General features: G+C 44.0%; 8 protein-coding genes, 3 long non-coding RNA genes and 3 other non-coding genes across 62 annotated transcripts in view; 8 read left to right on the top strand and 6 right to left on the bottom strand.

Annotated features, from left to right (window-relative positions):
- Positions 1-15,717: 15,717 nt before the first annotated feature.
- LOC121142245 lies at positions 15,718-16,476 on the bottom strand. The gene is made up of 3 exons (XR_005879229.1): positions 16,293-16,476; positions 16,082-16,142; positions 15,718-15,851 (listed from the first exon to the last, which is right to left on the bottom strand). It is a non-coding gene; the product is annotated as an uncharacterized LOC121142245 (long non-coding RNA).
- Positions 16,477-30,564: 14,088 nt separating this feature from the next.
- Positions 30,565-30,671, top strand: LOC121142554. Its single transcript, XR_005879588.1, has one exon. It is a non-coding gene; the product is annotated as a U6 spliceosomal RNA (small nuclear RNA).
- A 7,175-nt stretch (positions 30,672-37,846) lies between these two features.
- Positions 37,847-41,512, bottom strand: Hax1 (HCLS1 associated protein X-1). Of its 5 annotated transcripts, none has more exons than XM_005080199.4 (7): positions 41,373-41,512; positions 40,590-40,852; positions 40,253-40,440; positions 38,653-38,704; positions 38,417-38,523; positions 38,210-38,300; positions 37,847-38,108 (listed from the first exon to the last, which is right to left on the bottom strand). In XM_005080199.4, exons 1-7 carry the CDS (start codon positions 41,423-41,425, stop codon positions 38,023-38,025), a joined length of 840 nt encoding a protein of 279 aa, XP_005080256.1. In that variant the 5' UTR covers positions 41,426-41,512; the 3' UTR covers positions 37,847-38,022. The 5 variants fall into 5 exon arrangements, with proteins under 5 accessions (XP_005080256.1, XP_012976002.1, XP_021088725.1 ...); XM_013120548.3 differs by having other exon boundaries at positions 40,313-40,440; XM_021233066.2 differs by having other exon boundaries at positions 40,590-40,890; positions 41,373-41,508.
- Positions 41,513-41,618: 106 nt separating this feature from the next.
- On the top strand, positions 41,619-49,308 carry LOC121142426. 2 transcript variants are annotated; one of them, XR_005879451.1, is made up of 4 exons: positions 41,619-41,700; positions 43,091-43,203; positions 43,965-44,096; positions 49,226-49,308. It is a non-coding gene; the product is annotated as an uncharacterized LOC121142426 (long non-coding RNA). The 2 variants fall into 2 exon arrangements; XR_005879450.1 differs by lacking the exon at positions 41,619-41,700 and adding an exon at positions 41,900-42,458.
- Ubap2l (ubiquitin associated protein 2 like) lies at positions 43,059-97,376 on the bottom strand. 27 transcript variants are annotated; one of them, XM_040752360.1, is made up of 29 exons: positions 93,841-93,911; positions 92,978-93,106; positions 90,601-90,678; positions 89,444-89,554; positions 85,683-85,884; positions 85,040-85,135; positions 82,614-82,659; positions 81,932-82,044; positions 78,401-78,460; positions 75,544-75,596; positions 73,873-73,958; positions 72,124-72,295; positions 67,662-67,860; positions 65,568-65,845; positions 65,231-65,403; positions 63,231-63,420; positions 62,518-62,572; positions 60,699-60,873; positions 60,146-60,218; positions 58,561-58,756; positions 58,386-58,474; positions 54,856-54,909; positions 52,704-52,785; positions 52,083-52,300; positions 51,301-51,406; positions 46,407-46,474; positions 45,143-45,340; positions 44,679-44,729; positions 43,059-43,171 (listed from the first exon to the last, which is right to left on the bottom strand). In XM_040752360.1, the coding sequence occupies exons 2-29, from the start codon at positions 93,065-93,067 to the stop codon at positions 43,133-43,135; spliced, it is 3,351 nt and encodes a 1,116-aa protein (XP_040608294.1). In that variant the 5' UTR covers positions 93,068-93,106; positions 93,841-93,911; the 3' UTR covers positions 43,059-43,132. The 27 variants fall into 27 exon arrangements, with proteins under 27 accessions (XP_040608294.1, XP_040608297.1, XP_040608300.1 ...); XM_040752363.1 differs by having other exon boundaries at positions 85,716-85,884; XM_040752355.1 differs by lacking the exons at positions 43,059-43,171; positions 93,841-93,911 and adding exons at positions 43,315-43,843; positions 97,282-97,376.
- Positions 52,866-53,000, bottom strand: LOC121142512. Its single transcript, XR_005879555.1, has one exon. It is a non-coding gene; the product is annotated as a small nucleolar RNA SNORA58 (small nucleolar RNA).
- Positions 97,377-97,598: 222 nt separating the features above from the next.
- Positions 97,599-109,801, top strand: CUNH1orf43 (chromosome unknown C1orf43 homolog). Of its 4 annotated transcripts, none has more exons than XM_005080203.4 (7): positions 97,614-97,925; positions 98,285-98,386; positions 103,413-103,530; positions 103,727-103,783; positions 106,091-106,257; positions 106,346-106,404; positions 109,317-109,801. In XM_005080203.4, the coding sequence occupies exons 1-7, from the start codon at positions 97,860-97,862 to the stop codon at positions 109,510-109,512; spliced, it is 765 nt and encodes a 254-aa protein (XP_005080260.2). In that variant the 5' UTR covers positions 97,614-97,859; the 3' UTR covers positions 109,513-109,801. The 4 variants fall into 4 exon arrangements, with proteins under 4 accessions (XP_021088701.1, XP_021088702.1, XP_005080260.2 ...); XM_005080202.4 differs by having other exon boundaries at positions 97,616-97,925; positions 103,730-103,783; XM_021233042.2 differs by lacking the exon at positions 98,285-98,386 and having other exon boundaries at positions 97,599-97,925.
- A 432-nt stretch (positions 109,802-110,233) lies between these two features.
- Positions 110,234-114,077, top strand: CUNH1orf189 (chromosome unknown C1orf189 homolog). The gene is made up of 4 exons (XM_013120623.3): positions 110,234-110,732; positions 111,043-111,083; positions 112,776-112,905; positions 113,715-114,077. Exons 1-4 carry the CDS (start codon positions 110,688-110,690, stop codon positions 113,814-113,816), a joined length of 318 nt encoding a protein of 105 aa, XP_012976077.1. The 5' UTR covers positions 110,234-110,687; the 3' UTR covers positions 113,817-114,077.
- Positions 114,078-121,356: 7,279 nt separating this feature from the next.
- Positions 121,357-150,328, top strand: Tpm3 (tropomyosin 3). 14 transcript variants are annotated; one of them, XM_040752349.1, is made up of 10 exons: positions 121,359-121,553; positions 122,317-122,442; positions 135,083-135,216; positions 136,067-136,184; positions 136,280-136,350; positions 136,965-137,040; positions 138,288-138,350; positions 138,479-138,548; positions 139,502-139,580; positions 148,982-150,328. In XM_040752349.1, the coding sequence occupies exons 1-10, from the start codon at positions 121,437-121,439 to the stop codon at positions 148,983-148,985; spliced, it is 858 nt and encodes a 285-aa protein (XP_040608283.1). In that variant the 5' UTR covers positions 121,359-121,436; the 3' UTR covers positions 148,986-150,328. The 14 variants fall into 14 exon arrangements, with proteins under 14 accessions (XP_040608285.1, XP_021088704.2, XP_040608283.1 ...); XM_040752347.1 differs by lacking the exon at positions 148,982-150,328 and adding an exon at positions 140,433-141,218; XM_040752351.1 differs by lacking the exons at positions 136,965-137,040; positions 139,502-139,580; positions 148,982-150,328 and adding exons at positions 137,570-137,645; positions 147,884-148,265 and having other exon boundaries at positions 121,357-121,553.
- Positions 123,248-128,254, bottom strand: LOC121142424. Of its 2 annotated transcripts, XR_005879447.1 has the most exons (3): positions 128,037-128,254; positions 127,325-127,398; positions 123,248-123,657 (listed from the first exon to the last, which is right to left on the bottom strand). It is a non-coding gene; the product is annotated as an uncharacterized LOC121142424 (long non-coding RNA). The 2 variants fall into 2 exon arrangements; XR_005879446.1 differs by having other exon boundaries at positions 127,325-128,254.
- A 2,602-nt stretch (positions 150,329-152,930) lies between the features above and the next one.
- On the top strand, positions 152,931-236,120 carry Nup210l (nucleoporin 210 like). Its single transcript, XM_040752346.1, has 40 exons — positions 152,931-153,121; positions 154,328-154,464; positions 162,622-162,753; positions 164,427-164,520; positions 165,792-165,942; positions 169,561-169,693; positions 171,804-171,962; positions 176,110-176,178; positions 179,851-179,957; positions 182,038-182,178; positions 183,713-183,850; positions 184,536-184,691; positions 186,349-186,547; positions 189,246-189,391; positions 192,521-192,742; positions 194,895-195,068; positions 197,134-197,326; positions 201,302-201,390; positions 202,221-202,325; positions 202,855-202,956; positions 205,206-205,334; positions 206,430-206,557; positions 207,866-207,998; positions 210,684-210,746; positions 211,575-211,754; positions 211,958-212,038; positions 212,954-213,085; positions 213,654-213,812; positions 215,172-215,263; positions 217,748-217,922; positions 219,267-219,442; positions 221,866-222,083; positions 224,841-224,977; positions 227,357-227,483; positions 229,390-229,539; positions 231,103-231,350; positions 233,190-233,388; positions 234,946-235,050; positions 235,731-235,805; positions 235,886-236,120. The coding sequence occupies exons 1-40, from the start codon at positions 152,931-152,933 to the stop codon at positions 235,981-235,983; spliced, it is 5,643 nt and encodes a 1,880-aa protein (XP_040608280.1). The 3' UTR covers positions 235,984-236,120.
- Positions 225,382-225,493, top strand: LOC121142481. The gene has a single exon (XR_005879534.1). It is a non-coding gene; the product is annotated as a U6 spliceosomal RNA (small nuclear RNA).
- A 647-nt stretch (positions 236,121-236,767) lies between the features above and the next one.
- Rps27 (ribosomal protein S27) lies at positions 236,768-237,995 on the bottom strand. Its single transcript, XM_040752345.1, has 4 exons — positions 237,848-237,995; positions 237,430-237,538; positions 237,125-237,235; positions 236,768-236,850 (listed from the first exon to the last, which is right to left on the bottom strand). The coding sequence occupies exons 1-4, from the start codon at positions 237,851-237,853 to the stop codon at positions 236,822-236,824; spliced, it is 255 nt and encodes an 84-aa protein (XP_040608279.1). The 5' UTR covers positions 237,854-237,995; the 3' UTR covers positions 236,768-236,821.
- An 8,819-nt stretch (positions 237,996-246,814) lies between these two features.
- Rab13 (RAB13, member RAS oncogene family) overlaps positions 246,815-252,019 on the top strand; it is a 5,401-nt gene continuing 196 nt past the window's right edge. Inside the window, exons 1-8 of the mRNA XM_005080219.3 lie at positions 246,815-247,060; positions 248,126-248,186; positions 249,602-249,662; positions 249,882-249,959; positions 250,538-250,627; positions 250,766-250,831; positions 250,913-250,966; positions 251,749-252,019. The exon at positions 251,749-252,019 is cut by the window's right edge and continues 196 nt beyond it. Coding sequence (XP_005080276.1) covers positions 246,937-247,060; positions 248,126-248,186; positions 249,602-249,662; positions 249,882-249,959; positions 250,538-250,627; positions 250,766-250,831; positions 250,913-250,966; positions 251,749-251,826 — 612 coding nt within the window. The 5' untranslated portion in view covers positions 246,815-246,936 and the 3' untranslated portion in view covers positions 251,827-252,019. The remainder of the gene's footprint in view (positions 247,061-248,125; positions 248,187-249,601; positions 249,663-249,881; positions 249,960-250,537; positions 250,628-250,765; positions 250,832-250,912; positions 250,967-251,748) is intronic.

Raw genomic sequence — 252,019 nt, 5'->3', positions numbered from 1 at the left:
GTGGGTAGGAGTCCACAGACTCAGCAATTGCTGCTTACTGTCTCATGCATATTCCTGGGGTCATCCCGGGAATGAATTTTCATCTTGGGGAGAGGCAGGCAGAAACAAAAAGTTGGCCAGCATTAAGGACAGAAAATTAGGTATATCTTATGATGGAGGAGTAAACAACTTATCTGTGTGTGACAGGCCCATAGGGAGTGGCACTGTTAGGAGGGGTGGCATTGTTGGAGGAAGTGTGTCACTGTAGGGGCAGGCTTTTCAGTTTTGTTTTCAGTCAGGGCCTATGGGGGCCATTTTCAGTCAGGTTTTCAGTCTTGCTTCAGTCTAGTATTTCCTCTCTATGCTCCCTTTCCTACATTTTGGAACAATAATGTCTATCCTGTGCCATTATATGTTGGAAGTATGGAATCTGTTTTTTGAGTCTTGGGAGAGACTTTGAACTTCGGACTTTTAAACACTGTTGAGACTGTGATGGACTATGGGGACTTTTGAAGGTGGACTGAATGCAGTTTTGCATTGGGATACTGCTACAAGCCTATGGGGGCCGGGGAGTAGAATGTGGTTCAAAAGAAAGTGGCCCCCATGGGCCCATAGGGAGTGGCACTATTAGGAGGTGCACCCTTGTTGAAGGAAGTGTGTCACCGTAGGGGTAGACTTGGAAGTCTCAGATGCTCAAGCTAGGCCTAGTGTGGCATTCGTTTCTACTGCCTATGGATCAAGATGTAGAACTCTCAGATCCTTCTCCAACACCACCTTGTCAAGAAGAAAATCATCAGTAGAAACAGTCTCCCCAAGGGCTTCTCATGTGGGCTGAAGCCTAGTGCTTGAAGCAGGCATTCCTGACCCACAGCAGAGCTGGGGAGAGCAAAGCAGTCCCCAGAAGAAAGGTTCTGCTTTCTCAGATGTCCCTTAAGGATCTCATTAGCTTTTCTACACTTCCACCAAGAGGACTGTGCTGCCCAGGTAGTGGACTATAGTTTAACCTTGAGTGATGGTCACCTTGAGGGAAGGGCCACTGTCACTCTGTAGGCTTTTGGGGAGTCCAAATCTGGGGATAATTTCAGGCACTAATACGTTTGCAACCTCTGAGGCCTTCTCTGTTCAGGGGAACATCTGCACCAACAAGAGTCTATCAGTATTAAGAGGTGTCAGATGTCCCTGGGCATATAGAAGAAGTCTGTTTGCCAGTCTTCTTTGGTAACTCCCAGTACACGGAGTTGTTTCCCTGGCAAACTGTTTAATAACCTTTTTTTTCTTGGTTTTTCGAGACAGAGTTTCTCTGTTGCTTTGGAGGCTGTCCTGTAACTCATAGAGATCCACCTGCCTCTGCTTGCTGAATGCTGGGATTAAAGGCGTGCACCACCACCACCCAGCTGTTTAATAATCTTTAAAAGGTTTATTTCCCTTCAATGATAAAGAGTATTGTGCCATCCGATGGGTCTAATCTGTCCCCAACAGGAGGGTTGGTAAAGAGTTTGAGGAATTTTCCATTGATTAGCTTCAGAGAAGAGCAGTTTTCTTTTCTGTCTATGAAGTCACCCTGTGTATTACAAGGTATGTCCCATGAATGGTCCCAGTCCTTTTCTTCCTGGTAATGTTGTAGATGTATTCCCACTGGAGCATGTGTCCACCTTAGCCCTGCCTCTGCTGTCTCTGAAGGGAGAGGGTTCCTAGCAGTGACTTTGACTGCCTGCTCATCTACAGGTGTCTATTTAATGTCTTCTCAGACAACATGCTACAAGAGACTATTTTCTAGAACCTATATTCTGAGCCTATAGTTTCTTCTGAGAGGAACAACTTCTTTTCTTTTCTTTTTTGGTTTTTCAAGACAGGAATTATCTATGTAACACTCCTGGCTATCCCAGAACTCACTCTGTAGACTAGGCTAGCCTCAAACTCAGAGATCCACCTACCTCAACCTCCCAAGCACTGGGATTAAAGGCATGTGCTACCACCACTTGGATTTTTGTTTTAATTAAAAATAAATTATGTGGTCAGGTGCTGGAGGCACACATCTTTAATCCCAGCACTCAGGAAGCAGAGACAGGCAGATCTCTGTAGGTTTGAGGCCAGCCTGGTCTACAGACTGAGTTCTAGGACAGTCAGAACTACACAAAGAAACCCTGTCTTGAAAAACCAAAAAAAAGAAAGAAAGAAAGAAAGAAAGAAACAGGTGTAGCTGGCACACGACTTTAGTCCTAGGACTCAGGAGGCAGAGGCAGGCTGATCTCCATTTGGAGGAGAATTGTTCATACAGCCATTCCCCTGTGCCAATAAAGCCACTTTGAATCAAAGGACAGCGTCAATAATTGGCTGACAGGGAATATCCATAGAGTTCTTGGAGGACTGAGCATGTCTTCCAGAGAGGACAGGAAGAGGAAAGAGATTTCTGGTGCAGGTCACGAAAAACATGGTGAGAGGGTCAGGCAGTTGACTCTGTTGTCCTTGGACTTGTCAGGTCTTTTATCTCAATTTCTGACTCCCAAGTTTTTATTATACTGCAACAATTTAGATATTTGTTACATCTGGCCCTCAATGTAGGGCAATATTAAGCCATGCCTCTGCTGCCGCTGGTGGCCTCACTTCCCGCCATGTGGGCTTTCCCTGGACCCCCTTCCTGGGGCTGCTAGCCCAGGGCAACTTGGGCACCTTGAGGCCCAGTAAGGGCTCAGGCTTTTACTGCTGTTGCCGCTGATGCAAGCTGCTGAGGGGCCCAGCCTTGTGCCACCAGAGCCCCCTACCCAGCCAAGCTGAGCATCGACAGCCAGCTGCTGCTAGGGACAGGCAGGGTGGTCCCATCCCGTGCTGCGTCCCAGTCCCACAGATTTCTCCTGTGGGTTTCCTTGTGTTAGCTCTTCAGACAGCTCACGCCCCTCCCTGCACAACCCAAGAGCAGCCACAGTGACCCCCATGTGCCCATCCTTTGTGCTGGAACAGTCAAACATCATTACAGCCGCTGATCACCCCACACGTCTCTGCCTACGCTGCCAACATCATCAGAACTGGTAAGATACTTGGGGATTTTTCAACAGGGAAGTAGGTTTTAAAAAAAAAGAAAATCAGCCGGGCGTTGGTGGCGCACGCCTTTAATCCCAGCACTCGGGAGGCAGAGGCAGGTGGATCTCTGTGAGTTCGAGACCAGCCTGGTCTACAAGAGCTAGTTCCAGGACAGCCTCCAAAGCCACAGAGAAACCCTGTCACGAAAAACCAAAAAAAAAAAAATCTTTCCCATGTTAAGAATCAGAAATATTACAATGCAGGAGTTAGAACCCTGCTTAGTGCTACTATGGATTGCTTCAAAATGAAAAAAACCAATGAGGGAATAAACTATTTAGCTGGGGTTGACTTAATGTTGATCATAATGTCAGTTTGGTAATTCACATTTTATCCTTAAAAATGGTTCGTTATGAAAATTTGACTGACAAGATACAAACCTTAGAAAGATTTAACTATTGATAATATACAACCTTTAGAAAGATTTACTACTGATGCAATACAAGCCTTAGAAAAACTTACTAATGAAAATAAGAAAAATTTGCTGGGCGGTGGTGGCACATGCCTTTAATCCCAGCACTCAGGAGGCAGAGGCAGGTGGATTTCTGTGAGTTTGAGGCCAGCCTGGTCTACAGATCAAGTTCTAGGACATCCAGAGCTACACACAGAGAAATCCTGTCTCAAAAAAAAAAAGAAGAAAAATTTGACTGATAAGATATAAACTTTAGAAAGACTTACCACTGAAAAGATACACACCTTAGAAAGACTTACTAATGAAAATAAAATATGACTGACAAGATACACATCTTTCAAGGACTTACTATTAATAAGATATAAGCTTTAGAAAGACCTAATAGTAAAAATAAGAAAAATACTCAGACACAGACAGAAGAATTTAGAGCAGAACCCACCATACTGTAGCATTATGAAACTGAAGAATAGCCTAAAGTTATTTTTAAAAAACACAAAAATTTATCCAGTTACCATACAAGAACAACCACCAGATGCTCTGCATCCCCAACGCTATGCAGAAATTAACTGGGATGCTGAAGAAATGTTAAATCTGAAGAGATTTAAGGAAGCAGTATTTTCATATGGCATGCATTCACCCTTTTGTGAAGCAGATGTTAAACCCATGGGCAACTAGAAACAGAATTGTAACATGATAAATAAAAGACCCAGAAACTGGTATTGGTGTTCAAGCTTCAAGATGAAGATCAGAGAAGCAAAGCAGTCAAGCCAGTAGATCTTACCTCTACCCAGCTGAAATGGCAATCCTGTCTCTACAAATCCTCAGAGGCAAAGGCTATGAATTCCTGTCTCCACCTCCCTAGTGCTGGGATTAAAGGTGTGTGATTCCAGGTGATGAGATCACATTTGTGTTTCTTTTAGGACTGGATCGATTTCATGTAGTCAGCATGACCTTGAACTAACAGAGATTGTCTATCACTTAATCCTGAGTTCAGGGATTAAAGGTGTGTACCAATACCGCCTAGCTTCTATAGCTAACTAGTGTGGCCACTTTGCTATTTTTACCTCCAGTGGGTTTAATAAATCATAAACAACATATCACCACAGATAATTATTCCACAATATTTGAAAGATTTAGTTCCAGCAATATTGGAAGCTGCTCCTCAGCTGTATTGGAAAACATGGTAGAGAGAGGAAGCTAGGGTCATAGAGCAACAAAATAGAGCTAGAGGTATTGAAATTTCCCAAGATCAGCTCCTTGGTGAGGGCCAGTATGCTGATTTACGAAGACAGATCACATTTGATGATCTCATCTTGGGTCTATGCAGTACAGCAGGCTTGACTGCTTGGGACAAGACTGAAGAACCAGGAAAGAGGACTGAGTAATTTACTAAAGTTATACAAGGCCCAAAAGAAGCCTTCATTAATTCTGTTTTTACAAAGATTGACTTCAGTTGTAAATAAAATACTAGATCCAGAAGTTAGACAAAGATTAATTGAATCTTTGGCTTTTGAAAATACTAATTCAGAATTCAAAAGAGTAAATAGGCCTTTAAAGGCAAGATCAGTACCCATAGATTAATGGATCAGAAATACAGCTTATATTGGATCTTGTGTTTATGATGCTGCTTTTATAGAAATTTTAAGAAAAATCCAAATACCAGATGTTTTAATAGTGGTAAACTAGGTCATCTGAAAAGAAATTATAGACAAGATGTGCCTAGGAACAACGTTTTTTTCTAGAGATAATCCAAACTGAAGACCCCAGTCTTCTGAAGCATGCAGAAGATGTGGCAAAGGCAAACATTGGACTAATGAGTTCAGATCAACAAGGGACAAGCAAGGTAACCCTTCACCATTGGGAATGCCCTGAGGGCCCCTCACAGGCTCCAATATCAAATTTGGCTCAATCATTCCCTGTCAGCATTGTGGAAATTTATCCACAGAGTAATTAAAAGACTTAATACCTGTTGTTAGAAACCATACTGCTCTGGATATGACCAAAGACAGAACAACTTCTATAGATACAGCAAAAGGTTCAGGAGAGACCAGAAAATGAGTATTTTGGCAAACTGCTATAAATGATCAGACACTAAAACTAAAACTACATGTAAATGACATCAAAATTGAGTGTTTAGTAGATACAGGTACAGATATAATAATAATTTCACTGAAATCTTGGCATCCAAACTGGCCTCTTCAAGGGGTAAGCTTCTTGGGGTTGAAATTTTATCTCAGGTAAAACAAAGTACAAGATTAGTCAAGTACATAGGGCCATAACGGCAGGTAGGAAAGTTAAAACCATATGTGGCCAACATAGCAATGAATTTATGGAGACATAATTTGTTGGAGCAGTGGCAAACACAGATTAACATTCCTCTAATCTCAGAAACAAACCATAAACTAACATTTGCTTTTGAGAAAAATATTATAAGATATTATCAAGAACAGGCCCAGACTGTTTAGATTGTGTATAAGCAGGGCACAACAGCTGGTGATATTTCTTTTTTATTGTTTTTTGGGGTTTTTTGAAACAGAGTTTCTCTGTGTAACAGCCCTGGCTGTTCTGAAGCTCTCTTTGTAGACCAGGCTGGCCTCAACTCACTGAGATTCACCTGCCTCTGCTTCCCAAGTGCTGGGATTAAAGTGTAACAGTGGCCTTTGATATAAAAAAATTAAAGGAATTAAAACACTTGGTACAGGAATAGCTAAATACTCACCATATTGAAGAATCAACCAGTCCTTAGAATTCTCCTGTTGTTGTCATTTTATTAAAATGACAGAGAAACCTTGTCTCGTAAAAACCAAAAAAAAAAAAAAAATACAGAGAGGAGATTCTATTAATTACCCAGGAGGATATAAGATAGGTTTACAAAAGATTCAACCACATAAAGTACAAATCAGGAGAGATCAATTATGAATTCTTAATGATTTTGAAATATTTCTGGAAGATATTAACTGGCTATGGCCCACAAGTGGATCAATAACTCAAGAGCTAAGGAATTTATTGGAAGTCTTCCAAAGTGATAAGGACTTAAATAGTCCAATAAAAAGAACTGGCTTTGGGGGACAAAAGAAATCACAGGATGAACATGTGGGTCATCTGGGTCCTTAGCTTGACTGTACCCTGGTCATTTTACTGTCTACATATTCTCCTTATACAGAGAAAAGAGAATATTTAAGAATGGATAGTTCTGTTATACAAACAGAATAAAAAAAAATTAAAGACTTATGTAAAAAGGTTTCCAAATTGGTTCTGAAAGGAAATTGAGACTTCGGCAATTAACAAGAATAGACTCAACAGAAATTGTAGTACCTTTTGCCAATGCTGAAATTTCCTCATTATGGGCAGAAAGTAAGCAGTAACAAAAAGTTTGACGTAAATTTTTGGGTAAGAATAGCAACAAATAACCCCAAAACAAGAGACTTAAGCTTATAAAAAACAAAACAAAACCTAATTGGATTCTTCCTTACATTGTTCAAGGAACACCAACTTCTGGAGCCCCTAATTCTATACTGATACAAATAAATCATAAAAGACTGGTTATAAGTCAGAAAATTAAAGTAAAGTGGCTCAAAGCCCTAATGATTCCATTAAAAAGTCAGAATTATATGCTATTCTCATGGTATTATTAGCTTTTTCAAAACCTCTTAATATAGTTACTGATTCCCAATATGCAAAAAGAGTTGTTTCACATTTTAAGACCACTGAACTTATTCCAGATTATTAAAAATTAACTTTGCTACTTATCCAATTACAAGAAATAATAAAAAAATCAGGAGGCAGAGGCAGGCAGATCTCTGTGAGTTCGAGACCAGCCTGGTCTACAAGAGCTAGTTCCAGGACAGCCTCCAAAGCCACAGAGAAACCCTGTCTCAAAACTGTCCCCCCCAAAAAAAAGAATCAAAAAGCATACCTTACATTTAACACACATCAGATCCCATAAGGGTCTACCAGACCCTCTACCACAAGGTAATGATGAAATTGATCAGCTATTGGTAGGAAGTGTCCTAGAAACCTCAGAATTTCAGTTAAAAAAATCACCATGTTAACAAAGGTTTACAAAAAAGACTTTTCAGCTGGGTGGTGGTGGCGCACACCTTTAGTCCCAGCACTCAGGAGGCAGAAGTAGGCGGATCTCTGTGAGTTTGAGACCAGCCTTGTCTGCAAGAGCTAGTTCCAGGACAGCCCCCAAAGCTACAGAGAAACCCAGTCTCAAAAAAACAAAAAACAAAAAAAACTATATGAGGTAAAAAGCCTACAGAAATACCATTGAGTAGTCTATGTCTCTCCTGCCAGAGCTTCACATAATGGTTTTGGGGTTTGGGTTTTATTTGTTTGTTTGTAGGCATGTAATGATTTTATAGTTCATTGTGTTCTGTTTTGTAGAATTATCTCAAGAAGTATTCTAGTGGCTGGTGGTGTAGTTCAGCAGTGGAACTCATGCTTAGCATGAGTTAGGGTTCAAGCTTCAAGCTGAAATTCAGAAAAGCAAGACAGTCAGTCGGCCACTGGCTCTCATCTCTAGCTCAGGCTGAAAGGGCTGATCCACACAGGAACTCTTCACCAATTCTCAAACTGCTGCCTCTCCTCAGTGTGGCTGGAGAACAAATGCCTCCTGCGATCTTGCTTCTGTCTTATATACTTCCCTAATGTTGGACATTAAAGGTGTGAGCTACAATTATTTTAGACTGATTCACTCTTGCATAGATCTGGGTGGCTTTGAACTAAAAGACATCTGTGTATCTCTTAATCCTGCGTCCTAGGATTAAGTGTGTGTACCACCACCTCCTAGCTTCCGGCTGTTGGGATTAAAGTTTTATGCTGGCTTCTATGGCTTGTGACTGACTTTGCTTTCTGGATCCTCAGGCAAACTTTAACAAATCATAAACAATATATCACCCCAATATCCTACTTGTTTGTTGTATAACCAAACTCCACTACTTTCAGGAGTATCCCACGGGGTGCACAAAAAGAAAACTAAAGGAATTTGGCAAATGGATGTGTTTCATTTTGTAGACTTGGAAAATTAAAATATGTGCACTCTACCATAGATACATATTCAGGATTTCAATGGGCAACTGTTTTAGTTCTAAAAAAAGGCTAAATCTATAATTTCTATAATTACACATTTATTAAAAGTTATGGCCATCATGGGGATACCTGCACAAATTAAGATTGACAATGTTCCAGCATATGTCTCTAGCAAAAAAAAAAAGAGTATTACATATTACAAAATAAAGCATATTACAGGTATACCACACAATCCTACAGGACAATTCTATAAAAATATAATCACACTTTATAAAGATATGCTTAATAAACAGAAAAAAGATAATAAATCCTCCCTACAGAGATTAATTACACAATGTTTTATTAATTTAAAATTTTAAAAATGCTAATAAAAAAGAAATGACAGCTGTGGAAAAACACTGGGTAATGGAAACAACTGCTGAATTGAATCATCCTGTATACTTCAAAGATGTGTTGACCTCAGAATGGAAACCAGGATATGTGTTATGTTGGGGGAAAGGTTTTGCTTTTTTTTTTTTTGGTTTTTCAAGACAGGGTTTCTCTGTATTGTTTGGAGGCTCTCCTAGAACTTGCTCTGTAGACCAGGCTGGCCTCAAACTCACAGAGATCCGCCTGCCTCTGCCTCTCCAGTGCTGGGATTAAAGGTGTGCACCACCAATGCCAAGCCTAGTCTCAAAACTTTTACATTAGTATGGATGTTTGTAAATCGATACAAATTTAAGGTTTCTTTGCTTGCTTTTTGTTTTGTTTTTCAAGACAAGGTTTCTCTGTAACTTTTGGAGCCTGTCCTGAAACTCCCTCTGTAGACCAGGCTGGCCTCAGACTCACAAAGATCTGCTTGCTTCTGCTTCTGAGTGCTGGGATTAAAGATATGCACTACCACCACCTGGCAAAGGGTTTTGTTTTGTTTTGTTTGATTATACTGTATATATGTTTCTACTCTTTTTTTTTTTTTTTGGTTTTTACGAGACAGGGTTTCTCTGTATTGTTTTGGAGGCTGTCGGTCCAGCCCGGCCTCGAACTCACAGAGATCCGCCTGCCTCTGCCTCCCGAGTGCTGGGGTTAAAGGCGTGGGCCACCACCGCCTGGCCATGTTTCTACTCTTGCTTAAGATATTTTTGTATATTGATACAAATTTAAGGCTATTTTTGTTATACTATATTATATTTCTATTTCTTGTTTAAGATATTGTACCTATACAGCTCATTTAAAAATGTAAAGTTATAGTCCTTGAAAGCTATTTAGGGTAATAAAAAAGAAACACAGTATAGTAGTTAGTGATCTATAACAATCAAACTTATAGTCATGTTTGGTATATTTTCAAGGTCAATCAGAAACATATTTTAAATAAACAGATGGTATTCAAACACTTCAGAAACATACAAAATGGGCTTTTAATGTTTTAATAGCATAATGCTTTTCATGACAGAGATGTCTGCTCCTGACAGCATCAATTCACTCCAAAAGTGGATGATGGGCATCAGAAAACCTCCATATGAAAAAGAAAGAGAGAGAGAAAGAAAGAAAGAAAGAAAAGAAAGGAAGGAAGGAAGAAAGGAAACCGCCATATGGATGGAGTTTGCTTTCATTTGTGACAAAGTTAGCCACTGAGAAAAAACAAAAACAAAACACTTGCCTTGCCTCAACTGCTACAGTATGCTGTCCAAATTGGGAAAGCAAGACTCTCTCTCTCTCTCTCTCTCTCTCTCTCTCTCTCTCTCTCTCTTCACACACACACACACACACACACACACACATACCACACACCTATGGAAATTTGCCAAGACAAGGTAGGATAGTCCTTTAAAACTCCTGCTTTATGGAGAGACCACCTCGAATGCCCATTCCTGATAATGAACTTGATGTCTATAACCATCCGGGAGCCTTCATCCTGTGACTGATGGAAGCAGAGGCAAACACACAATTAATCACTGAACTGAACCCAAGGAACCCAGTGACAGAGAGAGAGAGGAGTGATGAGCAAATTGGCAAAGATTGGGCTGGCAAAACCAGCAGAGACAGCTGATCTGAACAGGGGAGAGCTCTTGGACCCCAGACCGACAGTGGGGAGGCCAGCATGGGACTGATCTGGACCCCCCAAATGTGTCAGTGAGAAGGCCTGGGCAACCTATGGGGCCCTGAGCTGTGGATCAGTGTCTATCCCTGGAATACAAACAGTCATCGTGTGCACAAAGAGGGATGCTCTCTCAGCCTGGACTCTTAGGGGAGTGCCTGGACCCTACCCAGAGTGAAATGACAGACTCTAGATATCCCCTATGTGGAAGGATTTGGCAATAGGGTGGGAGGGTGGGGGGAAGGGAAGTGCGGGAGGAGGGGAGGGAGAGGGAACTGGGATTGACATGTAAAACAAGCTATTTAAAATTAAAATAAAAAATGATTTAAAAAAACCTCCTGCTTTATAGAAAAGTCTGTGAGATATTTTATTCCTGTAGGCTAGAGATGGATGCCCCATCATTATAGAGGAACCTTGGGTGACTGTCCTGATAGCCAGGCATCTCTGTTGTTTCTTAGTTTTGGAAGCTGCTCTCTCTGCACTTCCTGTTTACTCAAGTAATAATATATCCTTGGGTCTCTGATGGGGTTGAAGATTAGATAGTTATAGCTTCAGTATTCCTTAGTTATGATAGAAAGTAAACTAGGTACAAAACTTCGGACTTACCAATATAAGATAGATAATATAATATTTTCTCTGAACTACCAATACTAATGGATTGGACATTGTAAATGTATTTCTTGATAATTGTTCATATTGTATTTATTTTTACTATGTTAGAGTTAAAACCTGCTGGGCGTTGGTGGCACACGCCTTTAATCCCAGCACTCAGGAGGCAGAGGCAAGCGGATCTCTGTGAGTTCGAGGCCTGGTCTACAGAGCGAGTTCCAGGACAGTCTCCAAAACAATACAGAGAAACCCTGCCTCGAAAAACCAAAAAAATAAAAATAAAAATAGAGTTAAAACCTTTCCTTTTATTTAGACAAAAATGAAATAATGTTGGAGGAAAATTGTTCATGCAGCCATTCCACTGTGTCAATAAAGCCACCTTATATCAAATGATGGAGTCAGCAATTGGCTGACCAGGATCAGCCATAGAGTTCTTAGAGGACTGAGGAGGTCTGCTAGAGAAGGCAAAAAGAGAAAAGAAAGGATTTCCAGGGCAGTTGGCTTAGGGAAAATGTGGAGAGAGGGTCAACTGATGGACTCTCTGATGTCCTTGGATTTATCAGGTCTTTGTCTCAGTTTCTAACTCCCAAGTTTTTATTATACTGGAACAATTTAGATATTTATTATATATCTCTGAGTTCAAGCCCATCCTGGTCTACAGATTGAGTTCCAGACAGCCAGGGTTACACAGAGAACCCTCTCTGGGAGGTGAGGGTGGGGTGGGATATGTGTATGGATGCTTTGCCTTCATGTTTGCTTTGTTTTTTTAATTATTTATTTTATTTTATGTACTTTGGTGTTTTGCCTGTATGAATGAATATCTTTATGAGGGTATTGCATCCCCTGGAACAGGAGTTACAGACAGTTGTAATCTGCCATGTGGGTACTGGGAATTGAACCAGTGTGCTCTGGAAGAGCAGTCAGTGCTCTTAACCACTGAGCCATCTCTCCAGCCCCTGCCTTCATGTTTGTATGTGCACCACTTACATGTGTAATGACCACAGAGGCCAGAAGGGGGCATTGGATTCCCTGGAACTAGAGTTACAGATGGTTGTGAGGCACTATGTGGGTGTTCACACCATGTGGAATTGAAACTAGGTCTTCTACAAGAGCATCCAATGTTCCTAATTGCTGAGCCCTCTCTCCAGCCCTAAGAAGAAGTCCTTAACTAAATGGCAGGTCCTCCAAAGGGACTGCCTCATGTCTTAGAAACCAATTATCATTTAATTAGAAACTTCTGTAGAGGAAAACATGTCTGGTACGTCATGAAAAGTGTCCGGGCTGAAGAGATGGTTCAGTGGTTAAGAGCACTGACTGCTCTTCCAGAGGACCTGGGTTCAATTCTCAGCACCCACATGGCAGCTAGCAACTGTCTATAATTCTAAGATCTGACACCCTCACACAGACATACGTGCAGGCAAAATGCCAATGTACATAAACTAAGAATAAATCATTAAAAAAGAAAGGAAAAAAAGCATCCATAGGTTGTTTCTCTAAGTGAACTTAGTAACTTCAGGGATCAAGAGAGCTCCTGACACTCCTGCCCTAAGGCAGGCTGTTATGCCTTGGCCATTGGATCTAATTAGACTCTCTGCTTTAGTTCCTAGTAGGCTGATGGGCAGGCCCTTGCCTGGGTCTGGACCCCGAGGCCATCCCTTTTCTTCCTGACACACAAACCTTGAGTACCTACCTTCCCGATTGAGAGGCCCAAGGACCTCAATCAGAGACCATTCTATTTTACTTTATCTTGAGACATCTTCCATCTGGGATGGAACGTTTCTTCTGGGAGGAAATTGCTACACAACATCACAGCACACCCCTGAGTGATCCTGAAAGGCACAAAGATACTGGCAACCAAGGTGCAGCAGAATGTAAAAGAAGGAACCTTTACCTTTAACCTTAGGACTGTGGATCATTCCCCCAGGAATTTGAGTCAACAGAGTGTGTGGACTGGGAACAGTCCCTCAACAGAGTGTAGGGTAGATGGGAACCGCAGCCTCATTACTGCAGTAAAGGTTCTATACTAACCTTCTTTACTTACTAGGTTATTGTCTGCCATTACTAGTATTTGTTAGAATTATCTATGTGTATGGGTGTTTTACATGCATGTATGTATGTGTACACGTATGTGCCTAATACCCTGAGAAGTCAGAAGAGAGTGTCAAATGCCCTGGAACTGGAGTTATGGATAATTTGAACTACCGTGTAGTGGGAAGTGAACTCAGGTCCTTAAGGGCAACAGTGCTCTAAACTGCTGCACTGTCTTTATAGGCCCTGTTAATTTCTTTGACCAGAGAGGGGATTGCCTCCAATGAGGAAAATAAAAGTGGTGTTTTTAAGATGAATTTGAATTGGCCATAATGGCTTTGCCATTCTTCCCTGGAGTTGCCAGACCTCTGGGTTTATGTCTGTCTCCACTGAGGATAAACAGAGAGTATGTCCTTAGTATGGTGCCTATGAGATGGCTTTAAGAGATCCCAACTCAACATTTTTAGACCCATAGTGACTAGCCCATCACAGAGTAACTTGTCCTTCTGCCCTCTCCTGAGAAACTGGAGACCTCAAGATAAACTTAAAAGATAGCACTCCCTGATCCAGGAACTAGCTCACCACATTCCTGCTCAATGCTTAACTGTACAATGCCTAAAAAATGCTTGCTTGAGATAACCTATAACCTTCCTGTTAAGACAAGCTACCATTTAACTTCCTCATCCTTTATGTTTATGATGTTTACCTAACTTCCCCATCCTTTATGATGTTTACCTAACTCCCCCATACTTTATGGTTTTTCCCTTTTAAAAACCCCTGACTGCAGCTACTAGGGGTCAAACTCCTCTGCCCCTGTGAAGGTTATGAGCTCGGCCCCAGTGCACTAGTTCCCCTAATAAACGTCGTGTGCTTGCATCAAGAACGGTTTCTTTTGAATTATTGGGGTGTCGGCTTATCCCGAGACTTGAGTGAGGGTCTCCCGACTCTGGGGGTGTCTTTCAGCTTGATGGGTGAAGGTGCATTCCGTGCAAGCCTGGTGACCTAAGCTCTAGTCTAAGAGCCCATGGAAAGGAAGACTGAGAGAATTAATTTCACAAAATTGTCCTCTGACCTCATGTCCATCATGGGATGTAGTAAGAACAACAACGAAAAAGTAGGATGCATGCAGGCTAGGACATCTCTACCGGGTGAAGGAGTAGAGTCTCAGGTATGATTAAGAATGGGTAGGAGAGTCAGGCAGTGGTGGCCCACACCTTTAATCGGGAGGCAGAAGCAGTTGGATCTCTGTGAGTTTGAGGCCAACCTGGTCTACAGAGCAAGTTCCAGGACAGACTCCAAAACAATACAGAGAAACCCTGACTTGGAAAGAAAAAAAAAAAAAAAAAAAAGGACTGGCCCAGCAGTTGAGAGCACTGAATGCTCTTGCAAAGGACCGAAGTTTGATTCTCAGTGTTCCCATGGCTGCTCGTAAGCATCTATAACTCCAACCCTGGTAGGATCTGATGCCCTGCTGTTTTCTTCTGTGTGTACCAGGCACACATGTGGTACATATATATACACATAGGCAAACACTCTTCACTTAAAATAAAAATGAATTAATAGGGACGGGAAATGGCTTGGTGGTTCAGAGTTCAGTTGAAGAGAACCCAAGTTCAATTCCCAGCTCACAGCCACCCATAACTCCAGCTTCAGGGGATCCAACACCACCTTCTGGCCCCCACAGGAACCCACACTCGCATTCACCATACACACACACACACACACACACACACACACACACACACACACACACGCACAAATACACTAAAGGTGAACTAAATCTCAAAAAAGAAAAACAAGAGTCTGGAGAGATGGTTCAGCAGTTTAGGGCACTTGGAGTGCTTGCAGAGGACCCAGATTTAGTTCTCAGCATTCACTGGTAGCTCACAACCACATTTAACTCCAGTTATAGGGATCTCACTCTCTTCTGGCCTCTGTGGGCAGCATGTACAGACATGCAGGCAATGAGCCAGACATGGTGGCACACACCTTTAATCCCCAAACTGGAAGGCGGATCTCTGTGAGTTCAAGGTCTACAGAGTAAGTTCCAGAACTTCTAGGGCTGCATAGCAAGAACTTGTCTCGAAGAACACAAAAACAGGCCGGGTGTTGGTGGCACAGGCCTTTAATCCCAGCACTCAGGAGACAGAGGTAGAACTCTGTGAGTTCGAGGCCAGCCTGGTCTACAAAGCAAGTTCCCGGACAGCCTCCAAAACAATACAGAGAAACCCTGTCTTGAAAAACCTGGAAAAAAAAAACCTAAGCGGGGCATAGCAGAACCTCAGTATTCAGGAGTCTGTGAGTTGAAGCTTCCACTGGTCAACAGAGTAAGCTTCAGAACAATCAGGGCTACACAGTGATATTTTGTCTCAAAAATTACTGAACCCTTAACTTTAAAAAATGTGATGTACCCAGGCTACAAAACTCTTCAAGGATTCAGGCCAGGGCCTGAGGATTGAAATGAAGACAAAAGACAGCGGGTCATTCTTGCAAGGAGAATGCCATTTATTGCAACAAGAGGAGAGCATTATATACCAGTTAGCAGGCATGGTAGAAAACTACCAAGGTCAGATGTACATATTCCCAGGACTCTTCGGCAATAAGGATGGGCAGAAAACAGGAACTTGCATTCAGGCTTTACTGGGAGGAGGGAGAATAAGAAATATTTGCTAGAAGCTCCTTGTCACAAGCTGGTCAGCAGATCCCTATGGGGAAGGGTCCAACAATTCCCCCTTTTTTATTTATATAAAAATGAGCGTCTGCCTTAGGTTGCCTGGGACGTCAACATCTGCTTTATCCGTCGTTGAAAAGCCTGCCCAGGCCCCACAGACCCTCCGACTTAGGTTAACAGATGTTCCCCTGAGTCTTACCTGTCATTGATTGCTCATTTGTCTTGCAGGTTCAACCAGGCCGGCACTGAGGGGTTACCTGCTGCCAAGGAAAGCATGATTCACTTTATATGAAAATGGCGCTGGGCCTGTAGCCTTCCCTTTTGGCAAAGGCAGACTAGGGCTAAAACTGGGCTGCCCAGGGCCATAATCCCGAGGGCTAGCGACCCACTCCATTCCTTAAGTCACTGACCTGTCAGCTGCAGTCCCTTTAAGAGGTTGTCTCCCGAAAAGGGAGGCACCCTGGTCTAAAAAATCTTAATTTGGGAAATTTAAGAGAGAAATTTGTTGATTAAGATTTACAGTGCCCAATTACACTAGGGAATTAATACTATTTTTGGAACTTAAGGTAGAGGCACCCTCCCCTGAGAGCTTATCCAGTGTGACTGCTGTAGCAACTGGGTGAGGGATAAATTATAGCTTCCATGGTGGCAGCCACAATGTCCATTGTGATGTCTCTTGCGTCGTGTAAGGATGAGCTGGTTCTCTACCGAGTGTTCCACTGGCATAGGCGCAACACCAGGAACATGGACCACCAAGGCTGATATTTCACCATTCCAACAGCTTCTCAAGCGGCATTCCTAGAGGAAATAATTCAGCACTTCTCCGAGGGAGTGTTATTGAATATAGCAAATGTCTAAGCAGGCACAAGGCCTGCGGAGGGACACACCTGAGAAGGTTGGTCTGACCCAGCTCAAAAGAGGATCAATTAAGTGGGCCCCGCCAACACCTAGGGCCAGGCAAAAGGGGGTGATCTTTTTTTTTTTTTTTTTTTTGGTTTTTCGAGACAGGGTTTCTCTGTGGCTTTGGAGGCTGTCCTGGAACTCGCTCTGTAGACCAGGCTGGTCTCGAACTCACAGAGATCCGCCTGCCTCTGCCTCCCGAGTGCTGGGATTTAACCAGAGGTTTTTGCTGTACAGAGTACCACCAATGACATCTGCTATGGAGTTACCAGAAGCATCCGCAATTTAAAAAAGTAAAATATAGAGGGTAAGTGATAGAGTAGAGTGAGGGGAGCCAAGGTGACCCCAAGATCCCCCTTCTTTAGCCAAATAGGCTTTCAGAGTGCAATGGGCGCGTTCCACAATAGCCTGCCCTTGGGGGTTGTAAGGAATTCCAGTTTTGGGGGAAATATAAAAATCTTGACAAAAGTGATTGAAACTTCTGCTGACATAGGTGGGGCCATTATCAGTCTTAATTTGTTTTGGGACCCATGTATGCAAAAGCCTGTAAACAGTGGCTCTTAACATCTTTTACTTTTTCACCAGAGTGGGCAGAGGCGAATATCAGATAGGAAAAGTATCTACAGAAACATGGACAAATTGCATTTTACCAAAGGATGGCATGCGTCACATCCGTTTGCCACATGTGATTGGGCAAAAGTCCTGGGGATTAACTCCCAAGTGAGGCACAGGAAGAAATTCTACACAAAGAGGGCAATTCTTTACTATTTGGACAGCTTGCTCTCTGGTTATCCCAGCATGAAAGCATAAGGACCCTGCGCTGAGATGAAAGTGTTTATGCAGGGATTGTGCTTTACTGAGCCCTTGTAAAACCAAACCGATTTTGTTGGGGTACCCCGAATTGAGGAGGGGTCCCCAAGCTGGATTCGTCACCCCAAGAATCAAGAGTCCACGCGCCAATTGATGCAACACGCAAGAGGCTTTAATTAGGCATCTGCAGATGGGCCTCTTGGTCAGCTTTTAGACCGATTGGCCCCGAGGTTCAGTTACAATCAGCTTTTAAAGACAAAAACCACAAGCTTTTGGGAGGGGTCCTTATCTCGTGACGGGGGAAGGGGGTACGTAACTCCCGACCCAGGGAAGTAGATGTCTTCCTGACCTACAATGTTGTAAATTCCTCAAACCTTAGCATGAGTTAATTATCTCTCCCTAAGTAAATAGTGTTATCTCCTTGTTTCCCACTAGTCTTGTTTGCCCATCTCTGACGCCCTGGTCAGTTCTTCACAGATGGCAGCCCATAATTGGCCTTTTGTGGATTTACAATTTGAGCATACCTGTCACTAAGAAGCGTGTCCTTAACAAGACGCCACAGAGAAAAGGTAGCAATTGGTTTGGTATTTGGCCCTTCTTTTTTTTTTTTTTTTTTTTGGTTTTTCGAGACAGGGTTTCTTTGTGGCTTTGGAGGCTGTCCTGGAACTCACTCTGTAGACCAGGCTGGCCTCGAACTCACAGAGATCTGCCTGCCTCGGCCTCCCGAGTGCTGGGATTAAAGGCGTGCGCCACCAACGCCCGGCCTGGCCCTTCTTTATGTAAAGTCCTTTGTATGTCTTCTCTCACCTGCCCCCAATCAAGGAAATTAAGATCACCAGAGACTAAAAACCAAGAACTGACCTTATGTATAGTTTTAAAAAGTCTTTTGCTGTCTTGTGTCTGATACCAGTGTCCTGCTTTTTAAGCAATTGGACCAACTGGTCCTCCATAAGGAGGTAAGAACTAGCAGCACCCATGTTCAATACACTCACTCCTTACTTTAATGAGGATGCTGCCAGGCCTTCAATGAGGGCTATCTCTCAGTTTACCCCTAACTTTTCCCATCTCAGTGAATCGGTCAGGGGCTGGAGACTAATTTGGTACCCCTAGCTTGGTACCCCTATCCAAATACACCCTCCTACCTTACTAGCTGGCCAGCGTTCGAGTGTGATCCTTCAGCATTTGTCCTTCTTTCCTGATCTTGGAGGAACCTCCATTTGTAGCCCTCGGGCTACAAAACTCTTCAAGGATTCAGGCGAGGGCCTGAGGTTTGAAATGAAGACAAAAGACAGTGGGTCATTTTTTTTTTTTTTTTTTTGGTTTTTCGAGACAGGGTTTCTCTGTATTGTTTTGGAGCCTGTCCTGGAACTCGCTCTGTAGACCAGGCTGGTGTCGAACTCAAAGAGATCCGCCTGCCTCTGCCTCTCAAGTGCTGGGATTAAAGGTGTGCGCCACCAACACCGGGCAACAGCGGGTCATTCTTGCAAGGAGAATGCCATTTATTGCAACAAGAGGAGAGCATTATATACCAGTTAGCAGGCACGGTGGAAAACTACCAAGGTCAGACGTACATATTCCCAGGGCCCTCCAGCAATAAGGATGGGCAGATAACAGGAACTTGCATTCAGGCAATAAGGATGGGCAGAAAACAGGAACTTGCATTCAGGCTTTACTGGGAGGAGGGAGAATAAGAAATATTTGCTAGAAGCTCCTTGTCACAAGCTGGTCAGCAGATCCCTATGGGGAAGGGTCCAACAATGTGAGAAGATGGCAGGCAGTATTTGTGAGTACACACTGCCTTATATTTTCCTCAGGTCTCCAGCAGGGAAATACTGTATGACATGCACAGATTACGTCTAACGTAGCAACAACTTGAACAATGTTTGTTCTCAGCATCCTCATGAGTCCCCACTAATGATGAAATAGTTGAAGGGTGGCCAGAACAGAAAGAAAAATCTGTTATTACTGCTGCTATTATCTTATCTATGATGTGTGTGTGTGGTGCAGGTGTTTAAGATTGCCATTTTTACTATGTTGATCCTACCTATCCAAGAGCATGGGAGATCTTTCCACCTTCTGGTGTCTTTTTTAATTTCTTTCTTTAATGACTCAAAGTTTTTGCTATACAGGTCTTTCACTTGTTTGGTTAGCATTACCCCAAGGTATTTCATGTTGTTTGTAGCTATTGTAAAGGTTGATGTTTCTCTGATTTCTTTCTCAGCTCTTTTATCGTCTGTATATAGTAGGGCTACAGATTTTCTTGAGTTGATCTTGTATCCTGCCACTTTGCTGAAAGTATTTATCAGCTGCAGGAATTCCCTGGTGGAGTTTTTTGGGTCACTTATGTAAACTATCATATCATCTGCAAATAGTAAAAGTTTGACCTCTTCCTTTCCAATTTGTATCCCCTTGATCTCCTTTTGTTGTCTTATTGCTCTAGTTAGAACTTCAAGTACAATATTGAAAAGGTATGGAGGGAGTGGAAAGCCTTGTCTTGTTCCTGATCTTAGAGGAATTTCATTGAGTTTCTGTCCATTTAGTTTGATGTTGGCTATTGGTTTGCTGTATACAGCTTTTATTATGTTGAGGTAAGTTCCTGTTATCCCAGATCTCTCCAAGACTTTTATCATGAAGGAGTGTTGGATTTTGTCAAAGGCTTTTTCAGCATCCAGTGAAATGATCATGTGATTTTTGTTTTTCAGCTTGTTTATATGGTGGATTACATTGATGGATATTCATATGTTGAACCAACCCTGCATGCCTGGGATGAAGCCTACTTGATCATGGTGGATGAGTTTTCTGATGTGTTCTTAGATCGGATTTGCCAGCATTTTATTGAGTATTTTTGCATCAATGTTCATGAGAGATATTGGTCTGAAGTTCTCTTTCTTAGTTGTGTCTTTGTGTGGCTTGGGTATCAAGGTTATTGAAGCTTTGTAGAAAGAGTTTGGCAAAGACCTTTCTGCTTCTATTGCGTGGAATACTTTGAGAAGAATTGGTATAAGCTGTTCTTTGAATTTCTGGTAGAATTCTGCACTGAGGCCATCTGGCCCTGGGCTTTTTTTAGTTGGGAGACTTTTGATGACTGCTTCTATTTCCTTAAAGGTTACAGGTCTATTTAAATTGCATATCTGTTCTTGATTTAATTTTGGTAAGTGATATCTATCCAGAAAATTCCATTTCCTTTAGATTTTCAAATTGTGTGGAGTACAGGTTTTCAAAGTATGACCTGATAATTCTCTGAATTTCCTCAGAGTCCGTTGTTATGGCTCCCTTTTCATTTCTGATTTTGTTAATTTGCATGTTCAAACTCTGTCGTTTGGTAAGTTTGGATAAAGGTTTGTCTATCTTGTTGATTTTCTCAAAGAACCAACTCTTCGTTACATTGATTTTTTTGTATTGTTTTCCTAGTCTCTGCTTTATTGATTTCAGCCCTCAATTTGATTATTTCCTAGCGTCTACTCCTCCTGGGTGAATTTGCTTCTTTGTGTTCTAGAGCTTTCAGCTGTGCTGTTAATTCTCTAGTGTAACTATCCTCCAGTTTCTTCATGTGGGCACTTAGTGCTATGAACTTCCTTCGTAGCACTGCTTTCAAAGTGTCCCATGAGCCTTTGGTAGTAGATCAGTATTTATTCCGGGTATACAAATGGACTTTGGGCTCCCATCCAACAATGAGAGATGCACTCTCACCCTGGACTCTTGGGGAAGGGTCTAGGCCCTGCCCTGGATGAAATGACAGACTATGGACCCTCCCTGGGGAAATGAGGGGATATTGGGGAGTTGGTGGGAGGGCACAGAAGGAGGGGAGGGAAAGGGAGAGGGACCTGGAATTGACATGTGAAGCAACCTTGTTTCTAATTTAAATTTAAAAGTAAAATAAAATAAAATAAATCAAAGTGTCCCATAAGTGTGTGGGGCTTTATATTTGATTTGAGTTTTAGTAATGTTTCTTTTATGAATGTGGGTGCCTTTGTATTTGGGACATAGATATTCAAAATTGAGACTTCATCTTGGTGTATTTCTCCTGTGATGAGTATGAAGTGCCCTCCTTCATCTCTTTTGATTGATTTTATTTTGAAATCTAATTTTTTAGATATTAGGATTGCTACCCCAGCTTGTTTCTTGGGTCCATTTGATTGGAAAATCTTTTCCCAACCCTTAACTCTGAGGTAATGTCTGTCTTTGATGCTGAGGTGTGTTTCTTGTATGCAGCAGAAGGATGGGTTCTGTCTTCGAATCCAGTCTGTTAGCCTGTGTCTCTTTATGGGCGTGTTAAGACCATTAATATTGAGGGATATTAATGACCATTGATTGCTCATTCTTGTTTGTTTTGGAATAGTTGATGGTGGTGGAATTATATGTGAATTTCCACCTCTTTTCTTTTGGCTGTTGGTAAGGTGGGATTATCTATTGCCTATGTTTTTCTGGTTGTAGTTAACTCCCTTGGGTTGGGGTTTTCCTTTCTGTAGGGCTGGGTTAGTGGATATGTATTGTTTAAATCTGGTTTTGTCATGGAATATCTTGTTTTCTCTGTCTATACTGATTGAAAACTTTGCTGGGTAAAGCAGTCTGGGCTGGCATCCATGGTCTCTTACTGTTAGTAGAATATCTATCCAGGACCTTCTGGCTTTCAGAATTTCCATGGAGAAGTCATGTGTGATTCTGATAGGTTTGCGTTTGTATGTTACTTGGCCTTTTTCCTTTGCTGCTCTTAATATTCTTTCTTTATTCTGTATGTTCAGGTTTTTTTTACTATTATGTGGTGAGGGGATTTCCTTTTGTGGTCTACTCTATTTGGTGTTCTGTAGGCTTCTTGTCCTTTCATTGGCATGTCTTTATTTAAGTTGGGAAAGTTTTCTTCTATGATTTTGTTAAATATGCTTTCTGCCCCTTTGAGGTGGATTTCTTCACCTATTATTATTTTTTTCTTTTGGTTTTTTCGAGACAGGGTTTCTCTGTGGCTTTTGAGGCTGTCCTGAAACTCACTTTGTAGACCAGGCTGGCCTCGAACTCACAGAGATCCTCCTGCCTCTGCCTCCCGAGTGCTGGGATTAAAGGCGTGCGCCACCAACGCCCGGATATACCTATTATTCTTAGGTTTGGTCTTTTCATGGTGGCCCATATTTCCTGGATATTTTGTGTTAGAGATTTGTTGGGCTTAAGATTTTCTTTGGTTGATGAATCTATTTCCCCTAGTGTATCTTCAACACCTGAGATTCTCTCTTCCATCTCTTGTATTCTGCTGGTTATGCTTGCATCTGTAGTACCTGACCATTTGCCCAGCTTTTCTATTTCCAGCATTCCTTCAGACTGTGTTTTTTTTTATTGTCTCTATTTCAGCTTTCAACCCTTGTACTTTTTGAATTGTTTTTTGTAATTTTTGCTTTGCATTTGTTGAAGTTTTTGGTTTGCCTTTTCTTCCATTTCTTGCATTTTTGGATTGTTTTTTCCTCCATTTCTTGCAGTTCTTTTATTTTTTGGTTTGTTTTTCCTTCCATGTCTTTAAGGGATTTTTTTATATCTTCTTTGAGGGCCTCTATCATTTTCATGAAGTTGCTTTTAAGGTCTTTCTCATCTGCTTCTTCTGCAATGGACTGTTCAGGTCTTGCAGGTGTGGATTCTCTAGTTTCTGGTGGTGTCATATTGGTTTTTCTGTTGGTGGGTGTGTTTTGTATTATCTCCTATCCCCTCATTTCTTCCTGTGGGTGCAGAAGGAATCTCTTCCTCCCCCTGGTTGGTATGTGACCCCTTTCCAGTTGGTGGGAGCAGATCCAATACCCTGGTGGCTTTCCTCTTGCGTGGATGGAGGCCATCCTAGTATCAGGACCTTAGCAAACTCTGGGTAGGCTGGACCCTCACCTCCCCTGTCCCGTGGGTGGAGACTGGGACTTGGAACCTGTCAGGCTGGGGTCCGGGTCCGCTGTGGGCAGTCCTCAGGTTTCCGGTGGTTCTGCTCAGGTCACCAGAAGTTAGGTTTACCTCACCTCCCCTGTCCCATGGGTGGAGACTGGGATTTGGAAGTCTCTGGGCAGGCTGAATCCCGTCAGGCTGGGATCCGGGTCCGCTGTGGGCAGTCCTCAGATCTCCAATGGTTCTGCTCGGGCCCCCCACTAGCTCTTTTAACCTGTTTCTATTCATGTACATTTTGCCTTGGGGATTTTTACCTTTCTTTCATTCTGTATGTCCTACTTTCCTGCTTCCTCTGTGTCTGTCTGTCTGACCCCTGGCATCTGAAATTTTTTCCCCTACTTACTCCCCCTGCCTGGAAGTTCCACCTATACTTCCTCCCTCCCTGTTGGCCACTCAGATTTTTATTATACCAATCAGGTGCCTTAGGCAAGCAAAGTAAAACAGCAACACATCTTCACATAGTTAAACAAATATTCTGCAATTGTTCCTGATGAGAAATCTATTATTGATTATATGTTGATTAAATAGTTCTCTCACTCAATTTGATGTCTCCTGACTGCCCTCAAGATTTTCTATTCTTTTTTTTTTTTTTTTTTTTTTTTTTTGGTTTTTCGAGACAGGGTTTCTCTGTGGCTTTGGAGGCTGTCCTGGAACTCGCTTGGTAGTCCAGGCTGGTCTCGAACTCACAGAGATCCGCCTGCCTCTGCCTCCCGAGTGCTGGGATTAAAGGCGTGCGCCACCAACGCCCGGCTTGCTTTTTGTTTTTTATACAAGGTCTTACTGTGTAGTTCTGGGTGTCCTGGAACTCACTATGTAGACCAGGCTGGCCTCAAACTCTCAGAAATCTGCCTGCCTCTGCCTGGGATTAAGGTTTCCCTCTTGGGGGTTAGAGACATTGCTCAGATGTTAAGAATACATACTGCTCTTTCAGAGGACCTGATTGCTTTTTCCAGACCCATATTAGGTGGTCTCTTGTTTCTGGGGACACTGACACACACATGTGCACACCTCTACCCATGCATATATACACATAGTTAATTAACAAAAAAATTAAGTCTTTAAAATTTTTTCTTGTTTTGTCTTCGTCATTATGAAACTTAAGTGACTGGGTCCTTGGTTTATTCAGATACTTTTATCTGTAATATTTTTTGTCAAATTTGAGAAATTTTGAGCTATTACATCAACTTTTTTCCTCTAGGGTTTCTATTGCTGTGAAGAGACATGACCACTGCAATTCTTTTTTGTTTTGCTTTGTTTTGTTTGAGACAGGGTTTCTCTATGGCTTTGGAGGCTGTTCTGGAACTAGCTCTTGTAGACCAGGCTAGCCTTGAACTCACAGAGATCCGCCTGCCTCTGCCACCCAAATGCTGGGATTAAAGGCATGTGCCACCAACATCCAGCCTGACCACTGCAATTCTTTTTTTTTTTTTTTTTTTTTTTGGCTTTTCGAGACAGGGTTTCTCTGTATTGTTTTGGAGACTGTCCTGGAACTCGCTTTGTAGACCAGGCTGGCCTCGAACTCACAGAGATCCGCCTGCCTCTGCCTCCCGAGTGCTGGGATTAAAGGGGTACGCCACCAACGCCCTGCTGACCACTGCAATTCTTTTTTTTTTTTTTTTTACGAGACAGGGTTTCTCTGTATTGTTTTTGAGGCTGTCGGTCCAGCCTGGCCTTGAGCTCACAGAGATCCGCCTGCCTCTGCCTCCTGAGTGCTGGGATTAACTGTGTGCGCCACCACCGCCCGGCCACTGCAATTCTTATAAAGGAAAAATATTTAATTGCATGGCTTACATTTTCAGAGGTTGTGTCATGGTGGCATACAGGTGGACATGGTGCTGGAGATGGAACTGAGATTCCTACATCTTGATCCTTCAGGCAACAGGAATCTATCTGTCTCACTGGGAGTAGCTTGAGCATAGGAAACCTGAAAGTCAAACTCCACAGTGGCACACTTCCTCCAAGAAGACCACACCCACTGCAACAAAGCCACACCTCTTAATATTGCTCCCTTTGAGGGCCATTTTCTTTTTCTTTTTTTTTAAAGATTTATTTATTTATTATGTATACAATGTTCAGCCTGCATGTATCCCTGCAGGCCAGGAGAGGGCACCAGAATTCATTAAGATGGTTGTGAGCCACCACGTGGTTGCTGGGAATTGAACTCAGGACCTCTGGAAGAACAGGTAGTGCTCTTAACCCCTGAGCCATCTCCCCAGTCCGAGGGCCATTTTCATTCAAACCACCACACTATACACCAGATAGAGCCCAGGGCCTTGTTCAGGTTAGCCAAGTGCTCTACCATTCGGAGATACACCCCACGTCTCTTTTTAGCTATTAACAAAAACTTTTGCTTATGTATTTAAGGGGGCACATGTGCTATGTATGGAATACATATTATGGTCAGAAAAGATTGCAAGAATAGTTTCTCCCACTTTATTATGTAGAACCCAGGTTTGGTGGCATATGCTTTTACCTACTGAGCCATCTCACTGGCTTCTCCTTCCGTGATTTTTATTTAATTGCTTTGTTTGTATTTGCATTTTATTTTATTTGTTTTTTTCCTGACAGGGTTTCTCTGTTATGTCACTACTGCCCAGCCAGCCCTGGCTGTCCTGGAACTCACTCTGTAGACCAGGCTGGCCTCGAACTCACAGAGATCCACCTGCCTCTGCCTCCCCAGTGCTGGGGTTAAAGCCATGCGCCACCACCACTGGACACACCACATTTTCTCTATCCACTCTTCAGTTGAGGGGCATCTAGGTTGCTTCCAGGCTCTGGATGTTACAAATAATGCTGCTATGAACATAGTTCCTTCAGTGAACCTTTGTTTGCTTTCTGCTGGAACTCCTTTTACATGTACACTGGGTATAGTTAAAATATATTAGTATCTAAGGTATTTACCTTCTTTTGCTGTTCTTCACAGATAATTTCTGCAGCTCTTTATTTAAGCTTATTTTTTTCTCATGCTAGCTTAATCTGCTATTGGGTTCATGTAGTTAAATTTTTTGCACTTCAGTTGCTAAACTTAATGATTCATTTGGGGTTCTATTTGGTTATTTTTACAGGTCTCACCTATTTATTGAGAACCCTTTTTATTTTATCTTAGCAAATGTACCCACTAAGCCATTGCTGGCCCAAGAATTTAATACTCAATTAAAACGACTTAGAGCTGGAGATATATGGCTCCTGTGTTAAGAGCATTGGCTCCTCTTCTAGAGGTCCCATTCACAAGCTTAAAGGTTAGCCACCTACACACATAAATTCTAAATTAAAAACTAAAATGAAAGATTTTGGCCAGCTGCAGTGTAAGCCTTTAATCCCAGCAATTGGGAGGCAGAGACAAGGAGGATCTCTGTGAGTTCAGAGCCAGCCTGGTCTACAGAGTGAGTGCCAGCGAGGAGTGTTTCACAGAGAAACTCTATCTCAAAAAAACAAAAACAAAAACAAACAAAAAACCCACCAAAAACAAAAACATGGGACCAGAGAGATGGCTCAGAGGTTAAGAGCACTGACTGCTCTTCCAGGGCTCCAGGGTGGCTCACAACCATCTAGAATGAGATCTGGAACCCTCTTCTGGTGTGCAGCAACACATGCAGGCAGAACACTATATGAATAATAAATAAATAATCTTTTTTATGGTTTTTCAAGACAGGGTTTCTCTGTGGCTTTGGAGGCTGTCCTGGAACTCGCTCTGTAGACCAGGCTGGCCTCGAACTCACAGAGATCCGCCTGCCTCTGCCTCCCGAGTGCTGGGATTAAAGGCGTGCGCCACCAACGCCCGGCCGATGTCTCAAGTTTTTTTCAACCAGTTCTCAAGTATGTAGGTAGAAGTTTCTGTCCCACCAGCAGCTCCCAAAATAAACACACCGATGCTTATATTAATTATAAATGTCCAGCCAATAGCTCAGGCTTATTACTAACTAGCTCTTAAATTTTAAGTTAACCCATATTCCTTTATGCTCTGCCATGTGGCAGTATCTTTATTAACATGGCATGTTCTTCTGGTCCCTCTGTGTGTGCCAGTGACTCCTCTGACTGCATTATTCTCAGTTTGGTCACCCTGCCTATACTTCCTGCTTGCCTACTGGCAAATCAGTGCTTGATTAAACCAATTTGAGTGACAAATCTTTACAGTGTACAAGTGTTTTTTGTGTTTTAAATTTTCACTGGTCCTCTCAGATATTCCCCATGAAGCTACAGAGTTGCCCAGTCAGCCATTAACATTCGAGGTGCTGATTTCTGGCTTTCAATGGCCCTTATTAATTAATTAATATTATTATTTTTAACTGTGTTTAGGTGCTGGCATGTATGTCTATGCACCACATGCATGCCTGGTGCCAAAGGGGCCAGAAGAGGGTGTTGGATCTCCTAGAACTGGAATTAGACAGTTGTGGGCTATGATTTTGGTACTGGGAATTGGACATGGGTCCTGCAAGAATAATCAGCTATCTTAGATGCTGAGTCATCTCTCCTTCCCTGACTCTTATTTTTTTAGTTACATTTCTGGCTTTTCTACCACTTATCTCACTAGGTCTCATAGGAGCTTTTCTGTTGATGTCATTGTTGAGGCAGGGTCTCATTAGGTATCCCTGGGTCACCTGGAACTTGCTATGTAGACCAGGCTGGCCTAGAACTTGCTGCAGTTCTCCAGACTCTACTCCCCCAGGACTGGGCTCACAGGTGTGAACAATCAGATCCAGCTTCATCCAGCTTCACTTCCCAACTCCCCTCACCCCTTTCTTTAAGATAAGAGTCTCATTCTATAGCCCAGGCTGTGCCCTCAGTCAGGATCCTCCTGCCTCAGCCTCCCAAGTTATAGGCATGTGCTACCACATCCATCTAAAAACTTTAAACCGCTCAGCTGAGAAAGTTGCAGACTTTTGGCCACTTCCACCTAGTTCCCAGTTTTGTTCACCCAACAATAGTCACAAAAATACTGATGTTCATAGCCAATTCCACTATAATAAAACTTCTCAAAGAAGAGGCTGGAAAGAGGTGCATCAGTGAAGGGCACCAACTGCTTTTGCAGCATTTCCAGGTTAAACTATCCTCACCACCCCTCACGTGGAGGCTCGCAACTGTCTGTAACTTCAGGTCTAGGGAATCCAATGCCCTCTTCTGGCCTCCACAGGCACCAGGAATGCACATAGGAATAAATATACAGGCAAACACCCTGGTTTTTTTTTTTTTTTTTTTTTGGTTTTTCGAGACAGGGTTTCTCGGTGGCTTTGGAGGCTGTCCTGGAACTCACTTTGTAGACCAGGCTGGCCTCGAACTCACAGAGATCCGCCTGCCTCTGCCTCCCGAGTGCTGGGATTAAAGGCGTGCGCCGGCTCCTGTTTATTTTTTTAAAAGAACACCAAAACCTTAAAAAAAAGAGAGAGAGCAGGGCCGTGGTGGCGCACACCTTTGATCCCAGCACTCATGAGGTAGAAGCAGGCAGATCTTTGTGAGTTTAAGGCCAGGCTGGTCTGCATAGTGAGTTCCAAGACAGCTACATATTGAGACCTTGTCTCAAAAAACAAAAAAACAAACAAAGAAACAAACAAACAAAAAAAAAAAAACAAAGAAACCCCCCCCCAAAAAACAACAAAACACAAACAAAACTTCCCATTGAAGTTTGTGGGCAGTCTGGGGTGAGCAGGAAGTAGAGCAGTATAAGCGGGTTTTTCCTGCAGCCACCAGCTCTCTTCCACCTCGCACTTCCTGCTTTGTTTCCTCTCACGTCCTTTGGCGTCTCATCTCTCTGATGCCTGGATTCATCTCCTTCTTTCTCTCTGCCCAGAAATCCCATCTAACCTCTTCCTGCCCAGCTACTGGCCATCGAGCTCTTTCTTAAACCAATCAGAAGGTGCCTTGGCAAAGACACATCTTTACAATGTACAAAAAGATTATTTCTCCCTTTTTGTCTAAATAAAAAGGAAAGGTTTTACTCTAATACAGTAAAACTATATATGCAATAGGAACAATTATCCCTAAATAAAAAGGGAAGGTTTAAACTTTAACAGAGTAAAACTATATACAATAAGAACAATTTTCAAGTAAGAATTACAATCACAATGTCCAGTCTATATTTATTTGGCAAATTTAGAGAAATTACTGTATTATCTATCATATCTTAGTGAGTCCAAAGTTTTATACCTAAGCCATTTTTTTATCATAACTTGTATTACTAACCTAAAAATATCTTCTTTAGACCTTAAAATATTTTCTTAGACAAACAACTTGAAATTTTATGTCTCTCAACCTTAAATGTTTTACATCTCATTGTTTCTTTTTCTGAATTTGGTAACAAAACAAAGAAAACTGTAACTGTGGCTGTCTCCTCTTCAATTCCATTAGAAACCGGAGAAGGGTAAACTATTACTTGAGTAAACAGGAGGCATAGAACAAAACTTCCAGAACTAAGAAACAAGAGGCATCTTGATAGCTGTACAGTCACCCAAGGTTCCTCTGCAATGCTGGGGCAACCATCTTTGGCCTGTGGGACTAAATTATCTGACACACTTTTCTGTGAAGCAGGAATTTTTAAGGATTATCCTACTTTGTCTTAGCAAAGTTTGGCAGTTGTCTTCTTTTGTGTCCTGCCTGTCCAATTTGGACAGCATTCTGTCAGCAGTCAAGGCAAGGGCAGTTTCTTGACCAAGTGACTTGCTTTACCACAATGAAAGCAAACTCCATATGGAGGTTCTTTGATGTCCATTATCCTTTTATGAAGTAGAGCCCTTATTAGGAACTTATTGCTCTGGCACCGTATTGTTTCTAGTAAACATTGTCTTACAGCTGCCTGCTCCCAGGCTGATGGGGAAGTGGACCTCCGCAAAGGTCTGTTGTTCCCACAGATTTATTTTTTATGAATACAACATCCTTCCTCCATGTATGTCTGTACATGTATGTCTGTATTCCAGAAGAGGGCACCAGATCTCATTATGGATGGTTGTGAGCCACCTTGTGGTTGCTGGGAATTGAACTCAGGACTCTGGAAGAGCAGTCAGTGCTCTTAACCTCTGAGCCATCTCTCCAGCCCAAAGCACTATGATATTAAAACATTAAAATGCAATAGAGCTCGCTTCGGCAACACATATACTAAAATTGGAACGATACAGAGAAGATTAGCATGGTCCCTGCGCAAGGATGACACGCAAATTCGTGAAGAGTTTCATATTTAAAAAAAAGCTATTTTCTATCTCTGAAGTGTTTGGCGACCATCTATTTAAAATAAATCTCTGTTTGACTTCGGAAATATACCTAACATGGCTATAAGTTTGATTGTTTTGTCTTTGTTTTTTGAAACAGGGTCTCACTGTGTGCCACTGGCTGTTCTGGAACTCAATTTGTAGACCATACCAGTCTTGAACTCACACAGATCCATCTACCTGTGCCTCCCAGTGCCGGGACTAAAGATGTGAGCCACCATGCCTAGCAAGTCTGATTATTATAGATGACCAAGTACTAACCTGTATTTCTTTATTATCCTAAATAGCTTTCAAGGACTAGAAATTTATACTACATTGTTAAATGAGCTGGATGGGTACAATACCTTAAACAAGAGTAGAAACATGTACAGTATAACAAAAAAACCTTAAATTTGTATTAACATATAAAAATCCATATCAATGTAAAATACTTGAGACTAGTGGCTATTCAAAAGTAGACTTAACAATCCACTCTTTTATCCCACAATTTCTATACTGTATCTCCCTTTTCCCTTCAGAAAGAGATCCCTGGATCTAATCTCCTTTGTTTAACTTTCTCCCTGACCATGACCAACATGTGGCCATAACAACTTGTAACCTGCTCCCTAAATGCAGACAAACATCCATAACCCATTGATCAGCCAATAACCACTCACCACACCACTTGGGAATGTGGGTGGCATATTCTCTAGACTGCTTCCTGTTGTCTGGGGGTGATGGAATCTTTGGGGGACCCTGAGAAAATTAGAATAATGGTCAAGTCCTGGGAGAGCTAGCTGTAACATTTGTTGTCCACTCTGTGCAATGGGAAAGTGAAAGACTTATCTGCAGTCCTGGCTAGAATAGTCTGTGAGGCTGGACCCACCTCAGCCAGCAGTCTTGAAGCTGTTCTGGATGCAGAACTCTTGAGGAAACTGCAACAGAGGGACTTTAGAGTCTGGATCACCTAGGCCAACTGTTTTCATTGGTGTCTGGTCCCCTTGCTCTGAAAACATACAAACTTTCAAATGTATCATACATCTGCATTAACACAAGTATGGAATGTGCAGTGTGTACAAGTCAGGTAAAGATGATTTTTTGTTTTATGTTTGATCAGGTAAGAGGCATCTATCAACTTTATGGATATGTTTGGACTGAATAACCAAACCTCTATCCATGCCAGGTGAAAGGATGGCATGTAACAATAAGTCATGAGGACCCTGTAGCCAACAAGATTCATCACATCTCATCCAGTCCCAGAGCTGCTCCCATGCAGAGGGATCAGCATACGTGTTGTCTGTCATCTTTCTCGACTTCCTCCCTCATGCCTATAGCCAAGATTCTCAGGCAGTCTCCCCTGTCAAATCTGATCTTTCTTAATTTTGAAGGAATTCACAGCTTTTTATTTCCTGTGGAAACAAAAGCACAACCTCTCCTCCAACACAACACATTTCTCAACTTCCATTCTGAGGTCAAGACATCTCGAAAGTACATAGACTGGTTTAATTTAGCAGTCCCTTCCATAATCCAGTGTCTCAGTCAGGAGTTGCTGTCCTCTGTTCATTAGCATTTTATTTATTTTGGTTTTTCGAGATAGGGTTTCTCTGTATTGTTTTGGAGGTTGTCGGTCCAGCCTGGCCTCGAACTCACAGAGATCCGCCTGCCTCTGCCTCCCGAGTGCTGGCATTAAAGGCGTGTGCCACCACCGCTTGGCTCATTAGCATTTTTAAAAACTCAAAGTTAACAAAGCACCATAAAAGGTCCAAACTCCCTGTTATAATACTTTTTATATTACTTTATTCTCTCTTAAAAGACTTTATTTTTCAATTATTTATTTCTTATGACTGGCTATACCTTTATCTTTTCTTTCTTTAGCATCTAAGCACGTTTTTAAACATACTGTACCTTATTAGAGGTTTTTGTGTCTGGACACAGCTTTACTAAGCACCTGCAGAGTTCTTTGACCACATAAGACAAAACTTAAAAACTGTCAACCACTGAGTAGCTCAGCTTAGCACATGGTGCTGGCAGCTGGCTTTACCCTGCAGGTAGTCTCTGTACCCCAAGCCTACTCGAGAGACCTTGGTCACTAGGAAGCCACATTTGACTCCTTGTTATGAGCATTTTTTAGCTTTCTCAGGCCTTATGTGCATATACATGACCGTATGTTGGACGCCATGTGGACACATTTTGGGAGATCCGCCAGCTTTCTTCCATCTTGCATCTCCTGTTTCCTCTCTGTGTCCTTTGGTATTTCTTGCCTAGACTCATCTCTTTCTCTCTCTTTACTCAGAAGTCCTGCCTAACTTCCTCCTGCCTAGCTACTAGCAACTAGTCATTCAGCCCTTTATTAAACCAATCAGAAGGTGCCTTAGAAAGGACACATCTTCACAGTGTACAAAAAGATTATTCTACAACAGAGCTATAGTGCTGTGTGCCTTTAAGCCTAGCACTGCAGTTCCAGGGAATCTGACATTTCTCTTTTCTGGTTTCTGAGGGCACTGCACCATGAAAGTGGTGTAGAGACATACAAACAGGAAAACACTCATACACTTAAAATATTTTAATTCGTCGGGCAGAGGCAGGGGGATCTCTGTGAGTTCAGGCCAGCCTGGTCTACAGAGGGAGTTCTAGAACAGTCTCCAAAGCCACAGAGAAACCCTGTCTCAAAAAAACAAAAAAAAAATTAAATTCAATTATTTATACTGAGGATTTAAACTTTTTAAAAATATATTTATGTATAACAGTGTTTCTGGGCCGGGCGTTGGTGGCGCACGCCTTTAATCCCAGCACTCGGGAGGCTGAGGCAGGCGGATCTCTGTGAGTTCGAGGCCAGCCTGGTCTACAGAGCGAGTTCCAGGACAGCCTCCAAAGCCACAGAGAAACCCTGTCTCGAAAAACCAAAAAAAAAAAAAAAAAAAAAAAAAAAAAAGAGTTTCTGGTTTTTTGTTTCAGACAGGGTTTCTCTGTGTAGCCATGGCTATCCTGGATCTTGCTCTGTAGACCAGGCTGGCTTGAAACTCAGAGATCTGTCTGCCTCCACCTCTGGGGTCAAAGGTGTGTGCCACTACTGCTGAGCGTCTATAGGAATGATTTGTTGGCATGTATCTCTGTGTACCACATTCATGACTGGTGCCTGCAGAAGTCAGAAGAGGGCCTTAGATCCTTTGGTACTGGAATTACAGATGGTCATGAACCACTATGTGGGTGCAGAGAACCAAACCCAGGTTCTTTGCAAAAGCAGTAAATGCTCTTAACTGCTGAGCCATTTCTCTAGGCCCCTATACTGAGATTTAAAGACGTTTACTTTGGGGGGAAATTTTCCTCATCTTTGTCTTCAAAATCTTTTCTTTTTTTTGAGGGGGGGATGTGTCACAGTACTCATATAGAGGTTATAGGATAACTTGCAGGAGTCAGTTTTCTCCTTAAACTCTGTAAGTCGTGGGAATTGAACTCAGGATGCCAGGCTGAGTGGCAAGTGGCCTTACCTGCTGAGTTATGTCACTAGCCCTTCAAAATCTTGTAGTTGGCCTGTTTCTGCTCACTTTTCTTTTTCTTTGATATAGGGTCTCACTATGTAGCTCTGACTACCCTGGATTCTCTATGTATACCAGGCTGGCCTAGAACTAAGAAATCCACCTGCCTTTGCCTCCTGAGTGCTGGGATTCAAGGCTTGCTCCTCCGTGCTCAGTCAATACCCAATTTTATATTATGCCAAGGTGTAAACCCAGGGCTTTGGCTTCATGAATGCTAGGAAGAACTACTAATTAAGTTACATTCCCAGGCTCTTGCTGTTTTTGTATTTTGTGTTTGTTTTGTTTGTTTGGTGTGAGTGACTGTTTCAAGGCAGCAACAGAGCCACAGAAGACATTTAAGGTCATGCTCCAGCCTCTAGGTGTATTTGTGTGTATGCATCCTCTGGAACTGGAGTCACAGGTGGTTGTAAACCGTGTGACATGGCTGCTGAAGACTGAACTTGAACTCGGTCCTCTACAAGAGCAGCACATTCTCTTCAGCCCATGCAGTGTTTATTTTTAAAAAAATTGAGTGAGTGGTAAGAAGTGTGCATGCATGTGTGTGGAGGTCAGAGGTTGACAATGGGAATTAATAAAGTGAACATGCAGCTAATTCTGCTAGACTGGCTGGCAAGCAAGCCAGAGATTCCTCCTTCCTCTGCTTCCCCAGGCTTAGGATTGCAAGTATCTGCCACCATGCCCAGCTTTTTTTTTTTTCCGGGGTGGGATGGGGGTTGAGACAGGGCTTTGGAGGCTGTCCTGGAACTCATTCTGTAGACCAGGCTGGTCTTGAACTCACAGAGATCCACCTGCCTCTGCCTCCCAAGTGCTGGGATTAAAGGTGTGCACCACCAATGTCCAGCTTTTTATGTGGGTACAAACTCAGGCCTCATATTTGCACAAGTACTTCACCTACTAAGCATCCCAGCCCAGCTTATTATATTTTCTTGTTAACTTTTTTTTTTTTTTGGTTTTTTTTCGAGACAGGGTTTCTCTGTGGCTTTGGAGGCTGTCCTGGAACCAGCTCTTGTAGACCAGGCTGGCCTCGAACTCACAGAGATCCGCCTGCCTCTGCCTCCCAAGTGCTGGGATTAAAGGCGTGCGCCACCAACGCCCGGCATTTTCTTGTTAACTTTTTAAGTGAACAATTAGTTTTATTCTTTTATATGGTATGCATGCCATAGCACCTGTGTAGAAGTCTTACAGTAACTTGTGAGAATTGGTTCTCCTTCTACTATGTGAGTCCTGGGGATTGGATTCAGGTTGGCAGCCTCAATGTCAAGTGTTCTTTTTTTTTCCTGAACTATCTCATTGGATCATTATATTAATTTTTATTTCATTTGTGTGTGTAGGCACATATGTGTCATTGTGAAAAGTTAGAAAGCAGCTTATGGAAATCAGTCCTTTTCTACCAGGTGGGTCCTGAAGATGGAGCTAAGGTGGTCAGGTATAGCATTAATTGCCTTTACCTACGACACTTAAAATATTTTAAAACCATAGATATTTGTTTACTTGCTAAGTTCTCCTCTCTCTGAATAGTTTTTTAATAATGTATTTATTTTTATCTTATTTGCATGTACGTCTGTGTGAATGTGTCAGATCTTGGAGTTAATAGACAGTTGTTAGCTGTCACGTGAATGCTGGGAATTGAACCTGAGTCCTCTGAAAGAGCAGCTCTTAACCACTAATCCATCTCTCCAGCCCTCCTCTCTCTGCTTAGTGAGCTTATTCCAAGTTACTTTTGTTTGTGTGACTCTCTGTTACTCAGTGATCTTTAGCTTACTTAATATTTATGAGTAAATGCTGAAAGCTATTGGGAAAAACAACTGTATCCTTACATAAATTTATAGGAGTAGAATAAAAATTGGGAAATCACCTATAAAGACTAATACAGCATTTATATTTTTTGAGATATGGTCTCAGTATATAGACCAGGCTAGTCTCCAACTTGCAAAATTACTTTTCTCTCAGCCTGGGATTACAGGTGACACTACTATGCCTGGCCCTATCATATTTAAAAGTGTGACAAAAGAGAGCTGGAGAGTTGACTCATCATCTTAGAGCACGGGCTGCTCTTTCAGAGGACCTGGGTTCACTTCCTAACACTTACATGGTAGCTTATAACTATAACTCCCGTTCCAGGAAATCCCTTGCCCTCTTCTGACTCTGCAGACACCAGACATGCACACGGTGCACATGCATATATGTAGGCAAAAAACCTATATACATAAAATAAAAATGAAATATATAAGCCGGGCGTTGGTGGTGCACGCCTTTAATCCCAGCACTCGGGAGGCAGAGGCAGGCGGATCTCTGTGAGTTCGAGACCAGCCTGGACTACCGAGCGAGTTCCAGGACAGCCTCCAAAGTCACAGAGAAGCCCTGTCTCAAACAACCAAAACAAAACAAAAAGTATAACAAAAAAAAAAGACAAGAGAATAGTAGTCTACCCAGAGAAGCCCTGATACAAACAAAATCTGTTGTTTTTGTTGTTGTTCTCATATTTTTTTGGTTGGTAAAGCTTTTTGTTTTTCTTACTATAACCAAAGTTATCTTTGGGTATTAAACTCTTTGATTAGTGTGCATTGTTTGTTTTTGCTTTTTGTTTTTTAAATGTCTTCTAAACCAGGATTAAAATGGTAATCTTCTGTGTTAGCTGATGAGTTTTTGCTGTTTCGAATGTGTCACACAAGCTGGACAGTGATGGCATAGGCCTTTGAGGTATGAACCTTGAACCACATTTTCAGATCTTATATAATTTTTTTGTTTGTTTGTTTTTCGAGACAGGGTTTCTCTGTATTGTTTTGAAGGCTGTCCTGGAACTCACTCTGTAGACCAGGCTGGTAGCGCTGAATATCCTGGGACGACAGAGTCCTAGAACAGCTTGGCTATAGTCTACAGTCAGACCTTGTTTCAAAAACAATTTAAAACAAAAAATGACAAAACTTCAGCTTAGCTAAAAAGATCTTTTAATTTTAAAAAATCTATTTTTTGCTAGTTACATTTTTTCTAACATTAATTAAAACAAATAAAGAAATAATTACATGGAAATAAAGATAAATAAAAAGGCACACACCTTTGGTCCCAGCACTCAGGAGGCAGAAGCAGATCTCTGAGTTCAAAGCCAACCTGGTCTACATAGGGAACTCCAAGCCAACCAGAAACAACATAATGAGACCCTGTCTTACAAAATACTCTTTGTCCACAGAGTACAAATTATCTCATGAATTATTCAGACAGTGGTCCTGTATTTATTTAGGGAAGCAGTTGTCTTACTCTCATACAAACACCTTTTGGCAATCTGAAAATTCTTTTCTAGAAATGTTACTGGAATTATCTCTAGTCATTTCCTTAGTAAGAATATCATTTTCTTCTTGTGTCTGTCGTTGATGAGGTCTTGTTTTGGAAATGGAAAACATACTTAAAAAATAATAATGAAGGACTAGAGAGAGACCTCAGTGGGTAAAACTATCTGCTGTCAAGTCAGAGAACTTGAGTTGGAACCCACACTGTGAACAGAACTGACTCCTACACGTTGCCCTGACCTCTACCCCTGGTGTACACACACAATATAAAGTTGTAAGCCAACATCATTTTGGAAGCCCTGGAGATGGGCCTGGAAAGCAGAACCTTGATAAAATCAAGACCAAGACCTTTAGCATAAATAAAGGCTTTATTGGTCAGTTTGGACGAATCACAGACTGGCATAAGCTCAATTAATTGTTTCACACACTCAAGACCCTTAGGATGACACAAAAAGCTAAGCTTATTGGCAATGGGCAACAGGAAGGGAGTGGAAACGACTTGAAGGCTTCTGAAGGTTTACAAAGCTACCGGGACCGAAACCAACGTCCTAGGAGCAAATCCAGGATGGAAAAGGGGTCATCCAGAGCTGAAGATCTTTCTGAGACTGGATCTAAGGAAGAAAGTTGAATAAGACAGAGGGAAGTATCAATAGGTAGGCATATCCATCCCCAAGGAGGCCAGAGATGGCTCTCTGAGTCACTCCTAACTTACCATTTGTGGAACTGTCATGTGCTTCCTGATGGGTCACTGTGGTCTCTCTCCGACCCTCACTGTCCACCACGGTGCGGTGCTCCTCCACTACCTGTGAGAAGTCCCAACATACTTTTAAGGCTACTATGTTGAGTTTAGTGTTTTCTTACACAAGCCCTTCTTTCCAGAACATTCTCTGGCCAGTTTAACTCTTCTCTCTCAACTCACCCCGTCTGGCTTAGTGATCTTGGTCACAGAGATGCTCCTGAAATAGGATTTGGGTTGGGGTTGAAGAAGTGGACCGAGACCTTCCTGGGAAACCTGGGAGTCAAGATCTGGAATGGCAGAGAGATAAAAGCCAGAAGAGGGTGGAAGGAAGAAAACAGGACAAGTGTGTGAGGAAGAAACTTCTGAGAGAACTTTAGGAGAATGACATGGTAAATGTACCCTCCCTCTAGACTCACCATTGTCCTCTCTGGCTCTAGAATGGGGAGTTGCAGGCCATATATCATCCAACTGTAGAAGAAGCCACACATAATGGGTGAAAAGACACCTTCCAATCAGAAACGTGAAGGCGCAGAGACCCCAGACTCCTCCAAAACGCCAGAAACTTCCATTTGGGTAGTTTATGTTCACACACCTTCTGTAGTCACATATGGACTTTTATCAAATAGGCTTCCTAAAACTGTCTTGCATCTTCAAGATCGGTTTTTTGTTTGTTTTTGTTTTTTCAAGACAGGGTTTCTCATTCTGGAACTCATTCTATAGACCAGGTTGGCCTCAAACTGACAGAGATCTGCCTGCCTCTACCTTCCTAGTGCTAGGATCAAAGGTGTGTACCACCATGCCCTGGTCAAGATCCTTTCTTCCTTTTTTTTTTCTTGGTTTGTGTGTGTGTGTGTGTGTGTGTGTGTGTGTGTGTGTGTGTGTGTGTGTGTGTGTGTGTGTGTTTTCAAGGGAGGGTTTTTCTGTGTAGACCAGGTTGGCCTTGAACTCACAAAAATAGGTTTATTTCTGCCTCAGGAGTGCTGGGATGAAAGATGGGCAACATCATGCCCAGCTTCAAGACCCTCCCCCCTTTTTTGGGGAGGCAGGGTTTCTCTGTGTAGCTTTGTCTTAATCACGAATTGAAACTAGTAATTAAAAAGAGCAGAATATTTCCATTTCCCTTTTGTATTCTATGCTCCTGTATTGCAAAAAGAAAACAGAGCCTGGAGTTGGTGGCACGAGCATGTAATCCCAGCACTTGGGAGGCAGAGGCAGGTGGATCTCTGTGAGTTTGAGGCCAGCCTGGTCTACAGAGTGAGTGCCAGGACCGGCTCCAAAGCAATACAGAGAAACCCTGTCTCCAAAAACAAACAAACAAACAAACAAAAAAAGCAAAAAGAAAACAGAAGAAACAGAGCTGGAAAGACAGCCCACAGATTGAGAACACTTGCTGCTCTTTCAGGGGAGATCAAGCAGTATTCAACAATACCTCATCACAGGCACTCATATGGTACACAAATAGGCAGACACACATACACAAAATAAATCTTAAAAATAAACAAGAGCAACAAAAAGCCAAACAAACAAACTCAGAGGCAAGGGAGGCAGATCCCTAAGTTTGAGGCCAGCATGGTCTACATAGCAAATTCCAGGACAGCTAAGGACACAGAGAGACCTGGTCTCAAAATACATAGATAAATAGAATAAAAAGAGGGTAGGGGACACTCTTGCAGAAAACCAGTGTATAGATCCCAGTAACAACCATCATAATTTGAGTTCTAGGGTATTCAGTGCCCTCTCCTGACCCCTGTGTGTTGCAAAGACATGCAAGCTGGCAAAACACTCCCATGTGATGGTGTGCCGGTCCATTTTAACCCTTAAGTAGAGGCAGAAAGATCTTTAAATCTGAGGCCAGTCTGGTCTACACAGTGAATCCCAAGTCTCAAAACAAAAAGCCCAGCAAAGAAGAAAATCCAGACAAATGCACTTAGAGGGGCTAGAATTCCAACTCAACTCTAAGAGATTCCAGTAAGGGTTCCAGTCACTGCACTTCAGGTACTTTCATAGAGTACTCACCCTATGAAAAGGACCCTGAGACCCCCAATCTGGAGCTGGTTTGGGGGATTCAGGTCTTACATGACTCTCCAAGACCCCTTCAAAGATCCTGGGTTGGTGACTGTCTGGGTACTTAAGCATTGAGTCCCGAAGCGTCTGCCCTTCCCGCAGTCTCTCACCAGGTGTTTCTGACCCAGGACCTGGAAGTTCTATAAAAAGTTGGCAGGTGATACCGGGATAGCAAAGGACTTAAGACACTGAATCTTTTTGAAATTAGCTTTTGCATATCCCCAACTACTCTGCAAGGTCTGTATTTCACCCACTAACCCAATATCCTCCCTCAGGGAAATCTACACACCAGGAGAGTGGGAAGGCAAGGTCCAGGCCCCCATCTCGCTGAAGATGCTATTAAAATCGCGTACTAGCTCATCAAAGCCAAAGTTGTCATGGAATCGCATCCCTCCTTCTGGGCTGAAGCTGAAACCGAATTCCTCCGGAGGTTGAGAACCATCAAACCTATAGCTCCCTCGACCCCACGTGCCTCTGTCTTCTTCCTCTTCGTCGTCATCATCATCATCATCATCATCTCGAGTCATCCCTCCAAAGAAGGAATCTCTGTGGCTGAGAGTGAAGGCAGATAAGCCACGAAGATTTCAGCACTGTATAAGCAATAAAATCAACCCAAGGCCAGTAAAATGGGACAAAATGTAGGGGTCTAGGCAGTTGAAGAAAACACTGGAGAATTGGCTTCCAAGTCAAAACAAAGCTCGTGGTCTATTAGGATTTTGTATTGTTTCTAATTAGAGCCCATGACAACCTCCCGACACCTCCCAAATGCCCCCCACCCCCAGTGTCAGCCCACTCCTGCTGCTCATTTACTCATTGTCCTCTTCCCCAGACCCCCATTGTCTTCTCCGCCCAGGTCCCTGTTGCATCACCCCACTCTGGAGAAAGGTACTGTTCTCTCCTCTTCACACCGCTTTGGTTACTGTGGCGTGGCGAGTACTCAAGGTTGAGATTTCTATCCTCTCAGCAGGAGTTGAAGGGGGCGGGGAAGGAAGCTTTCCAAAAATACGGTGAAGGGGTCAAGCGTCCCCAAAGAACACTGGCTTCCTCAGGTCCAGCCCAGAACTACGCTCACCTCCGAGGTCCACGAAAGCCGAAAAAGCCCCGGAAAAAGTCAAAGAAGCTCATTTCCGTAGGTGCCCTAGGAACTTTTAACTTCTGCAGAACATGAGTACCACCTGACCGCCAGCTTGCGCTACTCTGTCAGATATAGCCAGGGTTCAGTATTCGCTGCCGGAAAGCAAGTCCGCAACGCGGCATTGTCGTAAAAAGGCTGTAACCCGGAGGAGGAAGAGGCGGGGTTGACGGCTCCTCGGACGCGAAGCTTCTTATAGGCTACCTTTCAGTTTTGAGGGTGGGCGGGCATACGGAATCCCTACAGTCCAAGATCACACCCCTTCTAGGTGATTCTTTCCCGCCTATCTGCCAGCCCCCAAGGGGTGTTTCCGTTACTCTCTTGATGGTTCCAAGTAAGCCGCCAGAGGGGGCGGCCTGTCCGGAGCCCCGCCTCGATCCCCGGCTCAGAAAACACGCCCACTTTGTGTTTGTTTTTAGACTGATGTGACGTCCAACACTACAGGTTGGGCAAAGTGTTTTACCAAGCTCCTTCCAGGGCTATTTCCCTACTGCTGGATAAAGACATGAGGATGCTAGGAATCTCTTCAGCTACTAGGGAGTTAGTTCTGACCATAAAAATTCTCTTAAATGTGTTTATTCGACACACGGTTTCTCTGTGTAGCCAGGGCTGTCCTGGAACTCTATAGACCAGGCCTACCTCTAGAGATCTGCCTGCCTTTGCCTCTGCCTCTGCCTCACAAATGCGGGGATTAAAAGCGGTTGCTACTATACCTACCTGCTCTTTTAAACTTTTAAAACAGACTACAACCAACAAGGTAAGATTTATACTAGGCAGGGAAGAGAAACTACTGAAGCACCCTGATAGGAACAAGACCGTGTAGTTTAGAGATTCAGTGGTGCAGGTCTTTAATCTCTGCGTTCAAGAGGCAAAGACAGGTGGATCTCTGTATGAGGTCAGCCTGGTCTACACAATGAGTTCCATGCCAGCCAGAGCTACATGAGACCTTGACACACCCTTCCCACCCAAGTCATACTTGCAGTTTGGGAAGTCTGAAGCTGAATCTCTTGAATCCTTGGCAATATGGTAAGTCTCAGGCTCTTCTAAAGAAAAATAAAACTCACCTTCCCACGTAATTGAAGTTCAAAATGTTTTACCACAACATGCCCCACCCCTTATCTTGCTCTACACCACTCACCCCTTTCCCAGAAATTGGGCATTCCTAAGGTCACATAAAACAGGCAAGGCAGGGTACGCTATTAAGAACTTTTAACCCTAGCACCTAAGAGGAAGAGCCAGGCAGACCTCTGAATTTGAGACCAGCCTGGTCTCTATACCAAGTTACTGCCCAGTCAGGGTCACACAATAAGGCTGTCTCAAAAACAAAACTCAGGCAACAAGAACTACTGTACTCTACTTCTATAAAGAGAAGACAGTTGAGCTTTAGTTTTGCCAGTTAACAGATAAAGTTGGCATCAGACTTCAAAATCCCTTAAAATCATGCTTATATTCCCAGTCCTTTTTCTTTGAAATATCCGTATTCCTTCCCCCTCCACTTCCTGAAACTTGATGTAGATGAGGCAGTTTCTAGAAGAAATGAAGTTTTGTAGTGGTTCTTTCCAGTCACAGGATGTGAAAGGGAAACCCCCTTAAGGGCAAAATATTAGCACATTAAGGTGAGAGTTCTTAAAGGGCAAAGATTTCACTTTATTCCACAGCCTTCGAGCCAGCTAGAAGAGGCCCAGTTGGTACGGTAATACTTATTCACCAAGCTGGTCATCGACGAGAGTGAGGATATCCTAGACGGAGCAAGAATGGGCAGAGGCTGAAGGTAGAGGTTTGGTTTTTTTCTCCTTTTTTTTTATATATATATGTATATATATACAAGACACATTAATCCATTAAGTTTGAGAACACAGTACAAAAAAAACACTTCAACTAATTCATATGACAATGCTGTTCATATTTATGACGCCATTTGTTTTGTGTTTGGTTTTCCTAATGATAAAGGAGGAGACTTAGGGCTGTTGGGCTGATATATATTTGGGGCAGGGGTTCACTTCCCCACCTCACCCATACACCACCAGGGTGAACAGGAAGAAGTGAAGGAAAGGCAGGGCCCACAGCAAAGTTTCATAATCTTGAATGCAAAGAGGAAAAGGGGGCGGGGAGAAAATACAAATCCTATAATACATACAACAGGATGGGATGGTATAGGAATGGGACAGACATGAAGCTGAGGTGTGGGATGGGCCGCTGGGGGTGTGGAGCAGCGGAATCGCCCCACATTCTTTTCTCTCTTTGATGCTGTTTCCATAGTTTCCAGGCTGAGAAGCCCTCTCAGAAGATGGGACCGGGAGAAGAGGGTCAGGGCCTCAGTTGGCCCCCCAGCTGTAGCTGTTGTAGGCAGACTTGTTGGTCTGGGGCTTCTGCGGGATGGAGCTGGTCTGGCTACGTTGCCCGCTGCCCGTCTGCAGGGGAATGGGAGGGTTATGGGGAAGGAAAAAGGTGTCTAGTTAGTGGGACCAATCTGTAATATCTTCAAGTGGAAATGTCTAAAATAATTAATGCTCTCTCATTTCCTTTACTTAGAATCTACTATGAAGTTTACTTTTCAAGCACGGAAAATTCGGTCTACATAGCCTCTTTTACAAGGCAGCATTTTTTTTAAACCTTAAAATAGAGAAAATGAAAAGTGGACAAGAAAACTTTGGATATAATATGGTGAGTTGATTCTATTCCTCTTCAGTTGTCTTCCCCCAATACCCACTGCTCAGGTCTTACAAAAAAAAAAAAAAGGCAACTATGAGAATTCTGGCCTTTTTGAAGTGAGTGATCACAAGATGTTTACATTCTCATCTCTGTGAATGCCTCACTATGGAAAGCTATCTTTGAGAGCAAGGGATTCGCCCAGCCACCTATGTTGGGAACTCTTAAGTGGTCTCTCTCTCTCTCTTTTTTTTTTAACCACCCTTCAGATTCACCCACCTCCACACATTAATTAATGTGAAACCAATTCAAACAAAGTAGGAAAGACCTGAGGCATCAGGCTCCAGATGCTGCCCCACGAATCTTTTCCATTGTGGTAACCAAATGTTGTCCAGAGTTAGGGAAGGGTAGAAAGATAAAGAGGGTGTTGAAGGGGGGAAGGAAGAGAAAGGATGGGGAGGCCAGAGAGCTTAGCATAGTGTTTCTGTTCGTGTATCCCGATTTGTGATTGGGTAGGCTTTTCAAGTTATCTGAGGCTGTGGAGGTAAAATGGGGACTAAAAAGAAGTTGGTTCAAGCATATTATCATTTTCATTACCTGCTCCTCCTGCTGGCGCTGGCAACAGAGAATCATCTGCAAATATGGTAGCTGAGGCAGAACCAGGATATATGGAAAATAAAGGGACAAACTTTTGACAATAGAACTCCACCGTTAGAAGGGAAAGCTATAATGTCAGGGAAGGGAGAAGGCTGGGAGAGGTTAAAAGGGAAGGTGTGACCCAGGTCTGACAGGATGAGGACAGCTGTGCCACGGGAGGTGGAGGAGAAAGGTACCAAAGGAACTGGCAAAAGGGTTTCAATCAGGCCCATTCTCTCGTGCCTCCTTTGCCAACTGCTCGTGTTATGTGCGCTTGTGTCTGTATGTGCTGTGTGCCCCTGGCTGGCACTGGTGAGGGCTGGGTGAAGGTGGTGGGAAGGAAGGTTAAGAAAAGGAAAAGGGAGGTAGTTTTAAGGGACAGGAAGGAAGAGGAAGGGAAAGGAGACAGGGGGAAGGGTTATTACCTGGCCATCCTGCTGCAGATGATGATGAAGGATCTGAGAATGTGGCTGCTGATGGGGGGTCAGAATATGCATAAAGGGGGCAGGTGGGTAGGCAGCAGCTGTGGCTGGATTGATGGGCCCTCCACTTCCTAGGGCTGAAGGCAAGTTGAAGGAGGCAGCAGGAGTACCGGAATGAAACCCTTGTTTCTCAAAGGACTGCTACACCAGAACAGGAGGAGAAAGAGTAAAAGGATCATTAGAAGAATCTTAGGACTCTCTGAGTCCAAATACCCCTTTATCCTCAGAAAGCAGCATGGTCAAAAACAACAGCACACATCTCAAGTCAAACATTCAAAAGTTTTAGTTCCTAGCTCTGCCTTTTCATAGCTCTACAATCCTAGGCAAATTAACCATTCAGCCTCAGTTTCCTCATAAATAAAAGAGGTAAGTCAGGCAGTGATGTAGTCCTGGCTGACCTGGAACTCACTATGTATACTAGGTTAGTCTCAAACTCCAGAGACCCACCTGCTTCCCAAGTGATTGGGATTAAAAGGTGTGTACCATCATGCCTGACCAAAGTAAGATTTTATGGGGAGCTTTGACAGTCATCTTCCTGCTTGATGCTTTTAACAAGAGGTCAGCAGTATCTTTTTGGTTTTGTTTTGGTTTATTTTATTTTTTTGAGACAGGGTTTATTTATGTAATCTGGCTGTCCTGGAACTCCCTCTGTAGACCAGACTGACCTCAAATTCACAAAGATTAAAGGGGTGCTAAGTGGTTTGGGCATTCCTGCCTCTGTGGTTTAGCATAAATTCAAACTCTTTAGACATTCAGAAGAAATGAACAAACTATGAGATACTTTGTTTATGGAAGGTTCTGGGACATAAAAATGACAACAGACATACCTATAGATAACTCAGTAACAAATACCTCACTTATTTCCATTCTTGGTTATGGATTTACATGAAACAAAATTAGTTTCCTTCCATTTCCCTATTTATTCTCTTGCAAAGTTATGAAAATGGTAGTAAGTGGGTAGGTAGGTAAAGGGGCCAAGACCATTGCAAAGTAAATGACATCACATTACAATTTACCACACTTGACCTTCCTATGACATTTCTCATTTTTTCCCACCTCAGAGGACTAAATGTAAAGTCCTAGAGAAACTGAAGCCTAGAGACATTCATTTAGAAAAGGCAGGATGGGTTTCTGACAATTCCTGAGGTTGTTCTAACAGCAACTCCACCTCCAGGTCCTCCTACTTTTATCCAGACCAGGCACCTACCTGGGTTTTGGAGTACACAGAACCCGAGATATCTGGCACACCCGTGTTACTGGAGGTGACTGATACACCTAGGGGAGGAGGAAACAGAGAGGATTAGCTCTGTTATCAGCCTAGTTTCAGTTCCTAGGACGTGATGTCTGCAGCCTTTCTAGCTATAGCACTGCAAAGGAATTTTGGTATGTTTTCTTGACCTTTAAATCAATTCTGAGATGCCAGAATTCATGACACCAATGCTGCCTAGTAGTTCTTTTGCCCTTTCTAGATATTATGTGTAGAATACATGTGTGAATTTCTTTTTGAGGGGAGTAAGGGGATATGAACAAAATCTCAGCATATAATTTCAAAGCAGGATAATATAAATTTAATGTCCATTGTGAATCAGTCTACACAGTTTTACCTTTTAAGATGTGGATAACCTGGTTCTTTCTATTCTACAAGATACTTTGGGGCTCAAAATGCTTAACACTACATTGTTAAGTATTAGGAACAGTCCAATGGAGTCCCCAGAGTGCTTATTCTCAGAGCTTCAGTTCACTTAGCCTAACATCTCTGATGGAAGGAATGCTAGGCTTATATCCTTGTAACTAAAAGGGCTGGCATAAGATGAATTTATAGCTCTATAATTTTAGTGATATGGGGGATGGGGAGGACATAGTAAGGGGTAGTCTTTCAACCTATACAGAACATAAGAGCTTTAACCCATACCTAACTCCTGTTTTCTGTTGAGAAGTTTCCTACCACCAGTTTTAGCCTGTAGTTGTATAACCCATTTTAATTTGTTCTCAAACTAAAATAAACATACTACTACATTCTTCCTTCCTGAGGGTATTGGTCAATGAATCAAGAAGATAGGAAAAGCCATGGGATAATCTAGCATCTCACTAGAGACATTTTAAAATAAAAATGTGAAAAATAAGTTAATTTAATTATGAATTTAATTCACAATATTATTAGTTCCTGTAAAGATAAAAAGGAAATCAGAAAAACTACATTCCGGTGCTTTTAGATTCTTGCCTCCAGAGGTACATTATTTTATTTCAGGACCATGCTGATGGAGCTTTTTTATTTTTAAAGAAGTGATGTGTTGATAAAAATCACAAGGAATCTTCCATTCACTCACAATTCAACAAGTCTCCATACAAACTCCAGAACTCAAATTCTCCTAACCAATGCCTAGAACAAAGGCAGCCTTTAGGAGTTAAGTTCACAATCTTCCAACAGAATGTATTTTAAGGGTTAAAGATTTAGTCACTGATTGTTTTTCTAACCAGCACAAGGACCAGGGTTTGATATCCAGCATCAAGGGAAAAACGGTTAAACTCTACCACATCCCAAGTCCAGAGTGCCTTTTGAAAGGAACAAATACAATTCTAGGGGAAGAAAAAGCTGAACCACAGAAACAAAGCAAGAAAAAAACTACTGCCCCAATCTCTGAAGCCTTAAACTGCATACTGGGAAGGCAGAGTGAACAAACGGAACACATCAAAGTCTTCTGGAGGTAGCAGAGATTTTCCTTCTTTCTCTTTTTAGACCCCAGATGCCTATCTGACAGAAAAATGAGTAGCAGACACAACTTTAAGTTCAGTTATGAAAAGGCCTGAAGCTAGTGATGTTTGATGGGCAAGGGAGATGAGCCAGGATACAGAATTATTTTCAAGAAAAAAACCAAAGAGACAGTGAGTTATCTTTAATAGATAAGTACACAGCTTACTTGGTTACCTTCTGCAAAGAAGCTAGGGTGTCTACACAGGGTAGGAGAAATTACTAACTGGATCCAAGCTGAGTGGTAAGGAGAAACCTTGGCTCTAGCAAGCTCCTACCTTATTTTATTTTTACATTAGTTCAGGTTTTAAATTGTATAGAAGATAGAACTAGAAATGCAAGAAAAAAAAAAGAATCCTGTATAGTAGCTTATAACAGCTTCTATGTAAATATTAGAAAAACCTAAAAAAAAGCAGACTTTGTCCCCTATTTTCACTGGTTATTCTAGAGATCCTCAGAAGAAAGTTTTGCTCTTCTTCCCATCACATATGTCCTGCCTACCCCAACTTCCCAACAGTGATAGAAATCATTACAAAACAATGTAGGTGGTAGGCAGAAGATACAAGAACCCATTTCTCTTACTTAGCATAACAGCAACTTGGAAAATTGGTTACATTCTATAGGACCAGAGTGGTAGGAACTACAAAAAGACAGCTGAATATCTGGTTTCCAATTAAGCAAGGGTGGTGGTCTAACTGTTCCAATTTATGCTATACACCAACGGTTGATGGCGTACTGGTTAGTGAGTGCATGGAGATCAAATCTTCCACCAGGAGTATGACCAAACATCTCACATATCTTTGGCTACATCCACAAGTAAAAAGTGACTAATAATTCACAGTCTCTGAAAATTCATCAAAGCCCGAGTCATCAACTAAGTGATCACTAATGACCTGATCAGATATTAATCAGCCAGTCAGACTTTTAGAACCAGATGTAAAAATTAAGCCTTGGATGATACTTCCCTAACAACAGCTTTGCACACCCATCTCTTTTGCCTTTCACCATGATGTGACACTAACTTCTTGTCCTTTCCCCTCAGCCCATGTCAAAGGCAAGGGGATGATCTACATGAAAAAGTAAAGACATAAAAGCATGGGAAATCAGTTTTGTTGTTTTTGTTTATTTATAATAACTTTACCAACCAATCAATAGGCTGGAAACAGGCTGTTTTCCCTCCCCCAACTTAAGAACCACTATACTGAAACACTAACAGCTCTTTGGCTATCCTGGGGTTGACTGAAACGACCACCCTCCACCCTTTATCCACAATACAGCATTGGCTCCTACTGTCCAGAAAGACATGCACGGAAAGAACGCAGAGTTAGCTAAAGAAATACCACAGTTTATTGAAGACTACAAATATTTTTGTTACAAGTTGGAACTACATGCCTTCCAGAAATCAAAAGCAACAGCAGGTGTGTGCATTGATGCTTCGGAGGTGCTGCACCGCTCGAACTCGAAATGGGTAAGACAGGGTCAGACACATGGGGGAGAGGGAAATGGGGAGGGGCAAATTCAAAAGCCCAGAGGGTAACTCATTTCCCCAAGCCATGCAGGGCATGGCCTCAGCTCAGCAGGCTCTCCTCAGTGGTCTGGTTTCTGAAACAAGACTTCAGTGCAAATTTATACACACACACAAAACACAGCCCCCAGGCTTGGGCCAAATTAGCTCTCAGCCGTCCAGAAATGCTTGTAAGGGGGTGGATATTTTCTTCCTAAAAGGAATCAAATACATAAAAATAAATGAATTTAGAGGTTGATGAGGAACAGAATGAAAAGAGCCCTCTGTTATGGGTTGGGAACTGGGGTTCTCAAAAAGCTGCTATTGCAGATTTCTGAAATCTTAAGGTAGGTAAGAAGCTAAGAGTTTCAAAATCAGATTCCAACTCTTATCAATCATATAGCCTTTACCTGGACCACTGAATACTTAACTTTGGGTAAAGCTTATACTTTACCCAAAGATTAGGCTAGGCCTTGCACAATGAGAGAAGTAGTCATAAGGAGTATGGGTTTTAAATCTCAAAGGTTCCTCAAGATTTTTAAAATGTGTATCATGACCCAGTTTTAAAGGTCACAGTTTAAACCTCTATGTGTCTATTAATATCTTAAACTACTGGTTGTTTTCTATGCTCAGTTCTTCAATTACTGAAAAGCTTGGTTATTTACCCACCCTGAGCCCACAGAAGCGTGAAGAACACTTGTTGGTTCCTCTAAATCCTGTAAAACTATAAACAGGAGGCAAACTTTTAAAGATAACCCTCAAGTCCAACCCATTAGCAATGGCAGCAACCACCTCCCCAGAATCACCTAAAAACCATTAAAAAAAATTTACATGGAATTGTTTCCAGTTTTCTCCTGGACCAAAGCATGGTATACATACCTATTACCCCAGTACTTAGGACAGTGGCAGAGATTGCTACAAATTAGAGGCAAGCCTGAGCTACACAAAAACAAAACAAGAAAACAAGTAAGACAGATGTGGTAAGACAGAGATGTGGAGGCGCACACCTTTAGTCCCAGCACTCTGGAGGCAGAGGCAGAAAAATGACTGTGGATTCCAGGTTAACCTGTCTAAATATTGAATTCCAGTACAGATAGGGCTACAAAGAGAGACCCTGTTTCAAAAGGACATAAACCAAAGAAACCAAAATTTAAAACCCCATAAAGTTAAAAAAAAAAAAAAGAGGAAAAAACCCCACAATAGCAATTTTCTCTTCATCTCCATCCTCTAAAAGTAAAGTATCCATGTCAGAGAAACAAGGGCTAGGCTACATGTATCCAAAAAATCTCTGCACTTCTTTCTCTGCCATTAGATATCTGGCAGGTCTTTCCAAGACTAAAGCTATACAAATGAAGAAGAAATCTAAGATTTCAAATCTCACTCTAACTTGTAGTCAGTCATGTCTACTCATTTTTTCTACACATTATAGGTCTAATAGCTAGGGAATTAAAAAAGGAAAATCAAATAACAAAATTAGTGCTACAAATAAACTCATGCCAAACCTATCTTAACACAGTGTGCTAGCTAGGAAAGTGAGTCATCTATTCAAACCCATCTAACACTGTGTCAGCTAGGAAAGTGAGCCGTCTACTCAGCTCTCACACATATCAGGGAAATCTTGGGGCTCCTGCCCTGTTTCTCACCAAAACTCAGATTAGCCAACACATGCCCTTTGAACATTCCCACTGTGAATATGAGTGGATACATGCCCGAGTACAAGCTCTTTGTTGGTAGTGTTCTTAAGACAATGTTTGCTTACCCTCACCAACCCACTTTCAAATACCAAGTCTTTCTCCCATCCAGTAATATCCCACACAGGCCATAGAGCAAGCAGCCAAGGGAACTTACCAGTGTTGTATCCGTGAGACCCATATCCACTTGGCTGTTGGAAAGGAGTGGCCGAGGCATTCACACTGACATTCACACCATGCTGCTTGGAAGAGGTAGGAGCCACCTAAGAACAAAAAGAAATAGAATGAAACAGCATCAGATAGCATCTGTCTCACTTCCAAGGATATTTAGGCAGATATTCATCCTAAGGTAGGCTTGGCCACAGACTGAACGGTGAAATGGCTGGATGAGAAATATCCTCCAAGCGCTCCTGTACTTGAGCATTTAGTTCTCTCATTGCTTGAGGAGGTAGAGTCTTACTGGAGGAATCAGTGGGATAGGACTTAAGGGTTTGTAGCCCTATCCCATCTTCCGGTTTTCTACTTCCTACTCCTGGAACCCCACCATTATGGACTCTTCCCGTCAAACTGTAAGCCAAAAATTAACTTTATCTGCCATGAGCTGCTTTTATTCATGGTATTTTAAAATAACAACAGAAAAGTAACTAACACACTGTTTTCAGAACTGACCTGAACAGTCAAGAAACAGTAATTTGTAGATTAAAGTGATAATGGTAGCAGAGAAAGGAGGAGACAGCAAACATATATGTATCACAGTCCTCCTTTGACTAATTCTAAGATCAGGTAATCCTTGTTCCAATTAAAATCTCATATCCCTTGTTCCCAGGCCAAAATAGGCCAAAGGTACAAGTTCATCTTCATTTATTACTAAGGAGTCACTTAGCCTTGAAAGCAGCTAGGATGGTGTTCAGAATTGGGATCCGTCAGTCAGTTACTCACAGGGAACACAGCAGGCCCATACTGGAAGGTGCTGGGGAGGCCCGGGACCCCTGTGTAGTATGGCAGGCTGGTGTAACTGTAGCCAGGAGGCAGCGCCGGGTTCAGGAATGTCTGCTGCGTGGTGTGGTGAGTCTGCGTCTGGTTCTGTTGGGGTTGGGCCAAGGTTGTGGCTGGGGCTGGGGAGGAAGCATCCCCACGGCCGAACTTGGTGAGGTCACCTATGAAAAGAAGGTCCAGCTGCACACTCTAATGTATAAAGAGGTTCCCAAAATGAAACCTCCCCATGTTCCTCTGCCAACTTGTTTCCTTTAATCTCCATCCTACTCTTCCTACATTTCGCTTCTCCAAGGGCTTCAAGAACAATAGTTAAGGGAAGATGAGAAGACAACGATCAGTTATACATAAACAAAAGCCTACTACCAAAGCAGTGAGACTGCACTGTACACAGGGGAAAGTGGCACAGGGGGTACAGAGGGGCACTTCACTCATACTTCCTGGGAAACAAACAAAAAAACACACTTCTACTAAATATCTTAATTATGGAACCCTTCTTGCTACTAATTACATTCCTACCTCTAAGCCCAACATATCTCCCTGTTTTCAGCTCTATTCCAGTCCTACCAGAATAAGGGTTGCTGGCCAGGCTACCATCCCTTCCAGTAAGTGGAGTAGTGGGTGTGGGAAACGGGATACTGTAGTAATCCTAGAACCAAAATAAAAGAGCAGAGATTAAATTCCACAGAGTCCCCAGCATGAAAATCACAAGATGAGAGGAGGCAGGAGAAATGTTTGCGTACTGTGATTTACCCAGGTACTGATTAAACAGGTTAATGATCACATGAACACCAATTAATCTTGCATACACTGTCCCCCCTGCCTGACCATGAGTAGAGTCAGACAAGGTCTACGGATATGCTTGTTGAAGTACTACACATCAAGGTCTGGAAGGACCAACAAGGTTTAATCTTATACAGATCCTCCTAGCTAATTCTAAGAAAACAGGTTCTTCCTGCTGAGTGCTTAAGGTGAGTGTGGGGCCAGAGAGATTGGCTCAGGAGGTGAGAGTGCTTGCTACTTTGCTCTCTGGCATCCAAGTAAAAAGCCATGGGTACGTTCATCGGCATGCCGTAACATTAGAACAGAGGGTATATGGGTGGGAGGGAACAGAAGGGATACACTCAATATCCTTCTTTGGCACCTGAATACACATATACTCTTTTAAAAAAAAAGATGGTGCATGGGAGGCCGAGGCAGGTGTATCTTTAGAATTTGAGACCAGCCTAGTCTACATAGCAGTTCTAGGCCAGCTAAGGCTACATAGCCCTGGACACATAGACTGACCACTGGGATTAAAGACATGTGTCACCACATCCAGCCCTTCTGTCTCAAACAGCAACAAAAGCTGCATACAGTGCTCCCTGTAACTCCTGCATTTGAGGATTTGATAATCACCAAAACCAGACTGGATCACACAGCCTACACAATGAGAGCGTCTCAAAACAACAAAAGCTGGGCCTGTTGACACAGGCCTGAAATCTAACTAATTGGAAGCACAAGTCAAAGCTGAGGTCTTCCTATGTTCCAAAGGAAGTTCAACACCAACTTAAGCTAATACACTAAAGGCTCCGAAATATATTATTTGCCAAAATGTAAGAGTTATTTCCAATTACTCTTGTAAACTGCATGGCTGAAACATTAAAGGCTTAAAGTACATCATTTTAGGGATTCTAGGAAATTCATTAGTTAAGAAGATAAAAATAGGTGAAACAGAAAAAAAAAGAAAAGGAGAAAGAGGAGGGAGGGAGGGATGGAGGGTGAAGGAGGGAGGGAAGAAGTAAAGAAGGAAGAAGCAGGAGGAGAGGAAGAAGAATTAGAAGAAAAAGAAAAAAGAAGCCAAGGAGGTTGTATGTGGTGGTGAATACCTTTTATTCTAGTACTCTGTATACACAGCTAGGACTAAAGACCCTGACTCAAAAAACTAAACAAAACAGTCATGGGTAGTGATACATGTGAGTAGTCCTAGATACTTAGGAAACTCAGGTAGGAGAATATGAGGTCCAGTAGTTTGGGGCTATCCAGAAAAACATGCCAAGACACACCCCCTTTATTAAAATGAAAGAGTAGGGATACAGTTAGTAGCAGAGTACCTGCCTAGCATGCATAAAGTCCTAGTGTCAATACTAAGGGTCTCACAAAAAAAAAAAAAAAAAAAAAGCAGACCAGGAAATTAATATTGATAGGAAGTATGTTAACAGTTTTAATAGTCCATTTGAGATGTAGCTATGTAACATGTATTTTAATTCAATTCCCAGTATATATACACACACATATGATAAAGCATATGGGGGAAAAAAGAGAAAAGGCTAGGTTTATGACAGTGATTGAACAACTGAGAATTTGTCCATCCATTTTCTTTGCTTTTCTGTTTTTGTTTTGAAAGAAAGGGGCTAATGTAGCCCAAGCTGGCCTTGAACTCACAATATAGGTAACACATGTTTTGAACTCCTGGTCTTATCTCCTCTTCTCACATGCTGGGATTACAGGCAAGAGCCACAACTGATTTTAACACTAATTTTAATGTTTTTGCTGGGCAGTGGTGGCACACACCTTTAATACCAACATAAGAAGGCAGAGGCAGGCAGATATTTGAGAGTTTCAGGCCAGTCTGGCCAGTGGAGCAAGTTCAGGACAGTTAAGGCTACACAGTGAAACCCAAAGTTGAAAAACAAACAAATTTAATGTTATCTTCCAAATTTCAATCCCACATACTCACCAATGGAAATCTTGTCTGGAGCATCTGTAAATCATCATAACCATATACTTGTGGCTGCAAGACAGACATTTAACAACATTAATAGGAACTAGTCATGATAATTCAAAATAACATTAATCTTCAGTGTTAGAACACGACAGATTATTTCCTTCAGTTCCCTGTAAGTGTAAAGTAATAAAATACAAAGAGATTAAGTGATTCATGAAAGATCTTGAAGCGTCCCTTACACTACATACTATATATAAGGACTAGGCTGACATCAGGACCAGTAAGGGAGAATGGGTAGATTCAAGTACACGAACAGCAGTCACTGTTGCAGACCTTAAAACCTGGACTGAAATTTCTCTCCTAGACAAACTTACATTTTATTGTTATTTCCCCATATTTCTAGGAAATGTTAAAAAGCATAGATTATGGAGAATAGAGGAATGGATCAACAGGTAAGAGCATTCATTGCCTACTATTCCAGAGGAGCCAGGCTTGATTTCCAGCACCCACAAGTGGTTATACACAGCTCCAGGGAATCCAATGCCCTTTTTCTGGCCTCCAGAAGAACCAAGTGTATACACACACACACACACACACACACACACACACACACACACACACACACACACACACACACACACATTTTAAGTATACAATGAGGTGCTAGAGAGATGGCTCACTAATTAAGAGCACTTACTGTTCTTGCAGAGGATAAGTTCAGTTCCCAGCACCAACATTACTGAATAATTCTAGTTACAAGGGACCCAGTGTTCTTCTGACCTCCACAGGCATCTACCTCCAAATAATGCACATTCACAAATGCAAGCAAAACATTCCTACACTTTAAAAAATGTTTTAAAATGTGTACAGTGTAGGAGCTGGAGAAATGGCTCAGCAGTCAGGAGCACTGACTGCCCTTCCAAGGGATACAATCATATATGATGCAGGCATATGTGTAAATAGAGTACTCATATACATAAAATACATGAATTTTTTGTTTGTCTGCTTTTTGAGATAGGGTTTCTCTGTGTAGCTTTGGAGGCTGTCCTGGAACTTGGTCTGTAGACCAGGCTGTCCTCAAACTAAAAGATCTGCCTATCTCTGACTTCCAAGTGCTGGGATTAAAAGTGTGCACCACCACCCCCTGGCCTGTTTATCTTTTTTTGAACAAACTATGATTTGTCACATATTTCAGGCTGACCTGATCTTCCTGCCTCAGGCTCCCAAGTGCTAAGATGAGTGCCTACCAGAAAACAGCTGTTTCTCTTCACTGAAACAATACAGTTAACTGCTATAACTCTTTCAAATAATTGCATCACTGTCATATTTTAAGCAAGAGGAGTGTCTGCTTTTCTTTTTTGTTTTTGTTTTTCAAGACAGGGTTTCTCTGTGTAACAGCTCTGGCTGTCCTGGAACTCACTTTGTAGACCAGGCTGGCCTTGAACTCAGAAATCCACCTGCCTCTGCCTCCCGAATGCTGGGACTAAAGGTGTGTGCCACCACCACCTGGCTAATAAATTTTCTTTATAAAAGTACATGTAAAAAAGATATTTAAGGGGCTGGAAAGATGGTTCAGAGGTTAAGAGCACTGGCTGCTCTTCCAGAGGTCCTGAGTTCAATTCCCAACAACCACATAGTGGCTCACAACTATCTGTAATGAGATCTGGTGCCCTCTTCTGGCCTGCAGGCAGAAATGTATACTTAATAATAAATAAATTAATAAATAATAAATAAAATTTTTTTAAAAAAGATATTTAAGAAGGAAGGGGGAAGTGTTGAGAAGGGGAGTTTAAGAAGGAATGAGAAGAATAAAAGAACAGAGGGTGGTATGATCAAAATTTGTTATACCCATGTATGATATTTTCAATCAATAAGTTACTAAAACAAACAAACAAAAAAAACCCAGCCAGGGCCGGGCAGTGGTGCACGCCTTTAATCCCAGCACTTGGGAGGCAGAGGCAGGCGGATCTCTGTGAGTTCGAGGCCGGGCTGGACCGACAACCTCCAAAACAATACAGAGAAACCCTGTCTTGTAAAAAAAAAAAAAAAAAAAACCCAGCCAGGTCTGGAGGCCCATTACCTTTAAGCCCAACACTTAGGAAACAGAGACAGATCTCTAAGAGTCCCAGCCAACTACATAGTGAGACCCTAACTCAAAAAAATTTAAGAGTACTATCTAGATATATAATCTATTACCTAAACTTCTTCTCCAAGGTAGCCAGGTGGCTTTGTTTTGTTTTGCTGTTTTGAGATAGGGTAGCATTGGGTAGAGCTGGCTGGTTAAAACTCAGAGATCCACTTGCCTCTGCCTCCACAGTGCAGGGCTTAAATGCTTGTGTCACTACACGTGACCTAAGAATAGGTGGGTTTTGCCAGGTGTTGGTGGCACACGCCTTTAATCCCAGCACTTGGGAGGCAGAGGTAGGGGGATCTCTGTGAGTTCGAGGCCAGCCTGGTCTACAGAGCAAGTTCCAGGACAGCCTCCAAAACAACAGAGAAACCTTGTCTCAAAAAACCAAAAATAAAAATTAAAAAAAAAAGAAAAAAAAGAAATTAGGTGGTTTTTGTTTTTCAGTTTTTTTTTAATTGAGATAGGGTCTCATTATGTAGCTCTGGCTGCTCTGGAACTCGCTCTGTAGACCAGGCTGGCCTTGACCTCAGAGATTCACCTGCCTCTGCCTCCCCAAGTGCCGTGATTAAAGGAATGTATCAACATACACAGCAAAAACATGTGTTTTAAAATAGAATTTTTATAAATATTTTCCATCTTAGTGGGTATTGACTACCTGAAGGTGAAAGAAGATATACCAGATAAGACTACTATTGTCAGTCATTTATTTTCAGGCAGTTCTAGGTTTGAGTTCTAAATAGATCAAAGAAAGGAAAGATCTACAGAGGTAAGAGAATCAATAGCATTTATGAAATATATACTACACATTCTGGTCTTTGACGCTCAAGATCCAGAAATCCTATTTCATGCAGAACAAATACCCAGCAAAGGGCCTTGTCTAAGTTAGTCCTTCCTCTACATTTGAAGGGTGGGACCAGGATAGGTATTTCAGAAGAGTACTGACTGCTCTCCCAAAAGACTCAGGTTTGATTCCCATATGCAGGCACTTACAACCGTTTGTAACTCAGTTCTAGAGGATCCAATGAAGGCCTCCACAGACACCAGGCACAATATGGTGTTATAGACACACATGTAAACATAAACCCCAGATACATAAAAGGAAACAAACATATAAACCCTGTTAGTTTTTTTTGGCTGGTGATATAGCTAAGCAAGTAAGGTGCTTGCCACCCAACCATGCAAGCATAATTTGAACCTGCATAATGGTAAGAAGGAGAAAACAGATCCCAGTTTCCTCTGATCCTAGCACATAGCAGGTATACATATACACACTCATTAAAAACCTGTTTGTCTATATGTGGCTACCATTTATTTATTCTGCTTTAATTATTGTCTTCCACATGAAGCCAGAGCTACAAAGAATAGTCAGACCATCCTCAATTTGTAGAGAAGATCCTTCAGTCCCACTTACCGGGTAGGCATGTAATAGCCCTGGAGCCATAATATATGGATTAGGCAACAATGGCGGGACTCCAGGAGGAAGGTTGGGTGGAGCTTTTCCTAAAAGAGAAATTTTTATGTTGTCATACAATTTATTATCTTCTCTATCTCAGAAGAAATGCCATCCATGTATACAACAAAGCTACCTGAAGTTGTAGCAACTGAGCTTCGAGTTGAGGCTGTGACAGTAGAGTTGCTGCCCAGGCTAAGGCCTAGACTACTGCCACTGTTCAGACTGGAGGAGACACTGACCACTGGGGGAGGTGCTGAGACAGTGCTGGCCGTGGTAGAGAAAGTGCTGGAGGAAGAATGGAGATTCGCTTCACTCTCCACACTTGTGTGCTTCAAAGGGGAGCAGTGGAAGATAGAGGAAACAACATTAGCAACAGGTAGGAAAGATAAGCAATCTATCTAGAATCTTCTCATCAAATTTGCAATTAAATCCGGCAGTGGTAGTGCAAGTCTTTATCCCAGCAATCAAAAGGCAGAGGGCAGCCTGGTCTACAGTGCTACTTCCAGGACAGCTAGGGTTGCCACAGAGAGGCCCTATCTCAGAAGAAAAAAAACACTGCAATTAAAAAAGCCAACCCAAGAGTACCAGGATTCCCTAAAAAGAAATTTCTAGCTACATTTGTAGCCATTGCCCACTGACCATCATCATCCTATTCAGAAAAAGAGCAAAGTAGGTGGGGACACAAATGTCATAGGGACAAGCAGCATCTGTTAGTGAGGGAATAAAGCTAAGAATTAAAACGTGCGTCTGTCTTTTTCCCACACTTTGGTGGTTCACTAGTTCAACCTATAAGACTAGCTGACTCACTAGAAGAAAGTACCAGCTCTGACTTAAAACTGAAATTGTTTAATATTGGAGGCTCCTAAGTAAGTTTTAGCCCTCATACCCTTTCCTAGACAACCCTAGTTTAATTCCACCCAAAAATTTACAACTGTAAAGTAATGACTTCTTATCTATCACTTTGATGAAAATGTCCTATTTCAAAGACTGATATTTAGCATTTCCCAGGCTAAGAACCACTGTATCAGTTAAAAGATATGATTTTTGTGTTGTTTTACTGCTGGCTTTTTTTTCCTTTTATAGTTCTAGGGATTTAACATGGACCTTATGCATGTTAATGATGTATTATTCTATCATTGCCATGTAGCCCTGGCTGTCCTGAACTCTCTCTGCAGACCAGGCTGGCCTTGAACATACAGACATCTGCTGCATCTACCTCCTGAGTGCTAAGATTAAGGTGAATGACATCACAGGCTGTGAGTATACCTCCATTTTTTAAAAAGGTGTATGTTTTCCTGTACTTATCAGAGAACACAAAGCCCCTACCTACTTTTGGTGTAACAGAAAAAGCTGAGAATTTCAGTCATGTTCTACAAGTGCAGAACTTCTGAATTCTTTTGGCTTCTCAATATCCTTTTACTTCTTTTCCTACAAACCCCGTTAAATCATGAAGAAAATCTCTAAATTTCCCCACTAGGTGAGCTAGGTGAGTTAAATGCAAGCCTGTAATCCCAACACTACAGAGGCAGAAGCAAGGGGAACTACCCATGAATTTGAGGCCTGACAGGGCTACATACTTAAGACCCTGACTCAGGACAGAGGGAAAACCAAACAAACAAACAAACCAAAAAAACTACACAACTTCCTCTTGAGTCAATCTTAGGGTTAGGAATTTAAGTCCACAAACTACACTCTCTCTCTCCAAGCATCATACTTACTAAAAGAGTGGATGTCGAAGTACGCCCAGAAGATGTTGATGAAGAAAGGGTATTCTGCTGTGTAGATAACGCACTATAATGGGGAAAAGGTCACCATTAACATAATGCTATGGTTACCTGACCTGGAGCTCCAATTAAGAATCTTGGCACCCCCAAAAAGCAGAATACAGGAGCAAGACCAAGACCATACTGACATGTACAATGGCCAGTTTCCAAGGCAATGAACAATTGTAGCAAGAGTAGTTGCTAAAAGCAAAAAGACTACTTTTGCCTTTACTTTCCACAAGAGCAGGGCTAGGGTGGTCTCTGTTGGGTAACGATTAAAATAAGACAAGACAGAGGCAGGCGGATCTCTGTGAGTTCGAGGCCAGACTGGTCTACAGAGCGAGATCCAGGACAGCCTCCAAAATACAGAGGAAAAACCCGTCTCGAAAAACAAAAAACCAAACAAACAAACAAACAAACAAAAAAAACCAACAACACAAATAAGACAAGACAGCTACCACTGTTACTGAAACTCACAATCCCAACCTCAATTCTCACCCCAAATCACCTGCTGTGTTGTGTGGTGGTGGTATTTGGAATCTCCTCACTGTGGCTCAAACCACTTAAAGAGGATGAATGCTGATTGGCTGTCGTCAGTAAGGAAGCTGCAGGTACTGTTTCATTGAGAGAGGGTATACTAGAAGTGGAAGGTGAGTCAGATTTCACTGCAGAGCCTGTAGCACCTAGAAATAAGGAAAGATTTCCCTTCATCAGAAAACAGGAACTGTCTATGAGCAAAGAAGAACTACAGTTTTCAACTACTCAAAAAAAAGGGGGGGTTTCAATGAGGACAACTCTTTTTTGTTGTTTTTCGAGACAAGGTTTCTCTATTTAGCTTTGTAGATCAGGCTGACCTCAAACTCACAGAGATCTGCCTACCTCTGTGCTGGGATTAAAGGCATGTGCCACCACTACCCAGCTCGAGGACAACTCTTTAATTTCAGGCAGTTAACAACACATACTTCATTTGCCCAGTGAAAGAAATCAATGGAATCACTACTTTTAAGGAGGGAAGGAGAAAAAAAGTTAACTATAAACTCTGAGCTGGAGGAGATAGTTCAGTGGCAGAGTGCTTGCTTTTATCATACATCAGGCCCTGGAGTACATTCCTAGCACCACATAAACCACCAGATGGCCTGAGTTTGATTCGGAGATCTCAGTCAATGAAGACTGGGGGGGGGAAGACTCCTGAGAGCTGTTTTCTGGCATCCATGAGTGCTGTGATATGTGCATGCCTGTACTCACAACATCCTCAAAAATTATTAAAAGTAAACTTGAATTTTTAAAAAATCAACTAAAACAGAAAACTAATTATGCATGGTGGCTCAGGCCTATAATCTAGCTCACAGAAAAATCATCATGATATTGAGGCTAGCTGTGGCTACAGAGTGAAAGTGTGTTTCAAAAACAAAAGATGGTGGCTAAAGAGATGGCTTAGCAGTTAAAAGCAAAGCCTACTCTTTCAGAAGATCTGGGCTCAGTTCCTAGTACCCACATGGTATTTATATAAGTTCCAGGGGATCTTCACACATACATAAAATACATAAAAATAAGCATTAAGCCATGTGGTCTTTAATTCCAGCATTTGGGAAACAGAGGCAGGCTGATCTCTGTGAGTTTGAGGTCAACAAAAAAAGAAAAGAAACAAAGATATGGGGCTAGAGGGATGGTTCAGCAGTTAACACTCAATTCTTGCAGACAACCCAAGGTTCTATTTCCAACAACCTACATGGCATCTATACCCAGTTCCACGGGAATGTGACACCCTCTTTGACCTTGATAGGCAAACAGGCACACACCTGGTACAGTCACATCAAACAAAAACCTCAGAGAAATTGAAAGTTATGATCAATTCCAGCACTTATAAGGCTGAGGCAGAAGTATTGAAGGCCAGTTTGTGGTATATCAAGAATCTTCAAAAAAGAACTAAGGGGCTAAAGAAATGGCTCAGGGGTTAACAAAGATGCCTCTTCCTGAGGATCCAGGTTCAATGCTAAGTACCCGGTACTTTACAACTGTCTGCAATGTCAGGTCCAAGGCAGCCAATGTTCGCTTCTGGCATCTAAGGGCACTAGGTAAAAGCATGCGCGCGCGCACGCACGCACGCACGCACGCACACACACACACACACACACACACACACACACAGAGCAGGGTGCAGTGGCACACATCTTTAATCCCAGCACTTAGGAGGAAAAATGGGTGTATCTCTTGTGAGTTAAGAGGCTAGCTTAGTCTACACTACCCTGTCTTACAAAACAAACAACAAAAAAACCCACATTAACATTGAGGAAAACAACTAAAACCAAATCCTGGAAAACACTTACCTTCAACAGATTGCGTGGTCTGCAACTGCGTGGTCTGCACAGAACTGAAACCATTCTGGAGCAAGAAATGAGCAAGAACAAACTTGTCAAAGAGATGCTACCAGTCATTTCTTGGAGCTTAGATAGCCAATTTGGTCAGATAGTAGGGAACTGGAAAGATAACTCAACTGAGTACCCAAGCTCAGTTCCCAACGAACATGTTGGACAGCTTACAACCACCTGCAACTCCAGCTCCTGGGGTTCCAATGCCTCTGGCTTCCTACAGCACCAGTACTTGTGCACATAGCCATTCCTTCCACCCAGTAATTTAAAATAAAATGATCCTTAAGACCTATCCTGCTGGACAGGTACTGCACACCACCTTTGGTATATCCTACCCTTTTCACCATGGTAAGATAGATTTACTAATATATATGCACTCTGAAGTCTAGCAATCAGATCTTCCATCAGAAAGGACAGGTATTTGAGACAGTTTTTGCTATAACCAAAAAATCTTTATTGTAAAGAGAAATGTTCTGGCTCTTCAGTCTCCTCCACTCTCGCTGAAAGGAACTTTTAGTTTACCAACCACAGAAACGTGCTTTTGTCAGCATCTCAGTCAGCACCTCCAAGATTTTGTAGCACCATTTCCAAAAAAGTGAAATAATAATATTCAAGGGACTTTTACCCACTACTTTGCTAACCAACGCCCAGGGGAATCATTAAGCTACTACCTTAGCCTGAGTCAGGTCCTTTTGGGGTGATGAAGAGATGGAGCTGGGATACCGCCGCGTCTGTGTGGATCTCTGTTCATATAGAGGGCCCTGAGCATTATTTTGGGAGGTATAAGTTGTCGACTGAATTGGGCCACTCTGATAACCAGACTCCTGACTCTGGTTAGATGAAACTGTAGATGAAGACTCACTGTGGGAAATGAAAAGAAAAACCTTAGGAAATGGTGGAGATCTTCTATTGAAATAAAAAATTTCAATTAAGAAGAAACTAGAGCCGGGCGTTGGTGGCGCACGCCTTTAATCCCAGCACTCGGGAGGCAGAGGCAGACGGATCTCTGTGAACTCAAGGCCAGCCCGGTTCAGAGCAAGTTCCAGAGCATCCTCTAAAACAATACAGAAAAACCCTGTCTCGAAAAACCAAAAAAAAAAAACCTAGAAAATCAGACACTCCATCTTTTGATCAATCTCATTTTAAGAAATTGCGAATTCTGGATCTCCTAACCACCTTATCGAAGATTACTGGTAGAATATTTCAGAGGGGAAAAACATTATTTTATGTTTATCAGTGTTTTGTTCACATGCATGCCCACGGTCAATTGCATCCTGGAACTGGGGTTATAGATAATTATGAACCAATATGTGGGTGCTGAAAATTGAACCCAGGTCCTCTATATGATTAACAAGTGATCTTAACTACTAGAGCATTTTTCCAGACCCCTTTTGGGGGCAAGTTGACACTAGGTAGCCCTGGTTGGCTTTGAACTTGCAGAGATGTACTTGCCTCCTGAGTGCTGGGATTAAATGTGTGCACCACCATGACCAGTCTTTCTTGAAAGTATCTTTTTAATTGATTTTTTTTATTCCAATAGCAGATCTTCACTATTCCCTGTACCATAGCATCTGCTCTGATCTTACATATTTACCCCTTTTTTGAACCACAATTGTCTTCCAGACAAAATTTTTAAATAAAATCTTCACATCCATCAGTGGCAATTATGACTCAAATGATGTGATCTAGACTAAAGCCAGATATTTGTGTTTTTAAATTCCAAGGATTAAGAAAAATTGTTCCTTTCAAATCCTTCTAAGATTGTCTGTGTGTAAGATGGGTTTCCTTGATTACCACCCGAAGAGACAGAAAAGGTCCTTTTCCTTGCCTTTTATGGTTACTTAAAATTTTAGGGTAATGCTTCCTTTCAGATAAAGTCCCATAGCAAAGGCCTGAAATAAAGAATATTTCATTGTGGCATATGCCAAGGAAATATTAGAGAGGTGCTGTATCTTATCATTCAGAACCAACAAAGGTTGAAGAGCTAGAGAGATGGCTCAGTTAGTACAGCATTAGCTATGCAACAATGACAGTCAGATCTGATATTGAACACCCACATAAAAGCTGAGAAGGAGACATCAATTATCGCATTATACTGGGGAAGTGGTGACAGGCAATTTCTTGGAGCTTACTGGATAGCCAATTTGGTCTAGTGAGCTCCCAAGCTCAGTGAGATATCCTGATTTGGAAAATAAAGTGAGGAATAATTGAGAAAGACCTCTGATGTGGACGTGTGTACATGCACACATAAAAACCAAAACACAAACACAACTTGAACATTCTAGAAGTACCTAATAGCATTTATCTAACTAAGTGTTTAAAGTCAAAGATAATCCTAGTAACATGTATTTCTAGCTGGGTAGTGGTGGCGCATGACTTTAATTCCAGGACTTGGGAGGCTGGAGGCAGAGACGGATCTCTGAGTTCGAGGACAGCCTGGTCTACAGAGTGAGTTCCAGGACAGGCTCCAAAGCTATAGAGAAACCCTGTCTTGAAAAAACAAAAACAAACAACAACAACAACAAAACAATGTATTTCTTTAAAAGCACACAACAAAATGCTATGATTGACTACTTTTATCCAGTCAAAGAGATATGGCTTCTCCAGAGGTGAAGAAATAAGCACAAAACTAAGCTACCAAAAGCGGTCTTCTGGGTGATGGTTCCTCTACCTGGCCGTGCTGGTATACAGGCTACTAGGAGCCTGGCTTGAAGAGGCGCTCGTGGTGGGGGTCGACTCATAATCAGAAAGGACAGGCTCTGACCCAAACTGCAATGCCCCAAACTGCAGATTTAGCCCTGAGATATCTGCTGAGCCAGGCATCTCCACAGCCAGAGCAGGAATCTACAAAGAAAGGTGGGGGGAGGATATAATTGTTTATTACAATCTTTTTGTAGAATAAAAAATTATTCCTTTCAACTTTAAATTTCTAAAACACACTCTCAAAGTTTATATCTTTAAATCCCATAACCTCTCTGCTTTAAAATATCTCTGAGAAGCTCAAGTACCTTAGATGTCAAGGAGGTTTTCTTCTTTTGCTGTTTCAGTTTCTGCTGAGCCGGCTGAGGGCTTGAGGATTGGTTGTCTGAAGACCCTGGAGACATCTGTGGAGCCGAGGTGGATTTGCTTGGCAGAGGAGAAGAGGGTGGGGGAGGTGCAGCTGTGGAGGTAGCCACTGCAGGTGGCTTCTCCTGAAGGAACACCTCCATCATGGTTGAAGATGGGGTGAATGCCTGGCGCTTTGTAAAAGGACTGTGCACTGTTGAATCATTTGCACTCTTCAAATCTGCAAGAGAAAAATACAACATATATGAGGCCAGAGATATAAGTCCCAAAGTAGTATTACTGTCCTATACTAGAACTAGGAAAAGATCAAGTTTCTAGACTCCAGCCAGCAAAATGGCTCAGTGCAGAAAGATTCCTGCCATTTGGCACAAGCTAGAGTTATGTGGGAAGAACGTCAGTTGAGAAAATATCTCCATTAGACTGAACGTTGGCAAGTCTGTGGAGGGTTTTCTTAAAACACAAAGAAAAGAGGATTTACTTACCTTATGTATACACATGTTTTGTCTGCATGTAGGCCTGTGTACTACCTACTTGCCTGATCCCCTCTGAGACTCTGGAGCTGCAATTACCTATTGTTGTGAGCCACCATGTGGGTGTTAGAATTGAACCCCAGTAATTTGCAAAAATAGTCACTGTTCTTCATTGCTGAGCCATCTCTCCAACCTCTACATTTTTTTTTCTTTTTGAGACTGGGTCTCTTTGTAGCACTGACTGTCCTAAAACTTGTACTGCAAGTACAAGTCCTAACCTTGAAAGGAAAAAGATCCACGTGCCTCTGCTGTCTGAATGCTTAAGAGTAAAGGCATACAATCACACCTGGCTCACGTTTTCTTGATTAATGACTGACATGAGATGACTGTATAAGAAAGCAGACTAAACAAGCTACGGGGAACAAGCCAGGAAGCAGTGTTCCTCCATGGTCTCTGTTTTAGTTCCAACTTCTAAGTTCCTGTCTTGGCTTCCTCAGTAATGGACTATGATCAGGACATGTAAGCCAAGTAAACTCTTTCTTCCCCAATTTATTTTTGGTCATGTCTTTATCACAGCAACAGAAGCAAATGAAGACATGTACCATGCAAGAGACATACACATCCCAATTATCTACCCACCTACCCACTCAAATTGCATATAATCAGCTCCTTTTAAGCTCATTTCACTTCTATAGGTGACAATCACTGAATAATTTCTGTAACGAAGTACAGCCTAATAAAGCCAAAAGCTGGGCAGTGGTGGTACACACCTTAAGCCCCAGTACTCAGGAGGCAGAGGCAGGCAGAGCTCTGAGTTTGAAGCCAACCTGATCCTACAGATTGAGTCGCAGGACAGCCAAGGCTACACAGAGGAAACCCTGTCTTAAAAAACAAAATGAGTGCGCACAGACACAGACACACATCAATACCATTGTCCTGTCTGTGTAATTATATAAGCAACACATCTAAATTATCCACGTTTAAAATATATAATTCTAAGACAGCCAAAGCCATGAAGCCAATAGAAGTACTACTTTCAAAACTGAAAATAAATCTAGGAAGAATTTAGGCTGGGTAAGAGATCATAGTAAAGTGCCGTGCAAGTATATGGACCTGAATTCAACTCCTAGTTGAACAGGCACAGTGTCACACACCTGTAATCCTACTGCTGAGGAAGCAGATACAGAGGATCCTTAGGGTTTGTAGCCTTTTCAGCTGAAGTAAGAGACCATCTGAACAAGATACAGGGTCTGCTGGTGTTAGCCTTCAATCCCAGCACTCCAGAAGGAAGAAATAGAAAGATCTCTGAATTGGAGGCCAGCCTGGTCTACACAGGAAATTCTAGACCAGCCAGGGCCAATACACAAACACACAAAATCTAAAGCGAATTCTCTCAAAATGCCAGGTCAATAAAGAAACACAGAACAAAAGCTAAACACAATGGTATATAGCCTCAAATTTTTATTGCCATACAACTTTCCAAACCCAGAATATATTATCCAGTCCCCTGCTACTTTCTACAAAATAAATTTATGTGTAAAAGATTGAAGTCACTCATCATCTTACCATACTGCACCAGTGACGGCGATTGTGTTGTTGAGCCCATATCCCAAGAAGAGGTGGTGGTGCTTCCAGACTGAGAATGTTGAGCTGCCAGCTGAGCCAGGGCCTGTGCAGTTTTGAATTGCTCCAAGAACTGGGAGCCTGTTGTACTACCACCTTTAGCTTCCCCAACATCACCAAATCCTTTTCCCAACATGCTCACCTGCATATCAACAAAGAGATTAGAGAAGTTTACTGTAGTAACTCTGCTCAGCTTACACACAAAACGACCCATAGTTCAAATAAAGAATGCTACCAAGCAAAGGAGGATGGCAAATAACTACTGTCCCAGCTACTAAAGAGGAGTTTAGGACAACACATTAAGACACTGCCTCCAAAAAAAAGCTACCAGACCAAGTATGCTGCATTGTTATGAGCAGATTCTAGAGTCATAATACCTAGTATATATTTTGGAAAATTTACTCTTAATCTGAAACAGTATTGAAAGTAGTACACACATCATAAAGTTGTAGGAAGATGGACCGTTTTTACTAATATAACAGCATGCATAGTACATAGTAAGCACCAAAAAAAAAAAAAAAAAATACCAGCATGACACTCCTTACAATGTAAAATGTTAGTTCATATTAGTTACAAAATAAAGACAAGTATGTTGATACATGTCTGAAATTATTAGTATCCAAAATCTTGAGGTAGAAGGAACACAATTCATAGCAAGACCCCATCTCAAAGAAAGAAAAAAAAAACAATAAATTTAAGTACTTGGGAGGTAAGAAGAAAATGAGTTTGTAGCCAATGTGAGATAACATAGCAGGACAATGAATGAATGAATGAGTGTCATTAAAAACTATTACCACCATTCTGTCAGCAGGGATATGTAGGGGTGAGCCTGGTAAATGGAGAATATTCCAAACTTTCACATTTTCAAATCAACCACTACTTGATTAGATTAATATGAAGGTGACCTCAGGTGGAATAGTGCACAAAGACCTGGAATTGGACCCTAGTGCTGCATAAACCAAACATATGCTTGGAATACTAAGAAGCAGAAGACCAGAAGTTCAAGGTCAGCCAGGCATTGGTGGTACACACCTCTAATCCCAGCACTCAGGAGGGAGAGGAAGACAGATCTTGGTGAGTATGAGGCTAGCCTGGTCTACAGAGAAAGTTCCAGGACAACCTCCAAAGCAATACAGAGAAACACTGTCTCAAAAAAAAAAAAAAAAAGTTCAAGGTCCTCAGGTATGATGACACAAGATTCTTTTAATCCCAACACTTGGGAAGCAAAGGCAAGAGAATCTGTTTCAGACCAGCCAGGTATATACAATGACACCCTGTCTCAAAAACAAAAAATAAACATAAAAAACCCCAAAAGCACCCATAATAAATAGTGAGTTCAGGCCAGTCTGGGCTATGAGACCTGGATTCACAAAATAAATAAATAAATAAAAATAAAAAGTTAACTATAAACCTGGTCAAAAGCCAGTGTCCAGGAAAATCAAAGTGGAGAACTATTGTTTTCCTAAATGGATATAATATGCCTATTGCCTATGAAATTGTATGTATGTTGTCAGACACAAAAGCATAAGAGGGACTAGTTAAAAAAAGGAAAGGAGCCAGACAAGGGAGGGGGGACAGGAGTGGTGCACATCTTTCATTTCAGCACTCAGACTGCATCAAGAACCAGCATGGTCTACATACTGAGTCCCAACATAGCAAGACTAAATAGAATGATCCTGTCTCTGCCGGGCATTGGTGGCACACGCCTTTAATCCCAGCACTCGGGAGGCACATGCCTGTAATTCCCAAGAGGTAGAGATCAGAGGTCACCCCCAACAATGAGTTTGAGATTAGCCTGAGATATTAAAAACCATGTCACAGTAAATAAGCAAACATTTAAAGCACCGAAGAAAGAAAAGAAATTAGGGTGGATACAGTGCATATGCCTCTAATTCCAGCTTTCAGGAGGTAGAACTGTTTCAAGTTCAAAGCCTTCTGGGTTACAGAGTAAGTTTTAGGCCAATCAGAGCTTCATAAGGAGAAGCTGTCTCAAAACAAAGAACAACAAACAGCTACTGGTATCTATTATCTTATTCATTTTCCTAAGGTCTAACAAGGTAGGACAAACACTCTCATTCAACTTAAATGCCAAGTAGAGAGACTACACATATACTAAGAGAAAGATTGGAAAAGACCTTAGGTTTTTGGAAGTCTAGTCTACAAACGTATAATGTAAGTAAAGATATGAGGTAATTTTCTAGAAATATGAAATGACTACAATTCAGTTTAGTAGAAATACAAAAAGGATACAAACTTGTCGACAGGCTTAACACCACTGACTTTCTGTTGAGGGAATAATATGAAGAAAGTATTCAATACTATAAATATATATTATCTCATTCTATAAGATAATTCAGCTAAGATCTCCTAGAACTAGATATTTACTTCCCAACAACACCTCTATGCATGAAGCTGTTTTTACAGATGACAAAGAGGCTTTTTTATCTTGCGATAAACCTTAGCTACTTTTGATAGCCAGACTACAATCCACAGCTCCAGAGAAGCTAGGTAATAAGAGTACCCTAAGAGGGACAAATGGATTGCCTTGGGAAGGGAAATTAGATGAGATCTCCTGAATAAACTGGGGGGGGGGGGGGGTTAAGAACAGGGGAGGGAGATGAGGACATGAGGGCACAGGATGGTCAAAGGAGGGATGCAGTGGAAGACCAATGAAAGAGATATGTATCTTAATAGACACAGCCACCATTGGCTTAGGGAAACCCTAAGAATCCACATGATTGCTAGGAGTGCTTGAACTGGCTCATTTCTATAATCAGACTGGCAAATATCACAACTACCATCATAGAGCCTTCATTCAGTAATTGATGGAACCAGATACAGAGATCCACAACAAGCACCAGGCCGAACTCCAGGAATTCAGTCAAAGAAGGAGAAGGAAATATACAAGCAAAGGAGTTCAAGATCATGATGGAAAAATCTATAGAGACAGCAGAACCAAACTCATGAATGACAGACAACAGCTATGGAGACTCCATGGGACCAAATTAGGCCTTCTGCATATCAGAAACAGTTGTGAAAATAGACTATCTGAGGAGCCCCTGGCAGTAGGGCTAGAATCTATCCCTGGTACATGAGCTAGCTTGTTTGAGCCTATTCCCTATGGTGGGATGCCATGTTCAGCCTTAATGCATGGAAGAGGGGCTTGGTCCTACCCCAACTTATTGTACCAGACTTTGTTGACCCCCTATAGGTGTCCTTACTCATGGAGGAGTGGATGGGGAATGGGCTGGGAGAGGAGAAAAGAGGGGTAGAGGTGTGGGAAGGAGAACTGAGGTTGGAGTGTAAAATGGAACTTAAAAAAATAAAAGAAAATGTTATGGAAGTCTGGCGATGGTGGCGCATGCCTTTAGTCCCAGCACTCGGGAGGCAGAGGCAGGCAGATCTCTGTGAGTTCAAGACCAGCCTGGTCTACAAGAGCTAGTTCTAGGACAGCCTCCAAACCCACAGAGAAACCCTTTCTAAAAAACAAACAAACAAACACAAAACAGAAAGGAGGGAGGGAGGGAATATTACGGAAGTTCACTGCTTAGGGACAAATCCAAAATGCACTCAAATAGATCACACCAAAAATCAAAATGTATTCTAAGTTCCAAATTTCCAAACTGAAACTACATTGTCCTTTAATCTGAAAAATCAGAAGAACCAGGTTTCTTAAGCAGGGTGATTTCAAGTAGTATAATAAAGTTCCTTAGCCTTAACCCTTCCACAAAAAAAGAACATGTTAACAAGGTACTTTTCTACTCTTCTGTCTCATAAGGAAAATAACTAAAAATAACTTCAGAAGAGACAATGTATTTTTTTGAGGGGGGTGGGGAGGGGGGTAGGGATCTTGAGACGGGGTTTCTCTGTGTGGCCATGGTTGTCCTGGAACTCCATCTGTAGAGCAGGCTGGCCTCAAACTCAGAACTCTCTGCCTCCCAAGTGCTGGGATTAAAGGAGTGCACCAGCACTGCCCAGGCCTATTTCTATTTTTATCAGCCCCTTTCTGTCTATAAAATCACCCCTTTTCAAGGCATCATGATGCACGTGTGGTCTCAGCACTGGGTGGAGAGGAGGACCACCATAACCTGAAAGCATGACAGAGTTCCACTGCTCAGTCTAATGGCAGCCTGTCTACTCAGAAAGACTATCTCACAAATCCAAACAAACCCAAAAACTTCTGCTTGGAATATTAGAACGTTATTCCATTTTAGGGAATGAAGTATTGTATGATCTGAGAATTGAAAATAAGCCAAGCAGCTAGGCATGGTTTTCATGTTTATAAATCCAGAGGCAGACAGACCTCTGCCTGGCCCACACAGTGAAGACTATATCTTAAAGTCCTTGACAAAGGAATGAACAAGTGTGTTTGCTGGGTTAGTATGATCATTGATTCCCTACTTACCATACTATGATGAGAAAATGTATTCCCCGAAGCAGGCTGTGATATGGCATTCTGCTTGGAATTACTGAACACCAGAGGCTGGGCCAGGGAAGGAGCCTGAGATGGATCCAGATTAGAAGAATCATTCTCCATTGAAGATGGTGTCTTCCCCAACAGAACAGCAAGGTCAATTCTAGTTTGAGAGAAAGGGATCTTTATGAATAATGACTGAACATTCTAAGATTCCTGTACCTAACATCGATTATGATTAGATCAACATGAAGGTTATTTTTTGATGCAGCAGTTTCATAAAGTCCTAATATGTTAACCAAAATAACTTGAGGTATAAGAGCCACTATAGCATTTAGGGAAATCCTACTGATATTGCCAAGAAGAATATTTAATGACAGCATTAATTTAATGAAATAGTAAATTTTCAGGGTTTGGTGGTTTTTTTTCCCACGCTGTGAAACAGGATCTCACTATGTAGCCAAGGCTAGCCTCATAATCATAATTCTCTACCCTCAGTATCCCAAGTACTGGAATGATAAGCATGGGCCATGATATATCCAGTAAGGTTTTTGTTGGTTTTTTTTTTTTATTTTTTGTTTTTTTGAACTAAGGTCTTACTATGTAGCTCTGGGTGGTCTCAAACTCAGAGATCCACCTGCATTTACCTACCAACTACTAAAATTAAAGTTAAGCATAACAACACTTGACACTCCACTTTACATATTAAGTTCTAACATAGCAGCTCAATTGGGTAGAAATTTAAAAAGCTTTAGCTATGATTTTAACACATAAAACTAATTTCTAAAATATATAAGACTAGCCGGGCCTTGGTCGCACACATCTTTAATCCCAGCACTCGGGAGGCAGAGGCAGAAGGATCTCTGTGAGTTCCAGGACAGTCTCCAAAACAAAACAGAGAAAACCTGTCTCTGAAAAAAAAAAAAAAAAAGATATATAAGGCCATATAATTAACTGGGGAAGGTGGTGTAAACTTCCAATCCCCGGTACTCAGAAGGCTATTGCAAGAGTATTGATTATTGCCGGGCGTTGGTGGCGCACGCCTTTAATCCCAGCACTTGGGAGGCAGAACTCTGCGAGTTTGAGGCCAGCCTGGTCTACAAGAGCTAGTTCCAGGACAGCCTCCAAAGCCACAGAGAAACCCTGTCTCGGAAAAAAAAAAAAAAAAGAGTATTGATTATTTAAAATTTTAAATTCAAGGCCTTTGTCTCCCAAGTGTTCGGATTAAAGACATGCACCACAACGCCCAGACATTGCAGAATTTTCAAATTATGGTTGCTTGACACGTGGATGTATAACCCATGAGTATGAAGATTGGATTATTCTTACTCACCTGAGTAGATAAAGACCCTGGCTTATTTCAAAACAAGTTATGTACTCAATGCTGTTTATCAGACTGATTTTCATAATTAAAGAACTATTCAGGTTAGGGGCTACAAAGATGGCTCAGTGGCTAAAGAGCAATTGATGCTCTCCCAGAGGACTCAAGTTCAGTGATTTTGCAGCTCAAAATCACAATAGCTCCAGTTACAGGAGATCTGATTTCCCTTTCTGGCCTCCATAAGCACCCACAAACATGGTATACACACATAAGTATAAAATTAACTATATTTTAGGGATTAATCAAGTTTGATACTACAGCATATGAACTTCTATTTAGTCAACTAAAAACTGTTAAATCCCTCAATAAAAAGCAACCTATGAGTTTTACAAGGGTACTCAGTATTATTACACACTTGCCTCTGACCAGCAGTGATTGTCACATTCTCCGCAGGCAGAGGCACTGAAGACACATTAGATGCTGTAAAGATCTTGGTCTCAGAAAGCTGCAAAGATAGAAATCAGTTACTTCTGGTGTTAGAAGAGTTAAAGACAGAAATCTGCCACAGGTAAGGTAAATATAAAAAAATAGGGATAAACTATGGAAAAAAAACTATCTACCCAGAGGAATTCTGAATCAGCTGATATCAAATCTGCTTAACAGAATGAAGTTATGCAATAACACATAGTAGAGTTATATACACACTGCATTCACAGGAATGTCTGTGCTAGTCACATATATTGAGGAAATTCCTTTTTATTTTCTCGTTACTAATCCCAACTCCTACCTCTACCCAAAGGACATTTATCTCCCACCATTTTCTCTCCCTCAATGTCAAGAAAAGCATGACCAAGATGAAGAAAAAAATAACATTAACTCCTAGCTATTAAAAAGTTCAGGTCCAAGTGCTTGTCAAGTAGTACCTTTTCAGGAATATTAGCTATATTCAACTTTTGCACTAATACTGACTGTATTACACTTCTAAGGCATCTGTAATCAATTACAGGATTGTTTCTTTTCATTCTTGATTTAAACTCTCTTATTTCTCAAATATAACTCTTAGTAACATAAACTAAATTTCAAAAACTAGAACTTGTTCATATTCACAGAGCAGTTTAGTTCAGCTATACAGACAGGCAGATCTCTGAGTTTGAGGCCAGCCTGTTCTGGAGAGTGAATTCCAAGACAGCCATAGCTACACAGAGAAATCTTGTCTTGAAAAAACAAAAACAAAAATCATTACCCTTTGACACTGGAATTTTTAGAAACCTAGGACTGACAATCAAAACAATTTGACAAAGCTAGCTTACCTACCTATATAAAGGAAAGCAGACTTGAAATATTAAAATAATTTTATCCATCATCATTGAGAACCACAATTAACAACCAAAGTTTGACTATGACCAGGAAAGGTAAAATTCTTTTACCTAGGCAATACCGAGGAAAGTCTTTACAAACCACTCACCTATGAGTTTTCCAAGTTGCGTCATGCTGACAGTCATTTCAATTACAATTAGGAATCAGGTAAATAAAAGTTTCATAGCCAAATGGATTGAATGCTTGAGGCTTAGGTATCATAACTTTCTCTGTATCCACTGCCAATTCATTATAGGACTAACTACCAAATAATGCAACAGCTCCAAGTAGAGTTGTATGACTTAGCAGCTGTTATACAATGTACTGCCTACTATCTGCCTAACTAAAAAACAATTTTTTGCAGTGATGGGATTTGAATGGTACATCTGAATACATACTAGGCAAGCACTCTACCACTTAGCTTGTTCCCAGACCTAATTTCATTGTTGGTACCCTAAGCAGCCACTCTATCTTCCTGGGTCAATTTGAGAATCAGGTATTGGACTTACACACCTGAACTTGCCCTTTCCATAGAGTAGTTCCACAGAGTCCTGTCCATGCCCAGTCTCCTTCATATAACATATGTGAAATGTTCTGGCTCAGAACACTATTTTGGATGTAAAAGTTTTAGATCAGAATCTTAGCAGTGCATTTTCAAAGGTAGAAACATCCATTTTCTATCCCTAACTTAGGGATAGAATACATTAGGTAAGGGTTAGACTAGGAATACCTACATCTTCATTCCAATCTTCAGTTCCCCACTCTTCTGTTGCAGTTCTCCATGCACCTAGGAATTAAAAAGAAAAGCAAAATAAATTTAAGTGTCATAAAACATGTTCAGACAACATCACTACATTAACATTTTGATAGGCAATAGTATGATTAGAATTCAGCAACCAGAAAGAATTTATTGACATCAGAGGCAGAGAAAGACTATTTAGAAACACTGAAGTAAAAAGTAAAAAGGCTTTAATAAGATTATGATTTCATAGCCACTTTCAGTTAGGTTATAGAGCTGTAACAGGAGTGGAAGAGACAGATAAAAGGACATAATATAAACATACATACATATATCCAAGAATCTTCCCTACCTCCTTCCCACCAAGATTCAACATGCCATGCAGTACCTTTAAAAACCTGAGTTTTATCTTAGCAGTCATTTAATGAGATGCTTGCTACTACTTCAAAACAGAACATGCAAGCTACATCTATTTATTTTGTATAAAAAACAAACATAAAACAAAACAACAACAAAAACTCAAGGTAATCAGAAGAGAAATGACACTAGTGGTAGAGAACTACATAAAGTTGGCACATGTGTAGTGAAAGGGGAATGAATAGGTTTGAAAGCTGAACAGAAGAATGACAAAAAAGACCTATCTGCTACTAGAAATGAACAAAACCAGCACAAATCAAGTTCTTAAGTCTTACTGGGTTAAATCAGGCTAACTCTAGGGAACTCTGCAGAGATTTGCTAGGTTTGGAGATGTTAAGATAAAAATCAAGTATGTACAACAGTCATTGTCCTAATCCTACTTATAAGAGAATGCAGAATGTGACCTGTTATGGTCATTGCACATTTCCCGCTTCTTTTAAGCAATGTCAACCCACTTCCATATACTTCACCTGGCACCTTTGCTGTGTGTGTGTATGCATGTGCACATTTATGTTCACATGCATAAAAACAATGTTTGTGCTGGTAGGTGTTCAGATGAATGTGGAAGCTAGAAGCTGCTTTCAGATATCTTCCTCTATCACTTTGTTTTACTGAGGCAGGGTTTCTGACTTGATCTGAAGCTGATCTCTTTGGGTAGCCCAGCTGCTAACTTTCTCTGGGGATCCCATCTCCTTCTCCCAAGTTCTGGGTTATATACAGACCTCTATATCCAACTGGCTTTTAAGTGGGCGCTTCAGGTCCAAACTCCAGTTCCCAGTTCTCATGCAAGAGCTTTATTCATTCTCTCTAAAATTCCTTATTCTCACAATTTTTGTCTCACATACATATAATCTCAGAAAAAAATACCATAAGGAAATTTTTGAAAAATAGAATTCTTAGGGACTGGAGAGATGGCTCAGTGGTTAAGAGCATTGGCTGCTCTTCCAGAGGACCTGAGTTCAATTCCCAGCAACCACATGGTGGCTCACAATAATCAATAATGAGATCTGGCACCCTCTTCTGGCCTACAGGCATCCATTCAGACAGAATGCTGTATACATAATAAAAATCTTTTTAAAAAAATAGAATCTGTTCCTTCTACTAAAAGACTAATAAAAAAATTTATCTGTACCAGAAAGTAGAACTTTTCCTATTTTTTTTCTAACTCTAGAACCCAAAATATATAAGTAACTCTTAAAGCCTATCTAAAGAAAGATTCTATAAGAATTTACAAGCTGTTGCTGGGCATGTTGGCAAATTCATTAATCCCAGAACTCAGGAAGCGGAGAGTCTTTTAAAGTTCCAGAGCAGTCTATTCTACATAGGAAAATTCTGGCCATGATACACAGTAAGACCCTGTGCCAATAAAATAAAAAATTTAAACTAAAACTAGCAAAGAATTAACATGAGTATCATTCCTCCCAGTACTTTGAAAGTATAAGGCAAGAACATCCAAACTTGAGGGTATGAGGCAAGGAAAGATGGCTCAGGAAATAAAGTCTTTCTATGCAAGCATGAGAACCTGTTCAATTCCCAATGGAAGTTGGGTACAGGTTGGCATTTGGTTCAATGGGAAAATGATTGCTTAGCAGCACAAAAACAAAACCAAGCACAAAAGGCATGAGACTAATGCCAACACTAGGAAGGCAGAAAAAGGAGAAGTACTTGAGCTTGCTGGACAGCTAATCTATCTGAATTGGTGAGCTTCAGGTGTAGTCAGAGAAAAAAAGTGGCAACACCCAACACTGACCTCATATCTCATATGCTTGCATATACATATGCAGATAGACATGGACATGTGCGTACATACACTAAAGAGCCTTGAGGTCAATCTGGTCTGGATAGTAAAATCCTACCTCATTAGGGGGGAAAAAGGCAAATAAATAATCTAACTCCCAAACTATCTTCTACAGGGAAATAGAAGTCACAAATCATATCCTCTCATTCCAATGGTTCTTTTCTTTCTCCTCACTGACATCTGCATCATCCTGGCTAATGGAACCCCCAATGAGTAAGCTCTTAACATAATCTTGGAGTTAGAACTAACTAAAAGTTACCTAACTTGGGCTCTTTTTGCAAGAATTTTCTCTTTGCACTATTGTGACTGGAATTGTGATGGGAAAGCATATGAACACTTATGCTCCAATACTTTCCAGTAATGCAAGTTCATAGATACAGAAGCCAGGAACAATACATTGCAAACATTCAAAGATTAGTGTTTGCATTCCCACAGCACAAAGCTCAATCAATGTGAATGCCAAATGTTTACTAAGTGAATATATTTTGGGGAGGTAAATGTGGGCACAGAAAGTGAAAGGAAAAAGCAGGAAGAAAAAAAAAGCAGAAAGACAGAAAAATGACATATCCACAGATATTTCATTTCATAAAAATCTATAAAAATATCCGGGGCAATTAGGCGCCTGGATGTATCATACCAGGAGCAGTCTCAAATTTTCGGGGATAATTTGACCCCTCAACCCCAATGAAATCAAGTCCTGAAACAAAAAAGAAAAGAAAAGAAAAAACAACCAGTGAAATTTTGCTTGTGAATGAGAACATCTGCCCCCAATACACAATCCCCATTGTACCTGTGGATATTTTAAGTGGATTTGAATTATTTCTTAAATTAAAAAAGGAATCTGAGGTTTGCTCTATGAAAACATGAAAGTGATCATGCATAAAGGTATGTCACATCATGAAGTTCAAAACAGGAGCTTATAAATCTATCCATTCACACCAAGAAGGTAACAGTGACATCATCTATCATTTCATTCTAGCCACACATAACTGATTTGTGACTCTAGACTCTAAAATCTGCTCTTTTCTAATCATTACAACAGTCCTTGTTTTCCAACCAGCTTCTTAATTTAAGACAGGTATGGATAAAGACTGGGAATCACCTCCTCCTCACACACACACACACACACACACACACACACACACACACACACACACACACACACACACACTAAACTTTCTGGGAACCACCTCCTCACCCTGGGTGCCAGCCAGCCAGCCAGCCAGCCAGCCACACACAAACACACACACACACACACACACACACACACACACACACACACACACACACACACACACACACACACACACACACCCTAAGTTTTCTATTCTAAACTAAAAGCCAATCCCTTAATTTCCACCGTCTTTTGTTCCCAAGATTAAAAAGCTGAATATTTAAGAATACACTATAAGTGAAAACCAGTTATGTTTTTATATTGAGACTGCTGCTACCACCTCCAAAAGCTAACAAGAAATAAAGAACAATTCTAAAGCATATATAATATATTAAGTTAAAACACTTCATAATAACCAAATGATAGGAAAACCTAAGTAAGATGCCCACAATTTTTCAGCACCTCAACTTTGCCTTCACCATGGTAAATACTACAAATGTTAAAAAGAGGGAACTTGAGAGGTACCTCTGTGACTAAGAACACTGGTCTCTTCCAGAGGACCAGGGTACAATTTCCAGCACCCACACAGCAGTCAATAACTATCCAATCTCCAGTTCCAAGGGATCTAACACCCTTTTCTGGCCTTCACAGGTAAAAGGCATGCATACTGTATACAGACATACATGCAAACAAAAGACCCAACACATTTATTTATATATTCATATATATATAATGACATACATATGAATATTCTTACATATGAATTTAAATGGTAACATGACAGACAACAACCCTAAAATTTCAGATTCCTGTTAAATTGATCTTTTTTTTTTTTCTTTTTGGAGATAGGCTTTCTCTGCATAGCTCTAGCTGCCCTGGAACTCACTTTGTAGACCAGGCTAGCCTCGAACTCAGAGATCTACCTGTCTCTGCCTTCTGGGACTTAATGGTTTGTGTCACCAACGTATGGCCAGGCCTCTTTATAAAGAGGGGAAACCTGGGGGGGGGTGAATGGGGGATGAGATGGAGGGGTCAGTGGGGTGTACGGAAGGATGGGAGGAAGAGGGAACTGGAATTGATATATAAAATAAGATTGTTTTTAATTTAACTAAAAAAAATTGTCTTGGGGTTAAGAAAAATAAAATTCTAAAATACTCGGGAGGCAGAGGCAGAGGCAGGCATTTCTTTGAGTTCGAGGCCAGCCTGGACTACAGAGTGAGTTCTAGGTCATCCACCAAAATAATAGAGTAACCCTGTCTCGAAAAGCCAAAAAAAAAAAAAAAAAAAAAAAAAAGGAAAACCATGAGCTGCCATGTGCCTGCTGAGACAGGAAAAGTTAGATGGTGTCACAAAAAAGGAGGCACTCTAGGGGTCAAGGACAGTGCTCTTGCTTAGCATGCACATAAACATTGCCCTTGTTCAAACTCCAGAACCATGAAGAAATCAAACAAAACAAAAACCAAGACACTTATGATTCTGGGGCTGCTCCCATTAGAACAGCACATTGTCTTTTACCACTGAACATACCCTGGTGTATCCCATAAGCCTAAACACATCCTGAAACATTTGTATGATACCTAGATGCACGTAGAAATATCAGCCAAAAAAAAAAATGTGCTTTTATTCAAAGTCCAGTGAGTCTCTTCTTGATAAGACACTAAGATACATCAAAAAAATCAGAATTGGGGAAAAAAAAAGACCATTCCAAGCTAAACACTGGTACACACTTTTAATCCCAGCACCCAGAAGGCAGAAGCAGGCAGATCTCTGAGAGGGCAAGGCCAGCCTTGTCTACAGAATAGTTCCAGGACAGTCAAGGATACACTGAGAAATCATAACTCAAAAAAACAAAAATAAGTAAATAAAAACTTGAAAATAAAAGGGACATTACTATTTTAGTATCAGAAAACAAACCAATAGTGTTGACTTTGACTTTGGGTCCTATTAATCTTGGCAATTAGTACCTTAATCATTTTAATTATTCTTAAAAGATGAAACTACCCTAACATAGAAGACCAAAGGAATATGCTCAGAGCTAGAAGGAGCCATATAGGATAATACAAAGCTCATAAAATTTTAGTCAAATAATTCTGAATTTAAATACAAGTAAATTCATAATTTTTTTCTAGCTTAAGCTTTATCATTAAGATGGTGATAATAAAGCCTATTTTAAAACCAAGTATAGTGTGTGGACATTATATATATATAGTTCCTGGACAGGTGGAGGAAGGAAGCCTAAGAGTTCATTCAAAGTCATCCTCAACCACGTAGTTTAAGGCACATGAGACCTAGTCTCATCGACAACAAAATGCATAAAGTTTCTTTAAAAGAGGATTGACTTCAAATCAAGGGTACTGACACATATCTCTAGCACTTGGGAAGCTAAGCAAAAAGGATTATGATTTCCAGGCTTGAGAAACAAATTGCTAGGTGGTACTGGTGCATGCATTTAATCCCAGCACTTGGGAGGATCTGAGTTCAAGGCCAGCCTGGTTTACTGAGTGAGTTCCAGGACAGCCCCCAATCCTGTCTTGAAGAAGAAAGAAAAAACAAAATAATTGGGGGGAGGTGTTCATAAGTAGTGATCAAGTGAACAGGCACACAAAATATGTTTACAAACCCTTGGCTAACCAAAAATATACACATTAAATCTTCATTCCTGTATTATCTTCTCTATCTCAGGTCTTAAAAAAAATCACTCTCTCCTAGTTTTTTGGATTTTTGCTGATTGAGACAGGGTTTCCCTGTGAAGCCCTGGCTATACTGAAACTCAATCTGTAGACCAGGCTGGCTTCAAACTCAGAGATCCACCTGCCCCTCAAAGTGCTGGGATTAAAGGTGTGTGCCTGGTTACTCTTTTAAATCCAACTATAACCTTTAAATAAGGTAACAGGAAAGCTTCAAGGAAAGCTATTTCCAGGACTGAGTACATCCCAATGGTAGAACATTTGCCTGTTATGCAGACCATTTGTCTGTTATGCAGACTGATTTTTTTAATCCATAGCACCGTGCCAAAGAGACTCCTAGAATCCCAAAGACAGAAAAGTCACTCACTTGTTCCATCATCTGGTTCAAAGTGGCCAGTGTTGTTCCATGTATTGCCACTACTATTGCCATAGGTATCATCAGTATTGGCTGGTTCTGCATAATCGGCTGGGTTAAAGGTTCTGAGGGGAGGAAAAAAAAAGCTTTCAAATTTGCAACTCTATTAGCAGATTCTACAAATGTTAACTCAAATAAAACAATAAGAATATTGACTATTATTTCCTTGCAACTCTATTAGCAGATTCTACAAATGTTAACTCAAATAAAACAATAAGAATATTGACTATTATTTCCTTCCTAACAGAGATGAGTCACTCCCCATTCTATAATCCCACATGTTTTTTTCCCTTATCACTCAAAACAAATGGCACAGCATAAGCTATACACAAATGATTCAGGTGGTAAATGCCTTTATCTGAGAAATGAGCACAAATCTACACATTTTTTATTCCTCTACAAATCAACCAGGTATCACTGTGCACATCTATAATACCACCATTTGGGAGGCTGAGGCAAAAGGACTATGAACTTAAAGCCACCTTAGGTTAGGAAGAAAGCAGAGCTCACTTGATAAAGCAAGTCTACAAATGATTCTGATCTCATTTTGGTTAAGGTTCTCACTGTTGAATCTCAGGGTGAAAAATTAAAACAAACAAACAAACAACAATAAAAAAAAATCAATGAAACTTACCCCATCCCTTGAGCAGAAAACCTTCCCCCTCTCCTACCAGAGCTACCTGCAGAAAAACAGACATATTTTAAAATTTGAAATTGAACACCTTACCAGCCCAGATACTTATAAACAGAAAGTGGTTACTACCAAACTTCCTTTCATTCAGTACTTTGGAATACACCATTGTCAACAGCTGTTTATTTGCTGCTAACTGTTGAGTGTTGGGCTTTCAAGATAGCTCAGACAAAGAAGTGCTTGACATCCAAGCTCAAAAATCTCAACCTGATGGATCCCATCCCTGGGACTCACTGAACAATCAAATTACTGATGAGCTCCAGGCCAATGAGACCCTGTCTCAAAAATACAGAAGGAGCCAGATGGATTCTTAGACTGGTTCAGCAAGAAAAATTCCCAGAGTCATTTTGGCTGATAGGTACTGTTTCTTTACCTAGGTTTATGAAATTGCTAATGGTAATTCTGAAACCAGTGGCGCTGAATGTACAGGAGGGATGAGGAACAGTTCCAAGTTAGATGCTAATTACCCACCACTTCATGTCCTCATTGTGGACTCTGTCCATTACCAATGAAGTACTGAGAATAAATATATGCCTGATATTGCTAAACATAGGTAAAGAACTATTTCCCAAGTAAGTTTGCAAACTCAAAGTAGAAAATTCACCCTAAATATGAAGTGAAACTAGCTAAGATAAAGTTAGAATAAGTGAAGAAAAGCAGAAAAGGGAGAAAGAGGCCAATTAAAACAAGACTACTCCACCAAAGTTTACTAAAGCCAAAACTCAGAACAAAGAAATATGTGACAAAACTATAACTTCTTACACGTTTTGAAATTAATTTTAAACCCAGAGATTTTTTTGTTCAAAATTTCTCCAGCAGTGATGTTATTCAGGAAAAAAAATGGCCTGAGGTAGATGACAAGAGCATTGAAGACCTTAGAGAAACCCCCATCTGATGTAGCCAGAGAAAATAGGTCTTAGTAAAGCTGTAGACTACTCTTGTCCTTGGTATTCTCACTGTTCTGTACTAAAGCAGTTGGTATTTTTTGGGGGGAGGGCCAGAATCTGATGGAGACTGCCATGCTTATCCATGAATGTGAATTTAGCCATATAAAATTTTTGAAGATTTAGAACTTTTTAATTTTTTTTTTTGTTTTGGAGAAATACTACAGACTTACCCCCTCAGTACAGGATATCCAACTCAGGGCCTTGTGAATGCTAGAACCTTGGCATTAACCTGCACTAACATCCTGGTGATTTTTTTGACTAAATATTTTTATTTATTTGATTGGTTTTCAGAAACAGAGTCTCACTATATAGCTTTGGCTGGTCTGAACTTGCTATGTAGATCAGACTATCTTCAAACTCAGAGATCCACCTGCCTGAGTTTGATTAAAGGCATGTGCCACCACTGCTGAGTGTATATATGTGCATATTTATAAAATATATGAAGATGTTTATTACAGTAATACTTTGAGCCAGGCAGTGGTAGTGCATGCTTTTAATCCCAGCACTCAGGAAGGACAGGCAGATCTCTGTGACTTCAAGGCCAGCTCAGTCTATAAAGTGAGTCCCAAGACCAACAGAGCTGTTACACAGAGAAACCCTGCCTCAAAAAACCAAAGTAAATAAATAAAATAAAGATAAAAGCAAAGTTACTTTTAAAGTTAAATGGAAATGGTTCAGTGGTTAGGAGTGCTTCCTGCTATTATAGAAGACTGGAGTTTGATTCTGAGAGCACTTCATAAGTCTAATCCTAAATCTAGTCCAATGCCCTCTACTGGCTTCTGGGGTTATAACCCAATGGCAGAGTTCTTACCCAGCATGTACAAGCAAAATAAACAGAAACAAACAAAAAAACCTTTAGCCATCTCTCAGAAACCTTGAACAGAGAGTCAAGGAAATGGGTAGGAGGAAGAAATAGAGGGAAAAAGAAGAAACTTAGAATCCCTGAACTCACTGTTGTTCATCATCAGGCAGATACAATTTTTCTTAGGAAAAAAAAAAGGTCAAAGTCCCAAGTTTAAAAATGAACAACGAAAGCCAGGTGGTAGTGGCACACACCTTTAATGCCAGCACTCAGGAGTCCGAGGCAGGCGTTATCTCTGTGAGTTTGAGGCCAGTCTGGTTTACAAAGCTACTCAGGGGAAACCCTGTCTCAAAAAACAAAAGTCTGGGGAACACTGCCACCTGAGGCTGACCTCTGACGCCCACACATGAACCAGCACACAAACATACATGTACGTGTGCTCATACACACTGCTGTATCTTCAAACAAGTATACCACATTATCATTAAAGACTAGGGTTATCATCTACTTTCATTCCCATTCTGCCCAGCACAAATATACTCTAGTATATATTTGCCTGTTAGCCCTACTAAGGTAAATGTATTTCATATCTATGTATCACTTCCCCACCAAACTGTCACCTCTGCCTCGGCCACGGCCTCTTCTGCCTCTGTCTGTGCCTCTTCCAGAAGGTCCTCCACTCTTTGCACCATCCAATCCATTTTCCTGGCCCCGAACTGAAACATAAACATATAGAGCCAGAACAGAGTCAATGAAGATACATACATTATATTGGTGTATATACATTACATTGAATACATTGTCAAGGAGACAAAACTAAGAGAACATGACCTGGTAGAATGGAACATGAAGGTTACTCAAAAATTAGCGATGAAATACGACAGAGTCGAGTCAAGTAACTTTATAAATGACTACATGGTTGTTTAACGCCATATTACTGACTGTTGCAGGAAAGGGTACATGTAAAAGATGTCAAGACTAGCTGGGCATTGGTGACGCACACCTTTAGTCCCAGCACTCGGGAGGCAGAGGCAGGTGGATCTCTGTGAGTTTGAGGCCAGCCTGGTCTACAGAGCAAGTTCCAGGACAGCCTCCAAAACAAACTGAGAAATTCTGTCTCGGAAAAAAAAAAAACCAAACAAACAAAAAAAGATGTCAAACTTTAACAGATGGGTGGCAAGAAAAGCAAATCTGTGATATAACAGGTCCAGGGTCCTGCCTGGCAGGGGCCTGACACATCCCTGGAGTCTAGACATTACTGACCCACAGCTGGATTTGATAAAGCCCCATGCATACACTCTCGTCCACGGCTGGCACCTCTCCCCCGTCTTGGTGGCCCACCACGTCGCCGACTATAGTCTCTGTCACGGTCTCGATTTTCTTTTCCTTCTTCATTAGATTCAGTTTGTCCACCATCCTTCTGTCCTGAGACTCCTTTCTTCTTCCCGACCATCTCCCAGGAATGCTAAAGAAAGGTAGAGCACTCATGACTGATCAATATGGACTACAATTAGTACACTAGAGGTGATAGCTGGTACAATTATTTCCTCAGGATTCACAGTTTGAGAAATTTTGAGGTGGGCAGTAGTGGACCACACCTTTAACGCCTGCATTCAGGAGGGAGGTGCAGGTAGATCTGTGAGTTCAAGGCCAGCACGGTCTACAGAGTGAGTTTCAAGACAGCTAGGGCTACACAGAGAAACCCTATCTTGAAAGAAAAAATAAAAATCTGTATATTAACTGCTGGCAACAGATGTTAAAAAAGAATTACTAGTATGATCGTCTTCAGACACTGTTTTTTGGTTTTTTTGGGGGGGGGTTTCAAGACGGTTTCTCTGTGGCTTTGGAGGCTGTCCTGGAACTAGCTTTTGTAGACCAGGCTGGCCTCGAACTCACAGAGATCCGCCTATCTCTGCCTCTGGAGTGCTGGGACTAAAGGCATGCGCCACCACCACCCGGCTAAGTTTTTTTTTTTTTAATGAACTCATCCACTAAAAAAAAATTCAATGCCACCAGTACTGATTCCTCATTGGTTTTATTATTGTAGCTGATTTAAATGTGGCCTAAACTTATATTCTGTAGCTTGTTTTCCCTTTTTGATAATAGTGGAAGTTCAGATTTATGGAACTAGACTAAAGACATAAGGGGAGATAAGATAAACAAGATATAACTTTTATAAAGAAAAATGTAAAAACTTTTAAAAGGCATGAGGACAACCAGTGAGCCCCCCAGATGAGGGCACTTGCCTTGTAAACAAACTCCTGATTGCTAGCCTTTGGCTTTCATATGCACCTATTCACCCCTACACATATCACATACAAAAAAAAAAGACCAGTACTTTTTTTAAAACACAAAATAACAATAAAACAACTACCCTATAAAAATCTACATATATATTTTAAGTCAAACAAGGTGCATAATGGCATATATTTATAATTCTAGCACTTGCGGGGGTGAGGGGCTGAGGGAGGGTTGAAGCAGTAGGGTTATCAAATTTGAGGTTTACATTTTACTCCTGTAAATATATAGGGCTGTGGAGATACCAAGTAGTTAAAAATGCTTGCCACACAAGGATGAGGACCCGAGTTTGATCCCCAACATGCACATTAAAAAGCCCAAAAAAATAGCATGTACTTGTAATCCTAGTACTGGTGAGGGAAAACAGGAAGATCCCTGAGACTTGCCTAGTTGAACTCTGCACCCCAGATTCTCTGAGAGAAGCCTTGCTGCCAAATACAAAATAACACTGGAGGTTACCCTCTGGTCTCACACACATATGAACACTCACTGAAAACACAGATAGATACACTAATACTCTGGAGACTAAGACTTGTGAGTTGAGCTCAACCTAGGCTAGAGTTAAGACCCTGTTTCACAAAAATAAACAAAAAGAAAGAAAACAGTTAAATAGACAGGTATTAAACTGACTTCTAAATATTTTAGTTTTTGTGACAGGGTCTCTCTATGTATAACCCTTGTTGCCTTAGACCTCACTATGTAGGAACCTACAGGCGATCTATCTACCTCTGTCTCCCCAGTGCTAGAATTAAAGCATGTACCATACCCAACTCTAAATAGACAACTTTCTTTCTCTCTCTCTTTTTTGTCTTTTCGTTGTGAGCAACAGCTGATACATTCATTAACTGGTCAAAGTGTGGAGAATAGGTAACGGCTAAATACTCAGCTCTAAGTAGGGTATCTACAACACCCCTTCCAAGGCTGAGGGAAAATGACAGACCATGGCTAAAAGAATGTAAGAGACAGAGGATAGGAAGGAGTGCTGTGAAGCGCTGTCTTCTGTATGTGGCATGGCAAGTTCACCATTAACTCCTATCAGCAGTGGTGACTTGGCACAAGACTGGGTCCATCAGCATTCCATCATGGATGGGAGAAGGGCTCGTAAGGCCCCACCCCTGCCTAAGAAGACAGAGGCAGTTAATGGGTGCTGGAGGAAAGGGAATCATATTACTCAGTGGTATAGCCACTGAAAAATTACCCTTGCTCAAGTAAGTAACTCCTAAACCATTATCATGAATCCAAGTCTAATTAAAGGTACACATATAGGCAGTAAAGTAGGATCAAGACGTTGGAAAAGAGTTTGACAAGAGGCAGAAGGAGATAAGAAAAGCTAATAGGGAAAATATAATCAAAGTATATTATGTGCATGTAATTGTGAGGTAACAAGCAAAATATAAAAAATAAAAATTGCTGGGCGTTGGTGGTACATTCCTTTAATCCCAGCACTTGGGAGACAGAGATAGGCGGATCTCTGTGAGTCTGAGTCCAGTCTAGTCTGCAGAGCAAGTTCCAGAACAGACTCCAAAACAATACAGAGAAACCCTGTCTTGAAAAAACAAAAAAATAACATAAAATAAACCCACTTCCACTATTTGCTATTATCCTAGGACACTGATAATCTTTTAGGAGTTTGCCGACAGTTTTTATCTTTACATATCTTCAGTTGGGTCAGGCAGTGCTGGCACACACCTCTCATCCCAGCATTCTAGAGGCAGAGAGGCAGGTGGAATTCAAGACCTGCCTGATTTACAGAACAAGTTCCAGGACAGTCAAGGATATACAGAGAAACCCTGTCTCAGAAACACCCTCTATCTCAACCAGAAATCCTCAGTATAAGACCAGTATAGTCAAAATATTTCAAAATGATGCTCTCACATAAAACTTAAGTTTCTCTAGTAAGTGTTATAGAAATATCACAAATGCTGTGGCTGGAATGTAAAATGAAATCAAAAAAGAAAATAAGAAAGTATCACAAATGTAATAGTAAGGTAGTGTTCTGTTGTTAAAAAATCACATACACACACAAATTCTCATTAGGTGAGAAGGAGATATGAGAGCAATACGTCTAAATTCCAAGGCAAGTGATCCTCCAAGATATGCTCTATCAGGCCGGGCGGTGGTGACGCACACCTTTAATCCCAGCACTCGGGAGGCAGAGGCAGGCGGATCTCTGTGAGTTCGAGGCCAGGCTAGACCAACAGCCTCCAAAACAATACAGAGAAACCCTGTCTCGTAAAACCAAAAAAAAAAAGATATGCTCTATCAGATCCAGGAATGTCAACAGGCTATAGAGCTTGTTTTTTACTAGCAGATCAAAACTAATATAAAGCTAATAAATATTAGAAAATCCTCTATTTACAATCTAGTAATTTGTGAAGACTTGCCAGCAACTAAAATGAACAGAAATCTTCCATGACCGGAAATCAAGACTGTGAACTAATACAAAGCAATCCAAGCCTTCTAAGCCTTGAAATCAGTCATGTGGAATGAACAACTTATTCCAGACCAATTAGAAGAGACTGACTTCACTTGCATTTTCCTATGATTCTTAGGAAGAGGATGTGAGTGTGTGTGCCACAGTCTCAATGGACATTTCTTATTCTATTTAGAGAAAAGGTATGTTGGTTTAAGACCACCTTCCCACCTGCCCACCTGCTGTTTTTAGAATTATTACTAGTCTGCCAACCCAGGACCCCATACTCTAAAACACTTTATTAGCACTCTACCGTGTCTGGATTTCCTTCCAGGAGAACATTGATGGCTCTGTTGACATCTCCATTGCAGTCATGTAAAGCAATCACACATTCATCCTGGTTTTTACCTGTGATATCAATCAACTGAAAGAGAAAAATCAATAATCATAAGCAAGTTTGTACTAGAAAAAAGAAACTAGAAGAAGGGAGGAGATACCAGCTACAATTGAATGAAACAAGCTTAAAAAGCAAGATATGTAATACATAATTGTATTTTCAAAAGCAAAACTTTAAGATCCAGGAGACGGCTCAATAGGTAAGGGCACTTGCCACCACCAGACAACTTGAGTTCAATCGCTAAGTCTGACAGATAGGAAGAGAAAACCAACTCCCGCAAATTATCATGTTGCCTCCACATCAAGTACCGAAGCATGTATGTATACAAACACATCCAAATGTTAACAAAAGCTAAGTTTTAACACTTGTGGCTTAGAGATGTGGTCAAAAATATTCACAAAGTAATTAAGCATCAAATGGAGAACCAAGTTGAAACACACAAACTTCTGTTCTACATTATTATTTCCACACTTCCTAGATCCAGTGGGCTGAGAATATAGCTCAGTGGTAAAGTATGAACTTAGTATTCACAAGATTCTGGGTATATTAGAACACACACACAGAACTAAGACAAAACTTTTTGGATAAGATAGCTATTTAAAGGAATGCAATGAAAACAATTATTTAGTCTAAACTATCAATGAATGTAATTATTTTTCCTTGTGTGCGCATGATATATGTACTCAAATTTCTATGTGTACACAGGAATGTGTGTGGACCACAACCTGTATGTGGAGGGTAGAGAACAGTCTTGGTTGTCAGTCCTATACTTCCACCTTGAGACAGTCTCTTTGGTTGTTAACCACTGTATACAGAAACTCAAGATTCTCCTGTCTCCAACTACCATATCAGTAAAAACACTGAGATTACAGATGTGTGTTCCCATGTATGGTTTGCCAGGCTTTATGGGATTCAAAGTCAGACCCTCAAGTACTTTTCCCCACTGAGCAATCTCCCTACCCAGAATAATTACAATGTATATACAATTATTCAACGTAAGCATCAATGACATTTAATGTCGCTTTCACTCTGATATTTTCTCTTAGCTTACAGCAGACTAGTGGGATACTCACTTGTTTCACCTTCTCCTCAAAGTCAGCATCATTATGGTCCGAAATCATCTGTGCAAGTCGAATTTGCTCTGCAGTAGCCTAGGAATTGAGACAGGATCAAGAAACCTTAATCAAGAAGTAAAAAATTAACTAAGAGCTAATTATGTAGTAAATCTTTTTTTCTCTACCACCTCAGTTTTTTGTTAAAAAGCTGGACAGTAGCTAGGTGGAGGTGGCATACACGCCTTCAGTTCCAGCACTTGGGAGGCAGACACAGGCGGATCTCTGTGAGTTCAAGACCAGTCTGGTCTACAGAGTGAGTTCCAGGACAGCCTCCAAAACCACAGAGAAACCCTGTCTTGAAAAGCCCCCCCACCCAAAAAAAAAAAAAAAAGCTGGATGGTGGTGGCTCACATCTTTAATCGTGGAGGCAGAGGCAGTTGATGAGATCGAGGCCAGTCTGATCTATAGATCAGAGTTCTAGAATAGCTAGGTCTGTACACACAAAAAAAAAAAAATCCAAAAGCAGCTTGGTGTGATCATTCAAGCCTATAATCCCAGCTACTTAAGAGGTGAAGATAAGAGCTCAAGGCTGACCTGGACTACAGAATGAGTTCAAAGTCAGTCTATGCAGCTGGGCATTGGTGGCACACGCCTTTAATCCCAGCACTCGGGAGGCAGAGGCAGGCGGATCTCTATGAGTTCAAGGCCAGCCTGGTCTACACAGTGAGTTCCAGGATAGTCTCTAAAACAATATAGAGAAACCCTGTCTCGAAAAACCAAAAATAAAATAAGCAATAAAGTAATGTTTAAGACACTTAAAACAATATCAGGAAGTGGTGGCGCACACCTTTAATCCCAGCACTCCGGAGGCAGAGGCAGGCAGATCTCTGTGAGTTCGAGGCCAGCCTGGTCTACAGAGCGAGTTCCAGGACAGCCAGGGCTAAAAAAAAAAAAAAAAAAAAAAAAAAAAAGTTTAAGGTGAGCAGTCCTGTTGGTACAGACCTCTAATCCCACAGCTCAGGAGGGTGAGGCATGAATATAACAAGTCAAGGCCAGTCTGAATAATTAATGAAACCCTGTCTCAAGAAAAAGGAGTCTCAGCACTGAGGTAGATGCAGGAGAATCTGAGTTCAAGGCCAGCCAGGGCAAGAAGACAAACCCTGTCTCCAAAAAGGGAGGGGGGAAAAAAGAAAAGGAAGGAAGGAATTTGTTTATTTAACGACAAGAGGGAAAATTTTTAAGGAAGCAGATCATGATGACAAGACATGTCTAAGCACACTACACAAACGCTGAGACACAGGAAAGTCCAAGTTTGAGGTAAACCTGGAATACATAGAGTCCCAGGACAGTCAGGGCTATATATCAAGACTGGAGGAAGCCGGGCGTTGGTGGCGCACGCCTTTAATCCCAGCACTCGGGAGGCAGAGGCAGGCGGATCTCTGTGAGTTCGAGGCCAGCCTGGTCTACAAGAGCTAGTTCCAGGACAGCCTCCAAAGCCACAGAGAAACCCTGTCTCGAAAAACCAAAAAAAAAAAAAAAAAGACTGGAGGAAAGCATGGAAAGAAAAAAGGGAAAGGAGAAAAAGAAAGCCAAGGAACAGATGGGGAAACCTAGCTCAATTTAAGTAACTCACATTGGTACCAACACCCATAACACTAGTTACAGATTTTGTGATTTATACCACATCTAAATCAAACTTAATACCCAAGGTTAATTTATTTCTCTAAAACTTAACTATGCTCTATGGCAGTGGTTCTCAACCTGTGGGTCGTGCCCCTTTGGGCATGAAATGACCCTTTCAAAGTGGTTGACTACCAGATACCCTGCATATCATATATTTACATTAAAATTCATAACAGCAGCAAAATTGCAGTTATGAAGTAGCAATGAAAATAATTTTATGGTTGGAGGTCACCACAACATGAGGAACTATATTAAAGGGTTACAGCATTAGATAGGTTGAAAAGCACTGGTTTATGGTGTCTCAGTTTTTAATTTAGAAAGGCTATAATAAAAGCCTTAGTTTCTCATGGGGAAGGAAAACTCAGACAAGGCCTTAAGACCTTAGAGAAAAATAAGGGCATAAGTAAAAATCTATCAGGAAAAAGGTATCATGACTGGCTAAAGAAATTGCAATGTAGGACCAGAAAATAAGTAATGTACTACTCAATCAGCTCAGATACCAGAAGGAAAACCTAGCACAGTACTCAAAATAAAGCTCTAAACCTCATAATATCAAGCAACAAAAAAGTAAATATATTATCAGACCTGAACCTAAAAGAGCCAAGGAACAAGAATAAGAAACGCAAGCAAGAGTTCAAAGCACAGAATGACGCTACATTGCCAGGAAGCCACTGTCAGCCAGCTGCTATTCACGCAGTCACATGTTCATTACCTGTGGCCGCTGCTTGTGCTGTGTCTGGTTTTGGTTTTGAGGTTGTTCCCAGTTTCCCCGGGCTCGGTTAGTGCCCACCGACGTCATCATTTACAGTATATACAAATAACAGTATTTACAAGGAAGATACTGAAGAAGAAAAAGAGATGGTTAAATGTAGGTAAAATGTTTTTAATTTTGTTCTATCAGAACTTTACCACTAATCACTTTACTTTTCTCAAAGAAACAAACCAAGGAAATTCACCTATTTTTTTTAAACATTCTTTTCAGGCCTTTTTTTTTTTATATGCTAAGCAAGCTCTCTACCACTGAGCTACATTTTCAACTCAAGATTCACCTTCTTGAGAATCTTCTTGAGTTTGTGCTGGCCTCAAACACAATGTTGCAAAGCTGACCTTGAAAACCTAATCTTTCCTCTACTTCCCAAATGCGTTAACCGCAGGTGTGCATCACTGAGACATTTTACACTTTTAAACATGGCTGTTAATTCATTTTTATTCATGTGCCTCAGTGATAAAACATATGTTTTGCATACATAAGGTCCTAGGTTAGATCAATAAACCCTGCATCCAAAAATGTATATAAAGTATGTGTGATTGTTTGAAGACACCTCGTTATGTAGCCTTGGCTGGCCTCAAACTCAAGGCAATCCTCCTGCCTCTGCCTTCTAAGTGCTGGCCTATGGGACTATTTTTAAAAAGATAACAACAATTTGGTTACTGCTATCTTGCAAATAAGCAAAAACATTATCAATATTTAAAAACTTTCCATACATGTGAAAGCATCTAAAGTGTCTTTGACAAAAAGGTAATTAACAAACCCTAGAAAATAAATGCCTTCCAGGAGTTGGGCACAGCACATACCTGTAATCCCAGCACTTGGAAAGCTGACCAGAGGATTGCAAATTTGAGGCCAGCCTGGACAACACAGCAAGATCCTGTCACAAAAGACAGACAGACATGAAAAAAGGAAGGAAGGGAGAGAGAGAGGGAGGGAGGGAGGGAGGGAGGGAGAGAGGAAGGGAGAGAGGAAGGGAGGGAGGGAGGCCTTCTAAGTTAGTATATAAATCAAAGAAATTACAATTTAAAATATTTTAGGAACTGTGAGCCTAGGTTCACTACCATAACAGTGGGATAGGAGAAAAACAATATAGCCAGCACACATTAAAACAGTCATAGCCTTACCTACCCTGCAACTGTTTGGCTTAAGTGACGTGTTACTTCTACTACTTGGAAAGTCAAGTTTATAACTAGCCTTTCTTTCCAGTTTTAGCCTCTTCATGACTTTGTATTAGTCCTAGTGACTACTCAGAACCCATTTCCTACAAAATTCTAACACACTGCCTTTGCAGCTTCATCAGTTGGTCTCATACATACTTTCGAGCAAACAGGATGGTAATTAGGCGCCACCACTCACCTTAATACAAAGGGAATCCCAAAACTGCCCCCAATCAAATGTGTCTATCACCAAATTTTATTTGGAAGGGCTTCTAGGAAATGACTTTAAATATGAGACACTGTTTGCAGGATGATTTCACTCTTTAAAGAAACAGAAAACACAAGAACCTTCCCAAAACTAGAACATGGTTTCTGTCCTTTCTACCAAGTAAGTGTTCTACTAAATTTAAGTTCCCTTTCTTCATACTGTTTTATAAAGTAATCTCAGCTGCTGCTTTGGGTAAACAAAGAAAACATTCATCATCATGATAGAATGCTCAAAATCAGGTTACTTTTCATTATTTTATTCCTTTCAAAAGAAGACAAATTTATACTTTCCTGCTCTACTTCTTTTTCCACTAACAAAACACTACACAGAGTAATTCTAGACTGCACAGAAGACACTGGATTTTGAAGTTATGAAAGTTCTATAGAAATATGCAAGGATTAACTATTAGGAACATGAACTTCACCTATTTCTTGAATAACACAGAGAAAGCAGACTTTCCTGTGGATAAATCCTTTGAGTTTTGTCAATAGGTTGCACAGGTCTTTGTTTTTTGATGTGGTCACCAAGAACAAAGACTTCTACTACATTCCTTATCACCAATAAAGGGTTTTTTAGTTATGTTTTAAAATTAGCTGTAGGATAATCAATCCAAACCTACTCCTGAATGGTTTCTACTCCATATAATAACAAATTTTGAGAATTATACCATAAACATAAGCTGTAAGGCTAGCTGTATAAATCACTGCACATTATCTTACAAGTTAGATGTAAATATATTACAAAACCATACTGAAAGATACATAACTAACCAGGAAAAAAAATCCAGTTTATCACTCTTATAAATTCCATTCCCCTATTTGGTAATACTTTGAAATGTTAAATTAAGAATATTTTACCTCCTAATTAGTAACAATGAGCAACAGGTCAAAAGTAAATAATCTGGGCAAACCACGTAAGGGCACAGAATTAATAGCTTTTTAATAGTAAATAAAGACAAAGACCCAGAGTTATTCAGTGGGAGTGAGTGGCCCTGCTTGTTAACTCTTAAAAAAAAATGTAAGTACTTAAGGGAAGTAGGATGAGAAAGAAGTATTGGAAACCAAGAGACCGGAACAAGTAAAGGTTTCAACAAGAAGTGCCCTTGACTACATTTTGAAAGCCAGCTACTTAAAAAAAATAGCCAGAGAAATTTTACTGAAAAAAATAAACAATAAATATTTATTGAGTATCTACTACGTGTCCAATACTTCAGGAAATACAAAAGCATTGTGACTTAGTTGCTGCTCTCAGGGAGCTTACAATCTAATTTGAGAAACAATTCAGACAGTCTAAAGTTGGACTGGGAAGAGTTAGGCTTACCACCTCTTCTTACAGAGAAACTGATCCCTAGAAGCTTAGTTGTGTCCCAAAGACCTGTGTCCCATTCCCCAACCACCTTAACTCTAATAAGGAGCCTTCCCAGTGAGGGTAGGGTGCAGTACATTTCCCCCTTCACTGTTTTACACACAGCAGTAGAAACATTCATTGGGGTAATCTAATAATTAAAGACAATGGTGTAGGACCACAACACAATTTTATCAACAAATACACATCCAAAATGTTTTAATCTCTAGTAATGCTGGTTATCAAACGACCCACATCCCTCTCCCAGCAAGTCACATCGGATATCCCCAACGCAGAATATGGGAGGTGGAAACAAAAAAGGGATTTCTCCATTTAATAATCACAGCGAGTCAAAGGCAAAAAAAGGTTAACAAAATCGCCTTTTACTGTGCTTTTCTTTCCACAACAACCTACACCAGAGGTGGTTAAATTTTAAGAATCGTAGAAAAACAGGCTCTTGTTTGTGACATCACTTTGCACAGTAATTTAGCGACTATCCACCAGGTAAGGGTTTCAAGAAAATTGGAATTCCATTCCCATTATGAGAAAATGAACAAATGCCCAGTGATTTAGTGACGTCCCTTACGCGTAATACAACCCTTGGGGGCCTCCATGTCCAGCTTCCCAAATAATATAAAGTCTTGGGTACCCAAAACTACAGTATAGACAACAGGAAGCTAAAGACAGCAGCAAAAACATATTCCACGATCAGGGTCGGTAAGAAAGAAGGCAGGATAATAAGAGGAGCTGACAAAGAGGCTGGAAACGAACAGAGGATAGAAGCCCACGCGCGGAGGATGGGAGACTCACCCCCCTCCGCGCCACATCAAGAGCCCATGGGGCCATTCGCCTCTCTACCTCCCACCCGGAACAAATTAATCCTCCGCACTCCAAACGGAGGGCCACATGGGGGAGTTTAGGGCAGCTCCACCCCATCGCCCCCGCCTCGCCCCCAGACCAGGCCGGATCCGGATCAGAGGCCCACAGAGGGCTGGGAAAGGGGGAGGCCTTCTCCGTAGACACTGGCCCTAGTAGAGAACCCTACCTCAGGCTGGGCCTGGGCCTCGCTCGCCCGCGCTCTTTCTCGCTCTCCCCCTTCAGGCTCTAGCCGCATGCCCCCCCCCTCCGGCTACCCCAAGCCCCGCCCCGGCCACGCTCCCAAATCGAGGCCCCGGCTCTGGCGCGGCCCAGTAGGCCGCGAACCCAACTATAAACAAAACCTCCGGCTGCCAGCACGGGGAGGGGGAAGGGGGAGGTTGGACGCCCGGGTTCGCAAAACTAGAAGGGTGTACAGCGGGAAAACACACGGCGTGGGGGGCCTACCGCGGGAAGGGGGGGATACAGAGGGGACAGAGGGAAAGGAGGGAGGGTAAGAGGGGATCGCGGATTTAAAGGGGCCGCGGACAATACCCGGCCCCGCCGCGTTGCCGCTGCCGCCGCCGCCGCCGCCAACGCCGCTGCGCTCCCAACTTTACCTCAGTCTCCTCCACACTGACACCCCGGGCCGCGCCGCCCCTGTCACGTGATATAAGATTCCCTCCTCCCCACCCCCTCCCTCCTTTTCCCTCTCGCGCTCGCGCTCGCGCCTTACCCCTCCCACTTGCCTTCCTGCGTCCCCCCAGCACGTGACGCGAAAGGGCCGCGCACGTCACCGTGCGCGCGCCTCCCCGCCACGAAACACAGCTCTTGAGTTCCGCGCGCCCGTCCCACCCCTGCCCCCGCCCCGTACGGCTCCTCCTCCTCCGTCACGTGACTCCCGGGCGGCCTCCGCTTCCTGTCACTGGCGTAATTCCGCATCTGCACACCCCACTCTCCCAGCTTCCTTTGCAGGCGTGAGTCACGTGGCGGGGGTGGGGCGGAAGGCGCTGTGCTCAACTAGCGCCCCCATCCACCATGTTTTCTGGCCGATTCTAGCTCGGTTTTTTTCCGCAAAAAAAACAAATCGAAATGGCCGGAGAGCTCCAAGGAACCTAGGGGCCCTGGCTTCGGCTGGGCCTGGACTAATGCGCAAGCGCGACGGGAATATCCTAGCAGGTCTTCGCGGAGAGAGGCCATGGCGTCTAGCAGTAACTGGCTGTCGGGAGTGAATGTTGTGCTTGTGATGGCATACGGGAGCCTGGTGAGGAGATTCCCCACTCCCTTCCTGCTGTGGTGTCGGTCCCAGGCGAGACCCTCCTTTTCCCTGACTTCACTCCTCAGCCACTTGCTTTGTTTGTAGCTGTATGCATAGACTGCCTGAGAGCTTCAAGTCAAAGCTGCCCGCCCTGGCTGAGAACCCTCCCTCTTCAATTCCAGGGCCCAGATTACACGCCTCCCTGCTACTGGCCCTAGACCCACCCCCGTCCTTAGCGACCTGGCTTTGCCCCAAGTCTTATCCCACAGTATCCTGCCCTGGAAGCCTGCCCTCAGGGATTTTGAATGTTTTTTTTTAACTTAATTATTGTAAGTATTAAAGGTGGTTCTAATCTTTTTGGGCAGGTATTTGTACTGCTGTTTATTTTTGTGAAGAGACAAATCATGCGCTTTGCAATGAAATCTAGAAGGGGACCTCATGTCCCGGTGGGACACAATGCTCCCAAGGTAGGTCCTCAGGGCACACGATAAACCTGATTGTTTCGATATTTAGGAACAAGGAGATTTTCGCTGACTTTACAAGGTGACTTTTTCATATATTTTTAATGTCCAATTACTTTCATTTTTCCCCCTCATATATTAAGCAATAACTGCCTGCGGGCTTGACTCACTTGCTGGCTGCAGCTGCTCAACCTGTACTTTAAGAACTAAACCAATTCAACTGTAAAATGTTTCTCATACTCATCTTAAATTGCCAAGTGTTTCATGTTGCTTTATTTTAGCATGATATTGGGAATGGTTGCAATTCACTCCAGAGCTGTAAGAATAATTGCATTTGTAGGATTTTAAAGATGCCATAGTGCTTGCCTAGAATGCATAAGAGTCTGGGTTTGAGTCCTGACACTACAAAAAGGAAGAGGGGAAAACATTAATCACTTAGTTCCACCCTTCTTGTCAACCCTAAGGAAGAAAGCAAATTATCTACCTTTTTAATTTTGTTGTTCTGGGACTGGAAAGATGGCTCAGAGGTTAAGAGCACTGACTGCTCTTCCAGAGGTCATGAGTTCAATTCCCAGCAACCACATGGTGGCTCACAACCATCTGTAATGAGATCTGGTGCCCTCTGCTGGTGTGTAGACGTACATGGGGGCAGGGTGTTGTGTTCCTAAGAAATAAATAAATCTTTAAAAAAATTTTTGTTGTTCTTTGTTTTCTATTTTGAGACATATATGTATCCCAGGCTGGCCTTGAACTCACTATGTAATCCAAGATGGCTCTCACCATGTAACCTCAAAGCAGTCCTCCTGCCTGTGCCGTACAAATGGGGAAATCACTAAAATATATGAGTTCAAGGTCAGCCTGTTCTACAGAGTAAGTTCCAGGATAGCCAGGGCTGCACAAAGAAATCCTGTCCCGAAAAAAGAAAAAGTAAATAATGTTGGGAGTGGTGGTGCACGCCTTTATTTTTTTATTTACTATTTACTATTATCAGGCATACGGTGTTCTGTTCACATGCATGAGCGCACACTAGAAGAAGGCATCAGATCCCGTTATTGAAGGCTGTGAGCCACCATGTGGTTGCTGGGAATCGAACTCAGGATGTCTGGAAGACAGCACTCTTAACCTTCAAGCCATCTCTCCAGCCTGGTGCACACCTTTAACCCCAGCACCCAGGAGGCAAGAGGCAGGCAGATCTCTGAGTTGGAGGTCAGTCTGGTCTACAGAGCGATTTCCAGGACAGCCAGGACTACATAGATAAACCCTGTCTTGAAAAATAAAATAAAAACTGAATAATCTAGTAGTGTCTTAACTTTCTCCTTAAGTGATTTCCTTCTTTTCCTTTTTTAAGGAAAGTGTCTTCTAATGAAACTCTGTTTCTATTTGGGATATATAACTGCCACCTGACCTTAAAACTTAGATTTCAAATAGACGTTTCAAACCTAATGTACATAAGTCCAAAGTCTTAATGTGTGTTTGTGTGGAACCCAAGTGTGGCATCTCTGCCTTCCTTAGTTGCTCTCCACTTAATTTTGGAGACAGGGTCTCACACTAAGCTTGGAGCTTCCCAGTTTGGATAGATGGCCTGTGTTCATCTCCTTCTAAGTGTTCTTTGTTGGTGCTTGATAGATCTCCTGTATCTTGGTCTAGAGCTAGAAATCTAGGTAAACACGACATCGAACTTCTTAATCCTCCTGCTTTTGGCTCCCAAGTACAGATGTTACAGGTGTACACCTTCACTCCTGGTTTGTGTGGTGCCGGAGATTGAACCCAGGACCTGGTGCATATGCTAGACAAGCTCCCTCTATCAGCTAAGATAATATCCCCAGTTCTAAACCAGAATCCCTGATATCCCATTGTCATCCTCATCATACTTTTACTTTTTAGTAAAAGACAACTGACTTTATCAACATTTTTATGACTCTCCCTGTTACCAGCATCAAGCTCTACTTACTGAATTTTATAGCTTTGCACATGGTGTCACTGACCTGAAATGGTCTTCACTTGGCTGCCTCATTCATTCCTTTGTGGTTTTTTGAGACGATGGTCTCTTTAGCCCAGACTGACCTCTAGAACTCACTGTATAGCCAAAGATGGCCTTGAATTCCTGAGTGCTGGAATTACAGGCATGCGTGGAAATACCCAGGTCCTTAGCCTGGATCTCAGTTTAAAAGTTATTTCCTCAAGAGAAGAATGCGTATTGCATACTTTTTATTTTGTTTTTGTTTTTCTGAGACAGGCTGTCCTGGAACTTGCTTTATAGACCAGGCTGGCCTCAAACTCACAGAAAGCCTACTGCCTCTGCCTCCCAAAAGGCCTGAAACACCACACCCAACACATATTACATGTTTTTTAATTATTTGTTTTTTTGTTTTGTTTTTTGTTTTTTTTTTGTTTTGTTTTGTTTTGGTTTTGGTTTTTCGAGACAGGGTTTCTCTGTGCCTTTGGAGGCTGTCCTGGAACTAGCTCTTGTAGACCAGGCTGGCCTCGAACTCACAGAGATCCGCCTACCTCTGCCTCCCGAGTGCTGGGATTAAAGGCGTGCGCCACCAACGCCCAGCTTATTTATTTGTATTTTATTGATGTTTTGCTTGCATATGTCTGTGTGAGGGTATTGGATCCCCTGGAACAGGAGTTACAGACAGTTGTGAGTTGCCATGTGAGTGCTAGGAATTGAACCCAGGTCCTCTGGAAGAGCAGCCAGTGCTCTTAACCTCTGAGCCATCTCTCCAGCCCATCTTTTTCTATTCTTAGGGTACCTTGAATTTCTCATAACAATGCCACAGTTGTCGTTAATGTTGGTTAAAATGTGCTTCCTTTTTCAGTAGACTATAAATCTCAAGATTTCTGACACTTAGGAGATGTATCTCAATGATCACTCACATTAGGTCCTTCCTTGTACATGCGAAGGATGTAGTCAATAATTGTTATTTAGTGAAAAATAGGAAATGGTAGAACTGTGCTAACACGTGATTCCTTTCTTCCTAGAGTGTGTTCTTTCCTTAACTGGTATGGTTTCCCATGTGCTTATTCTGGCATAGTGGAAAGACTAAAGGAAGATGCAATGGACTGGAATGTCAATAGTGCTCTTTCCACTTGGTCATATGAAAGGACACAGGGGTTGGTTTCCAGCACATGATGACAAATTAAAACTTAGCTATTTAGTAGCTTCTAGACTACATGATGTCAAAGTTCCTTTAACTTATACATATGTGTATGAACATATACATGTAGAGGGGGGAGGGAGAATCTAAATTCTTATCCATTGGAACTGAAAGTATAAATTAATAAAACCACGTGGAAAAGATTGGACATTATGTAGTAGAAAAACATATAGCTATCTAATCCTTGGCCCAAGATTCTGAAGATTCTGTCCTAGAATAGAACAAATTTCTTGGGCTCCGGCATCCTCTAAGGTTAGAAGGTTAGACAGATTCAAAACTGATAGTGTTGGTTGCTTCTGAATGTGTGAGGGCTGGCACATTAAGTAATTTTTAGTACTTCTTTTCTTTATCTTGACAAAGTCTTACTCTGTAGCCCTGGCTGGATTGGAACTTGATCTAGCCCATGCTGACTTAGAACTTGAAGCAACCCTCCTGCTTTAGCTCTCAAAGTCTTTATGGCACACCAGGTGGAATAGTCTACAAACTTTTATAGATCGTATACATACACGTTTCTTTATACATTTTTAGAGTGGATTATAACTTCTCATAGTTCATTTTTTTCTCAATTCAAAGAAATTTTTTTTTCAAGACAGGGTTTCTCTGTAGCTTTGGAGGCTGTCCTGGAATCTCAAACTCACAGAGATCTGCCTGCCTCTGCCTTCCAAGTGTTGGGATTAAAGGTGTGAAAGTTCTTTATTAACAAGATTCTAAACCAGAAATAATGTTGGTATTCAACTTTAAAAAAATTCTGACCGAGTGGTGGTGGTCCACGTCCTTAATCCCAGCACTGGAGAGGCAGAGGCAGGTGGATCTCTGTGAGTTCAAGGCCAGCAGGGTCTTTAAAGAGAGTTCCAGGACATTCTCCAAACTTACAGAGAAATCCTGTCTCAAATAAAAGACAACAACAAAGAACTTTCGGTGGGGCAGCGGTGGTGCACACCTTTAATCCCAACACTTAGGAGGCAGAGGCAGGCAGATCTCTGTGAGTTTGAGTCCATTCTGGTCTACAGAGTGAGTTCAAGGACAGCCTCCAAAACAATACAGAGAAACCCTGTCTCGAAAAACCAAAACATAAAATAAAATTCTGGCAAGTTAAAAGATCTGGCTTAGGGGTTGCTGAGATGGCTCAGCGGTTACAAGTTCTTGCTATCCAACCATTAGGACTGGAGTTCTGATTCAGCACCCATGTTACAAACCTGGGGCCCCCTGTACCCTTGTAACCCAACTCTGAAGGTGGCAGAGACTAAAGGATTACTGAGTCTTGCTGGCTTCCAGTCTCCATGAGCAAATGCAAGGTCTTGGGTTGGGGCAAGGGTGATAGGGGAAGGGGCTGGAGAGATGGCTCAGAGGTTGAGAGCACTGGCTGCTCTTCCAGAGGACCTGAGTTCAATTCCCAGCACCCACATGGTGGCTCACAACCATCTGCAATTCAATCTGTTGCCCGCCTCTGGCATGTAGGCAGAACTACTATATATGTAGTAAATAAAAAAAAAAGTGATAGAGGAGGACATGATGCGTGCACAACCACTCAGTTGCATGTACAACTCACATACACATACAAACACACGTCTTAAAAAGCAAAAAGACAGGTGAGGTAGCATGTTCCTTTAATCCCAGCACTCAGAGGCAGGTGGTTCTCTGAATTTGAGGTCAGCGTGGTCTACATAGCGGGTTTCAGAGCAACCAAGGTATATAAACTATGTCTCAAAAATCCAGAGAGAAAGAGAAAGATTTGGCTTTGAGATGTATGCTAGAGAATCCCAAACCCATTCTTAGATTTCATCTTTGTTTACAGGCTCTGGACCTATTACAGATTATCAGGGAGCAGAATACAAGATAATGATGCTGTCTTGTTTCCTCTGAATGCACAGGACCTAAAAGAGGAAATCGATACTCGACTATCCAGGGTTCAGGACATCAAGTATGAACCCCAGCTCCTTGCAGATGACGATACAAGACTGCTGCAGCTGGAGACCCAGGGGAATGAAAGTATGTGACAGGGTCTTGTGGATTTTCAGTGAGGAGATCCACAGTTTTAGAACTCCTATAACAACCATCTGTAGTCTTCAGTTACTGAATATATGCCACATATAAGGAGGCACTTTGTTAATTTACTGTAATCTTGGGGTATTTTGAAAATAAAAGCTGAGACTAGTTTTTTTGTTTTGTTTTGGTTTTTTCCCAGCAGGTTGCTACAACTATCTGTACAGGATGAAGGCTCTAGATGCCATCCGTGCCTCTGGTAAGTTAGCTAATAAGGGGGGCTGAAGAGATGGCTCAGCGGTTGAGAGCCCTGACTGTTCTTCCAGAGGTCCTGAGTTCAATTCCCGGCAACCACATGGTGGCTCACAATCACCTTGAATGAGATCTGGTGGCCTCCGCTGGCATGCAGGCAGAAGACTGTATACATAATAAATAAATAAAATATTTTTTTTAAAAAGGTAGCTGATAAGGGGTACTCTAGAATCTAAACCTAGAGAACAGAATGATGAGCCACCTTGTTAAGATTTGTCCTTTTGTACATCATGGCTACTAGGAATTTCCTATAGTTTTGAAAGTAATAGAATAAAAGAAATCAATTTGGGTATCCAGGTGTGGTCGTGTATGCCTTTAATTCCACAACACAGGAGACAGACATGCAGATTTCTGTGAGTTAAAAGCTAGCCTGGTCTACGTATGGAGTTCGAGAACATCTAGGAATAACTACATAGAGAGATGTTTTCTCAAAAAAAAGAGATAAATCACCTTGGATGATTAATTATTTGATTTTTCGGAATAGAGTTTCCCTCTTAGTAGCCCTGGCTGTCTTGGAACTCACTCTGTAGACCAGGCTGACTTCAAACAGAGATCCACCTGCCTCTGTCTCCCAGATGCTGGCATGAAAGGGGTGTGCCGCCACAATGCAGTGGTAAATTAATTTTTAAATTTGGAAATCGTTACAGTGTTTCCAAGGATGACCTTGAACTTCTGAGTCTCACCTCCCAGTGCTGGATTATGGGCATTTTGCCCCCACACCCAATTTATTTTGGTGCTAAGTACTAAACCCAGAACTCTCTGTGTTTGTTTTGGAACCCGGTCTGTAGACCAGGCTGGCCTGGAACTCACAGAGCTCCGCCTGCCTCTGCCTCCCTAGTGCTGGGATTAAAGTCGTGTGCCACCAACACCTGGCTTACACTCTGTTCTTTTTTTTTTTTTTTTTTTTTTTTTTTTGGTTTTTCAAGACAGGGTTTCTCTGTGGCTTTGGAGGCTGTCCTGGAACTCGCTTGGTAGTCCAGGCTGGTCTCGAACTCACAGAGATCCGCCTGCCTCTGCCTCCCGAGTGCTGGGATTAAAGGGGTGCGCCACCAACGCCCGGCTACACTCTGTTCTTAATTACTATTTTTATGCTGTATGTATTGTGTGACTGCATGAATTTATATGTATGCAGATGGACGAAGGGTGTCAGATTCCCTGAGATGAATTCTGTGAGATTGTAAGCCTCTAAACCCAGGTTTACTGCTGTTAACTGCTGAGCTTTCTCCCTAGGCCCCAGGTTATGGTTGTGGATTTTTTTTTCTTCTTCTGAGACAGGGTGTAGCTCAGATTGGCCTTGAACTCAGCATCCTTCTGCCTTAGTCTCCCAAACGTTGGAATTACAGGTATGTGCCAATGCACAGCACCTAGCACTTTATTATGTTTTTAAAAGTTTTTCTAGCCGGGCGGTGGTGGCGCACGCCTTTAGTCCCAGCACTCGGGAGGCAGAGGCAGGCGGATCTCTGTGAGTTTGAGGCCAGCCTGGTCTACAAAGCAAGTTCCAGGATAGCCTCCAAAACAATACAAAGAAACCCTGTCTCGAAAAACCAAAAAAAAAAAGTTTTTCTACTGAGACAATTGTTTTCCCACAAAAGAATGATAGCATCTGCTTCTTCACAAAGTCCACTAGAGACAATTAATGAGTCTTTTACATTATATGACTACTTATCTATTTCTGGGCTGGAGAAATGGCTCAGAGGTTAAGAGCACTGGCTTCTCTTCCAGAGGTCCTGAGTTCAATTCCCAGCAACCACATGGTGGCTCACAGCTATCTGTAATGAAATTTGGTGCCCTGTCCTGGCGGAGCACTATCATATCTTAAAGCCAAGATAGCCAAATAGTATGGAATAAAAGGATGTTAATGCATAGAGCTTAAAATTGTGTGGCCACATGGGCATAGCTGTATTCCTTGGGTCTCAATTCTATTAGAAACTATTTTCAACTCATTCATGTCATTAGACATAGTATTTTATTAGTATATATTAACTTTGCAAAATAGAAGTTTCATGATGATAATTGAGGATATTTTTGTAACTTTTTTTTGCTTTTTGAGACAGGGTTTCTCTATAACCCTGGCTGTCCTGGAACTTGCTCTGTAGAATAGACTGGCCACAAACTCACAGAGATCCACCTGCCTCTGCGGAGGCAGAGGTGTGTGCCATCACTAGCAGGTTTATTAGAACTATTTCTACGTCTGGAAAATTAACTAGAAGAAAGGAAAGGTAGATGAGGTATCATTCTCCTGTTGTCTTCTCAGAGATCCCATTTCATGCTGAAGGTCGGCACCCCTGTTCTTTAATGGGTAAGAATTTCCGCTCCTATTTGCTAGATCTACGAAACACTAGCACTCCTTTCAAGGGCGTACGGAAAGCCCTTATTGATACCCTCCTGGATGGATATGAGACAGCTCGCTATGGGACAGGGGTAAGTTGGACAGTCAGTTTTTCCTTCAAAGAACTAAAGGGATGGAACGCTCCAGACAAAGACTGATTTTTCCTTTCTCTTTCCTAAGGTCTTTGGCCAGAGTGAGTACTTGCGTTATCAGGAGGCCTTGAGTGAGCTGGCCACTGTGTGAGTATGGTGGGGGCATGTCAACGAGGGCTAGTTAGACATAGAAGTACAGTGAGAAGGATCACAAGGTCTAGGCCAGCCCACGATACATAGCAAGACCCTGTCTCTAAACAAAGTAAATATAAAATAATATACAAGTGGCCAGGCAGTGGTGGGAGGCAGAGGCAAGTGAATCTCTGAGTTCAAGACCAGCCTGGTCTATAAGAGCGAGTACCAGGATGGACTCCCAAGCCACAGAGAAACCCTGTCTCGAGAAACCACACGCGCATGTGCATGCACGTACACACACACACACACACACACACACACACACACTCGAATATAAAAGTGCTAAACTGTTCTCAGAGAACTTACCAAATTAACAAGCAGATATTTTGTACTACAGGCTAGTAAGAGAAGCTTCTGTTTTGTATGCATATTTTGGTTATTTTTGTTTTGTTTTTTGTCTAGCCCTCTAAAATGTCAAAATGGTCTGAACATGGTGATGCAGGCCTGTAATATCAGCACTTAGTAGGGAGAGGAAGGCAAATCTCTAAGTTGGAGAGCAACCTGGTCTACATAGCTGATTACTCGACACCCAGGACTACATAGAGAAACTGTCTGAAAAAAACAAAACAAAAGGTCTGGAGAGGTGGCTTAGAGGTTAAGAGTACTAGCTGGTCCTGCAGATGACCAGGATTCAATGCCCACCATCCATATGGTATTTCACAACCATTTGTAATTCCTGTTACAGTGGAATCTGATGCCCTCTTCTGGCTTACACAGGAACCTGGCATGTATGTAATGCACAGACATACATGCAGCTAAGACATCCATACACAGTAGATGAATAAATCTTTGTCTTTTTTTTTTAATGCCAAAAATGGTATAGCTAACAAAGGAATGAAATTTTTCAGCACATAAGGATTCCCTCTGTTCTAGGATCCTCTTTTTATGCCTTGGTCCAGTAAAAGAAAGAATTAAATTCCGCCGAATTTTTATTTAATCTGCCTTCCCCCCCCCCCCCCTTTTGAGACAGGGTTTCTCTGTGTAACAGCTCTGGCTGTCCTGGAACTCACTCTGTAGACCAGGCTGTTCTCACACTCACAGTGATCTGCCTACCTCTGCCTCCCAAGTACTGGGATTAAAGGTGTGCGCCACCACCCAGCAAGGCCATGATTTCTGATACCCCAAAAACAGTTCCACCAGCTGGAGACCCAAGTATTTAAATATGGGAGCCTATGGGGGCCATTCTCATTCAAACCAAAATAACATACAAAGCTAGAAAAGAGTATTTGGTTCGTAGGTTAGGCAAGAGGTCTGGACAGATGACTCAGTGTTTATAAGAGTGCTTGCTGCTCTTCTAGAGGCCCAGAATTTAGTTCTCAGCATCCGTGTCAGACAGTTCATAACTGCTGCAACTTAAGCTCCAGAGGATCCAACACTACTTCTGGCCTCCAAGGGCACACACAGGTAGCCTACATTCACACAGACACACATAAAGCAAAAATAAAAACAAACCTTTCTGAGCTAGAGAGATGCTTAGCAGTGAAGAGTACTTCTTGTGGAGTACCTGAGTTGACTACCGCTCACATTGGGTGGCTCATAGTGGCCAATCCAGGTGATATGACACTAACTTCTGACACCTTTGGTCTCCTGCACATGTGTGGTGCACATAAACTTGTAGGTGCATACACACAAATAAAAAATCTTGAAAGAAGTTAGGCAGGAAACCTGTTAAAATTAACTTGAGGCCAGCACGCCTTTAATCCCAACACTCTTGAGGCAGAGGCAGGAGGATCTCTGCATTCAACGTCAGCCTGGTCTACAGAGCGAGTTCCAGGACAGCCAGGACTACACAGAGAAACCCTACCTCAAAAAAAAACCAAAAAGGGAAAAAAATCACTCAAAAGATACATGCTGATTTCCCTTATATGATCTAAGTAGTCAGAATCAGATGGGATAGAGAATAGTAGTTGCTAAGACCTGGGAAGGTAAGAAAGCATTATTTAATCAACATAAACATTTGTTTTATAAAATGGAAAGCATTTTGAAGACTGGCTGTACAACCTTGTGATTAAAACAGTATTGAAGCACGTACTTTAAAATAGTCAAGATGCATTTCCAGCCAGGCATAGTGGCACACACCTTTAGTCCCAGTACTTGGGAGGTAGAGGCAGGTGCATCTCTGTTTGAGGCCAGTCTGGCATACAGAGTGAGTTCCAGGACAGCAAGGACTACATACATAAAGAAACCCTGTCCAGGAAGCATTTCCTATGTATTTCATTAGATATTTTCTTGCTAGAGCCAAGTGTGACAGCCCACTTCCTGTAAGGCCAACCTAGTCTGCATAGTAAGACCCTTTCTTTCCCTTCTCCCTCCCCACACCTGGAAAAAAGAAAGGATTGTGATGGAAATAAGGACTTAATAAAGTTTTTTTTCCTGTCATGCCTAAATTCTCAAATGGTTTTAGTATTGAGTTGTTTGGGTTTTTTGTTTGTTTGGTGGGAGTCCCATTTTGTGTGTGTGTGTGCGCGTGCGCGCGCACAAGCACAAGTACTTTTACACTTATGAGTATGTAACTGACAGGCAAACTTGTTATATAGACCAGACTGGCCTTGAATTTGTGATCTTTCTGCCTCCTGAAATTACAGGTGTGTGCCACCATACCTTGCTTAGTAACTAGTGAAATACGTAAGAGACCATTTTAGTTTCACTTATAGAATGGATTTTAAGATTTATTTTTTAGTTTTAGTTACGTGTAAACATATGCAGAGGTTCTAGCCTAGAGCTAGTTACAGTCACTTGACATGGTTGCCAGGAATGAACTCCAGTCCTCTGGAGGAGTAGTGTATGCTCTTAACCACTGAGCCATCTCTCCAGCCCCTTTGTGCTAGTTCTAATTCTATTCATATCTTCTGTGTATTCTTCAGAGTCAAAGCACGAATTGGGAGCTCTCAGAGACAGCACCAATCAGCAGCCAAGGACCTAACTCAGTCACCTGAAATGTCGTCAACAACCATCCAGGTCACATACCTCCCCTCCAGTCAGAAGAGCAAACGTCCTAAGCACTTCCTCGAGCTGAAGAGCTTTAAGGACAACTATAACACATTGGAGAGTACTCTGTGATGGAGCTGCAGATGCTACCTGTGCAGCCTTTGAGCTATGTGACTCTGCGGGCCAGACTTTACCAGCCAAAGCTTCTGTTGATACCAGAGTTGCTTCAGAGCTGTGTCTGAAAGGTCATTCCCCAGCCCTTTCTTAGAGGCATTTGCAAACACTGGCTAAGACATCATTATCTCCCAGTAGCAATGTCATTAATGTTTGTGTCAAAGCCTCCTTGAAGATCTTCACTTTTTGCTGTAATTCACTTACCCTGTGCAGTACTATTTAGTCCCAAAGTACAAATTGAGATGTCCTCTTTGTCTACCCTGTTGCACTCAGTTGAATAGAAATATTTGGGTTTAGAGATCTCAGATTTGATTGATGGAAAAGCCAGGCATGTCCTCATGAGGAGGGAGGAAGTGGGTAGAATGTCTTCTGGAATGTTGGTGCTCCATTTAAACCAGGTGTATTAAGACATGAACATGACTTTCTTGAAGTGGAAGGATCTGTCCTGCCTTCACCCAATACTGTTATGACAATTACAAGGGAATGTTCTGGCACTTGGCATAACCTATGCTGAGATGGAGAGACAACATGAAGTAGTTTTCTCTAATGTCAACATATTAGTCTCGGTTTACAAATTATTTAATAAAATTACTAAAAAATTTTTTTTGTTTTCTTTTAGAGACAGAGTTTCTCTGTGTAGCACTGACTACTGTCCTGGAACTCACTCTGTAGACCAGGCTGGCCACAAACTCACAGAGATCCACTTGCCTGTGCCTCCAATCCTGGGATTAAAGGATGGTGGCACCACCTCTAACCATGAATCATTTCTTTAGAATGGGCTTTAGAACAACAGACACTTGATGTGCGTCTGTGTTTCCCTTACAGGACACAGGGTGTGAAGCTTTGCTGCCAAAAACTGGTTGGACTGTGTATGTGGATCTAGACTTTGCAGGTCGTCTGAAATCCTGAAATAGGGTCTGTGCGGCTCATCCTCATAGCCTGACCTTGTCACTAATAGAAAACTAGAGAACCAGGATTCCCTTTAGGTCACCATGGCAACAGGCCAAGTAGCCAGTCAACTCCCAGGACCAGGGTCATTGTTGGACGCCTAAACGTTGCTATGACTACTGAAACCTTGGTGACCAAACTAAACAGAAAGAAAAGCCTTCTCAGTGGCCTCAGAAACATCAAACATGTCTGTAGATACGTCTGCGGAAAAAATGACAAAATTAGAAGAGGTATGCAGAGTTGGAAGGAGGGTTGGAAGTTGGAGGAGTTTCCCCTGATGTGGTTTCCAGATGGGTTTACAGCATTCCTGAGAAAGGTTCGGTGGAGTGCAGGGGAGTTAGCAAAAACAAGAAACTATTTTTGGAACAGGAACTGTTCACTAATGTCCCACTCTGACCCCTATCTTGTATCTTCTGTCTGTTATGAGAAATGTACAGCTTTCCCACTTCCCCCTAGGAAGCTATGTCATTCATCAAAAGTAGGTACTGTGCTCAGATTCTAGTAATGAAGGCAGATGAACAGAACCCACTTCTATTACAGAATTTGCAAAGAGACGTGGCACTTAAGAAGATGGTCAACAGGTAATCTGTGTTTCCATCTCCTCCCATCGGTTTGTCTTTTCAACTCTCCTCTCCCTGAGCCACCACCCAAGTCATCTCTCCTTGGGGGACCCCTCAAGAAAGAAAGCATGGAGCAGACGGGCAGCCTTGTTCTCAGAGTAACCGGAGATGAGCTTGTTAATGACTAATGCATGACCCCGTTCCTTTCTGTTCCTGCTTCCCAATCTTTGGGAAAGGCACAGTGTTTATTCTGCCTTTCTTTTTTCTTTCTATTTTTTTAAACATACTCATATGTTACTTTCCTAGCTTTGTACTAATTAAGTAGCAGGTATTTCAATAGTTGTTGAACAACTGACACATACTCAGAAGACTGAACTGCATATTTCACCTGCTAAGACTCTGACTCTGGTGTACTGGGGTATTGAATCCAGGGCTTTGTGCATGGAGGTGCTCTACCACCAGCTATACCTCCAACCCCGAGCTTTTTTTAAAAATGCTGGCGGAAGCAGGGCATGGGGACTCATACCTATAATCCCAGTACTTGGATGAGCCTAGGTTACAATGTGATTGATACACTCTCAAAAAGCCCCAAAGGGAGGCCCAATATGGTGGGTGGTATATGCTTTTAATCTCAACACTAGAGAGAGCAGAGATAGGTAGGTCTCTTGAGTTTGAGCCCAAACTAGTCTCCATAATTCCAGGGAACCAGGGTTATATAGTGAGATTCTTTAAGAGGTAGGTGGGGGTGGCACAGGAAGCTCACTGGTAGACTGCCTAGCATGCACAGAGCCTTGCGCTTATTTCCCTGCATTCAGGAGATACAGATAGGAGCATCAGAAGTTCAGGGTTAGCTACATAGTGAGTTGGAGACCAACCTGGGCCACTTGAAACTGTCTTTTTTTAAAAAAGGTAAATGGCGCCGGGCAGTGGTGGCGCACGCCTTTAATCCCAGCACTTGGGAGGCAGAGGCAGGCGGATCTCTGTGAGTTGGAGGCTGGGCTGGACCGACAGCCTCCAAAACAATACAGAGAAACCCTGTCTCGTAAAACCAAAAAAAAAAAAAAAAAAGGTAAATGGGCATTGGTGGCGACCACCTTTAATCCCAGCACTGGGGAGGCAGAGGCAGGCAGATCTCTGAGTTCGAAGCCAGCCAGAACTATACAGAGAAACCCTGTCTTGAAAAACATAAGGTAAAGGTTAGGAACTGAGACCCAGTTTCTTTTTGTTGTTGTTTTGTTTTCTTTTTTTTTTCTTTTTCTTTCTTTCTTTTTTTTTTTTTTTTTTTTTTTTTGGGTTTTTCGAGACAGGGTTTCTCTGTGTAGTTTTGGAGGCTGTCCTGGCACTCGCTCTGTAGACCAGGCTGGCCTTGAACTCAAAGAGATCCACCTGCCTCTGCCTCCCGAGTGCTGGGATTAAAGGCGTGCGCCACCAACGCCTGGCCCAAGACCCAATTCTTAATGACCTAGGTGACACAACTTTCATTTTCCATTTGTGTGCACTGTAATAGCTGACAGCTCTACCTCTTGTTCATGGTATGATTCAGTAACAGCACTTAACACACTAGATTCTAAGTCAGTTCTAACTACCCTTTCAAGAGCTTTGCAATCTTCTGACAGTGGTAGAGGTTCTGATCACAAAGCAACCACATTAGTAAGAACTTGTCTCTACCCCTAACTCTCACCTATTTAATCCCCACCCCTAAACCTGGGACAGGTGGTCGAAGTCACATACTCACTGCATGTGGCAGATGACATTGGACCAACGGAGAAACCTGTATGCTACCCTAAGGATGCAGGATACTATGGAGCGGGAATTGGCACTGTCGAACAAACAGCTGCTCATGGTGAGTTCTAGGAGGACAGCCTGGAGTCTTACCTCTTTCCTGATCTACACCCCTGCCAGCTGGAATAGCGAACTCTTCTGTCATGACTTAACGGTATAGTTTGCCTCCAAGACTTTTCATGATTTTTCATGATTTTTATCAAAACATTAACATCAAATGCCAAAGCTCTGTCAGTAAGTGATTTTTTTAAATTTGTGCATTGTTTGCAGATGGCACTCCTTGTTTAGTTTTGGGTTTAATGAAGTTTGGTTTTTTGGGAACTTTGGGTTGAGTTGGGTTTTGTTTGAAACAGTCTCAGTGTGTTCCCCGAGCGGACCAGGAACTTGCTATGTAGACCAGGCTGGCCTTCATGAACTAAGAAGTTATTTATGTACTTTATGTATTTATTTTTGAAACAAGGTATTGCTCTGCATCCCAGGATGGCCTGAAACTTGCTGACATCCTGTCTCAACTTCCCATATGCTGAAATTATAAGCATGTCCCATCTCACCCAGCTGTAGGTGACCAGTTTCTGTCCTAATGCTTACTTTGCTCTTTTCATTCAGCTTCCCTTCTCCACCTGGGGTGCCTTTTAGTATCGAGTAACTGGCAGGTTTCCTAGTTTATGGTGCATTCTCATCAAAATATTTATTGACCAATGAGTCTTCACCCAAGGGTGGGGAAATCAGATAGGCTTCCCTCCCCTGATTTACTCTTTTCTACTACCTCTTTTTATGATCCTGCTAAGCCCGGGTCCAAGGGAATACAGGGATGGGGAAGGCAACCAGAGACTGAGATGAGCATTAAAGAGCCAACTGCCTCCCTACCAGGTCCGGCAAGCTGCCTTACACCAGCTGTTTGAAAAGGAACATCAGCAGTACCAGCAGGAGCTCAATCAGATGGGCAAAGCTTTCTATGAGGAGAGACTGTGACACCACCTACCACTGCTCTTCCATCATGCTACCAACCCAGCCTCTAGTCTCTTCCGTGAGCTTCCCAAAGCACCTGGACTAGGACTTAATACTCCCCCTCTTTCTCTTTGTTATATCAACGCAATGTTACCTCTGAAAACAAGAGTGACGCCTTGTGGTCAGCAAGGGATATGCAATATTGTAAGGGGAGAGAATGCACAATGTCTTTTTTTTTTTTAATCTGATTTGGTTTAACAAATAAAGTATACTCTTAAAAGTTTAGAGTTAGCCGGGCATTGGTGGTGCACGCCTTTAATCCCAGCACTCGGGAGGCAGGCAGATCTCTGTGAGTTCGAGACCAGCCTGGACTACCAAGCGAGTTCCAGGACAGCCTCCAAAGCCACAGAGAAACCCTGTCTTGAAAAACCAAAAAAAAAAAGTTTAGATTTAACCGGGCAGTGGTGTCACATGCCTTTAATCCCAGCATGCAACAGAGGCAGGCAGATCTCTGTGAGTTCGAGACCAGCCTGGTCTACAAGAGCTAGTTCCAGGACAGCCTCCAAAGCCACAGAGAAACCCTGTCTCGGAAAAAAAAAGCTTAGATTTAGACCATGGAGTTTATTATCAGCCCTGAGTCTTGGTTTGTTCATGGCTGCCATAATTTTACTTCCTAGATTCTGACCACTGCTTTTGTCCTGGCTGGTTTTGTGTGTCAACCTGACACAAGCTAGAGTCATCAGACAGGAAGGAGCCTCAGCTGAGAAAATGCCTCCATGAGATCCAGCTATAAGGCATTTTCTCATTTAGTGATCAATGGGTGAGGGTCCAGCCATGGTGGGTGGTGCCTTGCCTGGGCTAGTGGTCCTAGGTTCTATAAGAAAGACTGAGAAAGCCATATGGAGCAAGCCAGTAAGCAGCACCCCTGCATGGTCTCTGCATCAGCTCCTGCCTCCAACTTCCTGCCCTGTTTGAGTTCCTGTGCTGACTTCATTTGTTGAACAGCAATGTGAAAATGAAAGCTGAATAAACCCTTTCCTCGCCAACTTACTTTTTGATCATGGTGTTTCGTCCCAGCAACAGAAATGCTAAGACAGCCTCAGACCTTGGTTTCACTGATATTTTCTGAATTCATGGACAAATAGCTTTTAACATGGCTATTAATTTATAGGCACTGTGGTGCTTGAATATGAGGGGGCTGAATTTTATGCTTGAAAGTCATCTCATTGTGAAAACATGAATTAGTCTCTTCTAGGCTTGAATTCCTACTCACACTCTATAAAACTGAAAGGGTTCCATACTTAATTCCTTCAGGCATTGAGTGTGCAGTATAGCAGGCATTAAGTATCAAGTGGTGGGCTGGACGGGCTGGAAAAAGTATGTCCATTCTCAAGGTCTTTGACACTGAAAATCCTGGAAAGTAATAACCTGTAGGCCCCGGGAAACAAATGACAGAGATCCCCATTTCACAGTAGCTGCTGTGAGAATATGTCCTCTGATGTAATTTCTAATACTCTCACCAGTATTGTCACTGGTCACTCATCTGTGCCATAGGATCTTTCCTACCCTCAGCTTCGTGTGGCTGTGTCTCCACTGCAAAACTCATTCCCTCCCCCTCCAGCCTGTCTCTATCCTTAGTCGATCCTCAAAGCCTGCATTTTCATTTAGCTGTCGGAAGCTACTTTCCGCCCCTCCACTTTCTCCACCCAGGAAGACCATGGAGAGGCAGCAGATACAAAGAGATCAGTACAGTCTTCAGGTGTAGGGTCAGGTATAGGGTCACAATATCGGACCCTCTTCTGGAGAGGACAGACCCAGCTAGGACTGTCTTCAGGTTTCATCAGGTAAGTAGGCAGCAAGCACAAGCCCAGTGATTGGCCGAAAACAGCCTCCCATTTCCCTGGAATCCAGACCCTGGCTTGGTGGTCCTGTGGTTAACCACACCCAGCTCCATGCCATTGTTTCCCACACTTTTCCCTCTGCCCCCATCACCGCTGCTCCCTAACCCCTCGTCACTAGTAACCAGCCATGAATACCTACATCAAACGAAACGGAGCTCCCAGGCTGGTTAGGAATGCAGGCTCTGAACAGTAATTACAGATGGAGTGTGAGTTTTGTAGGAGATGAAGCCACAAACACCTCACCTGGATTTGACAACACATAAGACTGAATTTCCATTCCTTCTGTCTGTTCCTGGCCTGTGTGAGTCTGATGTAAGCCATCCTCACCTCTCTCACGTCCTTCTTTCTTACCTGTCTCCCAGGCGGCCTGCTTATTCACAGGTAGTATGGCCTTGACTTAAGAGAATAATGGACAGATCTGGTTTTCAGTCTCTCCCCTGCCCCTTTTGGGGTGGCCCGATGCACATTTTAACATTGGGGGCTGGGGTGGGGCAGTTTCCTGGAGAGATGGCTCAGTGGTTAAAAACACTGGCTACTCTTGCAGAGACCCCAGATTGGAGTCCTGGCATCCATGTGGCATCTCACGATTGTTTATAACTCCAGTTCCAGAAGATCCAGTGCCCTCTCCTGGCCTCTGCAGTTACCAGGCATTCATGTGGTAGACAGAACACCCATGTCCATGAAATGTTTTTTTAAAAATTTAAGTCTCACTGGGCGTTGGTGGCACACGCCTTTAATCCCAGCACTCGGAAGGCAGAGGCAGGTGGATCTCTGTGAGTTCGAGGCCAGCCTGGTCTACAAAGTGAGTTCCAGGACAGCCTCCAAAGCTACAGAGAAACCCTGTCTCGAAAAACAAAACAAAAAAAAAACAAAAAAAACAAAAAAAAAAAATTTAAGTCTCGGGCTGGAGAGATGGCTCAGAGGTTAAGAGTACTGACTGCTCTTCCAAAGGTCCTCAGTTCAATTCCCAGCAACCACATGGTGGCTCACAACCATCTGTAATGAGACCTGGTGTCTTCTTCTGGCCAGCAGGCATTCATGTAGGCAGAACACTGTATACATAATAAATAAACAAATAAATAAATCTTTAAAAAATGTTTTTTAAAAAAAATTTAAGTCTCAATTTTGGTTGCTGATTTATAAAATGGAAACAATCTCTACCTTATTGGGTTGCTGTGGGAACAAATCACACTTAATATATAATAAACAAAGCCATAACACTATATTACTACTCAATGATACTTTCCTTATTTCCACTCCTACTACTCTCTATAACCTTTTTTTGTTTCTCTGTTCATTAGGACTCGATGGATGCTCCACGTCCTCTGCCTGGGTCTCTGACCTTGGCCGGTTACCTCAGGGCTTGTCAGGGCCGTGCTGGCTCCATTATTGGCAGGTTGGCTCATAATCACACCCATCTTCCCTGATCCGCCTGCCAATTCCATGTGTGCTCATCACATCACTCGATTGTGCCCCTGATGCTGCCATAGCTGATGTTACACCCTGGCCTTGTGGCGTAGAAGGACTGAGACCTATTTGAAATAGCTGCACAACAAACAAACAAAAACACAAACCCCACAGAACTCGGGGAGAAGGCACGGCAGGTAAAGGTACTTGCTGCCTGCCAGGCCTGATGACCTAGGACTGACTGAAGAGCCCACACGGTTAAAGGAGACAACAGACTCTTGGAAGCTGTCCTCTGACCTCAACAAAGGCACAACGACACAGCCACACACGAAATTATACAAGTGTAGTTTAAAGAAGAGAAGGGGGGGCTGCTTTTGTCAGGCTCCATGCTTCGTCCTAACTGTGCCATCCAAAGTCTTCCTCCACACACCAATATTCCAGTCTTCCGTCGTTCCTCTGTGCCCTAAACACTAATGTCTTCAATGCTTCTTGATCTCTCTAGACAGGGTCTTTCCATGTAGACCTGCTGTCCTGAGCTCACTATGAAGACCAGGCTAGCCTTGAGCTCACAGATCTGCCTCGAGTTCTGGGATTAAAGTCACGCACCGGGCTGGAGAGATGGCTCAGAGGTTAAGAACAATGGTTCTGAGTTCGATTCCCAGCAACCACATGGTGGCTCACAACCATCTATAATGAGATCTGGTGTCTGTTTCTCACATAAAGTTGTGTATGCAGATAGAACACTCATATATATAAAATAAATAAATCTTTGAAAAAAAAAAGTCACGCACCACCATCACCTGGCAAATCTCCCATTCTTGCTAGTTAGTCCCCGTCCAGCCTCTTTTCTTCCTCCTCTGTCTTCCCATTGTAGCCAAGGCTTCAGGGGGAAAATAACAGAACTTGAATGGTGAGAGTTAAGAGTAAATGGAGGCCAAGGATGTAAATCTTCCATATACGTGTGCACACAAACACTGGGAACCACAAAAGAGAAAAGACAATGTCACAAGTGCCTATCTTGGGACCTAGGCCCATTTGTTAGTCTTTCCCTGGAAGGCAAGTGCCACACAATTGGAATTGACTGAGCATTGGGACAAGCTATTGATCTAGACCAAAGTCACCGTGGAGTGGGTGTGTGTGGGGGGGAGATGTCAGGGTTAACAAGAGCAAGGACACATGGAACTTGCCTGGGGACTGATAGAAAGTGTCCTCCCACCCTCACTCCACTTCCGTACACGTCCCCTACCCTCCATGCAGCTATAACTCGGGGTCCTTTCTGCCGCAGTGACCGAAACAGCCACCTGCCAAATAAATGGTGCTTTATAGACCCAATTCTCTCTGAAAGGAAAGAAACTAAGAGGAGGACCAGGCTGAACCCCTGTGAAGGAAGAGCCTTGGAGAAGCCAGCCCAGGGACTCTGATGACAAAAGACTGCAGAAAAAAAGGGAGTCCTGGGGGCTACAAGCCACTTCCTGGCAGAAGCCGTTCCCTCCTGATTTTGGTCTAAGCCTTAGTTTCAATGTAGCCATGCAGGAGACGCTGTCTGGAGCCCAGACTGGAGCCTGTGAGTGAAACGGCTTTTCTGTTCTGGACATCCAATGATAACTTGAAGGCGGTTGCCTGAAGGACGTGAGGAGGAGACAAAGCCCGAGATGTGGAAAAGGAGCAGCCCAGCTTTTCAGAAGTTCCTGTGACTACTGCTTACAGCCCTAGGAGCCGCGAAGTTGGTGTCCACATCTGGGAAGGTTAGAAGTCTGCTTGGAACGGGAAAGCAGAGTATATACAAACCCCTAACCCTGCCCCCCCAGAAGGCCTTGGGCAGCTCAGATGGCACTGAAGGGCAGGTGGCAAAGCCGTTGGGGAGCTGTTGACACTGGTGATCCTCTGGAAGCTGGTGCTGTCACACAACAGGGTGAAGCCCCACGTGGGAGCTTTGGGAAATAAATGGTAAGTGCCCGGATGTGGAGCCCTGCCCAGTGTTCTTGCTTTAGGCAAACATGGTCCAGCAGACCCTGGACACAGTGGAGGGAGGGTTGTGGCAGGAATGGCATGAAGGACAGATGAGCAAGAACATGTTTTGGGAGGGGAAGAGCAAGGGTCAGTGCCCTTGGAGAAGATGGGTTTCCATCTGTACATGACTAGGCTCTGAATTGTCTTCCCTGACCAAAGCTCGCCTGCCTGCTTCTGTGTGATATGTTTGATATTGGGTTGTTAAATTGGGAACCAACTAAATGTCAAACATATTCTCACAGCAGTGAGGAGACTTGGCATCACCCCTCTGCCACGTCAGTCCCTGGGCCTCTGAGAATCTACCTATCTTCTTTTTCTGTTTGTTTGGTTTTTGTTTGTTTGTTTGTTTTTGGTTTGTTTGTTTGTTGTTTGTTTTTGAGACAAAGTCTCTCTATGTAGCCCTGGTAGCCCTGGAACTCACTCTGTAGACCAGGCTAACCTTGAACTCACAGAGATCCTCCTGCCTCTGCCTCCTTGTATTAAAGGTGTGTGTCACCATGTGCCTACTGTCTTTTGTTTCTTGGGTTGCTTTGTTTTGTTTCTTGAAATGCTGGCAATTGAACCCAAGGGACTCACAGATGCTAGGCAAGAGCTCTACCACTAAGCTATAGCCACAGCTTGTCTGTGGTTTGTTTTACTGAATTTCTCTCCACAACTTCCCTGAAAGAGAAGTATCTGGAGCCCATGTTAACCTGGAAGGCTCACATAGAAGTGGGAGAAAGCTGAGGGCTGGAGAGATGGCTCAGAGGTTAAAAGCACTGACTGCCCATCCAGAGGTCCTGAGTTCAATTCCCAGCAACCACATGGTGGCTCACAACCATCTGTAATGAGATCTGGTGCCCTCTTCTGGTGTGCAGACAAAATGGAAGCAAGATATTGTGTTCATAATAAATAAATCTTAAAAAAAAAAGAAGTGGGAGAAAGCTGAAATTTAGGGATCAACTCTATAGAGACAGAGACAAAGATAGAGATATATTTGCCTCTTATAGTAGAGAGGATATAGCTTTTTTTTTTTTTGGTCCTGTATTGCCCTCTTCCCTATTTGCCCATTTTCTTTCCCTGGTTCTCTTTTGATCCAGATCCCCCTTTCCTTGGCCGGCCTCTGAAGTAGGGGTACTTGGTTTCCTTGCTTTCTTCCAGTGGTTAGTAGACGGTCTATCTAGCAGTCTGCTTCTAATGTGGAGGCTCTCATGAGTTAGTTAGCTCTGCCCTGCCCCCACCCTGACTCAGTTACCACATTGCTGTGGTTTAGCCTTGACACTATCCTTGACATTATGAACTAATTAGAATCATTTCTATTTTCCCCGCTACCCTTGGTCACCTTGAACAGTGTCCACTTCTCTGGCATACTTGGGTACATGGCAACTGTGTATGGGATCAATTGCCACCTGTCGATAGCAAGATTCCAAGTGGAATTATGGACATGGCAGGCACCCTGGGGAAAATAGAGCTGGGGGTGAAGACTATAACGGCATGGTGGACCGTAGGCTGGGCAGGGATTTGCAAAGGGAGCAGTTGAAGAGAAGCTGTAGACAGCGACACAGACTTTGGGACATGTGGGTGTGAAAGTTCTATTTTAAGAACATTATGAGAAAACAGAAGTCATGATTTTGTACTGTGACCCTCCTTATTTTTCATCCCACTCGAAGCCCTAAGATAGCCTTTCAGATCATAACCCTCCTACTCTACCCTATGGTCCTTACAGAATGATGTCTCCCTGCCAATTAGAGAATCCCAAAATAGCACAGCAATTCCAACTGGCAATCTGGGGGAATTGTCAAGGATCATGAGTGACCTCCCCTCTTCACTGTTGCTCATGCTCCTTAAACACCAGGAATCAGAAGAAAAAACTCAAGCGGTAGAGTTTGGTCCATATCCAATACAGTCTAGGAAAATGAGCGAGCTGAAGGCAACTAGGACCCTCTGGGGGCTAGAACTGCCAAAGAACCCTCCTCTATTTCAGTGCTCTCCCTCCTCCGCCCCTCCACTGCTGAAAGACCCACAGAGCTGCCAAGAATGAGTGCAAGGTTTCAAGGTCAGCCTCCCACCACCCCCACTTTCCATTGTCTAAAATCAGCCTCAGCTGTCCCTCAATATTTTTTTCTTGCTGGTGATGTCAGGCTATCAATGCGTGTGACCCTGTGTTCCCCCAGGAGAACAATGATGGGTTGGGAGGGAGCTTGGAAGTCCATGTTAGGAATAAGAGGTGGAGCCGTGACCACAGATAAAGGTTCAAACTCGGGGAACTTCTAGTCACTCAGGTGGCAGCCCTTCCTTGGCCTAGCTCTCCAGTGTTCACAGGTGAGCCCACCAACAGTCACAGCTCATGATGGAAGCCATCAAGAAAAAGATGCAGATGCTGAAGTTAGACAAGGAAAATGTTCTGGACCGGGCTGAGCAAGCTGAAGCTGAGCAGAAGCAGGCAGAAGAAAGAAGCAAACAGGTAGGTGCTGGCCTTGGCCTTGCTGGTTACAAAATAGAGATGGGCCTTTAATCCCAGCACTCAGGAGGCAGAGGCCAGCCTGGTCTACACAGCAAGTTCCAGGACAGCTAGAGAGACACAGAGAAACACTGCCTTGAAAAAAAAAGAGAGAGAAAGACAGAGAGACAGAGATGGAAAATGGTTTTCATGGGAAAATGGAGAAGCAGAGAACATTTAGAGAGTGGTTCTCAACCTGTGGGCCATGGCCCTGTTGGGTTTCATAGGGGTTGCCTAAGACCATCAAAAAACACATTATCACTCATAATAGTAGCAGCAAATTTATAGTTATGAGGTAGCAACAAAATAATTTTATGTTTGGGGGTCACCGTGATATTAGGAAGGTTGAGAACCACTGCTCTAGGGAATCCACCTTAGACTGTTCTTATGACCTTGAGAAAGCTGGTGGCTTCTGTGCCAGTGTACCTGCTGGACTTTAGAAGCAGACCATATTTTAGAAGAATGTTTCACTTCTAGAGCAAAAGGTAAGAGCATGCTCCAATTGTTTTCTCTCTTCAATGTTTACCATCCAATAGTCTTGGTCATTTTAGGGCCAGAAATGATAGAGTTTGATGTCAAGCCATAGCATAGCACTTGGAACGGCGGCAGGAGAAAGTGTGTCTCTCTGGGTGAGGTGGTGGTAACGTGGAGGCTGAGCTCAGAGGTCTTTAGAGTACAAGCATGCATGTTGTGTTTATGTCTCTGGTTACTCTTCGGGCTCCTACAGTTAGAGGATGAATTAGCGACCATGCAGAAGAAGCTGAAAGGAACAGAAGATGAGCTGGACAAGTATTCTGAAGCTTTAAAGGATGCCCAAGAGAAGCTGGAGCTAGCGGAGAAGAAGGCAGCTGATGTAAGTATTAGGGAGATGGCTTCCTTGTGGCTTCACAGGCAGTGGGTACATAGGGAACATAATGCTTTCGCTTGTAGCATGCTATTGGAATAGTCTCTTTTACTCAAAGACACGCTGAAGCTGAGAGCACAGTTTAATGGTAGTGTTGCTTTCCTAATGTGCATGGATCCCTGGGTTCTATGCCAAGCACTGGAAAAAAAGAGACATATAGAAGTCTCATTTCCATCCTATTCAACCTCCTTCCCAGTAATGACCTTTTCTAGGACCTGGACAAAGGGAAGAGTTTCCAAGTCCAGATGCATGCTATCAGGTGTCCACCCCCTCCCCCATGCCACATTCTTAGCTTTTGTGTACAAGGTTTGGCATGTGCATGTGTGTATTAATAGGGAACCTCTCATCTCTCAATTACCCAACAAAGCCGGCTTAGATTTCACAATAGGAAATGGAGGTCACATTGACCCTGACCCTATATGGGTATATTTGTCCAGGTCAAGGTGGGCATCTGCCCTGCCACAAAGATGTTACAGGGAACCCTGATCATAGGAGAGCAATGAGCTATCAAGGATGGACTATAATAGAAACTTGGAAGCAGGCAAAGGTATTGCCCCAGACCTTACCCAATGGTTCTGAATAAATTACACAGCTCTTCAGGGCCTTTCTCTCTTAAAATTAAAATTAATTACCTTTTCTCACTGCTTATTACAATTCAGTACCTGCTTTCCTTCATCATCAACCTCAATGCTTTTTGCGAAGAGAAATGAGACTATATAGGACATCTGTTTTGAAAAAAAGTATCAGAGACTTGTTTACATTTATAATTTTTTATTTGCAGTGCTGGGGATTAAATCCAGTCCCCTCTGGAATGACCTAGCTCACAGGGATCTTAACAGTAGCAAAAAGATATGTCAGTTACACAGGCATTTCTCAGCATTGGGGTGAGGAGAAAAACAGAAGCCGATGTTATCAAGTCACATTTGGTTTTGGAGATCAGTTAAAGGACAGAGTGGATGACTTGCACATGCGTTTAGATTCTCACATTCAGTCTCTGCCATGGGGCAAGTGCTCTTCTCTTTGGTTCTTCACTTTCAAAGGCTCAGACATAATGAGTGTTATGACACCGGAGAGTGGTGATATAAACAGGGGGACATGCTCTGTACACAGTCACAGTTTATAAAGTCTTGCCCATTACACACTGCTGTCTCTGTGTTTGGAAAACTGAAAAAAAAAACAACACTATGTTGTCTCCAGGACTGAGCAGGTACTTGTAGGCCAGCTTGAATTGCTTAGCCCGGTTTACAGGCACAGATGGAGAGACCTCTCTGGTCCTAAATGGAAGCAGGAGCACAGGTGTTTTCACAAACTAGCATTATGTTAGGTGAGTAGCGGTTTTGTGAGATGTTAAGTAATACCTCCCTGGAAAGGTCCTTAGCCAGAAAGAGCTAAGAACCAGGACAAGAACTCGGTGTTATACAAACCTTGGGAAAAGGAGAGGGAAGGAGTCCCAGAAAGTATGCCTATATATTCAGAAGGATAACAGAATTCCCTAGGGGTGAATTTTGCCAATTTTAGGATGTTTTATACACAGGAGTACAGCACACACACGAAAACATACATATTCTATACAAACACTGTCTTACCACTGTATTTGTTTGAAATTTACGTATTTACATAGAAATTCCCAAAATTTTTGTTTGTTGAGACAGGGTTTTTCTGTGTAGTTCTGGAACTCACTCTGTAGACCACACTGCCCTCAAACTCAGAGATCTGCCTGCCTCTTGAGCATTGGAATAAAAGCATTGGAATAAAAGATCTGCCTGACTGAAAAAAAAATTAAATATGAAAAATGTCTTAAAATTTAAATCCTCAACTTAACCCTGGCCCCTTTGTTACCTTTTTCACATGGTCAGTGAGCACCCCTCACAAATGCGTACTAAAACAAGAGACTAGCTGGGCATGGTGACACACGCCCTTAATCCCAGTACTCAGAAGACAGAGGCAGCTGGGGTCTGAGTCTGAGGCCAGCCTGGTCCACAGGGTAAGTTCTGGGACAGCCAGGACTGTAGAGAGAAACTCTATTTCAAACAAAACAGGAAGGGGAGGGGGTTTGCTGAGACAGAAGCAAGAAGAAAGGTATCTTTTCCCAAAGCGCTATCTGTGGGTTAAGCCTGGTTTTGTAAGCTAAGTTTTTTGTTGTTGTTGTTGTTTTGTTGTTCTTGTTGTTTTGTTTTGTTTTTTGTTTTTTTCGAGACAGGGTTTCTCTGTGGCTTTGGAAGCTGCCCCGGAACTAGCTCTTGAAGACCAGGCTGGTCTCGAACTCACAGAGATCTGCCTGCCTCTGCCTCCCGAGTGCTGGGATTAGAGGTATGTGCCACCAATGCCCGTCACCCTTGGTAAGCAAAGTTTTATTAGAACACACGCATGCTCTTTCGTTTACATATTATCTAGTAGTTTCCTCTCTTCAATAGAGTCCATATGACCTATAAAGCCAGGCATTCTATCTGGCCCTTTACTGAAAACCTGCTGACCCTTCAAGTACAGGAAAGAAAACAGGGTGTCTACAGGAAATGGGAAGAGTGCTGAACAAGGAAGGACACTGAGACTTAACTAGAGAGCAAGATCATGATGTGTGCCCTCTGTGGTGTGGGGAGGGTGCTTGGTTTAACACAGAAAGGGCTCACAGCTCAGCTTTGACCTTGAGATTCGTAAGTAAGTAGCAGCATATTATCTTGATGTAACTGTTTTGAGAGGGAGGGAGGAGAGAGAAAACCAACAACTACATGTTTACAGCCGTAGTTTTGGTTATCTGAGAAGCCTTTCTGAATGTGTAGGATTTCTAGGGCTGCTTGAACAAAGAAAGGGCACGGCTGTGGCAAGGTCAGCCCAATCTTGTGGTTTTTTTTCTTTCCAGAGTTTAGCTACTATTATAGTTTAAAATTGTAGCGAAATACACATACACAATACCAGGCAGTGGTGGGGCTCGCCTTTAGTCCCAGCACTTGGGAGGCAGATGCAGGCGGATCTCTGAGTTTGAGGCCAGCCTGGTCTACAAGAGCTAGTTCCAGGACAGCCAGGGCTACACAGAGAAACCTGTATCAAAAAACTCGTGTGTGTGTGTGTGTGTGTGTGTGTGTGTGTGTGTGTGTGTGTGTGTGTGTGTGTGTGTGTGTGTGTGTGTGTGTGTGTGTGTGTGTGGTGTGTGTGGTGTGTGTGTGTGTGTGTGGTGTGTGTGTGGTGTGTGTGTGTGTATGGTGTGTGTGTGGTGTGTGTGTGTGTGTGTGGTGTGTGTGTGTGGTGTGTGTGTGTGGTGTGTGTGTGTGGTGTGTGTGTGTATGGTGTGTGTGTGGTGTGTGTGTGTGTGGTGTGTGTGTGGTGTGTGTGTGTGTGGTGTGTGTGTGGTGTGTGTGTGTGTATGGTGTGTGTGTGTGTGTGTGGTGTGTGTGTGTTCATGCTTGTACAGCACAGCACATCATCTTTCCGACCCATGAGATCCTCTTAATCCAAGACGAAATCAGAAGCTGTTTAGGGAAAAACAAAAAAGAAGAATGCAATGGATAGCACTTAGGACACCAGAGTAACACCCTTTTTTTAGGAACGTGTTGGGAAGGATGAGAAGAGAACAGGGATGGACAGAGACACCTGTTGGTACGTTGTATTGTTTGTCACCAGGAAAACAATAGCACTGGTTGGTCTCCTTGCTTCCCATCCGTCATGTCTCTCAAAGCTATTGGGAGTCTGTTTGCTCATCTGCTTCCCTGGATCAAGAGATTATCTATACAAAGGCACCAGCCTCAGAAATGCAATGCAGTACTGGCTCAAGTTTGGTCGGCCTAGGAGGAGGTCTAAAGGTACCGGGAGGTATAACAGTGCCACCTGCTGGTCAGCACTCAGGTGACAAAATTTTCACCAGCTCTCCTGTGAAGAGACTTATTCAAAGCAAGCTTGAGAAACACTTAGGCGATCAAGGCAGTTTTTTCTGAGTGTCAGAACCTTGTTTTTCTGACTTAGTTTTTGGGGAGGTGGGTAGGAATCAACGTGTACAGGAGAAATGAGAAAATTACTGTTCCTCCAATTTGTTTCTTTTGAGTAGTTTCACTGTTGAGCAGTCTCCCCCTCAAAAAAAGGGAGCCTCCTGAGAACCAGGACCAGATATGGACAGCAGTAAGTGTCTTGCTGAATCCAGAGCCTCCACAGAACTAAATCCCCAATCCAATTAATATTTTTAGCTCTAAGTCCTGATCCATATCCCATTTCTTTTCTTTTTTCTTTTTTTCTTTTTTTTGGTTTTTCAAGATAGAGTTTCTCTGTATTATTTTGGAGGCTGTCCTGGAATTCGATCTGTAGACCAGGCTGGCCTGGAACTCACAGAGATCTGCCTGCCTCTGCCTCCCAAGTGCTGGGATTAAAGGCGTTCGCCACCAATGCCGGGCTATCCTATTTATTAAGGGAAGAAAAGAGTAGTATCACAGGAGGAATTTATCATTATTTCTTTCTAAGAAGGAGGCAGAAACACAGAGAAATAAGATAGGGTGTGATCGTTTGCACCTGAAATTTTAGTATTTAGGAAGCTGACTAAAGAAGCAACCGGAGCTCAAGACCAATCAGGGCTACCAAAGTGAGTTGAAGTCAACCAGGGCTACCTGAGACACCATCTCAATGAATCCAAGGCCAGGCAGTGGTGGCACCCTACTTTAATCCCAGCACTCTGCAGGCAGAGGCAGGTGGATCTCTGTGAGTTCGAGGCCAGCCTGGTCCACAGAGAGAGTTCCAGGACAGACTCCAAGCTACAGAGAAACCCTGTCTTGAAAAAAAAAAAAAAGCCAAAACGAAAACAAAGCAAGCATGAAAGCGAGCAAGCAAATAGCAAATAGAAAACAGGACAAACCTCTTTACTATTGGGCTCCCAGAAATCCTGTACGTAGGGCCTGTAGAAGGAGTTTTTACTTCATATAATAGTTCCTTGGAGTAAGTGAAAGAAGTGACAGTAAAACGGATGAAAGTAATTACCACTTAGAGGTTAAATTCCACAACAGTTTTCCAGATATTTATATCTTGCGGTTGTACCAGGGATATGATAATAAGGAACCATAAATAAGGAATTCTTCCTGATAGAGTAGAGACGCACGTATCTTGTCTACAAAAGGGGTTGTACATGAAAATTAAATTGCCAAGTCCTAAATCATTCCAAGAGCCACAGGGACTGGCAGGTTAACGTGCATACTGACTGACTGGTATTCTGAACAGAATAGTTAAATTCACACCTGACGTTAGAGAATGCCCACTTGCCTGTCTCTTTCACCCCCTTTATTGACTTCCAGGAGAGGGGAGAGAATCTATCTGAGCAATTTTGGGTTTTGTTTTGAGACATGGTTTTACATAGCTCACCAGAATAGCTTGAATTCTCCGTGTAGCCAAGAATGACCTTGAATTCCTTATCTGTCTCCACCCTCCAAGTACTGAGATTACAGATACTTGCCACTATGCCAGTTTCCACGCTTCCGGAGATCGAGTCCAGAGCTTCGAGCATGCTAGACTAATGCTCTAAAAACCGAGCAATATCCACAACCCCCTCTGAATAGATTTTCAAGGAGGCTTACTGGGATTCTTTGCAGGACGATGTCTAGAGTCTTTTAGACTTTTCTCTGAACCTGGTTTTGGAGTCTGTCGTGGGATATTTTATACTGCTGAGTGGAGAGGACACAGAGGCACAGGGTAAGAGAGGGGTCAACAGTGTTAAGACAGCACCGTACTTGTAAATGGGCCAACCATTGTTGGGAGGCAGCCTGGTGGGTGAGGCTAGACCACGAAGCGCCTTTCAGTTACTATGGTAGCTAACCCAACCCCGCCCCCCTTTACTGGTCTCAGGAAAGACCGCCCAGAGCGGTCACCTAGGGCGACTGCGAGGCTCCACCTCTCACTTTCTGCCCGCCGCCCCTCGAGTGGACTGCGTTCCCGCCTGCTTGGCAGGGGAGGTGGGGAACGCGCGGAGGTAGCGGCGTCACATCCGGGCGGGTGGGTGAGTTCCGGTATTTCAGGGCGGAGCAGGCGGAAGTAGGGTGAGAAGCGGCTACTACGCCGAGCGGAGGAGGTAGGACCCGAATTCCAGGAGCAGCTGGGTGGGCACCATGGCCGGGATCACCACCATCGAGGCGGTGAAGCGCAAGATCCAGGTTCTGCAGCAGCAGGCGGATGATGCCGAGGAGAGGGCCGAGCGCCTCCAGCGGGAAGTGGAGGGAGAAAGGCGGGCCCGGGAGCAGGTACGCGCGGAGGGCGAGGCGCAGCAGGGAAGCGGGGGACCGGCGCCTCTGCTGGGGAGCTCAGCTCCACGGCGTCCTGGAGGCCCGGACCAGACGCGGGGCCCCGGGGTTGGGGGGGACTCGATTGCGATGGTCTGGAAAGCGAACACGGAGGAAAGTAGGTGCTCGCGCGAGCAGCCTGCACCCTGGAAAGAATCGAGCCCCGCGCTGCACGGGCTCTCCTCTCCCTTCTTTTTTCCCCCCGGCTCATTCATTCGGTCCCTCGGAGCCGGGCGCGGCCAGGGGAGGGGCTCAGCGGCCTCTCCCTCCCCCCACTTCTCCGTGAAGGGTGGGGACCCTTTGCTCTCGCTTGAGGTTTCCGGCCAGAGAGGTAGAAGTAAGTGTGTGCTCCTCTGGCCCGGGAGGGGCCGAGCCTAACCTGCGAAAGATGCGGGTGGGAGGTGGGGACCGCCGGAAAGCCCCCGACTTGGCCTGCTGGCAGCTTTTCCGCTCCCTCCTCCTGCTCAGGAAATGAGCCAGCAGTTGGCTGAGAGGAAGCGCGGTTCCCTCCCTCACTGGCGGAGCTTAAGGCCACAGCACCACCTCCCGTCCTCGAGCTTGGGGACCTTTTGTAACTAAATGGTACTCCCGGCCCTCAGTCGTTGTGAAGTGGGAGAGGAGATGATACTCCTCTTGGCCCTGCTCATGACCTGGAAGGCAGGAACTTCTGCCAGATTCAGGCCTGAAGTGCGAGCTGTGCAAATCTGATTTACGGAGACCATATCTCCTAAGCAGGGCTGATAAGGGGGTGCATAACAGTCAAATGCCAGGTCAATCCCAAGGTTGCTGATTGATCTGGACACTGTGGAGGATGGAAACAGATTAGTGAGTGGCGATGATTTGGGGGAGGGGCTGCTTTCTCACTTACCGGTACTATGGTTTTTGTTCGACTGTTGTTGGGGTGAATGGATTCGTGTGAAAGACCTAGTGAAGATAAGTCTTGTGGCTTGCTGGTGTCTTCCCCTTGGCTGCTCATTTGGGGAGTAACTGAGACTATGTCTGAGGGCTAAAGGGTGAGCGTGGAAAAGCAGAGCATAGCTCCTTGATGTTTAAACATTATCAAGATGCTTTTATTGCAGGGCACAGAAATGCCAGCGCTTGTCTTCACAGTCACTCTTTCCTATGCATTCAGTATGATTGTTTTGAGACTGGGTGTCCCTTTGTTTTCCCGGAAGACCTGCTTAAACCTCCCAAGTGCTGGAATTACAGGCTTGCTTGGCCACTCCTGACATGCCTGCAACTTCTCCTTATCAATTCTAGTGAGGTCATTCTAGAGATGAGATAGTCTTAAAAGGGGAAAATGGCCAGTACAGCAGAAGGAATTGGCCCATTATTTAAGTATGGATACCCTGGGTGTGGTTTTAGGGTAGGTAGGGTGTGTCTGTCTGTCCCTGAATTTGATGATTTTCCTTGTAGGAAAATTTGGCTCCTCTTCCTTGTGCGTGACGACGCTGGGGTGATAAGCCCCAGAGAGTGTTTTCACGTGTTCAGAGCTTACCACATGTGCATATTTCACGGAAGTCTCCTGAGGAAGTTCTCAGAATGGGGAAGTAGGGTGGTTGTTAAATATTGATGAGACTGGTATCTTCTTTGAGCTTTTGACTTTCTGCACCTGTGACCTTTAGCCCCTACTGAGGACTCAGGGGGAAGAGGGGTGCTTGGCTTGCCTGCTCTCTATTGCCACTGTGGAATGTGGCTTTTGCAGGCTCCACCTGTCAGCGCTACCTGGTGGGAACCTGTGCTGTTGTATTAGTAAGTGGTCAGGTCATTTTCTGGTTACTGCGTATGGGCACCTAACCTGCCCTTATTAAATGGATGAGGGCAGAGCTGAGAGGTACGTTCTGAGGGCAGTCAGTCCTTCCTGTTCTTGACCTGGAAACAGACTTAATAGTTTAGCTCCCTGCTAAATCTTACTTTCAGTTTTGCATTCCCTTTGTTTAGTAAGAGGGTTTTAATGTTTGATTTTCTTAGGCGCTAGGAGCAGACCTAGGGCTACCCAGGTCTCTGCCACCCTTGATTCTGTCCTGTCCAAAACAGGTGACAACATAAAACTTAAAATGCACATATAACAAGGTTTTACCTGTCCAGGCTGCCCTTGAGTTGTTGGATCCAAGTGACCCTTCTTCAGTGTCTGTGATAGTCTCTGGTGTTCACTGCCTGCCAGGATCCCCATTGTAACCTTTCTTTTTCTTTTTTCTTTCTTTCTTTTTTTTTTCCAAGACAGGGTTTCTCTGGCTTTGGAGGCTGTCCTGGAACTAGCTCTTGTAGACCTGGCTGGTCTCGAACTCACAAGAGATCTGCCTGCCTCTGTCTCTCGAGTGCTGGGATTAAAGGCCTGTGCCACTACCGCCCAGCATAACCTTTCTTTTTTGTTGTTATTTTTATTCATGTGAACATACGTGTATCTGACCCCTGGAGGTGGAATTGCAGTCAGTTGTGAACTTACTCCCTCACCCGCACCATGTATGTTCCGGAGAACAAAGAGCAGCGGGCGCTCTCCTGAGCCATCTCTCTAGCCCCTTTAAAACCATTTTTCAATGTATGGTTCGTCTTACCCTTTAAAAAGCGTTTCTCTTCTGAGTTTCATGTAGTATTTTTCATTTTGTTCTGGTCCAAAACATTGGAAGTACTGTTGAAGGAGAGTGGGCTTTGAACAGTGGTTCTGGCCGGAAGCCCAGATTCTTGGTCTCTGAAGGGGGTGAGGGCGTTTGGCAGTATGTCCGGTGTGTTTGGTGGACACATAGCAAGCATTATGACCTCTCTGGCTTAGGTTCGGATTGCTTTGGCTGCTGCTTGCCTTTCTCTGCCCTCATTTCAGAGCCACACTCCTACAGGAGAGGCAAACAGCCCTTTGCTCTAAGTGCCTCTGCCTAAACTCCACCTTTGTTGACTCTGGGGCGGCAGATAACTCCCAGCTTTCCCCCTTGGTGAAATTGAAGTTTCCGGAGAATGGTGTAGAGCTCCCAGCCAGCGTGTGGACACAGTGGTCCAGCAGTCCTTTTTCAGCTGAGGCCTGACTTCCAGTGCTGTCTCTACTCTGAGTTACACCTGTGACTTATCTAAAAAGAGAAACCCCAGTGTGGCAGAGTGCCAGATTTAGATTTATCCCTCCTGTCCTTGGCCCTGCTCTGCCTCTGCCTACCAGCTCCCCGTCAGCTTCTTACTTTAAGGGATGTAGTGTGCTTTTGGCTCTTTTAACATTTTTTTAAAAACCTATGTTACTATTATCGTGTATGCATATAATATGTGTGTGTGCCAGCATATATTTCGTAATTTGTGTGGAGCTCAGAGGACACCTTTGTGGAGTCTTTTACCTCACTGAGCCCTATGTAGCTACACTGAGCTTACATCATAGCCAATGCTGTCAGCCACCTTTTCTTTCTTTCTTTCTTTTTTTTTTTAGTTTTTTTTCAAGACAGGGTTTTCTGTCAAAACTCACTTTGTAGGCCAGGCTGGTCTCGAACTCACTGAGATCTGCCTTCCCAGTGCTGGGATTAAAGACATGCCCAACCACCAGCCAGCCATCTTTTAATATGACCAAATGGCTGTACTTTCCAACACCAGGATTTTGTTTCCTGAACAATGGAGAATCCTTTACTGTTGAAAGGAAGACTCACACTGTATCCTCCGAGTTGCAGGGAGATAGGCAGGCTCTGCTGGGCATTTCAGGTAAAAGTTAGGATTAATTGAAAAAAGCATAAAGTGCAGTGTTTCTCAGGATCAGACTGGTCTATAACCCAAGGGCTTGATGCTGACCTGAGTGGTTTGTGTCAGCTCTGACCTAAAGGAAAAGTCAAGCTGTCTTCCTTGTTCCTGTAACTGGGGTATCAGATCCTGGTTTTGGAGGCTTTTGTTTCCTTATAAAGAGAACTAATCTGCTGTCCTGGGCCTGCCACCCTCTGGTCTGTCTGAAGCTTTTGCAGGGAGTCACTAGTCTTTGGTTCTGGTTTTAACACAGGCTTGCTCTTAGGAGAACACTGAGATGCATTTTCTCTTCCTCCTTTTTCACTCTTGTGAAGAATTCAATTGTAAATGCTGTTTTGTGGGCAAAAGCACCAGAGCCAGCTTGTTACCATGGAAACTACCCCGCCCCCAAAGCCTGTTATCTTTTTCCAGTTCGAGTAACTGGGAGCTGGATGGAGGCTTACCTTTCATGTGCTTCCCACAAATCCAGCTGCATTTTTCTTTAATTTTTTTAGATTCATTTTATATGTATGAATGTTTTGCCCACATGTATGTATGTGTACCATGAGTGTGACTAGTGCTCAAGGGTGACTAGTGCTGAGCGTTAGCACCTCAGGCACTATAATTATAAATGGTGTGAACCACCATGTGGGCCCTGGTAATCAAACCAGAGTTCTCTGCCACATAAAGAAGTGCTCTTAACTGCTGAGCCACCTCTGCAGCCCTTCCAGCTGCATTTTTTTTAACACCTGAAAGGGGTATGTACTGTATGGTGTGTGTGTTTGATAGCCCCATCCTGATAGCCCGGCTTGCCTGTGACTGCTTGGCCTTGTTGGGTTTGTAAGGGTGAATCTGTGCTGTCCTGCAGGACATCTGTTTTCCTAGAAGAGACAGAACTAGAGAATGCCTGTCTTTGTGGCGTTCTGAATGGTAGTTAGGAATACAAATGATTTCTTAGGAATTTCAATTTATGTAGACTCTCAGTCTTCTGTTCCTATAGCCTAGCTTCCTGCCTTCTTTCCCAGTCTCTTGAATCTCCTGTGTTTGTGTGTGGAAATTTTTGTTCCCATCCTGATTGTTAGCAGGAGTCTTATCCTTCCCCATAGGGCTAATGGCCCAGATTCCTCAGCTGCACTACCCTTGCCTGTTAAGAGGAAACCAGGGTAATAGAATTCAGTCACAATCTGGGCTTGAGAGCAGAGCTAGAGTTGACCAGAGTATAAGCATCTGAACTTATCGTGTGCAACAAAGATCTTATGTTTGGGTGTTTTGGTTGGTTTGCTTATTGAAACAGCCTCTCCCGATGTAGCCCAAGTTAACCTTGAACTCATGATCATCTCAGGCTACAGAGTGTTAGGATTACAGGCATATACTACCACACCTATGAGGACACTTTCCATCGTCTATGTACAAACGATGTCTTTTTGTTTGTTTGTTTCTTAGTCATAGCCAGTTTGTGTCTTGAACTTGAGCTTGTATGTACTTTGTTGTGTGTGGAAGCCAGGGAAATTGCTGTAATGAATTGTACTGAAGTCCACAAGATTTAGGAGGTTGTTAGAGCAATGGAAGGTGCTTCAGACACCCAGAGGAGCGGCAGTGGGTGGGGGCTAGCTTGCTCTGTTTGTTTGTTTGTTTTTATACTGTTATCAAATTATGCTATTCTTTAAGGGGTTGGGTGGGGGAAAGACTTTATTTTTTAAAGTGGGCAAATATTCAACAGTGCGTGTGGAGGTCAGAGGACAACTTATGGAAACTGGTTCTCTCTACCAGTTGGGTTCCGGGGATTGAACTCGGGTCCTCAGGCATCTGGTGCCTTTGCCTGCTGAGCCGTCTTTCTGGCCTCAAATACCAGCTTTTCTATAAGGAAAGCTGCTTCATAAGGCATTAATTAGTTGGTCATCCTCCTGACATGCTAGAGTAAGGTGATCAGAGGGTTGACAACTTAAACTATAAACTAAATTAATGTTACATAGAAATATTATAAAATAATACAAATACTAGATAGAAATATTGCTGTTAGGCATCCTGGTGTATACCTGTAATCCCAGCATTATAAGACAGGAGGATCTGGAGTTGAAAGCTAGAAGCAGGTATCAATTTATTGAACATAAGACAGAAATCTGTCTTTTGGCTGTTTCCTGCCTCTGCCTCTCAAATGCTGGGATTGAAGATATGTCATCACCCCTAGCTTTGTTGACTCTTACAGGTTCTGGAATTTGAAATGAGTCCAGAAGAGAGGATAATACTGTCTGGACAAGAAACTGAATTTTAAAGCACTCTTTCAGGGTCGAGGGTAGGTCTCAGTTGTTAGAGTGCCTGTCTAGCATACATGAGCCCTGGCTTCCATCCTTAGCATAGCATAAACTAGATATTGTGGTATATATATCTGTAATCCCAACACTTGCGAGGTACTATATGTCATTTTCAAGGCCAGCTTTGGACATATAGATTGGGTCACACAAAACATTTCATGTATAACAAATGGGAGTTCTTAGATGGGAAAGGAAGAAATTAATTTATATTCCTGTATGTTAGGTCTTATAAGCATTTGAGCCCAGACAGTATCTATATATTACTTTACTCTGGCTTCATAGTGGAGAATTCTAGCCTTCTGTCATTGGTTCTTTTCACCAAGCCTCTGTTTCATTTCCCATTGACTTAAGGCTGAAGCTGAGGTGGCCTCCTTGAACCGCAGGATCCAGCTGGTTGAAGAAGAGCTGGACCGTGCTCAGGAGCGCCTTGCCACTGCCCTGCAGAAGTTAGAGGAAGCAGAAAAAGCTGCTGATGAGAGTGAAAGGTATATGGGAGAACACGGGTGTGTGTGTGTGTGTGTGTGTGTGTGTGTGTGTGTGTGTGTGTGTGTGTGTGTGTGTGAATTCCAAGAGCATCTGCTAAGTGGTGGAGCACTCACCCGTGCCATAGGTGTTCTGGGTTCATCACCAACACTCCAAACAAATAGTTGATAGTGGCTCTGACCTAGCTTTCCCTCTCACATAGCCCAGACTAGCTTTGAACTCTTAATTCTCTCCTGCCTCCACTTTCCAAGTGCTGGGATTACAGGTCTGTGCCACCACATCCTGTTCTAGATTTGTTTTTGTTTTTGCAGATTGAACCCAACCTTATATGCTAAGTGCATCCTCTACCACCAAGTTACATTCTAGCTCCCAGATGTACTTTTTAGATGGTAGTGATTTGTATATTACTAGTATTTTTTTCTTCATGAATTGAGCTGGGAACTTGCACATACTAGGCACCCGCTTTATTGTTAACATCCTGTCCCTAGCCCAAAGTGCGCCACCAACGCCTGGCTGAGAAAGTTTTTTTTTTTTTTTTTTTTTGGTTTTTCGAGACAGGGTTTCTCTGTAGCTTTGGAGGCTGTCCTGGAACTCACTTTGTAGACCAGGCTGGCCTCAAACTCACAGAGTTCCGCCTGTCTCTGCCTCCCGAGTGCTGGGATTAAAGGCATGCGCCACCAACGCCCGGCTGAGAAAGTTTTAAATTAAATGATAGAGGCACTCAACTGCTGTTGAACTTCCATTCGTGTGACAAACAGGAATGGGCTCTAAAGGGTGTAGTTTTGAGTCCTTGAAGTGGAGCTGGCCACACACCTCAGAGTGTCATTGCTGTGTTCGTCCTTTTTCTGGCAGAGGTATGAAGGTGATTGAAAACCGAGCTCTAAAGGATGAGGAAAAGATGGAACTCCAGGAAATCCAGCTAAAGGAAGCCAAGCACATTGCAGAAGAGGCAGATAGGAAGTATGAAGAGGTGAGCCACCGCTGCAGTGACGCCGTGGCTGCCAGGACAGTCGTGGAAGGGGACTCCTTTGCTTGCTTGAGCTCTACCAGGGTTCTTTCTTCTAGGTGGCTCGTAAGTTGGTGATTATTGAAGGAGACTTGGAACGCACGGAGGAACGAGCTGAGCTGGCAGAGTCGTGAGTATTTTGTCTCCAGATCTTGTCAGACCGTCCCGCCTGCTTGGGCACTAATTCGAGTAAACTAGCATTCCTTCGACCTTGTTAAACAGGCCTGGGAGGGTGGTTAGACAGCTGGTGCTTTTAGCCTCTAAGAATGGCTTTGGGCTTTATCTTACCTTGACTAGTAACAGGTAACAAGGCTTCGCTTCTTCTTGGGAAGATCCTCAAACTGAGGGAAGGTCGAGACTAATATGGCATACAACTAGTAGGAAGATCCTGTTGGGTCCTTCCACCTGTAATCTCTTGCTCCTTGGTCTGTACTGACTTCAGACCTGGTCTGTTTTTACCGCTTTGCCATTCTGCCTGGGAACTTGAGAACAAAGGCTTTAGAGAAATCACCTGCTGCCCATTGGTCCTGGCTTGGCCTTGTGTAACAAAGTCAGCATGAATGAGTATGTGTATGTGCTTGCCCTGCATCCCCACCCCCAGACATGACATATCACGACCATGGTGGCGTTTGTTTATTTTTACCCACTCCCACACCCCATTTTGCGGCTTGTTTTCTTGCTGTTCCTTGTTTAACCTTTTCCCCACAACCTGGCTTGTGCCGTTCCCGTGACTGTCACTAACAGCCGTTGCCGAGAGATGGATGAGCAGATCAGGCTGATGGACCAGAACCTGAAGTGTCTGAGTGCTGCGGAAGAAAAGGTACTAACCATCATGCCCATGGAGAGGCCCGTGCCTGTGCTACGCTTTTTGAGTTTGACCTCGTTCTGCAGTTGTCTCCCTCCACCAGTTGTGTCGAGTGCTCTCTCGTCTCTTCATGGAATGCTCCATTCCTTCCACTCACTTGCATCTCTCATCTCTTTCCTAGTTGCTTCACTGCCTCCCAAGCCCCCCTTGGGTGATTTGGGGGGTCGTTTGGGTTAGGCATCCGTCCCCACCTTCACCCCCAAAGAGCATTTGTAACTTGTTCCTGGTAGTGAGTGATTTCTCTCAAGTGTTCTTCCTTTGTTAGAGCCAAGCATTCTGAGCTCGGGAGGTCCGGCTCCTGGCACACATGTTCCATGGTAGAGGGGGAGGGTTGGTGCTTGCTCAGATTACCCAGAAACTTTTCTTCCCTGATGTGCAGTCCAACTCTCTCTACACATAGGTTCAATTCACATCTGTGTGTCTCTCTCCTTTTTTATTTCTTCCTCTTCCCTTTCCTCTCCTGCGGTATTTAAAATATTCACAGTAAGTGTTCTGAGCTGGAGGAGGAGCTGAAGAATGTCACCAACAACCTCAAGTCTCTTGAGGCTCAGGCGGAGAAGGTAGGGCTGGTTTGTGAAGGTGACAGGCTTTGGGGCCTGGGCCCAGCCCTGCCCTTAGTGAAAGACTAGACACACCTATTCCTTACAAGGCAGTGAAGTGTCCTCTTCCTCCCCATCTCTGTCCACCCAGATTGTAGGTTTAATGCCAATTCCTATCTACCTCCACTACTTAGGTTCAAGTAACTTCATGGTCTCCAGTGCCTGGAGTCATGCGCTCCTCCAGCTGATAGTGCCTTGCTGAAAGGCAGTTGTAAGGAGCTGTGGACTTGTAAACAGTCAGATGGGGTCAGCAGAGTCCCAGCTCTCAGACCTACCTAGTAGCAGTCAAGACAGATTGCCATTTACCATCACGAGGGGGTGTTTTAACTCTGGATTCCTCCTGGTTAAGTTGGAGAAAGGCAAAACACTCTGGGATGATAGGAATAAGATCAAAGCTTAGGTCTGTTAACAAAAGAAAGGTCCTGGCGGAGTTTACTCTGCATGTTTTATGTGCGGAAATGGTTGGGTCTTGAGACCCTTTGACAAAAACTGGTCCTTACTTTTAGTCCTGGACCATGTAGTACATCAAATCTAGGACAGTGTCTGTGTCTGTGTGCCACACCCGTTTCTACTCTGACATTTGTGCTCTACTTCTCTTCACAGTATTCTCAAAAAGAAGACAAGTATGAAGAGGAGATAAAGATTCTCACCGACAAACTCAAGGAGGTGAGCTGAGGGAAGATGGCGTCAGAATTAATAATTAGCCTTGCTGGCCTTGGTCCTCAATGGCCTACAAGTGTGAGGGGAGAAATGACCGTCTTTTATTCTGATTGGTTGGTCTTTTCTTTCCTCAGGCAGAGACTCGTGCAGAGTTTGCTGAAAGATCGGTAGCCAAACTGGAAAAGACCATCGATGACTTGGAAGGTATGGAGCAAGGCAGAGGATTGAGAGAGCTTTTTCTCCCTTCATCAAAGGGGGTTGGTAGTGGCTTGGAACATATGATATGTCCTCTTCTATTTTGTAATAGCTAGGCAAAGTAAGTCAAACCCTAGAGTTGATTTTTTTGCTTTTTGTTTTTTTAAGCTTCTCCTTTAATACAACTCTACTTATTTCTGGAATCTACCATCTTGCCTTTGAAAAGATGTAATGGCTGTATTTATCTCCAATTTAGTGGTCTTAAATCTTGAGTCTGAGTTGAAATGGAAGCAAAAGCCATGTTTTTTAAGGAGATAGTGAAGTTCTCCTGTGTGTAACCATATGGACACTTATATAGTTCTTTTTATCAAGTTGTGTGACATATCTCCGGGAGATAATAATCAATCTCACAGCTGAACGATGTCAGGGTTTCTTGTTCTTGAAGTTTGGCAGCTGTGTCCGTCCACCCTACCAAGAAAACAAGTCTTTTGCTTTGAGAACTCCCTGGATATGTCCTTGGTAACTGGCTGCTGTTTGGAAGGGCTTGGGGAAGCAGACTGTAACACAGAGGACCCATGAGTAATGATCACATTGAGTAAGCAGAAAAGTGTCCCATGAAGTGTGCTTCCTCTCTTTTCTGTCTTCCTTAAGTGTTATCGCTGATTCAGAATTGGGTGAGAATAGTGTCCCTTGGGTGCCTATAGTAGCTGGCATGTGCTCAGCTTCTCAGTTCATGCTCCATTGATTTGAAGATATCAGGAAGTACTGTTGGCCATTGGGGAAGGTAAATTGAAAATGGCCAGTCACTGCTGCCAGAATAGTTCTGGTTTTGTTTTTTTCCCTTCCTGGTTAGACCCACAGTCACATTTTTCCTATTTTCTAATGATTCCCTCTCTCCATCTGCTTCTGATACCTTTCACCTTCTCCCCTCCATCATCCCTATGGTTCCTGTGCCTGTCCAGATGAGCTCTATGCCCAGAAACTGAAGTACAAGGCCATTAGCGACGAGCTGGACCACGCCCTCAATGACATGACCTCTATGTAACTATCAGGCAGCAGTGTGGGGTTGGTTCCTGACTCTGGGTGAGGGTGCAGAGTGTGCTTGGGTCTTGTCCTTGAATCACAGCCTCCACCCACTTAGAAACGTTGGTGCTGGTTATTTGTTTGGCAGAGCCTGGGGAGGCATTTAATCTTGGGTGTAATTTGTATTCTCTCTCTTATTCTCCCATCTAGTTTTAACAGGGTCGAATTCTGTAAGCCACGTCGACCTCAAACTCCAAATTCTCCTACTTCTCCTCAACCGCTAAGACCACAGCCTTGTGCCATTGTGCCCCCCTCTCCTCTGAACTGTTTTCACTTTCGTTTCTCAGTGCAAGACGTGGCGGCACATGGCTATAATCCTTGTAGTCTAGATGCTAAGGCAGAAGGATTGATGCAGGTTCAAGGCCAGCTAATGTTGTAAGACAGGGTCTCAAAAGCAAACCACATTGAACACGGTGGTGCGAGACTTTAACCCTGGTATAGGCAGATTTCTGAGTTCTCAGACAGCCAGGGTTATGTAGAGAGGCCCTGTCTCAAAAAGCAAGAACACATACACGTACCCTGATTTTGTGCTCTGAAATTTGTGCTAATGGGGCATTCCCAGGATGAGAAGTGGCCAGTTTAAGAATTGAGCTGAGTCCCTAAGCAAGCCAACCAGTGAACAGCACCAAAAGTTTTGGGGGACTATATCTGATCTCTAATGCTAATCTGCCTCTTCTGCCCACTAATGCAAAGTAGCTGAGTATTGTAGCCTGAAGTGTCTGGTCTCCTGCTGCTCCTTCCCTGTCCCTCTCCCGGCTGCTGCCTCAGCTGAGCCAGCCCTTCTTACCTGGAGTGTCCTTTTTCATACAGATAAACTGTCACCGTTTCTGCTCTGTTCTGGATCTACCCCCTTTCCTTGGGGAACCCAACACCCCACTCGCTCTGGATTCCATTTGTGTCCGCCTGGCTGGTTCCCCAAGCCTTAGGGCTGGGGGTGGGGGGGCACAAAGCGATTTACATATTTGCTTTCACCCCCGTCCCAAATTAAATTGTTCAGCTGCCAGAAGCCTCATGCCCTCCTGCATTTGTTTCTGAGAAGGCCGTTAAGACGGAGCCCTGCTGGTGTGATGTGGAGACAGCTGTTAGACTGTCCCCTTCTGACTTATGTATAATCAAAGCCACTTTTGTGTGTGTCTTTTCTTGACATTTAAACTTGCTGATTGGAGTCTTGTCAGAGTGGTGAACTAGGAAAGTTCCTCATGGTAGGAAGTCTAGTGTTACTCCTTAAGACCGTCTTAAGTCTTTTACTTCCAAGTTCTTAACTAGTCCACCTGGGTCATTTTCATTTCCTTAGGCCCTTTCCATATACTAAGGTCAGCAGACCACTGAACTGTTTGCTAATCTGCTACCCTTTTGCCAAAGATTCAGACACGACACCCTCATAGCACACTGGGCCTGTGTGGGCCATTCTTACAGTTAAATAACTCTATCATCCCGAGTCACAGAAAAACATGTAACATAATGGTTGATTTCTCAATGGATGCACCTTTTGTCTTTAGGCGTTTCTCATTTATCTGTTTAGCTTTGTTTTCTAATGGGATATCATTAAGACACACAGTGTATGGTTGGAAAAATAAAAACAAGCAGTCATGTGCACATTAGGGTAATGACTTAAATTTCTACTAATGAAATTCCTCTGGATATATATTGTAGAAAGAGCGAAGTATCAGCACCTCAGAACTGTTCCAGTTTATACAGTGATAAATTTGATATTATAGCTAAATGTTGCATAGTATTTTCGTTTCTTATCATCAGAGTGTGTGTTTGCAGCTTGCTTTTTCTTTTCAGTGCCCAGGGCTATTGATGTGGCACAGTGGGAGAACACTCTACCTGGTGTGCACTAAGTTCTGAGTTTGAACCCCAGTACCACAAAGGAAGGAAGAGAAAGGAGAGATATAGCTAGATAGAGAAGTGTCCCTAGTCTTAAGTCTCTAGCAAATCAGATCCCTTTACCTGTATGTACTGTCTCTTCCTGTCACATAGCCACTGAGACTGAGGTAGCGGGTGGAGTATTTAGCAGGTGCTGATGTCTCGATGCCTTGCCCATAGACAGGTTAATACAGGTAAGGAACTGCCTGCAGGCTCAGGTTGCTCTGAAACTTGTTAGAAAGGACAAGCTCAAAGTCAAAGCTGCTGAGTGAACTGCAGATGGGAAAGCTGGGGTCTGATTCCATGATGGCTCCCAAATTGGATTTTAAAAAAACTTTGTTGCTTTTGCATTAGCGCGGGCTGTCCTAGAACTCAGTGTGTAACCAAACTGTTCTTGTGCTTATGGCTCCTGCCTCTGCCTCGCAAGACATGAAGCACTACTGTACTGTTTAGATGAGATTTGTTCGCTGTGTTTGGTGGTACAGAATCCTGAACACAGCCTTTAACACCAGCCTCAGAATTGGCTTTTAATGAACAGAAACAAGGTGTAAACAAACAAACAAACAAAAACAACCAGGGAAAGACACAATAGCTGCAAAGGTAGATTTGGGAGGCGGGACAGCTGCTAAAAGCACCTGGGAGCTTTGTTCGTGTTTGAGAACTGGTGGAAGTGCCACTGTAGTCCATGAATAAGAGTGTGCTGTGATATGAGCGCCTCGCTTCTAAGAGGAGTTCACCACTGTAGTCCATGAATAAGAGTGTGCTGTGATATGAGCGCCTCGCTTCTAAGAGGAGTTCACCACTGTAGTCCATGAATAAGAGTGTGCTGTGATATGAGCGCCTCGCTTCTAAGAGGAGTTCACCACTGTAGTCCATGAATAAGAGTGTGCTGTGATATGAGCGCCTCGCTTCTAAGAGGAGTTCTCCTGCTAGGTAAAGGAAGATTGTTGTATTTGGGTGTGGTGGGCAAGCCTGTAATCCCAGCATTCCAGAGACAGATCTCTTAGTTCAAGGCTAGCCTGGTCTACAGAATGAGTTCCAGGACAGCCAAGGCTACACGGGGAAACGGAGAAACTGTTTCAAAAACAAAAATAAAACAAAAAAGACCAACTATTAGAGGGGCTGGAGTGAAAAACCCACGAAAACTTCAAGGCCACACCAAACTATATAATAACACCCTGAATAAAAGATAATCAAGGCGAGGTATGGTGGTATATACCTTTAATCCTAGGAGGTGGATCTCTAAATTCAAGGCCAGGCCAGTCTACATGCGGAGTTCTGGGCCAGCTAGTATAGTAAGATTCTGTCTTTAAGCCAGGTGGCGGCGGTGGCACACGCCTTTTATCCTAGCGCTTGGGAGGCAAAGGCAGGTGGATCTCTGGGAGTTCGAGACCAGCCTGGTCTACAAGAGCTAGTTCCAGGACAGCCTCCAAAACCACAGAGAAACACTGTCTTACCCCCTTCCCCCCCAAAAAATGCTGTCTTTAAAACCAAAAACCAGCCAGGCTGTGGTGGCACATGCCTTTAACCTCAGCAGAGGCAGTTGGATCTCTGTGAGTTTGAGGCCAGCCTGGTCTACAAAGTAAGTTCTAGTATAGCCAGGGCTGCTATGCAGAGAAACCCTGTCTTGAAAAAAAAAAAGTGTGTGTATATTCTGTGTGTATGTGTGTATGTATTGAAGTGAGAACACATTAACAAACTGTGTGCTGATCTCAAGTTGCAGGCCTTCGCATACCATTTCCTGTGGTAGCTGTCATTGGCCTGTTGTTACCTTTGTTCTTTTCAAATTCACTCTCACTTTCAAAATGTTTTAAAAGTTCACAAAGGTATACTCTGAGTGCACACACCGCCAGCCATGAATATGCAATGCTTTGGAAAATAATGGGTTAACTTGCAGCTTCAGGAGAGCGATTGGGGCTTGTGCTAGAGCAGTGATAGTAGGAAGATGACATCTGTTTTAGTTAGTTTTCTGAGCCAGCATCGCACTTTGTAGCCCAGGCTAACCCGAGACTCAACACCCTCTCACCTCAGCTTCCAAAGTGCTGGGTTACAGGCGTGTGCAGCCATGCCTGGAGAGATGGACACTTAAGGTCCTAACAAGTACATGCATGCAAGTCGAGTTCAGTCACTGGGTTTGCTGCTGAAAAGGTGACTTGGGAGAGGAGGGTACGTCTGAGACAGGTGTGCAGGTGAAAACAAGACCCTGAGGCTGGAAGGGGAGGCGTTGAAAGAAGACATTTTGGAATACAAAGGGATTACAAGCAGTTTAAGTAACACAAACACTTTAGAACCATAGAGAACATTTACAGGCACCAGTTATGCAATCCCAGCGTTCACGGCAGATGCAGACCAATCCAGTAAGTTCGAGGACAGCCACGGATACATAAGAGACCCTGGCTCGCTCTCTCGCTCTCACTCACACACACACACACACACACACACACACACACACACACACACACACACACACACACACACACACACACACAAAACAGAAAACAAAGTCAACGACTGCAGGTGTGAAAAGGATTAAATATAAAGAGAAACGCTTGGAGAGTCCACGGATACATAAGAGACCCTGGCTCTCTCTCTCTCTCACTCACACACACACACACACACACACACACACACACACACACACACACACACACGCACGCAAAACAGAAAACAACAAAGTCAACGACTGCAGGTGTAAAAAGGATTAAATGTAAAGAGAAACGCTTGGAGAGTCTACAGAGAGTTCCAGGACAGCCAGGACTACCACACAGAAGCCCTGTCTCAAACCACCTCCCCCTGGCAGCCACCCCCCCACACACAAAGAAGCTTAGTTGGGCAGGAAGCCAAACAGACTTCTTTGGGGGCTAGAAGGAAGAAGAGTGGCTGGGCTGATGGTTCTTAATTCCAGCAGATAGACAGAGGACAGCAACTAGGATGGGCACCCCCGCTGTTTTAGTAATTTGAGGGTATGGTTTGAGCATTATGGTCAAGCAGGGGCGGGGGGGGATAACACATTTAAGAGACAGGAGAGCAATAAAGTAATTGTACCCAGTAGAATTTGGTACAGTAGCCACTTCTGTGGCTGTTAGACATGTCTTGTGGTTAGGCTAGAATTCCAGTTTGTTTGTTTACTTTTGAGGTTTGTTTACTTTCAAGACAGGGTTTCTCTGTGGCTTTGAAGATTGTTCTGGAACTAGTTCTTGTAGACCAGGCTGGTCTCAAACACCCAAAGTTCTGCCTTGCAAATGCCCACCACCCAGCCAGTGTTATTTATTTTTAACTGAATAAAATTCATTTAAATGTAAGGAATAGGGCCCTCAAGACGGTTGCTCAGCAATTATATCCATTTAGTATAAGGCAGGAGTTGGAAGACCAGGCTTAGAATTTGGGGAAATATATATATATTTCATATACATAGCTGAGCGGTAGATTGTTTGCCCATTGTATGCTGCTCAGGGCCCTAGAATCAACCCTAGCACCATTTAAAAACCAGAATCAGCTAAGAACAGTGGGGAGGCTGAGAGAAAGGAAGAGCATGTCTTTGTCTTTGTGGTAGTTTCTACTTTACCTCATTGGTAGGTCTCTGTGAGAAAAGTGAAGGTATCTTCATGCACTTTGAAACACTACGTGGTGCTAGGATGGTTCCTTTCTTTTGAATTCTTGTGTGTTCAAGCAGTCATCCTGGTTCTTGAGGGGGTGCGGCCCCTCAGGCAACGATGAATAAGTTTTTCTTCCCTTGTTGCCATTGTGGTGGTGAGGAACAAACGTGCTTAGACCCCTGTCACTTAGCAGTGGGGCTTCCTTCATGTAAATAGCACTGCAGCTCCTTGGGATTCTTTTTAAATTATATTTATTGTGTGAATGTGGGTGCCACATGCATGACTTGATATACACACATACGGAGATATGGAGTCAGAGGACAACTTGTAGGGACAACCTTCCTTTACCAAGATGGGCGTGGGACTCAAACTAAGTTTTAGGCTAGGGATGGGAACTATCCATAGGAAAGCAGCTGAGACTCCTAAGTCAAAGCAGCCCAGTACCAAGCCTCTTGGAGCTTATTGACTTGACTACTCCTGTTGTGGTGAGGGTGTTTGTACACACAGAAAGATTCTGTACATTAGCATATTGCTGCCCTCTGGTCAATGCACACCTGTAGAACCTTCTGGTCACTGTGACAGTCGAAACTTACCTCTAGCCAAGCCTAGAGGCACACATCTATAATGAAGCTTTTGGAAGGCAGGGGAGGAGGATTGCACAAGTTTGAAGTCAACCTGAGATACATAGTCTTAGAAAAACACACCCCCTGAAACATGCCTGTACTCATTTCCACATGTTTTCCTGGGAGACTGGAGGGACAGTGCTTTAGCTAGGTGATTTATCCCTGTAATGAGTCCTAGAAAGAGAATAAGACCTGGATATAAAGAAGAACTTGTCTCACACTGACACCAGGTGTGGTGGTTTACACCTTTAGTCCCAACATAGCCTGCTGCCATGCTCCTTGCCATGGTGCTGAAGCTAAACCTCAACCTGTGGGTCATGACCCCGTTGAGGACTTCCTGCCAAGCATCCTGGTATCAGATGTTTATATTATGATTCATAACAATATCAAAATAGGAAGGAGAGGCAGGCAGATCTCTGGTCTATATGGGGAGTTCCAGGACAGGCAGAGCTACATACCGAGAATGTACCACGGAAAAATAAAAAAAAGAAAATAATGTTAACTTCAGAGGCTGATAGTAGGGCTGGACCAAGAATAATTTAGCTTTCCTACCTCCAAACTTCTGTTACCTCTGCTTAAGATGTATCTACAGCTAGGTGGGGTTGTACATACCTATAATCCCAGTCATTTGGGAGGCCACAGCTGCAAGATCAAGGTGGAAATGAGCCAGTGAGCCAGAGCAAAATCCTATCTCCTTAGCAGGGTGGGGACAAAAGCCTTCGTAATTCACTCCTTCCTTAAAATTAATTCCCTCTGCTGGGGCCCGCAGAGGCAGGAAGATCTCTGTGATTTCAAGACCAGCCTGGTCTATAAGAGCTAGTTCCAGGACAGCCTCCAAAGCCACAGAGAAACCCTGTCTTGGGGGGGGGAAAGGCAGTATGAGGTTATTTTTATTATTATTATTATTTTATTTTTTACAATCCCAGTTTCCCCTCCTTTCTCTCCTCCCACTACCCTCATTCCCCCTCCTCCAATCTGCTCCTTGGAAAGATGAGATTTTTGTTTGTTTCTTTCTTTCCTCTTTTGTTTTTTCCAGACAGGGTTTCTCTGTATTGTTTTGGAGGCTGTCCTGGAACTCTCTCTGTAGTCCAGGCTAGCCTCAAACTCACAGAGATCCTCGTGTCTCTGCCTCCCGAGTGCTGGGATTAAAGGAGTGTACCACCAACGCCTGGCAAAATTATTTTAATACCTAAAGAATCCAGCCACTGATGAGTAGCTGTGTCCTATGAAAACTAGAGTTTCTTTTTCTTTTTTTTAATATTAAAATATATAGAGCTGGGCATCATATTTATATTCAAAGCAAAGCCTCAGTTTCCCCTCCTTACTGACCCAAATTGGAAGCTGTGACCACCCTTGGCAAGGAGACAACATAATTACTCTTAAGTTAATTGTATTTTGTTATTTTGTGGGGGTGCTTTGCCTGCCCCTGTGTGTGTGTGTGTGTGTGTGTGCGCGCGCGCGCGTGCCTGCCTGCCTGTGTGTGTATATGTGTACCATATGCCTGCCTAGTGCCTACAGAGGGCCTTGGATTCCTTGGAATTGGAGTTCCAGGTGGTTGTGAGCTGCCATGTGGGAATTGAACCCAGGTCCTTTGAAAGAGCCACCAGTGCTCTGAGCCATCTTTCTACCCCCGCGTAGTAGTTATAATTGTCTTGGATCCTTTTGGCTGCTGGATATACTGCTGATCCTAATAGGTAGAGTTTCTCGTATAAAGGGGGAACCTAATGTGAGTTGGGTTAGGCTGTGTCTGTTAGATGACACTGCAGTGAGGAACATTGGAGAGTGAAAGATTGAGCAGGTGAGGTAGTTATGCATGGTATTGTATTGGATCCTTTTATAGGGGAAACGATGTAGGGGGTCCCTTTGGTTTTTCCAATCCTCATGGCTGAATGGCTCTTTCTAAGCCCACTGAATCTGCCTTGTGACTCTTAGCCCAGTACAAATAATGTGAAGGAAGCGTTCTTTCTCATTCGTAATAGTCCTGAAGCTGATACTCTTACTGTACCCTCTGTTGACTCTTCTGCCCTGAGTCCACGTACTCCTGCCACACGGTGCATGCTACATAGACCAACAAGCTGAAAGACACGTTTGCCTCTGCCTTTACTAACCTCCCCTTCTCTCTCTCTCCTCCTGTCTCTCCTCTCCTCTTCCCCTCTCTCTGTTGCTGCTGCAGAGCGTCTCTACAGCCAACTTGAGCGAAACCGCCTGCTTTCTAATGAGCTGAAGCTAACGCTGCATGATCTGTGTGACTGATGGGCAGGGCTCCCTGATGCCCAGTAAACCCACACCACTGACCTGGACCCCAGCACAAAGCTGATTGTCTTTTTAAAAGTTATTAATGAGGGCAGTTAAAATGCTGTTGATTTCCTGACGGCCCCCATGGAGTTGCAATGACTGTTTCCATTTTAGGAGAGATTGTAGGTGATGAAGAAAGGGCCCTGGGAGATTTAGTGGGGGACTTTGGGGAACGTTAGCTGCAGCCTCTTACCTGTGCACAGACTGTAGGGTTTGCACTTTTGCATGGATATTTTCTAACAATAAAAAGACTGACTTGACAAGATGTTGTAACTGCTTCATCTTCAGGCCCAGATGTGGGTTCTTCTGCCTGGGGGAAAACAGGGATGGGAAAGAAAGAAGGGTGTGTGGCATGAAAATGGGTCTGGTTTTCCTCCCTTCCTGAAGCTCCATAGCTTTCTTGCTAAGCAGATGAAGTGCTTGGTGTCTTACCGCTGCTCTCTTCCTCATAGTTTTCCTTCTTGCTGCATCTGTGTTTAGTTGTAAGTCACTGTCCTGGGCCCACTCTGGTGGTGCCTCTGCTGGAATCTCATGGACTTTGCTTACAAGAATGTGTCTGGGTAGTAGTCTTCTTGACTAGACCTGAGGACTCCCCCACTGTGGAGAAAGTACCTACCGCAGGAGGATCTTCCTTCTTTACTAGTATTGGTGTTTGTCCTTATCTGCAGTGCTCACACTAGAGTGACATTTCAAGGAGACACTGACCTGTGGGCAGAATGAAGAGTGGGTGCCTGGTGCTTTCAGGCTGAGCCTTTTCAGACTGAGAATTTAATGCCTCCCGGTTGCCTGTGGGAGAGACAGGATATGGCTGATAGGCCCCAGTTCCTTACCCCAGGCAGTAGGCATGCCAGAGTGAGTCCCCACAGAACCCAGGGATGCAGTAGCTGGCTTCTGTAGCTTCCTTCTGTAACACGGGAGCAAGTCTTAGAATGGGGAAAGCTTGAACTGACTTCTGTAATTCCTCTGTTCCCACTAGATAAGCTGAAGTGCACCAAAGAGGAGCACCTCTGTACACAAAGGATGCTGGACCAGACCCTGCTGGACCTGAACGAGATGTAGAGCACCCCCAGTCCCTGCCCTGCGGCCGCTCCTCCCTCTGACCCTGACTCCGCCTGAGGCCAGCCTGCCTGAAGCTGACCTTGAAACTGAGGGCTGATCTTTTTAACTGAAGGCTGCTTTCCCTCCTGCCACCCCCTCTACCTACCCCCTCATGTCTTTTTCATAAAACTGTGTCAGCCTCTTCCCAGAGTTCCAGCTGGAGGGGCTGAGCACGTTTGGGAACAATATTTAAGGGAATGTGAGCACAATGCAGTGTCTTCAGTGCACTGGTGATATGCACATTGTGATTTACTTTACGTCTTAGCAACCATTTGTAACATTCCAAGCACTTCCACAGCTTGGAGCAGCAACCCACTTCCTTTTCACTGTTGAAAGGTGACCTTTTAGCTTAATGGATACTGCTCTCTCCATAGAGGAGGAACACAGGACTGGGCCTGCCCTGCTGACAGCCAGCAGGGTCCAGACAGGCTCCCCTGTGGGAAACCTCAATTCTCCTCACCAAGTCCTAGCCAAACAGCAGGGCATCTAGGAAGTTAGCCAAAAACAAAAAACTGCCGGGCTGTGAAGGTTTTCAGCTTTGATGTCTTTGAATAACTTTAACCTTGTTTTTATTTTTTACTTTTCCATCAGATGTGACCAAATAAGACGGGGAGCCGTCTGTGGCACCCCACCTCCCAGGGCCATGTACATGTTAGGCAGGCGCTACATGCGGCCCTGAGACCAAGCTTGTCCCATCTCCACCCTTCCCTACTGCTCACAGAATGGACCATGTTGCCCCTTAGTGTTGAGGTGACCACTTATTGCCCCCCAGGAGAAAGAAGAGGAAAATTATGTTTGTGCCACTGATTAGCCACATGGAAGTCGCCTCATCACCTTCCTGAAGCTGCTGTCTCTACAGTGCCATCTCATGTGCTTTGTGTCAGTCAGGGCTGGAGGAACCTTGAATAGCTTGTGTAAAGAAAACTTTTTAAATTTTATATTATTTTGAAAATTTGCTTTTGGGGGTTGGGTTATCTTGGTCAACCCAGTGGCTGTGAGAATTCTTTGCAGTCTGCGGGCTGGTGGTGTGCTGATCTCTTGAGTGTCCCCACCCAATTGCCATGTTCAGACGGTCTCTCCGAGGCCTCTGAGGTGGACACGCTGCAGCTTACTGGCTTATTTGTACTCTCCTCTGTCAGGAGAAAGAACCCCATAGTGCAACTGTTTTGATACTGAATATCAACAAATGACATTTTGAAATAAAGAACCAGTCCCTCCACCCTCAGACCAACTTGACTTTGTTTGTTTTTTGTTTTTCGAGACAGGGTTTCTCTGTATTGTTTTGGAGGCTGTTCTGGAACTCACTCTGTAGATCAGGCTGGCCTCGAACTCACAGAGATTTGAGTTTCTTGAACCTCAGGGCTACCCGACTGCACTGAAGTCTGTGCTTGAGAGCCGAGACGTTTAACATAGAGCACTCACACATGGAAGCAGACAAATAAAAATGGGTTCAGAATGTGTTTGGGGTGTGGAGATGCACGCAGCAAGGTAGATAGAGCACTTGCCCAAGCATGGCCACCTGAGTTGGCCTCCAGCAGCTGAGCATAGCACATCAGTTTCCAGGCTCTCCAGCCAGGCAGAGTCAGGAACATCCTGGGGCTTACAGGCCAGCCAGTTAGCCAAATCGGTAAGCTTCAAGTTCAATTTAGACTCTGTCTCTAATGGTCAGACATAGTGGTGCACGCCTTTAATCCCAGCACCAGGGAGGCAAGAGGCAGGTGGATCTCTCGAGTTTGAGAGCAAGTTCCTGGATGGTCAGGGCTGCACAGAAACCCTGTTTCAAAAAGTAAAACAGAAAGACTTGTCTTTAAAAATACGATGTTCTGGAGAGGTGGTTTGGGGACTAGGCGCATTTGCTTTTGGAGAGGGGGATCCCCAGCATAAGTGGTGATGACTTATCTTTTTGAGTCTATCCACACATTTGTTTGTTTTTTTCAAGACAGGGTTTCTCTGTAGTTCTGACTGGCCTGGAACTCAAGAAATCTGTCTTCATCTACCTGTGAGTGCTGGGGTTAAGGGTGTGTTCCACCACACACGGCTCAAAATATTTCCTAAACAAAAAAACCTTAGCCCCACCGGGCGGTGGTGACATGTCTTTAATCCCAGCACTCAGGAGGCAGAGGCAGGCGGAGCTCTGTGAGACCAGCCTGGTCTACAGAGTGAGTTCCAGGACAGAGTCCAAAGCAATACAGAGAAACCCTGTCTTGAACCCCCCCCCCCCAAAAAAAACTTAGCTCCTAAATTCAGACATGATGGCTTAATTCCAGCAAGGGTGGGAGGGCAGGGGTAATAAATTCCAGACCATCCTGAACTACAAAGTGAAACAGCCTCAAATCAAAGGGGGCAGGGGGATGGCTCAATGGTTAAAGACACTAGCTGTCTGAGCCTAATGACTTGGGTTTGATCCCAGCGTCTACATAGTGAAAAGCGAATTGACTCTGGTCAGCTTCTGACCACTATACCCATGTGACAACATGCTACTTACATGCACATTTCTAAAGGTAGGGTGGAAGTATGTCTGGATGCAAATTCTTTAATGCCATCACCTGTACAAGGAGGCAACATGACGATAGGTCACATAATCTAACAGACTGAACTACACATCTGTCATGACAACCGTATAACTCCATGGACTCCTTAATACATGATGATGTTGCTCGTTCTCCTAAATATTCTTTTGGATGCTGGAAGAAAGCAATTTGCTTTTTGCTGTGTGTGTGGGGGGGGGCGTTTCATGAGGGCCAGGGAGGGGCTGATAACCAGATGTCTTCCTCAGTCACTTTTCACTGTTTCTTGAGGCAGGGTCTCTCATCGAACCTAGTGTTCAGAGATTCAGCTAAACTGGCTGGCACTTAAGCCCCTGTCTTTGCCTCCCCAATGTCCTGGGATGAGAGGCATGCTGGTATCCTGTTTGCTGTTTTTTGTTTGTTTTGTTTTGGGGGGGGTTGAGACAGGGCTTCTCTGTCTAACAGTCCTGGCTGTCCTGGAACTGCTCTATAGGCCAGGCTGGCCTCGAACTCACAGAGATCCACCTGCCTCTGTCTGGGATTAAAGGCATGCGCCACCCCGCCACACACACACCCCTCCCCTGCTGTACCCAGCTTTTATGTGGGTGCTGGGGACTCTAGTCCTAGTGTTCCCGTGACAAGCACACCACCTCCCCCTCCTTTGGGAGGGTTTGCTTTGTAGAATAGGCTTGATCCGCCTGCTCAGCCTCCTGATGACGGGGATTAGGGATGTGTGCCACCACACCCCAGGAGAAAGCAGGTGCTCCTTGGAAGTATTTTGATGAGTCAGGTTGCGTGAGATGATGGCTTTCAAAGTTGCTTCTGAGGGCAGTGCCCATGATCCTGCACGGTGGTCTGGAAGCAGGACATAAAACTGATTCCTAGAAAAATAGCATGCATACCTTGACGGAGGCCAGCTGTTTATGCTATAGACTGGACTTTTTTTTTTCCATTTTTGGCCCTAGATTAATGATGACTTGTTTCTTTTATTTAGTATTAGGGCATGAACCCAGATCCTTGAACACGCAGGCCATGAGTTTCACCCGTCTTCCCTACTTTATTAAAATAGAGCCAAACAGTAACAAGCGGAGTTGAGATGGGAGGCACTGTTTGGATTTTTTTACCTGTCTGGTTCTTTGCTAGTAAAGTTTACCATCAAATTTTTGGTAAAGTGGCTTTCGGGCCTGCTAGCTTTCGACGGACTTGTAAAGTACCCACAATTCCTAACAAGAAAGGCATCCGCTGACGTTGTGGCTGCGGATTGGTTGGTGCTGGTGCGGCCCGGTGGTTGAGTGGGAAGCTGAGCTTTAGGCGGTAGCCATGATTGGCTCCAGGGCCCCCGGACCCCAAAGCTTCGGGCTCGTTTTCTCCCTGAGGCCACACCACCTCTTCCTGTTTTTGGTTGGGAGCTTGGCCAACAAACTGAATGTGCCACAGGTGTTACTGCCGTTCAGCCGCGAGCCAGGCCGGGTGCCTTTCTTGCTGGAGGCGCAGCGGGGCTGCTACACCTGGTGAGGGGCGCCAGAGGCCATGTGATCTTGTCCCCAGAATGTGTTTCAGGAATGTGTGTGGTCCCGCAGCGTGGAGGCGCCTGAACGTGGCACCCTTGGGTGGGATATACCCTAGTGAGGCGCTTTAAGTAAGACATTAACTAGGATGGGCGTCTGATAGCCTCCCTGTGGAGACTGTCTGCGCAAACAACTTTGTCACAGGCAAGCCCTGTGTCAGACACTGCCGCTATTCCTTTCCCCCAGTTTGAGGGATTTATGATGGAAACAGAAACAGGTGAAGTGAGAGCCACATTAGAAGACTCTGACAGCAACGACAAAACTAGAGTAACAAGACGTGATTCATCATGCCTAGAGATGAGATCTGCCGTCAATTCTAGGATAATGACCTTGTGACGATCAGAGAACCCAATGGCAGATCATGTGGTTACCTGAATTAAAAGGGAGCTTAACTAAAGTGATACCAGAACATTTATCCTAAAGGAAAGCGATTTCCTTTTCCTGTATCTCTGCAGAACTGAGGGTTGAGCTATGGCTTCCCATATACATGCGAGGCAAGCTCTCTACTAAGGAACTCCATCCCTAACCCTTTCCCTGTCTTCTTTGAGAAGCAGTGAGGTTTTTATCCCAGAGTACAAGAACTCCAACTCTCATTTCATGAAGAAGTATAAAGAACTTAGCCTTGGAGAGGACCCAGTGTGATGGTCATCATTCAGGGGTAGTTCTAGTATAGAGAGCTTTCCATCCAGCCAAGATGCAAATGACTGTTTTGTATTTTTGTTTGGTCTCAGAAAGTAGGCTACTTTTCCATCTTAGATAGTTGTGCAATTTCTAGGCTTACAGGAAGTTATTTCTCAAGGCAAGAGGAAGCCCTATCAGGTTGCCAACACAGCCCCAATGTAATTTTCCCACAGTGTGAATCTTGTTTTATTGTTTGAGACAGGGTTTCTCCGTGTAGCCCTAGGTGTCCAGGAACTCACTCTATAGACAAGGCTGTCCTCTAACGCACAGAGATCAGCCTTACTCTGCCTTCTGACTGTTCTGATTAAAGGTGTGCACTGGGAAAGGGTTCTGATCACTGTGTCCTCTGATGCTGCTCTTTCAGAGACATTGGGCATACCTTGTAGTATGAAACATGGGAGACATACAGACATTTCTTATACCACCTAACCCACACGTTTCATGCTCTTAACCATTTTGTTTTGGAAGGCATTCCACGCATCATGATGCAGTTACCGTTGAGCCTTTATATAAAAATGGGACCTCTTGTTCCCAAAGAGCTGTTCTTGTTGCTGAATCCACCCAACCAATCCGCCTCAGCAGCATTATTCTTGCTCGAGAAGTAGGTACGTTATGGGATTTGCTTGTTTGTTTTTTGTGACTGTTGTTCTTTGAGATAGGGTCTTACTATGTAGCCCTGGCTGGCCTGGAATTCAATATATAGACCAGGCTTGTCTCTGCCTCTCAAGTGCTAGGATTGAAGGTGTACACCACCATGTCTAGCCATTTATTTGGAGTTCTGATACGGGGTCTGCCTGGCCCTGGTACACACTATGTAACCCAGGCTGGCCTTGAACTCACAGATGCTCATGCATTAACCTCCTGTGTGCTGGGATTAAAGATGTACATCACCACACATGGCAAGAAAAAGTTATGTGAGAAGCAAAGACCAGTAAGATGACATCTTGTAGGAAGGATTAGCACAAACGTTTTTGGCTTGAAGTATTAAGAACTTAAAAAAGATTTCGGATAGAAATCATAATTCTGTGGACCGGTGAGATGGCTCAGTGGGTAAAGATGCTTGCTGTCAAGCCCGACAGCCTGAGGTAGAAGGAACTAGACAACTTCTGAATGTTGTCCCCTGATCTCTGGAGGGGGCGGGCTAACGCGCCTTGGCCTAAGTACTGCCATTTTGACTTCAGACTCTGTTTTACCTTTAGGGTGAAACGCAGTTCAAGTTCCCAAGCCCTAGGGGAACTGGGAGCTTTCCAACTGCTGACCAACCTCCTTATTAGACAATGGCAACAGTCTGCTATGCTCCTAGTTCTCTAAAACATTAAGGCTGTTTCTAACAACAGAACAAAACAATCTGATTGGTTGGACATTCTGTGTTGGTTGACAGTGATGGAACACACAGGGAAAGTCCCTTCTGTTGGACCCCTGATTGGTGAAAAATGTAACTGTAACTTAGAAACAAATGTTTGTGGTTTCTCTGCTTATAAACCCTGCTTCTGCCCCTGCTCGGGACTCTCAGGAGAAACAAGCCTCCTGAGTCCTTGTCAGGCCGACCGATCAAGGCTGCAATGACCCATCAGCGACCCACTTACGTGGTGATTTATTAAAGTCTTTGGGACCCATAAGTCTTGCCTCTCTCCTTCCTCATGGTGCACATGGACTGAGACTAACATCTACTGACATGTGTACCTGCGCATGTTGTGTATACTACATACACGTAAAATGAATATGATTTAAAATTTTAATGGCGTGATTTTGACATCCTGTTTATTTTTTGTTTTGTTTTGAGTGTTTATTTTTTGAGACATGGTCTCCCAAATTCATAGCGATCCACCTGCCTCTGATTCCCAGGTGCTGGGTAAAGACATGTGCAATACTTAACCTAAAAATACTTGTTACATTTTGTGGGGCCCCCATGATTGAGCTCAGATTGTCAGGTTTGGGAGCAAGTCTTTTACCTGCTGAGCCATCTCACAGGTCCTAGTTGTGATTTTGTGGGTGTATGGTTTTGTTTTTTGTTTTTTGAGACATGGTCTCACTGTGTAGCGCTGGCTAGCTTGAAATCTGATAATGTAGACTGGGCTGGCCTCAAACTCCTAGAGATCTTCCTGCCTCTGCCTCCCAAGTACAGGGTTTGAAGATATGCCACTGCCTGGGTTTCTTTTGTTTGTTTGCTTTTTGAGGCAGAGTTTCACTGTGTATCTCTTTCTTTCCTGAAACTCACTCTGTAGACCAGGCTGGTCTTGAACTCACAGAGATCCACCTGCCTCTGGCTCCTGGGTTTCTTTTTGTTTGTCCTGTTTTTGTTTGTTTATTTTTGAGACAGGGTAGCCTGTCTAGGATAGCCTTGAATTGGTGATATTCTTGCCTCAGCCTTTTAAGTGCCAAGACTGCAGATTGCATTGTGTGTGCGTGTAACGTTCATATGGTGTCTTTTTCAGTTGCTCTTCATCTTATTTTTGAGTTAGGGCCTGTCTTTGAATCAGGAACTCAGTCTTTAGGGTAGGATGCCTGGCCAGTGAGCCCCCGGATTGCCTGTCTTCACCCATCGTGCTCTGGGGTGACAAAGGTGTATCACACCGTGCCTGGCTTTTATGTGTGTTCTGCACATCCAAACGTGGGTCTTCATGGTTGTGGAACAAACATTCCCAGACAGGGCCTCAAGCAGCACAGGCTGCCCTGGAACTCACTATATAGTTGAAGCTGGCCTTCAATTCCTGATCCTCTTGCCTTCACTTCTGGGTGCTAAGGATACAGGAGTGCACCACCACAAATGGCATCTCGGGGACTTTTGACATTTTAAAGTGTTGTGGAGCCAGGCTTTAGTGGTGTGGACTTGTAACCTCAGCCTTTGAGAGATGGAGACTGGAAGGATCATGGATTCAAGGCCAATACGGGCTATTCGGTCTTAAAATAAAAAAGAAAGCTAGAGACTGGGCAGTGGTGGTGCATACCATTAATCCCAGCACTCAAGAGGCAGAGGTTAGCAGATTTCTCTGAGTTCTTGGATAGCCAGGTCTACAGAGCGAGTTCCAGGACAGGCTCCAAAGCTACACAGAGAAACTCTTTCTTGAAAAACCAGAGGTGGTGGGGTTGTAGGTTAGTAACAGAGAGCTTGCCTAGCATGTGTAAGTCCCCAGTACTAAAAGTAAATAGTGTTGATCAGATGTCCCTCAGTTTGGGGTTGTCTGATGGTTTGTAATAGGTTTTCGGCTCCCCAATAATAGGTTTCTCCACCGATGCATTAAGCCAGATCAAACCAACTCAAAAAGTATAACAACAGGTTTATTTGAGTAAAGCAACTTCTGGGCATGTTCTCTAGTTCCAGAGATTGAGACCAGAGAAGCCACATGCCCAAACTAAAGCAAGGAGATTATATAGGTTGTAGGCTAGGGGTGATGTGCTGAGCACTTTAGGTGGGAACCTGGGTGACTGGCAGCTTGAGGGGAGGAAGCTGCACTAGCTGCCAAGAATGTGGGGCTGGGCTCTTTGGTACTTCCTTTGTTTGGAGACTCTCTGAGAGGGTGCGGTTTGGAGAGGCAGGAATGGGCTTCCAGGACCACACAGGGCTGAGCTGAAGCTTCCAACTGAACAGTTTGGGTTGTAGTTTTGGGGGTTTGGAGGGGAAGAGCCTTTACTTTGCATTGTGTACCAGAGTGTGTGATACCAGTGACCATGTTAACACTTGACTCAGATGGTGTCGCCTGTGAAGTTCCCATTCCCCTCTTTTTTTTTTTTTTTTTTTTTTTTTTGTTTTGTTTTGTTTTTTGAGACAGGGTTTCTCTGTGGCTTTTTTTTTTTTTTTTTTTTTTTTTTTTGGTTTTTCGAGACAAGGTTTCTCTGTGGTTTTAGAGGCTGTCCTGGAACTCACTTTGTAGACCAGGCTGGTCTCGAACTCACAGAGATCCGCCTGCCTCTGCCTCCCAAGTGCTGGGATTAAAGGCGTGTGCCACTGACACCCCGCATGAATGGATTTTTTAAAAGAAAGATTTTATTATTTTTTATTTTTATTTTTTTGGTTTTTCGAGACAGGGCTTCTCTGTAGCTTTGGAGGCTGTCCTGAAACTTGCTCTGTAAACCAGGCTGGCCTAGAACTCACAGGGATCTGCCTGCCTCTGCCTCCTAAATGCTGGGATTAAAGACATGCGCCACTACCACCTGGCTGATTTTGTTATTTTTATGTGTGTGCTATTTTGAATGAGAAGGGCACCCATGTGGTCATATGTTTGAATACTTGGTCTCCAACTGCTGGAACTGTTGGGAAGGATTAGGAGGTGTGGCCTTGTTGGAGGAAGTGTGTCACTTTGGGGGTGGGGAGGGTAGGAGTGTGGGGGCGTGAGTTTCAATAGCCGTTTCCAGAGTGACTTTCTGGCTTCTACTTTTGGATCAAGAAGTGAGCTCACAGCTGTTGTTGCCACCAAGCGTTTGCTCCCCATCATGGATTCTGGTCCTCTGAAACTAAGCCCAATTGAACACCTTCTTTTATAAGTTGCCTTGGTCATGGTGTTGTCACAGCAGTAGAAAAATAACTAAGACAGTGTGTATGTGTGTTTTGCCTACATGTATGTAAGTATACCATTTTATTCCTGGTGTCCATGAAGGCTAGATGAGGGCATTGGATCCCCTAGAACTGGAGTTACAGCTGTGAGCTGCCATGTGTATCCTGGGAATTGAACCTGGGTCCTCTGCAAGAGCAGCAACTGCTCTTAATTGCTGAGCCATCTCTCTGGATTACTAGTTCTCAACCTGTGGGTCACATCCCTGGGCGGGGGCAGTATAATCCTTTCATAGGCGTTACCTAAGACTGTCAGAAAACACAAACACTGGCATTACAATCCATAATAGTTATTACAGTAATGAAGTAGTAACAAAAGAGATTTTATGGTTGGGGTCACCACAACCTGAGGAACTGTGTTAAAGGGTTGCAGGGTTAGGAAGGTTGAGAATCACTGCTCCAGATGGATCTTTTTGTTTGCTTGCTTGTTGTTGTTGTTTTTTATTTTACTTATGTGCATTGGTGGTTTGCCTGCATATATATCTGTATAAAGGTGCTGGGTACCCTGGACCTGGAGTTGTAGACAGTTGTGAGCTGCCATGTGGGTGCTGGGAATTGAACCTGGGTTCTCTGGAAGAATAGTCAATGTTCTTAACTGCTAAGCCATCCTGCCAGCCCCCTTGGTCAGTTTTTGAAACAGGTTATCTTATTGTATATCCTAGGCCATACTGGAAGTTGTAGCAATCCTCCTGCCTCTGCTTCCCAAATGCTGGGATTTCAGGTGTGTTCCACCACACCCGCCCTCGGTCAGTCTTAACTGCTGTGATGTTCAGCTGGCTGCCCTCTTCCCCTTTCCCTCATTTCTTCCATATTTAGTAAGTAGTATTGTGAAAGAAAGATGTCTTCCATGTTACATATAACATCTTCCCATTGAATCTGTTACTCAGTTATTTGTATCAGTATGGACTCAGCTGTATGGGGACAGAGGGTACAATCCAATGCTGTGTGTCCTAGTTAGCTTTAATTGTCAGCTTGACACAGTCCAAGCAAGTCACCTGAGAAGGGGATCTCAACTGAAGCCTTGCCTAGGTCAGATTGTTCTGTCTCTGGGGGATTGCCTTTGTTGTTAGTGGATGTATGAAGGTGACACCATTCTCTGAGCAGATGGTCCTGGCCTCTCTCTATGTGAGCCTGCGAGTCAGCCAACCATCAGTGTCCTTTCATGCTTTATGGTCTAAACTCCTGCTTCACTCCTGCTCTCAATGATGGGTTGCAGCGTATAAAATGAAAAAAGCCTTTTCTGCCTTTTAATTGCTTTTGGCTTTGGTGCTTGTCACAGCAGTAGAAAGAAAACTAGAATGCTGTGGTAAGTCCTATTTTCCACAAGTGGTATCCTGCAGGTTGGCTCTGTGTTCTTTGAATGTGCTCCTGTTACAGTCCCATCCCCCTTTTGAGCCCCCTTTTGGGCCTCTGATTCACTGTATCGCCAAGCGTGAGCTTGAACTTCCGATCCGTTGCCCCCACATCCCCAGTCCTGGGATTACAAGTGTGTACCTGGTGCTGTGTTTATGCCGTGTGGGAGATCAAGCCCCAGGCTTCCTCCATGCTAGTCAAATGCTCTACCAATTAAGCTATGCCCCCAGCACAGCACTTCCTTGCTTTTGAGCTCTAGAGTTATATTTAGACATCGAGATCTAGATGCTAGCGTGCCTGTTGCTAAGGGAGTGTCCCAGTTTCTAGGTTCTCTTAGCAGACAGAGCTAAGAAAGAAACGTGCACATGCCAGGCTGTGTGTACACAGATCTTTATATTTATTTCTGTATGTGTCTAGTTGCATATGTGTGTGTGTGTGTATTAAAATACATGTGAACTCATAGTGATAGATTTAACTAATCTGAACTCATTCTAGACTTTTCTCCTTTGTTTATGTGTAACTTTGCTCTCAGAAAGACAGATCTGTTGTGGTGAGATGGCTCAGTAAAGGTATTTGTCACCAAGCCTGGTGACCTAACTTTGACCTCTGGAATCCATGTAAAGCTGGAAGGAGAGAATCAAGTCACAATATTGTCCACCAACATCCACATGCCAGCAATGGCATTCGTGTTCACACACATTTACACACACACACACACACACACACACACACACACAGAGTGAGAGAGAGGGAGAGAGGGAGAGAGAGAGACAGAGAGAGAGATATTGAGAGAGAGAGATTTTTTTTAAAGTCTGACCCTCATTATCTTTAAGTATCCTCTTGCTTGTTCAACCCTAATGTACATAAAAAGGAGTTTCAGGCACTGGAATGGTGGCTCAGAAGCTAGAGCACTGACTGCTCTTTCAGAGGACCAGGACTGAATTTATAGTACCCATGGAGCGGTTCAAAACCCTCTGTAACTCCAGTTGGGGGGAGTCTTTGTCCCTCTCTGGCCTCCGAGTGTACTGCACACACATGGTGCACAGACATAAAGCGTTTTATTTTTTATTTTATTTTTTTCCAGATAGATAGAATGTATTTTAGTCAGAAATCGGTTGCTTACACAAAACGCACAGGATAAACAGTTTATAAGGAGGAGGACTTCATTTTGCCTCATGGTTTTGGGTCACAGTCGGCTGGTCCCATCGGTTTTGGTCTGTGGTAATGGAGTGGATCTTGGCGGGAAGCCCAAAGAGAGAGCCAAGCTGCTCAGCTCATGGTAGCTTGTTCCCTGCCCTACTTGTACGCTGTGATCACCCGGAGAGTTGTTTCCTTTTTCCTTTAAACTTCGTCCTTTTCTTCTTTTTAAGTACCAGGGATCGAACCTCGGGTCTCAGGCTAGGCGAACGCTTTACCGTAGATTTGCACCGCCATCCCTTGTCCCTAACGTGACTCAACGATCCCATGTGGAGTTTATTGGTAGACAGGGAGGGAAAGGGGGGTGAGAGGTAACCGTGCAGATCTGAGAGAGAGAGATAAGATATGAGAGAGAGAGGAGATGAGATGAGAGAGTGAGAGAGAGAGAGAGAGAGAGACATGAGAGTAAGATAGCAGATGAGATGGAGAGTAAGAGAGTAAAAGACGACATAAGGCATTTTAAAGTAGTTTCAAATGATTAATTCAATTTGTTTTTTGCACTGGGGCCTTAGTTTATGTTACCGTTGTGGCCTGGGATTTACTGTGTATGTGTAACTCAGGTTGTCCTCTAACTTGAGGTCCAGCTGCTTCTAGTCCCCTGGGTGCTGGAGTTACAATTGTGTTCAGTTCTTAATGTCTCATGTTGTCCTCTGACCTCTACACACATGTTAGAAGCTCATTATACAGTTTCAATGTAGTACCACCATTTTACTTTTCTAAATAAATAACTTTTAAAAAAGCTATTACCTTCATTTTATAAAACATAAAAAAATTGCCACTTAGAAAGGCAAGGAATAGGGCTGGAGAGATGGCTCAGAGGTTAAGAGCATTGACTGCTCTTCCAGAGGTCCTGAGTTCAATTCCCAGCAACCACAGGATGGCTCACAACCATCTGTAGTGAGACTCTTCTTATATGTAGGCAGAACAGTGTGTACATAATAAATAATATCTTTATAAAAAAAAGAAAGAAAGAAAGAAAGACAAGGAATAAAGCAAGCCCCTCTAAAGTGACCCACAACTCTGGGTTTTATTTTCTGTGACAGGGACTTACTATACACCAGCCCAGGCTGCCTGAACGTGCTGTAGTCTTCCTGCCTTAGCCTCTAAGATGCCAAGAACTGTAAGCATTTGTCACTGTACTCAGCGTATCTTTCAGCCTTTTGGATTGGTTAGGAACTTGGCATACAATTCTGCAGGCAATCAGGGGTGGTCCTAGGGGAGGAGCATCTCTCCAGTCCTGAAACCAACCCGTAAAGCTGCTCTCTGACACTGAGGAAACCAGTTAAGTGCACTGGCTGCCCTTCCACAGAACTCTGTTCAGGTCCCAGCACCCACGTGGTGTCTTGCCACCACCTGCAAGTCCAGTTCCAGGATCCAATGCTTTCTTCTGGCCTCCTGAGGGACTACATGAACATAATACATAGACATACATGCAGGCAAAACACCTATTAACATAATTAATTTAAATTTAAAATGAAAAAAAGTCGGTCCTCTCATCCTCAGGCTTGGCGGGACAATTACTCAAGGAGTCCTGTCATGAAACAGAGGTTTCTTTTCTCTACATAGCGCTGGTTGCTGGCCTTTCTATAACCTTTAAGTGTTTGAGACATTTAATAGATTGGTGACAACTTACTTAACTAGCCAGCTTTTGGCTGCCTTGCAGTGACTGACCATGAACTACGCTGTGATGTTAAGGTCGATGTGATAGACAGCATTGAAATTGTCTCTCGAACCCGGGAGTTGTATGTGGACGACGCACCCCTGGAACTGATGGTGAGGGCCCTGGATGCTAAAGGTAAGGGGCCAAGGCAGCCTGGGGATACCCCTTCCCCTTGCGCTCAGAAGCAGGAACTGTGTGACGGTGACTGCCGATGCCCTGTGAGCCTCATTTGGGGCTCACACGCAGGAGGGTTGGCAGTGCAAAATGTAGTTCAATGTATTAGCTGCCTTCTTGAGAAATACTACTGCTGTTATTTCTTGTTATTTCTGGACCTTTAAAAGAAATTAGTTGGGACTGGGGAGATGGCTCAGTGGTTAAGAGCATGGGCTATTCTTCCAGAGGACCTGGGTTGAGTTCACAGCACCCTCTTGGTAGCTCACAACTGTCCGTAACTCCAATTCCAGGTGATCTAGCACCCTCACATAGATATACATGCAGGCAAAAACACCAACGCACATGAAATAAAATAAACGAAATAAAGAGAAATTAGTATATGGGGAAGAGCCTGTGTATCCTGTCGCACATGTTGACGTCATCCTACAACTTGTGGAAGTCATTTCTCTCCTACCGTGTGGGTCCTGGGGCACCAACTCAGGTCCTCAGGCTGGGCAGCCATCTCATTAGCACTGACTTGCTTTGTTTTCTGAGACAGGTCTCACTATGTAGTTCTGGCTGTCCTGGAACTCTCTCTCTGTAGACCAGGCTGGCCTCCAGTTCACAGAGATCCACCTGCCTCTGCCTTCTGAGTGCTGGAATCAAAGCATGCACCACCACTGTCCAATTTATGTTGCCTTAAATTCGCTATACTAATGTTGTTAAATGATATTAAAAATAGTCACTACTTAGCCGGGCGGTGGTGGCGCACGCCTTTAATCCCAGCACTCGGGAGGCAGAGGCAGGCGGATCTCTGTGAGTTCGAGGCCGGGCTGGACCGACAGCCTCCAAAACAATACAGAGAAACCCTGTCTCTTAAAAACCAAAAAAAAAAAAAAAAAAAAAAAGTCACTACTACTATCTTTGTAAATTATTTAATTATTTAGTCACCATGTTTTAAAGTTTTATTTACTGTGGTGTCTGTGTGTGTGCAAATGCATGCCACGGCATGCAATTGAGGTAGAGGACAGCCCTCTCCTTCCACTGTCACAGGATGGAGCTCAGACAGCTGGGCTTGCACAGTGAGTGCCTGTGTCCACTGAGCCACCTCAGTACCCAACACTACTTGGCTTGAAAAAGTAACTTTTCGAACTAGTTTTCATGATAGTTTGTATTGAAGGAACTGGGGTTAAGTATGCCTGCCAACCACAAGGTGTCTTATGGCCTCGGAAAGGAGCAAAGAGACTGCAGAAGCTTCCCCAGCTGGCAGTGGGTCCACGTGGGTCCCTTCTACTTTAGATGATGTAGATGATGGCCTACACCATTGATCCCAGCACTCAAGAAGCAGAGGCAGGTGGATCTCTGTAAGTTCTAGCCCAGCCTGGTCTACAGAGTGAGTTCCAGGACAACCAGGGCTGCACAGAGAAACCCTGTCTTGAAAAATCTAAATAAATAAGTAAGGACAGCCTGTTCGGAACAGCACTCACATTGTTTTGTCAAGATCTCCCTCATGCGTGTGTTTTAATAGATTAATAAAAGTTTTGTTACAGAAGAAGACCTGAGGTGATTTTCTAGTTAGTCCCTTTCTTGTTGAAGATACTTGGATGTTTTGGAATATATGATTCTATCTTGCCTGCTTTTGGCTTGCTCTACAGGAAACACATTTAGTACTTTGGCGGGCATGGTGTTTGAGTGGAGCATTGCCCAGGATAACGAGTTGGCAAGAGAAGAGCTGTCAAGCAAAATTAGGTAAAGTTGAATCCCAGCATAAACCAGCCAGCTCTGAAGGAGCGGTGTCCCTGTTTGACACACTGGGCAGCATCTGTGTGGACTTTGATACTCCTATTGTCTGAAAGTGTTTTTTTCATTTTAAGTATGTTGGTGTTTTGTCTACATGTATGTCTGTGTGAAGGAGTCAGATGTTGGAGTTACAGACAGTTCTTAGCTGCCATGTGGGTGCTGGGAATTGAACCCAGGACCTCTGGAAGAGCAGTCAGTGCTTTCAACTGCTGAGCCATCTCTCCAGTCCCCTGTCTGGAGTTTTTTAATTAGATACATTCACTAGGACATATATCTTTGGTAGAAAGACAAAGGGGATAGATATGGGAACCTTTATGAGACTTAATTTGAGCCTCTGTTGGGGAATCCATTAGCTCAGGCTGTCTACACGTGCTGAAATTGAGTGGGATTAATTAGCCAGTGTGTTGGCAAGCACCTTAAATCCCAGCATTCAGGAGGCAGAGGCAAACTTATCTCTGTGAGTTCAAAACTAACTTGCTTTACATAGTGAATTCCAGACCAGCCAGGGCTACACAGTGGGACCATCTCTGAAAAAAAATTAACAAGAGGATTCAGTACCAAAGGACAGATAACAAGCAGCCTCAATTATAGTTAGTCCTAGAGCAGTCTGAACCATAGACTAGCACCTCTCAAAATCAGAAATGAAGAACTCAAACCAGGTTCAGTGGCACAGAACTATAATCCCAGAACTGGGGGTGGGGTTGGAGTGGGGTGCTGAAGCAAGGGGATCAGAAACTCAGGTGAGCCAGGTGGTGGCTCACACCTTTAATCCCAGCACTCTGGGAGGCAGAGGCAAGTGGTTATCTGTGTTCGAGGTCAATCTGGTCTACAGAGCAAGTTCTAGGACAGCCAGGGCTACACAGAGAAACCTATCTTTTAAAAAAAAAGTGAGCACTCGGGAAGCAGAGGCAGGCAGATCTCTGTGAGTTCGAGGCCAGCCTGGTCTACTGAGTGAGTTCCAGGACAGCCTCCAAAACAATACAGAGAAACCCTGTCTCGAAAAAACCAAAAAAAAAAAAAAAAAAAAAAAAAAAAAAAGTGAGCCTCTGCTACAGAGCAAATTCAAATTAGAGGCCAGCCTCGGTTACATAAGATACTGTTTCAAAAAGCCCACAAGCAAAGCCAAGGTCTGTCGGAGCATTCTCCCAGACAGGCTTTAGAGAGACTGAAGTGTAGAAGACTGTCACTCCTGCTAGAGACTAATGTTACTTTGTGTCTAGGATCCTGAAATTCTCGGAGGCAGAGTACTCTCCCCCTGACTATATAGCTGAGATGGAGAAAGAGGAGAAACAAGGAGACGTGATTTTGGTGTCTGGGATGAGAACTGGAGCTGCTGTTGTAAAAGTCCGAATCTATGAGCCATTCTACAAGGTGAACAGTCTGTGCTACAACACAGCTCTCTGAAATCTGCTCATGGGGAATGTGGTCAAAGCCTCTAAGTTGCTATTGTCTGGGTCAAATAGTGGGTCATTTAGTTGAAAAAGCCATTTCAAGTCTGCAGTGGTGGTGCACACCTTTAATCCCAGCACTCAGGAGACAGAGGCAGGTGGATTTCTGAGTTTGAGGCCAGCCTGGTCTACAGAGTGAGTTTCAGGATAGCCTGGGCTACACAGTGAGGCTCTGATGCTGAGGATCAAACCCATGCCTTCCACCACTGAGTTAGCCCATGCACTGACACATATCTAACTTTACTTGCCAGTTTTTTTTTTTTGTAAGTCCAAGGCGCTGCCTTTTTTTTGTTGTTGTTTTTGTTTTTGTTTTTTTTAAAGATAGGGTCTCTCTATGTTGTCCTGGCTGGCCTAAAGCTCACTATATACACCAGGCTGGTCTCAGAGATCCTTCAGTTTTTGCCTCCTGAGTACTGGGATTAAAGGTGTGCACTACCATGCCCAGTCCAAAGCTTTTATTTAAATTTTTAAACACTTATTTTACGTGTATGAGTGTTTGTCTGCGTGTGTTGTGCGTCACATGTGTGCCTGGTGCTCTTGGAGACTGAAAGAGAGACCTAGAAGAGGGCATCAGATGCCCAGGAACTAGAGTTACAGTGGATTCTTGGAAGTGAACCCAGGTCCCTTGCGTGAACAACTAGTGCTCTTAATCACTGGACATCAATCCAGCCGCCTTTTATTGTTAGTAGAGGAAACATTTATTTTGACCACTGTTTAATTGGTTTTAGTCTCCAGTCAGCTGACTTCACTTCTGTAGCCTGTGATGAGGCAGGACATCATAATAGAGGGAGAATGGAGCAATGGAGAATGTTGTTGGTTTTGTTTTTGTTTTTACACTTTGGGGCCTGCCATCAGCTCCCAAATAAATACATGGAGACTTATTCTTACTTATGAATCCCTGGCTTAGCTTGGCTTATTTCTATCCAGCTTTTCTTAAATTATCCCATCTACCTTTTGCCTCTGGGCATCTTATCTTTCTTTACATATTTTTCTTCCCTTCTTACTCAGGGTTGTGTGGCTGGATGGCTGGCCCCCAACATCATCTCTCCTTCTCCTCTTCTTGATCCTCCTTTTCTTCTTTTGAACCTAGATTTTTCCTGTTTATTCTCTTTGCATGCCAGCCCCACCCATCATTTCTCCTGCCTTGCTATTGGCCGGTCAGTTCTTTATTAGACCAACCAGGTGTTTAGATAGGCTAAGTAACACAGCTTTGCAGAGTTAAACACATGCAACACAAAAGAATGCAACATTATAATGTAGAAAATCATTAAACAGATATTCTACAGCATAAACAAATGTAACACATCTTAAGCTAATATTCCACAACAGGAAAAAGCTGCTTACTCATGGCAAGTGGGGGTGAGAGGGAGACAGTAAGACAGCACTCCACCTTACGTTTTTAGACAGGGTCACTCACTGAACCTGGGGCTCTCCTGATTAGCATTGAGTCTAGCTGATGAGTTCCAGGGACTCTGCTGTCTCCATCTCCCCAGTGCTGCAATTACAGGAGGATGCCACTGTACCTGGCTTTTATGTAGATGCTGGGGGTCAAATTTAGGTCCTCTTGCTTATACAGCAGCCCTTCACTGACCTGGCTAACTCTTCCGATGATGGTTAACCTTGGGTCCATCTTAGAAATCCAGATGGTCAAACACATAGTGACTTTGAAGTCTGGGCTACATAGTGAGAACCCATCCAAAACAAAAAACACAAAGGAAACCTAGATGCTCTGTCTTGCCTAAATCACTTTTTTGGTGAAGTGAAAATGGGGAACTGTGAGTAGGGCTTGCGCCACCTCGGGGTGCTGCATCTTTCAAGAACCTAGTCTTGGCCTGTCTCACCTGCTTTTGGTTTGCTGGCACTTATTAGTGCCTTACCTTTAACTTCATTTTCCGTTAAATCTCTGTTTAAACATTTTACTCCCCATCCCCACCAGGGTTTCTCTGTGTAGCCTCAGCTGTCCTGGAACTCACTCTGTAGACGAGGCTGGCCTCAAACTCACAGAGATCTGCCTGCCTCTGCCTCCTGAGTGTGGGATTAAAGTGTACACCACCACACCAGGCTTATACTTCATTCTTGTTTTTTTTGTTTGTTTGTTTGTTTTTGTTTTTGTTTTGTTTTTTGAGATAGGACCTTTGGTAGAGCAGTCAGTATTCTTTAACCTCCGAGCCATCTCTTCAGCCCCTGGTCTTAAATTTCTGATCCTTCTGTCTCAGCCTCTTAAATGGTGGAATTACAGACTTGTAGCATCATTCCCAGCTTCATGTTGTAATGTATTTATAAATTATAGCTGACATAAATGCATTGAGGAATATATTTGATACATTTGAATTGATAATAATTTAACTTACATGGTCAAAGAACAACTGTGTGGTCATCCTACTGGACATCCCAATAAACTGATGCAGGGTTAGTTCTAATAAGAATGGGGGCTGGAGACATGACTCAGCAGTTAAAAAGCACCGGCTGCTCTTCCAAAGGACCCAGGTTCAATTCCCAGCAACCACATGGCAGCTCACACTGTCTGCACTCTCGTTCTCAGGTGATCCAACATCCTCTTCTGTCCTTCAAAGGTACCAGGCACACATGGTTCACAGACATATACACAGGTAAAATACCCATGCACTTTAAGAAAAATTAACACGCGCATGCGCACACACACACACACACAAACATACATACACACACACTCACACAAACATGCAAACACACAAAAACATACATACACACACAAAAAAACACACACAAACACACACACACAAAAACACACACACACACACACACACACACATACATACATTCATATACACCTCGCCTCAGACAGGGTTTCTCTGTGAAGCCCTGGCTATCCTGGAGCTCTTTCTGTAGACCAGGCTGGCCTTGAACTCAGAGATCCACCTGCCTCTGCCCCTTGAGTGCTAGGACTGCAAGTGTGTGCACCACTGCTTGGCTGAAGTAAATCTTAAACTCTTTAAGAAAGAAAGGGGGTGGGAATGTTGCATTTGCTTTTGTACCTGCCACCCTTTTGCTCTTACCCGTACAACAGAGCCTGTCAGCTGGGAGAGACCGGAGGGACAGGGGCGAGGAGAGAGAGAGGGAGGGAGGAGTAGAGGGGGAGAGGGGGAGAGGGAGGGAGGGGGAGGGAGGAAGAACTGAAGACAGAAAGTGGCAGTTGGAGGTCTCGTGATTAACACTGCATCTCAGTTAGATGGTTTCATGGCCACTGAAATGATTTGTGACTATTAGGAAATAATTTTTTTGCTCTTTATATATGTATTTTAAACTATAGAAAAAGGGCTGATGAGATTTCTCAGTGGGAAAGGACACTTGGCCTGTGTTTGACCCTGAGGACCCACGTGGCAGGAGAGAATTAGTTTCCGCCTCTGACCTCCATACATGCCCTGTGACAGCCACATTTCCACACACATAACAACATACAAATGTGAAAACTAATTTTTAGCTTATTGAAAGTAAAGCTTTGAACAAGGGTGGGAGTTTTGAAGACTTTTGCCTATGGAAATCTTTTTCCTTCCTCTTTTAGAAAGTGTCGGCAGCCTTGATCCGCCTGCTTGTTCTGGAGAACATATTTCTTATACCATCCCACGATACATATCTCTTAGTAGGAGCCTATATTAAATACCAGGTTGCAAAAATGGTTCAGGGAAGAATGACAGGTAAGGCTGCTTAGCTTTTCCTAGGACTCACTCCTCTCCCCTGCTGGTGGTACTGAAAGGGGCCGTATACAAGCCACAACAAAAACCACTTCTTTGTGTTTCAGATTTTGTGATAAAATACTTCTAAGTGCCTGAAGTCTGCGTGTTTTGGAGATCTTATTGACATATTTATCTTAATTAATGACACAGGGAAGCACAATCCTAATTTGTCTTTATAAAAAAACCTGGAGTTGCTGGGCGTTGGTGGCACATGCCTTTAATCCCAGCAGGCAGATCTTTGTGAGTTTGAGGACAGCCTAGTCTATAGAGTGAGTTCCAGGACAGCCTTCAAAACAATACAGAGAAAACAAACAAACAAAAAACCCAAAAAACAAAAAAACCTGGAGTCAGATATTAGGGGGTGAAAGCTGAGAGATCAAAGAAGCAGAGCAGCCAGCCTCTAGGGAGACCTTTTACTTCTATGGAACCCTCAGACTGAAGGGGCGGATCCTCTCTCTAGGAATCCTCAAACTGAATGCTCTCCATGAGTCATCAGAGGCAAATGCACACTGCACTGCTCTCCACCAAGCCTCAGACTGCCCTCCCGAGTTCCTGTCTCCTCCCGATGTGTATTCCTTTCTCCACCCAGTCATATCACTGCTGTCTCCATCTCCCTAGCGCTGGGATTAAAGGCTTGTGATCCCAAGTGCTGTGACCACTTGGTGTGAGCTGTTTCTCTTTTAGACTGGATCAATGTTGTGTAGCCCAGTGTGGCCCTTGAACTAACAGAGATCCATCTGCCTCTGTCTCCTGAATCCTAGGATTAGGGGTGTTCACTGTCACCATCTGGCCTCTATGGCTAGCTAGTGTGGCTGCCGGGATTAAAGGTATGAATCACCCCTGCCTGACTCTATTGCTGTGGCTAGCTTTGCATTTTGATCTCCAGTTGCTTTATTAGATCATAATCAATACATCACCACAACTTAGCTTTGCATCCACTGTTAACAGCCCAGAACCACCAGCTGATGGGGGTAAGTGAAAAGAGTTATCAGAGGAGCTTGAATGGCCTTTGTGGTGTTCTACAAGAGTTGTTTCTCTATAAGCTCAGTCCATTGAATTAATAGTTATGTGGACTCCATGCTTAGTGGTGATCTTCCCAGTTCACCAGGTTAGTTTGTTTTGCTGTTGCTATTTTTTTAAAGATTTATTTATTTACTTATTGTGTATACAACATTTTGCCTCCAAGCCAGAAGAGGGCACCAGATCTCATTATAGATGGTTGTGAGCCATCAAGTGGTTGCTGGGAATCGTACTCAGGACCTCTGGAAGAGCAGTCAGTGCTCTTAACCTCTAAGCCATCTCTGCAGCCCTGCTGTTGCTATTTTTACAAAGATTTATTTTAATCTTAGTTATGTGTACCTGTGTGTGTGTGTGTGTGTGTGTGTGTGTGTGTGTGTGTGTATGTGGTTATGTGTCCATGTGAGTGCAGGTGTACACAGAGTCCTGAAGAGGGCAGCAGATCCCCTGGAGCTGGAGTTATGGTGGTTGTGCACCACCTGATGTGGGTGCTGTGCACTAAACCCTCATCCTCTGGAAGAGCAGTGCACGCTTTAACCCCTGAGCCATTTCTTCAGCCCTAATGTTGCATTGTTTGTTTGTTTGTTTGTTTAAGGTACAGTCTCTTTTTATACAGGTCTGGCTGTCCTAGAACTCACTCTATAGACCAGGCTGGTCCTGAACTCACAGAGATCTGCCTGCCTCTGCCTCTTGTGTAGTTGGATAAAAGGTGTGCATCTCCATTCCCAGCTGTTGCTATTGTTTGAGGCAGTATCTCAGCTAAACTCACACTGACCTCAAACTCCCCCAGGTAACTGAGACTGGCCTTGAACTCCCGATATTCTGCCTTCTAGGTGCTGGGATTACAGGGGTGCAGCAGCACACTCGGTGGCCCACTAGTTTCCAAGTGTATAGTTAGGTCACAGCATCCCTTCCTCCACTGGCTGTGCAGATTCACCATGGAAGAGGCATTAGAAGCAGGTCCTAGTGTTGCTTTAAGGTCCAGTGCCGTCTTCCTCCCACTGGATACCACCGTCCTGAATTGTTGCATGTGCCTGTCTGTCATGTCTCACAGAGGTGACATTTCCCCTGGAACATTACACCTTGGAATTGCAAGACCACAGATGTACAGATAATGAGCTTCCTTCTGGGAAAGTGGCTCTACTGGATGAGAAAACCGCCACAGTGACTGCACTCCAACTGGGCCAAACCAACCTCGTCTTTGTCCACAAAAGTATCCTTTGCTTCAAGTCTTAGTGGCCAGCCTAAACTTCTCTGAGCATGCTAGGCATGGTTCTTGGTAAAATACCTTACTAAGAGTGATTATGCTGGGGGGCGGTGCTGGAGAGATGGATCAGCCATTAAGAGCTCTTGCTGCCTTTTCAATCTTGCCGGGTTCGATTCCAGCACTCGTGTGGCAGCTCACAACTGTCTGTGACTCCAGTTCCAGGGGATCCAACACCTTCACACAGACATGCATGCAGGCAAAACACCTATGCAATCAAATAAATAAATAAATAAATAAATAACATTAAATAGTCGCTATAAGGCTGGAGAAATGGCTAAGCATTCACAGTACTTGCTGCTCTCCCAGAGGACCTGATGAGCTCAGCACCCATGTCAGGTGACTCACAACCACCTATAACTCCAGCTCCAGAGCACCTGCCCTCTTCTAGTCTCTGAGGGTACCTACCTGTGCATATACTCATATACTCTCTCCCTCCATCTCTCTCTGTCACACACATACACAGACAATTTTCTTTTTTGAAAGATGGTTTTACTTTCTATTATTAAGATTATATTCATTTGTCACCACACCCAGTTCTTGGTCATTTTAAGGTGTCTAGGGTGTCATACCTACAGAAGAAGTCTCTGAATGCTTGCTCACTGGGCACCCTGAGTGGCAGGTGTGTCCCTGATTCCCTAGCAGAATTATATCAATTTTTTTTGTATGCCAAGTTCCTGATTAATCCAGAAAGGCCTGAAAGACTGAGCTGGGTGTGGTGCTGTAATCCTGGCATCTTTGAAGCCAAGGCAGCAAGACTGGTGTTCCTTTAGCCAGCCTGTGCTGCTATACAGAAAGACCGCCAAGTAAATAAATAAATAAACCTGGAACTAGAGGGATGGCTCAGTGGTTAAGAGCACTGACTGTTTTTCCAGAGGGCCCAGGTTCGACTCCTGTATCCACATGGTGGCTGTAACTTCAGTTTCAGGGGATCTGACTATCTCTTCTGGCCTCCTCAGGCATTGCTTGCACACAGTGCATAGACATACTATACATACAGACAGCCATACACATAAAACAAAAATACTAAAAAAAAAAATAAAAGAAATCTAAAAGATTGTAGTAGTAGGAAGTCCGGGTCATATTGTCAGTAAATATCTCAGTTTTGAAAAAAGAAAAGAAAACAGGTAGAAATTACAAAAAGACACAAAGAGACAGGTCTCATGTAGCCAAGGCGGCCTCAAACTCATGATGTAGCAGACCATAACTAGAAGCTTTTGATCCTTCTCATCTCCCAGGTGCTGTGGCTGCAGGTGTGTTCCACCCCTCCTGGTTTATATGGTGCTGGGAATGGATCCCTGAGTTTCATCTAGCTGGGCAAGCCGTCCAACGGGTGATCTATATCCACAGCCCAAGAAAACTTAAGAGAAACTTGCAAATGACTGTGAGTTAAAAAGGAGGAAGTCAAAAAAAAAAAAAAAAGTGAGCCGAGCATTGGTGGCGCACGCCTTTAATCCCAGTACTCGAGAGGCAGAGGCAGGCGGATCTCTGTAAGTTCGAGACCAGCCTGGACTACCAAGCGAGTTCCAGGACAGCCTCCAAAGCTACAGAGAAACCCTGTCTCGAAAAACCAAAAAAAAAAAAAAAAGGAGGAAGTCAGAGCAGTAGGGGAACAGAGAGTAGCAAGTTTGCTAACAGGAAATAAGTAGAGACCAGTGCAGTGTGAGTTAGACGTCTCTATAGGTTATTTGGCAGCAGGAAGGACTTCGTGCAGATGCCAGTTTGATGTTTCTTTACCTGTAAAATGCAAGGAAAGTTATATTTCTGAATTTCACTTTAATATGTATATATATATTTGATTTTTTGAGACAGGGTTTCTCTATGGCTTTGGAGGTTGTCCTGGAACTCACTCTGTAGACCAGGCTGACCTCGAACTCACAGAGATCTGCCTGCCTCTGCCTCCCAAGTACTGGGATTAAAGGCATGCACTACCAATGCCCGGCTTAATGCTTATATTTTATGACTATTATATTCAAGTACATATCAGAATCAGCCAAGTCTGGACAGTTGTTTATACAGTCTTTAGATTTGTTACAGTGAACAGGTAAAAATAATTACCAATTAGCATGCCAATCAGATATACACTTGTGTGTATACATAGATAATATACATATTTGTGGGTGGGTGCATGAGAAATTTCCTTTTTGATTTTTGTTTGCTTAGTAGTCTTTTGAAACAGTGTCTTGCTGTGCAGCCTAAGCTGGCCTAGAACTCACTGAGTAGCCCAGGCTGGCTAAGAGTTTAAGATCTTCCTACCTCCACCCCCTGAATGCTGGCATTACAGGCCTGTCTCACTAAACTGACTTAAATATACCTAAAAGACAGACTCTCTCTCTCCTCAGTGCTGAGGATACAACCCAGGGTCACTATGTGAGCACCAGACAGCTGAGCTGCACCAACCCTTTATAGCTTTTGCTTACCATTTTATTGATTTTTTTCTTTTTTTTTCTTTTTTTTTCATTTTATTGATTTTGTGTTTATTTATTTATCTGTTAGTTTCCTTTTGTTTTGACTGGGCCTCCTGTATCCTAGGCTTTCTTCAGACCTGCTCTGCAGATCTTGAGCTCCTGACCCCCTGCCTCCACCTTGTGCCTTGTGCAATAGTGGGCACAGAACCAGGCATAGAGCATTCTGGGCAAGCACTCACAACAGAGATTTAGGAGTAGTTTATCTTTGAGAGGAATTGTACTCCTGATTAGATCATGGACAGCCAACATTGGGACAAATCTGCGTTTCCTCCAGAAAGCAATTGTATTTAACTAGTGGCATATCCAAGTAAGCTAGTATTTAATTTTTTTTAGATGTACTTATTTTGTTTTATTATGTGGATGAATGTTTTACCTACATATATGTAAATACCAAGTGTGTGTCTGATGCCTGAGGAGGCCAGAAAGGGGCATTGGATCCCCTAGAACTGGAGTTACAGATGGTCAAACCCAGCTCCCACGCAAGAGCAACAAGGGCTCTAACCTCCAGAGCCATCTCTGTAGCTACTAGACATATTTTGATGACAAAGAAATAAACACCTTTGTTTTAATATTTGCTGCACATTATAGTGATTTAGAAGCTACAAAGCTCTAGTTTTGCTGCTGGGCGGCAAGTCTTGCCCTGTTTTCCACCCCAACCACTGTTCATATTTTCAGGCAAATGTTTCTGTTTTCCTCCAGAATGGTACCATGTTTCCTTCCATAACAGGCTCCTCTGTGAGAATTTATTTGAAGAAATAGTCCGATAGCTAAATGAATTTTTTTGTTTTTTGAAACAGTGTTTCTCTGTGGCTTTGGAGGTTGTCCTGGAACTCACTCTGTAGACCAGGCTGGCCTCTAACTCAGAGATCCACCTGCCTCTGCCTCCCAAGTGCTGGGATTAAAGACATGCACCACCATTGTTCAGCCAGCTAAATGAATTTTAAAACCAAAGAACATGACCTTCTTTCCATTTCTTCTTCCTCAAATTTATTTCTTTGTGTATGGATGTTTTGTATGCATCTGTGCCCTGTGTGTATGTTCAGTGTGGGTACCAGGACCTGAACCCAGGTCCTCTGGAAGAGCAGCCAGTGCTGAACATCTCTGTAGCCCCTGCATTTTTATTCCATTTCTTTGTGTGTGTATATGTGTATGTGTGTGGGGAGTCAGGTGACAACTGTGGGAGTCAGTTTTCTCCTGCTACCATGCGAGTCCTGGGGATCAAACTTAGGTCTTCGGGCTTGGCAGCAGCTGCTGTCACTGATAGAGCCATCTTGTTGGGCCTTCCTCAGGCTTCTCTCGGAAGTGTGCAGATTTAAGTTTTGACTTTCCAAAGGAAATTGTGTGTGTGGGGTTTTGTTTGTACACTGATTATTTTTCTTTTTTCTTTTTTTTTTTTTTTTGGTTTTTCGAGACAGGGTTTCGCTGTGGCTTTGGATGCTGTCCTGGAACTCACTTTGTAGACCAGGCTGGCCTCGAACTCACAGAGATCCGCCTGCCTCTGCCTCCCGAGTGCTGGGATTAAAGGCGTGCGCCACCACCGCCCGGCTATTATTTTTCTTTTCTTCAGTGGTTCATCTTTCTTTTTTACCCAACCCTGGCTCAGATAACTTCCTTAAGCAAAAATGAAGATGTCCATATGCGCTGTGTGTCGGGACTCCCAAACTCCACCATATATGTCGTAGAGCCTGGATATTTAGGTAATTTTAGATAATGGCTTTCAGATAATTATTCAAATAATTTTAGATAAATGATTCGAATAATTTAAACAAATGCATTAAACATAAGCAAATTCACTAAAGCATAAAAGGACTGCCACAGTCTCAGGCTTCATCTTAAGACTGAATTCAACCTGACTTTGAATTGTTTTCTTTCTTCCTTTCTTTCATTTTAGTTTTGTTTTTCAAGACAAGATCTCTCTGTGCAGGCCTGTCTGTTCTGGAACTCGCTCTGTAGAGCAGGCTGGCCTTGAACTCACAGTGATCCTCCTGCCTCGGCCTCCTGTGTTCAGGCATTAAAATCGAGCAGCATCATGGCTGCCTTTGATGTATTACTTCTGTGCTGTTGCGGTAAGAACCATGACTGAGGCAGCTCACAGGAGGAAGGGTTTACGGGGCTTAATTCCCAGAGGGAGAGAAATCAGGCATTGTCAAGGCCGGGAGCAGGCACCTGGCAGGTGTGCACCTGAGCACCCGCTGAGCACTCACATCCGTACCCACAAACAGGAAACAGAGCCACCTGGAGAAGGTGGAGGCTTTCAAAACCTTAAGCCGCCTACAGCGACACACTTCCTCCAAGTGAGGCTACACACCTAGTAGTCCTTCCCAAACAGCCACCCTTGGGACCAAGAAATGCTTGGAACTTATTGAGGAGACATCTCATTCAAACCACTACACGAGGTCATGGTGTTTATCACAAAGATAGGAAAGTAGGCCAGGCGTTGGTGGCGCTCGCCTTTAATCCCAGCACTTGGGAGGCAGAGGCAGGAGGATCTCTGTGAGTTCGAGGCCAACCTGGTCTACGGAGTGAGTTCCAAGAGTGCCTCCAAAACAATACAGAGAAACCCTGTCTTGAAAAACCAAAAAAAAAAAAAAAAAAAAAAGGAGAGTAACAAGACACATAATGTGTCTTTTTTTTTTCAAGACAGGGTTTCTCTATGTAACAGCTTTGGTTGTCCTGGAACTCACTCTGACTCTGTAGACCAGGCTGGCATCAAACTCACAGAGATCTGCCTGCTTCTGCCTCCTAAGTGCTGGAATTAAAGGTGTGCACCACCACTGTCTGGCTACATGATGTGACTTGATCGAATGTTCTTTATTACAGTGACACATATCCAGGCAGTGGTGTTGCATCCTTTTAATCCCAACACTTGGGAGGCAGAAGCAGGTGGATCTCTGAGTTCAAGGCCAGCCTGGCCTACAGAGTGAGTTCCAGGATGGCCAGGACTACACAGAGAAACCTTGTCTCAAAAAAACAAACAACAACAAAAAAATGAAACACCTGAAAATTGTGGAATTGGACTTGGTGGCACACACTATAATCCTAGTACTTGGGAGACTGAGGCAGGATAATTGCCAATTTGAGGCCAGCTTAGACCACATTGTGAATTCTAAACCCCCAAATGCCGGGCTTCATCAGTGTTCCATTAGGGGAGGGTGTAACGAGAAGCTTTTTCCTTGAGAGAAGCCTTCCTGCCAGCCTGGTTCCAGAGCCGCATCAGTCCCAAATAAACACACAGGAGGCTATATTAATTATGAAGCTGTTGGCCTTGCTTGTTTCTTACTGGCTAGCTCTGACTTAAGTATTTATCCCATAACTGCTAATCTAAGTATTTCTCTTACCAGAGAATAGTTCCGGGCTTCCTACCCCCATGGCGTTACATCTTGACTCTCTGTGTTTCTCCTTCCCAGAGTTCTCCTGGACTCCTAGTCCCACCTATCTTGGTTTCCTATTGGCCTAACAGTGCTTTATTGACATAATCACAGGACTTCCCACATCAGGAGGGCTCTCAGAGGAGCCATAGCTAGCTAATGGTTCTGGTCACATCCCTCGGTGCTGTAGTCCCGCTAGACTGTTCTTGCTCAGATGAGGAGCCCTATGCCCATGACCATGCAAGCAACCTTAATTATTTTTTTTTAAACTCTTAAAAAGATTTATTTGCCGGGCGGTGGTGGCGCACGCCTTTAATCCCAGCACTCGGGAGGCAGAGGCAGGTGGATCTCTGTGAGTTCGAGGCTGGGCTGGACCGACAGCCTCCAAAACAATACAGAGAAACCCTGTCTCGAAAAACCAAAAAAAGAAAAAAAAGATTTATTTTACTTTGTAGTATATGCATTTCCGTGTTTATGCACCATGTGTGTGCCTAGTGCCTTTGGAGGCCTTAAGAGGGTGTTGGAACCCTGGAGCTGGTTAAAGGTGAATATAGGCTTTAACATGGGTGCTAGAAATTCAACTCAGGTCCTTTGTAAGAGCAGTAAGCATTCTTTTATTTTTTTAACATTTATTTATTTATTTATTTTATGTATATGAGTGCTCTATTGACTTTATGCAAGAAGAAGGCTCCAGATCCCACTATAGATGGTTGTGAGCCACTATTTGGGTGATGGGAATTAAATTCAGGACCTTGGAAGAGTAGCCAGTGTTCTTAACCTCTGAGACATCTCTCCAGCCTATACAACACACACACACACACACACACACACACACACACACACACACACACACCATGAAAGTAAGAGGAGTATTTGGAAGAAAAGCTTTGGGGAGGAAGATGAGGTGGGTAGAGAGGATGATGGGCCTACAATAAAAGTATAGTATATTTAAGTATGCATAGATAAAGCTGGGAGAACACTGGGGCTTGTTGTTACTGTTTTGAGACAGGGTCTCGCTGTGTGGTCCTGGCTGGTGGAACTGGTCTTCAGGCATTCAGCTCTCAGAGATCCACTTGCCTCTGCCTCCTGAGTGCTGGCATTCAACATGCGTGCCATCACTCCTGGTGTCTTAGTCAGTGTTCTATTGTCATGAAGAGACACCACGACCACAGCAACTGTTATAAAGGAAAGCATTTAACTGAGACTTGCTTACAGTTCAGCAGTTTAGTCCATTGTCAGCATGGGGGGGGAGCATGGTATCATGCAGGCCGACATGGTGTAGGAGAAGGAGCTCAGAGTTCCATATCCAGATCCATAGGCAGCAGGAAGAGAGAGACACTGGGCTGTCTCTAGCATTTGAAACCCCAAAGACCACCCCCAAGTGACACACTACCTCCACCAAGGCCATACCTACTGCAATGAGGCCACACCTCCTAACCCCTATCAAGTAGGACACCCTGCAATGAGCAAGCATTCAAATATATGAGCCTATGGGGGCCACTCCTCTTCAAACCACCACACCTGGCCTGAAAGAATACATTTTAAAAATAGGTTTAAAACAATCAACGATGCTCAAACAGGAGTCAGCGAGACCTTGTCTCAAAATCTGCAGACAAACAAAAACAAACCTAGGTTATGAAACAATACCATAATCTATGTAATACAATCTTTGAAAAAAGAGAAATTATTCAAGAAAAACTGCTAATGACTTTAGGCAATATGGAGCAACAAGTCCAATCGGCACGCTGGGAGTGAGCCAAACATACTTTGTTCTTGTCTACATATATGCCAGTGTTTCTTTCACTTAATATAAATTAAATTAAAACAAGCATTTTGGAATCCTAAATTACCACACAATTTGATGGAGAAATCTGATTTGAGAGTCGTCTCCATCCATCAGCAAGTGACCCTTTCAAGTAGCTTTTTGAGTTTGCAGTTGTTAGCTCATGGCAGGGTGAGGTAAGCCTCTTCCAGGTCTTACGTTTCTTGCTTTGTGTGCAGGTTTCACCATTCACCCTGGCAGCCGATGGAGTCTTGAGGTGGGCCAGGTCTACATCATCACAGTCGAAGTGTTTGATAAAAGCAGCACGAGGGTCCATATTTCAGATGTGAGTCTCACCTTTGTTTTGTGCTATTTTTTCTCACTGTTAGAGACAGGATCTCAGGGAGCCCACGCTGGGCTTTTAGCTAGCTGTGCAGAAGACCACGGCTTTGAACTCCTGATCTTCCTGCATCCACTCGGGAGAGTGTTGGGATCACAGTGTGGGCCTTATGTCCATCCAGGTTTATGTGGTTCTAGGGATGAAACCCAGGGCCTCAAGTGTGCAAGTTAGACCAGGCATTGTGAAGCACACCTTTAATCCCAGCACTCGGGAGGCAGATGCAGGTGGATCTCTGAGAGTTCGAGGGCAGGCTGGTCTACAAGAGCTAGTTCCTGGACAGCCTCCAAAGCTACACAGAGAAACTTCTGTCTTGAAAAACAAAAACAAACAAACACAAAAGTGTGCAAGATAAGCATTGTGTTAACTGAGCTGCACCACAGCTGTCTCTCTTATTTTCCTAGGTCCTTTGTGGACACTCCTGGAGTGGGCCATCTGTGTGACAGGAAACCTTCTTTCTTCCTTGCTGTTGATCTTTACCTCTGTAAATACAAGTTATTCGTTTTGATTATTAGTACCATTAATTAGTGCTGTCCTTGGGGAATGCTAAACTGGAAGTCATAAAATGATCAGAATTACAGGAGGAGTCGACAAGCCTCTTTGCACACCCCCGTCTGACACAGAGGGGCTCACCAAAGTTCTGTGGTGGTGGGAGTGGCATGTGGACACCAGCTGGGAAATGTACTCCTGCCCAGGACTGTCAGGGTTCAGAATTAGGAAGTATCCATTAATGGAATAGCATGGGCTGTCCAAAAATTATGTGTCAACTGTTTCTGTTGCTGATATAGATGAATCTTTCTAAAAACTGAGTATCATTTTAAAATCACACCTTTTCCAACTTAGACTTTCCATGAAGGAAAGCAAAAGTTTTGCTCTTTCTTCTTTTTTGAATCAATTTTTTGAATCAATAGCTCAGTGTGGTGGTATACTCCTGTAATCCCAGCACCCAGGAGGCAGTGGCAGACAGATCTCTGTGTTTGAGGTCAGCCTGGTTTACAAAAACAGTTCCAGGACAGTCAGGTGTATACAGAGAAACCCTGTCTCAAAAAACAAAATAATGAATAAATTAATTAGCTTAAAAGATTAAAATATTTTTGATTATATGTGTATAAGTGGTTTTCCTGCATGTATGTATTCCTGATATGGATCTAGCTGTAGTCTTCTACAAGACAGCAATGCAGTTAGTTATGCCAGCACCATTTGTTGAAGATGATTTATTTTTTTCCATTGTGTAATTTTAGCTTCTTTATCAAAAATCAGGTGTTCATAGGTATGTGGATTAATATCAGGGTCTTCAATTCGATTCCATTGGTCTACCTGTCTGTTTTTGTGCCAATACAAAGCTGTTTTCAGGACTATAGCTCTATAGTAAAACTTGAAGTCAGGGATGGTGATGCCTCCAGAAGTTCCTTTATTGTACAGGGTTGTTTTGGCTATCCTGGGTCTTTTGTATTCCTAATATGAACCAGAAGAGGAGGTGGGATCCTCTGGAACTAGAGTTATGTGGTTGTGAGCTGTCCCATGGGTGTTGGAAACTGATTCTGGGGTCCTCAGGAAGAGCAGAGGTCTCTCTGGCTCCAATTTGTTTGTTTAACTTTAAACAGGTTTCTCTGTAGCTCTGGCTGTCCTGGAACTTACTCTGTAGACCAGGCCAGCTTCAAACTGATAGATCCCCCATCTCTGTCTCTAGGACTAACGTGTGTGCTGCCATGGCCCAGCTCCTGTTTGCTTTTAATTATGTTTGTGAGTGCAGGTGCCCTCAGAGACCAGATGTGTGGGATCCCTTGCAGTTAGACTCATAGGTGGTTGTGAGCTGCCCTGTGGATACTGAGAACTGAATTGCATCTTCTACAAGAGCAACAATTGCTCTTAATCACTGAGCCATGTCTCCAGCATACACCCTAAGTCCTGTTCTTACATCTTCATCCCTTAATGCATATAGCCACAGTCTTATCTATGGTTTAGCATTAAAATGGTTTTAGGGGGAAAATGCATCTTGAGATTTGTGTTGCCATTGGACTGATTTCAGAATCTTGAGATCACATTCCAGTTTCTGATGGAATACTTTGAAGAGCAGCTAAGTACTTCAAACGGTTCTTACCATGTGGTAAAAGCCCTGAGAGACGGCGTTGTGTTGATAAATGCAACCCTGACTTCCAGCCTTCAGGAGGTAGGTGTCTCAACACCTTGTGTTTCCTAGGCGCCCTGGCTGTGACATGCCATCTTCCTCTGCCACTCCACACGGGATTGCATGCCTCTACAGGCTGCCCTTGCCCTGCACATAACATACAGTTCCTTTAAGAAGCTTCTCCATACATGTGTTTCTCTGTGTCATCAAGTACATGTAAGGAACTTGAAGGAAAGGATTTATTATTTTTAAAATTGTGTTGTGGGGGGGGCACCTGTATGCAGGTGATTTCCGAGGCCAGAAGAAAGCATTGGATCCCCAGAGTGGGAACTACAGGCAGTTGTGAGTCTTCTGCCGGGGGTACAAGGAATCCAGCTTGGGTTCCCTGCAAGAGCAGTACAAACTCTCAACCGCTGAGCCAGTCTTCCAGCCTCACATGATAGATTTTCCTACTTTAACATTCCAAATGGCTAACATGCTGATTCATTTATCCCTGCCCCTGACATTGAACTTTTCCCTTATTTCCAGGTTTTTTGTTGTTTTTCCTGACTCAGAGTCTGTTCATGCCCCCAGGCTAGCCTTAAACTCAACACCCTCCTGCCTGAGACTCCTGAGCGCTGAGCTCACAGCCCTCCGCCAGCACCCACGCTGCTTCCAGCGCTACAGCCTGTTTGCTTGTTTACTCCCAGAAACGCATAGCAGTGTCTTTACAGATTTGTTTGCTTTGGATGACTTCCATACGAGAAATGGGGCTTCTGTGTAGAGGTGTGACTGTGGCCACCGGCGCTGGCACATAGTGGCAAGGACTGAGTCTTTGTTGAAAGCTTTATGTGTTATTTGTATGTGCAAACACACATTGGATTGATTGACAAGTCTGTGGGTGGTGCCGCCCTGGGTTGTCTAAGAAAGCAAGCTGAGCAAACCATGGAGAGCAAGGCCATGAGTGGCAACGCCTGGGGGTTCAGCTTCAGTTTCTGCCTCTGGGTTCCTGCTTTGAGAGCCTGCCCTGATGTCACTACATGATAGACCGTGAGCTGGGAAATGAAATAAGCCCTTTCCTCTCCCTGTTGCTCTACATCAGCTCTGCATGGTTCCTTCTATTTTTCTGGCCTTTTCTCCCCCCTTAAAGATAAGCTGACTGGTAACCTCAGCTGGCCTTGAACTCATGATCCTCTGTGTTAATCATCTAAGTGCCAGGGCTACAGACCTGTGCCACCACCCTGAGCTCTTTTTCTTTTAGGGGTAGAAGGTGGTTAAATAATTCATGAACATACCATTTTGCTCATGTATTCAATGGCAGTGAAAATGTCTCAGAAGCAGGTCATAGTGGTGCTTTAATCCCAGCACTAAGGAGGCAGAGGCAGGTGGATCTCTGTGAGTTTGAGGCCAGCCTGGTCTACAGAGTGAGCTCTAGGACAGTCAGGGCTACACAGAGAAACCCTGTCTTGAAAAACATAGATAGATAGATAGATAGATAGATAGATAGATAGATAGATAGATAGATAGTACATAGATAGATAGTAGATAGATGAGTATCAAGAAGTCTTTTTTGATCTTTCCTCCCTTGTTCCTACAGAGCAGCAGCGCTCAGCCTGAAATGTCTGAAATCAATCACCAACAAGAAGTAAAAATCTATTTTCCCATTCAGCTGAAACCCAGCTTTCTGGCATTTCCCCATCATCCTCTGGGAGTATTAAATCGTTACAAAGTTCAGGTACGGCATCCTCAATAATAGAATTCCCACAGAAATAAACACGTTTCTCTAGTGGGCTGCTATATTGAAAAGGCTTGGACGTGTAGCTCAGGCCGGTCTTGAACTTACTGTGCAACCTCCCATTCTCCTGCCTGTAGGCTCTTGAGCGTGGGGTTACCTCTTGCAGTGTCGGGGCAGGCCTATGCAGTGTGGGACTCAAACCAAGCGCTTCACTCTACCCTCTGAGCCGCGTCCCTGGCCCCAAACTGATCTTTTACCTCCCCCACAACTCCATAGGAGCTCAGTGTTTGCTAGCCACCAAGTCTTTGCCATCTGTCATATTACAGCGCTTTGTCGTATTCCCTGATGCCCTGGTGCCCCTATGGCCTTCTGTGGCTAGACAGTTACTTGTGCAGAAAAATTTATTACATAATTTTACTATTTTCTTTTCTTTTTTTTTTTTTTTTTTTTTTGGTTTTTCGAGACAGGGTTTCTCTGTGGCTTTGGAGGCTGTCCTGAAACTCGCTTGGTAGTCCAGGCTGGTCTCGAACTCACAGAGATCCGCCTGCCTCTGCCTCCCGAGTGCTGGGATTAAAGGCTCGCTCCACCAACGCCCGGCCAATTTTACTATTTTCAAATTTTACATTCGCTCTTAGATTCTCCTTTCCTCCCAGAAGAGTTCAACATAGGCTGTGGTTTTTCACAGGTAGAGGGAGGTAGTGGCAACTTTACCTGGACCTCTTCTAATGAAACAGTGGCCATGGTCACCACCAAAGGAGTGGTAGCCGCAGGTCAGGTGAGAGGAAACAGTACCATTTTGGCACGGGACGTACAAAATCCTATTCGATATGGAGAAATTAAGGTAAGTGTCTCTTACAAACTGATTATCTCTGGGACACTGCTGTCAAAATTTATTTTTAATTTTTGTAAATAAATATGTGTGAGTGTTTTGCCTCCATGCATGTCTGTATCGCTTTTGTGCCTGGTATCCATGGAGTTTGTTTTGGGTTCTTTCTTTCTTTTTTATTTTGAGACAGGGTTTCTCTGTGTAGTCCTTGCTGTCCTGAAACTCTTTTGTAGACCAGGCTGGCCTAGAACTCACAAAGATCCATCTGCCTCTGCCTCCCAAGTGTCAGGATTAAAGGTGTGCACCACCACTGCCAAGCTACAATTTCTAAATTTAAGTTCAGGACATGTTTGAAATCACATCTAATCCAACTTGACTATTTAAATATTTTACTCAAGGACCGAGGACAGTGGCTCAGCTGGCAAAGTGATAGTTGTGTGGAAAACCCAGGTTCAGTCTTAGCAGCCATGGAACTGGGCATGGAGGCCATGCTTGTAATCCAGCACTTAAGAGGGGTAGCCTGGACAGTCAGAAGCCCAGCACCGTCTTCAACCACATGAAAGCGTCTCTCAATAAATAGAACTAAATTAAAATAAAATGTTACAAAATTCAACCTGGAAGTACACATTCCTTAAATATGGATTGATTCCTGCTTGACTTAAGAGCCATATATTTAGCTAGGTGATGGTGGCAATGGTGGCTCACACCTTTAGTCCCAGCACTCGGGTGGCAGAGGCAGATGGATCTCTGTGAGTTTGAGGCCAGACTGGTCTACAGAGCGAGTTCCAGGACAGGCTCCAAAACTACACAGAGAAACCCTGTCTCACATCTGTGTTTGCTTTCTCATTTGTAGAAGGGGGGGGTCTTGGGCTGGGGATGTAACACAGTGGCAGAGAACACCTACCTATCCTTCGCAAGACCCTGCTTTCAATCCCCAGCACTGTGCCTGGCTTTTCTGTGAAGTTTGGGGATCTAAACCCAGGTCCCCACATTTATGAGGCAAGTTCTTTACCAATTGAGCCCATGTTCCCAGTCCTAGCCATTTAAAAATTATTTTATACATGTACTCTTTTCATATTTATTACTGTGCATGCATATAAAGTGTGTGAGGAGAGAAGTCAGAATACAACTTTGTGGAATCACTTCTCTCCGCCATTTGTACAGGAGTCCCAGGAATTGCATTCAGGCTTGTGTTGCATGGCCGGCTCACCGGCTCCATAATCTTGTTAAACATCCCTGTTGTGTGTGTACATGACGTGTGAGTGTAGGCACACGGGAGTTAGAGAACAACTTTGTGAGGTCAGTCTTCTCCGTCCACCTTCACCTGGTGTCCTGGGTTACTTTTTGTTGCTGTGATAAACACCATGACCAAAAGCAGTTTGGGGAGGAAAAGGTTAATATGGCTTACACTTCCAAGTCATAGTCCATCAGGGTGGGAGTTCAGGGCAGGCGCTCCAGCAGGAGCTGAAGCAGAAACCATGTAGAAATGCTACTTATGGCTGGCTCTGCTGCCTTTCTTATGCTTCCTAAGGGCTAGTCAGGCATGTGCAACCACACCAAAATGTGCATATTTATGTATGTCTTACATATGTATATTGATGCAGCACACAGCTGTGCTTGTGTTTAAATATCTCTTCTAAGACTTTCCTAAAGGGTAATTGCTTTTCTCAAGATATATGTCATGGAGCTGAACAAAATGGAACTGTTACCATTTCAAGCTGATACGGAAATTGGCCAGATCATTGAGGTCCCCATTGCAATGTATCATGTAAATACAGAGACCAAAGAGGCCATCACATTCAACGACTGCTCTCACTTACCCCTGGATCTCAACTCGGATAAGCAAGGAGTCTTCACTCTTGTTAAAGAAGGCAAGACTAAGCTCTACTTACTTTCTCCTTCATTCTTGAATTATGGGACCAATCACCACTGCGATTTAATTCATACAATGGTCCTCCCCCTCTCTCTTTCTTCACACATGAACACGCACACACACTCACACGCATGCATACACATACGCACGCTCGCACGTCTTCTTGTATTCAGGAGTGAGGACTGATCCTAGGGCCTTGGATGTGCTAGACCTGTGCTGTCCACTGCACTGTATCCCCTGCCTATCATATTTCTTTAAAGAGGAATAGAGAGCCTCATGTTGCCCAGACTGGCTTTAAACTTGCTATGTAACCAAGGATGACCTTGGTTTTTTGATCCTGCTGCTTTACACTTGTGCTGGGGACTGAGCATGCTCTGTAAACACCCTTCCAACTCAGCCATACACTCAGCCTGGGCAGTATGCTTTTCTAGTGAAAAGGAGGACATGAATACTTTATTTATAAAGGCCAGCATGCATCCTTCTTGCTGTTGAAGTTCATATTTGATCATGAGCACTGATTTTTGTTAATATAATACAGTAGTAGCATGGGACATGTCTTAGCATTGGGGTTGCCAGGCTCTGTTGTGAGTACTTTCCCATCTCAGTTCATTTAGCTCTTAGGTATCTGTAGGAGGAGTGACATCAGCTTGGACTCCTCTCATGCCCCACTTCTCAACATGTAGCATCTGTCACCTCTCTGCTTCCTCTGTCCTCAGCACTAACTTCCCAGTCTGATTCTCTCATGTAGGGAAAGATAATACCATTCTAACTTCTTATCCTGATAATCATGGCTACCAGATGGATCTTTGAGAAGCTGAACTTCAGTGATATTTTTGCTTGCTTGCATTTGTAACTATTTGCTTGTTTGTGTGTGGAGTTCAGAGGACAATTCTTTCCACCAAGCAGGTCCTGAAGATTGAATGCAAGTTGTTGGGCTTGGCAGCAGGTGCCTCTACCGGATGAGCCATCTGACAAGCCCCTGGTTTTTAAATTAGATTTTATCATTTTGTGTGTGGGGGTGTTCTGCCACACACATCTTTGTGTACCACATGTGTGCAGTGCCTGTGGAGGCCAGAAGAGGGCATCAGATCCCCTGGAATTAGTTATGGATGGTTGCAATGTGCCTCATGGTTGCTGGGAATGGAACCTGGGTCCTCTGGAAGGGAAACCAGTGCTCCAGACCACTGAGCCGTTGTTCCAGCCCTCGTTTGGTTTTTGGGAAAGAGTTTCATTCTGTATTCAAGGCTGGGACAGAGCACACTATGTAGCCCCAGCTGGCCATTAACTTGCCTCAGTTTCCAATGTGCTGGAATTATAGATGTAAGCCATCAGACCCAGATTATTATTATTACTATAATAATTATTATTTTGTTGTTGTTTTTCAAGACAGGGTTTCTTTGTGTAACAGTTCTGGCTACCCTGGAACCCACTCTGCAGACTAGGCTGGTCTTGAACTCAGACATCTGCCTACCTCTTCCTCCTGAGTGCTGGGATCAAAGGTGGACACCACCACGGCCTGGCTCAAACTCAGTTTAGCAACATTTTTTTGCCAAAACAAACAAACAAAAAAGACACCTCAAAAGGTTTTTTTTTTTTTTTTTTGCCCACAGAATAGAGTCCAAATCCTTTTCCCTCAGTCCCTGTGGGTCTCTGGGCTAGGGAGCAAGATCCTGTCTCTAAACAAACACTGCTTCTTTTCCCTAGCTACAACCCATCTCTGTCTCCTATACCTCTCACTATTTCTAGCTTTCTGTTAATATTTTAAATGATCCATATGCATTTTATATATTCTGTTTCTCTCTCTTTCTGTATTACACATCCCTTAGTGTCCGGGTCTTTTGCCCAAGCTTGTGTTCAAACTGCATGTAGAACCAACTGTGTCCTACATGATAAATGCCCATCACCAGAGGAGAGACTTTATTGTTTGCTTTTGGCCTTGCTGGCAGTTGAACTCAGGGCTTTGTACAGGATAGAGGAGCGGTTCAGTGCTGAGCTACAGAAGGAAGTGTACGCCAGCTTGATAGAAATATGTGTGTGAAGGTAGTGTGTCCCAAGCTGAACTACAACTCACTATGTAGACCAGGTTGACCTTGAACCACCAAAGTGATGAGATTAAATGTGCCATCGCACCCACACACATCTATTTTTAATTATTTTTTTGTTATATGTATATGTCAACATGTGTGTGTGTGTACATGAGTGCTGGTGCCTGAAGAAGCCAACAGTGTTGAATCCTCTGGAGCTGTAGTAAAATGGTTGTGAGCTACCATGTGGGTGCTGGGAACTGAACTTGGGTCCTCTGAAAGAGCAGTCAGCACTCTTAACCACTGAGACATGACATTTCTCCACCTCCAGGTTATACTTCTTTTTTGTTTGTTTGTTTTTGTTTTTACGAGAGTGTTTCTCTGTATTGTTTTGGAGGCTCAGGTTATACTTCTAATATGTTAAAATTATTCTGTTCCTGTATCCTAATTTCTTTAAAAAACAGCCTGCTTATTACTCTACAGAGTGTGGAAAGCTTTGGGGTGAGTATTTGTTGTTGGGACAGGGTTTCCTTTAGCTCAGGCTTGGCTTAAAATCGCTTTGTAGCTGAGGCTGGCTTTGAACTCTGGAATCTTCTAGAGTCACATCCCAAGTGCTGAGAGTGCAGGCCTGTGTCACCATGCCTGTTTGAAATCATGTCTTTTGATTGAAAGGTGTTAAAAAGCCAGGACCAACACACTGTTCTAGTGTGCATATCGCAGCCACATCTCCAGGCCATACTGTGGTGACAGTCAGTGTGACCGGGCATGAAGCGCACGTTGGGAGCAGTGCCACATTTGCTGCTTATGAGCCTCTAAAGGTGAGCTGTCCCCTGCTAGGCCGCTTGCCATCTGTTCTCTCTACTAAGAGTCAGCGGTGAGGGGATGCTCTCTCAGCCTAGACACACCAGGGAGGACCTAGGCCCTGCCCCTAATGATATGACAGACTTTGACGATCCCCCATGGGAGGCCTCACCCTCTCTGGGGAGTGGATAGGGGGTGGGTGGGGAGGTTGGTGGGAGGCATGGGAGGGAGAGGGAACTGGGATAGGTATGTAAAATAAGATTGTTTTTATTTAGATAAATAAATCAGCGATGAGGATTTGTGACCTCTTTTCTCACTGTTGTCTCAGTTTAGATCTAAGCTCTCATCAGACCTCAGTGGCCTGGGAGTTTATCCTCCATGCTTCCCTTCATTCAGGAACAGCTCTTTCTTCTCCCTCCCTCCCTCCTTCCCTTCCTCTCTCTTCCTCTCTCTCTTTTTCAAGACAGTCTCATGTAGCCCAGGCTGGCCTTCAGTTAGACCTGTATCCAAGATGGTCTTGAGCTTCTGGGCCTCCTGTTTCTACATCACAAGCATGGGATTACAATAGTGCTCAGTCACACAGTTCCTGCTCTGTGGGATGGAACATGGAGCCTCATGCATGCAAGCTTCCAACCAACCAACCAACCAATAAACAAATAACCCCACCCTCCAACTGAACCATACCCCCCACCTGACATTAGCAATGTCTTTATCTTGCATTAGCAAATTTTAGGTACTTAACTTTCTTCTTTAATAATGATGCATAAGCTGTGGGAAATTAACTACATAAGACATTGATTTTAAGGTAATAAATGAATTTTTACATATATCTCTGTAAGCACCAGTCACACAGACTATTAGTATAGTCCCATTTGAAAAAAGGTATCTTCCAGAAACCTCCTGTCTTACAGAAGATGAGCCAGCCATATTTACCCCATGTATTTATATATTTTCAGATCGGCAGCTATTATTTGGGGCCATAAATTACTCCATTAAATATTAAATATTATGACAAGTGGTTCAGATAAATGCAGGGAGAGTCTGCCTACTTGCTTAATTCCATCAAAAATTAAGACTGGGAGGTGGTGGCGCACGCCTTTACTCCCAGCACTGGGGAGGCAGAGGCAGGTGGATCTCTATGAATTTGAGGCCAACCTGGTCTACATAGAGTTCCAGGACAGCCAGGGCTGTTACAAAGAGAAACCCTGTCTCAAAAAAACATAAATAAATAAAATCAAGGGGCTAGACATGGCTCAGTGGGTAAGAGCAACTGTTGCTCTTGCAGAGGACCTGGGTTCTGTTCCCAGCATCATGTGGCACCTTAGAACTGCCCACACATGACCTAAATGAGGATGACAGCAGAATGTATGTTAAGGTGGAGGAAGGAAAAGCTCACAGGGCCTCAACCCACACAAAGAACTACAGGCAACTAGGGAATGCTGAGAGCAGGAGAAACAGTCTTCTCCACGGAAGAGCGCAGAAACTGGTTATCGCCTTAGTTAGGGTCTCTGTTGCTGTGACGAGACGCCATGGTCGTGGCTTGTGCAGACCTCAGGACCAGGTCGGGGATGCAGCACCCACAATGAACTGAGGCCTCCCCCATCAATCATTAAATAAGAAAATGCCTTACAGCCTTAGCTGTTTTTGGGGGGGGTTGTTTGTTTGTTTGTTTTGTTTTTTAGGTTTTCGAGACAAGGTTTCTCTGTGTAATAGCCCTAGCTGTCCTGGAACTCGCTCTGTAGACCAGTCTAGCCTCGAACTCACAGAGGTCTACAGGCCTCTGCCTCCCGAGTGCTGGAATTAAAGGTGTGCACCACCACTGTCTGACTGTCTGCCTTACAGCCTTATTTTCTTTTTTTTTTTTTTCCCGAGACAGGGTTTCTCTGTGGCTTTGGAGGCTGTCCTGGAACTCGCTTGGTAGTCCAGGCTGGTCTCGAACTCACAGAGATCCGCCTGCCTCTGCCTCCCGAGTGCTGGGATTAAAGGCGTGCGCCACCAACGCCCGGCCAGCCTTATTTTCTTAATTGAGATTCTTTCCTCTCAAATGACTTTAGTTTATGTCAGGTTGACATAAACTATCCAGCACAGTTATCCAATGCCAAGTGGTCAGCCCTGAGAACATACATTATACAGACTGAACAGGTTGTACTTACATACTTAGGAATATATATATTTATACACACACACACACACAAAACAATAGTGAGAAAGAAGCCATGAGTTTGAGAGAGAACAAGGCAGAGGGTACATGAGAGGGGTTGGAAGGAGGAGAAGGAAGGGAGAAAATGATGTAATTGTTTTATAATCTCATCTAGACATGGTGGTGCATACATTTAATCCCAGCACTAGGGAGGCAGAGGTAGGTGGATTTCAATTTCGAGGCCAGCATGGTCTACAGAGCCAGCTCCAGGACAACCAAGGATACATCATGAGAACCTGTTTCAAAATGAATAAATAATACAAATAAAACTGAAAGAGTATAATCTCAAAACAAAAATTACAGGTGCTGGGCCGGGTGGCACATGCCTTTAATCCCAACACTCCGGAGGCAGAGGAGGTGGATCTCTGAGAGTTTGAGGCCAGCCTGGTCTACAGAGCTGGTTCCAGAATAACTAGGGCTGTTACACAGAGAAACCTTGTCTCGAAAAACAAACAAACAAAAAAAAATTGCAGGGGTTGGAGAGATGGCTCAGTGGGTAAGAGCACTGGCTGCTCTTCCACAGGACCCAGGTTCAATTCCCAGCACCCAAATGACAACCCGCAACTGTGTTATCCCAGTTCTGGGGGACCCCATGCACTCACACAGAGATACATGTAAGAAAAACACCAATACACATTTAAAAAAAAGTATAATAAAGAAGGGACCCTATCTCAAAAAATATTATTGAAAAAAAGGTGTGGGTAATAGCAATCAGAGAAAAAGAGGTCGAGAATTTGAAAGAGAGCAAGGGGGACACTAGGAGAACTTTGAGGAGAAAGGGAAAGGGGAATAGACAGATAGATAGACAGACAGACAGACAGATTTAATGCAGGCACTGGAGAGGTGGAGGCACAAGGATCATATGGAAGAGTGTAAGAAACCAGACTCTGTCTAAACAGGTAAATAATAAAACAATTCCCTAACTACATTGGTGGATTTGCTTCAGGCTCTGAACCCTGTGGAAGTTGCTTTGGTGACATGGCAGTCTGTGAAGGAAATGGTATTTGAAGGGGGCCCTCACCCATGGATCTTGGAGCCTTCCCGATTTTTTTTGGAGCTGAGCATGGAGAAGCCAGAGGGCATTAGTGTAACAGAGGCCAGGCTGCCAGCTAAGAGGAAACAGAACCAGTATGTCTACCGAGTCCTGTGCCTGGATTTAGGGGAACAAGTAAGAAAAATAGTCTGCTTCTTTCTTCCTTTCCTTGTTTGTTTGGTTCTTGAGACAGGGTTTCTCTGTGTAGCCCTGTCTGTCCTATAGACCAGGTTGGCCTCCAACTCAGAAATCCAACGGCCCCTGCATCCCTAGTGCTGGGATTAAAGGTCTGTGCCACCACTGCCTAACTTTCAACAGCCTTTTTCTGACGTTAGTATGATGCTGCAAACTTAGAGTTTAATGATTTTTTTAATTCGTTTTGTGTGTGCTTGTATTAGCCTTCATGTCTGTGTGTATGTGCACCATGCTCTTAACCATTGAGCCATCTGCCCAGCCCCTGTCCCCAGGTTTCTTGTTTTTAACTTTTGGATACTTACTTATTTGTATTTTGTTTGGTTTGGTTTTCTGAGACAATGTCTTGGAGCAGCCCTGGCTATCCTGGAACTTGCTATGTAGAGCAGGCTGGCCCGACTGACAGAGACCTACCTGTCACTGCTCCCTAGTTCTGTGATTGAAAGTGTGTGCCACCAAACCAGGCTGTTACACCCTTCTTGTGGGTCTCACAAGCTTCCTGAACCCACTACGACCTCAGCACCTTTTTTATTATATTTATTTATTGTTTATTTATTTGTGTGTGTGCATGGACATGCGCCTGACCTACTGCGAGTCTGAAGTCAGAGAACAACTTGAAGTTTTTTCCTTCCGCCATGTGGGTACCAGGGATCACGCTCAGGTTGTCAAGCTCGGCCCCAAGTACCTTTACCCACCGAAGCATCTTGTCAGCCCTGCTGCCGCTCTTTATGTTAGCTTTGTATTTTCATACATAGTTTTTGTCTTAGGATGTATGTGCATGTGTGTGAGCCTTCTTGAGCATCATGTACATGTAATGCCCTCAGAAGCCTGAAGAGAGCCCGTGCACTCATCTGCTCTCCTCAGGACCAGACATGCACTTGGTATGCGTACATCCATGCAAGCTGAATACTCAATATACATGAAGTAAATAGATCTAAAATAAATTTTAAATAGGAAAATAAAGAAATTAAACTAAGACACACAAACAGCACAAGATTTGTAGAAAAGACTGAAGTAGCTTGGTTAATTTTCTTTTTAAATTCCTTTGTGGGGGCACACATGAGCCCGGAGAATGACTTCCAAGAGTCTCTTCTGTCCTTTTACCTTGTGGGCCCTGGGACTTGAACTCACGTTTTCAGGCTTGGCAGCAAGCACCTCCACCAGCTGAGTCATGTTGCTGGCCCAATGGTTCTTTTACTTTTTGTTGTTGTTTTGTGGATTTCTTTGTTTTTGAGACAGAGTCTCTCTATGTAACCCTGGATATCCTAAAACTTGTTTTGTAGACTATGCTGGCCTCAAATTTACAGAGAGCTATCTGCTTCTCCCTGTCAAGTACTGGAATTAAAGGCGTGCACCATAATGCCCATCTTGTTTTAGAAACAACATTTCTCTTTCTGTATATAGCTGGCACAGAATTCTGAAGACCAGGATAACCTTGAACTTTCAGTGATCTCCCTGACTCTTGAGTGCTGGGATTACTGGACTGAGCTGTCACTCCCAACCAAAATTAGATATTTTATGTTTCATCTGTCTTAAATTTTCCATTGTATGATTTTGTTTTATTTTTATGACAGGGTCTTGTGTAATCTACGCTAGCTCCAAACTAGCTGTATAGCTGAGAATGACCTTGATCTGGTCCTCCTGCCTCTGCCTCCCTAGTGCTGGAGTGCAGATGTGCGCCATACTCCTGCCTGATGCCCTTTTCATTTGTTTATTCTGTTCCTGGGGATTGACCTTAGTGCCTTAGGCATGCAAGTCTATCACTGAACTGTGTCCCCAACTCACTCTGTGTGTGTGTGTGTGTGTGTGTGTGTGCGTGCCCGCTTGTGTGTTGTGTATGGATGTGTGCAAGCAGTTCTCCTATACGTTTATTTGTGTAAAGGCCAAAGGTGTCTTCCTTGATTGTTTTCTACCATTTAAAAAATTAGATTATTGAATTGTAGCCGGGAAGGCGCATACCTTTAAGGGATTTGTCTGATTATCATATCCAGAAGGGCTCCTCTACAATGGAGTTAGAATAATTCTGACATATTTAGTTGGGCACAACCGACATCAAGGGTCTACACATAACTAACTCTCTGATGTTCCCTTAAAGGTTCTCACTTTGCGGATTGGGAATCATCCAGGTGTCCTGAACCCTCGTCCCTCTGTGGAGACAGTACAGGTGCGGTTCATCTGTGCCCACCCTGCCAGTATGTTGGTGACACCAGTGTACAAGGTACGAGCTGGCACCCCGCCATGTCCTCTGCCACAGTACAACAAGCAACTGGTAAGTGCGAAGCGTCCTCCTAATGCTATGGCACTTTTGTATCAAATGTCCTCGAGATAAGGGATCTGAAACATAGTTTCTGTCTATCAAAGTGGGGGGCATTGTTGTGTTTGTCACTGGCTCTCAGATGAGGAGTGAGTAACTAAGTTACAATTGTGGACGTTGAGTAACTAAGTTACAATTGTGGAGGTTTAGTAACATGACTGTTTCCTGTACTAGGGAATTGTGGCTGAAGACAAACCAATGGTATCTAAATTGTTTTGATAACATCTCCCTTATCAAACCTTTTGTCAGCATTCTCACATTTGAGAGTCCCTCCTCCCAAGTGACTGTAGTTAGTGTCAAGTTGACATAAAACCAGCCAGCCCAGGGACTAAGTGTCCTTACACACAAGCAAATCAGGGTTAGAAAGGTAACTCAGCAGTTAAGAGCACGGGCTGCTCTTCCAGAATACCTGAGTTCAATTCCCAGCAACCGTGTCAGGATCTGTAACCACAGATCCAACACCGTCTTCTGGCCCCCTGAGCACCTGCACATACATGGCTATCACACACACTTAGGTATACATAAATACACATAAATAAAGATAAAATCCTTTTTAAAAATAAATCAATAAAAACCCTAGAAAGATATAAAAGATATTTGGTGGAATATATGAGGGAAACTAAGATATTGACTCTGTATTTAATAACACTACATTGATGTTGTCAATGTTCTTTTTTCTTTCATCTTTGTGAGGGGGTGTGGGGGTGTGGATGGGTATGTGGGGGGTGTGGGTAGGTGTGGGTGGGTGGGTATGTGGGGGTTGTTCGTGCACATGCACTTGGACTGTGACACAGATTGGAGGTCAGAGAACAACCATGGGTATTAGCCCTTGCCTTCCGTCATGTTTGAAACGGTCTTTTCTTCTTCACCATTCCATATGCTAAGCTAACTGCCCTCTACCTCAGGGAGTGTCCTGTCTCCACCTCCCACTTCACTGTGAGAGTGCTACAATTACAGCATAGACTCTACCTGGTTGATGGGTTCTGGAATCTGAACTCAGTTCCTCATGCTTGCAGCACAAGCACTGTAAAACCCGCTGAGGAGCCATCTCCCTACAGCGTATGTGAACATGCGTAAGCACAGTGTGTGTGTGTGTGTGTGTGTGTGTGTGTGTGTGTGTGTGTGTGGAGAGATGGATAAGTGACTAAGAGTTCTTGCTGCTCTTTCAGAGGACTTGAGTTCAGTTCCCAGCACCCACATCAGGCAGCTCATAACCACCTGTAACTCCAGCTCCAGAAGATCCAATGACTCCTTGTAATCTCAGTGGGAACCTGCATACATGAGCATGGATACACACATGGACACACACGTACACAGCCAAAAATAAAAATTAGAGATACTTTTTCTTAAGGACAGTACTATTATTTTGTTTGTTTACATAGAAAAATGTTCTCTTTCTTAGGAAATGCATAATGAAATATTTGGGGTGGGGTAAAATGTCGAGATAGTTACATCACTCAGAAAACAAACAAACCTGCACACTCACCATGCGCTAACAACCGCTGGACCAGCTGACCTTTGAAAGCTGTCTAAGTAGAAGGATGAGAGCAGACACAATTCCTGTCTTCAAGAATAGCTTGCCACCCCTAAGGCTACTGAATTTTTGTTTTGTTTTCTTTGTTTGTTTTTAAGACAGGGTTTCTCTGTATTGTTTTGGAGGCTGTCCTGGAACTCGCTCTGTAGACCAGACTGGCCTCGAATTCACAGAGATCCGCCTGCCTCTGCCTCCCGAGTGCTGGGATTAAAGGCATGGGCCACCAATGCCCAGCAGGCTACTGAATTTTTTAACTAAATTATTGCATGTGCTCACGTGTTGTGTGTGTGTGCACATGGTTGCCATGGTTTGTGTGTGGAAGTCAGAGAAAAACTTTGTGAAGTTGATTCTCTCTTTCCATCTTATGTGAGTTCCAGGGATAGAGTTTATTCCAGGATTTTATGGCAAGGAACTTTACCCACTGAGCTGATCTGATGACCCCGCATTTTTATAAAAATTCCTTTATGGCCTTTTCTTTTCATGCAGATTCCTGTGTCTAGCTTGAGGGACTCGGTTCTGGAACTGGCAGTATTTGATCAACACGGGAGGAAGTTTGATAATTTTAGTTCATTAATGCTAGAATGGAAATCTTCGAATGAGACACTAGCCCATTTTGATGATTCTGAGTCAATGGAGATGGTAGCCAAAGATGATGGCAGTGGACAGACCCAGTTGCACGGTACTGTAAAAAGCTTGTGAATGTCACAGAGTATTGGCGTTCACATTGCTTCCTTATGAGCAATTGTTTTATTCTACATTTTATCACATTGCCTACAATCTTTGATATTCATGCATTTTTTGGGTTTTGTTTTTGTTTTTGTTTTTTGAGACAGGGTTTCTCTGTGTAGCCCTGGCTGTCCTGAAACTCACTCTGTAGATCAGACTGACCTCAAACTCAGAGATCGGCCTGCCTCTGCCTCCTGAGAGCTGGGGTTAAAGGTGTGTGTCATCCTGCCCAGTTATTTGTGTTTTTTTTATAGAAAAAATAAAATTAGGATTGACAGTGCCATTCAGTGATAGGCCTTTTTTTTTTTTTTTTTTTTTTTTTTTTGGTTTTTCGAGACAGGGTTTCTCTGTGGCTTTGGGCTGTCCTGGAACTCGCTTGGTAGTCCAGGCTGGTCTCGAACTCACAGAGATCCGCCTGCCTCTGCCTCCCCAGTGCTGGGATTAAAGGCGTGCGCCACCAACGCCCGGCCTGATAGGCCATTTTTATAGCTCATGTGAGACCCTGGGATCTATCCTCAGTGCTGAGAAGTCCAGAAGGGCTTGGTAAAAAGGGAGAGAAAGAGAAGAGGCACTATCTGGGAATACTGCCCATTTGGTAGCATTTTCCTAACTAGGAAGCCCTGGATTCGGTCTTTAGCACGGTATAAACAGCATGGTGGCTCTCACGTATGTGATCTCAGCACTTTGGAGGTAGAGGCAGGAGGCCTGGGCCAGTGAGATGCCACAGTAGCCAAAGGTGCTTGCCACTCAAGCTTGGAGGCCGAAATTGGGTCCACAGAGCCCACTGAGAGGTGGACGGAGAGAACTGACTCCACAGAGTTGTTCTCTGGACATGCAGTCCCACGTCCTCTGCAGAATCACTGTGGTGCTGAGGCTGGGCACACATACCTGACTCCCGGAGGCCTCCACAGCCTCACCAGCACGAGGCTAAGTCAGGTCAGTGCTCTGGGCACCACCCGCTCCACTTTTCCCAGAACAACTGCGCCTCTGAACATCTCCACGGATTTCCTGCTGCAAGGTTCCAGCATTGATGGCGGCAATGACGTCTCTGCGTTTTTCAGCAGTGTCATGACCTATGTAAGAAATGAGGCAATTTGGAAATACTTTGGAGGCCACAGCTAAGTGATGCTGTGGTTAAGCTTTGCTGATAGTGACATTGCTCTCCTAACCTTGGGCATCAAAGGCCACAACAGACAGGCCACTGTGAATGCAAACTAGGAGGTGAGGGAACCCTGAGGCTGCAGGATGCTCACACGAATATGAGGCTGCAGGATGCTCACACGAATATGAGGCTGCAGGATGCTCACACGAATATGAGGACTCTTCTAGGACTGACACGTGACACTGGTCGATTTCACAGCTATTGATACCCTGCTGTGGTTCTATAAAGCAGGTTTGGAGCCACCCTTTGCCGGGTCCTCCCTAGAATTAGCCACTGGTTCCTCACCTGTATTAAGCAGCCCCAGTGCAGAGCTGCTTAGGGAGGTAACCACGGGTGAGAGATTGACCCAGTGTGATGCTAAGAAGTTTGCAGATGGCTGCCTAAAAAAGGATACACTAAAGGACTTGTGGGCAGAGAAGCTAGAGCCCCAGGCTGAGTGCAAAGAAGAAAAGCAGCAGCTGCCCCAGCTCCTGAGGAGTTATTTGCCCAAGAGTGCCTTTGGGTCGGGTGGATGTGCGTGAGAGTGGTCCAGGGAAGATGCCCTCTCAGCGGGGAGTACTTTGATGAGGTGGCTGGTCCCTGTGGTGCTCTGAACACTGCTTCCCTGAAGAGCTCTTCATGAGTTGCAGTCTCATTGCTGGAATGTTCCAGCGACTAGATTCTTTCCAGTATGATCCTCTTGGGCAACGACAAGGACGGCTCCCTTTCTGGAGCGTGGGCCTTCCGAGTCAGGAGCTTGCCTTTCTAGAGTCCCCATTGGCAAGTGAACTTCAGGCCTGGATCAGGTAGAAACTGGATCCTGGCAGCAAAGAGTCCCAAAACCCAGTCCCAGAGTACTTTTCCTGTCAATCAAGGCAAGCTCTTCCAGTGAACAACTCTTGTCATCATCTAGCTGCCTGCACTCACCCTTCAGGGGGTGGGGTCATGAAAGGAAACTGACCGTGGGGAAAAGTGTCCTCTGCGGTCCTCCTGCACCATACATCCCCCTTCAAACGCACATATGAAAGTTAAGAAAAAAAGAAGTTGACGTCATCCTCAACTACATCACTAGTTTTGAGGTCATCAAGTTATAACAAAAACCAAAAGAGAAAAGGGAAGGAGGAAGAAGGGAGGGAAGGAGGGAGGGAGGAATGAAAGGAGGAAGGAAAAAAGAAGAGTGGAAGGCGGATATGGAAAAGGAAAAGGAAGTGAAACTTCAGGACAGACTATTTCAAGGGAGGTGAAACAACCCATCCTTCACACAGAAACTAAGTGGCGGTGGTGGTGCCTCGTTAATCCCAGCACTCAGGAGGCAGAGGTATGCGGATCATCTACAGAGCAGAGTTCCAGAATTCCAGGACAGGCTCCAAACCTACACAGAGAAACCCTTGAAAAACCAAAAAAAAGGGGGCGGTTGAGTTCCAGGACTACTCAGAGAAACCCTGTCTTGAAAAACCAAATCAACCAAACAAACAAACAAAAAAATCTATGAGATAAAATGCAAAAATTAGCATGAGGGAGCTGTGGACAGAGCCCAATGATACAGCCCTTGCCTCCCGTGTGACGTAAGCACTCCCCCACTGAGCTGCCCGAGGCTTCCAGGAACTCCTGTCACTAAGCATGGCAGGATCTTTCCTGCCTCTGGTTTTTGTACATACACCATGTTCTTTTAGATTTTCCTCATCATTGAACTGTAAACTGTCTCTAGGACCTGGGAATGCCCTGCCTTTGTCTGCCCCCAGTCTGAAGTAAACATTACCGGCCTCCTCGGGTGGTAGCATAGGCTGTAATCTCAGTGACAGGAGGCAGAGGCAGGAGCAACCAAGTACTGGGATAGCCTGTGCTATAGACAAGTCAGTTCCAGCCAGGAGGATGCCAGACTGCTTCAAAAGGAGGAAAAGAAAGAGAGGCTGGCCATGGTGGCAGAGGTCTTTAGCCCAGCACTCTGGAGGCAGAAGCAGGTGGATCTCTGTGAGTTTGAGGCCAGCCAGCGTTATGAAATGAGACTGTCTCAGAAAGAAATGTGAGAGAGCCAGACAAAGAGGCACGGTGATCGGCTCTGCAGGTGGAGGGGTTTTATGACGACCTGAGTTCAGTCCCCAAGACCAGCATGTTGGGAAAACATAACTGACCCCACATATGTGCTAGCACACACATACCCCTCACCACACGCACACGCATTTTAAGTTAAAAACAATAATAATGCACCACTTAAATTTTTTGAGTGACTAGTTGTCATGTGTATAAAGATAAGTGAACCTAAGAAAAGGCCCCAAAAGACTGACTCTGGCACTACTATTTATAAATTGAAATTTTATTTACAAAAATGTCCCCATGCATTTGTTTTCTGACCAGTTTTTGAATTATAGGCCATTACAGAAGAATTTTAGGTTTTGTCTGGCCCAATTTCTCATGTAATAAAAGACCTAAGAAGCCGGGCGGTGATGGCGCACGCCTTTAATCCCAGCACTCAGGAGGCAGAAGCAGGCGGATCTCTGTGAGTTCGAGGCCAGGCTGGACCGACAGCCTCCAAAACAATACAGAGAAACCCTGTCTTGTAAAACCAAAAAAAAAAAAAGACCTAAGAGGTTAATTTTTTGCTAGGAGTCATATAACAAGGTCAGTACAAATCCAATGTTCTATTTTTTCTTTTTATGCACTTTCCCCTTTCAGCATTCTTCTCTCCACAATAAAATACCATTTGGAAAACATTGAGACAAACTTCTGCTTCCTGGAGACCACTTTGTGGAGGGCATTAGTATCTCTTACAGTGTTTTTCTGTTTTAGGCCGTCAGACCCTTAAAGTGCATCAGATGAAGGGAACTGTGCTTATTGCAGTCAGCTTTGTGGGCTATTCAGGGAGGAGAAGCCCAGAGGTGAGTGAAAGCTATGATTAAAGGAGGCTAGACTAGGCCTGGCATGGTAGCAGCTACCTGCACTGCTAGCCTGGGCTACTTAGTGAGATCCCCATCCCCAAACTCAACGGTTTAGAAGGAGACAGAGACCGCAGGGTTGGGTGGGTAGTGAGAGGGGAGTCTAGGAAGAGTTGGGGGAGGAGTGGATATGATCAAAATATGTTATATGAAATTCTCAAAGAACTAATAAAAATGAACCGGGCGGTGGTGGCGCACGCCTTTAATCCCAGCACTCGGGAGGCAGAGGCAGGTGGATCTCTGTGAGTTCGAAGCCAGACTGGTCTACAGCGCTAGTTCCAGGACAGGCTCAAAAATAATACAGAGAAACCCTGTCTCGAAAAACCAAAAAAGAAAGAAAGAAAGAGAGAAAGAAAGAAAGAAAGAGAGAGAGAGAGAGAGAGAGAGAGAGAGAGAGAGAGAGAGAGAGAAAGAAAGAAAGAAAGAAAGAAAGAAAGAAAGAAAGAAAGAAAGAAAGAAAGAAAGAGAAAGAGAGAAAGAAAGAAGGATGGAGCCGTGGTGGCTCACACAGAGGCAGGAGGATATCTGTGAATTCAAGGCCAGCCTGGTCTACAGAGGGAGTTCCAGGACAGCCAGAGCTGTTACACAGAGAAACCCTCAAAAACAACAGCAACAGCAACAACAACAAATAATAATAATAATAACAGTAGAAGGAAAGGGGGAAGAAATATAAATTAACTCAAATCTGAAGCTCCTCTCTAGAAGTCATTAGCTGGAATTTTCCCCACCGATCGATCAGTTTCTGCTGTTCTCTGTGTTCACTTCCTGGTTAGGAAATTTCCAACTCACCAAGATCTGCGGTGGTGGAGTTGCTCCTCGTAGAGGATGTCACAGTACAACCTGAGAATGCCACCATCTACAACCACCCCGATGTGAAGGTGAGGGACACAACCCAACAGAGGAGAGACTCCTGGGATAAGGCAGCAAGATACTTCACGTGCTGTTGAAAACAGATATACATACTGGGCTGGAGGGATGGCCCAGTGGTTAAGGGCACTGGCGGCTGCTCTTTCAGAGGTCTTGAGTTCAATTCCCAGCACCCACAGGCTGCTCACAGCTGTCTGTAACTTTAGTTCCTTGGGATCCAATGCCCTCTTCTGGTGTGCAGACAAAACATATAAATATTCTTTTTTCAAAAAAGTCTCTCTCCTCTCTCTCTCTCTCTCTCTCTCTCTCTCTCTCTCTCTCTCTCTCTCTGTCTCTCTCTCACACACACACACACACACACACACACACACATACACACACACACACACACCATGGAGATGAGCTGTTGTATCCTTAGAGGCAGGCTGTGGCAATCACGTCTTCTCTTATCTCTGTACACTGCTCTTTTGTTAGCTGGAAGTCATCCCTTTGGGCTATAAACCGGGAGGAATGGAACATGTTTGTCTGAATTTTCTATAGGAAATATTTCACCTTGTGGAAGGGTCTGGCTACTTTCTAGTCAACAGCAGTGAGCAAGATATGGTCACCATCACATACATGGAAGCAGAAAGCTCCGTCCAGGTGGGTTGATGAGGGTTCCAGACTAAAGGTCTTTTTGTTTTGTTTCACTTTTTTATTTTGTTTTGTTTTTTATCACATTACTTATTGTGTTCGTGCATGCGTGCATGCATGCGTGTGTGTGTGTGTGTGTGTGTGTGTGTGTGTGGTGTGTGGTCAATGTTCTACAGTGCTTTGTACCTTGTGTGGAGGTTAGAGAATGACTTGTAGAAGTCAGTCTCAGACTATCAGCCTTGGCAACAAGCACCCTTATGCATTTTTGGCCCTACTTAGTTACTGGCCATTCAGTTTTTTATTAGACCAATCAGGTGCCTTGGACAGGCAAGGTGAAACAGCAACACATCTTTACATATCTTCACATCTTACACATCTTTACAAATGCAGCATAAACAAAAGCAACACATCTTTACATAGTTAAACTAATATTCCATAACAAGAGAGATGGCTCAGTGGTTGAGAGCACTGGCTGCTCTTCCAGAGGACCTGGATTCTAGTTCCAGCACCCCCACGTTGGCTCACAACTGTCTGTAACTCTAGTTCCAGGGATCCTCTGGCCTCTGAAGTTTACATATCACATGAAAATTTATTGATATATTTTATATCACAGCTATTATCATAAAGGAATGTTGGGTTTTGTCAAATGTGTTTTCTGCATCCACTGAAATAATCATGTGACTGTGTCCTGAGTCCATGTAGATTATGTATGATATTTCTTAACGTGTGCACATGGAGTCAGCCCTGCATCTCTGGAATGACACCACTTTGATTCTAGGGAACCATCTTTTTTTGTTTGTTTGTTTTTTGTTTTTTTTCGAGACAGGGTTTCTCTGTAGCTTTGGAGGCTGTCCTGGAACTAGCTCTTGTAGACCAGGCTGGTCTCGAACTCACAGAGATCTGCCTGCCTCTGCCTCCCGAGTGCTGGGATTAAAGGCGTGCACCACCAATGCCCGGCTGGAACATCTTTATTTTATTATTTTTTTTATTTTTGTTTTTCTGAGACAGGGTCTCTCTATATAGTCATGGCTGTCCTGAAACTCACTCTGTAGACCAGGTTACCCTCAAACTCAAAGAGATCTGACTGTCTCTGCATTCCTAGTGCAGGTATTAAAGGCATGGGCTACCGCTCCTAGCTTGATGTGTTCTTGAGTTTGGTTTGCAAGGTTTTTGTTTTTTCCAGATGGCTTTTAAGACAGGGTTTTACTGGTTGCCCTGAGTGGCCTGGTACTCATGTGGACTAGGCTGTTCCTAGAGTTCAAGACCTATCTTATCTTTGCGTCTGTCTCACAAGGCTGCAATTAGAGGCATGTGCCCCATGCCTGCCTACAGTATTTATTTTTATTATTTATTGTTTTGAGTTTTTTTTTTTTTGAGACAAGGTTTTTCTGTGTAGCCCTGGCTGTCCGGGAACTCACTCAGCAGACCAGGCTAGCCTGGAACTGACAGAGATCCACATGCCAACCTTGTTTGTTTTTAATAAAATGTTTATTTTACTAGTTTTGTTTTGTTTTCAAGACAGGGTTTCTCCGTATTGTTTTGCAGGCTGTCCTGGAACTTGCTCTGTAGACCAGGCTGGCCTCGAACTCACAGAGATCCGCCTGCCTCTGCCTCCCAGCTTTACTAGTTTTTAAATTAAGTGTATATATGTGTGTCAATCTGTGGCTTTATGCACATGGTTTCCTATGGCATCTGGTCCCCTGGAGCTGGAGTTACAGCGGCTGTGATCCACGAAGCCTGGGTGCTGGGAATTGAAGTGGGGTCCTCTGGAAGGGCATTATGTGCTCTTAACCACTGAGCCACCTCTACAGTCCCTGTTTATTTTTAAAAGTGACGACTGAGCTGGGCAGTGGTGGCATATGCCTTTAATCCAGCACTCAGGAAGCAGAGGCATTCGGATCTTAGTGAGTTTGAGGCCAGCCTGGTCTAGAAAGCAAATTTCAGGACAGCCAAGGCTATACAGAGAAACCCTGTCTGGAAAAACAAAAGTGAAGACTGAGACACTGGGTGCAGACACAGGATGACCACAGTGCGTTGCTGCACAGTAGCTGCAGTACAAAGACAGAAGCCAAGCGTCATCCATTGCCACCGCACCTGCGTCCAGAGCACACACATAATGGATTTTCTCCATGAAATCGGCCCCCTGCCGATGAGTAAGAAGCTGGAGCTGTGTGTTAGAGTCTGCTCAGTTCCAGTACCTCCACCTCTGCTTAGACCTGAGGTTTTGCCTCGCCCCAACGCCATCTTCATCCTTCTAGGTAGTTCCACTGCATCCTGGGTTTCTAACCTTGGAAGTGTACGACCTGTGCTTGGCTTTCTTGGGTCCCGCAACGGCCCGGCTTAGGGTGTCAGATATACAGGAGGTGGAGCTGGACCTGATTGATAAGGTGAGAGTTGATGCAAACCTTATTCAACCCCTAGCATACTTAACAGTCTCTCCTCAGCTGCAGTCCCTACAAGAGCCTTCTCCTTGCTGCTCAGTGGTGGCGCACGCCTTTATTCCCAGTACAGAGCCAGGCGGATCTCTGTGAGTTCAAGGCCAGCCTGCTCTACAGAGCGAGTGCCAGGACAGCCAGGGCTACACAGAGAAACCCTGTCTCAGAAAACACAACAAATAAAAAAGCAGAGAGCCCCATTCTCGATGGTCCCTTTGGCCATTGTCTGTTCTCACTTCTCAAGAGTCGGCTCTCTACGGTCTACCTATCTCTGCACAAAACAAACAAACAAACAAACAAAAGCAACATTCCAATGTTAAACATGATGAAAATCAACATAAAGGAAACGGTTATTTTTTAGGAGGTTGGGTTGTTTTATTGTTTGTTTGTTAAGACAAAGTCTCACTCTGTAGCCCAGGCTGGCCTCAAAGTCACAGAAATCCACTTGCCTCTGCCTCCCGAGTGCTGGGACTGAAGGTGTGAGCCACCACTGCCCAGCTAATTTAAATAAAAAAAAAAGAATTGTCTCTCCCCACCAAAACAAAAAACAAACAAACAAAAAAAGAGTAATCCCAGCACTCAAGAAGCAGAATTAGGCAGATAGATCTCTGTGAGTTCAAAGCCAATCTGTTCTATGTAATGAGCTTTAGGCCAGCCTGGGCCACATGGTGGGGAGGGGAGAAGAGGGGACATAGATGGATGGCTGGATGGCTCAGTGGGTAAGGGTGCCTGCTGCCAAGCCTGGACCTGACTCAATCCCAGGACCCGCGTGGTGAAAGAAGACGATTAAGTTTTGTAAGTTGTCCTCTGACCTCCCCAGCACATTATGGTATGCACACACACACACACACACACACACACACACACACACACACACGTAACTTGAAAGGAAGAAAGGAAGGAATGAAGGGGACTACAATCACACACAGTTTCAGGATCATTGATCAGGAGCCCATCTGGGTGCACAGAAGTGTCTGCCCCTCAGAAACAGCCCGTCCTTGCTCAATGGAGTGCATGTGTTACACGCTGCCTTTTCTCAACCGCTAGGTTGAGATCGGCAAAACTGTGTTGGTGGCTGTGAGGGTTCTTGGCTCTTCCAAACACCCTTTCCGGAACAAGTACTTCAGAAACATGGATGTCAGGCTGCAGCTGGCATCTGCCATTGTCACCCTGAGGTGAGTTCCGCTCAGTCCCTCCCTTCTCCTGAGCTAGTACACCAACAGTCTCCCTCTGGCCTGGCCAGCTTCCCTTAGGCTAGTCCATTTCCTCCTGACCTTTTTGTAGTCCCCTCAGTCCATACTTTCTTCCCACTGTCCGTGTATGTAGCCATCCAAGCTGGGTGCTGCGCTGCATTCAGGAGGCTGAAACACAAAGATCACAGGTTTGAGGCCAGCCTATGCTATATAAAATAAAAGCATGAAATTAAATATTAAAATTTTAAATCAGGAGTCCTAAATGTCTTGTTTGAGTACTAAATTATGTCATTGTTTTTTCCCTAAAAGTCTGTTTGGATGTTATCTTTTGGGAGTTTTTCTGCCTGGAAGACCTTCAAAATTGTATTGGCCAACAATTGTATTGGTACTCCACTTTGTAAAAGAAAACACACGAGGATTCCCTGGCACGTAGCTTACACCTGTCATCCCGGCACTTGGGAGGTAGAGACAGGATTGTGAGTTCAGGGTCGGCCTACATTATATGAGATTCTGTCTTAAAATACCAAGAAAAAAAAAAGCTAGGAAATTTGATATTCACTATTCTACCACTCTGTTTTTATCACACTCCTAAATGTCTTTTAAAAAGGTTTTGCTCCCCAGGAGCATCTATCTTGACTCTGGAAATTTATTTTTCTAGAAGGTTCCTCCAGCCAGAATTAGATTGTAGTAAGCATCTTAGAAAGAAGAATTACTGGCCCTTCTCAAAACCAGATCTGTAGAGTGAAACATTTTCCTTGCCAGCCGCTTTGGTTTTTCCCGGCCAGTCACCTGGGCTCTGCCACGTTGTAGTCCCCAAATAACACACAAGTCGCTGTATTAATTATGAAGCTGTTGGCCTTGCTTGTTTCTTACTGGCTAGCTCTGACTTAAGTATTTAACCCATCTAAGTATGTCTCTTACCGGACGGACATCTTACTTCTCTGGCGGGCTACCTGATGACTCCCTGTGTTTCTCCTATCCAGAGTCCTCCTGGACTCCTAGTCCCACCTATCCTGCTTCCCTATTGGCCAACAGTGCTTTATTGACATATACACAGGACTTCCCCATCACAGATCTTAGGAGAGCTTACTGGTACACAACTTAACCGCAGCATTGGGAGGGAAAGGTAGGCAGATCTCTGAGTTCAAGGCCAACCTGCTCTACATAGAGAATTCCAGAACAGCCTGGGCTATAAAGAGAGACCCTGTCTTGAAAAACAAACCAAACCAAGCCAAACAAGCGACCGACACTACCAGATCTTCCTCACCAACACCACTCGGATCTTTGCAGATTAATGGAGGATCAGGATGAGTACTCTGAAAACTACATGCTCCGTGCTGTCACTGTTGGGCAAACCACACTTGTAGCCATTGCCACAGACAAGATGGGAAGAAAATTCACATCCACACCTCGGCACATCGAGGTGAGTAAATGCTGTCATCCAAATGCCCTTCACATAATATATTTTGTTTTCTTCCCACAAGATTAAATAAATATATGGGATACAGTTCTTGTAGAAAACTTAGAAAGCACAAAAAATGTTAAAGATTTAGAAATTCACTGGGAGCTGGTGACACAAGCCTTTAATACTAGCACTTGGAAGCAAGCAAATCTCTGTGAGTTCGAGGCCAGCCTGGTCTACAGAATGAGTTCCAGGACAGCCTCCAAAACAATACAGAGAAACCCTGTCTGGAAAAAAAAAGTTATTTCTCAAGGCTGAGAAGGCTGAGTCAGTAAAATGGTTTCAGTACAAGCATGGGACCCCAAGTGTAATCCCCGGTACCCACATAAAAAGCCAGGGATAACCTTCACCCTTAGTCCCAGTGCCAGCTAGGGATAACCTGCACTCTTAGTCCCAGTGCCAAGGAAGCAGAGAAAGGCAGGTCCTTGGAGTCTGCTGGCCGGCCAATCTACCTCAGTCATTGAGCTTCAGGGTCAGTGGGAGACTCTGTCTCAAAAAATAAGGTTAAGAATGATTCAAGAAGACACCCAAAATTGACCTCTGACTTCCACAAACACGCACACATACACACATATACAAACATGAAGGCATCTGTAATTTCAACATTCTAGTGAATGTTTGTGCAAAGTAATTTTTTATTTTTCATTTTTTGTTGTTGCTGTGTTTTGGGGGCACAGGGTTTTCTGTATTGCTGGCTGTCCTGGAACTCATTCTGTAGACCAGGCTGACCTCAGACTCACAGAGATCCGCCTGCCTCTGCCTCATGAGTGCAGGGACTAAAATGGTGTGCCGCCACTGCCTGGCACAAAGTGATTTCTTACATCATTAAAAGATTTTATGGGGCTAGAGAGATGGTTCAGTGGTTAAAGAGCACTGGTTGCTCTTGCACAGGATCTGAGTACAGTTCCCAGCACCCACATGGCAGCTCACAACCATCTATAACTCCAGTTTCAGGGGATCTGTTGCCCTCCTCTGACCTCTGAAAGTGCACACATGGTGCCCCAACATACATGCAAGGAAAATACTCACCTTATAACATATAATTTTTTTTTTTGGTTTTACGAGACAGGGTTTCTCTGTATTGTTTTAGAGGCTGTCAGTCCAGCCCGGCCTCGAACTCACAGAGATCTGCCTGCCTCTGCCTCCATTTTTTTCATTTTTAAAAAGATAATTGTGAGATAAAGGCAGGAGAACAGTTACAAGTTCAAAGCCAGCCTGGTCTGCATATTCTGGCTAACCAGAACTACATTGTGACATCATCTGAGAAAAACAAGATGAATCAGACAGTGGTGGTGAACCCCTTTCATCCCAGCACTGGGGAAGGAGAGACAGACAGGTATATGTGAGTTGGAAACAGGTTTGATCTACCCAGGGAGTTCCAGGACAGTCAAGGCTACTTGCAAAGAAATCATATTGAAGAAGGAGGAGGAGGACAAGGAAAGAGAAGGAGGAGGAAGGAAGAGGAAGAAGAAGAAGAAGAAGAAGAAGAAGAAGAAGAAGAAGAAGAAGAAGAAGAAGAAGAAGAAGAAGAAGAAGAAGAAGAAGGAGGAGGAGGAGGAGGAGGAGGAGGAGGAGGAGGAGGAGGAGGAGGAGGAGGAAGCAGCAGCAGCTGCCGGCCAGCCTGGTCTACAGAGCAAGTGCCAAGATATGCTCCATGGCTATGTAGAGAAACCCTGTCTCAAGAAGAAAAAGAAAAAAAGCCACGAGTAGGGGTTGGAGAGATGACTCAATTTAAGAGTACTGGCTGCTCTTCCAGAGGTCCTGGGTTCAATTCCCAGTAACCACATGGCCTTCTTCTGGCCTGTAGGCATACTTGCAGGCAGAACACTGTATACATAATAAATAACTAAATCTTTAAAAAAGAGACAAGAATAGATAATCAAAAGACATTGGTAAAGTTGTAGCTCAGTGGTAAGGTACTTGCCTAGCATTTGTAAGACCCTAAGTCCTATACCCAACATTAAAAAAAACATGAAGATGGTTCTCAGACATACCTTTACATTTTTAATGATTTATTTATTTATTTTTATTTCATGCACATTGATTGTGTTTTGCCTGTAAGTATGTCTTTGTAAGAATGTCAGTCCCCTGGAGTTACAGACAGTTGTGAGCCACCATGTGGTTGCTGGGAATTGAACCCAGGTCCTCTGGAAGAGCAGCCAGTGCTCCTAACTGCTGAACTGTCTCTCCAGCCCCATATCTTTACATTTTTGAAGCTGGGATACACACACACACACACACACACACACACACACACACACACACATATATCTGAGAGTGAGCTATATTGTTTTCTCTGGCTTATGTTAAAAACAGAAATTACAAGTATAATCTTAATTTCTAACATTTATTTTATTTATTTTGTGTGGGGGAGGGGCACTAATGCCACAGCCAGTATGTGGAAGTCAAAAGAATCAAACTCAGGTTGTCAGGCTTAGTGGCAAGTGCCTTTACCTTACAAATTTAATCTTAGTGCGCAGGCAGAGTAAGTTGCTTAAGGCTATTGAATTGTTTGCTAATGCAAATCAGAGCACAGTACATTTGCCTGTGTTACTTGTTTGTGCACAGTTGCGAGGTTTTCCTAGGACACGGTTGTAAGCAGCAGGCAATGACAATGACTAGTGTTGCCCTTTTGTTTCCCTCCAGGTATTTCCTCCGTTCAGACTTGTTCCTGAGAAAATGACACTGATTACGACTAACATGATGCAGGTGACCTTTCTTACAGTTTGTTTGTGCTTTTAGTTTGGGGTTTTAAGACAGGGCCCAGGCTAGCCTTGAAATCCTGACAACCCTCCAACCTCAGTGTTTCAGGTCCTAGGATTACATAGTCTATGTCAATCTATATAATGATAGAGATGATTTTTTTTAATGTTGAGATTTGTTTGTTTCTGTTTTTGTCTTTCGAGACAGGGTTTCTTTGTATAGCCCTGGCTGTCCTAGAACTAGCTGTGTAGATCAAACTGGCCTCAAACTCACAGAGATCTTCCTGCCTCTGCCTCCCGAGTTCTGGAATTAAAGGCATATGCCACCCACACATGGCTGAGATTTAGTTTATTTTATGTGTATGAGAGTTTTGCCTGTTTTTGTGCCACATGCAATACTCAAGGATGCCAGAAGAGGGCACCAGGTCCCTTGGAACTGGAGTTACAGACGGTTGTGAGCTGCCGGCCATGTGGATGGGGGAACTGAATGTGGTATTCTGGAAAGGCAGCCAGTGCACTTAACTGAGCTATCTCTTCAGACCCCAGCCTGGGTACTTTTAAAGCATAAAGAATGAGCTGCCATTTCTATTTTCCATGTGCACATATATACCACCTGTCCCCTCCCGTACACCCAGAACAGCTGGGGCTAATGAAAAAGAACGCTAAGTTTTCTGGTGTGGCATCAACACTCTTGGGGTCTGTGGATCATTTGCAGCACACATTTCTTTTACACACATTTGAGTTGATGTGGTGTGTGCTGTCCAGGAAATGAAGGAAGAAGTTAAGTTGCTTGAAAAACCAAGTTGAGGCATTCACTAGTGTGTTTAAATTCCAGATAATGTCTGAAGGCGGCCCCCAGCCGCAGTCCATCATCCACTTCTCTACCAGCAATCAGACTGTAGCTGCTGTTAACAGGAGGGGGCAGGTCACAGGGAAAGCGGTTGGCACGGCTGTCGTCCACGGCACCATCCAGACAGTGAATGAAGACACTGGCAAAGTCATCGTGTTCTCCCAGGTATTCCTTGCTGTGCCCTGCTCTGCTCTCGAATCTTGGGGTGATGGGTACAGGTGACAATGAGGATGCCAGCAGACCAGGAATGTCCCTCCAGCTCCTGGAGTTTTGGGCACTGTTGTAAGCTTTTGTTGTTGTTGCGCTCGCTGTAAACATCTGTGTCAGACAGAAACTCTACCTAAACTTGCTCTCTACATCTCGAGCAGGATGAAGTCCAGATTGAAGTCGTGCAGCTACGGGCTGTTAGGATCCTGGCAGCCGCAACCCGGCTCATCACAGCCACTGAGGTCAGTTGTACAAAGCAAGTGTGCATGCGGGTTCTCCTTCCTTTCCCTCCCCAAATCTGGTTTTATTTTTTTTCTGAGATTTATTTATTATTGCCAGGCATGGTAGTTCATGCTTTTAATCTCAGTGCTCAGGAGGCAGAGGCAGGTGGATTTCTGTGAGTTCAAGGACAGCCAGGGTTGTTACACAGAAAAACCCTGTCTCAGAAAAAAAAAAAAAGGAGGGGGGCTGAGAGATGGCTCAGAGGTTAAGAGCACTGGCTGTTCTTCCAGAGGTTCTGAGTTCAATTCCCAGCAACCACATGGTGGCTCACAACCATCCATACTGAGATCTGGTGCCCTCTGCTGGCGTGCAGGCATACATGCAAGTGGAACACTATACATAATAAGTAAACAAATCTTAAACTGAAAAAGATTTATGTATTTTTATTTTATGTATATGGATGTTTTCCTACATGTGTATCTATGTAGCACATGCATGCCTGATGCCCATGGGGGCCAAAAGAAGGCACTGGATCCCCCAGAACTGGAATTACAGACAGTTGTAAACCACCATGTGGGTGCTGGGTCCTTTTAAAGAGAACCCAGTGGGTGGGGAGGAGGAGGGAGCTGGATGTGAAGCGAGCTTGTTTCTAACTTAAATAAAAAAAAAGTAAAACAGAAAAATTAAGCAGAGAGAGAGAGAGAGAGAACCCAGTGCTCTTAATGGCTGAGCATCTCTTTAGCTCTTGCTATGTAGCCCTGGCTGGCCTGAAACCCAAGAAAATCCTTGTGCCTCAGCCTCCAACATTCTGGTGTTCCAGGTGTGTGCCACCGTGCCCAACTCTGAGGATGGTGTGAGAGCCATGCTCTGGGCTCACTCTTCTGACCATGCTAGTTAAACAGGGTATATAACGCAGTGCCACACTTCCTTTTTAGATGCCAGTTTATGTCATGGGGGTGACGAGTACCCAGACTCCTTTCTCCTTCAGCAATGCCAACCCCTCGCTCACTTTCCACTGGTCCATGAGCAAGAGGGATGTACTGGATCTGGTACCCAGGCATTCAGAGGTATGAATTTGTCTGTTTATTACATTGCTCTGGAAGTTTTAAGATTTATTTTTATTTATTTTTTGTTTTGTTTTGTTTTGTTTTGTTTTTCAAGACAGGGTTTCTCTGTGAAACCACCCTGGCTATCCTAGAACTAGCTCTGTAGACCAGGCTAGGCTGGAACTCACAGAGATGTGCCTGCTTTGACTCCAAAGTGCTGGGATTAAAGGCATTATGTCACCAATGTCTGGCAGGAGAAGGTAGTTTTGAGGCAGGGTTTCTCTGTGTAGCTCTGGCTGATCTGGAACTCGATTTGTAGACCAGGCTGCCCTTAAGCTCAAAGAGATCCTCCTGCCTCTACCTCCCAAAGAGTTCTGGGATCAAAGGTTGAGATGACCTTGGGGGAGCTCTACCTTGAACTCCTGATCCTCCTACCTCGCCCCCTTGAGCACCAAGATTACAGACCTGCCCACCACTCCCCTGAATGTGGTGCTTGGGATGGAAGCCAGGCTCCCTACATGAGAAGCACAGAGCCTCCAGCCAAGCCCATGCCTGCCTTCCCAGCCCTTGGCTTTGCTTCGCTGTCTAGGTGTCTCTGCAACTCCCAGCTGAGAACAACTTTGCCATGGTTGTTCACTCGAAAGCATCGGGCAGGACCACGATCAAGGTCGCTGTCCGCAGCGCGAACAGATCCTTTGGGCATTTTGAGGGAAGCGTGCTGGAGCTGTCTGATGAGATTCAGATCCTGGTAAGTGATCCCACTTGTGTAAAGCCAGCAGCTGTGTGTGCGCACAGCTCAGTCTGCAGCTGTCACCGAGCTCTTATCACTAGACGAGAAACGAGGGGGCCTGCAGAGGTGCGCAGAAGTAAAGTGCTTGCTGCAGACGCCTGGGGACCGAACTCAGTTCCTAGACCTACGTGACCAAGGCAGATATGGCGGCCACACACCTGGATCCCTAGGGCCACCACAGAGATGAGAGGACAAGACTCTGGACTGGCGCTTACAGTGGCGTGGCAGGGACAAGAGAAATACTGCCTCACCAAATTTGGAGTAGAGAGCCAACTCTAAAAAGGTGTCCTCACTTAAACTGAAAAGTGCCCTCTGACCTCTACACAAATACAGTGACACACACGTGCGTGTGCTCATGTGTGAAACACAGGCACACACACACACACACACACACACAGTGTTAAGAAAAAAAAACCGCCGGGCGTTGGTGACGCACGCCTTTAATCCCAGCACTCAGGAGGCAGAGGCAGGCGGATCTCTGTGAGTTCGAGGCCAGCCTGGTCTACAAGAGCTAGTTCCAGGACAGCCTTCAAAGCTACACAGGGAAACCCTGTCTCAAAAAAAACAAGTAAAATAAAATAAATTTACTAGGCAGTGGTGGCACGTACCTTTAATCCCTGGTCTACAAAGTGAGTTCCAAGGAACCCCATCTTGAAAAATAAAAAAAAATTTTTTAAGGTCAATCAATTAACAAGTAAATAAATCAAAGATAAACAACTTCCCTTTCTTTTGTCCTTGGCCCCTTGATTCAGTATAGACACTTAAGTAGGGGACAGAAGAGCTGAATGGCGCCTCTGCTAACTCAGCGGGAGAATCTGCCCCAGACCTCAGTTCAGTGAGCAGACTAAAACTGGGTCACTGGGTCTCAAAGAGACTTAATCTGCCACAGAGGCTGTAGCCAGTGGGATTTGCCACATGGCCAGTACTTCAGTAATACAGTTGTGAAAATATATTTTTAAATAGCATATTAATATGTAATGTATATTAATGTCAATAATATATATTATTTTTTGGAGACAAGTTCTCTCTATGTAGTCCCAGCTGTTCTGGAACTCATTATATAGACCAGACTGGCCTCAGAGTCACAGACTCTGTCACGTTCTCTACCCCTGAGTGCTAGGATTAGAGTTGTGTGCCACCTGCCCAGCTTGAGATTGTAAACTCTAACTGCCACGTGTGGAGCAAGTACCGGGCTTGTTTTAGACTAATGAGAAATCAGGCAGACTGTTGACTTGTAGTTACTGCGTGTTCAACACTCAGTCCCCATGGGATTGTTGTCTTTTCCTGAAGTGAGGGGAAACTCTTTTCTCCCCGTAGGTGTTTGAGAAACTCCAACTTTTCTACGCAGGCTGCCAACCCGAGCAGGTTCTGATGCCTATGAATTCTCAGCTCAAGCTCCACACCAACCGGTAAGGGAGGGGCAGGAAAGCGGGCTCTGACTGGAGGGAACCTTAGTAAGACGTCACACACAGGAGGCAGAGGCAGGTGAATCTACAAAGTAAGTTCCAGGACAGCCTCCAAAGCCACAGAGAAACCCTATCTTGAAAAATAAGAAAAAAGACCTAAATAAATAAATAACCAAAAGGCTTACTTATTACTGCATGTATATGTGTGTGAGTTTGTGAGAGTGTGTGAGTGACTGCATGAGTGTTTGTGTGAGTGTATGACTATGTGAGTGTGTGTATGTGTATTGAGACAAGTGTTTGACTGTGTGACTGTGTGTCAGTGTGTGTGTGTGTGTGTGTGTGCTAGTGTGTGTGTGGCGCACACCGTGTGACTGTGTGTCAGAATGTGTGTGTATGTGTGTGTGTATGCTAGTGTGTGTGTGGTGCACACTGGATGACTGTGTGTGAGAGTGTGTGTGTGTGTGTGCGCGCGCGCGCGCGAGCGCAAGCGAGTGGCGCACACCTTTAATCCCAGCACTCGGGAGGCAGAGGCAGGCGGATCTCTGTGAGTTCGAGGCCAGCCTGATCTACAGTGCGAGTTCCAGGATAGCCTCCAAAACAATACAGAGAAACCCTGTCTTGGAAAACCAAAAAAAAAAAAAAAAAAAAAAAAAAGGAGGGTTGAGCAGGCCAGTGAGCAGTAGCATCCTCCATGGCCTCTGCATCAGCTCCTGCCTCCAGATTCCTGCCCTGTTTGAGTTCCTGCCCTGCCCTGGCTGTCTTCAGTAACAGACTGTTACTGGAAGTGTAACCCAAATAAACATTTTCCTCCCCGAGTTGCTTTTGGTCATAGTGTTTCTCACAGCAATAGAAATCTAAGATAAGACAGGAAGATCAGGAACTTGTCCAGGTCATCCTTGGCTATATGAGAAGTTTAAGGTCATCCTGGAATACGTGAGACTCTGGGAGGCAGTGGGGAACCAGCCAAGCCTAGGCATGGTGGCTCAGACCTGCATGTCTCAGCACTAGGAGGGTGGAGAGATAACCAAGTGTTCAAGTTAATCTTGGGCTACATAGTGAGCCAGCCTGGGCTACATGAGACCTTGCCTTAAAACACATTTGTTTCATCTTTGGGTCTAGTTACTTTTGGTGTATGATTTTTTTTTAATTTGCATCTTTTGGAGGAGAGGACATTAGGTTTTTTTGTTTTTTTTTTGTTTTTTTTTTTGAGACAAGGTCTCTGTTTCCCAGAGCTCATTATGTAGACCAGGCTGGCCTCAGAATTAGAGAGTTCCACCTGCCTTTGCCTCACAGGTGGTGGGATTAAAGGTATGTACCACCACCACCCAGCTTTTTATCTATTTTTAATTGTTTGTTTATCTTTTTAAGGTTTATTTATTATGTATACAGTGCTCTGCCTGCAGGCCAGAAGAGGGCACCAGATCTCATTATTATAGATGGTTATGAGCCCCCATGTGGGTGCTGGGAACTGAACCCCGGGTCCTCTGGAAGAGCAGCTAGTGTTCTTAACTTCTGACCCATCTCTCCAGTCCTGTCTTTTATTTTTATATGTACATGTGTGTGGTTGTATGAGCTTTTGTGACCTTCATGTATGCAGGATTCTGTGAAATAGGAGAGGGCATCCAATGCCCTGTAACTGGAGTTACAGTGTGAGCTGTCATGTGGGTGTTGAGAATTGAATCTGGGTCCTCTGAAAGAGCAGTCAATGATACTAACCATTCCCCCTTGTTATTGTTGTTTTAAGACAGTCTCAGTTTGTAGTCCTAGCTGTCTTGGAACTTACTAAGTAGACCAGGCTGACCTTGAACTCATGGAGATCAACCTGTCTCTGTATTCCAGTGCTGGGATTAAAGTTGTGTACCGCCACTTCCAGCTCCTCAACTTTTTTTTTTCTTTTTTGGTTTTTCGAGACAGGGTTTCTCTGTGGCTTGGGAGGCTGTCCTGGAACTGCTCTATAGACCAGGCTGGCCTCGAACTCACAGAGATCTGCCTGCCTCTGCCTCCCGAGTGCTGGGATTAAAGGCGTGCGCCACCAACGCCCGGCTGCTCCTCAACTTTTATAATAAGGCCTAAAATGTAAAAAGTTTAAGAGTACAAACAGGAAGAAAAGGAGAAAGGGAAAGGGGAGAGAGGGTGGAGAAGTGGGGGAGGAAGGGGAAAAAGTTGAAAAGCCTATGCTGAGTTCCTCAGGCAATGTGGAGAATACACACAGTCCCAGAGTACAGACAGTGGTCCTCAAAACTGTCTGTGTTTTTTAAGTTTTTAGTTTTCAAAACCAGGATTTCCCTGAATAGCCCAAGCTAGCCTAGAGTTCACTCTATGGACTGGGCTGGTTTCAAACTCATGGCAGTCCTCTTGCCTCAGCCATCAATGCCAGAAATACAGGTGAGCCAACACATTTACCTTAGTCTCGTCAGTCTTCACCTCTTTCCCTCTGAGCAGACAGGGTCCCCAAGAGTGTCTCTACTTGTTCTGTTTATCTCCTAGAGAAGGCGCAGCCTTTGTGAGTTCGCGTGTTCTCAAGTGTTTCCCTAACTCCTCTGTCATTGAAGAAGATGGCCAAGGGTTCCTGAGGTCCGGATCAATTGCAGGCACTGCAGTATTAGAAGTTACTTCTATAGAACCTTTTGGAGTGAATCAAACAACCATAACTGGAGTCCAGGTGAGTCAGGGACTAAGTCAATAAAATAATGGGTCTATGCTGTGGCTCATAGTAGAGCACTTGCCTAGCATGCGAAAGCACCTCAGAACCTACAAGTAAATAAAGAAGTATAACTAACTATAGCTAGATGGAAGCCCTGGCCCTGAAAGGCACTGTCCTCCTGAGAACCAGGAGCTTGTCTGGAAGACAGTGACCCTGTAAGAGCAGACCCTGGTGTGACTTCAGAGCAGCGCCCTTGCGGAGACGGATTAGCCTCACATGGGTGTGACTGTCTTCCCACCAGCTTCGCCAAGAGTGGTGAGAGCCTTGTATAAAACTGCTTCTGTCAGAGCCTGCTTTTGAAGCTGGATGTGGTGGTTCATGAGTTCAGTCCCAGCTCTCCGGAAGCTGAGGCACGAGGATCGCTCCAAGGCCAGCATGGGCTGCAGAATGAGACTGTGTCCCCAGAATAAATAAATGCCTGACTTTGATACATAACTAAACATGTTAGAGTGGAAAGGGGCCTCAGAATGCTTCTTGGTCTTCCGGCTGAGATCAAATGTAGAAAAGGCCTGCGAGGCATGCTGATCAAACAAGACTCCTTTAGGCACTGGAGAGACACTGTATTCCCGCCCATGTACTAGCCCTGCTGTGTGCATCCCCTCTTTACTGCTGTAAGAACTGTGTGGGGGTATATAACTGAGAAGGAAGCTAAGATCCAGAACTGCATAAAGCTACAAAGTGACAAACTGGGATCAGTTCGTGGTTCCCTTACTGTAGTGTAGCCTTCATACCATGGGGGGGGGTCTACTGTTTTCCTCATAGTCAATCACTTAGTGACAGATCCTTACCCTCTAAAGAGAATAGACTAACCACACTACAGCCTCTCTTCACCTGCCAGCTTGAATAACAAAGCAGCCATTGCCTGTACAATCATGACAGGTGGAAAGCTCTTTTCTACTGGGGCCGAGGAAGTGAGTCAGTATTCAGCATAGGTGAATAACAGCACGGGTGCAAGACTGAGTTCAGATCCCCACAGCCCACAGAAGAGCCAGGTGCAGCAGTGCAAGCGTGTGTGGTCCCAGTGGCCTACAAGAAACGGGAGGCAGAGGCGGGAGAAACTCCAGATGCTCAAGGGTCAGCAGCCAGGAGACCTGGTCAAGACCAGAAGGCAGGGATCAACAGTGGATGGTCATCCTCTGGTCTACACACATACACACACACACACACACACACACACACACACACACACACACACGTGTGCCACACGCACTCTGCTTGTGTCCTTGTCTACAGATCATAGAGTGTGATAGCCGCTCTCTTCAGTGCTGCAGTCCCTGTACCAGTGGGTTTTGTCTCCCACAGGTAGCACCAGTGACATACCTTCGAATGAGCAGCTACCCCAAGCTATACACAGCCCAAGGAAGGACCCTATCAGCCTTTCCCTTGGGCATGTCTCTCACCTTTATTGTTGAGTTTTATAATAACATTGGAGAGAAATTCCACACCCACAATACTCGACTTTATATGGCTCTGAACAGGTATGGAAGTCAAAGGGGTATTGTTGGCACCGTGGTAGAGACCTTGCAAGTTAAGTCCATGTTCTACAGCAGTTTCAGCAGATTCCTCTCACTCTCCATTTCTTTTCTCAAACTAAAATAATGAGCCATGTGTGGTGGTACATCCCTGTGATAAATAGAGTGAAAAAATCTCAGGTTCAAAGACAGCCTAGACTCCATGCATAGCAATGAGTTCCAGGCCAGAGTGTGACCCTGTTTTAAGGCATAGGGGGCTGAGGGATGACAGGGATATAGCGAAGAGAGAGAACATTCCTAACATGTGCAAATGTGCAGAGCATTTGGTTTGATCCTCAGTAACACAGGGAGAGAGAGAGAGAGAGAGAGAGAGAGAGAGAGAGAGCAGTATTGTCAGCTGGACTTGGTGCCTGTAGCCGCAGTACTTACACAGCTGACACAGGAGGATTGCCATGAGATCAAGGGAGCTCCAGGCCAGCCGGGACAACAAATTGAACTCTCCAAAAAAACAAGGGCTAGAGAATTGGCTCTCAAGTTCAGAGTGCTTATAGCACTTGCAGAGAACTGAATTCAGTTCCCAGCATCCACACTGGGAAAGTCACAACCACATGTAAGTCCAGTTCCGGGAGCTCCAATGCCTCCTTTGGCCTCTGAGGGCATAGACACAAACAAATAAAGCAATTTTTTTTCGAGACAAGGTTTCTCTGTGTAGCCCTGGCTATCCTAGAACTCACTCTGTAGACTAGACTGTACTCAAACTCACAAAAACCCACTTGCTTCTGTCTCTCATGAATTGTTTTTATTATTTTCCCTAATAAATCTTCTTTTGGCCGGGCGGTGGTGGTGCACGCCTTTAATCCCAGCACTTGGGAGGCAGAGGCAGGTGGATCTCTGTGAGTTCGAGGCCAGGCTGGACTGACAGCCTCCAAAACAATACAGAGAAACCCTGTCTCGTAAAACCAAAAAATAAATAAATAAATAAATCTTCTTTCACTTTGTTTAAAGAAATAAAATAAAATAGACAGCTTGACTCAAGCCAGATGTGACACACTCCTGTAATTGCAGCACAACTATTGAGAGATGGAGGATCAGGAACTCAGTGGCATCCTCAACTACATAGGAATTTGAGGCCGGCCTACACTACATGAAATCGTCTCAAAACAACAACACAAAAAGTTTTATTGTGACCTTTAATTCCTGCACCCAGAGACAGAGGCAGGTGGATCTCTGTGAGTTCAAGGTCAGCCTGATCTATAGAACAAGTTTCAGGACAGCTAGGGTTACACAGTGGGACCCTGTCTTTAAATAAAAAGCAACAACAAAAACAAACAGGAGTGGAGAGATGGCTCAGGGGTTAAGAGCACTGACTGCTCTTCCAAAGGACCTGAGTTCAATTCCCAGCAACCACATGGTGGCTCATATCTCTCTGTAATGAGATCTGGTGCCCTCTTCTGGCTTGCAGGCATACAGCCAGGCAGAAAACTGTATATATAATATAAATAAATCTGTAAAAACAAACAGATAGGTGTGTCTGTAAACCCAGCATTTAGGAGGTTAAACAGGATTGAGGCCAGACCGGGTTGCATAATAAAGCTTTCAAGAAAAACAAAACAACATGAAGAACTAGGTATGGTAGTTCTTACCCATGATCCTAGCATTGAGAGGTAGAGGCAGGAGGATCAGAAATTCGGGGTCATCCTGAGCTACATACAGGACCAAGGAAAGTCAGTATTACATGAGACCCTCTCTCGACAAACTAACAGGGCCCGTGAGTGGCTTAGCAGGGACTGGCTGCCAAGTCTGATGACCTGAGTTCAATTTCTAGGTCCCAAATCATGGAAGGACAGAACTGACCCCCCAAAAAAGTCCTTTGACTGCCACACACGTGTTATGGCATACATGTGCCCATCTCACACACAATAAAAACTTTAAAACGTTAAGACATTAAGAACTTTAAAACAGCCAGGCGTTGGTGGCGCACGCCTTTAATCCCAGCACTCGGGAGGCAGAGGCAGGCGGATCTCTGTGAGTTCGAGGCCAGCCTGGTCTACATAGTGAGTTCCAGGACAGCCTCCAAAACAATACAGAGAAACCCTGTCTCGGAAAAAAAAAAATAGAACTTTAAAACAAACCTGTGTCGTCTCTTCCCTTGGCTTTTTCCTATGTATCATGTCTTTATAGAACGTGTTTGTCTGTTTGTTTGTGACAGGGACAGGGTCTTGCTTTGTAGCTCTGGCCAGCCTGGTACTTCCTATGTAGCCCACACTGGCTTGGAACAGAGGTGTGCCACCACACCCAGCTTCTGAGACTGTTTCTTACTGCCTTTCACGGGCAGCCGGAGCCTTCTACATACCGGCTAAAACCCTGCCGCTGAATTACATGCTTAGCTGTCCTTTTCAGACTCTCCTGCCTTTTGTGTCTCCCTTCAGAGATGACTTGCTGCTTATTGGACCAGGAAACCGAAACTATACATATATGGCCCAGGCTGTGAACAGAGGGGTGACAGTTGTGGGACTTTGGGACCAAAGGCATCCTGGCATGGCTGACTACATTCCCGTCACTGTAGAACATGCCATTGAGCCAGACACCAAGCTTACCTTTGTTGGCGACGTCATCTGCTTCAGCACCCACCTCGTCAATCAGCATGGTAAGTACACTTCTCCTTAGCCAGACAGTTTTTAAAGACAGTTTTGTCGCCGGGCGGTGGTGGCGCACGCCTTTAATCCCAGCACTCGGGAGGCAGAGACAGGCGGATCACTGTGAGTTCGAGACCAGCCTGGTCTACCGAGTGAGTTCCAGGACAACCTCCAGAACCATACAGAGAAACCCTGTCTCGAAAAACCAAAAAAAAAAAAAAAAAGACAGTTTTGTCAGGTGTGGTAGTATTGCACGCCTTTAATCCCAGCATTAGGAAGGCAGAGGAAGGCGGAGCTCTGTGAGTTGCAGAACAGCGAGGGCTACATAGTAAGACCCTTTACCCCATCCACCAAAAAGTCTTTTATTTATTTTTGTCTCTTATGGCATTTTATTTGCTTGGGTGTGGGGACAAGGACAACGTGGGTGAGTTACTTCTCAGCTTTTATCAGTTGTGTCCCAGGGATTGAACTCAGGTCATCAGGCCATCTTGATGGCCCAAAGTGTTTGATGATTTGTCACATTAGTTGATAATTCTCAGCCAAATGACCATTTTTCCTCAATTACCAATTAGAAGTCAACTAATAACACTTATCAGATGCCTACTGAACACAACTTTATATTATATAATGTAGATAATCTATGGTACTATGTCTTCATCTCAGATTTTGAAGGAAGGTAACTGATAGGTTAAGAATAATAAAAGCTAGAGTAGAGAGATGGTTCCGTGGTGAAGGAAATTTCTTATTCTTGAGAAGACCTGGGTTCAATCCTCAGCACACACATGGTGGCTCACAGCCATCTGTATACTCCCTCTTCTGACCTCCACAGGAAACGGGCACACATGAGGTGCACATATATGCATATAGACAGAACATTCATACACAAAATTTAAAATCTAAAAAAATTTTAAATTATGATAATAGATGAAATACAAGAAAGTAAAAAAGTCAATGAGACTTTAGTTTTGGGAAACAAATATTTATATGCTATTCTATGAGGCAGCAGTCACAGCCTAATCTAATGTCCAATAGATTACTGTGGCAAATTTGTATAGTGAGTGTGTGTGTGTGTGTGTGTGTGTGTGTGATGCATAGGCCATTGTACAAGTGTGTCGATCAGAGGACAGCTTTATGGAGTTGGTTCTTTTCAGGGGATCAAACTCAGGTCATCAGGCTTGTATAGCAAGCGCTTGTCTGAGCCAAGCATCTTGCCAGCCCTAAACTATTTTGATCAGCAAAACATTTCTGTTGGAAGAGATTCTAATAAGTTCAGTAAAGATGATAGAAAATTGGTCCTTGGGCTCAAATGCTAGCACTGAAAAATAAAAGTAAATTTCTCCTTGGCAAGGAAATGTGAATTCTTTGGCTTTACAGACAGTATGTCCCAAAGTGGTATGTGTATTGCCACAGTCATCTGTGGAACATGGTTCTCTAGGCGAACAGCCATCATTTGCGTCAGAGCAATGGGACGACTTGTAATAGACCCTGAGGTTAGACCTGTTCATTGCTGATCCTGCATCATAGAAGGGAGAATGGAGAGGGTCACTCCCACTTAGTTGTATGTGGTTCTGCTCTAATTGCACATAACCTCCTAGTGTTGGGGGTGTAGAGCACACACATAGTGAAGGAGGGACTCCATCTGTGCAGCCATGGGGAAGTTGTCATCCACGTTGGAGTGAGACTTCCCAGTAGTGTGATGGCTTTGGGGTCACCCAAACTCCTGCTCTATAATTAAGTCCAATAAGCATATTAGTTTTTCAAGTTGGGCTTTGATTTTGTTTGTCAATGGTGCCCTATAAGGAAAACAGTTTGTCTTCCCAGGGAAGAGTTCCTGCAACCATCCATGTATGACTGGGTGGTGTAGGTCTTTGGCTTTGGCTTTTCTGGGAACTATGGACATGCGCTGGTTAAGTGACAACACTGGACCTGATTTTAACATGTACTACATGGTTTATCCTTGTTACAAAGGTAATTCTAATCAGTCAAGGGCAAATTATTGCCTTGTAGCTTACTTGCAATGACCAGTGTATACACCAAGGCCTGTGAGCTAAGCTTGCTTCAAAGTCAGTAATGAAAGCTATAGTTACACAATTGTAAATTCCTTGGATGAAGCAAATTTTATTTTTAGGCATTTATGGATGTGTGGGCTGGAGAGATGGCTCAGTGGTTAAGAGCATTGGCTGTTTTTCTAGAGGTCCTGAGTTCAATTCCCAGCACCCACATGGTGGCTAACAACCATTTATAATGGGATCTGATGCCCTCTTCTATCATGCAGATGTACAGGAAGACAGAGTACTCATATGCATAAATAAATAAATCTTTAAAAAACATTTATGGGTGTGTTGGGCACCCGTGTCATGATGCACATGTGAAGGTCAGAGGACAACTTTCAGCACACATGTCATGATGCACATGTGAAGGTCAGAGGACAACTTACAGAAGTCAGTTTTCTCTTCTCTCCCACCATGTGGGTCCTGGCAATTGGCTCAGGCCATCTGGCTTCATAGCAAGTGCCTTTGCCTACTGAGCGGCTCGCTGGCCACAGCACAGGCTCTTCAGCTGGGCTTGTGCCAGGACTGGTTTTGCAATCTGGAATTCTGTGAGACAACCACCTGTGTGCTAGCTAGGATGAGGAAGCAAAGGGCTCCTGGTCAGGATCAGAAACCCAGGGGATGCAGGTGAAACAGACGTTCAGAAAAGCCACCTACGTTCTTGAAAAAGCGGTCTTTATATTGAAGATTACAGTCAGGTGCTCTCTCTTGTCTTAGGTGAGCCTGGGACGTGGATGATTTCTACCAACAGTGTTATACAGACAGACACTGTCACTGGAGTAGGAGTGGCCAGGAACCCAGGAACCGCAACAATCTTTCATGACATCCCTGGAGTTGTGAAGACGTTTCGAGAGGTACAGCTAACTGGCCACAGCTGGACAGAGCAGAGTGACTGTGGCACACGCGGAAATACCTAGGAGGGAAGCACACTTGCTAACAGACCCCCAAAGAGTTAGACGGGGACATGTCAGTGACAGAGCACTTGACAGTATGCAAAGGCCTAGCTTCAGCCTCAGGCACCTCCAAACAAAACAAAACAAAAAAGCTATTTTATTTTTATTGTATTTGCTTATTTCCTTATTTTGGTTTCTGTGTAGCTCTGGCTGTCCTGTCTAGACCAGGCTGGCCTCAAACTCAGAGTTCTGCCTGCCTTTGCCTCTGGAGTGCTGGGATTAAAGGCGTGAGCCAACTCACCTGGCTTCAAAAACGCCATTTTGATGAAAAGTTTAATCTGACCTCTGTCTTAAGAGACCACTATGTGCTCCATGTAGCAGTGCATATACTAAAACTGGAACAATACAGAAAGTGTTGGCAGGGCAGGGCCCTTGCACGAGGATGACATGCAAATTCATGACGCATTCCATATTTTTATGGTTAAATTTCTGTTTCTACTCCCATCCTGAGAGATCTAGACAATGAGGGGAGGGCCTGGCTGCCTCTGCCTGTCCTGAACCAGGTGCCATCACTGTAAGGAAATGCCTTCAGAAATTCACTGGCTCCTTCAAACCAAAAGAAAAAAGACACAGAGAGACTACTGTGAGGACTACTGTGAGTAACCCAGAACTGATGTCAATAGCCAGATATGGTGATACTCACCTGTCGTCCCAGCACTCCTGTGGTGAGACAGGAACCTGCCAGATGCTCCCTAATAGCAGAAATGAGAGATCCTGCCTCAAGACAAGGTGGAAGGAGTGAGCCGCGTCTGGGAAAGTTGCCCTCTAAGCTCTGCAAGGCATGGCATGGCATGCATGTGCCCACACTCACACACAAACTAATGGATCCTTGTGAGCATGGTGCTATATACCTGTAATTCCAGCATGCAGACTGAGGCAGGGTTGCTGAAGCTGGAATTCAAGGACAACCTCGGCTACACAGTGAGGTTCAGGGCAGCCTGGGCTACAGTGGAAGACATTATCTCAAAACAAGAATGCTTCTCCTGGGCTGGGGATGTAGCTCAGTTGACAGAATGCTTTACTAATGTGAACTCCTGGGTTCAGTTCCCACCACATAAACCAGGTTTGTCTTCAGTCCCAACACTGGGGATGTGGAGGTGGAGGCTGGAAGATCAGAAATTCAAAGCCATCTTAGGCTATAAAGGAGATTCAGACCAGCTGGAGATACATGAGAGAGACCCTGCCTCCAATTTCTAAAAAATTCATTTCAAAAGTACAAATTTGTAGGCAGAAATTTCTGTCCCTCAAGCTGTTCCCAAGTAACCACTCAGAGACTTAGTATTAATTACATATGCTCAGGCTTGTTACTAGCTAACTCTTACATTTAATTAACCCATATTTCTTATCTGCGCTCTGCCACGTGGCTCGGTACCTTCCTCAGCACAGCATGCCCGTCTTGCTTCTGTCTGCGTCCACTCAAGACTCCTCTGACTCCACCCTTCTTCCTCCCAGCATTCTCTCCCAGTTTTTCTCTCCTGCTTCAACTTATCCTGTTCAGCTTCTTTACTAAACTAATCACAACAATATATATTCATATGGTGTAAAGGAATATTCACATTGTCCACTTTTGTCTACTTAATAGCTGTTTTGTTGTATATAATTTTACTATGTTAAAGTTAAAACCGTTTTAATTAGACAAAAGGGGGGGAAATACTAGTTGGACAGTGGTGGCGCATGCCTTTAATCCCAGCACTTGGGAGGCAGAGGCAGGCGGATCTCTGTGAGTTTTAGACCAGCCTGGTCTACAAGAGCGAGTTCCAGGACAGCCTCCAAAGCCACAGAGAAACCCTGTTTCGAAAAACCAAAAAAAAAAAAGAAAGGGTGCGGGGAAATACTGTGGAACAATCTTTGTACACTGTAAGTATGTATTACTCTCATTGAATAAAGAGCTGGGAGGAGAGCCAGACTAGAAGGACCCTGGGAAGAAGGGCAGAGATACCAGACAGACAGAAAGGAAGTAGGACGTGAACACAATGATGTAACAAGCCATGAACCACATGGCAGCACATAGATTAGTAGAAAGGTGTTAGTTTAAGTTGTAAGAGCTAGTTAGTACTAAGACTGAGCTATTGGCCAAACAGTTATAATATTAAGTCTCCACGTCAGCTATTTGGGAACTGGTGGGTGAGAAAGAAAAGTTTGCCTACACAGATTTTGTTGTTGTTTTCTCAAATAATCAGAATGACAGCCTGTAGTTGTATGCAATATATACTTCTGGTTGAAATAAGGTATAAGGGGTAAAGATGGAGGGGACCAGATTTCCCTTTGGTTTGCTGACAGGTGGTGGTCAATGCATCATCAAGATTAACACTCAGCTATGACCTCAAGACTTACCTCACCAATACCCCCAATGCAACTGTGTTCAAACTTTTCATCAGCACCGGCAGAAATGATGTCAACCTCAAAGGTAAGGAACTTCTTCAGGTCTCCTGACTATGACCATCTTCCTTTTCCCTCAATTTTTTTTTTTTTTTTTTTTTGGTTTTCCGAGACAGGGTTTCTCTGTATTGTTTTAGAGGCTGCCCTAGAACTTACTCTGTAGCCCAGGCTGTCCTCGAACTCACAGAGATCTGCCTGCTTCTGCCTCCTGAGTGCTGGGGTTAAAGACGTGCACCACTAACTCCTGGCTCCCTCAATTATTTTACTCCTTTGGATTAATGTGTTTCCTTTTATTGGCCGTGCGTAATAGCCCATACCTGTAATGCTAGTATGTGAAAAGCACTGCAGCATGTTCAAGGATACTGTGGGCTACATAGCAAGCTCTTATCTCAGAAAACTAAAACAAAAAATTTCGTTTTACATCATAATTGACTCCAATTTTTATAAAGGCTGTTATTATTTTTAATTATGAGTAGTATTTGGATTTGTGCACATGCATATAGGTGCCCTTGGTGCCCAGACACCAAAGATAGTTGCTAGGAACTGAACTTGGTCCTTAGAAGAGCAATAGCTTATGTTGAGCTATTTCTCTAGCCCAGTGGGTCTCAGTCTGTGGGATGTGGTCCCTTTGGGGCCTGAACAACCCTTTCACGGGGGTTATCTAAGACCACCAGAAAATGCAGATGTTTTCCATTACTATTCCTAACAGTTATGAAGTAACAACAAAAATAACTTTATTGGTGTCATCACAACGTGAGGAACTGTATTGAAGGGTCTCAGCATTACAGAGGTTGAGAACCACTGTCTAGTCTTTGACTCCACCTTGACACATAAACTGAAATCAATGAGATTTCAAAAATTATGACTGGATTAAAGTTTGGATTTTTATAGCTGAGTAGTAGTGGTACATGCACTCAAGAGGCAGAGGCAGGCAGATCTCTGTGAGTTCAAGGCCAGCCTGGTCTACAGAGTGAGTTCCAGGACAGCCAGGGCTCTTTTACAGAGAAACCTTGTCTAGGGGGAAAAAAAAAGTTTAGATTTTTTTCTTTTGTTGTGGTGCTGGAGATCAAAGCCTGGGTCCTGTGTGTTCTGTCATACTGTGGAGGCAGTAGATAGCCTTGATTAATGGGTTTTAGTTTCTTTATTTTTGTTTGTTTTGAGAGTCACACTATGTAAACCAGTCTGGTCTTGAACTTTGGCTTCTGCCTCCAGAATGCTGATATTAAAGACACATTAGGTTTCTTTAAAAGATTTGTGTGTGTGAGAGAGAGAAAGAGACAGAGAGAGACAGAGGAAGAAAGAGAGAGAGAGAGAGAGAGAGAGAGAGAGAGAGAGAGAGAGAGAGAGAGAGAGAGAGAGAGAGAGAGAGAGAGAGAGAGAGAGAGAGAGAGAGAGAGAGACTGCCTTGTGTGTTTGGGTTCCCTCAAAGGCCATACAAGGATGTCAGATACCCTAGAGCCTAGAGCTTGAATTACAAAGGGTTGTGAGCTGCCCAGGCCGGGCACTGGGAACTGGGTCCTCAGTCAGGTCCTTTATAGCCAGTCTTTCTTGTCCTGCCAGCCAGCTCCCAAATCACGACATGGAGACTTATAACTATGAAAGTTTGACTGATACCTTAGGCTTGTTCTTAGCTAGCTCCTTTAACTTAAACTAACCCATTTCTATCAATCTGCTGCTGCCATGTGGCTCATGCTTGTTACCTCATCTCCTACATGTTATGCTTCCTGAGTCTCTGCCCTTCTTTTCCCAGCCCCAAAAACCCTGCCTAGCTATTGGCTGTTCAGTTTTTTATTAAACCAATCTGAGTGACACATCTTCTCAGCACACAAAAAGATTATTGAAGAGCTTAAGCACTGAGTCATCCATCCCTCTAGTCCCCGTAATTTTTCCTTTTACAAACCCATGTGGGTGACAGTTAACTTTTCTCTTCTTAGGGTCCTGTACCCCGAGTCAGGCTTCCGCTGTTGCAAACGTTCTTCTTCCTGAGACGCTCCTGCTGTGCCATGTGCAGTTCAGTAATACTCTGCTGGACATCCCAGCAAGCAAGGTCTTCCACGTCCATTCACAGTTCAGCATGGAGAGAGGTACGAGCAGCAGCTCTGCAACTGTCACCTCCTGTTGAACTCTATTTGTTTTCTCTACCTCGGGAGCCTTTGTTGTTTTGTTCAGGGTATCGTGTATCCCTGGCTGGCCTCAAACAAGAATGACCTGGAATTGAGGCCTCCACCTCCAGGAGCTAGGACTGCACCGTGTCCACTTTATGCATTGCTGGGGATCATCTCGAGCTTTGTGCATGCTAGGCAAATTCCAGACCAACTGAGCTGTATCCCTTATCAACAAACTTCTAATACATGCTGCCGAGAACAGCTGTTTTCCTATAATGTACCTTTTTGTCATTCCTGTTCTATGAAAGGTTGGATTGTGTCTCCTTTTTTGTTGTTGCTGTTCTTTTGCTTTTGTTTTTGTTTTTTTGAGACAGGATCTCACTATGTAGCTCTGGCTGTCCTGGAAATCACTATGTAGACCAGGCTGGCCTCAAACTCAAAAGATCACCTGCCTCTGCTACCTGACTGCTGGGATTGAGAGCATGTACCATCATGCCTGCGATTATTCTTTTATCACCAACACATAGCAGTCTTTGAATATTCCAAACAAATGTCATTAACAAGAAATAGTATAACATTCAGATGGCTTGATATAAGTGAACTAACCTAAAATGAGAGAATTCTGCTAGGGCCTTGTGGCATAAAACTGTAATCCCAATACTTGGAAGGCCAAGGCAGAAGGATCACAAAGTCAAGGGCTGCCTGGTCTACCAAGTGCATTCAAGTTGACCTGGGAAGTCTAGTGAGACTGTTCAAAATCCAAAGCAAAAGGTGGCTGGGGGCCAGGCGTTGGTGGCGCACGCCTTTAATCCCAGCACTCGGGAGGCAGAGGCAGGCGGATCTCTGTGAGTTCGAGGCCAGCCTGGTCTACAAGAGCTAGTTCCAGGACAGCCTCCAAAGCCACAGAGAAACCCTGTCTCGAAAAACCAAAAAAAAAAAAAAAAAAAAAAAAAGGTGGCTGGGGATGTCAGTGGTAAGTGATTACCTGGCATGTGGTAGGTAGCCCTAGTTCAGATACTGCAAACAAAACTAGGGGGGGGGGAAGGAAGGAGAGAGGAGGAGGGAGGGGGAGAGAGAAAAGGCATAAGGAGAATAATGCTACACCATTTGAGCTCTTGACACAAGACTCTCAGCTTGAATGGCGTGGGTAATGAACAGGCACTGAACGGTTCAGCCAGAACACTGTTGGACACTGAACAAGATGCAGATGGAATGGAACTTTCACCCTAAGGCAGGGCCCCAGCAACCAAAGGGAGCCTGGGGGAAGAGGCTCCAGAGGGGACCAGAACCACACTCAAAGTTTCATATTCACTCTGCCTCCTCAGGAGTTCTTACGTGTTTGTTAATAACCTGTTTGTTAATAACCATGGAGTGTTGACTTTCTGGAAACAGCACTGTTGAGTCCAGCTGTGGCTTAACCCCAGGACAATTTTCCTTTTCTTTGGTAATTTTTTTCATAATGGTCCTGGGTTTGCATTTTTCTTCCCATCCTAAATTGGTTATCTCAATAGGCCTTCCTCTTTCCTTTTTTTTTTTCCTCAGGGGTCTATGTCTGCCTATTCAAGGTTCGTCAGAAGTCAGAGGAGTTGCGCCAGGTCCTCAGTGTGGCAGACACCTCAGTCTACGGGTGGGCAACTCTGGTCAGTGAACGAAACAAGAATGGAATGCAAAGAATCCTCATTCCTTTCATCCCTGGCTTTTACATAAACCAGTCAGAGTTGGTTCTTAGCCACAAAGACATTGGAGATCTAAGAGTCCTGGGAGTGGAAAGAGTTCTTGAAAGTCTAGAGGTAGGAGTTTAAAGTCTGAAGCACAGCAGTACTGGGGACAGGGATTTAGGTTTTGGTGCCTCCTTTTTTCTAACAGACGCTCATTAGGCTGGCAGCAAACTCCTTATATAGTCATGGCCTCAACTTCTGGTCCTCCTGCCTCTCTACCTTCCAAGTGCTGCAATTAGGAAGTGTATACCACCAGGCGTTGGTGGAGCTTGACTTTAATCCCAGCACTCCGGAGGCAGAGGCTGCCTCCAAAGCCACAGAGAAACCCTGTCTCAAGAAAAAAAAAAAAAAAAAAAGAAGTGTGTCCCAGGTGGGTCTCTTTGAGTTCAAGGCCAGCCTGGTCTACTGAGTGAGTTCCCGGGCAGTCAGAGCTACAGAGAAAAACAAAAAGTGTTACACTGGGTTTATGCAGTGATGGGAACTTAACCGTGGGCCATGTGCATGCAGCAAGTACTCTATCAACCGAACATCCCTAGTCCCCAGTTTGTTTTGCTTTTAAGACACAGAGTATGGCTGGAGAGATGGCTCAGCGGTTAAGAGCACTGACTGTTCTTCCAGAGGTCCTAAGTTCAATTCCCGGCAACCACATGGTGGCTCACAACCACCTTGAATGAGATCTGGTGCCCTCCGCTTGCATGAAGACAGAAGACTGTATACACAATAAATTAAGACACACAGTAACCCAGACTACCTTCAGACTGCACCGCCTTGAATTCTGAACCTTACCTCTACCTTCCAAGCTCAGGCATTACTGGACCTACACTATCATGCATGACTGAGAGACAGGGATTTGCCAAAGGTTTTTCATTCTCACCCAAGGGTAAAACTGTTACTAGGTATCCTAATTAAAGTTACTATGGGGTTAGGGAAATAGCTCAGCAGTTAGAAGCACCGTTTTTTTTTTTTTTTTTTTTTCCAGACAGGGTTTCTCTGTATTGTTTTGGATCCTGTCCTGGAACTTGCTCTGTAGACCAGGCTGGCCTCGAACTCACAGAGATTCGCCTGCCTCTCCCTCTGCCTCCGGAGTGCTGGGATTAAAGGAGTGAGCCACCAAAGCCCTGCAGGGGTGGTTTTTGCAGAGGACTTAAATTTGGTTTCTAGAATCCACATCAAAGGGCTCACAATCTCCTGTAACACCAGCTCCAGGTAAACTGATGCCTTCTTCTGGCATTTGTGGGTACCTGCATGCATGTGTACATGCACACAGACTTTTAAAATTGCCACTGGACCATGTTTAGAATACAGGGGTCATTTTTCTCCTGAGTGCTGGGATTAAAGGCTTGCAATGCACTAACGCACCCAGACACCCTGCTTTTTGAGATGGTCTCACTGAATCCTAGAGCCTTCCTCAGGGATTGTGTGTACCCTCAAGAGCTGGAATACAGACACACACCGATAGCTTTTATTTCAAGGAAGGGCTTCTCTGCATCCATCGCTCTGGCTCTGGATCCACCAGCCTCTGCTAGGATTAAAGCCATGCACCACTATGATCAGCTCATATCTAGCTTTTATTTTACTTTATATACATTGGTGTTTGCCAGCATGGATGTCTGTATGAGGGCATCAGGTCAGTTTTAAGGTGCCTTTTTGAGTGCTGGGAATTGAACCTGGATCCTCTGAGAAGAAAAGCAGTGCTCTTGAACACTGAGCCATCTTTCCAGCCCACAGAAAGCTTTTTAAATGAGTGCTAGAGATGAAACATGCTTGCAAAGCAAGGACTCTCCTGTCCCTTCTTTACTGACCCAGATTATGTGGAAAAGCTGATTTATCAGCTGCCTAGCTGGAAAATTTATACTAATTGAAATACTGGTCTCTCTTCTTTCAGACAAGTGGTATTTTCTTTTCTCCAAGGTCTTTTCCAGATCGCCATTTCTAGCCATCTCTGGCCATAGGCACTCCATCCTCACGACAGGCATGGCTATCTACCTAGTAAGAGTCATCAACTTCACTGCCTTCCAGATGTCATCACCAGTTTTCATTAATGTTTCCTGTGCACTCACCAGTCAACACGAGGCTGTGCTAGTCAGAGCAAAAGATGTATCTAGTTCAGGTGAGCACTGGGAACTATTTTAATCTACGTGGGAAGGAATGTATTAGTCACAATGAACCACTTTCTTTTTGTTTCACTAAGCTTGGCCACTTGGCTCTTTGTAGACCAGGCTGCTCTGGAACTTACTAATCCTCCTGCCTCTGGCTCCCTAGTCTACACCCAGTCATCTTTTTTCAGTACAGGTATACCAGGCTGGCCTACTCCCTATGCAAGTAGGTAGGATGACCTTAAGCTTCTGCTCTCCCCACCTGACATACCACCATACCTTCCCAGCACTTGGGAAGGAAAGCCTGGTCTATAGAATTCTGGAACAGTTAGGGATAAAGAAACCATCTTAGAGGGGGGAAAAATCCCTGCAGAAATCAATTTTAGGTCACATAGGCATAGGAAAATGCTACAATATTCTGCCCAAATTTTACTTAGACCCTGACCTGAAAAGCATGTATATAAATAGCAGTGTATGACCAGAGATAACTGTAGTGGTTTTTTTTGTTCTGTGAGAGGGTATATACACTGAATATAAGAGCATGAACTGAACTGAAGCAATCACTCTTCAGCGCCACTCCACAGGATCTGTATTAGTCTGTTCCCGTTGGCCTGGATGAATAGGCTAGGATGGCTGGCCGGCAGCTTGCCTCTGCTTCACCAGCAGGATCACAAGCAGGTGTGCAACTGTTATGTAACAGGAACCACAGGTGCACACAAAACTCAGGCCTTAGCTGGGTGGGAGCAGCACAGCCTTGAAGCAGAGAAACCCTGTTCCCCATGCTTGCCATACACTTTACAGTCAGCTAAAACCCCACTTCACAGCACCTTCAACAAATCAGGAGAGAAATACCATGCATGAGTAAGATAAGAGGGTGCTGTGGACCTCTGAAATAATCAACTGTACTTAAAAACAAGGGGGGGGCAACAAGCACACTAGCACATTCTTTTAATCCCAGTACTCAGGAGGAACAGGCAAGCAGCCGAGTTCAAGGCCAGGATAGCCAGGGATATTACACAAACCCTGTCTTCAAAAACCTAAGAAAAAGAAAAACTTCCCTAAGTTGTGTCATTCAGGTAGTGCATGGATTCAATGCCTAGCACCCTAAAGAAAGGACATAATGGCCTATGCCTATCATCACAACACTGGAGGTAGAGGCAAAGGTCTAGATGTCCAAGTTGTTCCTCACATTATGGCAATCTAGGACTTAAGTGTCAGGGCAAACAGCAAACTCAGTTTTGTTATGGCATGCTGACTGAAGGTAGAGATCAAAACTCCATCAGCAGACTGGCAAGATGATAGAAAGTCCTCGGATATACATGCATGTGCCAGTACAGACTGGTTTTACAGAGCACTAGGAGATTTGAGTGTTACCACTGTAAACAGACTGTCTTCTAACTTGATCTTCCCAGATGGGGAGTATCAGTAGTACTACTTCGACTCTGGTTTTTTGAGACAGGGTATGTAGCCTTGAACTAGTCAGAGACCCAGCTGCCTCTGCGGCAGAATTAAAGCCACCATCTACTCTGAGGTTATTAATGTAACTGTCTCGTCCCACTACGGCAATGCAGATCACTGTGAAGAGTCAGGTGTCTTCAAGACTCTTGTTGGTTCTTACCAGATCCTCCTGTTTACCCTCTTTGCTGTGCTGGCATCGACTGCTTTCATCTTCCTAGGTAAGTTCACACGGTAGGATTCGTGACATAGTTGACAATGAATGAGCCTAGTAGATTAAAGGTCAAGCTTTCTGAGGATGGTGGCCCACACTAGTTCAGCCAGAGAAACAGTCTCAAAAAAAAAAAATCAAACCAAAAAAGACATCACTATTGCCTACACATGCAAAGATGTATTTTTGTCTCTACTAGTCTCCTTCAGTAACTGGAAGCAGGCTGGGGGAGGACTCAAAGCTTCAAGCACCCAACCACTAACACTTAATCTACACATCTGCTCATATAGCTTAAATCATCTCTAAGCTACTTATAACATCTACAGCATATGCTACAAATATGCTACAGTTGTACTGTACTGGCTAGAGAATTACAAGTATTAGTACACAGGGCAGTGCTTTCTGAAGGCAGACTAACTGGAAAATAACTTTTTTACTAATAACGTTTATCATTTTATTTCTTACAATTATCTGCTTGAGTTAGGAAGGCCTTCCTGCAATCAAAATCACATAAGCCGGCCGGGCGGTGGTGGCGCACGCCTTTAATCCCAGCACTCGGGAGGCAGAGGCAGGCAGATCTGAGTTCAAGGCCTGGCTGGACCGACAGCCTCCAAAACAATACAGAGAAACCCTGTCTCATTAAAAAAAAAAAAATCACATGAACCATTTTGTGGTGTTTCCTTTATCCAGCGTACAATGGCTTCCTCAACAAGATACAGACTGTTCCAGTTGTTTATGTGCCAACTATAGGAACACCTCAGTCAGGTAAAGAACCACTGCCCTGGTCTTTCCCAAGTTCAGGTGTGAACTTATATTTTCACTTCATTATCACCCTTTTCTTCCAGGTTCTTACACAGCATGTTCTCCCCCTCACTTCCTGAGCCCACAGCCACCTCTAGTACAGAGTCGGCTGCAACACTGGTTATGGAGTATAAAGCACTAATCCAAATGAGCACATCCCCTTCTACTGTAGAAGAATGGAGGAGACCTAATCCTGACAAGCCTAGTAGCAAACTCTATACTAAAATCCAAAACAAGTTTTCTATTAACCGTAAATAAAGAATCTTGAGTGGTTTAATTCCAAGTCATGTGTTGTTAAGTTTCTGGGGCCTCACCAAGCCCTGGGTTTCTGTTCCTAGCACCACACAAATTGATATGGCAGTGCATACCTACAACGCCATCATCAGTTGGGAGGTATCCCTTGCTACAGACTTGAAGCTATGTTAAGACCGTCTAAAGCCGGGCGTTGGTGGTGCTCGCCTTTAAACCCAGCACTCGGGAGGCAGAGGCAGGCAGATGGATCTCTGTGAGTTCGAGGCCAGCCTTGTCTACAGAGCGAGTTCCAGGACAGTCTCGAAAAACAAAACAAAGACCCTGTCTAAATTAAACACACACACAAGAACAGCAATCCTGGCTGCTCTGAACTTGCCTGCCTCTGCTTCAAGTAGAGTGTGGCACCAACCCCTTAATGGTAACTGTCACACACCTTTGTATAGCACAGTGCTTCCCTAAAACAGTGGATACCAAAAAGACATCAGGAGAACACGAAGCCCAATTAATTATACAGTATCGCCAGCTTTAAACTATGGCCTAAGATTCACCAGATGAACCCAGATGCCTGAAGTGAACTCTTGACCACTTACTTGACCCAAAAGGACCACTCTTCTGGCTGCCCTTTGAATACATGAGGCACAGCTTACTACCAGTTACACAAGACAGACACTATATATCCAAAATGTGTTTATTGGGATGGTTCCCACGCATCTTGAATCAGGTGCTTCTCAGTGCTGCTTCCTCCTGAAGGAGCATCCTGAAAGAAAAAATCCAAAGTGTCACCTCAGCCTGCACAGCCTGTGACTGCCCTGCTTCATCTGCAGAATGCTACATGTCTCAGTCCCATTATCTACATCTTTCTGCAGCTCCTATCATCTGGGACCAAATGAAACCCTTTTAACAAAGCCAGTCCACCCCAGCAACACAGCTGTTAGTAACACCCACTTTTAAGAAGAAAGGCAGCTTGCTATACTAGCCTGGAGGTTTGCACGCTACACAACCTGTCAGGACCCAACACTAAGACCACTTACCTTCTGTCAGCCTTGCTTTTCCGCCCGTAGGCTGACAGAGGACAGTGGAGCAGCCAACACACAAGACTACCGTTTGTGCATGGCTGAAGACCGTGGTGATTTTATAGCATCCTGAAAAGGGGAGAAATCAGCAACAAAAAATGTTAACTTCTTTCACTTTTCTCCAAGTTACCATCCCTCTACTGCTTCCTAGCAAAAACAGCGTCTGCCACTAATCCAAGCACTTCTCCTCTGACGCGGATCTCAGGAAACCCCCGACTGCTGCTGACCAGGGCTTGCCCCACTGCGGCCAACCACTCCCGCACCTGGGCACTTGACATCCATAAAGTACGAGTTGGGGCTCTGCACCAGGCGCTTTTTCTTGTGTTTCCTCTTCTCCTCCTCTGGAGAGGGATGAAGGAGATCCTTTGCGAGCTGTGAGGGGCAGAAATGCAGAGATTTAGAGGGAGACGGTCAAAGAGACCTTGGCAGGCAGTCCCCGCTGTCACACGCCGACGAGAGCTCGCCCCTCGCCGCCCCTGGCGTCGGCGTAGCTGGGCCGCCATCTTATCTCCTCTCCGCTCCCGTCTACGCGGGTGGCGCGTGGGCCGCCGCGGCTCGGGAATCCCTGCCCTAAGGCACGCGGAGCGCAAATGCGGACCCTCTACGACCTGCAATTAGCGCGAGAGGAAAGCGCAGACACAAGAGCGAGCGCTCTGCCGAAACCTGGACCAAGGAACTCACAGGCATGTTCTCGTAAGGAGGTCGTCACCGCCGGAAAGGAGCGAAAGCGGAAATCCTGTTCCTTATATCCGGTAAGGCACAGGAAGTGACGAGCCCTTGTTGTTCTGCCATCTTGGGAAGGTCGGGCTTACCGTTCAAATGCAAGGGTTGAGCCGTCGGCTGCCATTTTCAGAAGGTCTGCAAAGGCCCCTCGTGTCGCTGGTGCTTAACCATGCTTCTATTTTGAGATCATGGTTTTGAGGCTGTCAAAAGAAAAATGAAGCCGGGCGGATCTCAGTGAGTTCGAGACCAGCCTAGTCTACAAGAGCTAGTTCCAGGACAGTCTCCAAAGCCACAGAGAAACCCTGTCTCGAAAAACCAAAAAAAAAAAAAAAAAAAAAAAAAGAACAACTTAAGATTTTCCTACTACGCTTTGACAGCTGGAGTTTGATGGGAACAACAGAGATGAACAGCAGCGGGGAGCTTTATCCAGGACTTTTCGTGTACTGATAGTCTTTGCCGTTTTGCAGTTGGCTTAATTTACCTACCCTGATTAACAAACAATTCTAGATGCAATACATTTAAATAAAATATCCGCTTGGAGTTGGGGGTGTACTGAGTTAATACACTGCTTTCGTAGGGTGCACAAAGCCCTGGATTTAATCCCCAGCATTTTGTAAACCGTCCAGTGGAGGGCAGGGCAGGGCACAGTGATTGTGTCAGTGGCTCAAGGCTGTAATCCCAGCACTTCGAAGACCGGGAGATAATTCAGAATCATCCTGGGCTCCATAGCAAAATTGAGCTCTAGTGTGGACTACAGGAGACCTGTCTGGGAAAAAAAAGTCCTGTTCATATTTGCTCCATTGTAACCAACCCTATTGTTTACCATTTGTTGTTGCAGTTTTCCAGTGCTAAGGAAGAATTTTGTATTCTTCCAATCCTTAACCTTTGAAGAATAATAAAAATCAAATATCTATAAATATCTATGTAGCTCTTGATGCTAATTAAAGGCCACACAAGGTCAGTCATGCCTTTTATCTCTGCATGCTGGCAGAGACTAGAGGGACCTGTGAGCTCTAGCCAGCCTGACCTAGGGAGTTCCAGCACAGCCAGAACTAGCTACTTTGTCTCTAAAAACCAAACAAAAATAAAACAAATATGCTACTTTACTATGAAGCTACTGTTACTATTATCACATTGTACAGATCGGTGTGTTGCTGCTCAGAGAAGTTAAATTGTCCAACCCAGACATGATGGCACCCAGCACTGAGGAGGCAGAGGTAGATTGTGAATTCCAGCATCTCAGCCAAGCTGAGGTGACTCACGAATTTATCCCAATACTTAGGAGACAAAGGCAAACAATCTCTAAATTTGAAGCCAGCCTGTTCTACAGAGAGAATTACAGGACAGCCAGAGCTACACAAAGAAACCTGTCCTAAGAAAACAAATGAAGCCGGGCGGTGGTGGCGCTAGCCTTTGATCCCAGCACTGGGGAGGCAGAGGCAGGTAGTTCTCTGTGAGTTTGAGGCTAGTCTGGTCTACAGAGGGAGAAACCCTGTCTCAAGAAAAAAAGAGAGAGAGAGAGAGAGAGAGAGAGAGAGAGAGAGAGAGAGAGAGAGAGAGAGAGAGAGAGAGAGAGAGAGAGAGAGAGAGAAGAAGAAAAGAAAAAAGAAAAAAGGGGCTGGAGAGATGGCTCAGAGGTTAAGAGCACTTACTGCTCTTCCAGAGGTCCTGAGTTCAATTCCCAGCAACCACATGGTGGCTCACAACCATCTACAGTTCAATCTGGTGCCCTCTTCTGGTGTGTAGACAGAACACTGTATATGCAATAAATATAAATAAATCTTAAAAAAAAGAAAAGAAAAAAGAAAAAAAAAGACAGTGTCTCTCGTCCCAGGCTGACCTCCACCTCGAAAGTGCTTGGGTTGCAGGCATGTCATATCTAGTGTGTGCTGTGGGAGGGTACAGTGTTAGTAATCTAATCCACGGCCTTATCGTTGGTAGAAAACAATCTAAGCCATTGGTTCTCAACCTTCCTAATGCTTCAACCCTTTAATACAATTCCTCATGACCCCCAACCATAGTTATTTTGTTGCTACTTCATAACTGTCATTTTGCTACTGTCAGTTTGCTATTGTAATATAAATATCTGTGTTTTCCAATGGTCTCGGGAAACCTCTGTGAAAGGGTTATTCCACTCCCAGTGGGGTTGTAACTCACAGTTTGAGAACGTCTGTTCTACACTGAGCTATATCCCCAGTCCTTAGTCTTCTGTTTTGCATTCACAATATTTTCCCTCATCCAAGAATTCGTCTCTACTAGATGTTTGCACATTGTCTTTCAAATTTCAGCCTCAATGACATTCCCTCCAAAATTACTCTGTCCTGGGAATAAGATGCTGAAACAGTTCTCACTGATTCCCAAGACTGGATTTTTGCCAAAGTCAGACGAAACTGTGCACATCACCGAAGTTAACGAGAACTACAACCAGGGCTTTCCTTTGGAGAGCACACTCCTAATGGGCGCCTCACTTCACCCTTTTCCATCAGAATTAACAGAGGTGTCTGGTCATCTTTGTTCCTCCATTACAGCAAGTAGGCTTTGTGAAGATTCTTATTCTTGTTTTTTTTTTTTTTCCAGACAGGGTTTCTCTGTGTAGCTTTGGAGGCTGTCCTGGCACTTGCTCTGTAGACCAGGCTGGCCTTGAACTCACAGAGATCCGCCTGCCTCTGCCTCCGGAGTGCTGGGATTAAAGGCGTACCCCACCTGCCCAGCACAAGCTCCTCTTTTTTAAAAATTATTTTCATATCTGTACATAATGCATTCTGGTTACACTAGACCACCTTCTCTCCACAAGCTGTCCTCACAACCAGTTCCCTTCCTATTGTCATGTCTTTGTTTTTTGAGGGGTTTAGTTTGGTTGTTTTTTTTTTTTTTTTTTTTTTTGGTTTTACGAGACAGGGTTTCTCTGTATTGTTTTGGAGGCTGTCGGTCCAGCCTGGCCTCGAACTCACAGAGATCCGCCTGCCTCTGCCTCCCGAGTGCTGGGATTAAAGGCATGCACCACCACCGCCCGGCTGGTTTGGTTTTTCAAGACAGTTTCTCTGTGCAGCTTTAGAGCCTGTCCTGGAATTCCCTCTGTAGACCAGGCTGGCTTTGAACTCAAAGAGATCTGCCTGCCTCTGCCTCCCCAGTGCTGGGATTACAAATATGCACCCCCACCCTACCCTACCCCACCCCTGTCTGGGTTTTGTTTTGTTTTGGTTTTTCGAGACAGGGTTTCTCTGTGGCTTTGGAGGCTGTCCTGGCACTCCTCTGTAGACCAGAGCTCTGGTCTCAAATTCACAGAGATCTGCCTGCCTATTCCTCCCTAGTGCTGGGATTAAAGGCGTGTGCCACCCCCACTGGTCGAGTTTTGTTTTGTGATGACAGTTTAACCAGGGTTGCCACCAGGGGCATGATTGTTCACTGGGTCAGTAACTCTCAGTGACTGCATCATTAAATACAATGACATTTTCTCTCCCTAATAGCCATCAGCTACAACATCTGTCCAGGGGCTGGCCCTCCTCTCTTGTCTTACCTGACCTCCTCCTGAATGTTTTCAGGTCCAGCCCGTTATTTATTCTTATTTACTTATTTGAGATAGACTCTCATTATGGTAGCCATGGTTGGCCTGGAACTTGTTATGTAAGCCAGGCTGGTCTTGAACCCATAGAGATCCTTCTGCTTCTTGCCTCTGGAGTCCTGGGTGTCAGGTCCAAAAGAAATTCCAATTCCCCAAACACCAAATATCCAGAAATAAGCTCAACCTGGACTCCAGAAGGATTTCTGGTGGTTAGACAAAAGCTTGCATTCTTCATGAACTTGTGAAACTGGTTCCTATCTACCGAAAGGAGTCATTTCCCTTACCTGTGGCAGAAGGGACTTAAGGCTACCGGTTGTGCCTTATGGGTTTATCATTCATACTGGCCTCACAGCTTCTTCAGTGTCACAAGTACTGTTACACATTTCAGAGTCCATGTTAGCATCCTATCCCTTCTCACTCCTCCTCTACCCTAAACTCTCCAGCTCATGGGCTCCCCTCCCTCTTACTTTTCCTTCTTCTAACCTGGCTATTCTCATGTTCTTATGCTCTGCTTCTGATTCTCTTACTATGTTTTCCTCTCTTCTCTATCTCCTGCTATTCTCCCCTTTCTTGAAGATAGCCCTGGCCATAGTCAGTCTACATCTTTCTTTGCTCTGATACCCCTGGCTGTTATCTCTCTTACAACAAAAACCTTCCCCTTAGCAGGGCACTCAGGAGACAGAGGCGGGTGTATCTCTGTGAGTTTGAGGCCAGTCTGGTCTATAGAGTGATTTCCAAAACAGCCAGAAACCCTGTCTCAAACAAACAAACAAAGCAAAGACACCCTTTCCTTAACTATGCCATGGATCGGTGAATTGTCAGTTTATACACTGTTTAAGGTATGCACTCCTTTAAGTTATACCTTTAAGGTATTCACTGCTATACTCTCCACCCCATCTCACTGTGCTAGTTTGCTTTTTGTTGCTATGATAAATATTCCAGCCAAAAGCAACTTGGTGGAGGCAGGTAGATCTCTGTGAGTTCAAGACCAGCCTGGTCTAGGTCTACAAAAGCTAGTTCCAGGACAGCCTCCAAAGCCACAGAGAAATCCTGTCTCGGAAAAACAAACAAACAAACAAAAACAATAAAAAAAAAGCAACTTGGTGAGGGAATGGATTTATTTGGCTTACAGGTTACAGTCCATTTCTGGGGAAACTACAGGCAGAAGGTTGAAGCAGAAACCAAGGAAGACTGCCTTACTCCTAGCTCACATTCAGCTCCTTTCTGACACAGCAGCCTGACCTGTCGGGGGATGGTACCTCCCACACAGAGCTGGGCTCTAGGACCTCTACTAGCAATAGGTAAAATGCCTGGGGCTGGAGAAAGAGGGATCTGAGAGCACTGACTGCTCTTTCAGAGACCCAGGGATTTGATTCCCAGCATCTACATGGCAGCAAACACCATGGAGGCTCACAGCAGTTTGTAACTCCAGTGTCAGAAGATCCAACACCACCTTCTGGACTCCAAGGGCACCAGGCATGCTATGGTGTATGCAAAAGCAAGGGTAAAATATCCACACAATTAAGATAAGTCAGTGTTGCTGGGCAGTGGTAGCACATGCCTTTAATCCCAGCACTTGAGAGACAGAGACAGGCAGAGCTCTGTGAGTTCAAGACCAGCCTGGTCTACAGAGCAAGTTCCAGTACAGGTTCCAAAACAATACAGAGAAACCCTGTCTCAAAAACAAAAATTTTTTGGCCGGGCGGTGGTGGGTGCACACCTTTAATCCCAGCACTCGGGAGGCAGAGGCAGGCGGATCTCTGTGAGTTCGAGGCCGGCCTGGACCTACAGCCTCCAAAACACTACAGAGAAACCCTGTTCTCTTAAAACCAAAAAAAAAAAAAAAAAAAAACTTTTTTAAAGATACACAAGTGTATATAAAGGTAGGGAGACCCTACCTAAAAAAGAAAATGTCCCCACAGATATGCCTACAGACCAGTCTGATGGAGGCATTTCCTCAGGTAAGGTTTCTTCATTCCAGATGTGGTAACCAAGATTAGCCATCCAAGGTAGTCCTGGCTGGCCTGGAACTCTACCAAGAATAGGCTAACCTCAGACTCTCAGTGATCATCTTGCTTCTGTCTCCTTGTTCTGGGATTGCAAGTCTATGCCACTATACTTGGACTTTAGAGTGATAAAAAGGACAGGATTGGTCAGTGAGGAAAACTAGAAAAGACTCAAGGTCTTTGCTACAGTCTGAAATGTAATGAGTTGTGAGAGAATGAGTAAAGGGAATTGAAGCCCATAGTATAGCTCAGTGGTAAATACTTTGCCTAGCATGTATGAGGCTCTGGATTTGACCAATCCCCAGCATCATACCAAAAATAAATAAATAAATAAATAAGATAGGAGGGACTCAGTGGTTAAGAGCACTGGCTGCTCTTCCAGAGGACCCTAGTTCAATTCTCAGCACCCACATGGCAGCTGACAATTATCTGTGACTCCAAGATTTTATACTCACACACTGAGGCAAAACACCAATGCACATAAAATAAAAATAAATAATTTTAGCCGGGCGTTGGTGGCACACGCCTTTAATCCCAGCACTCGGGAGGCAGAGGCAGGAGGATCTCTGTGAGTTCGAGGCCAGCCTGGTCCACAAAGTGAGTTCCAGGACAGCCTCCAAAGCTACAGAGAAACCCTGTCTCGAAAAACCAAAAATAAATAAATAAATAATTTTGAAATAAGTGGGAGTGGGGTATTGAAGTAGGCCCAGTGGTCCATGTGCAAGACTTTGGTTCTAGTTATCGAGCCTGATTCCAGACGATCACATGATCCCACAAAGTTCAGACTGGACTGGGCAACACAGAGAGACCTTGCATCAAAAAAATAAATTGGGGCTGGGCGTTGGTGGCGCATGCCTTTAATCCCAGCACTTGGGAGGCAGAGACAGGTGGATCTCTGTGAGTTCGAAGCCAGCCTGGTCTACAGAGCGAGTTCCAGGACAGCCTCCAGAGCCATGCAGAGAAACCCTGTCTCGAAAAACCAAAATAAATAAATAAATAAATAAAAATTGGGCTAGTAAAATGGCTCCGGGGTATTTGGTGAAACATCCTGCAGCATGACCTCTGACCTCTACATTTTCACCATGGCATGTGTGTGACTACACAAATATAAATATAATAAATGAATAAATTAATAAGGGCCTGGAGAGATGGTTCAGCAGTCAGTTAAGAGCACTGGCTGGTTTTCCAGAGGATCCAGGTTTAACTTCCAGCACGCACATGGCAGCTTGCAACTGTCTGTAACTCTAGTTCCAGGGGATCTGACACCTTCACACAGACATACATGCAGGCCAAGCACTAATGCACATAAGAAATAAAATAAATAAATAAATAAATAATAAAATAAAATAAATAGGTGTGTGTGCCAATATGGATTGTCAGTTTGGCAGGCTCTAGAATCACCTAGAAGTCCAGTCTCTGGACAGGTCGGGAAGGGCGTTTCTAGATTGCGTTAATTGAGGTGGGAAAACTCTATGTAACTGTAAGTGGCACCATTCAGTCTCTTGAATAAGAAGGTAAAAATGAGCTGAACACTAGCATTCATCTCCACTTTCTGATTTTGTATGTAAATGACCAGACGCCCCAGGCTCCTGCTGTGAAGATGGCCTGACTATATCTTCTGTGAGCCAGAACGAGCCCTGTCTCTCATAAACTGTTCTTGTCAAGTATTTTGTTGCAACAAAGAAAAAGGTAACTGATACATTGTGTTTGAGAACGGACAAATGTAAACATACAATATGGCAAAAATAAAGTAACAAAGACACTTTCTAACAGCCAGTACTCATTTTTTAGAAAAGTAACCCCCGAGCCGGGCGTTGGTGGCGCACGCCTTTAATCCCAGCACTCGGGAGGCAGAGGCAGGCGGATCTCTGAGAGTTTGAGGCCAGCCTGGTCTACAGAGCGAGTTCCAGGACAGCCTCCAAAGCCACAGAGAAACCCTGTCTCGAAAAACCAAAAAAAAAAAAAAAAAGTAACCCCCACACTCGTTGTTTATGGGAGTGAAAGGATGGCTCAGTGGTTAAGAGCTCACTGCACCTGCTGCGGACCCAACTTCAGGTCCCAGCACTAGTATGGCAGCTCCCATTTGACAGAGCCTAACTACAGTTTCTGGGGATTATTGCTCTCTTGTATCCTCTGCAGGCACTGTGCTCAATGTAGTAACTGCAGGCAAAACACTCACACTATATATAAATAAAGTGAATAAAGAAGGGGTGGCGCACGCCTTTAATCTCAGCACTCGGGAGGTAGAGGCAGGCAGATCTCTAGGAGTTTGAGAGTCTGAGGCCAGCCTGGTCTACAGAGTGAGTTCCAGGACAGGTTCCAAAACTACACAGAGAAACCCTGTCTTGTAAAATCAAAATGAAAGAAAAGAAAAGAAATAAAGATGGGCCAGGTAGGGGTGGTGCACACCTTTAATGCTATTTAATCCTAGCACTGGGGGAGGCAGAGGCAGGTGGATCATTGTTGAGTTCCAGGCCAGACTGGTCTACAGAGTGAGTTGCAGGCAGGATAGCCAGGGTTACACACAGAGAAACCCTGTCTCAAAAAAAAAGAAGCCGGGCGTTGGTGGCACACACCTTTAATCTCAGCACTCGGGAGGCAGAGGCAGGCAGATCTCTAGGAGTTTGAGAGTCTGAGGCCAGCCTGGTCTACAGAGTGAGTTCCAGGACAGGTTCCAAAACAACACAGAGAAACCCTTTCTCGAAAAAAACAAAAAAACAAAAACAAAAACAAAAAAAAACAAAAAAAAAAAAAGAAAGAAAGAAAGAAAAAGAAAAGAAACAAAGATGGAGAACTGGTCATAGCAGCACACACATGTAGTCTTCATAGTTGAGAGAGATTGAGGCCCGGCTGTGCTACTGAATTCCAGGCTAGTCTCCAGAATGTAAATAGGTTGTGTGTGTTTTGAGTGTAATTGGTGAGGCTTATCTTTATCATTTCAATTTTTCACTGTGCTCCACCAGGGGGCAGGTGGACTCAGCATATTAACCTCCTAACCCGCTTCTTTTCAAAGGGACTTGGGAGACACAGGCTTAGGACGCACAACGCTGACACTAATTCGCAAACTCAAAAGCCTTTGAATGGAGCCTCAGTTTTTTATCAATTTCCAGTACAACCCCCGTCTCCACCCTTGTTGACCAATTCTTTCCCTCCTCCTCTAATCTCTTTAAAATTCCTCTTTCTGCTTCGGTCTAAAGAAAGGAAAGACAGGTAGCCAAAGACAGTGGGAAGGCGTAGGGAGAGTGGCCCGCAGAGCTGGGGAAGCAGCCCCCGGACCGCCAGAGCTGGACAGGCCTTTCCACTGGCGAAGAGGGGTGGAGCCGCGAGCAGGGCCGCCTCTCTACTTTCCCCGGGCCTGGGCGGAGAGGGAGGAAAACTTCCTGGCTGGGACTCTGGCGGTTTCTGCCTGCCAGTCCTCCGAACCCGCCTACCAGTGTTGGCTCTTCCCGACCCCGCCCCCGGCGCCCCCAGTGTCCGCCATGGCCAAAGCCTACGACCACCTCTTCAAGCTGCTGCTGATCGGGGACTCGGGGGTGGGCAAGACCTGTCTGATCATTCGCTTTGCAGAGGACAACTTCAACAACACTTACATCTCCACCATCGGTGAGCCCACTGACTGTATCCGAGACCCCAGACCTACCCTCTGCCCTGCCCACTCTCATACACCCGCTCCTGAATGACTACCCTACTCTTTAATCCCCCTAGAGTAAGACACTAACTTCCAGTTTCAGACCCATCCCCCATAATGTCCCTGAATAACACTCAGACTTCAAACCTTTCTGAGGCTTCCAGGGGACTCCAGTTGCTGCCCTCCCTCGCTTTCTCGGTAGAACTCCCTAGTGTCCCCAAACCCACATAGGCTCTTGTCATCTCTTGCTTCCTTCTCCACCGCACCCACCCAAACTCTCTAGATTCATTCTTCACGATTTCTCTTTTCCCCTGCTTCCCAATTCCGCTGGCCTCTTTCTGACCCACTGAGCTTCAGACTTCCCCTGTATCCACCCCGCCTTCAGGTCGGCTTCCTAATCTTCCACCCTCAACTCGGCACCGCTCCGAGCAGCTGGGTATCTGGGGAGGAAGGTGGAAGGGAAGGGACTTTGGGGTCTCCGAGTAAGCTTCCTGACTCATCCTTGTCTCTGGGGCCCCCAAGAGGCCTGGGGGATGTGCCCAGACTTCCAGTAAAGTCCTGCCTGTTGTTTCCCCTCCCTTTCCTTCTTCATCTCCTCTTGATGGAGACTCTCAAGTCTGGTGATAAACGGGAAAGAAACCGCTTCTCTCAATGAACTGATTCCCAGGCAGTCTTATGGAGCCCTGGTTCGTCCGTCAGTACAAGCCGGGTCCACTAGTTAAAACACATGGACATGAATCACTGCCTCTCCGGTTTCTATTTATCCTGAAGGGCTAGCAGGGTTGCTGGAGGACCAGCAGTATGTGTTGCGGGAGGAGGGAAGAAGACTGGGAACTGGCATGCTTTTAATCCCCCAAGGTCATAAATTCTAAGGAAGAACAGTGTGCTTACTATAGGAATAAAGCTTTGGGAAAGTGCTCCCCGTTTACACACCCCACAAGCGCCTGCCCAGTCAAGTTCCCGGCATGGCCTCTGCTCTCTCCCGCCGTGCTTTTCACATATAGACATATACCCACCTGGCTTCGCACTTTTCACTCCAGGAATTGATTTCAAGATCCGAACTGTGGAAATTGAGGGGAAGAGGATCAAACTGCAAGTCTGGTAAGGAAGCTGCCCGACTCCAGCTCACCAGTCCCGGCTGCCGGTGTGGACCACCTCTGCACCGGTCCGGCTGCTGTGTGGACCTCCCCTGCACGCGTCCCGGCTGCCGTGTGGACCTCCCCTGCACCCCACTCCACCCTTCATTTCTTCCTTCCTTTTTCTCTTTCCAGTTTTTCTTACTAGTATTCTTTTCTGTTTGTTTGCTTTTCGAGACAGGGTTTCTCCGGTGTAGCTTTGGAGCCTGCCCTGCAACTCACTCTAGATCAGGCTGGCTTCAAACTCACAGAGATCCGCCTGCCTCTGCCTCCTGATTGCTGGGATTAAAGGCGTGCGCCACCACTGCCTGGTTTCTCTCTTCAGTTTTTTTTTTTGTTGTTTGTTTGTTTTTTGTTTTTTGAGACAAAGTGTCATGTGGCCCAGGCTGTCCTGGAACTCCCTATGTAGCTGAGAATGAACTTTATTTAACTCCTGGTCCTGCTGCTTCTACCTCCTCCGTCCGGGGATTACAGGCGTGTGCGGGCACCATGCTGGTCTTTCTTTCCCTTTTTGCTCATGCCCAGCACATCTCCTAATGTGTCTTGCCCACTCAGCTGTCTTTCCATTGCTCTCCCTGGTGCCCACTCCAGTCTGCTTGTGTCTTCTCCTCACCCGGAGCGTTCTCTGGACTTGAAAACAAATGTCTTTTGGGCTGTGATGTAGAAACAGGTTCTGAGTGCTTCAAAGACAAGTTGCAGAATTACAAGTTTGACTCCCAGTCTCTTGCTCTCTCTAAATTTTAGAGAGCAACTTTTATCCCAGCACTCGGGAAGCAGAGGCAGGTGGATCTCTGCGAGTCTGTCAGCCTGGTCTACCTGCTGAGTTCCAGAATAGTCAGGACCGTTCTCAAATAATAATAATAGTAACTTAAAATGTTTAGAGGGTGCAGGAGGTCACATACAGAGGTGTGACCTGACTGTCTTAAGGGGGTGGACACACTGCAGGTTTGAAGCACTCTGAGGCTTTAGCTAAAGCATTGTGATACGACAGACAGACAGACAGACAGCGGTAGGTGGGGTCTAAACCCTGAGACCGATACTTAAGCTCTATTTGACCTTCAACCCAGACTCCCCAATTGTTTCATTTGTAAAATGAGGACAATGAGACACCTCGCAGTGATTTAGTGAGGGTTAGATAGGATGATACACACACATAAAGTGATCTCAGCCCAGCGCTTGGTATCCATGAGTAAACAAAAGACATCCTGTCTCCCAGGCCTGCAGCCTTGAAGAGCGGCCCAAGTGTCCTTGTCCCTTTCCCCTTTGCTGTTTCCTGACTCTTCCCCTTTCGGCCCCCACCCTCTCAGTTTTGCAAAAGTCAGGTTCTTAGGAAAGGACTTTCCTGGCTTCTGTTTCACTTTATGAAAACTTGTGCTTCAGGGACACAGCTGGCCAAGAGCGATTCAAGACAATAACTACCGCCTATTACCGTGGAGCCATGGTATGAGGTGTGGGTCCTGACATGGGCTAACGTCATAGCTTCATGAGTACAGAGGCTTATGAACACGGGGTAGGGGGTAAAGAAGGAGGGTGAGGTGTGTGTTGCTGTGACCCCCATGTAGCCTGTGTTTAGACCCATGGATGGGACTTGGAGGGTCACTTAGAGGACAATAGAAACCTAATGGGAATGTGGTCCACAGTAAATTTTGTCATCCTTTAGGGCATTATCCTAGTATATGATATCACAGATGAGAAATCATTCGAGAATATTCAGAACTGGATGAAAAGCATCAAAGAGGTGAGACACCAGAATGGGTAAGATTCAACTTTAATTAATTAATTTATTTAAATTTATGTGTATGGGTGTTTTGCCTGCGTATGTATATGTGTGAACCAGGTGCCCTCAGAGACAAGAAAAGTGTGGTGGACCCTTGGGACTTTAGTGACAGATGGTTGTGAGCCACCAAGTGGTTGCTGGGAACTGAACTCAGGTCCTCTGGAAGAACACAGTCAGTGCTCTTAACTGCCGAGCCTTCTCTGCAGCCCCAGCCTCTCCTCCCCCTTCTTCTTCTTCTTCTTTTTTTTTTTTTTTTTTTGGTTTTTGGAGACAGGGTTTCTCTGTGGCTTTGGAGGCTGTCCTGGAACTCGCTGGGTAGACCAGGCTGGTCTCGAATTCACAGAGATCTGCCTGCCTCTGCCTCCCAAGTGCTGGGATTAAAGTCGTGCGCCCAGCTGTTGTGAAACTCACTGTGTATTCCAAAGTCCCTGTGGTTTTGAACTCACAGCACTCCTCCTGCCTCAGTTTTTCAAGTGCAGAAATGACGGGTGTGAGCCACACAAAGACCCAGCTTTTAGTTGTTTTACGTTTGTCTTCAGAATGCCTCTGCTGGGGTGGAGCGCCTTCTACTGGGGAACAAGTGTGACATGGAGGCCAAGAGGAAGGTGCAGAAAGAACAGGCCAACAAGGTGAGGGAGGGGGGACGGGACGGGAGGGGGGGCTGCTGGCCTGCCTCAGGGCTGGGACGGCCAGCGTGAGGAGGGATTGCTGGGCGCTTTGCTTCCGTCCTTTATCCCGGTCTCTCCCTCCCTCCTCACCCCCTACAGTTGGCTCGAGAGCACGGAATCCGATTTTTTGAGACGAGTGCCAAATCCAGTATGAATGTGGATGAGGTGAGATTCCACCCTCCAGAGATGAAAACACTAATAGATTTATCTTCCCCTCCAATCTGTTCTAACCAGTTTCCCCTTTAGGCTTTCAATGCCCTGGCCCGTGACATCTTGCTCAAGTCAGGAGGCCGGAGATCGGTGAGTTGGTTCTACTTGACCAGGTGCCACTGTGGTGTCTGGGAGAACTGCAGCGGAGTGGTGATGCGGAACCTGGATCCCAGCACTGGCAGGTGGTGGCAAGAGGATCAGGAGTTCAAGGCCCTCCTCAGCTACTCACTGTGTGTGGGAGGGTGCAAACAGACATTGTCTCCTGTCTGCCAGTTCCCAAATGACAGTTCAGAGGCTTTTATTAATTACAAAAGTTCAGCAGACAGCATGGTCTTATCATTAACTCACTCCTACATTTAAATGAACCCGTATCTACCAATCTATGGATTACCACGTGGCTTGAGGCTTTTCCTGCCCTCTAGCATCTTGCCCCCCCCCCCGCTGGTGTCTCCCTCTCATTCTGCCCTTCCTCCCCCCAGCATTTGCAGTTTGGCTTTCCCACCCAGACTTTTTTTGCCTTGCTGTAGGCCAATCAGCTTTTTTATTAGCCAATGAGAGTAATATTTATTCACAGTGCACAGAAGGATTCTCCCAACAAGGGGGGGAGGGTGAGTGGATCTTTGAGTTTGAGACCAATCTGGTCTACAGAGGGAGTTCTGGGACAGCCAAGGCTACACATAGAAACCCTGTCTCAAAAAAAAAAAAAAAAAAAGGAAAAGAAAAGAAAAAAAAAGGAAGGAAGGAAGGATAAAAAAGCCAACTGAGGAAGAGGAACTATGTCAACATTTCTCATGGGGGGGTTGTCTTGAGTTTATAGGCTCATACTCCAGCCAACCCTTAACACGCTCCATCCTTTGCCTTCCTGGCTCTAGGGAAACCACAGCAAGTCCTCCAGCACTGACCTGAAACCGTCTGACAAGAAGAACACCAACAAGTGCTCTCTGGGCTGAACATTCCTTGCCACCTCCTCACCCTGAACCTGGAGGCTAGACCTGAGGGAGTTGGGTTGAGGCTTTGCGGGGAGAAACTGGTGGGACCTAGCGGGGTAGATGAACTGCTGACAAGGAGACTGAGGAGGAAGGAAAGGAGGAAGGGAAGGAGCAGGGAAAAGGACGGGGAAGGAACAAGGATGTGAACGTTGGA

Source organism: Mesocricetus auratus, unplaced genomic scaffold, assembly GCF_017639785.1.
Source record: "Mesocricetus auratus isolate SY011 unplaced genomic scaffold, BCM_Maur_2.0 Super-Scaffold_100009, whole genome shotgun sequence".
NCBI classification, from domain to species: domain Eukaryota; kingdom Metazoa; phylum Chordata; class Mammalia; order Rodentia; family Cricetidae; genus Mesocricetus; species Mesocricetus auratus.
This window is presented reverse-complemented; position numbering and strand designations above follow the sequence as displayed.

What these genes read in the sequence shown, in the direction of transcription:
- Hax1 (XM_005080199.4), bottom strand. Translation starts at nt 41,425, where the DNA reads ATGAGCTTCTTTGACTTTTTCCGGGGCTTTTTCGGCTTTCGTGGACCT. An exon ending in CTTGCCTTCCCACTCTCCTG is followed by an intron (nt 40,441 to 40,589) that starts GTGTGTAGATTT and finishes AACTTTTTATAG; the next exon opens with AACTTCCAGGTCCTGGGTCA. An exon ending in ACATGACAGTTCCACAAATG is followed by an intron (nt 38,109 to 38,209) that starts GTAAGTTAGGAG and finishes TTTCTTCCTTAG; the next exon opens with ATCCAGTCTCAGAAAGATCT.
- Ubap2l (XM_040752355.1), bottom strand. Translation starts at nt 93,067, where the DNA reads ATGATGACGTCGGTGGGCACTAACCGAGCCCGGGGAAACTGGGAACAA. An exon ending in AGCACAAGCAGCGGCCACAG is followed by an intron (nt 90,679 to 92,977) that starts GTAATGAACATG and finishes CTCAATTCCTAG; the next exon opens with GCTACTGCAGAGCAAATTCG. An exon ending in ATGGGCCTGCTGTGTTCCCT is followed by an intron (nt 51,407 to 52,082) that starts GTGAGTAACTGA and finishes TTTTGTTCTTAG; the next exon opens with GTGGCTCCTACCTCTTCCAA.
- CUNH1orf43 (XM_005080203.4), top strand. Translation starts at nt 97,860, where the DNA reads ATGGCGTCTAGCAGTAACTGGCTGTCGGGAGTGAATGTTGTGCTTGTG. An exon ending in TGGGACACAATGCTCCCAAG is followed by an intron (nt 98,387 to 103,412) that starts GTAGGTCCTCAG and finishes CTGAATGCACAG; the next exon opens with GACCTAAAAGAGGAAATCGA. An exon ending in CAGCTCGCTATGGGACAGGG is followed by an intron (nt 106,258 to 106,345) that starts GTAAGTTGGACA and finishes CTCTTTCCTAAG; the next exon opens with GTCTTTGGCCAGAGTGAGTA.
- CUNH1orf189 (XM_013120623.3), top strand. Translation starts at nt 110,688, where the DNA reads ATGTCTGTAGATACGTCTGCGGAAAAAATGACAAAATTAGAAGAG. An exon ending in CTTAAGAAGATGGTCAACAG is followed by an intron (nt 111,084 to 112,775) that starts GTAATCTGTGTT and finishes AACCTGGGACAG; the next exon opens with GTGGTCGAAGTCACATACTC. An exon ending in CGAACAAACAGCTGCTCATG is followed by an intron (nt 112,906 to 113,714) that starts GTGAGTTCTAGG and finishes CCTCCCTACCAG; the next exon opens with GTCCGGCAAGCTGCCTTACA.
- Tpm3 (XM_040752349.1), top strand. Translation starts at nt 121,437, where the DNA reads ATGATGGAAGCCATCAAGAAAAAGATGCAGATGCTGAAGTTAGACAAG. An exon ending in CAGAAGAAAGAAGCAAACAG is followed by an intron (nt 121,554 to 122,316) that starts GTAGGTGCTGGC and finishes GGGCTCCTACAG; the next exon opens with TTAGAGGATGAATTAGCGAC. An exon ending in CGGAGAAGAAGGCAGCTGAT is followed by an intron (nt 122,443 to 135,082) that starts GTAAGTATTAGG and finishes CATTGACTTAAG; the next exon opens with GCTGAAGCTGAGGTGGCCTC.
- Nup210l (XM_040752346.1), top strand. Translation starts at nt 152,931, where the DNA reads ATGATTGGCTCCAGGGCCCCCGGACCCCAAAGCTTCGGGCTCGTTTTC. An exon ending in CAGCGGGGCTGCTACACCTG is followed by an intron (nt 153,122 to 154,327) that starts GTGAGGGGCGCC and finishes TTGTTTTGGAAG; the next exon opens with GCATTCCACGCATCATGATG. An exon ending in GGTTCAGGGAAGAATGACAG is followed by an intron (nt 169,694 to 171,803) that starts GTAAGGCTGCTT and finishes CATGTCTCACAG; the next exon opens with AGGTGACATTTCCCCTGGAA.
- Rps27 (XM_040752345.1), bottom strand. An exon ending in TATGGATGTCAAGTGCCCAG is followed by an intron (nt 237,236 to 237,429) that starts GTGCGGGAGTGG and finishes TCCCCTTTTCAG; the next exon opens with GATGCTATAAAATCACCACG. An exon ending in AAAAGCAAGGCTGACAGAAG is followed by an intron (nt 236,851 to 237,124) that starts GTAAGTGGTCTT and finishes TTTTTCTTTCAG; the next exon opens with GATGCTCCTTCAGGAGGAAG.